Genomic DNA, 288,358 nt, shown 5'->3' on the forward strand with positions numbered 1-288,358 from the left:
TCCTTCTCCTTCTACTCTGATCTAATTATGTATCATCTATCTAAAAATGGGATCATGATGTACAGTCTGTGTTGTGACCTTATTTTTTTCACTTGATATATTGTGAACATCCTTCTGTTTCATTATTTATTTGCCTGCATCATAATTTTTATGCATACAGAGTAATTCATCACACAGGCTGCACCGTACTTGTATAAACCCTTTATGACTGCACATGGGCTGCTTCCAGTGTGTTGAAGAGATGATGCTTCTGGAACCTGTCCCTTTCCTTCCATTGTCACTGCCACCTCCCTGGCTCAAACTTGTACTGCCCCTCACTTGGACCATTGAAGTAGCCTCTTAACTAGTCCCCTGACTCCATCTTACACTCTTCTGCCAAGGTTTTATATTTCTGATCATGTCACTCTTTTTCAGTGATCGCCAGACTGTCATTGGCTCCCTGTCACCTACAAAATAAAACCTAAACACATTAGCTTTATCACTGTTGGGCTGTGCACCAGCAAACTGGATGGCTTGAATAATCACGTAAAAAGATGTTCAACACCCATAGTCATTAGGGAAAATGCAAATCAAAACCACAGTAAGATACCACTTTACCCTTACTAGGATGGCTACTAAAAACAACAATGGAATATAACAAGTGCTGGCAAGGATGCAGTGAAATTGGAACTCCTGTACATTGCTGGTGGGAATGTAAAATGGTACAGCCACTACAGAAAACGGTACGGTGGTTCCTCAAAAAGCTAAACATAGAACTGCTGTATGACCCAGCAATTCCACCCCTAGGTACATAACCAAAAGAATTAAAAACAGGGACTCAAGCAGATACTTGCTCATCAATGTTCATTGCAGCATTATTCACAATAACCCAAAAGTGGAAACAACCCGAATGTCTGGCCACCAATGAATGAATAAACAACATGTGGTATATTCATATGATGGAATATTATTCAGACATACAAAGAAATGAAGTTTTGGAACATACCTCAACGTGGATGAACCTTGAAAATGTGCTAAATTTAAATGGTGTAAGCCAGACACAAAAGGATAAATACTGTATGATTTCACTTACGTGAAATACATAGATTAGGCAAATTCATGGAGACAGGAAATAGATTAGAAGTTACCATGTTCCTGGGAACAGGGAGTCATTGCTTAATGGGTACAGAGTTTCTGTTTGGGGTGATGGAAGAGTTTTGGAAACAGATAGTGGTGATGACTGCACAACAATGGGGAGGTAATTAATGCCATTAAATTGTACACTTAAAATGGGTAATGTGGCAAATTTTGTGTTATGTATATTTTTCCATAATCAAAAAACAGCTGGATGGCTTGTCCGCCGCCACCTGCATGCCTTTGCTAACGTGGTTTGCTCTTCCTGGTGCACACTTTTCTTACACCTCAGCCTACTGAAATCCCATTCTGTTTGAGGGCCCATTTCAAATGGTACCTCCTTCCTTGATAACTTTTCTAACTTTTTGCCCCTCCACTTGTTCTCAAACCAATGTGGTCTTTCATTTGTTTTTTTGAGCACTCAGAGTATGTTATAATATGTCCCTTTTGGGCTGTTTCCTTGACTTCATCACCTGCTAGGCTGGCTGTAAGTTCTTTGGTCAAAGGGACCTGGCCTTATTCATATTTGCATTATTCATTCAACAAATACTTACTGAGCTCACACTGTGTGCCAGCCTGGAACATAATGCCAGTATACTGTGAAAATTCAATTAATGTTAAACTGAATTGACATGTCATAGGTCTGAACCTCAAATTTTCTGAGGAATTTCAGAGTGGTTTAACTTTAGGAGGAGTTACTTTCCTCCCTACTTAGTAGCCTTGTTGGCTGTCATTCTTGGAAGTAGTAGACTATGATAGGTATTTTTTTCCTTTCTTCTGGGAACATATGTTATTCTTCTTTTGGGAAATCATTTCCTTTTCCCTTCCTGAAACTCCAACCCATGTGATTTGGGTGAGCTGCCATGTTCCTATATGCTCTTTCTCTCTTGGTTACTATTCATTGGTCCAAGGTGGACACCTGACCCAAGCTCGGCCAATCAGAGATTTGCCTTGGGATTTTTGAAACCAGAACCGAGAGGTGAGTGTACACAAGCCACGTTGCCATCTTTGTTAGAAGCCTGAATGCAGCAGAATAGGATGGAGCTGATGCAGAGAGAAGAAGAAGGGAGCAGACAGAAAGAGCCCCTGCTACCAATTGCATCAAAGATATATCTGCATCTTTGTCCATTCAATAGCTTGATGTCTCAACCCTCATTATAGTCCTCAAGGCAACAAATTCCCCTCTAGTCTAAGTTAGAATTCAGACGATGTCACTTGCAACCAAATTGCTGCACCTCTCTGAGCCTCAGTTTCCTCATTATAAAGTGTTAATGACCTCTTCCTCATAAAGTTGTTACGAATATTAAAACTATGATGCACATAAAGTACTTAGGATGGTGCCTGGCACATAAGTGTCCGATAAATGTTAACGATGATTACTATTTGAATCAGCATTCATAGTGCCTGGAGACAATGTGGGTGAGAACATAGGTCTATTGAATGAGAAAAGAGATGGCTTTGATTTTTCTTTAAACTCTGTCTGAGACATAGGGCCATTTTTCATGACTTGAGTACCTTTTTACTGTGCACCTTTTATATGTCCTTGTTAGGCCCAGACATGCCTCCCTTGTTGATGACAATCTGAGTTCTGAAGTTTGCTCGCTCTATTTTGCCAGTTCTCCTCGAGGTATCTCCACTCTGGGGGCCTGAGACACAGATGGGCTTGTTTCATGCTCCACACGGTGCCTCACCTCTCTCCGTCCCCCGTGGGCTTCCGCTGACAGCCACTCAGCGTACAGCTCCAAGACTTAATTGCATTCTGCTTGTATGTTGCCAAACACTAAAACCTTGTTGTTGAAGTTAAGTGTTTTGAGAAATGGTCTGTATTATTTCGCCAGTTGAAGCTTCAGAAAGTTGGAGCTGCTGAACGAGCTGCCAGAGAGGAACTTGATCTCCACTTGGCCCACTTGTACTCGCTGGAGAGACCGTGTCGCAAACACTCACGGTGAGCTCCGTGAATTAGTCTGGAAACCGTCCTGTCCCTGCAATGGCAGTTAGTGGCACACAGTAGGCTGCCAATTGTGCATTTAAATATATTATGAATTACTCCGGACATTAAAAGAATAATAACAGCAAAAGCTTAATCACGGGTACACTGTGCCACACGCTGTTTCAAGCATCTACCTACACTATCTCTGTGGTTCACAAGCTTTGTCACACGTTAGAATCACCTGGCTTATTTAAAACAAGCCTGATGCTCAGGTCACACTCTATACCCATGAAATCAGAATCTCTTAGAGTTTTTAAAACTCCCTGGGTGATTCAAATGTGTAGTCAAGTGTGCGAATCAATGAATGAACTCAGTTAATTCTCACACCAAGTCTATAAGGCAGGAGGTGCTGTTACTACCCACCTTGCATAGATGAGGAAACTCAGGTACAACAGACAGGGTAGGTAACTTGTCCAAGGTCACACAGCTGGTCAATGTCAGAGCCAGGTTTTGAACCAGGCTGTACGGTCCCAGAGTCCACACTCTTCATCACTATACCCTACAACAAAAAGCCTGCCTATCTCCCCCTCTTATTCTCTGTCCCCATCCCACTGTCTAGGTCAGACCTCTCCTGGATACTTCAAAATTTCCTCCTTGGGCTGCTTCCTCAAGTCCCGGGCCCTTTAACTCAGCTCTGTCCAGTGGAATTATACCGTGAGCCACAGATACCATTTTAAATTTTCTCCTGGCCACATTAAAAAAGTAAGCAGCAGCAGGAGAAATTAATCTTAATACCATATTTTATTTAACTCAATATATCCCAAATATCCTTTTGACATGTAACCGATATTAAACAATATTAATGAGATACTCTATGTTCGTTTTTTCATACTCAATGTTCCAAGTTCCATGAGTATTCTATACTTATAGCACATCTCAACTTGGACCGGCTGTGTTTCTTTTTTTTAAATTTATTTAATTAATAGTTTTATTTTGGCATATTACAGGGGTACAAATGTTTAGGTTATATATATTGCCTTTGCCCCACTGGAATTCGGGTACGTCCATCCCTCACATGGTGTACACACCCATTAGGTGTGAATATACCCATCCTCTTCTCCCCCCCCACCTGCCCGACACCCAATGGCTGTTACTACTATACGTGCACTGAAGTGTCGGTCAGTTAATACCAGTTTGGTGATGAGTACCTGTGGTGCTGGCTTTCCCATTCTTGTGATACTTCTCTCGTGGCCCGGCTGTATTTCAAGTGCTCAGTAGCCACTTGTGGCTAATGGTTACCATATTGGATGGTGCAGCTCTAACCCACTCCCCGCCCTGCAGGTGGCGAATGGTAAATATCATTAGTTCTCTCAACAATTTAGAACATGTCCCTGGCTTCCTCTATGATACTCTCAAGACAAAGTCCACACAGTGAACGCTCACCTTCCCTTGGGTTTCCTGGCTTGACTGTTTGATACTAGACACCTGGTGGCATTCTCAGTGTAGACTGAGTGAGGGCGTCAGGGTCAATCCACATCTAAACTACTAGTAAAGCTTCAAATAGCCTTTCATTAACGTAGCAAATGGAAGTTCTACTATTTCCCTCTGCTCCCTAATGGATCATCTCGCACACCCCTTCCACGGTGGAGACCACTGAGCTAGGAAATTCACTTACCCGGCACGTCTCTTCACAGTGGTAGATTCACGAGGGTCGGCTCTGATAACAATCCCCACCTTGCGTTTGTTTCATGCTCTTTTAAATCCAAACCGGCACTTTCACACCTGCTGCAAGACTGAGTGATAAAACATCTGCGTTCTTAGTCTTTCCCTTTTCTCTTGATTTATGCTGTGACGTTAATTCAGGATGTCCTCTTAGAGTTACCTGCGTGACATATCTGATGATGATGTCTTTCCTATGCCTCCCTCACCTTGTCAGAGGAAGGGGCCTTCTTCACACAGGAAATGCTTCATTTCAATGAATTAATTTAAAATATATATTTTTTGCTCGTACACGCACAGAATATCCCCAGAAATATGCACAAGCTACTGGGTACAGTGTGACTGCCTCTCTAAATGGGAATGTGGTCTGAGAGATGGGGGGCTGGGGGAGGAGTATGTAATATTGGTATTTAGTTTATGTCCTTTTGCGCTGCTCAAATTTTTACCCTATGCATACGTTTCTTTTCTACAAAAGTGACGAAAACTCTTGAATAGTACAACCCCCTCCCTTTGTCCACATGTTCACCGTATTATTTTCACCGGCTTTTCCTGTCTCAGTTTTTGGGGAAAGACCAGAAAATTCCTCTCCGTCCTTAAACTTATCCTCCAGCGGGGGTCATCAAACTATGACTCATGGCCCAAATCTGGCCTGTTGTCTGTTTTTGTATGACATCGAATCTAAGAATGGTTTTTATATTTTTAAAGGACTACATATTAAGACATTAAAGGAACATATAGCAGGTATTTACTATCTAGTCCTTTAAAGAAAAAGCTTCTCTAAGGCGCATACAGTTTTAAACACTCTCATGATAAGCACTCAGATGGCTTGGTCAGAGCAGGGAGACAGGGACTCCCGGGGACCTGGCACGTGGTAGGTGCTTATTAGGATTCTGATTAAGAAAGCTCCCAGCAAGAATATTTCTCCCTGTGGCTCTACTGTGAGCCTGGGAGCTGGGGAGCTGATGTCCTGCCTTCCTCTAGTCCCCAGTCTGTTTTAGTAGTGAAAGATCTCCCTTGTTTGAGTAAACAGTCCCTGTCTAAGCAGAGTAGGTCTTGCTACTGCTTTTAATACTCGCCGTCTTCCTTGCTGGGCAGGAAGGTGACATTTTGCCGGTGGGGGCTTGGTGGGAAAGTAATACTAGTAGAGGCCACTAGATGGTGCTACAGCGCTGAGAAACAGGCTTGGAAAGCGCCAAGCAGGAGGGCGGCTCTCAGGATCTCTCCCTGCCCAGGACAGACAGATCTTCTAGCCCTGACTCTGCCACTTACCTGCTGCTATCGGGCTATTGGACATCCTTAAGTCTCCATATCCTTATTTGCAAAATGAGGATTATAAGAATGCCCACCACAGAAGGATGCTGTGAGCATCGACTAAGATATTACTGGAGAAGGCACTTTGAAAACTGTGGAATCCAGTGCAAATATGAGTCGATACAACCCCTGAAAGCCTCATCATTAGAGCCACTCCTTGGGCACGATTCCAGAAGCACAGTGACTCTGGTGACCTCCTTGTCTCATAACAGTGAGGGCTGGGAGCAGAGGGGAGCGGAGGGGAGCCGTGGGGTGGGGAGAGGATGCGCAGCAGCTGGATGAGTACAGAACACTTTTCAGAGCCTCTGTTGCATCATCTGCAAAGCAGGAAGAACACAAGAGTCCTGCTCTGCAGGGTTATGAAGATGAAATGAGATAACATAGCCCGAGCATTTGGTGCAGCGTCTGGAACAAAGCAGCCCCCCTGCCCCCAGTAAGTGTTAGATTATGAGTGGGTGCTTGATGCTGTTTGTGACTTTGTCCTCATGGGTCCCTGTCTCCTCTCCTTCCGCTTCTTTCTTTAACCATCCTGACCCATGGGGTGTTGGTGCCACGTTTGTCTCCAGCACAGCCCTCTCTCCCTCCACTTGACCGTCCTGCAGGCATCTCCAACTCAATACGCTTAAAACATACCTCCTCACTTTCCCATTATGATCCACTTTCTTCCTCTTCTCCTGGTACCTTAAAAGCATCACTCTCCACCCTTGATTCCTGATACTCCTGCTCCCCCACCGCCTACTTGTCATCCACTGCACCGAATTCTGTTGCTTCTGTTTAAATATCTTGTCAATGTGCATCTTCTCCCCATCCCCCCGACATTGCTCTCCCCACAATCACTGCCGCAGCCTCGTCTTAGCTCCCTGCTCCTGGTGTGAGTGCCATTTCCACCCTAAAAGCAAATGTCATTATTCCCCTGCTCAAAATCCTTCCATGGCTCCCAGTGGTAGCCAGATAAAGTCCAAACTTCATAACATGGCCTAGAAGGCATCTAAACATCTGGCTTCTTCCTCCCTCCCCAATCTCCCTCTTGCCTTTTTCTGTCCTGTATTTTTCAAGCTGATATATAGTCCAGTTGGACTTATGTTTAGTTCCTCAAATGACAAATCCGGCTTCTTTTTGCCTCTAGGCCTTTGCACATGCTGGTTCTTCTACCTGGGACATTCTTTCCTCCCTCCTTATTTGCCGGTATACCCTTCTCTCCCCGGCTAACTCCTACGCATCTTACAGGTATCAGTCACCTCCTCTCAAAAGCCTTTCCTGACAGCTCAAGTATGAGTTAGTGCTCCCCTCCCCCACACCCCCAAGGTCTTCATGTACTTGCTTTAATTGGGCACCATTGTGCTGATTCCCTAGTGCGATTCAATGTCAGCTGTGAGGGTCACCTGATGTTTGAGAGATATATCAATCTGGCTGGGTCCCCAACCCATGTCTAGGGGAACCCACATGTCCATTCAAGGTTGCTATAAATCGAGAGAGCTCATGGAATGGCTCTCTAGCTTTGACTTCCTGCTCCTACTAAAATCCTTGCTGGATTCCAGTTCTGAGTCCCTCAGCCCTTTCTTTGCCCCTAAGCAGACCCAGATGTAGAACACAACCCCTTTTCTTCATTTCCTCAAAACGCTGCTCACAGAGGACACTCGGGTATGTGGACATTGCTGAGGTCCAGGGTGATGAAGTGCATAGTTCTCAGCGACACGCCGGCCAGCCCTGCCCCGGGAACTTTGCCTCGGTTGGTTTTCTCCCAAGATCTCTTCTCACTCTTAGGCCCCTCAGCTCTCTTTTCCTCCTTCTCTTCCTCCTGCTTACTCTTCTTCTTCCTCTTCCTCTTCCTCTTCCTCTCCTTCTCCTCCTCCTCCTCCTTATCCTCCTCCTCCTCCTTCTTCTTCTATTTTTTTGGCCCTCATCCTTTCTTCTCTGCTCCCTTTCACTCATATCACTATTTAACACAGAGATGTTTAGGGTCTCTTGATTTTGCAGTCTCCTTGTAGACTGTATCTCACCTTTACGCCCCAAATAGCTTCTCAAGGTATAATGTTAAACACAGGGTGATTACATGGAGGGACCTGTGATGTCACATAGTCTCTCTGCCCTCCCCATCACACTTTGTCAACTTGTCCGTCTCTGTGTAAACTCCATGAGATCAGAGACCTTGTCCACCTTGTTCATAACTGTATCCTCAGCACCTAGAACTTGGTTGGTGCATATTGGGCTCTCAGTAAATATTCAGTGAATGAATAAATAAGGAAATGGGTGAATGGATGAGTGAGATGTTGCTTAGACTGAATAATAATTCCAATTCAACTCTCCTCCCCACTTTGGGAATGTCAGAGAGAGATGTTGAAGCCCAGCTATGTGAATGCTCTGAGAATCCAGGCATGACAGCAAAATCAAGCCCAGTTGTTCAATTGTTAATTCAGCTTGGCCATCACTAAGGGGAATTAAAATGTCTACAGTTCTTATAATTTAGTGAGAATGGAGGTCAGCATAAGACCAAGATGAGAAAAGAGGCTAAAAATCGATGAGCCCGCACACATTTTGAGATGACAAGAAGACAAGCTTCCTCCTGCAACTAAGAGTAACATAAAATATATAAGGACTCTGAAGATGGAGATTTTCTCGCACACCATTCCCTTGTTGAGGAATGCCATATCCATCCATCCATCCACCCAACTCTCCATCCAAGGCAGTAGACATAATATTGTTGAGAAGAACACTCTAGCTCCGTTAGTGTAAAATAGGGTTAACATCAGTACCTACTTAACCAAGATATCATGAGATTTAAATGATATTATGTAGGTAAATGGTAACTGTTGTCATTATCAGGATCTAAATACACCCGAATTCCACGGCTCCAACTGTTTCCCAGCCAGATGTCAAACATTCAACTCAATTTTATTATCCAGAATTTGAGGAAGATGAAGAGGGTGAAGGAATCTGGCATGAAGCACAGAGACTGGGAAGTTGGGGCTGGGTGTGGAATTGGGGGGACGGCCACCTGAGAATACCTCCCTTTAAAATATAACGAGGAGTCAGTCTCCAGACGACCCTGCTGGATCATAAACTGCATCCGTGGCCACAGGCAGGGAGCAGGAACACGGCGCGGTCTAGTCCTCCTCCACGGGGACAGCTGGTCCACCCGGGCCCAGACTACGTCAGTATGGTGTAGGGCCGGATGGGGATGTTGATCCGGTTCTGCAGCCAGCTCAGGTAATCCTCTTGAGGCATATGGATGATGTGTTCTCGCACAAACTGTGGGGCAAGTACAGTGGCAATCTCAGAATTTGGTCTGACGGCTAGACTCCGCCCTCTCTCCGTCCCCAGAGACTGGTGGCCCCAGGATACCTGCAACCATGCAGACATTTATAATGTCTGGGGCATCAGGTTGGGGTGGTCCTTTGGGGAAAAGGACCCGTCTCCAGTTTCCCGGTTCAGCCAGATCATTTTAAGCCCCTTTTGGTTGCTGTTGACCCAAGGAAATTTAGGGAGGGCAGGAAAACCCAGCTGCCTGCGTTTTTCTTTCTTTTCTACTCCTTAACGTCTTTTCAAAAAGTTGTTTGTCCTTAAACTTTTTTTGGTTCGTGGATCCCTTTGGGAATGGATGACAGCTATGGGGCTTGCCTTCCAGGACAGGGTTTGAGACACACAAAGTGTTCAGGGTCATAAAGACTCTAGATTAAGAGACCCCTGCATCCGGGTTATCAGAAGTTCTGTGATGTTCCCACTGGGGCAGGAGCATGCTAAGTGTCATCAGACACAGCTGTGAACTCACCTCAAAGAAAAGAGGAGCCCCATCACCCCCTCCTCTTGCCTACTCAGGGCCGGCCTCTTCCATGGCCCCACTAACAGGTAGGTGGAAACTGCATCCCATAACTGGACAGGGAGGTGGACGGTTGCCCTAGAGTTAATTTTGGCCTGGCCTGCCAGAGGTTTCCTGAAGGAGCCTTACAGGGTGTGGGGAGTGGGGTCTGGGCATCCGAATTTGTCCACAGCGTCACCCCCTTATGCCACTCGGGACCTTGTCTCCACAGACACACGCCCAGCTCATCCCGCGCAAGCGCCCACCTGGCAGGACAATGTCAAGAGCCCCACAGCCTGTCAAGGCCTGAGAAATGGACCATTTGAATCACTTCGTTACTAGGAAGATGCATATATGCCATCTGATAAAATGGAGGGAGTGACTGCATGAGCATGTGTGAACACCTCCTTGTGGAGTCCTTACTGCCGATGCCTTCCGCCCAGGGGAAGAGAGCACCAGGAACTTCCGGTGGCGATGAGCTACTGTTGAAGACTGTTCAGTGGCTCCCAAGTCTTTGTCCTGACCTTCAAAGGTCTGCACAGACTCTGACCTCTCCAGTTCCCTTGGAGCCAGGCTCCTCCTTGCTTGGGTCCTTCCACACTCACTGACCGCCGGTGACTTCCTCCAACAAGCCAGGTTGTGTCCCACTTCGGGGCCTTTGCACGTTCTTTGCCCTTTCTCTTCACGGTGCTGTTCCCATCATGGTTTAGGCCTCGGCTTAAAAGTCCTCTTTTGCAGTTGCCCCAGTGAAGGTATAACACGTCCCCTCTAATTTACTTTAAACCAGCTCTCCTCAAACTTTATGGTGCATACAGAACACCTGGGACCCCATTAAAATGTAAATTCGGAGTTGGCGGATGTGGTTGGAGGCCAGAGATTCTGTATTTCTAACCAGCACCCAGGTGAGGTCCGTGCTGCTGGTTCATCAACTGCATTTTTAGTAGCAAGATTTAGAGTGTTCTTATTAAGATCACCCACTTATTTATGTCTCCCCAAAGCCTCTGAGTTTCCAGGGGCACCATTTACATAGAATATACGGTCCCTTGGAGTTGAACAACCAAGTAATGTGACAGTCCCTCTCCTATGACATCATGAGCTCCAGGAAGGCAGGGGCCTTTGTGTCTTTTCATCACTGTGTCCCCAGCACTTATAACAGTGCCTGGATGTTGAGAGGTGGCTGAAGGAGGGCACCCAAGGCATGGTGGGGGAGGAGGTGGCAGTTACCTCGATGGCCACAGCGATGTCCGGGGAACAGAGCTCCCACGTCCTCAGATCCTGTAGCACCTTCAGGAGCACGTGGGGTCGGATCCTTAGGTCCAGGTTTCCCCCAAACTTCTGCAGTTTCACCAGGATCTTTTTGGCGGGGCGGAAGCTCTTTAGATCCTCCGGCAGTTTGGACAGCAGATCAAAGTACCTTCAGTCCCAAGGGGAGAGAGCCGGTTAGGAGGTTATTGGGAGGGGGTTCTGAGCCCCTCGGGCTGCCCATCTCCCCTTTCTCTTTCTGCCACTCAAGTGATGTCTCCAGGGCAGCAGAATTCTTTATCTGGGGGTTTCCTCTGTGGCCCACATATCAGGCAAGTCTTTACTTTTAGGGGCAGGAAAAGAACGAGCATGACTTTGCATTTCATTAAAAAAATAAGAGCACGCCTTCAGGAAATGCATTTACGATATTTCTATCAAGCAGACCATGGAAAAGGTAAACAAAAGGACAGGGCTTTGGAGTTCTGGAGCTTCTCTTCTGAGAGTTAATCAGGCCGAGGGAGGGGGGCACACAGACACATCCATGGTGACTTCTAGGATGCAGGAGGCTCTTACACACAAAGTAGGGTGTGTGTGTGTGTGTGTTTTCCAATTCCCCAATTAACGTGTAAGCACAGGTCAAAGCTTTGTGTGTTTCAGTGTTATGACAGAGCACAAGGACAGTTGGGAATCCATCCTTGAGATGGTGGGAACAGGCAGATTCTCACCTACCCTGGTCTAACCTGCCTTAGGTCTAACCTAGGGAGATGGTTCAGATACAACTGGGGCTTAGGGCAGGAGGTGGCGTCTCTTAAAAAAAAAAAGCTCCCCCCCCACCCCCCGCTATATATGTGACCATTGTGGAAAATTTTGAAGAAGAAATTGGTCACCCATCACACATTTTGGGCTACTTATACTGCTTTATATTTTATGATATATATTTATTCATGTCTCCTTGTTTAGAATGAAATCTTGAGGACAGCCACCCTGTCTGAGTAGTTGAGTATTCAGCATGCTAGAACTCTGCCTAACTCCTGGTGGGTGCTCAGTAGCTATGATCTGAAAGACTGAATGAATGACTGGATGAAGGAGGAGCTACAACTCGGCATCATTCATCTAGGTTGTGGTTGGTTTGACTTGATTTTAATGCTACTTATGTTACTATGGAGGGCGATTACTTCCCCTCTAATGATGCCAGAAACTCCACCATTAGAGACGTGGGGTGAGTCCCACTGAAGGAGGAGCAGGATTAATTTCTGATGACTTTATGTCAGTTAGCTTACAACTCCCCTTCTCCTTCTGCCCACTTCCTTCCCAAAGAGGGGAGAGGGTTTGCAGAAGATGCTTTTCTGCCTTTCATGAGGGCCCCTCCTGAGAGCCCCCTGTATCTTCAGGGCCGGATGTTCTGTGAGAAAGTGATGCCCTGAAAATGCGAGGTGGTGTGCAAGTTCCTATAACTCGAATGTGACCCCAGGGACCTGCTTCTAGGCTCCTGTTCCACATTATTAAAATCATGAAGGGATTCCAGGTACACTGATCCTCTCATTGTACTCTTAGATCCTGATGTACTTATCCTGCCAGGATGGTGCTGGTGACATCAAAGTTCATCAGACTCCAATTCCATATTGCAAGTGAGTGTGGATACTGAGGATGGACAGGGGTTTACATCCTAAATTCATCACTTGCTGGTGGTGTGACTTTGGACAAGTGAATTTACCTCTCTGAGTCTCAGTTTCCTTGTTTGTGAAATGGTGGTTAATATATACCTTTCAGGATTTATTTTGGGAGGGATAAGATAGATAATTCATGAAAATTGCTTAGGTAGTGTGTACCACCCAGTAGTCACTCAATTCTTGTTGGATTTTTTTTTTTTAATTTGGAAGATAGCTTTTATTCTTTTTTAAAACTTAACTTGGATTTATTTTTTTTCAAAATATTACAGGGGTACAGACACTTTGGTTCCACAAGTTGCCTTTGTACCACCTGAAGCAGATGTCCAAACAGGGACTTGAACCCTGGACCCTCATATTAAAAGTCTGAAGCTCTACCAACTGAGCTATCTGGGCTCTTCATGTTGGCTTTTGTTGTTACTCATCATCACCCCCGTGCTGGGGCACAGTGTTCCTAGGATATGCCTGCCTGGTTTTGTATCCTTAAGGGATTAATTATTTGGGAGGAATGTAGTGATCACCCCAAAGACTTCAGAATCTGTAGAAATGTCCACATCTGCCTCATCTGCCTCTCCCACAGGGCAGCCCTCCTTACTTCCAAGTCTGAACCAAACAGAAGGTAAATGTGGAGAACACAACGGGTTGGCTTATCTGTGGTTCAGAAACTGGGGGGTTTGGGCCTGACTGTGCTCTGGATGTAGCATGTTTGGGGGGGACTCTCCTGGTGGCCAATGACAGCTTTGGGGTGATGCCTCTCCCTCCCTTGAAGGACAATGTATTCGACTGTGATCCTGCGACACCTCCCCTCTCCCATTTCAGGGACCATCTTCTTGGGGTCTTAGGCTCCTTACCAGTGCTCTGCAATTTCTTGTGCATCTACTTTTACAACAGGTATTTGACGTCTCATTTTTGCTATATCCCTTCGAAAATTCGAGACAAGGACAAAAGAGTGTAACTTCTGGAGACTTCTCTCTTCTTGGCGCCTGTGAGGTTGGACGAGAAAGAGGGAGAAGGATCAGATCCCCTGCTCCTGTCATCGTCACAGCTGCCCTTTGAGATCTGACTCAAGCACCTTTTCCTTGGGGAGGCTTTTGTTTATCCTCTTAGCTACTCTTTCGTTTAGGACTTGGCTTCTACCATCAGCGGATACAGCTCTCTCCAAGGTTCTGAAGCACTATTTCCTTGCTAACTAGTCACTTTTTATTGGCCTTCATTCTCTTCCTCCTTCTGATTGTATTTACACAGCTTCCCCGTCTGTAAACTGGGGCATAATAATGGCTCCTATATCTCAGAGGTGAGGATGAATTTATATAATGTGTGTAAAGTGCCAAGCTTCGTGCCAGACACACAGTGGGTGTTTAACTCACATTGGTTACTCTCTTCTCCTTATCATTTTGTACATATCTCCCGTCTCCTCTCTCTCCAAGGAGACTTTGTGTTATTAATGTCACCATATCACTTTCCCGCATACAACTTTCAGTGGCTTTCCACCTTACTCAGAATAAACTCTGAGTAACTTGCTCTCCGAGGGCCCGGATTATTCAATTCATACATTTCCCAGCTTTGTTTCCATCCTTCCCATCCCTTCTCTCTTGGAATTTTATGCTTTGGTTCATGATCAAAGTCTCTGAGATAAAGTTCACATCCACATCTCAGGTACTGAGGCCTTTTAATGATCTGGCCTCTGTCTAGCTCTTTGATCACCTTGCAGGCACCCTAAGTCCCAACCACACTTGACTACTGGCAGTTCCCTGGTTCACTGTGCCCCTGGCCTCTGGGTCCTTATTGTTGCTCTTCCTTCCTGCTTTTCCGGTATAATTGCTTGGGTCTGAATTCTACCTTTACTACTTAGCCACTGGGGCACCTTTGACAAGAGCCATTCACTTTTATAATCTGCACAATGGGTCTAACAATAACACGTACCCCATAGGATTGTTATGAAGAGTAAATGATACATAAATGCAAAGCTCTCACACCCATGACTGGTACATAGTAAGTGCCCTGGAAATATCATCCGTGTTTATTAAACTGAAAATGTCTCCTCTCCGGGCAGACCTTTCTGAGAGCTGTCCTGGGCCAGGTGGGGCACCCCTTCTGTGTTCCCTTAACCTCTGCTTTCTCGCACGCTGATGCTCATCAGCCTGCGGGGTAACTGCCTGTTCACTTGTCTGTGTCCCGCACTAGACTGGGAGCTCCCACAAAGAAGGGGTAGGGGTTAGTCTTCTCCAAACCCCTGGCCCAGAGCAGCTGGTCCATCAACGCTGTAAGGATGAAGGTGCAAAGACTCCTCATGTAAACTCTGTTGCATGGATGAGTTCACTGGGGCAGAAGGTCACCGTAGGCGAGGAACAGGCTAGAAAGGGGGCAGTTATTGGGCTGCTCTTGAGAAAAGGAAAGCTGCGGGCGGCCTTCTGGCACTCTTGGAACCAAGTTCCACGTTCTGTCTGTGGCATTCATGGCTGTGCATGATGCAGCCCTCATCTATCACTTGTCCCTTCTTGCGTTGGGACTTGGCATGCACGTTTCCTGCTGTCTGGAATGTCATTCCACCTTCTCACCTTAGTGCCAGCTCCCCAAACTTCAGGACTCATCCAAAAGTCACCTCCTCAGAGAGGTCTTTCCAGATTACACAACCTAAATCAGGTCCCCGTGGTTTCTCTCTCTCTCTCTCTACCTGCCTCTCTCATACCACCCTGTTCTCTTCCTGTATGGCAATGCCTATAATTTGTACCTGTGTATTTACAGGTGCACTTATTTTGTTTCCAGAAGACTGTAATCCCCAAGAGGACAGGGAACAAGTCCTTCTTGTCCTTGCCATAGCCCCGGCACCTGGCACCTGGTGGGCGCATAGTAGGTGCCAGATAGATGTCCTTTGAGCGAATGGATTTGTGAGTGCCCTTACTTCTTGAAGATTTCCATCCTGTCCTGCAGGCAGAAGCTGGCCTCCTGGGCCACGCTGTAAAACTTGGCCCTCATGGTGTTACACACCCCAGTCTTGCAGAGGATGAAGTCACGATTATTGCGGCTGTAGACACAGAGAAGAAGGGCTTGCAGGGGCACAGGGGTGGAGCCCAGCGGACACCCCAAGTAACCTCATGGGTCTCACTCTGGCCTCTGGGGCCCCAGGGTGCTCTGCGGTGGGGATTCCTGTCCTCACCTGAGTCCTGAGCATCCCCTTGGACGTAGGAAGGACAGATCTCTCCAACAGCATCAGGATGGAGGCTCAGGCCTTATTAAACGAGCCCACAGTGAGACGGCTGGTCACCCAAGCCCAGCAAATATTAAGGACAGGGAATTGGAACTTGGAGCTGGGAGATTCAGGCTTAAAATCCTGCTCCACCACATTTTAGCTGTGTGGCCTCAGGCAAGACATTTCAGTAGGGCAAGTTTCCACCTGCTCCTCTGTAAAATGGGATTGGTTTTGAGGAACGAGCAAGGTTATGAATACAGAACACTCCTCAGGGTGCCTGGCACAGCGGAGGAATTTCTTGCCACTGTCTGCATTGGTGCCCAGCATCTTGGTTATAAGCCCATTGCCCAGGGGATCCCCTTGTCCTTCCGCACTGTCTATGGCCTCGGGGAGTCTGGTACACACTGGGTCATTTCCACGCCCCTGGGGGGATACAGGGTGTGGTCACCATAGTCCCTCTTGCCCGGCTCCTTCCACTGCCCACCCTCCTGGCTCACTTTTTTGACTTCTTCTGGACTGTCTGGGTGTGGCTTTCTCCACTTGTACTGCTGGATCTGTCACTGAAACACACAGGGATGGTTTCAAGTTGCTCAGAGTCTGCTTTGCAAGAAAAAGGTGCCTCCAGGGCCCCCAGGACACCTGCCAGCCTCCAGGATCCGGGCAGGGGAGGTGGTTCTAGTCAAGGCATCAAATTCAGTATGTGTTTTCCCACTCCTTGGTTTTTGTTCCTGCCATACCCCATTGCCTGGAAAGTCCTCCTAGTTTCTTTACTGCCTACTCACATCCAACCCTGTTTTATGGTCTACAGCGAGTCCTGCATGCCCGGACTCTCCAATTCCACTTTGACCTGCCTCTGCGTATTGCTAGGATTACAGGTTTTCTGGATCTCAGGTTCATTTGTATAAAACTGGTCTCCCTGTATGGAGAATGAGTTCATTTTCGACCCTTCCACCCTCTTATCCACACTCAACACCAGTGCAGATTTAGTGCAGGGGTGGCTGAGCCCTCCTAACCATGTTTATTTGGTGTCCACCCCAGACTGCCTCTTCATCCAAGGCTTTCCTTCTCTAAGCTGGGCCCTTGAGCTGAACACCCCACTGTATTTTGGAAGCAGACAGAGCTGGGTTCAGAGCCCAACCCAGCGGCACCCCCTCCCAGTCTGTGGGCCAGCAACTCCCTCTCTGGATCGTCAGTTTCCTCATCTGTGACCTGTCAACTCATCATGCCATTTGAGCCTTTCTAGGTGTGGATGATCCAACCCCTCCTGTGACTCTGCCTGGGCAGGGTTCCCAGAGGGGATGAAGGGCCCCCGCTAATGCCAGCCCTCCTTGTGCCTTTCTCCCAGGCCCTCATTTCCTGACCTGAGCCTTCAACACCCCTGGACAGCACCTCCTCTCCCGTCCTGCCTCCCGGTGTCTCCTCCAAATGCTTGGAAAACTGACGTGACCACTTCATCTGTGTGGCTCTAGGGGGTAAGACTGTTTTCCTTATTCCTGTGATGTGTGGCTAACCCTTCCCTTCCGGCCCTGTGTCATTTGGGGCTTCTTTATGTCGGCAGGGCTGGCCATTTCCCAGGTCCTCCCCATGGGAAAGGTCCTTGTCTTTGCTCCTTCCTCCGAAGCTCAGGACTAGACCCTGAGGTCTCAAGCCTGGTAGGTGGTGGGGGAAACCCTTATTCCGTCTGGCTGGGATGCAGGGCCCCATCAATAATATGGCCTTGTTTCTGGATTCCAGCCAGCTGTCCCAACCCCTCTGGGGGAGCATGGCGGCCCTGACCTTTCCCCTGTAGATGGCTCTCTCCTTTTCAAGAGCTTTGAACTTGGGAGTAACTCAGGGAGGAGGTGGGAGGTAGGGGGAGTGGTGTTGTTAGCTGGTGATAAACAGAAATAAACAACAAAAGACCCTTCTGCTCATCTCATGCTTCCCTCCCTTGGTTCTCCTTGAGTTTCAGCCACACTGCTCTGACTTCCTCCTGTCTTGGGCCCTTCACACATGCTATCTCCTCTGCTGGGAATTCCCACCGTTTCCACCTCATAAGCTAGTCAATTCTTTTTGGTTCTTCAGGTCTCAGCTTAAATGTCAAACTCACTGTTGGTGAGAACCCTGGTGCTAAAAGCTCACCCAACCCTCCCTACTTCTCCTACAGAACACTCACAACAGTCTCAGTTTTATGGCTAACTGTGAGATTATTTGAGAAATGCTTGACTGTCCCATTAGACTAGCGATTCTTGAGCATGGGTAGAATTCAAGGGGTCCACGAATGCAGATGGGAAAAACGTTTGCATCTTTGTTTTAATCAGCCTTAAATCAAAATGAAAATCACAGGTATTTGCATATCACATTACCATTGTGGAAGATATTTTGGAAAATCATTTATATTCAACACTAATCCAAAATTACAGTAGTTATTAGACCTGCTGTTAAATCTCACCGTTATAATGCATTGCAAAGAAGCTCATAGATTACTATGTTCCAAATTTGATTGTAATATAGCAATCGGTGTTACCACAAATTTCTTCATAATCTTTTGTAATTTATGGTATGCACTTAAAAACATGTTTCTAAAAGGAGTCCAAAGGCTTTCTCAGATTGCCAAAAGGGTTCGTGGCACACAAAAAGGTTATAACCCCGGCCCGGATGCTGAAATCCATGAGGGCAGGTTGTGTTTGTTTTGTTTGCTGCTGAATCCCCCAAACATAGCACAGAGAGGGGGAATCTAAGAATATTCTCTGAATGAATAAATGAATTGGAGGAAGACCTCCACCTCTCCCATTCATTATACATTACCCAAGTACAGGGGGGGAATAGTCCCACAACACATGTTCCCCACCTCACCTCTCCACCACTGGAAGACTTTAACTTTATGGCATGTAACCGTTGGGCAGAAATGCCTGGATTCTCACTCCTGTCCCTGGAGTGAAGGGACCTGTTTCCAGTGAGGTCATAAGAAGGAAAACGCCCCCCCCCCCCCACATTCCATGGTCTGCCGAGCAGCATCTCTGCAGTGGCCCCCGTAACTGTGGGCTGTCTCCCCAGCCACCTGCTGCAGGCTTCCGGCTTCCTACCTTGATTTGTGGGTGGTCTGCATGTCCTTATAGGCAGACTCGCTCTTGTTTTGTTTGAGCACTGACAAGATGCTGCAAAACAAGATGAGCTTTTAAACAAGGCACTGAATACATGATGCTCTCGTAGCAGTAAATTTCTGTGGGGGGATGGAAGCTTCTCTTTCTAGAGTAGGGATCTTCCGACTCTACGGGGCATATAAATCGCCTGGAGAGTTTGCTAAGAATACAGATTCCTGGGCCATGTTTCCAGAGATTTTTTAATTCATTGGATCTGCATTTAAAACCACACACGCGCACACATACACACACACACACACACACACGCGCGCGCGCGCGCACGCCTGGAATTTCCTAGCATACCGTGAAATAAATGCCCACTTGAAGTGCTTGTTAAAAAATACAGCTGCCTCTGGAGATACTGATTTAGTGGGTCTGGGATGAGATCTAGAAATTTGTATTTTTTACAAGTAGCCTACCCTGCATCTGATCCTTAGGAACCCTGCCAGGGGGTTTTAAGAAAAGTCCATCTTTTCAGATGACTGGGTGGCAGCCAGTCTGGCCTTGGGGCCGGGGGCTGGATGGGCTGGCTTGGAGGGGTTCCTAAAACCCCAGAATTCGATGTCAGCCTTGCTGCAAGCAGATTTGGGATTTAAAATGAGAAAGGAATCTAGATTTTAAAGGGAGGGAGCAAAGGAGGATCTGCAGCTTTTCCTAACTGTCTCTCTGCAGCTCCACATCGAAGCTTCAATATCTGCTGCCTTAGCGAGAGATTAGGGAGATTTTTCTCCCAGAGGACTTAATGAGAAAGGGAAATTTCAACAGGTTCTTGCTCCGTAACCATGGTTATTTTATCATGAAAGTGAATGCTGAGGCAATGGGATGGGTCTCGTGAGAACCAGGTTCTAGTGCAGTTCTGTCTTTGAAGACTTTGTGGAAGTCACTCCTTGCTGCTCTTCGCTGTCTATGAGGGGGGGTGATGGTCATGGTGAACGTGTCTCAGCAAGGTGCTGCGAAGATTCCATGGGGCGCTATGTGTGAAATAAAAGGAACAACCCTGCCCCCCACCACCCCCATGCCATTTGCTGACTGCTTACCATATGCCAGGCACATGCTAATATGTTAAATAAATGCATTATCTAGCTAAATGCTTAAGGTGACTCATTGAAGTCGATGTTATTTCCATAACATTAGTCATACTTTATGAGGATAGTGTCATTTAATTCTCACTGCAACCCTTTGGGACAGGTTGATAATGAGCCTCATTTTCCAGAATTGGAATCAGACTCAGAGAGGTGAAGCAACCTGCACAACACCACACAGCAATTAATTAGGGGAATGGAGATTGATCCTAGCCTGTTTGGTTCCACAGCCAATGCTCCGATGCTACACAATCTCGTCTTACAGACAAGAAAATAGCTTTAGAGAAAGGCTAAGTGACTTGCCCAAGGGCACCAGGTTTTGGACCTGTGCCAGTCTGACTCCAAAGCCAGTGCTCATGCCGTGAGTTCTTACAGAGGAAGGAACCTCATCTGTCTCTCATGCTTACAAATCAGGCACAGCAGTCGGGGCCTTAGGGCTCAACATTGTCCCCGAGTGTGCCTCCATGTGCCGCCTTCCCGAGCCGCCCCTATGAGAGTTGAGGCGGCAGCAGACACATTCATCATCCACAAGCAGAGGCGAGGTGTGATGCTTGTGGAAGTGTGCAGTGAACTGTAATTACGGCAATAATAATAACTAATAAGTTATAGTCGGCGTCCCAGTAGGCTAAAGGCAATGACGAACTTCTTCTAGTGCCTCATTTATTTCCAGCAAGTAATTTGCTTACGCACAGGGACCTACACTTGGGAAGGGAACTCCGGCTCTAGACTGTTTGCTCTCTGGGGCTTTCAGAGGTCAAAAGTCTAGTGGATGAGGCTTGCCAACAGGAGGAGGACAGCTCAAGTTCAAGTCTGACACTACCTTCTTAGGAGCCAATCCCATTGATTGTTGGCTTGAAACTTCAAAGGATTCCTGTTGCCCTTAGGATGAAAGCTACAATCCTTGAGCTTCTTCCCACTTTGGCTGCATTTCAGTTCCTGGGAGGTGCCCCGGTCCCTTTGACCACCTTTGTGCATGTGCTGCCTGTAACACTCTCCCCCCTGCCTCCTACCTTCCCACCCTCCTCCCCCTAAACTTTGTTAGGCTGCCTCATTTCCATGCCTTATCCAAATCTCAGCTTAAAGTTTCTTCCTTGGAGGAAACTTCTCTGATCCTCAGCCCCATCCCAGACTAAGTCGAATACCCTTTATTATTTGTTCTCAGTTTCTTTTCGTGACACTTCTCACTTCTCCCCATACATATTCATAACTATTCACTAAAAGAATGAATGACTTACTGTAGGATTCCTGAGAGACAGCGTGGCAGAGTGGTGGACAGAATGGTTTTTGGAATGGGAAAGATCTGGATTCGAGTCGTGCCCTTACCCGTTCACTAGCTGAGTGACCTTGAACAAGTCACACAGCCTCACTAAGCCTCGTTTCATTATTTGTAAAATAAAGATATCAGGATCTACCTTGGGGGTTATTGTAAGAACTCAGGCAGGTGACACACATGGACAAAGTACATGGCTCAGTGCTTGTCACAAAGGAAATGCTCAATAATTGGCTACTGCTATTGTTAATATTATTGCTATTATTCTGATATCCTTTATTTGCCGCAGGAGTAAAGAAAACGTACCTGGGTGTTTTTCTTTGGATCCCAGTCTCTAGCATGATTGTCCTCCGGGCATCTTCCCAAACGAGCTCCAGGAGCTTCAGCAGATCTGATGGGAATAGGAGAGGTCACCTGTGACCAGAGGTCACCCTTGAGACAGGGTTGGGCAGGGCAGGGCCCAGCCTCCCAGCTGGGGTCACCTCTGCCTCTGCATGTGGGGGATCCGGAGAGGGACTCCCTCTGGGTCCGGAAGAGGCGGCTCACAGTGTGCAGGGCAGGCTGTAAATCTGACCATGCTCCTTCCCTGCTTAGAACCCCATCAGTGACTCTCCATTTTGCTTTTGATGACATCTGAATTCCTCCACATAGCCTAGGAGGCCTTCCAGGATCTGGCTGCCCTTTTTACCTCCTGTTTCATCTCCCTTCCCTTCCCCCACCCTAAACTCTGCTGCAGCCAGAGAGGACTGTTTGCACTTCCTGGAAGCAATCCTTTTGTTCAGGAAACCCTCTCTGATCTCCAGAGGCCGGAATTTCCAAACTGGCAGTCCACAGGCTGAGTCAGCTTACAAACGTGTTTGATTTGATTTGATGTGGATGCCAACCTTTTAAAACCGGAAGGTTTCACATAAAAATCCAGGCCTCCAGCTTCCCTAGAAAGGAGTTTTGAGATGGGACTGCATTGCCCTTTTTCCTGGGGCCTGTGGATTCACCTTTAGACAGACATGTGCTCTCCAGCGCCCCCTACCTCCCACCACCCCTCATTGCATGACTAACTTTCATTTTCATCTTTAATATTGTTGATTTTTATATAGCATAGACATATTTCTTCATACCTGAGTTATGGATTGAATTGTGCCCCCTCCAAAAGATATGTTGAAGTTGCAATCCTCAGTACCTCAGTATGTGACCTTATTTGGAAATAGGGTTGCTACAAATGTAATTACAGTCAGGCATTGCCTAACAGTGGGGATAAGTTCTGTGAAATGCATCACTAGACGATTTTGTTGTTGTTGTTGTTGTTGTTGTTTTGAGACAGAGTCTCGCTTTGTTGCCCGGGCTAGAGTGAGTGCCGTGGCGTCAGCCTAGCTCACAGCAACCTCAAACTCCTGGGCTCAAGCGATCCTTCTGCCTCAGCCTCCCAAGTAGCTGGGACTACAGGCATGCGCCACCATGCCCGGCTAATTTTTTCTATATATATTTTTAGTTGTCCAGATAATTTCTTTCTATTTTTAGTAGAGACGGGGTCTCACTCTTGCTCAGGCTGGTCTTGAACTCCTGACCTTGAGCGATCCACCCGCCTCGGCCTCCCAGAGGGCTAGGATTACAGGCGTGAGCCACCGCGCCCGGCCAACGATTTTGTTGTTGTGTGAACATCACAGAGGTAGTTACAGAAGCCTAGATGGTATAGTCTCCTACACATCTAGGCTGTATGGTACAGCCTATTATTCCTAGGCTACAAGCCAGCATGTTACTGTACTGAATACCATAGCACTAGAAACATAACGGTGCGTATTTGTGTACCAAAACATATCAAAACATAGAAAAGGTACAGTGAAAATATGATACAAGAGATAAAAATGGTACCCCTGTATAAGGTACTTACCATGCGTGGAGCTTGCAGGACTGGAAATTGCTCTGGGTGCATCAGTGAGTGAGTGTGAAGACCTAGCACATTACTGTACACTGCTGTAGACTTTATTAACACTGTACAGTTAGGCTACACTACATTTATAAAAAAATTTCTTTCTTTAATACAATTAAACTTTGCTTACTGTAATTTTTTCTCTATAAACTTTTGAATTTTTAACTTTTTAATTCTTTTGTAATAATACTTAGCTTAAAACACAAATACACTGTACAACTGTACAAACATATTTTCTTTCTTTATATCCTTATTCTGTAAGATTTTTCTATTGAATTTTTTTTTAAATTTTTTAAGTATTATTGTTAAAAACTAAGTCACAAACACACACATCAGTCTAGGCCTAGACAGATTCAGGATCATCGATATCACTGTCTTTTATCTCCACAACTTGCCCCACTGGAAGGTCTTCAGGGGTAACAGCATGGATAAAGCTGTCACCTTCTATGGTAACAATGCCTTCCTCTGGAATATGTCCTGAAGGACCTTCCTGATGCTGTTTTACAGTTAATTATATTTTTTACATAAGTAGAAGGAGTACACTGTAAAACAATGATAAAACATGTAGTATAGCAAATGCATAAACCAGTAATATAGTTGTTTATTACCATTATCAAGGACAGTATTATGTACTGTATGTAATGGTATGTGCTATACTTTTATACGACTGACAGTGCAGTAGGTTTGTTTACACCAACTTCACCACAAACATGTGAGTAATGAATTGCACAGTGTTACAATGGCTGTGACATCATTAGGTGATAGGAATTTTTCAGCTTCACTGTAATCTTTAAAGACCATTGTGATATATGTTCATTGTTGGGGCACGTGACTGAGTTCACACTGGAGTCGGGTGGGCCCTCGATCCAATATGACTGGTGACCTTATAAGAGGAGAGAGACACACAGGAGAAGACGGCCTTGGGATGATAGAGGAAGAGATTGGAGGGATGTGTCCCCAAGGCAAGAAATGCCAAGGATTGCTAGCAAGCACCAGGAAAGGCAAGGAAGGATTCTCCCCTATGGATTTCAGAAGAAGCACAGCCCTACTGACACACTGATTTTGGATGTCTAGCATCCAGAACTGTGAGACAATACATTTCTGTTGTTTAAGCCCCTCTGTCTGTGGTACACTGTTACGGCAGCCCTAGGAACCTAATACACCGGCACTCTCAAAAGTTGGAAAATGAAACACAGATGGTGTAAGCTATGTGCCTTAAGAAAAGTGGAAGAGTGGACGTGAATGTTCCTGTTTTATGTGGTTACAGATTTGCAAAGCCCTGCACACCTCACTCCTATAGAATCTGTTTGATGCAAAACCATGGGCTTTGGGATGTCCTTTCCCTGGAGTGTGTAGCTGTCCACGGTGCTGAAACATCACGGTGTGAAGTTGTTAGTTGGTGACTGTGACTCCTCTGGAATTTCTTCTCAGATTTATGAACAAGAAGAGAGAAGGGGCTTGCAGTGAGACAAGGAGGAAATATGCAAAGATCCATTGGAGTCAGAGATATCCCAAGAAATAATAAAGGCAGACTTTTGAGATGGCTTTCACATAATTCCAGGACCCAAGAAGAAAGTTATAGTGGACAATTTCTGGAACTTGAGCGACTGAAGGGAGAGTTTTAAAAATGTATCCTTAGCAGGACAATCTGTTTGCATCCCCAAGTGAACAAACATGCTATATGGCTGTCTCCCTTGAGTAAAAATAATTTTTGATTTTTACTTTCTATGTCGATGGAAAATATTGGTGGTGTTTGCACTTGTCTCAGAACAGACAGTAGAGTGGCTGATGTTGGTTTCATGTACTTTTGACAGATTATCACATCTTCTTCCCTCCCCTGGGATTCTGAAAGCATGTTCTCTTTCCTTCTTCACCCACCACACCTGGCAAGGTGTCTACCTGGGGACTCCTGCAGCACACTCTCCTCCTGACTTCCATCACAGCACTGACTTCATGGGATGGCACTGCCTGTTCCCTTGTGGGTCTTCCCACTAGATCTTGAGTTCCTCGAGGTCAGGAGCCACATTTTGTCTTTCTATTAATAGCACCCGGCACCATGCTTAGCACATGGGGTCTCAGTCAATAGTTGCTGAATGAATAAGTAACAGCTAAGGAGAAAAATGAAGGAGGGATTTGGGAGACTATGAACTAGGTTTGGGTACCAATGAAGGATGACGATGCCAGTGCAGACACTTCACCCATTAGTAGGTGCCTGTAGTCAGCTCGAGCTCATCTCAAAAGCCGTATCTGGAAGGGAGGCCAGAATCTCAGTGCTTCCTAAGACCATTTGTGTCCAGCTTTGTTTATGAATGGAATCACTGGGTGGTAGGGAAAGAGTGCCTTTCCTTAATGACTTTGGAGCCATCTGGGCTGTGATAAATGTCGACATTAAGCCACTTTCCACTCCACTTCCTTATTCTCAAGTAGTTTATCTTCCTAGTAATTTGCAGACATGATTCCATTTGACCTGAACCTGACCTTCATTTTTGTCTTGTCATGTCCACCTGCCTGTACAAGCCACACATCCCAGAATCCTTGGGGTGTATCCAGGAGCCTATTAGCGAGGGAGCTGTGATTGGTTCTTCTACTTTCTTCCCTTCTCCTGGAACCAAGCAGCAACCTCTGACTGCTCCCCTACCCCTGCTCCCACCCAAAAGCAACCCAGCCTGGGATGCGTGGATGCCAGCATGACCCCAGTGACCTGATACACTAGGCAGCTCTCTTAAAGAATCATATATAAAGCTCCATCCTCCTTAATGCACCACATTTTTTTTTTCTGCTTACCAAATGCCTCTGGGAAGGAATGTACCCACCAATATGAAGGTCCATCCATCATGTAACTGAGGTTGGATATGTGTGAAATAGGACAAAGCCTTGGGACTTCTCAAGGTTACCTGAACAAAAAGACGTGTTTGGAAAGGGTACAGATGCTACTGTCTGAGGAAGACAGTCCTGTGACGTATGTCCACATGTAGAGCAACCTGTCCATTTCTCAGTTCCCAGGCTGTGGGGATATCATTACCCCTGGCTCAGAGACAGTGGCGTCCTGTGTTGTCAAATGCCAGATCACATCCCCAGAGAAAAAAATTCTGTCTTCCTTCCTTCATCTTCCATCCCCAGCCTGTCTAAGAATCTCATCCTTGAATGACTAAGCCCCTTTCTTCTTCTTTTGGGGGAAAATAGAGGAGATTTGAGGGAGAACATTTGATGACTCCTATTTTGAGTTGCTATTTAAGTGAGTCTGTCTTAATAGTTTCAAGACTCAGAACTTCAAGACCAGCAGAAGAAATAGACTAGATTTTGGTTTCTTGAGAATACTCCTACCATTGATTTGGGGAGGGGATCATTCCATGGAGAGGCCACAACCTGCTGTCACCAGTGTTTGCATCCACAAAGACTTCATTATGCAGCCAGCCCTGGACATTAGACCCTGGTCAAATGGCATGTCTCTCAGAATAGGATTCATGAATTCAGAATCAATTCGAGGAGGTTTTAAAAGGCAACGAGAGGCCTGGGGAATTAATCTACTTCTGTCAAGGCTGTGACAACTGGGATGGAGGTTAAGATATCAACAGAGGAAAAGGGTGGTGAGGCTGAAGGGAGAACTTTCCCTCCCAGGGGTATGTCTCCAGTGGAAATGCATTTGTCAGCCATTTTGTGTACCTACTGTGTGCCAGGCTGAAGGTGCCTTTAAAATGAGTGAATTTTATGGTATGTGACTTACACCTCAACATAGTTGTTAAAAAAATAGACACTGAATTTCAAAGACAGTGTGAAAAAATAAAATATCTCAATAATTTTTAATATTGATTACGTATTGAAATGATAATGTTCTGTATAAATTGGGCTAAATAAGAACATTTTTTTTAATATTAAAAAAGGGCAATTGGTGGCCATGGGCTCTCTCCCTGGGAGAAATGGCTCAGAGTAACCCAAGTTGTAGAGTGTATTTCTGATATCCACTGGAGAAAACAAAGGATTGCAAGGAAATTGAACAGAGCCAGGGGCACCTATGTCTCCTTTAATGGAGTAGGGGTGGAGATGGAGCCAGAAGGGTTCTTGATGTTTGGCTTGAAGGCAAAGAGTCAGGGCCAATTGATCAGATTGCAGGTAGGACTTACAGATATGGATAGGTTCTTCTTCAGGCTTGGTTGAAGACGATTCATTGTCCTCGATGTCCTTGCTGCCAGTCACCTGGGTGATCACACTCTGGGGCTCATCTGAGCCAGGGTTCACGGAGATCATGCTACTCTGGGGGGATGATCCCCCACTGGTCCGACTCAGACTGAGCGTGGAGCCGCGCCGGCTTGGCTTGCGGCTGGTGACTCGCATTGTAGGAATTTTTAATTTCTTGGTCTAAAGGAAAGAGAGAAGAAAGAGGGGTTTCAGAAGGGAGGAAAGAAGAAGGGAAGAAAGGAAGGGAAGAAAGGAGGAGGAAGGGAGGGAGAAAGAGAAGGAAAGGAAGGAAGAAAGGAATGAGGGAAGGAAGGGAGGACAGATGGGCAGAAAAAAGCAAAAACCTGGCTCTGACTGTGAATTCCTTTTCATTCTTTCCAGACACCACAAGACATATCCTCGATCTGGAGTGACCTTTTGTCACACAAGGTGTATTATTTGAAGCAAGTGTGACAGACCTTATTCTATTGCATGAGTGCATGGTTGACAAAATAGTCACCATTACGAGGCCAAAAATGTACTCCAATGATGTTGCCAAGACCCAGAAGAGTTTTTGACTTTTCTTTGGTAATCACTATCAGAGCTGATTTCTAAACTGTAGAAGAGGATGGGTCTAACTTCTTTGCCTAAATCTTGGTTTTGGCCCCAAATTGCAGGTATCAACTTCTTATTTGCCTAGTTGATGCCTGGGCCTCAAAGAATGAAGATTTGTATCCACTGGGGTTTTCTAAAGAACTCAAGGTGGAGAAAATTCTATGCCTGAATTTAGGAGGTAGAGTAGGGGGAAGCAGATTTGTCTAGTGGGGTGGCATTCTTACAGCAGGAGGAGCCACGGGCCAAGAGGTGACATGTCCTAGATGAGATTAAAAGGTAGGGAGAGAAAGTCCTGTGAAGGGAGTGTGGATTTTTGGAAGGAAAGGAGTTAGAAAGAGTTGGGTACAGGAGTGTATTTGTGTATGTGTGTGTGTGTGTGTGTGTGTGTGTGTGTGTGTGTGTGTCTACCGTCCTGCAAAACTGGTGTCACTTCCTAATGCACTATTTGGAGTTACGTCCTCTTTTAACTCATGATCCAAACTTCAGAGAAGCCTCCTAACTTGCCCAAGGTTACCCAGCTAGCAAGTAGCAGAGCCAGGATTCAAACCCAGGTCAGGCTAACACCAAAGCTAATTACTATGCCTTACTTAAAAATACTTTAGAAGCCTTTTTCAATGGCATTGAAAATACCCTTGATCTCGTGCTCATGATTCTTTACGGCATTTAAAATGCTGGGTTTACAATGGGGAAGAGCAGGTCCTCAGCCGCTCCAGAGAAAGAGCTCATTACAGGCTGGGCTACAGTTTATACTCAATTAATAGAAACAATTTTATTTGAGAACATTTAAAAGAAAGCTCTTGAGGGGCAGGCTGACATCTTCCTTAGATGGAACTCATGGTGTTTGATATCCTAGGAGAGGGGAGAGGGAGAAGAGGTAGCACCGAAGGACACACCAATATTTAATACATATTGAACAGTGTGGAGAGAATTGTATTTGGCAGGATTCTTTTTAGGAAGTCGACTTTATGTGACCAGAAGTCATATTTTGATTGGCTTCCCTGTGGGATGCTGAATATGGGTGGCACTTTCCTGCATTGGAAGAGGGGAGGGATTTCTTGGTTGCACAGGGGAGGAAGAAGGTGGAGGGAGGGCAGGGGGAAGGTTGTGGGGCTGAAGATGAGCTCTCTCCCTGTACCCGCCCCCGTCTCCCCTAAATCTTCAGTGAAATTCTGTACAAATGACAGAATGCTTGAGAATGTGACAGGCTGGGGAATTGGAGTTTGAACTGAGTTCAACCAGATCTCCGCGGGGGCGTGCAGTTTGCAAAATGACTGTGATAAAGAAAAAGCAAATACCAAAAGTTGGCAACCTTTGATAAATTAGGAGCTTGGTACAATGCTTCCTTTGTCCTGATATTGCCACTGGTCAACAGCTTGCCAGCCTGACAGAAAGCCCCTCGACTCCCTGTCGCCCTGGGGACAGAGGACGTCAGGGCTCAGGGATGATACGTGCAGAAGTTGCTTCTTTCTGTTTTATCTGGCACAATATGAATTCCTGATTCCAGGAACCACATTCTTTAGATCAATGTAATTTTTGAAGGCTGGATAGATCGCCATGAGGGCAGCCTGGAGTCTTGCAATGAGCACTGGAGTCAGAGCCAGGGGGACCTCAGGGGCAACTCAGACTGCCCTGCCTCAGTTTCCTCATTTATAAAACAAAAGGAATGGGCTGGGATGATCTCAGGAGAGCTTTCCGTATCCAGAGTTCTGCGTGCATCTTCCTTGAGCTAAGATTTCAGCTTATGCTCCTGAAGTTGCCATTCATTAAAATTTAATTAACCACCCTAGCCAGGAAATCCAAAGTGAAGGGCCGACACTTCTGATTAATTGAGAGTGGCAGAAAAATAAAATGTGGGGGGAAGAGGTGACAGGCAGTTTCAGCATCTTGCTTGCCCTTTATTGAACTGACTCTTTCTGAATTGACTTAAATCCCTAAATGCTGCTTCCCTATTTTTTATATTTCACTCAGGAGTGGTGTTAACCAACTGCTGGTTTCCATCAGAAGAAAAGATTTCCTTGAATGGTTCCTTACACTTTCTATGAAGCAGGGGTTGCAAACTGGTGGCCTATGGGGAGACATGTTTAGCTAGCCGGGATTTTACAAATTGGGAGATTTTTAAATAAAAACTAAGGTTTTTGGTTTCTCTTGAAAGTGGTAGGCGCTGGGTTCCCATTCTCACATGGCAAAATGAGCTAGGGCTGATTTCTTTCCCTTAGGTGTGCAGAAGTGCTCCCGTTTGCCACAGACCTCACCACTCCCTAATGTGTGTACATCCATCCTGATTTTTTTTCATTAATACAATTAATCTGGCCCTTATGAACACTGCCTTGGCACTGACAAGCTCTATGCATACAGAAGACTATCAGGGGTTGTTGGAGTTGGTGAGATTCTCTTTCAAATTCCTCATTTTATGGGCAGAGAAAGTGAGATCAGGAGAGTGGAAAGGACCTGTCCAAGTGAATTGAGTCCCTGTGGCTGACCCAGGTCTCCTGAGTCCTAATTTAGCATCCCTCACCCCTACAGTGGACCATGCTACAGCCCAGGTTTGACCAACAAACTTGCTGGAGAATTCAATTTGTGAGAGTCTAAGGATAGCACGTCACTCTCCCCTCCTCCAATTTTAGTGGGGAATATTACTGAAGGAATATTTTTCTTTTCTTTTCTTTTTTTTTTTTTTTTTAAGGTTTGTGGCTCCTGCTGCTTTTTCGGTGCATTTCTGGAGACAGATGCACACAATATCTCCGTAGCAACTTTCTGTAATTAAAACAAAGGCTCTTAATTCTCAAGCTTAGGAGCACCCTGATGACAGAGCAAGAAAATGGTGAAACTCTTCATGTAGGGCAATTATAATCATGACTTCATGGACAACAGGCATTTGAAGAGCCCAGTGTTTAATAAATAGACCCAGAATCAACTCCTGTCTCTGTCATTACCCAGCTGGGCAACCTCATGCAAGTCACTTAATCTCTCTGAGCCTCAAATTCCTCCTCTTCCACCTTGGGACGAGAACAGTGTCCCATGGGGTTGCCAAGAGGGCGTCATATACCTAGAGAGCCTCCTTAGCACAGAACCTGGCCCGTTGCGATTATGTTGAAAAGTGGCCCCGAAAAATTATACAACTAAAATAGTGCTAAGCATTTTCACATTTTCAAAATGCGTTTGCCTAGTTTTTCCTAAGGGTCTTCACTAAAGTTGAGAGGTAGGCAGATGTGAAAGGTACATCCATTTTGTGGGCAAGGGGACAGGTTCAACAAACACTAGTTATATGCTTGCTCAACTACCTTCTCCTATCTTAATATTATCTCTTGCCATTATGATTGCTATGGGGCTTGTTTGTTGAGTAGATGAACTGGGGAGTTTCCAGGTTAGGAATAGCTTTGGGTAAAAAGAATCTATGTCTTGCCATCTTCTTAATAATGAACATATGTCCTAGTTTGTAGAAAATCCTGTCTACTGAGTCACTCATTTCTTGTTTTCTGACTGAGTTAAAAAAAAAAAAGAGAGAGAGAGAGAGAGACAGAGAGGGACAGAGAGAAATGACTGTTATTTATTGATTTAAAAGATAGAGCGAGGTGAGTCCATTTCCTTCTGGTGACATCTTATTAAGCAGTTGCTTAGCACCCCCTCCCTTCCCCATCAGGTAGCGTCCAGCCAAATGTCATTTCTCCTCTAATCCCCAGATAACCATTTTAATTAAAATTTACAAAAACCATCCAACAGCATGTGGTTCTGACTTCACTCTGAGAACCAACTAGAAAAAAAAAAAATTCCCATCAGAAGAAGGATGGATGAAAATGCTCCTCAACTCGACTTAGGGCCCGGGAGCCGGACAGTTGACCCGCCTGTGGTTGGTTACCTTTGGCGCCGTGATGAAATGCTCCCACCTCTGTCCTATGGCCTTGTCCTTATGGATTTTTTTTATTATGCTCTTGCTTCCACCAGGGTCCCTAAGTAAGAAAGTTTAATGAGTTTTCCGTTTCCAGAGCTTCAGTTTATTACAAGTGCTTTTAAGAAAGGTAATGAATAGAGGGGGAATGGTGGCTGGTCTCTGTTGAGAATTTTTTCCCTCCTCCTGCCCGTGGGAAGGAGCAGGAGGCGCAGTTCTCAGTAGCTGGGTCTTTTAAGTGGAACTGAGGTTAGAAGAGACCATTGCTTACCGGGCAGGGCTGAGGGAGGTGACATATATTCGTATGCTTTTTGCATCTATCTGCAGTTTGGACTCCTGGGCAGCTCTGCAGTTACTCCTGGGGGTGAATATGAGATCGGTTTTCGTTTCTGAATCTCTGCTTGGACCGTAGCCTAAGGGTCCCACCATCAGGGACACTTCTGAGTGACACACAGAGAATATTACTGGGTTGGGTTGAGGGGAGCTCATGGGGCTGCATAATGAAAATCACTGATTTGAGGTTTATTCAGCAAAAGTTCTCCAGGATGCTACGTGCAAGACACTTCTGTGCCTTCTCACTGAACCATCTCAGTCACTATCACCTGGTGGTATAGTCATTGCCATCCCATTTCACAGCTAAGAAAACAAACTCAGGGGGCTGAAGTCACTTACCCAGTTGTGGATTTACAATGAAACTGATGAAGCTAAATCTCCAGGGCCCATCACTGACATGGGTCCCTGCCCCAGGGCCCTGTGCTTAATTTCATATTATAATTTCGTATTCTTTTTCTTAAAGTGTCCCCTGCCCCAATTAAATAAGCTTCAGGTCCTCCAAAAACCTGCATCCTCCCCTCATGGATTGAGAACTTTCTGGACAGGAGGCTGAAGCCCCAGCAGACTCTGGGGGTGACATGCCCATCATTCCTTATCTGGAACCCGTGGGACCAGATGTGTTGCCAAATTCATAATTTTGGCATTTTTGGCATTTGGAAAATATGCAGCATTATGGATGCTGCATATACTGTATGTTAACAAAATCCCTCTGATGGGGTCAGTCAGGAGCAGCAACCTGTAATCAAGCACATTAATATTTCTGCAATGAAGCACATGGATATTTACACTGGGTGGGATAAATAAAGACTGTAAATAGCTTCAAGTCAAGTTTTGCTGCCAGTTTGGTTCTTGTCAGATTTTGCTGCCAAATGAGTTACGAAAAAACTGAGTTTTTAGAGCCTTTGGGATTTTGGACTTGTGGCTGTAGGGCAGTGGGTCTCTATTGGTAAACAAGCAGGGGGTCTCAGTGTGTGATCTCTCAGCTACCTTTACATATCTATTGATTGATTGATTGGTCTATCAACCCACCCATCCATCCATCCCTTTCTTTATCCCCTTTTTTCCTTTTTTCACTGCAGAGAGGACACTGGGTGGCTAGGATCCTTTAAAGCATTTGGCTGGCTCTCCCCTAGCATAGAGCAGGGATTGAGGAAATCAGAAGATGGACAGACCTGTTTTGATGGGGGCGATGGGGGTCTAGGCTTGTTGGTGGGTGCCGAGTGCATTGCTGGTGGTGGGGGAGGTGCTCAGGTATGGAAGGCGGAAGGTGATCAAGATAAACCTAACTTACCGCTGACTTCTCATGGCATGGGGCATCTGAGTAGCAGAAACAAGGGCTTTTCCCAATCCAGATGGGAAATGTCTTATCGCCAGCAGGACCTTGCTGAACATCTACCAGCTAACAGGTATCACACGGGAAATACACAGAGACCCCCAGGTGGAAGTCAGGCCGGGGAGGGCAGGATGAGAATGTGCCTCCCAGCTTTTGTAAGACTTTTGTGTTTGATTACACAATAAAAAGCCCTCTGAATAATTAACAGTGAAGCTCATTTAAATTGGTTCTGCCTGCCTCTCCCCCGAGTAATCAAATTAGGGGGATATTTAAAATCCAGCCAGAGGAAGAAGAAGCAATACTTCAGCCCTATAAACAATATTTAAACTAGCGGCGCTTTTGAAGTCTGATATAAGGCTCACCAACTGGAAGCTTTAGCGGTTTTTTGTTTTTGTTTTTTTTTTTCCCACTTTGGAGCGTTTCTTTCAAGGCTACAGGGCTTTTTGCTTTTCCCTTTGCTAAGGCAGCCCCTGCTGAGTCTCCAGCCTTCTTCCTGAAGTTCAAAAGCAACCCCCTCTCCCCTTTTAAAATTAAATCTGGTCCCAGCCAAGCTTTCAAAATCTTAACTATTCAGGCCCAGTTGGGAAGATGGAAGTTTTCCCCTTAATGCTGACTTCCAAGATGACCCGAAATCTATTGCGACTTCAAGCACCAGGCTAAATGAGTTAAAAATGCTGCGAGACTCCCACAGACCTTAAGAAAGCTCTGAGCCCTTGCTCTTGCAAAGCCGTTGATAAAGAAAAGATCTGGTTAGACAGAACCGGTCTTTCTGATGTTTCATTTTCAGTAGCAAATAAACCAAAGAGGAAGATCAATAGGGAGAAGAAAAAATAAAATAAAATAAAACCACCCGAGCTGAGTCGTCCACCACACCTTGCAGAGAAGGACAAAGCAAGTTGGCGTTCCTTCGCCACGGTCTGGCGGGGTCATCGTGAGTGTGTTCACCAAATAGTCCCAGTTCTGTCCCCGTCCCTGAAGGCAGGCCTGACACTGTGCCTTGCTTTGTTCAAAAATACATGCGCGAAAGTGTCGTGTGGCACTTTGGGCAGATGCTTGAAGGGCCAGCCTTCAAGTCACCAGACTCCTTTTTTTTGCCTCGTTGATGGTGGAAGCTTGTGTTGAGATGGAGCTTCTATCAGCCTGGGTCCCTGACTGAGCACATGGGCAAAGAGCCCACCAGTAGGACATGCAGGGTGAGCCAGAAATGAGCTTCCGTTCTGCTTCTCAGCCTGAAGCCACTGAGATTTTGGGGGGTTGTTCATTACGGCAGCCTAACCTAGCTCACCTAATCGCTGGCCTCTGATTTACTGTCCGTGTGACCTCGGGCAAGTCTCTCTGAGTGTCAGAACCAAGCAAGTGTCACCTTGGTGGTTAAGAGTGAATTTAAAAATTGGGTGGACCAGCTAGCTGTCCTCTGCCTCACTGCTTCCTACGTGTGGAACTTTGCGTGTGTTATTTAGCCTCTCTGAGCCTTGGTGTTCCCATCTGTAAAATGGGGGGATGATATTAGCTATGCCAAAGGATTGCTGGGGAGCTGAAAAGAAACGGGGCTTTGGTGGCTGCCTTGTACAGAGAACTGAATACAGTTCAGCTGCAAACGGCAATAACATGCTTTTTTCAATGGAGATCTTTGAGTGGCTTAGAGGAAGCGCTGATGAGCTATGAGGGCAATGAGCTACTAGGGCAGATCCATGGGGGAGAAGTAGCTGTAATTCCCAGACCATAATTCCTCTCTGCTGAAGCTTTTTGGGGGATCCTCTTTGCCAGAAATCAAGGGAAAAGGGCATCGAGTCCTGTCGAATTTCTTTTAACTGTATCCACCAAGCACAATTTGTTCTGGGCAGCCACTTGAAGATGTCTTACCCACAGTGGCAATCAGAGCAATTTTCTCAAACACTTCACTCTCTCATCCTGAACTCGCGTTTGGGGGTAAAACGTCTGCTTCTCAGGGTGGAAAAGCTTGCTGGCTGGTTTAGGGACACGTGTTCATGTGGCCATGACCAAGGGGGAGAACTGTTGATTTTGCACTGCGAACGTGGCAGAGGTCAAAGCTCTTGGGATGTCCCAGACCAGGTGGCTCTGTCCTGCCTCCTGAGTGAGAATCTGATCATCCTGCCATGTTCTGCCACTCTGTGGAGATGTCCGATGGAGTACCAGAGTGGAGAATGATGCAATTAAATCAGTGTGAAGAGGAGAGCAGGGGAAATCAGAGATTTCACTCAAATGTTTTTCCTTGATGATCCAATTTAAAAATAACCTCCCCCACCCTGTCACTATCACACCACCCACCAATTTCATCATAACACATTGCTATCACAACGTATCCTCATTATTACATGTCTATTATCTGTTGCTTCCCTCCTACCCCCCAGAATGGAAGCTCTGAGATCAGGGATGTTGTCTATTTTCTTCTCTGCAGCATCCCTGATTGTAAGCAGTGCCTGCAAAAAGCAGGTTTGAGAAACAGATTTTCTTGGTGGGAGGAGTGGGGGAGGGTATCACATGACAAGCGGAAAACAATTCAAATATAAAACACTTAAATAAAAAATTGCTAATGGGTGTTGTTCAGAACGTTGCTGCATTGTTTCATGAAAGCAAAAACTTGGAAAAGACATGAGGGTCTTGGGATTTTGGTTAAATACGTTTCTATACATTCATAGGTTGTTAAACTGCACAGCAGAGGTTCAGACATGGAGAGATGCTCCTTATATATTAAGTCAAATAGCAAAAATTTAGTTGCAAAACAGTATGTGCAGAATGGCACTTTTAATGACTTGACAAAAGAAAATGACATTATATATCATATCATCTTAATAAATCAGGTCCCTTTTGTATCCCAGGGTCCTCTAGTAAGTGCCACTTTGTAATAAGATATTCTTTTTTTGGAGGCAGGCACCAGATAATTCTCCAAAATAATCGCAGACTTTGAGCTTTAGCTACAGACAGAGGAAACAACCATTTAGCAGCGAAGCACTCATGCTTGGCAGTGAGGTTAACTGGGTTCAAATCCTGACAATTCTTGTGCTAGCTATGCAACTCTGAACAAATTACTTAAATGTCCCATGCCTCGGTTTCCTCACTGGCATGTTGGATTGAGGCTTAAATGAGGTAATATACCCAGAGAAGAGTGCTTGACATACAAAGTACTCAAATGCTGGCTGTTTTCATCATAAAACGGTAGAAGGATTTAGGTGTTTGCGTTATATTTGACACATCAAACTGTGGTTGCATTTTACCCATCCGTGCTTTCTAAAGGAAGGGTGGGTTCTTGGTCCCTGGGCAGCCCAGCTCTTGAGTGTCTGCAGTCTCATAATAGAAGCCAGGATTCCATCCACCTGGCCTCCCCAATTAAGAGTGGGTCCAGTGGTGTCTTTCTGGAACAGCCTGAGGCAGTAAGACTTAGACAACTCTTTTGCTTCGGTGGCTCCAGGGCAGAGTGGAGGAATGTGGGGACTGTTGGAACAACTCCTTTGAGGGGTGTGCTGTACCCTGCCAGAGGTTTGCCCTGTTTTCTCCTAGTGGAACTGGGGAAGATGCCTGAGAGGGTCGGGACGGGGGGAGGAGGTGGCATTAGAATTTGTCATGTTTCCCCAACATCTGGTGTTGGTTGCTTGTTTCTCTGTAAAAGTCCACTCATTTCTAGCTAGTCCCTCTGGTCGGTCTTGGAAAGTTAGTCTCTAACAGGAATCACACCAATACAGGTTCACGACCCCTTACCCAATTCCAAACTCCAAAGCGTGGTCTTGAGAACTAAAAACATTTTAATAACTTATTTGCAGCAAAATGTGACATGAACTGATGAGAGGCTATCGATGGCCTTTATTGGCCTCTATCATGTGCTTAAATATTCACTTATTTGTGTTCTGCAGAAATATTGTGTTTGATGACAGGGCTCCTTTGGGAGTGTAGTGTTCTAAATGGTATATGCCCTGTATTTCCTTTTTAAAATGCAAAAATAAAAACTCAGAATTCTGAAACACAGTTGGCCCTAAGGGTTTGAATAAAGACTTGTGAGCCTTTATGAAAAAAAAAAAATTCAGGTCAACTTTGCCTAAACAGAGGCTTGTATCTCTCAGAGAAGGGTAATTAGCACATTCATAATTGAAGGTTCAGTTTCTGCTTTAGTTGTGGACCCGATCATCTTGTCAATTGAAATAAACTCTCTTGTTAGCAGCAGAATTAACAAGGGTGTTGAGAAATGATAATGTGTTTGAATTGCCACATGATGAAATTGGGAAGTTGAGAAGTTTTTTCCCTGAGGAAACAGAGACTCAGATGCAACTCATAATGACATCCTCAAAAATGTCATCTGTCCAGTCGTCCAATTGTCCACCAATCCATCCGAATAGGAGCTCTTCCTACAACTAACGAAAATCACCCTTCTGCTTGTAGCACACTAACTGCTAGTTAGTGAAATTTTGCTGCCTGTAGAAAGCCCACGTTGAAGTATTGACCGACTCCCACTTTCTTGCTATAAAACCCATGGAGGGGAGGGGTTGGATCTATATCTGTCATCATGCCTAATAAGAACGAAGCCTCTGGGATCTACAGGTCTCCCGGGACGGATGTTTCCTTTTGGAAAGTGCAAGGTGGGTGTCAGGGCTCTGGGTTTAGGTCTCAAAATGCTTTAATAGTAAGAGACACTGGCTGCTTAATGGTGAACTCTCAGAAAAGCACAGTCAGGAGAACTGGAAATTTGGTTTTTCTTCCTTGGAGTAATTCCCTGGATTGTTTATCTTTGCAATTAGATTTTGGATGACCTTGTGTAGCCTTCTTACCCTGTCTGTTTGCATGTTTGTTCATCCACCCAGTGAACATGGATCTCACGAGTTGGTAAAATTCTGCTCAGAAGTTTATAATTTCTTTCCCAGCCTTAAGTCTCAATGGTGTTGATAACCACACACCTAACTGCTCTTCAAAAAGGGATTTTTATCTTTAATAGCTCTCATTTAGGGAACACTATTTGTGCTCCTAGACGTTAGGCTAAGTGTTCTATGTACTCGATCTTGCTTAATCCTTAACAATGACTCTTCTGAGGCAGGAACCCATTTGATGGATGAAGAAACAGAGGCCCAGAGATGTTAAATGACTTGCCCAGGGTTGCACAGCTATTAGATGGCAGAGCCTGGACTCATCCAGGTCTGTCTGATGCTAAAACCCTTGCTCTTCCATCACTCTGATCCAGCCGGGTTTAAAAAATGTATTTGAAGAGTTCCAGAAATTCATACTATGGCATAAGGGTGAAACATCATAAATAGGGATTAAGCATTAAAGAGAAGATAGCCTTCTGCTTTCTTGCTGATTAAAAAGATATTTTTTGGCACTTCCTAGGAAACTTAACCCCCCCAGCTGATTCATAATTAAAAAAAAAATCCCAAACAGTGGTGTGCTGGAGATGTCTCATATTGTCTCACGAGAACTGATTTTGTACATCTCTTCCTAACTCCACGTTCAGTGACATCATCTCGATAAGCTTGAATCAGTTATGGTAGGAGAATTTACACCATGGAAATTGGCATTGTTCTAAATCATGGCTCCTGGCTTCCTAGAGAACTGTTTGTTAAACACTTACCAGCATACCACTGACCTCAAGCTAAAATCCCCATCACGAGGAGATGGTCCACTAGAAAAAACAAATCCCAACAAATACTCTACTTTCTATGGGAATCTTACCTGGACTGCATTTTTCTCCCAGGTCTGGCTGGGTCAGGTTCAGGTTCTGCTTTTATAGAACTGGACATCCTGAGATCCCTAATGGAATTCTGCCCTTCTGAGTCACGATAGAACATCTGCTACTCACAATGTGACCACAATGTCTTTTTACTGCAGCTAACAGTTTTTGGTCACATTTCTAAAACCAACCAAAGGAAATAAAGATGGTCCCTTTTTTCTCCTCCTCAATCCAAATTCTACATAATATTCTTTCTTCTGTTGAGAGGGATTGGGTGCTTATGTGTCGGAGGCAAAACATTGTTGTTGTTGGCTTGCTCAGGGAGATAAAATGCTATTGGAAACCCACTGACACAGAGCCCTTTTTCTTAGAATCTAAGCAGTCAACTGTGGAAAAAAAATAGATGTTGCTTTTACCTAGCAATTCCCATGTCCCATGATCTAGCCAGCAGAAATATCTGCAACTGAGCATAAAAGACAGGTATAAGGATATTCCATACTTGAAATGTCAAAAATCTGGGAATGACCTCAGCGTCCGGCAATAGAGAAATGATTATCTAAATTACGCTCCATCCATACAATAGAGTACTCTGGTGTTGTTAACAGAATGTGGAAACTTTGTATGTGCCATCATGGAAGGATGTCTCTGAGTCATTGTAAAAGGGGGAAAATCATGTAGAGAACAATAGGTAGAGTATGATCCCATTTCTGTTAAAAAATGTATCTGCATGTATTTGTAAAAGGAAGCCATTAGAAAGACCTGGAAGGACACACCTTAGACCTTTAAAAGGGGTTTTCTCTAAGGAGGCGATTTCAGGGAGGGAATAAACGCTTTCATACTTTATATACTTGTAAATTTTTTGAAAAAAATTCCATAAGAATAAATTGTGTTCCCTTATTAGTTGAGCAGTTTAGTTTAAAAGAAAAATAAATAATGCATGGGAAATGTTTTAAGGTTGTGGCTTTCAAATAAATTCTGGGAGCCACAAAAGATATTTTGGAAATAACTGGGGTGCCATGGGGGGGACGGGAGCAAGTTGGAGATACCCTAGTTCTCCGGGGCCTCAAACCTCTTGCCTTATGCAGAAGTTCCATTTAGAAAAATCGGTTTTACATTATTGGGGCTTTCATTTAAAAACAATGGATTTATGCTGTTTAAAACTAAAGTTTGCAAACCACTTGTATCAAAGGCAACTACAGTTTTTTTTTTTTTTGAGACAGAGTCTCGCTTTGTTGCCTGGGCTACAGTGCCGTGGCGTCAGCCTAGCTCACAGCGACCTCAAACTCCTGGGCTTAAGCGATCCTCCTGCCTCAGCTTCCCAAGTAGCTGGGACTACAGGCATGCACCACCATGCCCAGCTAATTTTTTTTTCTATATATATTTTAGTTGGCCAGATAATTTCTTTCTATTTTTAGTAGAGACGGGGGTCTCACTCTTGCTCAGGCTGGTCTGGAACTCCTGACCTCGAGCGATCCACCCCCCTCGGCCTCCCAGAGTGCTAGGATTACAGGCGTGAGCCACCGCGCCCGGCCGCAACTACAGTTTTAAATTCATCCCAACCAAAAACATTGAATCGATTTGGAGTTACTCATCGGTCAATAGATGCCAGATTTATATTTCTGGTTGTATCTGAGGTTAGTTTATCTGGGCTCTGGTGTAACAGATAACTTGAGGGTGGAAGGGATTTGGGGACTTGGGGGATGGGTGGTAAGCATCCTCAGGAGGAAGGAATTGATTAAGACTCAGGATTTTGGAAGAGGAAGAGGAATGAATTCACCTGGAAGGCAGGACAGAGAACGGGTGCCAGTGCCAGTGTTGGGGTGGGGGTCAGGGTGGAGGATGCTAGCATTGGAGGTAGGGAACTATCTTATTTAACTCAGCCGCGGTTTTCACAGTGCAAATCCAATTCCTCAGGTCAGGGTTCTTTACTTTTTTTTTTTTGTCCCATTCCCACAGACAACCGGACTCTTCTTAAAGAACCAGTGTCTTCCCATGCCTGTCTGTTCCCTGCTCTGCCCCTTGTGTGTACCACATGGTTCCTGCAACCGTGGCCTCGGAGCTTTTGTGTGGGCCCTTCCCTCTGGTGGGGACACACCTAACACTTCTCTTGGCCTAGACAACATGTGCTGGAGCCTCTGCCTGTGCAGACACAGCTGCTGCAGGGACCTGAATACCAAGTACTGCCTTGGCTCCAAGGGGAGAAGTAGCCACCAATATATATTAAAAACCAACAGAACAACACAAAACCTTGAGAGAAAGGAGAAAAACAAGAACAAAGAGAAAGGGAAGAAGAGAAGGAGGAAAAGGAAGAACAACAAAGAACAGTGCTGGGGAGACACAGTCTAAGAAGAAAGTTGGAGAGGAATCCAGCTGCGGTGTGCTGGCATTGCTTGCCCATTTCTGTGGTGTAAATGCTCCCACTGCGGCTGATTGATTTCAAACTACTAATGTGATGTTACTGAATGTGGAGTCGGGAAGAGATGCTGGCGGGAGATATACACCATTGGCTCTTGCAATTCTGTGTGAGCTGGCTCTAGCTCACCCCTGTTTGGACCCCACAGAGCACGTAGGAGAGCTCCTAAAGCAACCCACCCACCAAAAATAGCCAAAGGAGGGGAAGAACATCTAGGAGTCCTTTCCCCACTGCCTGGTCTACTGCTAGTTTACCGCACGTTGCAGGGCTGAGGCGTACTTTGGATTCCAGCAGGTGATCAAGGGCTTCATGGTGTGGTGGGTGTGGTCGATCGTCAGGGCCTCCAGGAGCCAGTGGAGGGCACAGAGCTGGCGGAAGAGGTGCTCACTGCAAAGACAGAGAGAGGGAGCACAGTGGGACCCTGTTAGAACAACATTCTGCACGGTAATAGCCATAGAGATAGTAGGCGTGCTGGCTTCCAGTTTGAGAGCTGGCACCATGCTCCAGGCATGCGTAAATATTTTGCCTACATCACCTCATTAGATCTTTGCAATGGCCCCATGAGGTGTTCACTAACCCCATTTTACAGATGAGGAATCCGAGGCTCAGAGGAGTTAAGGACGTGGTGCCAGGTCAGTAGGCCAGTAGGTGGCAGAGCCATGATTTGAAAGGAGATGATCCTATGCCAGTTACTGGGAATTTGTGTGTGTGTAGGGCAGGATCTTGTGACCCAGCTGGAGGTCTTGACTCAGGCAAACCAGAGGCTTGAAGGAAATTAATATCCTATGGTGCTCAATTGTTAATCTGATAAAAGTACAATAAATAGACAAAGAGTACGCAAAAAGTCTGGAAACGCAGAGAAACGTGTGTATTAATTGCACTTTTCCCCCCAGATTAAAAATTGGACATATTGCTTTAAATTTATAAGTCAAATTGTAGCTGGATGTTGAAGAAAAACAGATTGAGCATAGTATTTCAAAATGCTAACTAAAACATTGTTTAAAAATATGTCTAACCAACATTTTCTGATATTTTTGGACACCTTGTATTAATATAACACCTACAATGAGCTAGGCATCATGTAAATATACATTTTTTAATTCTCCCAATAATGTGCTTGGGTATGAATTATTATTGGGGATGTGGCTGTGTTCCAATAAAGTTTTATTTACAAACTGAGGCTCAGAGAGGTGCAATCACTTTGCTCAAGGCCACATAGCTTGTTGGCGATAGAGAAGGTGTCTTAATATCTCATTTAGAGCTCAGGACACCTCTACAAGGAGCATACTGTTCCTGCCTCCTCTTTACAATGAGGGACATGAGGCCCAGTGAGTGACCCGAGGTCACACTGCTAGGATTAGTGAGGATTTGGACCGACGTCTCTTTAACCCCAAAGACTGTGCTCCCAAGGACCAGGTACTGGTGAAGCCAGAGCAGTGGTCGCCCTGAGAGCGAGGTCAGGAGAGGGTTAACCCGCTGCCTGCCTTTTTCCTGGAAACAAGGTGGAGTCCTGGCCAGCCGCCCTCCTCCCCCCATCCTTTCTCCTCTTGCACTAATGGGCCAGATGCCTCCATTAAGAACCTGTGTAATGGCTCTTCTCTGAAACTTCATCCTGCCTGATCACCACTCCCCAGGGTTCCTAGGCCTGGTGTTTGTAGGGGGAAGAAGGTATCTACCCCCACCGCCCCCCATTTCCAGGAAGGCACCACTTCAGCAGGTGGGGCCCGAGCCCTGGGCGCAGGTGTGCAGCTGGCCCAGGGTTACCCTGGCTTATCCTTGACAGGCGTCCATTTCACTCAGCTTGAAGGGGAACTGCCCTGCCACCCTCCAACCTCTCACCCCCGTGTCCTGGGGTGGTCATGTCCTCCAGGTCTTAGCAAACCTAAAGGCAGCAGAACTCCTTCCTTTCTTCTCTGGAGCCTTTTCCTTCCACAGATTAGTGAATAACTGAGCACCTAATTTTCCTTCCCTTCTCATTTCAAGGACCTGTAAGCCCACAGCCCTTCCAGTTCTTGTCTCTCGCTTCCCTCTAAACACCATCTTGGGCCCTACAGGTGACAGCATTTTGGTAACTCTGCAAACGGGCGTGTCCAGCATTTACCCAACAGCAGCAGCAGCTGCGCCTCGTGCCTGGTCCTGGGCCATGAGCACCTCGCTACACCCTCCCCATAACCACAGGAAGCTGTGAAAGGCTGGGGGGGTGCCTACCTGCTCTTCTGTTTGACAACATGGAGCCCCTGCAGACCTGGGCTTTGGATTGTGGGGTGGGCAGAGAAGCACTCAAAAGGAGTTAACTGATGAGATGGAGTGTGCTTGGTCACGGGGCAGTGCTGGGGACATGGGGCACGTGAGCAGCAGATGCATTTCCACAGGTGGCAAGAATAGGTGCAAACCTGACCCCCTCCCTCCCTTGCTTTAAAATCTTCAAACTCCCTAAATCCTCCATAATGGGCTGAATTGTGGACACCTGCAACTTCATATGTTGAAGCCCTAACCCCAGTACCCTGGGGTATGACTGTACTTTGGAGATAGGGCCTTTAAAGAGATGATTCAGTTAAAAATGAAGCCATGAGGGCGGGCCCCAATCCCATCTGACTAGTGCCCTTATAAGAGGAGGAAATCTGCACACGCAGAGAGACCGTAGGGCTGCGTGCACAGAGAAAAGGCCATGTAGGGACATAGACGGCAGCTGTCTTTGAGATCAGTAGAGATGCCTTGGAAGAAACCAACCCTGACAGCACCTTGATCTTGGACTTCCAGCCTCCAGAACTGTGAGAAAATACATTTCTGTTTTGCAAGCCATCCAATCTGGTGTTTTATCATGACAGCCCAAGCAGACTAACTCACCACCACGCAGGGGCCTTCACCCACCTCTCCAGCCTTGAGTCATCCCACTCGTTTCTGCAGCCTGGCAAAATTCTGCTCCGTTGTTCACTCACCATGCCGTCCTTCACACTGTCTGGGATAAAATCCTATGGGCTTGGTCAAAGTGCTTAACTTCCCTGAGTCTCAGTTTTCGCATCTGTAGAATGGTGGTAATTGTAGTACCTCCCTTGTAAGGGTAGGGCAAAGTGCTTAGCATTGTTCTCTGCCCCTGATATGTATTTCCCCTCCTCCTCCTTTTTCATCTTTCAGTGATCATGCTGCAGCTCAGATATCACCCTCACCAGGAAGCCCTCCTTGATTGCTCTAGGTCTGGGTTAGACTCTCTCTAAGGAGGTTTTAAAGCAACGGGTTCCCTTGTCCCCACCTTTGAGTTCCTGCTCTATTGTAACTACCTGTTTCCTCATCTTTCCAGCCCATGAACCTGCAAGCTACAGAGTCTTGTCCACCACAGGGTATCCTGTGCTTCACACGGAGTAGACTCAATGTATTTCTGGTTACTGAGTGGAAGATGGTGGGAATGAATTTGTTTGGATTTGACATTTTCCTGAGCTGCTAACTTGGGGACAATTCTTATAGACAAACCACTGAGATAATGAAGAGTAACAACAACAACATCAGCAGCAGCAGCAAAATAATATTAATAGTAATAGTAAATACTTCCCATAGAGCGCTTGCTCTGTGCCAGATGCTGTTTTAAGTGCTCAACATTCATTAACTAATTTCATCCTCATAAAATCCTGTGAAGAAGGTGCTATTACCCCCATATTGCAGATGAGAAAAATGAAGCATAGAGGGCCACGTGACTTGTGCAAGGTCACAAAAGCCAGCAAATAGCAGAGCTGGAATCTGAGCCCAGGCAGCCTGGCTCCCGAATCCGTGCTCTTAACAACAATATGTTGATGCTGTCTCTTGTTATAGGTCAGAGACTTGGCTTTGCATAGGAATAGAGCTTCATCCGATGGGTCTGGACTTTTCTCTCTGTTTATAAAAAGCATCTCATCTAATCTGCAGTGAAACAAACCTAAAAAAAAAAAAAAGTTCCCAGAAACATGTTTGATAGAAATTGGTCCTTTCTTGTAATGATCATGTGTCACGTCATAGTACAATATCTTGGATTTTATCAAATTAAAAGAGAAAACATTTATTTTCTTAAATTCAGGGCATAATAGGTGAAAATGCTGAACAGGGACGTACAAAGCCTGCTTCTGAGATCCTTGAGCTCAGAACTCCAGGCAAGCACCAGTGGGCAGCACACCTGAATAGCTCCCTCTATTAAAACTGCCGTACCAACCAGAGTACCAGCGGGCATAGACATCTCTGAGAAGAAAACATTTTTTTATATCCTCTTATTAAGAGGAATCAGAAAATGCATTCAAAGCCATCCCAAGCACCCCGCGCTGATTGCCAAGGGCAAATCTGGACACAGGTTGCGGATGCTGCACTTGCTGCCCGATTGCTCACAAAAGGCTGTGGGGGGACAGCCCCGTCGTCTAAGAGAGAAATCGCTGGGCTGTTTCTCATTCCTACAGACCACCCACCCCCCTTTTTAAAGATAAAGGTCAAGTCTCCTGTGAAATGACTGAATTGATCCCTGCACAGGTGATTCAGAATGATCAGCCAGTTTTGGGATCAATCACATTGGGATTGAAGGGACTAACCCGGCTCCGATCTGCATTGGCTGTTGTGACAACCGAGAATCCAGGAATTGACCAGGTGGGGCCTGCCCTGATGCCTTTTGGTAGACTGATTACGACAGTGTCATCCCTTTCTGCTTTGCACACTCTGCAATGTGACTTAGCGGCTTCCCCCCATCAAGAGGTAGAGTCTTTCCTCCCACTCCTTGTGTGTGGGCTGGCCTGATGACTTGATTTTGCCAGTAGAATGTCACCGTGTCAATTCTGAGCTTGAGCCTCAAGGGCTTAGGGTACTTAGGCTCTTGTCCTTGGACCCTCTCTGACCACCATGTGAACAAGCCCGGGCTAGACTGCTGGATGTTGAGAGACATCACCCTGGCCACCAACCAATCACCCAACAGACTTGTGAATGAGGCCATTCTAGATCGGTCAACCTCCAGCTCCCCCATCAGCTGGGTGCACACACATGAGCAAATCCAGCCCAGATCAGCTGAGCTTGGTCTGACTAGTAGAATCACCCAGCTGACCTGTACTAGATGGTTGTTGTTTTAAGGCACTCCACGTTGAGGTGGTCTGAAATACAGCCATAGATTACTGATACAGTTATCAAATGCAGCTAGAGCCCTTTAAGAGCCAAGGAGAAGACAGGGCAGACTTTAGTCCAGGGCAGGGGTTAGCAGACTACAGCCAGTGGCCTGCCCCTTGTTTTTGTAAATAAAACTTTTTTGGAACACAGCCACTTCCATTGTTGTTGCTTTCCTGCTATAACGGCGGAGGTAAGTAGTTGCAAGAGAGACCACCTGGTCCACATAGACTAAAATAAAGGAGGTGAGTACAGCTCTCTGAGCTTCTGTTTTCTCACCTGCAGAGATAATACACCTACCCCGTAGGGAGGCTGAGAGGACGGAATGAGATAATGCCTACAGAGCCGTCAGTATTGGTCATTATCACTCTGAACAGTGTAGGAGCCTAACAAATATCTGACAAATGAGCAGACAGAGAAGTCTAGAATCATTGCATCTTTGCCCAAAATGAATTCATTCCCCTAAGGCAGTGGTTCTCAATGTGGAGTGGTGTGTGTGTGTGTGTGTGTGTGTGTGTGTGTGTGTGTGTGTGTGTGTGCAGTTTTGCCCCCAGGGGACATTTGGTGATGTTGAGAGACATTTTTGGTTGTCATAACTATGGGGAGAGGAGCTACTGGCATCTAGTGGGTAGAGGCCATGGATGCTGCTAAACATCCTGCAATATACAGGACGGCCCTTCACGACCAAGAATGAATTCTTTCTTCCCACGTGTCAATTAGTGTCAAGGTTGAAAAATCCTGCCCTCAAGTCAAAAGCTTATATCTCTGTGCCTGCAATCTTCCAGTTGAAAAGCACCAAGTAGTGAAAAAGAAAAAGTTGGGCTTGAGATTCTTTGAAATAGACGCAAGGGGAACAAGATGTCAAGGTTTCAGAAAGCAAGAGTGTTCTTCGGAGGGTTGATTAGCCCCTGTGACGCCCTGCAAGGATGAGTTCATGCCTTAGGTCTGAAGACGACAGGGGCTTCTCTGGGAAATTGCTCCGTGTCCCCTGAGCACCGGCTGAGATGTTCTTACACACACTTGATGAGGACTGTAGACAGACTTTATCAGGCTTTGCAAACTATTTGACATTAGGGTGTCTGGTTTGGTAAGAAATGGAATGACTCAGTCCCGGCTGATTTGCCGCTTAGCTCTAAACCACTGTGTCTACTTTCTGTTATTTTTATACGCTGAATAGCTTTGCCAGCTCCAGGCTCGATGTCCCTTTCAAGAGGACAAGGGAATAGCTCCACGGCTCCCAACATGTGAGCTCGCTGAGTCGTTGCAGCTGGGCTTCAGTTTGTAAGCTGGCACAGCAAATGAGCCGCAGGTGAGACTACTTACACGTGAGCCTCGGGGAGGGAGGGAGAAACGATGCAGCTGTGGTGGACGGGAGCGAACGGGTGAAGTACGGCTCCAGCCCCCAACTTCTTAAACTTCTCAGTGTCATATGTGCTGCGGGAAAAGCAGGAAGAAAGAAATCCAGTGAACGAATATAATGAATGCAATGAATGAGCAGCAGTTTTTAAATAGCTTCGTCTTTTGCCAGGGTTTATTTGGCAGATATTACTGGGCACCTACTATGTGCCAGGCAGTAATCCCAGGTTGAGGGATGAGGGTTCTAGATGCAGTTCATGAACAGAGCACATAAAAACCCCTGCCCTCATACAGTGCATATTCTCCTGCAGGAGCAAAGAGAAGAAACCAGATAAATAGATAAATTGTGTGCTATGCTGGTATACCACCCTAGAGATTGGAAATAGTTTCTTTGAGGGCCAGACAAGAAATATTCTCAGCTGTATTCTAGAAACAGCAATTTAATATCATATTTAAGTGTTTCTTGACTCCACTATCATGGAGCAATTCATTTCAGTTATATAAAATATTATATATTTTTTTCTGGCATGCCTGAGTCATAAGGTATGTATTTTTTGCTCATGAGCAAATTTAGCTCACAGACATGTTTTAATTAGTCTATTCTGTGTGTGTGTATGTGTTTGTGTGTGTAATGGAATCAATTGTCCATACTTTAAAATTGGGAGATGTCAGGTAAAAATTGAAAAGCTCTGGGTCTCAAAAACTTGAAAGCTTGGCCACTGTGGGCCTGTGTTTCCACAGGTGAGAATCGTGGAACCAAAGATTCAGAATCATTGCTTGCTTTGCATGAGATGTGAGCTTCTTGGGTGCCCCAGACTCAAGCACCCCTGGTTTTTCACTTGCCACTCCCCTTACTAATTCAGGCCTTGTTCCCTGCAGGCCTTTTAGTTTCTGAGCCCTGGTCTAAGTACTTTCATTGATTGGATTCTTGATGGGTTTCCTAATTCATTCATTTCTACCAATAATTATTGAACATCTTCTCTGTGCTGGGGGCTGCAGATGCAGCAGTGTGTGAGACAGACCCAGCCTGTCCCCTCCAGAAGCTTAGAGTCTAGTGGGGGAGACAGGCATAGCCAAACACACAGCTGGGATAAGTGTTCAGACGGAGAGTGTCTTAACAGCCTAAAATGGTGAATTTGACTGAAACGGAAGCCAGGGAATACTGTACTTCCTTGAGAAAGTTGTGGCAATTTTGAAACATGTCCCCCAAATTCTTAGATACTTCTCCAATAGAGAAGTTGGTCTGTGTCCATTTCCCCTTAGATCTTGGCTCTGTGACTGACTGACCTAACAGCATGTGTCAGACAGCAGTGATTGGATGCCGGCTCCAGGAACTGGCAGCCTCGTCTTCCTGTGTCCTGGGATGTTAGCCTCTAGCCGCCATGTTGTGAGGAAGCTGGCAGCCTATGAAGAGGCCACAGGGAGCAGGACTAGTCTCGCCAGCTGATGGCCAGCTTGTCACCCATGTGAGTGATCTGTCTTGGAAATAAGCCCTTCAAGCTGCCTCAACTGATGTTGTGTGGAGCAGAGACAATTCTGTCCCTCTGAGCCATACTCAAACTGCAGACTTATGACAGAGAGAAGTGTTTTTTGTCTTGAGTTAATAAGTTTTGGAGTGGGTGTTTATGGCAATAGTAACTGAGATAAAAGTAAATACTGAGCTGAAATCTGAAGGTTGAATGGGAAGGAACTAGGTACATGGAAGAGGGAAAGGTCTTCCAGCCAGAGGAAATGGCATATGCAAAGGCCCTGTGGTGGAGGGCATGTCATGAGTAGGAAAACAGGAGAGTGTGGCTGGGGCAGAGGGAGCAAGAGGAGGCTGTGAGCTGGGGCTAGAGAAGCAAGCCACAGGCCAAGATCAAGGATCCTGGACCCCCTTGCTCAGACTTTTGTCTTTGTCCTGGGAGGAATGGCAACCAGGGAGGGTATTAGCTGGGAGAAATTTATATTTTGAAAAGATCACTCTGGCTTAGCATGGGGAATGGCATGGAGGAGGCCAGTGAAGGTGATGCAGGGACACATGTTAGGAGTTTATCTTCCTCCTGGGAATTTGAAGACAATCCTGGGGTCATAGAGTTAACTAAATGATAGGGCCAGAATCTAAGTCCTCTGAATATCATTTGTATTGCCTCTTTATTCAACCCTAGAGCTGGGGAAACCACAAATACATTGCTGTGCCCCCACCTTACTGGCTAACTGTGTCTCTCAGAGGTTTAGGATGCGTGGAAATTAACCCAACTTTTACATCCTTAATTCCTGGTTTTATGTCTTCTCTCAACCATAGTAATAAAACAAATTTTACCCATTTTTTCCCCCACCTTTTCAGCTGAATCTGCAGCTGAAAAATGAGGTCATTGAACACAGTGGGAAAGACTGTTTGCAGGCAGAAATCTTTTGGGACGTGCTTGATTTTCTTTTTTTTCCCTGCCTAGTTTGTCAGCCTTCAAACTTTTGTCTAAAAGAACTTATTCTATGGTCTTAGATCCAGAGCAGGGCGCGGAGGGGGGACAATCTCTTTTGCTTTTGTAATGCACAAGGATCAAATACTTTGTTAAAAAGTATTTATAAATGAACGCTTGTATTTTTGATGCTTTTGTGATTGGAATTATATCTGTAGAAGCATAGCTCTTAGATATGAGATGCTTTTTAGCCTTCATGGAAATTAAGATTTTTTAGCCATAAATTTAAGGATTTTAGGTAATTGAGGCCTAGAAAGATCAAATTCACTTTACTGCCTACTAATAGCTGACAATTACCAAGCATGTTTTATATGCCAGGCTCTGTGTTAAGCACCGTTTCATTTATTGCTTATAACCAACTTGGGAGCTTGGTACCATTTAAATGGGCAAGGAAAAGAGAGGCTCAGGGAGGTACAGGGACTTATCCAAAGTTAAGCAGTTGCATGGGGGAAAATCAGAACTCAAATCCAAGTCCTGATGGGCTCTAAGGCTTGTGCTCTTAACTACTACCCTGTCTTGGTATAGACAACCCCCTAAAACCATTCGATAACACCCTCCCACCCCTATATTTGGTGGTTATGTCGCAGTAATGGCTTCCAGTTTTATTTTAATAACCAGCCTTGTACAGCTCATAGAATCCACCAGATAAGACATAACCAAGCCGATGTCTACAAAAGGAGCAATCTCACGCATATTTAAACTTATTAAACTTTAAATAAACCATGTCTCCCACACGGAAACATGGATCGGAGAGGAGAGAATTGTGTTCCACGAACACAGATTAAAAACCCCATCCAAAGAACTGGAATGTCACACCCGGACCGTTTCAACAGGCACAAGAGCATCTTTAACAGTTTGCCCCCCCCCCCCCCCCCCCGAGCTTGTTGTGTCTGCCTGTTAATCTGAGCACAGCTCCTGCAAAAAGGAGCCATGAGTTCATTCCTTCCTTTTATTCCAGGGAGTGGCTGCCAGCTGGCTAGTGTCACTAGAAGCAGCAGACTCTACAGGCGCCCTGGGGCTCAGGCTGTGGGGCAGAATTTGTGCTGAGCCCTTGGGACCCTCATGGAAAGGGCAAGAACCTCCCGACTCACTGGGTGGCCTTGTCTGTCTCACGTACCCTTCAAGGTCTGATGAGGACGTTTCATGGTTCTGACTCTGAAAAGAATGTTCCTGACTTTTGGCAGAAGACAACACAATCACAGGCCTCCTTTGCCTGCCTGGGCGCTCCTGGCCAGACCCGCCGCCTGCAGGGATTTCTGATGGGCTGACACTGATGGTGTCTTCTCAACCTGCCTCTTTTTGTCACCCAACCGAATCCCATTCGGCATTAAAGGACTTGCTCAGAAGTCATACCCCTGGGGATTCCCACTCCACCCTGCACACGAGGGGAAGGGCACACTTGAGGGGACGTTAGCGTGTACCTGCGTGGTGCTCTGTTGAGCTACTGCATGCGGTGGGGGCTCTCCCTTAATCTATTATCACGTTTCTATGCCAGCAGAGGGCCCACGCATAGTAGGCCTTCAACATATAGTGGTTAGCTGTGCAACTTCCTTCCCTACCCAAACTTACTTTGAAACTGGTCGAGATAAAGGTCCAAGACCTAATGCACAGGAGACCACTGACATCTTTCTAAGGATGTCATGGGCGAAGAGAGCCGTGGATTAACATCTCACACTGTGAGGCAGAACCTCGTAAAAATCTATAGCAGACATCTCGGCTCTCTTCCAGTCAGGGCTGCCTTTTCTCTCCTTGGCCCTCCAAAGGGTCCCTTCTGCCCACCCTCTCAGCCAGTCTTCTGGCTGTCACCCGTCTCTCAGGTGGATCTGTCTAGCTGTATCGAATGCATCATACTGCCCCATCTTAACAAAAAAAGGTTCCTGCTCAGGGACTCCACTCCTTCAAAAGGCACGGAGGAGTGATGGTAAATCATAAATATTTTCTCTTCTCTTAGAACAAACAACTAAATTAGTAAATGAATGCACAAATATCAGGCTAGCTTTATTTAGACCAACCCTTTGGGAAAAAATAACCAAAAATGCTGGACAAAATAGCAAAAAAAAAAAAATCTTAAAAATGGCAAGGAGGTTACAAAAGGGGTATCGGGACTCTCTAGGTGACAATGAAGAGAGAATGGAAACTAGAGAGATGAGGCGGTGTGGGGGTTGCTTTGGTCCTAAGGATATTTGCCAGTTTTGGAAAGGTTAACTTTCCTTGTAATAGCTTCATAGGGCAAAGGGGGGCATAGAGTCCACACAATTGAGAAGTCAAGGAGACCTTTCCCACGATAACCTGGGATTCCCAAGGGCCACAGGTCAGGGGGAGGGTGACTGGACATATACCAGCCCCCTGTGGTCTTGCAGGCTGGGTTCCCGCCCATCACCTGGACCCTTGAGCTTTAAAGAGGCCCCTGACCTGGAGTGTCCAGCCCTCCCACCCACCCCATACTTCAGGGCCCTACAGACGGGAACCCTTGCTCTATTTGAAAAAAAAATTTTTATCTAGGTGGAAGTCACAGAACATAAAATTAACTGTTTTAAAAGGTACAACTTAGTGGCATTTAGTACATTCACCAGGTTGTGCAACCATCACCTCTATTTAGTTCCAAAACATTTTCATCACCCCCGAAAGGAGACCCCGGGCCCATTAAGCAGTCACTCCCCGTTCTCCCTGTCCCCACTGCCCCCCAAGTCCCTGGCAACCACCAATCTGCTTTCTGTCTAGGAGGGACCTGAAATGCATTATTAGTGAAAGAAGCCAGACACAAAAGGTCACACCTTGTTTGATTCCATTGGCTCATATTCCTATTTCTTTACATGAACATTCTGAAGCACAGAATGCGGGAAACGCTGCAGAGGAAAGGTGGTGTCTGCCATGGTTTCCTTCTTCTGCAAGCAACTTGGCAGTTTGGATTTCTGCAGGCAGCCTTAGCACAATGGCTCTCAACCGTGGCTTCACACTGGAATCATCAAGGGGATCTTTAAAAGATTCTGTGAACAGCTAACACCCCCAGAGAGCCTAATGGGACCGGTCTGGGATGGAGCTGGGTATTGGTGTTTCTGAGTCTGATGTGTAGCTGGGGTGAAGACGGCTGCTCTAAAGGGACAATGGCTACAGCTGCAGGCTGTTTCTACCACGCATCTCCTCCCTCCCTACTTCACCGGCTCCTTTCTTGTCTGTGGTTTGTGCCTCATTCACTCTGCATGAGCTAAGGATCCCAGGATTTTGTCCACGACTAATGGTGCAGTCCATGGATTTTAGTGCCACTGGGTTTGGGACTCAGGGGTGCTTTCTAACCATGACCTTGGGGAAAATTAATTAACATCTCTAAGCCACATTTCTCCATCTCTAAGATAGGGCCAATAATGGTACCTATCTCACAGGGATGTTTTGAAGTTTAGGCGAATAGATGTGCACGAAGCACGTGGTAAACACTCATCATTGTTGTATTTGTTGATGTTGTTGGAATGAATAATCATATGCATGGGTGTTTCGTAATGGGCCAGTCTGTTGTCTCCCAGCCAGGGGAAAAGTCCTTTACAAAAAGATGGGGCTACCTTGCGTAATAGACCGACAAACACTTTCTGTGCGCCTGCTTTGTGTGGAGCTGAGCTGGGACTGGGGAAGCAGCTGAAGGAGAGATGCTCATGTGGAATGAAGAGAACTGGCACGCAAACACACGATTTGGGGACCCGGGCTGCAGATGGGGGCAAGGAGCTGCTTGGGCTGGAATCCAGGAAGCATCAGGAGAGGGCAGAATTTAAGCTGGGCGTGTAGTGGTGAGTAGAACTTTAGCTGGAAGAGGATGTGGGGATGGGTATTTAAGGAACAGCATGGGGAAAGGCCTGGGAAGGAGGGAAAGGGCACATTTGGGGACCAGCAAGATTTCCCGTGTAGCTCTTAGCATCAGGTATGAGCACAGACATACTAGAAGATACTGCGCCAAATATCAGAAGGCGAGGCTGCCAAGGTGGGTTGGACTGGACTAAAGACGGCGTTAGACGCCAGGCTGAGAAGGGGCCCCTGCTCGGAGACGCTGCCCCCGCTCAGCCCGGCCAGCAGGGCTCACTCTCGGTGGTCTTGCCCAAGACCATCAGCGCGGCTGCTGCTGCGTCCACTTACCTCAGCAAGGTATCCCCATAGTGGATTGTCGAGATCTTTTTGGCTGGCTGGAATTTATTTCTTTCTTCCTCTTGCAGTTTTTCAAGCTGTTGTTGCCTCTTTTTCATGGCACTCTCCTCCCTCAGAATGGTAAAATATCCACGGCCTACTTTCACCGACTTGATCAAGAAGCTGGCGGGGGTCGGGGGGGTGGGGATGGGGACAGAGAGAGAGAGAGACACAAAAATTTTAAAAAACAAGATGAGTTGACTTATATTAAGGCGATGTCCTATTGTCCGGGGCACCCTTGTGTCTGTCGGATAGGAGCCTTCCCATCTCTCGATTTCCCAAGTCGGACAGACCTGAGCTTGAATTCTGGATCCACCTGGTCCTGAAGGCCTCGGACAAGTCATTTCATCTCTCCAAGCCTCGTTTTCCTCATCGTTCCATCACCCAACCAATAGTTACGAGTGCCCCCCCGTGCCAGGCGCTCTGCCTGTGCCAGGAGGTGAGCATAACGATTCACAGTCCTCAGGACGGGACACCTCCCGGCATGGGAAGGGGTCGGCAGCAAGGTGCCTGGCCCTGAAGTCAAATGGCACCACAGGGCCTGGGCTCCTGGCCAAGGCCGCCCTCTCTGCGATTTGCCTACGTGCTCACACTTCCGAGCACCACTGCAGAAGTCTAAGAAATAACGTGTAGGCAGTTGCTACGTCAAGTAACATAAGTCAGGACTTGATTGTTTTTTTTTCTTTCCAATTCAATCGCTGTTTCCTAATCAGACGTCCCGATGCTGGCTTGATGTGAAGACATTCTGTGCCCCGATGGGCTACACACCTCCCTGCCCTGTGCCAGGCTTCACCTTGAGCTTGGAGTTAGCCGCCCTGTGGTGGAGCAGGAGTGAGGCAGTCTGGGATGTTGTCTGGGATGTTGTCAGGCACCGTATTAAACCATCACCACGGTCCCTAGATACAAACATTGGTTCTGAAATTCAATTTTATTTCTTCTCCCAATTTCTCAAAAGCAACTGACGTGTGCCGGGCGTGGTGATGACTATTGGGGATATAGTGATGGAAAAGACAGCAGGTCCCTCAAAGTTCATGGTCTAGTGGGAAAGAGAGATACGTGGAAAGTCACTGTTAACATGGCGTGATGGGGCAGGGAGGACTCTGGGCTTTGCGGGGGGACCTGATTCAGACTGGGGGCGGTGGTGGTAGCTGGAGACTTCTTCGCGGAGAAAGTGATGTTTCCTTTCCCTCTTTCAGGGTGGCCTCGTCCTCTCTTCTGGTCTCTCTCTTGTGCTCAGTTGTGGAAGGGAATATTCTCAGTCAGACATCACAGCCAGACTGATATGATCAATGGACCCTGCTTTTTTTTGCTAGGCAGAGGTAAGGTATCACTAAGGGCATTTTCATTTCAGCAGGGGACTCTTATCTTAATAAACGTCCGCTGGGAAAATGCTGGGGGGGGGTGGGGCTTTTCTGGCATTTTTCAAATCATATCACACAGGTGGCAGCTAAGGAATAACTTTTCACTCATTCATTTCTCTGGCTGGCCTTGGCTGAGAACCTGCCATTCCGGGCACCAGTGCAGGGGACTGGGGCTGCACAAAGCAATAAGATGAGGTATTTGCGCCCCCAGACACATCACAGTATAATGGAGGAAGAGCACCCACAAACATGTGCTCTCGACCTGATGTGCCAATGGGCTAGAGGGGCCTAGAGAAATCTTGGGAGGCTTCCTGGAGGAGGTGGCATTTGGGCTAAGCAGGAATTCACCAGTAGGATGAGGTGGGAAATGGCATACTGGTGGATGGATTAGCAGGTGTAAATGCAAAGAGGTGAGTCTGCAAAGAGGTGAAGACAACCTGTTTAGGGAGCTACAAGTATTAAAAAGCTGGAGCACATAAGGAGTGCAGGGGAGTAGCTAGAGCCAAAGCTGGCAATGCCCACAGGGAACAGATGGCACAGGGCCTTAGGTTCTTAAGTGAGCCCAGAGTTGGGGGTTGCTAGGAATGTACCTTCTAAAAATACTCCAGGAATCTGCAAATGTCTGAGTTTTCATGAACAATTTTTAAAGCCATTAACAATACCTAAGACACGAAAGACTGTGTTATGTGCCAGAGCAACTTGTTTTGTGCATTTCTATTGCATAGACCTTAGTTCACCCATCCGGCAATGCACATCTTTGACACGAGGCTGTGTCTGAACAATCACTGGCCTTTCAAAGTCACTGCCAGCTGGGTGGCAGTTGCTTTGCAGGTGTCATTGCCTCTGTGTGTTCAAACCCGGTTGTTACTCCCGGGAGCCTGACTGCACAACTGCCCCCTTAATGTTTTAGTCAACAAACCACTGGACCATGAGTTGGGCGTCTGGAGAGTCTGTTTTTTTGACATAGTTTTATAAAATCAAGAGATGCCAGAATCAAAACTTTCAGACTAGGGATCAGTAGCTAGGAAGAAAATCCTGGAGACAACAGTGGAACATCTTTGTAAGAAATATTGCATTGGACATTGCTGACTCTGAGTGGAAAAGCGATTCAGAAGAGCTTAGCTCTGAAGAAGTTTGAGGAATACCTCAACCAAGGTATTTCATTTTATTAATATATTTTCCTTTTTATGTGAGCAGAATATAAAAGTACGAACAGATAAACAGAGTATAAGAAATTGGGCTGGCGTGGCGGCTCATGCCTGTAATCCCAGAACTGTGGGAGGCTGAGGTGGGAGGATCACTTGACCCAGCAGTTCAAGATAAGCCTGGGCAACATAGTGAGACCCCATCTCTACAAATTAAGAATTTAGCCAGGTGTGATGGTGCTGTAGTCCCAGCTACTAGGGAGGCTGAGGTGGGAGGATTGCTTGAACCCAGGAATTCAAGGTTATAGTGAGCGATGATCGCACCACTGCACTCCAGCCTGGGTGACAGAGCAAGACTCCATCTCTTAAAAAAAAAAAAAAATTATCTAGGTATTCTTAAAAATTAGGAAATAGGTCTTTCTCCACCCGTGGGGACTGATCCTTTCTCTGGAAAGTATTTTCTTTTGTGTAGCTTCCTTTACTGTCATTCTTTCTTTTGTGTGATAATAAACTATTTGTATTAAAAAAATAAGGATATAAAATATTTTTACAAAATAAAAATTCTAAGTGATAAGAAAGCACTGTCTTAATTTAATTGGTAGCGTTACTGTTTTGTTTTAAAAATCTTTGTTTTATATTTCTTGCTGTTTTAAAAATTTTTTTGTTTCTTTTTCTTTTTGCTTTGTTTTTAATGGTGTACCTTAGGTTTGATGGTGGCCGAGATCAATAAAAGGCAGTATTTGAGTTTCTGAGGCACGTGTCACTGGAAGGTCACCAGTGATCTTTTTCTGAATGTAGACCCTGCTTCTCAGGTCATGTAAAATATTCTGAATGTTCACGCCACGTGTCACATGTCTATCCAAGCCAGTCAGTGGCATGCAAGTCACACCCACTCAGCTCATGTTTTGCCACTGCAAAACCATCTCTCAGTTTCCTCATGTATAAAATTGGGCAAAAACAAATGAATGGGTAACCTTTTATAACACAGTAAAACCATATCACAGGTACCTTTTAGCCCCTAACTGTCAGTCCTAGGTGATTTGCCTGACTTTTATTTTTAAGTTTAAGAATGTGAGCAGTTAATATGATGTGAAATTTTGCTTTCAGGCTTCTGAATCAGTGAGCATCCCGGGGTTGCAAGGGAACTTGATAAAAAGAAAATGGTTACCATTTGCAACAGCTTAATTTGACAAAGGAGGATTTTTCTCTGTGTAGCTCGAGCAAAGCACACGCAGAGATCACCTGGGAGGTGAGGCTGGTGTGACAGCAGCTGTTTGTCACTGTTGTGTGACTTCGCAGAGATGGGTTGGACCCTGGCTGAGTCTGTCTGGGCTGCTTTTACAAAAATACCACAGACTCGGTGCTTAAACGACAGAAATTTCTCACATTTCTGGAGGCTGAGAGTCCAAGATTAGGGGCCAGCACAGCTGGGCTACGGTGAGGGCCCTCTGGCAGGTGGCAGACTGGCGTCTTCTCATTGTACCCTCACATGGAGGAAAGAGAGCGAGACAGCTCTCTGGGATCCCTTTAATAAGGGCACTAATCTCGTTCATGGAGGTGGGGGCTCATCACCTCCCAGAGGCCCCACCCTCCTAATAGCATCACATTGGGGGATTAGGATTTCAACATATGCATTTCATGGGGGGACACAAACATTCAGTCCTTAATAGATCCTTGACCCAAAATTTGGTTCAGAAATCAAGACTGGCAGTACACACACACACACACACACACACACACACACACACACACACACACCAAGAAGGTGTGAAATGGCTTATTACTCACAGGACGAGGCTTTCTGCGGTGAGCAGGGAAGGCTCCCAAACAGGGGGAGCAAGGAGGGGAGAATGGCCTGGGGTTTTAAGGTGTTTAGGTGGTGGCAGTGGTTCCTCTTCCTGGCCATGGTTTGAACTTCCCACTGGTGTCAACGCAGGGTACACCTGGACTTTCTAATCAACTTGCCTAGATACGGGCAAGGGGTGCGTGGTGGGGCTTGAAATCTGTCAGCAGTCAAACATCCAAAATGGAGTCAGGGCTGGGCACAGTGGCGCATGCTTGTGCCCCCAGCACTTTGGGAGGCCGAGGCTGGAGGATCACTTGAGGCCAGGAGTTAGAGACCAGCTTGGGCAACATAGCGAGACTCTGTCTCTACAAAAAATGAAAAAAAAAAAAAAAATTAGCCAGGCATGGTAGTGCATGCCTGTAGTCCCAGCTACTCAGGAGGCTGAGGCCGAGGAGTTTGAGGTTGTAGTGAGCTATGATGACACTACTGCACTCTGGCCCTTGGCAACAGAGTGAGACTCTGTCTCAAAAAAAAAAAAAAAAAAAAGAAAAGGAATCAGACTCTATTATATTAACACCCAATTTCCAATTTGTGTGTTTGCCTAAATAGCTGTGTCATTATCAACCATTCAACAAATATTTATTGAATACCTACTGTGTACCAGGAACTAGGTGTTGGGGACACAACAGTAAACAAACCAGCCACAAAGCTCTGGCCCTCACGAAGCTATTCCAGGGAGTGGAGGCAGATTCAAAACTATGCTCGCTGCTCCCATGGAACAGGTCAGTGGGAAGAGCAACTGCCAGGGGTGAGCGGTGTGAGTGCAATTTTAAGTAGATGGTCAGTGAAGGTCTCATTGAGATGGTGACTTTTGAGGACAGACTTGAAAGAGGTAAGGGAGCAATCTGTGCAGACACCTGGGGGAAGAGTGTGCCAGGTAGAGGGAACAGCATGCGCAAAGCCCCTGAGCAAGCACAGCTTTAAATTAAGAAAAGCTTCATTTTCATTGAATAAAATATGTGATATTACACAATACACAGTGTGCTACCAAAATACTGGTTTTGCCTACTTTTAGATATTGGTGTTCTACTTAAGACTTTTGTTATTCTTTGAAAAAGGAAGGGAGAGAGGGAGGGAGGGAGGAAGGAAGGAAGGGAGGAAGGAAGGAAGGGATGGGAAGGAAGGAAGGAGGGAAGGAAGGAAGGAAGGAAGGAAGGAAGGAAGGAAGGAAGGAAGGAAGGAAGGAAGGAAGGAAGGGCTGTGTCCTAGACTTGAAAAAGTAAGGGGGCGCCAGGTAACACTGGCAGTCTCGGCACCTGCTTCCCGACACATTTACGCTAGGGTCCTATCCAAGAGGCAATTGATTTTGCCAATTTAATTAAGAAGCTCATCTCCAATAACTCAGTCTAACATCTTCATGTGTAGGACCCCAGTAATAGAGCTGCAGAGGTCCCTCTCTGCCGTTGGACTTCAATGAGACTTCTCAAGTGCTTCCAGTGTGTTCTTGAGAGGCAGCAAATGATTCACGTAAGAGGCCTTTTTAGTGAACTAGGCGATGCTGGGATTTTCCAGCCGCCGTAGACCTTAGCGCTGCTCACCGATATTTCTGTTTTACCCTCCCAATCTCCCCACTTCTGGGCACATGTGTTAACATATTTAGCCTCACAATGACTCTACATTATAGATGCTGTTACATTATCACTTCCCTTTGCAGATGAGGAAACTGAGGCCAGGAAAGGTGAAGTCACCACATTGGAAAGGAGCAGAGCTGGGGTCTGAACCCAGGCGGAAGTGAGTTCGCAGCAGGGCCCGGCTGTGCACCGTGCTGGCTGGTAGAACGTCAGGGTGTTTCGCAGTGTGGCTGGTCTAAATGTGGCCTTTCCATTGGAAAGTCCCGCCAGCATACCCTGGAAATCCCTTCCATTGCCCATGAAGATCCCGTGGGCCGCTGGGTCCTTGGCTAACTTGGGTGGCTTGTCACTGACTGGCAGGTGTCAGGGGCTTGCTTTTAGCTGAGAAACCCTCCTTGCGGCCATCCAGATTCTCTCCTGGAGTGAAAGGCTGTCGGAGAGCTGTCAGGTCCTGAGAACAGGGCAGCCACTGAGAAAACACACCCCACGTGCTGACTGCACACGGCAGTGGGGAGGGGAGGGGCTCCAGGGACACAGAACAGACCCAGCCAGCTCTGATTTCCATGTGCAGCTGGACGGGAGACTCCATCATCCTCTGCAATGTGTGTGTTATGGATTAAATATATTCTCTCCCCACCAAATTTGTACGTATTTCAGAATGTGATCCTGTTTGGAAACAGGGTGTTGCAGATGTCATTAGTCAAGTTAAGATTGTACTGGAGTAAAATAGACCCCTAAAATCCAGTATGACCGGTGTCCTTATGAAAAGGGGAAATTCGGACACAGACACGCACACCGGGGGGGGGGGGGAATGCCATGCGATGAAGGCAGAGATCGGGTGATGCTTCTGAAGCCTGGGACACCAAGCATTGCCAGGAGACGAGGAGGCAGGGGAGAGGCAGGAACAGGCTCTCCCTTATTGCCCTCAGAAGGACCAACTCTCCTAACACCTTGATCTTGGACTTCTGACCTCTAGAACTGGGAAACAATCAATTTCTGTTGTTTTAGCCACTGGTTTACGGCACTTCATTACAGCAGCGCTAGCAGACTGATACAGTATGATTAAATATCTAGGCCTACACTCATGGAACAGCTTAACTCTGTTTTCGTTTTCTTTGACTGTGAGGGTGAATGCCAGGTTCTGTGCTGGGCACTCACTGTGGGTCAACTCCTGTTCCAGGTGCTACCACTACAAAGGTGAAGACGTCCTCGAAGAATTCTCAGGCTTCACCTCTGCATCGTAGTTATTGACATTTTTGTAGCAATTAAGAGGTTGGTAAATGACTTTTTTTGGACACATGTATGCCCTTATTCCAACAAGGATTAGAGACAAAAAATTTAAAAAGTGAGAAAGGCAGAAGACAGGAAAAACAAGAAAACAAAATCAGGTAAGACAAACATCAAAACCTGTGCTACGTGATCTGGTGCACAGATGTGGCCTGAGCATCCTAGTGGGCCAATGCAAAGAGGGAAACACAACCCTAACATGGTTCCAAATGGCCGTAAGATTTTTGAAAAGCTATTCGGGAGATGCTGAGCTATCCCTGGTGTTGAAACTAGGAAGCGATTTCTCTCAAGAATCTGTATGGGGAGAATACTGTGAAAAAGCCAAGTCTGCAACAAACACCTAGATACAAATAGAGTAATAAATGCTTGTTTTATCAATTAACTCGACAGAAAGGGATAAGGCAGTCGGTGTTGGACAATTTGAGGACTCCAGCGAGCAAATTTTCGGGTGGAATTTCAGCTCCTCTTCAGGCACGGCAGCTAGACTTCCAGCTGCTAGATCTTCTGGGGAGGCCTGGGTGACAGATGAACAGGGTTGGGGGGAGGGTTTGAGCCCTCTTGTCAGACACACCAGTCTATTCTGGGAACTTCAGGCTGTGGGATGTTCATTCAACGAGCTCAGAAGTGCTCCCCTGATACCGCGGAGGCCCATTTAAAAATGCTTAATATTTTAGCAAATCCTCGTTTAATTCCCTGTATGTCCCCTCCATTTTCCTCATCATTATTGCTGATTACCAGGCTATTTGTGCGAAGGGAGCTATTTGCAGGGAAGAGCAGTTTTCGTCTTTAAATCCACTCACCCAGGGCCTCCTGCTCACTGCTTTGTGCCGTGTAAAACTCCCCAAGCTAACATCGCAAGAGGAACAATGGGGAGTGAAATAATTAACTGAGTCAGGCAAGCAGAGGAAGCAGCAGATTATAAAATGGGAAGTTTTCTCTACCCAATCCAACTTCTTAACCAATGCATGGGCGAGGGTGCGTCTTTATCATTAAGGGACATATGTTCTCTGCACAGGGGTCTATGTGTGAGCTGGCGGGGGTGTGGAATGCTCACTGCGGCAATGGCAGGACTCTCAGCAGAGCTCAGCTGAGACAGACAGAGGGACCACACAGAGTGGCCCAGGTTCCACTCCCGAGCACCTTGGGACTTGAGGGGCAGCATTGTGCAATGCTAAGGGGTTAGAGGTAATGGCCTCTGAATAGGATCTTTACTTTGTCACTCCTTTAGGAGGTTTAAACCCACTCTGAATCTCAACTTCTTCCTCTTCAAAGGGGGAAAATATTAGTTCCTCCCTCAAAGGGCTGTTGGGAGGATTAAATGAAACTGTGACCAGAATGAGGTTACTGTAGTGCCTAGTACATAGGGCTCAATAAGGAGGAGCTATTGTTGTTACTGTCAACTCGCTTAACGGTCCTGAGAGGTTGGAGTGATTTACAGATGAGAAAACAGAGAGAAGGTCAAATAAATAATGAGACCCCTAACAGCTGGAAAGTGGCCAAGCAGGGACTGGAAGCCAGTAGGGCTGATTCCAGAATCTCTCTCTCTCTACCTGCATGCCCCAAGCACAAGGACATTCAGTAGGAAGTTTTAAAGCTTTGAGTTTATATATGAATATCTCTGGGCTATTGTGTGGAATTCATCTCTAGGCCTGAAGAAATCAGTGGCTTACATTTTCCCCTTTTATACCATGTTTTATCCAATCCAAGGCACCATTGAGGGCAGATTAGGTCATTACCTGGAAAACATTACCTTCCTCCCCTATCTTTTCTATTCAGAGGTGGAATGTATTTCTCAGCACCGTGAATTTGAACTTGGCTATGTGACTTCTTTGGTTGATGGAATATTAGCAGATATGACTTGAACAAACATGTGAAATAAACTTTCTCAGTTGTGTCCATGAAAAGAACAAAACCCACTATCCCATTGGACCCAGCAGAGTGAGAAAGGCATGGAACAAGCCTTTCTGAACCCAGAAATCTCAGCCTAGCTCAGCCAACCTATGGACACATTAACAAGAGAGAACTACGTATTGAAAGTCACTGAGTTTTGGGGCAGCCTGCTACGCAGCATCATGATGAAAATAGCTGACTAATACATCATCCATTGTAAAATGCACCATTATTTTATGAACCACAAAGAAGGAAAAACACATGTCAATGAAATCAAGACATGATTGTACATTGCATTCCAAGTTCAGAGATGTTAAGATATACCAAAAAAAGGTGCTTCTTAGACACGATAAAATATGGTATATTAAGAAAGAAATTGCCTCACACCTGAGAAAAGGTGGCCCGGAGTAGGACTTGGAGTATGATGTAATTAACAGTTCCTTCCGAGAAGTATCTAGCCAATCTGATAAAATACCTAAGAAATTTTCTGATATCCTCTGTGAGATTAAGAGTCCTTTTTGGGGTGTTAGGTTTACCTACATGGCTGGCTGGCCTGTCAGACTTGTAACAAGGCGATTAACTTTTAACTGGCCGTTCCTGCTTTAAGTGGTGCCACCTAGTCCCTTGCTACTCACAAGTGTGGTCCAGAAGCACCAGCATCACCTGAGAGCTTAGATTTGCAGAATCTTGGGCCCCACTGCAGACCTCCTGAATCCCAATCTACATTTTCAGGGGATCCCCAGGTAATTCATATATATATATTGAAATTCGAGAGGCACTGGTCCAGCCACCTTTTCTCCCCAATTAAAAAAAATTCCAGGAAGAAATCTTCCAATTGGCTTTATTATCTTCCAATTGGCTTTATTAGAAGCCTGGTCCCCTTGCTTGCATGTCTGAAATAAAACTTTGACATGTGCGAGCAATCGAATCGTTTCAGAAATTCTTTAAGAATATCCTTATCGGACGTTCTCATCTTGTGAGGCCACCTTGCCTGAATGTCTCCCATTACCCAAATCAGCCTCCATCCCAAGGACCCTAAAGGAATCTAGGACTGAACATCACCTACAACAGATCTTCCCGGCCTTTTTCTTTCTCAAGGGAACTTGCAAGAAGCTGCAGAGTATTGGAGAGTTGGGAGGCAGAAAAGGAAACTCATGTTCAGCCTTTCTATTATGGGGGGCATGGGATTAACTACTGCAAATCACTTTGTTAAAGACTAACAGTCCGGATGTACTTAAAAAAAAAACCAAAAAACAACTTTTAACGGTATTATGGCTCTACATCCAGCTGGTTTTCACTCACATTTCCCGTCTCTGCCTACAAGAAATATGGGGCTATAAAGCCAGGAGTGCTTTGATGGGAAAGGCAGAATGACATTAAGATGAACAAACAATCCGATTTCAGGGATGTCCTGCTCTCGCAGAAGGGAATTGCCTACATGGGAAATTTTCACTTAACAAATTTTACTGTTTTCAAATAATAGTAAATAAATCAGTTTATTCCCAGTTTGTGGAGGTTGGAGGCTTGGAGAGCACACTTCATCTGGCTGGCTCAGACCTTGCTCTGTCAGCCCACCCAGACATATTGATTTTGGAGGAGGAGAGGGCCAGCATGATGGAATGAAGGGATCTGAAACGCCACCCTTAAATTCTTGAATTTTTAGCCAACCCGTACAAGCAAATTAATAACGCAGCCCCAGTTCAAACGCACCGTGCAAATATTTTGCATTTAAATTCCTGCATTAGAATGCCCTGTTTATACAATAACTTAATAAATCTAGCCTGGCTGCCAAATTGACAAGAAGGTGAGAATCATTCATTAAAATGCAAATGCAATTGAGATGAAATTTGGAATACATTTATTACAGTAATTGAACTTCAGTCAACTGTAGTCACAACACAGATTTTGAACTGCCTTTCAGACAAAAGGACGTGTTGTATTATCCTCCCTCTCCCCCACCAAGTTAATATCTTTGTCAGCATGCAAATTAAAGCCATTTCCTGAGTGCTAATGATTTGCAATGGAGGATTTCACTCTTCTTTATAGGACAAGATTGCCAGAGATAAAGGTCAACTACATACACAAAAGATTGCTCTGGTAGCATATTGTGTATAGAGCAAATTGATTGCAAACATATTCTGAGTGCTTATTGCAACCACATTCTTATTAAATCACATCAGAGCATCTCTTTACCATCCCTGGGTCATTTGCTAATTGTAATGCCCAACAATGGGAAATTTGCTGAGTCAGGATTTCACCTCCTGGATCAAAAGGTGCAGATGGATTTTTCTCCTTTCTGAATGACTCAGCCCAAGGAGAAGGACCCGTTTAGTGGGCTCCTTTTGATCATAAATCACATGGCAGATAGGTGCTACTGGGACTGCTATAATGGCCCAGAGAGCTTGACTCTAACGGAGAAGTCCCTTTAGTTGCTTCAAGTCTTATTCTCTCTGGGTCCTTCGCAAAATTCACGTGGCATTTCTTGGGTGTGGGCAAACAGCGCACATGCACCTAGCAGACTGCCGTTTGAGTTGGAAGAAGCCACAACCTAGAGTGTTTCTTTGGCCAAGGGCAAATGTGCTGTTTAGAAATCACTCCAGGGTGGCATTCAACTGTAGAATGGAGAGATTACTTGTGTCCCTTGACACCTTCATATCCAATTAATTGATCATGAAGTGATATCAACTCTACTTCCTATCAGTTGACTTTCCTCCTGTTGCCACCACCCTAGCCAGAAGCCACCATTTGTTGTCTCTTTTACTCTAAGTAGCTTCCTACCTGGTCTATCTCCTTCCCAATCTGTTGTCCACCTGGCTGCCACAAGGCTCTTTCTAAAAGATAAGTCTTACCATTCTGATTGTAGTTCTCCAAATCCTCCAATTGCTTCCTCCTGTTCTCAGGCTGAAGTCCAGACTCTTACTCCTTCTCATAGCAGTAATGTCCTCTAAGATCTGGGCTTTGGATCTAACCACTTACCCTGTCATTCCTTTGTGAAAGGGGAGGCCTCGCAAAATTAACAGGAAAATATCTAATCCCACAGTTTCCTAGTAACGGTTAAAGATCAATCCTATGATTTCTCTCACTAACGGACACACTGCAGGAGTTCTCTTTTGCACAACTTCTGCAAAGAGCTGAACAGACGGAAAAGAGATGCAAATCTCTCTCTTTCAAAATTACTTTTGAGAATCTGCCTTTACAGGGTTCCTGAGTGAACAGCAGGAGCGTGAGCTTCGGGCCTCAGTTATATCTTGAGGGCAGAGTCACATCTCCTATGATAATCCTGTCTCCAAGGGAAAGAGGGGATGCCAACTCTTGGACTTTGACATCCTGCCACAGTTTCAGTTTCTGTTGTCAGCTGCCACCAAGAAGAAAGACCTGAGCGGATGCAGCAGTACCCTGTTAATTTGGCTACAGCCATAAATCTCCTTCACCCCCTAAATAAAAAGCCTGAGTACCTGGTTCTTTCTGCCCACATTCCCTACCTCCTTCACTTCTGTGTTGGCCCTTTTTCTTCCCAGGGAAAGCAAATAAACTTCTTTCTATTCTGTTCTTTGTCTGGAGAAATCTTTTTCAAAGCCCGCATGCACTAGCTCCCACACCCTAACACTTTGTACAGCTGGAAACTGTATATGCTTTTCTTTCTCCCTGTGGTACCTTCTTCTTCACTTGGCTTGATTTCTGTTTGTCCTGCAAGGCTTGGGAAAAACTGTTAACTGTTGGTCACTCAATACCCCTCTGCTCCCCTCACCCACTTAACTCCAGGCTCGGTGGGGTGCATCCACAGCTCCCTGTGCCTGTGTACCCACGTTATTGCACTCAGCACACTATATGGCCATTGCCTGTTTACTTGTCTGCCTTTCCTATAGTCTGTGGGCTCCTTTGAAGACAGCGTCTGGCATAGAGCAGGCTATGGGTGTTAGGTTTTTCTTCCCTGCTTCTCTCTCGTGCTCCCAGTGGCTGGAAGTTCCAATTGCCTACAAAATATCCATTTCCTTAGCTTCCTTAGTAACAAATCCACATTATCTTCAGCATCAATATGCCTTGATCAAAATCAACAAAGCAAAACAAAACAAACCCCTAAAACTTACATTTCCCAGCTGTCTCTGGATAGGGCAGGCCAATGAGGTACAGGTGAAAGTCACTGGGAGAGGCTTCTGGGAAAATTTTAAAGGAAGTTGACACAGCTGAGTGGTGTATGCCCTTTAGCCCCCCTTTCCACTTCTTCTCTCTTGCTGCCTGGAACTTGGCTATAATGGTTGCAGTTCTAGCAGCCGTTTTGTGAGCATGAGGAATCCTGGCAGATGGAAGCAAACACTAAGGACGGTGGTTTAAAACATAGAAGTGTGAACTAAAAATTTTAAGGCTCACCACCCCCCAACTGGCTGATTGAATGGACCCCCTCGTGGCCAAAGGAATATCCTAAAACTAAATGGCCTGCCAGGAGGAGGGAGGTCAGACATGCCTCATCATGCCCCCCTCCCTTCTTGGGGACATCCTTTTGTAACCCATGAACAGGCCTAGGGGTATTTGAGACAAACCTGCAGGTCCTCAATTTACCTAACAAATATATGTCCAATGGCTTATCTCTGATTAACAGACCTTCTTATCTTAAAACATTCCAAGCCTTTAGACAAAGCTTCATGTCTTTAACCAATTACAAGTCCAAGAATTTTTGAACCCACCTATAACATGTAAGAATCCCCGCACACCGCTTTGAGATGGCCCACATTTTCGGATCAAACCAATGTATGCCTCCCATGCATTTGATTTATGACTTTACCTGTAACCCCTGTCTCCCTGAAATGTATAAAATCAAACTGTAACCAAGACACTGAGCCCACTTGCTCAAGGCTTCTTGGGCATGGCTCCGGGTCATGATCCTCAAATTTGGCTCAGAGTAAATCTCTTTAAAATTATTTTACAGAGTTTGGCTTTTTTTTCATTAACGGAAAGAACCTGAGTACTGGATGACCATGAAGCCACCATAGCAGTACTGGACCACCCTTCTGCAGAAAGTAAACCTTTTTATGTGAGGGAGGTAATTCTTTATCTTGTTTAAGCCATGGTGATTTCAGGGTTCCATTACCATGTAGCAGAATGCAGTCCCAAGAGACAATCTCTCTTTCTTTTTTTCTTGACCAAACTGTCATAATTCATACATTTAAAATGCCACTGAAGGAGCTCAGGAAATTTCAACCCAAAATGTGACTCCTTGGTATAAAGAGTATTTTGAATTAAAGGCCCTTAGAGATCAACAGGCCCTTGGGAGGGGCTTTCCCTCTCTAGGCATAACCAGACTGACCCATCAAAAGAACAACTGACTTCCTTTCCCCTCCCTGTTATCTCAATATATTGCAGGAAAGATCAAGAATGCAACCAGATCGTTGTAAACATAATACCTGTCTCTCAGGTTAATTTATAAGTCAACCTGTTTTCCCATCCATTTGTCCTCCCTAGCAACCATTTATTGCCCCTAAACAGAATTACCTATATTCTTCATTTCCCCCTCCCCTCTAAAATGAGGGTATATAAATTCCTGGACCTCACTGGGATACTGGGTAATCATTCTGTGATTCTCCTCTCTTATTAATCTGCCTTAATTGTGAGTTGATCTTTCAGCGAACTTTTGGGGGAAAGGGGAAGTTTCTCCTCATTCCCACACCATCATCCTTGGCTAAATCACTGGCCCTGGACTAGGGACAGATATTGGGGGAGAGGTTGACCTGGATAATTGGAAAGAGGTAAGGAACCTCAGAAGCATAAAACTCTGCCAAGGGAATTAGGCTTGGGAGGGTCTCCACTCTGAGCCTGTAAGGAATGAGAGCTGGAAGAGCAGGGAAGTGGCTGCAGTTAGAGAGAAACTGTCTGGGGCAGCAAGAGGAGGTGCATAGAGGTGGCTGGAGTGAGGCACGGAGCTAAGCACCTTATATGCACTGTCTCATTGAGACCACACACCATCCTGTGAAGTAAGTACTATGACCCTCATTCTGCTGATGAGGAAACTAAGGCTCAAAGAGGTCAAGTCGTCTGACCAATAGGGTCAGTATTGGCTGGAGCTGGAATTTACGGCCAGGCAGGCTGATTCCAAAGTATTGCATGAGGAAAAGGCACTGGTTTGGGAAATGGTCTGTTCTAGTTTTAGTGGGCCACCATTTCTTTGTCACTCAATGTCTGTGACCTTGGGCGAGTCATTTTACCTCTTTGAGATGCCCTTGCCTCACCTGTAAAATTGGAATAAATTAATAGGCACCCTAGGAGATTGTTGAAAATCACATGACAGAGACAATTAGTATGGTGCCTAGCACATTGGAGGTATTCAATAAACAGTAACGATCACCGTTTTCTTCATCATGATCATCATCATTGCCGTGAATGACTGCTGGTGCAACTTTCTTTGCACACAGCCAGGAGGGTGGTGTGGCTCTGAGCCCCACAGGCTTCCGGGAAGAGGCATTTGGTTCAAGTGGTGAGCCTAGGACGTACTCATCTCCAAGTGTGATGGCAAGAAAAGTCTAATTAGACCACAATTATTTTGGGATTTAGAAAATTGCATTACGAAGTAATTCACAAAGGTCTGTGGATCCACCGCGCATAGTGGTGATAGGATAAATGCTTAGTTATCACGTAAGTAATGAAATTTATTAAGCTAGAGGGCCAGGGAATTAACCTCTGCTCTGCTGAATAAGAAACTACATGCAGGAACCTTCTAATTATTTTAAGTGGTTTTCTTTTCTGGGTTCTTCTTTGATTTCATCTCTGTTTCAGAGATGGAGGGCAAGGAGGAAGGAAAGGGGAAGAAGAAAAAGGAGAAAAGGTAAAAAGGAGAATTTAAAGAATCAACCCACACCACAGCCTGCGAACATACAAGATGTTTCAGAGGGAGACACAGCTGATGACGGTGAATTACAATCAAACCTGCAGGTTTAGGCTAAAGTGGGATGTACATTAATGCCAATTAAAAAGCCAGGTACTAATTCTAACTCTACCAGAAATTTGCTGTGTGATTTAGTTCTATTAACTAGGAATAAAAAAACATTATTCCTATTACTACCTCTACCATCACCACCACCACTACCACCAGTTACTACCAACAGCATCACCAGCACAACTAAAACATGAACAATTACCATGTGTCAGTAACTGAAAAATGCTTTACAGCTACTTTAACTTCTTAAAACAATCCTCCAAGGCAACTATTTGTGGTGTTATTAGCCTCGTTTCACTGTGAGGAAACTGAACTACAAAGAGGTCCAATGACTTAATGCAAGGGTATCCAGCTGGGGTGGGTGGAGTCTGGACTGATTCTCAAGCCTGAGTCTGTCTCCCTTAGCTGTTTTTCAAGATGACATTGTCTTATCTGACTTGCTGTGAAAGATAACAAATAAGGAAATAGATGTGAAAGCAGTTTGGAAGGTTTTTTTAAAAGTGCCACGTAGACACAAAGTACAATTCTAAATTGGATATTTACAACTGCTTTCTAAGAGGAGGGATTGGTTCTTACTGCCTAATCACATTATTGCTAATTAATTGTCGGGGCCACAATTGCAAGGGCAAGCCCTCTCATCAATGTTGGCTACACACAGGTGAGTAGATGATGAGTGAATTCAAGATGCAAAAAAAAGCTGCATCTCCACGCAAAGCAGCTTCAGAGTTTTGGCTAAACTAATCTCTAGAAATTAAACTCCTTGGAGGCAGACACTATATTACACTCATCACTTCCCCCCCTCTCCCCATTCCTTCAGCATATAGTGGGGACCTCATATTATTTTTGATCACCAGTTTAAGAATATGGCCAGTTGATTCAGTGAAGGAAAAAAAAAGAAGGATTGGCCAGGCATGGTGGCTCACGCTTGTAATCCTAGCACTCTGGGAGGCCGAGGCGGGAGGATCGCTTGAGGTCAGGAGTTCAAGACCAGCCTGAGAAAAAGCAAGATCCTGTCTCTACTAAAAAAATAGAAAGAAATTATATGGACAACTAAAAATATATATATAGGGAAAAAAAATTAGCCAGGCATGGTGGCACATGCTTGTAGTCCCAGCTACTCGGGAGGCTGAGGCAGGAGGATTGCTTGAGCCCAGGAGTTTGAAGTTGCTGTGAGCTAGGTTGACGCCATGGCACTCTAGCCCAGGCAACAGAGCGAGACTCTGTCTCAAAAAAAAAAAAAAAAAAGAAGGATTATGTGGATAATTTGATCTGTTGAAGGCCAGTCCTATTCTTATCTATCTCTAAAATTAGAGACCATCTTCAGACAACATTTCTCATGATTCACAAATTTGCCATCAGTAAGTATTTATCTAATCTAAATCTCTTCACTGCTTGCCAATCCCATTTCCATGTGTTCTGCCTAATTTTGAATGCAATTCATTTAATTCCTTCCTTCCTGATATCTTTATTGGACACTAACTGTGTACAAGGTGCTGAGCCATGCGGAGGAAAGATACAAAAATTGAGAAGATTTGGCCCTTGCCTTCAAAGAAGTTACACTCTCGTTGGCATTTGGGGGCCAGAGCCCTCCATTCCCGGTGTCCATGGCTTAGCATTGTTCTCGCCTGAGTCAGAGGCTAGACTGAGCATTTTGGAGGTGCAAAGACCCTTGGGGAAAGCCTCAAGCCCTCATTTTGCATATGGGGAAACTGAGGCACAGAGAGCTGAGGTGTCACATGGCAAGTGAGAGGCAGACCCAGGACAATAATGGTGTTGGTGGTGGGTCTCTGGATTTCCAGTCCAATGTGCTTTCTTCTAAATACCTGTCATCTTACTCACCACTCAAGGAGCTGGCCAGCATGACAGATTTAGCAGGGGGTTTGCAGTTCAAAAGTTTGGGCAATGAAATGACCAAAAGGTTTTTTGCCTCTTGGTTCTGCTCCCCTGATATTTTGCTCTGACACCTTGCACCATTGTTATCTTCCTAAATGTGAAGATGCACATCTTGTGAGAAATGCATCCCTCTGCTGTTTTAAGTCCTTCAGGGATGCCCCTCCCTCCGTGCTGGCTGGACCTTGCTTTGTCACAGTGCTCTCCTCCCTGTAAGGCTGAGTACCAAGAGTTTCCCATCTGGGTTGTCATGCCCTAAAATCAAGCTGTCATCATCTCTGCCCTGGATAATGGCCACTCCCTCCTAACTGGTCACCCTGCCCTGGGCCTCTTTTCTCCATCCTGTGGCCCTCCCATCATCTCCAGACTCCACAGAGTCACAGAGCTCCTGCAGGGCTCTCTGGCCTCTTCCTTGTCACCTGATGCTCTAGCAGTACCGAATATTCTGCTACACAGCCATGCTCTTCCTCACCCCGGTGCCTTTGCTCGTGCTGCCTAGAATGCTCTGCTTTTGTTCACCGGGCTAACTTCTACTCATCCTTTAGAGCTTGCTCAGGTATTAGGCGCCCCAGTCTGTGCTCCCAGGAATTGCTGATTGGCTTGTCTGGCCACACACGCCCTCCTTCTACCCCTAGACTGAGCTCCTTGTAAGGCCAGGGCAATTCCTAAATTTTTTTCTGTGTCCCCAGAACCTGGCGTGGTACCTAGAACATAGGGAGTACTCAAAAAATGTTTATTGAATGAATAACCAAACCACTGGAAACTCTTGAATTTAAAATCCTCATTAAAGACAGGCCTGCTTTTTTGGCATGTGATAGCGGCACCTCCTTACATTCACGTGCTGCGTTGGCACTCTCTTTGGATCGAGCAAGTTATAGAACCGTACGTGCAGAAGGGGAATGATTCAAAACAGGATAGAGATAAATGAATGCTTTTGAAATACATATATATATTTCCAAGCGGGAGCTAGAATATAGCTGTGTTCTGGAAGAAGTGATCAAATGAAACAGGCTCCCTATATGCCTCTCAGGAAAGTTAGTTATTTCTTTAGCTTGCAATGCGGTCTCTGACCTACCTTATGCCACGTGACTACAAGTGGTGTTTAAACCCCCACAGGGAATGCGCAGATCCAGCATGTAATATCAGGTTACACAGTATGCACATGTTGTGCTTTGATTGAGGGTAGAATCTCATGGTCTTTGCAAGCTGTTGTGACCTCACCGTTCATAAATAAACACATGTACACAGACCCTCATGCACACAGCATCCTGCCCCCAAAAGTCACCCCAGACCTTGGAAACATCCTGAAATGCAAACACAGTGACAACCTAAAATGGCCATTGCGTTAGAGGATGCTGACCGAGGCTATAATCCACCCCCCAGCCCCGGCCCCTGACCCCCACTGACTTCTACGTGGTTAAAAGGTGCCTTGGCTCAGGGCTTCTTTTTAATTAATGTGAGTCAGCATTTGTGCAAGAGGACTGCATCTCTTCTGGAAGAAGAAGAATAAAAACCTGCCAAGTGTCAGCAAACAGTTCTATATGCATCCCAATTAGGCTGATTTCTGGAAGGCAGCAGAAGCCCACCACAGCTCTGGTTTCTAGGCAACTGCTATTAGGAGTTCTGAACCTCATTGGAAAGGGAACATTGCCAAGTCTGCCTTGTTAAGGGGCCTAATGTGCCTCTTCCTGCTCCCCTCGTCTTCCCATCCCCATTTTGGTCTGTTTACCCGTTCATATTGAGAAGCAAATTATGGCTTGGAGGGGATGTAGAAGAAGCTAAATATCCCTGAGGCCAAAAGCCCTGGGGAGAGTTCGGGCTTGGAAAATCATCCTAATGATCGCCATTACTTATAGATCCCTCTGTGTGTCAGGCAATGTCTTACCTCACTTCATCCCTACAACAGCCCTTCAGGCAGGTACTATCATTTCAAAGATGGGGAAACTGAGGCTCACAGAATCGAAGCCACTCCCCTAAAGTCACACAAAGAGAAGGTGGCAATGCTGGGAGTTGGACTCTGGTCTGTCTGAATCATGGAGCCATTGGTGGTTTCTTTTTTTTTTTTTTTGAGATAGGATTTCACTCTGTCACCCAGGCTGGAGTGCAGTGGCCTGATCATAGCTCACTGCAGCCTTGAACTCCTGGGCTCAAGCGATCCTCCTGCCTCAGCTTCCTGAGTAGCTGGGATTACAGGCATGTGCCACCATGCCTGGCTGATTTTTAAACTTCTTGTAGAGATGGGGGGGTCTTGCTATGTTGCCCAGGCTGATCTCAAACTCCTGGCCTCTAGCCATCCTCCTGCCTCGGCCTCACAAAGTATTAGGATTATAGGCATGAGCCACTGTGCCCAGCCTGTATTTTTTTTAAAAAAATAACTATATATTTAAGATGTACCACTTGATGATTTTCATATATATATATACACACATTGTGAAATAATCACCACAACCAAGATAATTAACATATCTATCACTTTTCATTGTTATCTTTTTTTGGTGTTTGGTGGTGAGAGTACTTAGGATCTAACTGCTAAGCAAATTTCTAGTATACAGTACAGTACTGTTACCCATAGTCAACTATAGTCGAAGTGCAGTACATTAGAGCTCTATGAATTATTTATCTCATTTAACTGAAACTTTGCACCCTTGATCAGTATCTCCCCATTCCACCCCAACTCCCTCAGGCCCTGGCAGTCATCCTTCTACTCTCCCCTTCTGTGAGTTTGACTATATCAGATTCAGGAACCACTTTCTTTTCTTTTCTTTTTTCTCATTTTTTAGAGACAGGGTCTTTCTCTGTTGCTTAGGCTGGCATGATCATAGCTCCCTGCAGCCTTGAACTCCTAGGCTCAGGTGATGCTTTTGCCCCAGCCTCCCGAGTAGCTGGGATTACAGGTGTGAGCCACTGTGCCTGGCTCTAGGAGACGATTTCCTAACCACCGCACTCTCCTGCCACCTGCCAGCACCCAGACAGTTACCTCGCATGAGAAAACAGAAGTGCAATAGCTTCTCGGCCTTTTGGCTAAGATCAAGTGTAGAAAATGGAAGTGTAGCGTCGTAAGCAGTGGCAGTTCAGCAGTCAGTTTTCAGTTCTGAGATAAAGTAGTTCAATATGTGTTTTCAAAGAATGTAAACCCCACCCTGCCATCCCCATTATTACCTAGTGTACTTAATGACTAAATGGAATGGGAGGGATTGCTCTTCGTGGACCTGCCAGTGTGGATATTAAAAAAATGCATTAGCAGGGAGAGAGGCTTTTTCCAGGGCACATTGACAATTTCCAAAGCACTCATGGCTTATAATTTCAGGACAGACAACAGACAACGGAATGAGGCACAAGATCATCAGCCTGTGATGGTTGGACCCGTGTTCTTTGTCTTGATTGATGGCAGGGACTTCTTGCGAGAGACCTGGGACTCCTTAGGCATTCTCAATGACTTTTTCACTAAGCATGGGTACAACGGGGAAATGGGAGGGGTCTGAGGTGCCATATGTTTTGTGGGGAGGTGTGGTCAAAGGCTTCTCTTCTGAGTTCACAACTTGGGTCTTGCCTGTCACCATGAGAAGAGGGCTTCTGATGGCCTCCTGGTCATGGGGAGGTTACCTGCCACTAAGAAGTCCTTGTCGTGGTACATTCAAAGGGATCCCAAAAGATGCAAAACCTCTTCTCAGGACCACTGGCCAGTTTTCTCCCCTTTACCCAGGGTCTGCTGAGCTGTGTCAGTCTGGAAGCTATTTCTTTAACTGTCTGATATCCAGGATTAAGCTATTGTTTCTCATCTTCCTCTCACATCTGAGATGACCTTACATCTGTCCTTGAGGGCCCGGTGCCTGACACAGGGCAGGAACTCAGTAAAAGGCACCCAGCCTTCCAGGTCCTTTCCTTTCCGTGATTACCAGTGGGTTGCTTTCTCTGCCTGGGATATCTCCCCCAACTCTCCATATCCTTTTTATCTGGTCATTTCCCATATTCTCCTTTCTAAACCCAAAACTCCCAAAGGATATAAACTCAAAAAACGTACAGGGCCGTGCAGCTAAATGAACCCAAACACACAACAAAGCATGCACACACCTTTTGAAGCTGTATGTAGTGAACCACCACAGACACTATCATTTGGTGTGTGATTTTCTCTCTCCCTCTCCACCCCCTGTGACATCCCCCCACTCTGCTCTCTAAGCTTTTATTTTTATCTTTGTATAACTACCAATAAGGGGCTGCTCAATTGTACAACCCCAGGGGTACCATTGACATTGTACTCTACAAACTGTGGTGACATTCACTCTGGAATATATATTGGGAATGATGCCTGCTGGAATTATGCAAAGGGCAGCCTTGGCCTGAACATATATTGTTCCCCGCGGTCCTCCCCGGTTCCCCCCTACCCCAGACCTTGTGCTTGGGTAATAGTAGACAGGAAAAGTTCATGGGATCTAGGGGTTGCTTTTTAGCTAACGTGTGCATTTTTAGCTGTCTTGGGGCAGGGATGGAGATTCAGATTCCTGCTTTAACTAGTTGTTTGGATCTGGCTTGAGTTAATGGACTCCTCCATAAGCTTTTCTGATTTAAAGGTTATCTTGCAAAACAGGATCCTAATTGGTTTCTTTAACTTTGCACCCACAATTCTGCTGGGAAACTCTTGTGGGGAGCTGATCTGACACAGAACGATCCCGAAAGCTAAACACACAGTCAGATGTGCTGAAGGGTCGGGCCATGAACTTTCTTTAAAAGGGACCTGTGGGACTGACAGAGAAGGCACTGACACAGGCAGAATTTCCTGACCCACTAACTCGGCCTCAGAAGCAACCTAAGGGAATTTGTGGAAGCATCATTCTCGACGCTTAGTGCAGGCTGTTTCATTTGGCTGTTTTGCATTTTTTTTTTTTTTTTTTAGCTCAAGGAAGGAAAAAAAATGTCCTGCTGACTTTGTTCTGATTTTCATAGGAAATTTAAGGAAGATAAAGTTCAGGCAGATTTTTAAGGGGCCTTCCAAATCCAGTGGTAGGGTAAGGTGCAGCTATGGTAAGGTTGAGGGTATTTTCACTTGGAGAAACATTTCCCTCTACATCGTTGTTCGTCTGTGGAAATGCTTTATGTAATGTAATATATCTGGGCACCTCAATAGAAAAAACAATAACAACAACAAAGACAAAGCCATTGTGCTCTTCCTGCTAGTTTTTCAGCAAAAAAGGGCCAGAAAAACCTCTTTGGTTAGACATTAGAGCAGCTTCCCTCAGACTGAGCAGGGATAGGGCATCTTGGAGCCCCTAAAGGTAACCTCCCTTGCGCAGGTAGCCCGATTGTCTGGGGGAAGACCTCTGATCCAACACCTGGGTTCTGAGACAGCGTGGATCAGCGAGATGTCAGTGAAGAGTGGCCAGTGGGGCCTGGAGGGCCTTGGCGGACCTGTTCGCCACAGCGACACCTTGTGGCTGTAAGAGGCAATGGCTGTACAGCACGCAGTCAGCACCAACTTTCTCCCCACCTGGGTGCGGGAGGTGAACAATAAACCGCTGATTTTAGACAATTCAAGGGGAACGTGAAGCTCCTAGAGGGAGATACTAGACTTCTTGTGAACAATTCATGTGATGGCTCATAGAGCTAACTGGAAAAATAAAAGAGATGAGGCTTGGATTTGTAGCTCAGTTTGTTACAAAAGAAATGGTCCTTACCATGTACCTACTTGCTCGTTTTTTCCCCGGCGACGGGGGAAAGGGAACAGGTTGGTTCAACTCTTAATCAGCTTTTTTTTTCTTCCCATCGATTTACATTGTTGATTCCCAGTGAAAGTAAAAGCAACAAAGAGAACCCTCGTGGTGACAAGAGCCAACACCTACTGTGCTGGCTCCATTCTAAACGCTCTCCACGTACTAACGTTATCTTAAAAACAGTGTCCGGAAAGTATCTGGCTCTTTGTCTCTCAAGGCAAAGGACAAACTATGGCCCCTTAAGTTTCTTAGCTGTATGCTCTCTGGTATCTGATTTTCCAATCAGACAGCAAAGAGACAACTTTGGGTCCTTGAACAGATGATAAGAAAATCACATAGGGAGTGGACAGAATCCCAGGCGCATGGCCAACAGCTGGGTGAGGTATATACAACCAGCCGTCAGAGGCATTGGCTGTTCTTGTTGTGTGTGTGTGTGTGTGTGTGTGTGTGTGTGTGTGTTTAGCACTTATGCCATTCACTTGCCAGGTATATGCATCTTAACTCATTTAATTCACAACAAACCTGTGAGGTAGGTTTTATTATTACTGCCATTTTATGGGTGAGTGCATGAGACTCAGAGCTTAGGTAACTTGCCCATATTCAAACAGCTAGTGGGTGGGGGAGCCAGGATTCAGGCTGTTTCCGAAAGCCATGATTTATTATACTGCCTATGAATACATTAGATCAAATGAAGGGTAGGTGATTGGAAAGCTGGGTTTTAAAGATGATTCTTGTTCTTATGTGCTTTTAGAATAGAGCTGTGAGGAAATTAATACCTGTTGAAATATATTTACAAGCATTAATTTTGGAATCACAGGGTTTAAACTGCCTGCTATTTTATTATTATTATTACTTTGTACTCTCATGGGTCGTGGGTTGGATAAATGACAGACATGTCCCTTCCCTCACAGTGGGCTGCAAGATGATTTCCCCTCTAGCAAACCCTAAGCACTTGTACAGGTGATCTGAGGTTAGCTTGGTGAGCTTGTATTTTTAAATATAATTTTATTGTGTTTTACTTTTAAGGGAAATCATGACTGCAAAGTGTCAGTTAATATTACAGGGAAGACCCGGACAAAGAAGTAGTCAAAGACTACAGTATTTTCAGGAAAAACAGAAGTCTTCACCTGCATTGAAAAAGGCAAATGAATTATAGTCATTGGAAATGGGCTCATCTGAGTGAAAACTATTAGAACAATCATTAGCGGTGGTGCTGGCATCAAAGAAAATGCTGAGCTCAGGATGTTACTGAGTAGGACAAAGACTTTACATGAAGAATCCTGGGGATGGAAAGTGATACTCTTGATCCAGGCTGGGTCTGTCTGTGGCTCAGCTGGACACTGCCAATAAATTCAGGGGGATTTTCTTTCATGAACACTTTCTGTTTTCATTTTGCTTTCCATAAACTGTTTATTTGTTGATGATGATTGTGCTGAAGTGGAAAGGGCAGAAAGTCATGTCTAAAGTGTTTTCAACCTGTTAGACCCTATGTCTGGTTTTCCTTTCATTTGTTATGAGAAAAGGTCATTTTGTTTCAAGCATTTATGAGTCATCAGTTACTTTTTAGCAACTGCCGTACTGTGTAAATTTAGAGGACTTCAGTTAAGGGTGGAGAACCTTAAAGCTGCAAACCTTAGGAACATATCCTAAGGAACTAAAGCATATAATGATGTAACTCTGAAGATATCCATCTAAGAATTGTTTATGTGACAGGAAGACAGATTTAAAATGACAAAAAAATTGGTTAGATAAATTATGCTACATTTTTACAATGGAATATTAGGCAGCCATTAAGATGGTTATTATGTTTGGATGGATATTCGATATTAAAGAATTATTTTTGATATAATGATATTATTGTGGTTATAGTTTTAAAGAGTCTTTATCTTCTCTAAATAGTTGTTTAAATATTACAGATAAAATGATATAATGCTTCAAACTAATGAGAGAGAGGATGATGTATAAATGAAACAAGGTTGGCTATGAGTTGATAGTCACTGATTTGAATAATGGCTACGTAGCAGTTTATTACGTTATTCTATCTGCCTTTGTAGATATTTGAACACTTTCCTGCTAATAAATTAAAAAGATAACGTCATGTATGTACATTTACTGAGGTTGTAAAAGATGTTCATAATTTTTTGCTAAATAAAAAAGTAAGCAGTATATGCAGAATGGTTCTTGTTTTTGTAAAACAAATACACGTGTACATGAAAAAATAGGAAATTATTTAAAGTTGATGTGCCAAAATACGGGTTATTCCTGTGTGGGGTAATTGTGGATGATCTTATTACTTATTTATATCTATTCGTCTATATTGTTTAGTTTTCCTAGATTATATTATTTGTATATTTAAAAATTAAAAAAAATAGTGGGCTTGGGAAACTGGCAGTATCTACTAAAGCTGAGCATATGCAAACTCCATGAGCTGGTAATTCCACTTCTAGGCATATTCAAATCGAAATGTGTACATATGTTCAGCAAAAGGGAAAAAGTATAAGAATGTTCATACCAGCTCCATTCATAATAGCCTCCAAGTGTAAACAACCCAAATGTCCATCAGTACAAGAATGAGTAAGTTGCGCTATCTTCACACAATGAATACTGCACAGAAACTGAGCGAGAACAAGTAAATGAGACAATATGGGTAAATCTTAGACACATAATATTGAAAGAAAAGAGTGTCAACTGCACAAATCCATTTATTTAAAGTTCAAAACAAGAGAAATGAACCTAAGTGTTAGGAGTCAGGACAGTGATTTTCTTAGAAGTGTCAGTGGCTGGCAGGAAACATGAGGAGGTTTCCTTGGAGGCTTTAGCAATAATGTCCCTTTTCTTGAATGTGGGTTACACAGGTGTTTATTTTATGAAAATTAATTGGGCTGTATGCTTAATGATTTGTGTGTGTTCCTGTATTATGTTCTATTTCAATAAAATGTTCAAAAATATTATAGGACTTGTGTGCAGTGTTCAAGCTAAGTGGTGGGCTAGTGCGTCATTGTGCAGGCTGTAGTTCCATCCATTAGAGTAATAGCTTGTTCAGCAATCTCAGTAGGAAGAGATTTAAAGTTAATATGGAAATCCGGTACTAACAGCTGCATTTGCACAGCCTCCACTTATGAACATCCTGATTTTTTCCCTCCCCCCACCATGTTTGTGCCAGATGTCCCTAAAATGTGGACCTCCAAGGTTCAGAATGTGAGACGGAGAAGCTAGATCCGAAGCTGAGCTTTGCCTCAGATTGGGGACAGGAAGAAACTCATGGAATCATCATCGTATTGTAAATAGTCACAGTCACTCAGGGACCATGCATGATGTAATACACACAGCTACCATTTATCAAGCACTTACCATGTGTCAGGCATTGTTCTAAGTGCTTTGCCTGTGTTACTTCACTTAATTTTTACTACAGCCCTGGGAGAGGGAGAAAGTATTTTTGCAATCCCCACTTTGGAGATCAGAAAAATTAGGCAGCTTGCTCACTGCCATGTAGCTTGTAAGAGGTGGAGCCGGGTTTTGAACCCAAGCAGTCTGGCTCAAAACCTGCACAGGCTCATGAGATAGAAGCCAGGCCTGTGCTTTCTGTTCTGAGCCAGGTTCCCTTCCGACTCAGCCCAGACACCTGTTCTTTTTGGGGCTGCATCTAGTCATCTTCTGTCCTGCCTCTCCCCTTAGCCTGATTCCAAAAAACTCAAATAGAATGCTTAAAGCATTCATTCATTCATTAAACAAATACTTATCAAGCACCAAACATGTCCAGACACTGTGCTAGACACTAGTGATATATTTGTTTTGTTTTGTTTGTTTTTGATACAGGGTCTCACTCTGTCATCTGGGCTAGAGTGCAGTGGCATCATCATAGCTCACTACAACCTCAAACTCCTGGGCTCAAGTGATCCTCCTGTCTCAGCCTCCCAAGTAGCTGGGGACTACAGGCACATGCCACCGCACCCAGCTAATTTTTCCATTTTCGTAGAGACGGAGTCTTGCTCTTGCCCAGGCTGGTCTTGAACACCTGGCCTCAAGCAATCCTCCTGCCTCAGCCTCCCAGAGTGTTAGGATTACAGGTGTGAGCCACCGTGCCTGGCCATATTTGTAAGCAAAAAACAGATGTGGCCTCTGTTCTTATGGAGCCTCAAGTCTAATGTAGGAGATGAACATTATTCAAATAACTAAATAAAACTACAAAATTATACATGTTAAGGAAGCTGTGGAAAAGTATTAAAGGATCCAGGGAGGGAACCGAAGCAGAACAGGGGTTATGTACGTTGTCTCATTCTGTCTTCACATATACACAAAAGTCTCTGAAAGATGGCATTGGTCCCATCCCAAGAGGAGAAACTGAAGCTAAGAGAGGTGAAATGACCAGCCCAAGGTCACTCAGCTGACAAAACACAGGGCTGGGTCTCATGTCTCCATAGCTCAGGCTCTTTGTTGTCGCCCATGAATAGTTTCAGATACTTTCACAACAACCAGCATAGAAACAGCGACAACTACCTTTTATTGCTCTACTCCTACATTTCTTACCCATATCTCTTCTCAAAATTCCCAACAACAGTATGGCATAGATCTTGTTTTCCCTATATCCCATACCATAGATAAAGACACTGAGGTCTAGAGAAGTGAATTGATTTGTTTATGGCCACCTGGCTAATAACTGGTAGAGCTGGGATTTGAACCCTAAGCTGATTCCAAAGTGAGCAGACTTTCAACTATATTATGTGAGCCCTCCAGGCCTGGCTATAAAACTGAGCTTCTTATCTGGGAAGGAATTTTGTAAAACAGAGTTTTTGGCAAATCTTCATGTAACAAAAGATTAAAGCATTCAAGATATTTTGATGCTTCTAGTTTAGTTCTTTCTTTTCTTTTCTTTTTAATGTGGGATCTTCCAAGGCAGCCCTAGCCACAAGGAAAGGAATAAAAAAGATATTTACCCTCAGTGGAGAGGGTGCAAGAAAAGCCGAGATGAAAACTTGCCCTGGAACTGTGGTTAACTAGGGGTGTCAAAGACACTTGAAGACATTAGAAACAGAGAAAGATGGGTAGGGCCTCTGGGTCATATCCAAGATTATAAAAATGCAATTAACTTGAGCCAGGTTCCTCCAGCCCATAGCAGTCACCTACCCTTCCGGTGTGTGGCTGTATTTACCAGTTCTGGGTTAAGGACATGGGACCAAGTGTCTGTCCTTATGGAACATAGCAGGGACTCATTAATGACCATTCGCTGGCTGCAGGCTGTGGGGGAGATGTGACGTGGGAGGGAAAAAGGTCTTCTCTGAATGATTCACAAGCTGCAATTCAGAAGCTTTAACTATGCCTGCATCCAAGGCATTGACCAGTATGTAAATCCATGATCTTAAGCAATTCTGGGGCTTCGAGGAAAGATCTTAAGTCTAGGGGAGGGGGCAGTGGGAAGGACTTCTAAAGGAAGCTCTGGGACACAGGCTATGGATTGGGGTGTCCTGGGTGTTGAATCATGAGATGCAGAAGTTATTGAGAATAGTCAGTTAATGTCTGAGGTCAACAATAGTTTTTCCAACCATTTAAATTCACTGACTAAAGCCTGCCTGATTCAGAAAGGGATTTGGGTGAAGTTTGTTCCTCCTGCAGGTCTCTTACACTGCAATCCTCAATTTGAGTCAATAAGATTCCATTGTAGATATCAAAATTTCCTTTTGAGTATTCTAATTAAATAAATCAAATGCCATGCAACACTTCTAATTGATGGTGGCAGCTGCCTAGAGTACGGGGCTGAGAAAATTTTTGAGACTAAATCTGGGCTTAAATGAAAAATAATGCTGTGATCCATTAGCGATGTCTGCCACAGGCACAGGATAGAGGAGTGGGGTTACATGTGCCACATATCTGTCACCCTGAAGCTAATTGTTTCACTTTAGTTATTAGTTTCATCCCTTCTTGTATCCAAAAAACTTGGGAGAAAAGCTTACCTACCAGCCCAGACACAAACCATATCCCAAATATGAATGCCATTAACATTATTAATTAAACATCATTAACCCATAAAGCAGCCTAAGAAATAGGGTGGGATGGTAAAAGTGCCACATTTCCTTTGGATTTCTCTGGGCTTTACGAGCTAGGAAATCGCTTTAGTCAGGTTCCTTGGTTGGCAAGCTAGCCTACTCAAGAGGGGTTTATTATACGAGTGCAGATGGGAGTGATAAGGGATTTGGAAGATCTCACGGAAATCCAAGATCAGACACTTCACTTCAGGAACCGGAGACTTTCTCCAGAAGAAAAGCTTCAGGAACCCCAGTAACAGCGGTTTGAACATCTGAAGGTTGGGTATTGGCATCACTCAGAGACTTTCTTCCCTTTGGGCTCGCACTGCTCTCCTCTGTCTTTTCCTGCGGCTTCTTCTCCGTCTTTCCTCTATTCACAGCACCTCCTCATGTATAATCATTGTTTTTTTTTTTTTTTTTTCTTGGAGACGGGATCTCACTCTGTTGCCCAAGCTGGAGTGCAGTGGTATGATCATAGGTCACTGCAGCCTTGAACTCCTGGGCTCAAGTGATCCTCCTGCCTCAGCCTCCCAAGTAGCTGGGACTACAGGTGTGCACTACTATGCCGGGCTAATTTTTTTTTTTTTTTTTGTAGAGACGGGTCTTGCTATGTTGCCCAGGCTGGTCTTGAACTCCTGGACTCAAGCAATCCTCCCACCTCAGCCTCCTAAAGTGCTAGGATTACAGGTGTGAGCCTCTGTGCCTGGCTTCATTTTTTCCCTTACACCTTTGGCTTCCACGCAGCTCCTCATGACCCCTCTGACTTCCCTCTATCAGAGTTTTGCAGCCTCCACTCCCCCCATTGCCTGATTGATTCTTGACATGTTTTCCATTTTTCATTCCCAAGAGTGAGACTCTGATTCACACAGATTATCTTTTGATACTAGCTCATGTCTCAAAGGCCAGCTCAAGATTAGCTGTATGAACTATGGTAGATTGAAAAAATCTCCACTCCTTTGCAATGTGACTTTGTAGCTCTTCCCATCAAGACGTGGAATTTATTCTCCCACCTTTAAATTGGGCTGGATTTGTGACTGGCTTTGGTCACAAGAATATGGCAGAAGTTTTGCCAGTTTCTAGCATAAAACTCAAGAACTCTCACATACTTTCTATTCTTTCCCAGGAACCCACCACAAGAACAAGTCTTTGCTAACCTGCTTGAGAATGAGAGACTACGTTGTTCTGGCCAAGGCCACTGTAGACCTGCCTGTAGCCAGGTGACCTCCAAACATAGGAGAGAGCCCAGCCAAGATCAGTAAAGCCACCTACCCAACACTCAGCTGATTAGAGATGCACAAGGGAACCCAGCTGAGACCAGAGAATCACCCAGTGGAATCAGCCTCCTAATCACTAAGAAATTCTCATTGTCTTAAGTTACTGAGTTTTTGGGGAGTGGTTTGTTATGCAGCAATAGCTGATTGATACCATGACTTTAAGTAAATCTCTAAACTTCTTTGAGTATTAGTTTTCTCTTTGAGAAATGAATCAGCAAGGCCTTCCCTGTCTGCCTTGGGGAAGACTTTAAGATGCTATGCAAATATAAATCTCAGAATATTTATGGAGTGCCTATTTTACACCAAGCACTGAGCAAGACCCTGGGAATTCGCAGGACAGGTTGACTCTGTTGTAGGGCATCATTAATACCTCCTCTTTCTAGCCATAAGCCAGTCACCAATAAGTCAGGGTGGACACCCCTGTTTGAACAGCAGTGGAAGAGGGAGAGGTCAGCAAGCTCACCTGAAAGGCCTAAAGCAACGGACCAGCTGTCTCATCTTCTGATTTATCCACAGATTTATTTGTAAGCTGTCTCCCTTACTCATTTCCCCTACTATGCTAATAACAAGCCTTCCCCCTCATGTTAAACTGGTAAGTTCTAGGGATGGACAAGAAAATTAGTTCGTCCCATCAGTAAACCCCTGCTCAGGACCACAACAGTGGACGTGCCACAGTCCACGCTGTGAGAGCTCTCGCAGCCTAGCGAGGGAGGCAGAGATGGAACAGGTCCTTGTGGCGTGTGGATGTACAACGTGGCCTTTTCCCTCGGTCCCCGCATCTAATCCATTAGCCAGTCCCATGGCTCTACCTCCAAAGAAATCCTAAATCCATCCACTTCTCCCCAGTTCACTGCTATTTTCCTGACCCAAGCCATTGTCACTCTCGCCATGGCCTTCCGACTGGTCTCTATGCAGCGGATGGAACATTCTTTTAAAAATCAGGTCATATCCTTCTCTTGTGCAGAATGCTCCACTGGGTTCTTGTTGCACTGAGACAAAACCCCAAACTCTTCATCACAGCCTCTAAGGCAGTGTATGAACCAGCCCTTGCCCGGTTCTCCAATTTTATCTCCTGCCTCTCTCATCCTCTCTCACTCTGCTCCAGCCGCACAGGCCATCCGGTTCCTCCAGCACTTCCAGCTTGCTCTGACTTTGGCATCCGTTCACCTGTTGTCTTCTAAGATGCTCCACCTCTCTCCCCTCTACATCTTTATGTGAATGCTTCTCTCTCACCATTCGGGTATGGAGGCCAGGGTCGCTTTCACAGACCATTCTTCCCTCACCGCTCCAGCTAAAGTAGCAACTTCCTCCCCATCACCACCTTGTTTTATATCCCCGCCCCCCACGTTCTGTTTATTCACTTGCTAACATGTTTGTCATTACCCCATTATAACGCACATCATCATCTCTTATGCACTGAAGACGGGAGTCTCGCCTGGTTGGTTCATCTCAGACATACACAACAATATGCCTGGTGTACACCTGGTGATCCTTATACTCAATAAATAGTTGTTGGGAAAAAAATCAATGAATGCAGAGGGCTAAGGAAGTACCAAGAAGGAGTGAATAACCCAATAAACAAAATAATGGTTTCTTCCTTTGCCAAAAATTCCACCTTTGTTGTTTCTAACTACCTTGCTTCAGCTGTCAACCAAATGCAGTTGGGAAGCAGAGTCTCAGACCTTGTAAACACTTGCAGAATCTGGGGTCTGCTCTTGGGGCTGGGGGGGGTGGGTAATTAATCACTGTTTATTTGTGATTGCTTTTACCCAACATGGGTAAATCACGGCTTCACGTCCAACATTTCAGTTGTTTTAGTTGTAGAGATGTTTATTTTCCTTAAAACATTTGCAATAAAAAGTCCTGACACCTATGGAGGAAAATAGGACTTTGGCTTCAAGAGTCAAGGTCCCAATTGTCAACTTCTGCTAGGAGAAATTTGGCAAGTTCGTGAGCAGTGTGCTGCTTGGTGACACTGAACATCTGGTGGGACAGGAGAGGAAGAATGCAGTTACAGTTTTATTCTTTTTAGCATCATGTTAAATTGGCCATGAAGCCAGGGATGGTGCAACTGAATTATAAGAGGGCTGAAGTATTACATATAAATCCAGAAAACAGTCAAGGCGTTTGGCTCAAGGTGGGCTAAGACTGTAACAGGAGGTGAAACGCATTTAAAAAAACATGAGTGGAAAAGACATCTTCTTTGCTAATAATTTGCCTCATTTGATACTGGGAGATGGAGTCACGGGGTTTGTACCGCTCAGAAAGGTGACTTCCTTTGGAAAACAGGGCATTTCCTTCTGAAGGGTAATCGCTGATTCCTTAAATGTCGTGCGATCTGGGAGTGTGGTCAGACGGAACGTTTTATCGTCATCTCTTGTTTTCTTGCGTGTGGCTTTTCTGTCTGGCCTTTTCCACGTCCTCCTTCATGCCCGGCAATTGGACAGGCTAAGCCTCTCCAGGGAGGATGCTAAATTTTAGTTTGTTTCAGGAGCGACAGGCTCAGCTGATCAACTGAAAGGGGGGAAAAAGCCGTTGCCTTTATCACCTTTTCATCAAGCCCCCTCTTTCCTACTGGCTTGGTGGCAAGCCAGTAGAATGCCACAGACTGGGGGGCTTGAACACTGGAAATCAATTTTCTCATAGTTCTAGAGGCTGGAAGGCCAAGATCAAGGTGCCAGCAGGGGTGGTTTCTCCGGAGGCCTCTCTCCTGGGCTTGCAGACAGCCGCCTTGCTGTGTTCGCATGTGGACTGTTTGCTGTGTGCACACATGCCTGGCGTCTCTTCCTCCTTTCATAGGGACGCCAGTTGGGTTGAATTCAAGCCCAACCTTATCACCTCATGTAACTTTAATTATTTCTTTAATGGCCTCCAAACATTAGGAGTTAGGGATTCAACATACGGATTTGTGGGTGGGAAGGGGGTGGACATAATTTAGTCCATAACAACTATTGGGCACTTGAAATGTGGTTGGTCCATGTTGATATGCGCTCTAAGTATGAAATACACCCCAGATCTTTCATCATTCTTTTTTTTTTTATCATTTCATCAATTTTCATCATGTATGAAAAACAGAATGTAAAGCATCTCATTAATACTTTTTTATATGGATTATATGTTGAGTGATAATATTTTGGATATGTTGAGTTAAATAAAATATATTAGTAAAATTACATTCACCTGTTTCTTTGTACTGTTTTAAGCGTGGCTACACAAAAAACTAAAACTGAAATTACATTCAAAGCTTATGTTATGTTTCCAATAGACAATATCTGTCCAGAGACCCTCTGCTAGCTGACACAGCCACCGCTTGCAGTCAGTGGGAATACTGCCCTCTGGGGCCCTCTCCTGACCCCATCCTTGGGCCATTTAACTCCTTTCCTCCTCCCGCCCTCAGACCTCCTCTTTGGCTCAGTCATCAGTTTCGTCAAGTGGTGCCGGGACAGGGCAGGGTGGAGATCCCGGGGGCAGTGGGGGAGGGGGGCTTTTGGGTGATGGAACTGGAGGGAGGGAGACATTCGCTCTGCCTCTCCCTGTGGTCTGGCTCAGAGGGGGAGACGCGCAAGATAAACAGACCTTCCCTGCTGTCTAGATGACTCCTCTCAGCACATCTCTTAGGTGTTTTGTGCTAAAAGAGTCTCCAACTCATACTCTGTTTTCAGTTGTTTTGCCAAAAGCCCCATTTTGGAATGTTCCAGGTCCCAGGAAGGAGTTAAGGGGTGAGGGGAAAAAATCCCATCTCACTACACAGACACACATAACATATGGTCCCCGATTTGCTCCCACCAGCAGAGAGTGAGGAATGGGGTTGGCGGGGAGATAGGAACAGCACTTGAATAGTGTTCAAGGCCATATGAGGGGCACTTTCTATGCATAATTTCTCTTGGTTCTTCTAACAACCTCATATTACTCTCATTTTATAGACAGGGAAACAGAGACCTGGGGAGTTTAAATAACTCCTTTGGTGTCACCTGGAGGGTAACAGGGCCAGTACGTGAGAATGAGTCTATCTGACTGTCCAATGTCGTTGCGTGGGCCTGGAGTAAAAAGGGAGGATTTTCTGGAGCATGTGGGGACTCTCTTGAGTTGGATTCAGGTCCAGGAAGGAAAGCAGAGGGAATTCTAGGCTGGAGGCTGGCACGGGCAAGAGTGTGGAGGAAGGGCCAGCACAGGTACTCCCTAGAAAGTCCAGCCAAGAAAGGATCCTGGCCTCTGCCTCTTACAAGGTTACCCTCCTGTAAGTCTTCTGCTTGATGTTTAGGGTCGGAGGACACTGGGACTTGGCAAGGACTTGTAGGCACCATCCCATAGTCTGCTCATTCCATTGGGTTGTCTATGGGTCATTCCCTGCTGGGATCACTCACCGGCTTCGTATAAAGTCTTTTTTGAGGTCTGCTATTTCCTTGTCCATATACTTGATGTTCTTCATTGGTTTGTCAGGTACCTGCTGAGAAGACAAAAGGTGACAGTAAAAGGAGTGTTACTGCAACTGTTACAAATGGAGCCAGGCTACAAGAGGCTAATGTGTTCATCTCAGATGTCTAGGCAGCTTTTGGGGATCCTGGCTAGCACAGAGTCCATCTCAACACCAAAGAGGGGGCTGTGTGACATGGTGGACATACCAAGGGCTTTGGAGACAGGTGGACCTGACCTCTGATCCTGGTTCTGCCTGGTGAGCAGCTAACTGTGTGACCTTGGACAAATTCCTCAACCTCTCTGAGCCTCAATTTCTTCACTAGAATGGGAGAATTATTCCTACTCTGTTGTGAAGATTAAATTAACTGCCAAATTCCTCATTCATAGCAAGCATTTGATAAATGGAAGCTACTATTAGTAGGATTAAAGTAAAAAATATTAAACATTAAAGATAATTATTGGCGGCATTAGCAGCTGATTTGCAGAGCTGAATGTGATCAATATAAAAATGAAAATTTACTTTTTCCCCATTCCTTTCCCAATGACAGGATTTTACTAGTGAATTATGCAGATAATTGTTCATGGGCTTTTCTTTTCCTTTCTTCTAGTCATTTGCCTTGACTAGACATAGAGGAAACCTCACATTACTCAGAGGTTGATACCAGGTCAACATAACTATTAAAGATAGTTAATTTAACTACATTTTAATGTAAAAGCCATTTTTCTCAGCTCCCAGTATGGAGAAACCATAATCAGAATATTATCTGGATTATCCTGTCTTGAAATTAGCAATTCTCCTGCCTTGGCCTCCCAAAGTTCTGGGATTATAGGTGTAAGCCACCGTGCCTGGTTCCTTGGCTGAAAATTGATGGCAGACTCATCAGCTTTCATCTTGAGGGATGGGTGAAGTGGGTGGAGAGACAGATCTCCAAGGAAGCAGGTAAGGAATCCCAGGAGCACTTTCTCAAACTTTTGTATGATGAACATTTGCTTTTCTCACACACCCAGCCTCTAGTCACCTCCCTCTTCATACCAGTGCCCTGGTTAGGCCTTTTGCCTCTCCCCACTCAGCACTTGTACCTTGGGGGATACTTATGGTACCAGCAACAGGGGTGGACCTGAATGACTGAAGCCAAATAGCGCAGCCCATTCCTTGTCATTGTGACTGGGTCAGGGATGGTCACGTGACCCAGTTTGGGCAAATGAGATACTTTTTCCAGGGGCTTCTGGGAATCATGATTCCTAGATCTTCTAGAAACCACAGGTAGAGATGTTCTCTTTCCTGATGACTTTGAATGGAGAAGCAGATGTCACCTAAGAGTTGCCAGCAGCCGTTTTGTGCCCATGAGGGGAGTCAGCCTTGGGCTAAGAAGATGTGGGGGAAGGGCCGAGAGAAGAGTCAGAGAAAAACTTGTCCCATGGTGCCTTGTGCAACTGACCAAGCTTCACTAGAACGTGAACTTCTCATGAACATTTCCTTTATTATTTAAAACAGCTTAAATTAGGTTTTCTGTTATTTGCAGCCACAATATTCTATCTGAAATGTGTCCCTCTCTTGAGAGTGCCAAGGCAGGCAAGAGATTGAGACTTACTTCATCTAGTCCTTCTTCCCCTCTCGCCACCCCTTTTGAGAGATAAAGAGCAGATGACCCCCCATTCTCGCGCATTTTGCAGTGAAAGCAATGAGATTGGCCCTGCTGAGATCAAATATTTGAAGTTAAGGCTGCCTCTCTTTCTAATCCTACTTTTTTTTTTTGAGCACCTCATTATATCTTTCCTGCAGGACCAAAGTAACTTTCCTAAAAGACGTGAACAAAATATTTATGAACAATGGATAAATGAGCATACAAAAATTTTCCTGCCAGATAATTTGAAAATACATGATGGAAACCCTGTCTAAAGCCTCAGTCATGCATCTATCATTCTCTTAAACATCTTAAGTTTCACCTTCCTCATGAAACAACTATGATAATGTCCAACTTTCAAGCCTTTTCTCTTCAAATGTCACGTAATAGTTGCCCGTGTACTAAGGATTCACATCATTGTGTAAGTGAATTTGTACTGGCTGGGATTGGTGCTGAACAACTTACGGTAGCAAAGCCAAAGTCGTGTCCTCAACTTGACATAATACTTTAGCAGGACAAGATGCATCTTCCAAGCCCCACAACTATGCCAGCATTTCAGTGCGTTCTCAGGACACCATTTTTGTTAAATTATAATGGTAATTGTATAATTATAATACAAGTGTCATAAATATAAATATAATTATAATATAAATACAATTTTATTTTATAATTGCAATTTTGTTTAATTGCAATGAAAATAAGCCAGCAGTAATAACTGGTTATTAGGAATTTTACAAATATCATCTAATAATATTAATACAATAAAAAGTTTATAAAGCATTAAAAAATCACTCTCTCTACAACATTTCTAGAGAGCAATTTAGACATACATATGGCAAACCTTAAAAATACACATCTTCTTGCCCTAGCAATTCCACTTCTAGCCAAGGCAATTATGTGGCAAGGAAGAAAAGATTCATCCATGAGGATGTCTACCACAGCAGTGTGGATAATAGTGAAAAACACCTAAATGTCTAGCAGTAGGCATTGGGGGAATATAGTATGGTCAATTCAGACAGTGGCAAATGGTGCATTTGAGTCTTGGTGCTACCACTTAATGTTGCTACAGATGTTTATTTACTAACATGGAAAGGTGGTAATGAAATAATAATTTTGAGTGAAAACGCATTTAAAAAGATGTAAAGATATTAGATCCCAGGGAAGTTTTAAGATTTATATTTATAAAATCTATGGAAATTTATAGAAATTTATATTTAACACAAATTATGTTTTAAAATGTTGATATATATATAATAATATAAAAATCTGGAAGCAAATACAACAAATTGTTAATGGGGATATTATCTCATGGTGTTTGAATTATAGACAATTAAACAATTTTTTGCTTTGGTTGTCTCTCTTAATTTTTCTACACTTCACATACATTAATTTCAATAAAATAATAGCGTTGATCATGTTTATAAAGCAATTTTGAATAATTCTCTCGAGGTAAGCAGAACTTAAATGTCTAATTGCTGATTTAAATGGAGTCACCTATGAGTCTGGAATGATGGAAGATAATAGTTTATTTTAACACACTGTATCAGGCGGGTTCTAGGCAGGAAATCAGAGCTCACGCCAGGTAGTTTGATAGAGGGAATTTAATAAGGGGAATGGTTACAAAAGTGCTGGCAGATCAGAAAAGCCACATAAAAAATGACAAGGCGAGCTAGAGATTAGCAAGAGGAGGAAGCCTCTGCCACCTTCAGGGCTGAAGGGACTAAGGGAAGAGGTGGCCGTCAGAAGCCCTGGGATGGGGCCACCTGGCACAAACTGGACTCACGGAAGGGACGCAGTTGCAGTTGGAGGTGCCACCAGGAGCTGAATGAGAAAGGAGGAGAAACACCCTGGCTGCTTCCTAACTCTCATGACTCCAGTTTCCTGCTGGTGCCTCTTACTGGCTGAACCGACTTGGAAGCCAGAGGGCAAGAGCACCCGGGAACTGGAGGTTGCAAGGATCAGCCCCCTGCAAGGAGCAGGAGATGGGAATGGTGTTATAATTACAGCTATGCAAACAACTTGGACTATAAAGTTGGTTCTTCCCTTAATGTAACCAAGGACCCCTTTATAGATGGTAACTTTGGGTATTCCTTTTCTTTTGATCCTAAGCCTGAGATCTGCAGAGTTTTCCATGGCTTAGATACATGTGCAGATTTGAGATTATTCATTCTCCTCTCCTCTCCCCCTCCCCTCTTCCCTCTCCCCTCCCCCTCTCCCTTCTCCTCTCCTCTCCTCTCCTCTCCTTTCCTCTTTCTCTCTCTCCTCTCTCTCCCCCTTCCTCTTTCTTTCTCAAAATCATTATCAAAAAGCTTGATTCTAGGGTATCCAGAACTCTCCTATTTCTCCCAGTTTCTTTGTCCAGAAAGTATGGTATATTCCAGATCTTTGTATTACAGAGCTCCTCCTCTTCTATCAAAACTTACCTGTCCTACGTCCCACACCTTTAGGTCCTTGTACTCCTTGCTGATACTGACTAAGGTATCTCCCTGCCTAGGTAACACATTTGTAATGCAAGTCCACATTTAAGATTGTATTCTAGTTATGAAACTAACTAATGAACATTGTACAAAATCAGGAAAAGATAAAAAAATTAGGAATAAATAAAAACCAGGTATAACCCCACCACCATCTCTGTGGATGTCCTTTGTTTTGCACTCTGTGATGATGCCCAGGCTGGTTGCATAAAAAGCATCTTGGGGACTGTTGTTTTTGATTTTTCTGTCCCTGCTTCCCTTGGATATGCCATTGGCCTTCAGAACTTTCAGTTTTTCCATAGCTCTGCAGAGCATGGGTGATGACTCCATTGTTTGCTTCCTGGAAAACAAAGTCAAATCTCTGCCTTTCCCACCTTTCCTACAGCACGTATGAACAGCATCTTTCCTCTGATGGATTAAATGAGTGTTTTTGGTTTTGTCTGAGACAGAGTCTTGCTCTGTCGCCCCATGTAGAGTTCAGTGGCGTCATCATAGCTCACTGCAACCTCCAACTCTTGGGCTCAAGGGATCCTCCTCCCTCAGCCTCCCGAGTAGCTGGAACTACGCATGTGCCACCATGTCCATCTAATTTTTCTTTTTTTAGTAGAGACGGGGTCTTGCTCTTGCTCAGACTGGTCTTGAACTCCTGAGCTCAAGTGATCCTCCTGCCTTGGCCTCCCAGAGTGCTAGGATTACAGGTGTGAGCCACCAAGCCTGGAGACTAAATGAGTTTTTGAGAGAAGGATGGTGAGAAACCCCGTGTGGCATCCTGTAATGTATCACGTTAAAAGCTGATAAATGGGGAGATGGGGGTGTGGCCAGTGCACAGATTCACAGTGGAGTCTTAGGTGGGGATGGTCTTTTGGCAGGCATACTCACATTCAACATTCGTGTTCTGGGACTGCTGAAACAGTAATATTCAGAAATGACATGGTTTAACCTGACAGCTGAGAAGTGGGAGGTGACTGGAATGAATGTAAAGAGATTGGTTGTAGGAAAGACCCAGGTTTGAGTCCTGGCTCTGTCACTTAGGAGTTGAGTAAACATGAGCAAGTTACATTCGCTCTCCAAAAATCTCAGTTTCCCCATCTGTGAAATGGAGCTAATGCCAATCCTACCAATCACATTACTGTTCTCTCATGTGACATGCACTGTTCCAAGTGTGTTCTTGTGTGAAATATACGATTCCATTGAGCCCTCATTATATTATTATGCATTCCCATTTTACAGGGGAGCAAATGGAGGCTTAGGCAGGTGAAAATGACACGCTATTAAGTGTCAAAGCCTGGATTTGAACTCAAGTTCAAGTGACATCTTAACTGCTACTCCATTCTGCCTCCCTCCCCGCACCCCCTGCACCATTTCACACAGAGGGAACTAAATAAGGGGTAACAGTTGCTAGCTGCTGATTTACAGACACTACCCTCGAAGCTCTTCCACTGAATTTTGTTAGATTTCATCATAAAGGATTTTATATGGCAGAAAATCAGAATGATTTGTTGAAGGTCACGGCCGGAAAGCCAATCTTCTGAATATCTGTTGTTGTCTGTGTTTTATGAAAGAATGTTCCAAACTCATCTTTGTTATTCCTTAAAATATGATCTACTTCCTGGAATCAGATTAAGATGAAAATGAACCCACGTGAAATGGGCCCGGGCCGACACAGACGTCAGGGGAACAGCTGGGATGCTCCGCCGAGTGGCGGGGGGAGGCGGGAGGCTGTTTGGAAAGAGAGCACCAAGGAAGCGGCGGGCGAGATGATGAACAAATTTCAGACTCATTACGGAGAAGCCGTAAGGAAGGGAAGAGGCAGGGAGTGGGTAGGATCATGGCGCCAGTGCACGCGTGGGCTCGGAGACCGATGTTTAAGCGTTTGGTGGTTTTATGGTGGTGATGGCCATTTTCCTTCGAGGAGAGGGAGTTTTGTTTTTTTGTCATAAGGATATAAGATGGGTACCTACCTACAAAGGGATACTCTGAATTAGTGACCTCATCCCCACGCAGACCCTTTGAACTGAAATAGAAAGTGGGGTTTTGAAGGAAACCCAGGATCTGAGAGGTGAAGTCGCTTATTCCAGGTCACCCAGATGGGAAGTGGGGGAGTTCAGCATCTCGCGTTCCTTGCCACCCTCCCCCACTGTATATAATAATCCAGGGATCCACAAACTATGGATGGCCCCCTGCCGGTGCTTTTATAAATTAAAGTTTTATAGGGACACAGTCACACCCATATGTTTAGTGTTGTCTATGGATGTTTTCCTGTTATAGCAGCAGAGTTGAGTTGTTGTGTTGGAGACTGCATGGCCTGCCAAAACCTAAAATATTCACTATCTGGCCCTTTACAGGAAACGTTTACTAACCCCTGAGCCATCAAGTCCTATTGACTTTACTTCCTAAAGAGCTCTCGAAGCTGTCTTCCATTCCTGCCCACTATTGTCATTCCCACGCTGCTGCAATCCACTGTTGACCCTCAGCAGGACAACAGACGCAGCCTCCCAGGGACCTCTCTCCTCCATCCTTGCTTCCCGTACCCATTGCCCGCACAGCTGACCCTTCCAAAATGCACACCTGGTTCTGTTACTCCCTTGCCTAACACACTTTTAAAATGCTCCTTTTTGTTTTTAAAGTCCAAAATCCTTCCTGAACTACACAGCTCTGTGTGATCTGGCTCCTGCCTTCAGCCATATCTTGCATTGCTCCCCTGTCCTGATCTCTATGGTCTGGCCACATGAGCCTCCCTGAAGTGTCTTGTGTGTGCCATACTCCTTCCAACCACAGGATTTTTGTACCTGCTGCTCTCTCCTCCTGAATACTCTTGTGCAATCCTTTTGCCTTCAATTTGTTAGCTTTGGCTCACCCTTTAATTCTTTTCTGGGATGCATTCCTTGACCTCTCTAAGCCTGGCAGACTGTCACGTAAGGATACACAGGTTGGACACTGCACAACTCTGGAGAGCTACACTACTCACATTTTAGTCTATGTGAATGGAATCTGTCTTTGGGGATGGAGTGGTCAGTGGGAAGGAGATATGTCTAAGTCACCTAAATTGACACATTACTGAGGAATTGCTACCTGTCAGTATTGTGCTAAGCATTTTGCACCATCAGTCTCATGTACTTCTTCCAACAACCCAATGAGATGGTTAGTAATAAATCCCTTTTACAGAAGGGGAAAGGGAAGCAGAAGTGAAGTTCATGCTCAAACAGCTAATCAGCTTTCAGAGCCAAGACTAGAACCTCAGTCTCCCTGCACTGGAAACTTGGGTCCTCAGCCATTAAGGCTCCCTGAAACTTCAGTCTTCCAGCCCTTTGGGCTGGAGGGAAAGGCAACGTTATTGCATTGTTTGCTTCTCAAATCCTGCCTGTTTTCTAAGGAGGGTTTGCTGAGAAGGAGGATGAGCGTAAGGAGGGGTGAGAAGCACAGAGAGAAGATGAACAGCTCCAGGTAACAAAGGCAGAGTGACAGATAATGGACAGTAAGGACGGGGCCTTGAGATGGGGAAGGGTGGAGTAGGAGGGTCTGACATCTGGAAAAAAAAACCCATAATCTTTTAAAGGACTGTTTTATTGGTTTTTCCTGTGCAAGGTGCAATGTAACCTGCTTATCCATCCCTCCTGTGAACGCTTTGGTAAGATCCACATTATGCACTGGCACTTAGGGAGTGGGAATTATGCTTTGAGGGGCTTGATGAGGTGTGAGCCCAGCCCCAAGGTGGGCCAAGGGGAGAGCAGAGGTGGACAAGTGACAAATGCAGGATGAGGACAGAACATGAAGTTAGAATCCCAGCTTTGTGCCCTGGCACCTGTGTGACCCAGAAAAGCCATCTCCTCTGTACATCAGGGCTCCAACGTGGCACCTGCCCGATCTCCATCCAACAGCTGTGATGATACTAAGAGGCGTGCTTTGTATACAGGGCTTTGTGACCCAGAAAAGCCAAGGAAATGTTACTATCACTCTCACCATACTGGGAGTATCTATAGTTTTTACACATTGAATCATAAACTATAAATGAAAAATATAACGTGACTGAGATTGCAAAAATATTCCCAAATAAACTGATTAAGAGCAGATGAAGGCTGCCGATGACCCCGCAGGTGGTCAGCAGTGGTTGCGATGCAGCGACATAACATTAGGTGGCGCTGGATGCCACAGCTTTCATTCGAGTCCTGGTTTCTTTCAATCTGTTTCTCCATCTCCCTCCTCCTCTCACTTGATTGAAATGGAAATTAGCTGCCAGCATCAATGAGCCTCCGTCAGCCCTGGGACTAAGCTGGCTTGCAAACAGCCAGTGTGTTATCCACCCAGTTAAAAAATTTAATCAAATACATTAGTCTTATAAGCTCTTTTGAAAGACTAGATATGAGGGGCCAGCAGTCCAGCTGTCAGGCACCAGCGGCCAGTGGGAATCCGTATGATGGGCTGGGGGCTGCCGTCCAGAGTCCTGGAGGAGCTTCAGGAAACAGGAGCCCCAGGATGTGACAACCACTCTACTCTGTGTTGTGCACATTGCTCATGGCACTTCTATTTAGTAATGGTAACACTGCCTAAGTTCTCAGGGCCTCCCTTGTGTCTGGAAATGTACTGGGCTCGAGACGGCAAAATGGGCTCCAACTGTGAGTGCCAGCTTCAGTCTATCCATGAGTAGTCAGGACTCTCTGGAGCACACCACAGTCCAATCTCATCAGTAGGCATTTCTGTGATTGATTAGCAATGTCTGCCATGGACTAAGGAGGGGACAGCAGTGTCATACAATTGCCACGCTGGGCAGGGGAGGCCCTTTTCCTGCCTTTTCTCATTGAATCCTCACCACCATCCAAAAGTTGAGTGGTGTGTGATTATCATTATCCCTGATTTATGATTGAGAGACCTGAGACCCAGAGAAGTTAAATAACTTCCCTAAGGCCACCCAGCTGGTGAGAGCTACAGTCAGAAGTTCACCCAGCCCCCACTGTCTGTAGGGCCGGCCCCCTCTATTTCCCTTTTTTTTGGTCATTGTTATGCACTTTTTTAAAAAACTTCAGAATATTACTGGGGTGCAAATGTCTTGGTTACATGGTTTGCTTTTGTGCAGTTTGAATCAAAGTTATAAGTGTGCCCATCACCAAGATAGTGTGCACTGTACCCGTTAGGTGTGGATTTACCTGTCCCCTCCTCCCCCCCGCCCACCTGCTTGGTTTCCGTGGAGTTTTACTACCATGTGTGCACATGGGTGTTGATTGATTAGTTCCAATTTAATAGTGAGTACGTGTGGTACTTGTTTTTCCATTCTTGTGATCCTTTGCTTAGAAGAATGGTGTCCAGTTCTTAAGCACACCACAATTCACTTCCTTTCTTGGAAATGAAAAAAAAAATTGGCAATTCATTCTGGAAAAATGAAATGAGTAGTGATCCAAGAAAGTCTCCTTTCACACTGCCAGGGTCCTGATAAGAAGAGAGTGTGTTGGGGGCTAAATGCTCAGGTGGTTCCCATCTGTTTTCTCTCTCCCTGGGAGACGATGAAGTTGACATCTCTGCAACCATTATGTGAACCCTTTGAAGGTCCAAAGAAGCCCAGCTTCTCATTAGCTAAAGACTTTGAACCTTGTTTTTTACATGAGAAGCAAAAGCAGAACTGAGCTTATGCCACTGGTGAAAGAGAAAACAGCCAAGACACCGAAGAGGCAGTTGGGGCTACATGGGGCTCAGCCTTTAGGATGACTATTGTGACTACAAGGCTGTCGGGTCGTGAGTTCTGTGATGCTGTCCCCAGGATGCCATTCAGTGCCAAAGTGCATGGACCACATTATAAGGCTCAGTGAAGGGCAAGGACAGCTCAAGTATTTCTTAAATACCTATGATGAGTTAGGAACACGAAGGGGCTGTGATGCTGGCGAAGCTACCATCCTTTTCCTCAGGGAGTCGTGGGCTAGCTGGGGAGCCAGGCATCAATAAGCAATTCAGCTACAGTGCGGTGAAGTGCAGGTGCCAAACACAGCTTCGGGGCTGCAAGGGCTGCTGGCAGAGATTCAGACTGCGCTCAATGCAAAAAGTGGAGGGCAGGGTGTGCTGGGGCTCAGAGCACGATACCCCAAAGCATGGCGCCTTGGCATGCTGAGTACTTTGAGCTGATGCAGGTTGTGGGGGCGGGGGCCTCGGAAGCAAGAGCTTTCTGATCTTCCACCCTCCTTTTTCCCTCTCTTCTTTCTTCCCCAGGCAGGGTCACAGAAACTAGAATTTCTGTCCTCTGTGGCAGGTCATAAAAGCAGCTAGAACTCCTCTGCTCCAAAGCAAGCCATACGACCTAGAAAGGTTATTGTCTGACCTCCACCCTTCCCACCCACTGAGGGTCCTCATGTGACAGGTGTCCTGTCCCATACCTGGGACGGTGGGGAAAGGAATGTATTACAGAGACACAGAAAAGAATCTGAACAAACAGGCCTGCCTAAGTCCCTCTCAGTTTATTACTATTAGATCACACCTCTTTTTGTCCAATCATGTTTCTCTGCCACTACCCACCTATCTCATCAGATTTAGCACAAAAATACAGTGTTCCCTGGGTCTTGGGCTCTTCATGTCTGAAGGCTCCTATGTCTTGTAAATCTTTGGTTAAAAAAAACTTTGTTATGCTTTTCCCTCATTCGTCTTTTGTCATGGGGATGTCAGCTATGACCCTTGGGAAGGGTGAGGAAGGCATTACTTTTTCTCCCCTGCGGGTGTTTCAGACAGAGGGAGCCACAGGGAGCTTAAATGGCTGGAATGTTGAGTGTTGGGGGAGGGCGATGAAGGGTCCCCCCCTGTCCCCAGGCAGGAGAGAACGAACATGCCCTGAAGCTGCTATTGCTGTTGAGATGCCACAAGAAACCATTTTAGCAAAATCCGCTCAGGGATGAGGGCCCAGGGAAGGTCTAAAGATGAAGCCTTGTGTTTTATTTCATTTCATTTTTTTTAATTCATTGAGTTGTTTTTAATTAGCAGTATTTTTAAAAGGTTTAACACATTAACTGCCAAGTGAGTTGTATTTACCTCACACTAGTTTTGATCCCGGGGCCTCATGAAGCAAAACCTGGGCAAAACCTTGCAGTTGGTCTATGAAAATCTTTCTTGTTGCTGTTCTTATTGTTACAATTAATACTGACAGATTAATTCTAAAAATATGGATTAAATGAATAGAAGCCAATAAATTTCATTTTTCATTAAATTAGAAAGGATTATTTTGTTTTTGAAGTTTTTATTCTATTTTCATAACAAAACACCGTGGCCCCAAGGAAAAATTTGTTTTTTCTAGTGTGGCAGTCAGTGTGTTAAAAAACATGCCAAAGGGTATGTAGCTGAAATGTATTACTTCTCCCTTGTCCTCAAACTATACATTTCCCTCCCTGGAGGTGACTAGTGTTACTAAGTTCCCATGTATCCTTCCGGAGAGATTTTATGTAAGCAAATACATATACACACCCATAAACACACACACACAAACATGCACACATACATTCTTTCCAACCACAAACATATACAAATACACAAATACACGAATGGCAGTATTGCCTGTACCCTGATTTCCCCCCACATAACAAATAGATCTTGGAGAGTGTCAGAGGACTGAGGGACCAGGAGGAGGCTGGAACAAGACGATGGCAGGCTCTTGAGTCTTTGGAGCTGGATCTAAAAACATGAGTGGTGGCTGAAAGGCCATTGTCAGTACATGGACTGGAGCTCACAGAAGAGGATGGAATTGGAGATTATGGTGAGGGGTGTTGAATTAACTGTCAGAGAGGGAGATGGGGAAGGGGAGAGAGGAGATGGGGAGAGGGAGAGAGAGGGAGAGATGGGGCGTGGGGGTGGAGGCAGGCCAAGGAGGGAGGAGGGGAGGAGAGGAAACTGCGATTACTAAGATTAGAAGGCCAAGGACTGATGCACGGGGACAACTGTCAAGGAACAGATGGTACCAAGAAGAAGATACAGAAAAGCCTGCCTGTTTCTGTAAATAAAGTTTTATTGGAACACAACCACCACACATTCATTATTGCTATATCGTCTGTGGCTGCTTTTGCATTACGAGGACAGAGCTGACTGGTTAGAATGGAGGCTGTATGGTCTGCAAGGACTAAAATGTTTGCTGTCTGGCTTTCAAAAAGTTTGCTGAGCCCTGATTTAGAAGAATGAAGCATGCTTCTTGGACAAAATTTCAGCCAGAAATCCTCTTCAAGGATGGACAAAGTTACCACCGCAAAATAAACAAGAGCAGCGATTCCAAACCTCATCCCACGAATGCGCCTTGGTGCCATGGCACCTGGGGTCTTTTCTGTAATTCTTGGCATTTTTCCCTCCAATCCTGTTGAAGGAGATTGGACAGCTGAGAATCACAAAAGGTAGGAATGGAGAATTGCAGTCTATTTCCTGTCTCTCAAGTTTATATTAATAAAACCTAACAGGTAGAGAATATTTTATTTTATTGAAATGAATAGGGAGTGAAATTCCAGACTTCTATGCTTACAAAATCCCAAATCATCTATCTTTTCTTATTTCCTAATTATTTGTTGTTGTAAGGGGTGGAGCACATTTTGGTGATGATGATGTCATTCATTAAGGGCTTCCTGCTGCCTGGCTGGTGGAATGCCGCCTCCTCCACACTGCAAGGTGGACTTCAGGTGACACCTCGGTGTCACTGAAGTTCTTTTTGGTTGTCATAACTTGGGGGAAGGGTGCATCTAGTGGGTAGATGCCAGCGATGCTGCTAAACATCCTACAATGTACAGGGCAGTCCTTCCCCTACAAAGCTGTACCTGGTCCAAATTGTCAAGAGTGCTGAGATTGAGCCATGCTGTTGTAGTGTTGTTTTTTTTTTTCTCATGGAGATTTTAGGGCATCCAGCACATAGCTTGTTGATCAGCATCTAGGTCTTGCTTTGCCTCTACACCAGCCTGTAGTAGGCAGCCTCCAAGATGGTACTCAGTGATCCTCACCTCCTGGAATTCACCTGGAGTAATCCCCTCCCTTGGAGGGTGGGCTGGACCCAGTAACTCACTTCTAATGACTAGAATATGGCAAAAGTGATGCACTGTCTCTTCTGAGAGTAGCTTACAGCATGAACACGGCTTCTGCCTTGGGTGTCCACTCTCACTCTGGGCAAAGCCAGCTTTCAGTTTGTGAGCTTCCCTTTGAGAGAGGACTATGTAGCAAGAAACTGACATCTCCAGTCCACAGCCAGAGAGCACCGGACACCTGCTGACAGCCACATGAGTGAGTCTGGAAGTGAACCCTTCCCTAGCTGGGTCTTCAGATAACTGCAGCCCCAGCTGTCATCTTGACTGTGGCCTCAGGAGACATCTTGAGCCAGAGACCCCCCAGCTAAGTCACACCTGCATTCTCCACCTACAGATATTGTGAGATAATCAATGTTTGTTGTCTTAAGCTGCTAAGTTTTGGAGTAATTTGTTACACAGCAATATATAAAATACAGCCATAGAGGAATAAACTCTCCACAGGAAACAGTTGGTGATTTGGGTTACATAAACTCATTTAATTCCTCTTTAGGGCCTACTCACAGGATTAATAGAACTTCTTTGACCATATCCATTTCACCTACTGGTGAGGAAAATGTGTTGGTCCATTTCAGGTATGAATTGGCCTGGATGTGACTTGATTGCAAACAAGATCATTCTATAACTGAGCTACCCCAGGAGATGGGAGATTGTAGTATTGAAAAGCACAGACTTTAGACTCAGAGAGACATGGGTTCAAATCCCAGCTCTGCCATTTGCTGTTACTTTGGGCAAGAGCTGTAAGAAATACATGTTCTGAAATGCCCATTGCACAGGTTAAAAAAAAAAGTCACCATGCAGGCATGGCAGGACAGAGTGACAGGTATATGGGCCCAATGGTCAGCATTAAGTAAACAGACTACTGAGTCGTCTTCAAGGTAGACAAGTAAAAGAACAATCTGGGACTTTAAATGCTGCATCTTATGATTTTAACTTTCCTGGTGCACTTGGCCACCTGGCTTCTAGTGTTGTCATAATCCCCTTACATACACGCCCCACCTGGATGGGAAATTCATGCCTCTGTGGTCCCAGAGGTCCCTCTGGAGTTCTGTGCTAGCTTCGCTGGCATGGTGACCGGTCTAGCACCTTTCATGCCGAGAAGGTACTTATTCCCAGTTGTCCTCAAGGTGATGCTTCCAGCCAGTGTGTTGTGGACAGTGGGTGCTGGAAGACTCGCTGTTGATGAAAGAGCTTTACAAACAGGAAACCAAACTGCAACTATGATGCCTCCTGTCACCATCTCTTGGTCCCTGGAGGAAGACCATAATCTCCCTGGAATGTCGCATCTTCTAGTGCTCTGGCTTTAGCCCCAGGGTCAGTGGGAGCTGACAAATGGACTGGGGTTTGGGCACCAAGACTCAGCTTATATCCACAAAGCAAAAAGGAAACCAAGCGGCTCCAACTTAAAATACTTTTTTTTTATGTTCAGCTTACTCCTTTATCATGCTTTGTATTCCTATTTTAAACATGGTGTTCAAAACCGCTGATTCAACTAGTTCTGACGTTGTAAACTGCGTGTTTGCTCTCTCTCCTCCTCTGGACTCTAGCCTTGCAACGTGTGCAGGGATTGTGACCTTGTCACACTGTGTCTTTGGTCTTGGGCACGGTGCCAGATGAAGGGTGGTTTCTTGGCAGTTACTTGTTGAGCGAGTGGATGAAGGGATGAAAATAAAACTGCAATGTTTGTTGCTTTTCAATTTTTAGACTCAACTCAGAGACTGAGCCTGGAAAGCTGAATGGTGGGCACAGAACGTGAATGCTGTCAGTCTGCACCACAGGATGCAAGGCGAGGCGGTGAGGAGCTAGTCTCTCCTGCTTCAAAGCGAGAAGTCAAAGATACTCTCTATGGTGAATGGGGCAAGAAATGCAAGTGTAACATATTTTTTTTAAATTACAAAATTGACATACTTAAAGGTAAGGCTATTTTTGGAGAAATAGGAGTTAGGGGTGGGGAATGGTGTGGGCAGGCAAGAGAGCTAGATCCCCATCTTTCATAGCTGAAAGTCATTCGAGTCTTAAATGTATAAACTGAGAAATACAGACAAAACTGAAACAATGTAGAGTCCCAGATCATTGGAAGACATAGCAAAACATGTTAGAAGTGGCTGGTTTGAGGGGTGACATCTAGGAAGAGAAGGAGGCAGAGAAGAGGGATTCCTGTTCCACAGTAGAAGAGTTTCCGTGATATTTGTTTTTTTTTTTTTTGTCAACCTGTGTCTGTTTTACATTACTTTTCCAAAAACTAAAAGAGTTGGAGAGCCCTCGCTGGAATCAAAATACAGAGCCCTACTTTGTCCCTGTGAAAATCAACAAGCACAACAAGCCTCGTAATATCCACGCTCATTTCAGAGTCGAGACAAAATTAATTTGGAAAAGAAAGTATAGCCAGGGAGCGGAGTTAGCAACCTCAGGAAATTCAGGGAAATGTAATTGAGTAAGAATTATCTCCTTAATTACTTCTGACCAAATCAATAACAACGCTAGATGAGAAACCACAGTCGCCACCAATGAGTATCAAGTTGCTGAGAAACTAATTGGGGTTCAGACTTGTTTGAAAAAGCAAAACACCTTCCTGCTCATAGTTAGCAAACATGGTTCCTGAGGGTGAGCAGAGACAAGAGGAGACTGCAGCTTGCAGCCTGGGGTGGAGAAATGAGCTGAGGACTCTGGCTTATTTGTTGTAAATGTGAAAGCCTGAATGGAGGGGGAGCCCTTCTCCAAAGAGATGAAAGTGTGGATGGCTTTGATGGTGTCAAATGCTCATTCTTATGCCTTCCCTGGGCTAATCAGAGACAGAAGCAGGTTCATCATGCAAATTAGAGAGAGGTGAACCAAACACAGCAAAGGTAGGTGAGGGAGCATTTTTTTTTTTTTGCAGAGCACAAGCTTTTTGTGGGAACTACAATGATTTCCTTAAAACCATCTCTAAACACCTTTGGGGAGGAGGCAGCAAGGATCTTTGTCTCAAAGGGGCTTTGCAGGGCACAACCTTCTAGATTTATCTATCATGGTTTGGGGATTGGATTAAGATCTTATCTAGAGTTGAGATTCAAGAGTGTCCCCTTTGCCTAATCTTGGGCAGACCTACCTGTTCCCACCCCTGTTGGGGTCTTTGACAATTGACTTCTCGAGTCCCTCTCACACTCGGTGCCTTGCTCTTTGCTCTCCTGACCCGGGAACTTGTCAATGAACCATCCTCACTGTCCAGGACAAATGTGCTATTATTCTATTCAAAAAGGACTTCCTGAGCCCCTCTTAGGGTCCCACCCCAGAGGTAGGAAATATACATCCTCCTCAAAGCTCCCTCCTGGAGTCTCATGGGGGTACAGGCAGACATTGAAGAGACAGTCACAACCCCAAATAATGTAGGCTGTGGCGGGAGTGGGTGGGCTGGGGGTGTGTGGGCACATCTGACCCCAGCAAGCAAGGAGGGGCAGGAAAGGATAAAGAAAGTGACTTCTAAGTCTGAGCAGAGTCCTGAGGCCTTGGATTGGTTAGTATGTGAGGTGATGGATATGAGCATCAGCTTGATTTAATCACTCCACATTGTATACATGCACCAAAACATCATGTCGTATACCATGAGTATGTACAATTAAATACAATAAATAAATAAAAGAAGAGGAAGGAGGACGGGGTGCCAGGCAGGGGGAACAGCATGTGCAAAGACCTGGAGGTGAGTTGAGAACTTGATACCAAAGGTGGTTCAGTCCAAGTGGGGCACAGAAAGAGCGTGGGAGGGTAGGTGGGCGCAGAGTGTTGATAAATGAGGAAGGAGGGGCAGGAAGGGACTGATCATGAATGTGACAACAGAGTTGGGATTTTGTGATGATGGCACAGGTGGAAGATGGTGCTGAGGGGTTTGAGTGTGGTTGCTGGGAGTCTTGCCCAGGCCTCTGTGATTGCAAATGGTACACCAATTTGCAGCTAGGTGATTAAAGCCCAAAGTCATGCTTTTGGACTCCAAGCCCAGGAAATCTGCTGACTGGCAGGTAGACTGCAGTAGCCTCCCCCTGGGCATAGACCTGGCAGCGAACTTCAGAGGTGAACACACGATACAGGCCCAGCCGATCAGAATATCCCATCTCCAAGGCCACCAGGAGGGCTTGTTCTTTTATGAGTCTGAGATCCCAAGAAGGACAATGGCATTTAGTCCCAGGACATTTGCTGCAGCTATTGGGAAAGAGAAGATCTCTTTCCATTGGCATTGCTCCTGTGGAAGAATGTCAGCCTAGAGCTCTTGGTGACCATCTTGGCCATCAGCCTGGCAGAGCCTATCTGGGAAGGAAGGCAACACAGAAGAAGGAAGAGTTTGCATCTGGAGATAATGTTTGAACGCTTGGACCTGACTCTTCCTGATGCTGGGTTTACTTACGGACTTTTTGTTAACCTTGGGCAGTTAATTTTCTCTTTTGCTTAGGCCACATTAATTGAGTTTTTCTATCGTTTGCAACTAAAAGGATCTTGACTTGACCATGCTTTTGTTAGCACATTGCAAATATTTTGTTGAGATGACCCCAAACTATACCCATGAGAGTTATACTAGTAATATTTCCCTGTGGTTAACTCAAAATCCATGGGAGAGCTTTCATGTTGGAATCATCAGAGATCATCAGAGTTGAGACATTACCCAGCAGAACTCCGCCACCACACAACAGATACACGAAAATAGCTGCCATTTACTTACTAAGTGCTTACTAATTGTTTACTATGTGCTACCTGCTTGGTTTTACATATATGAACTCAATTCACCCTCACAATACATGTTGTGGGATAGGACTGCTATAAGCTCCATTTTACAGAACAGAAAACAGAGGTACAGAGAGGTTAATTTCCAGAGTTACGTGACAGAGTAAGAGACGGAGGTGGGGTTCAAACCCAAACTGCACTTTGGCTCCAAAGCCTGTATTTTCCCTGTTCCATCAACAGATAAGCAATCTAAGATGCAGAGAAACTGCAGAATTTTCCTAAGATCACACAGCAAAGCAGTGGAAGACTAAGGACAAGAACACACAGATCCCCACTTCCCAACATGCCATCTAGCAGGTGCGATAAGTCAAATGGCCAGGTATGAGATCTGGAGTCACGTAGACCGGAGTTCACTGGCCAGGATCTTTGGCAGGTACAACATCTCTTTGAGCTTTGGTTTCCCTCTGTGCAAGGTGGGGATGACCACAGAGCCTGCTTCACAGGGTTGGGAGGGAGAGTCAATGGACTAATGAGTGTGTAAAGTTCTCAGGAAAGAGCCAGGTTTATGGGGGCTCTCAATAAATGTTAGCTGTTAATGTAATTGTTATAATTAATAAGCTGTGCTGTTAATGAAAGTGTAAAGTGCAGGTGATCTGCCACATGACCACAGGCTAGTTGCTGAATTACAGTGGCCATTGGTCCCATCAGTGAAATAGGGTTATTATCTGCCTTTTGCTCATGGCACCAGGGTGTTGTGAGGATTAATTAGAAGTTTTATAATGTGATATGCACTTTGATGCTCTATAAACAGAGAAATATGATGGTTGAATATTTATATAATCCTCATTACTAAGGATCCTGAATTACTTTACTGATGTTAAAAAATAATTCAACCTTCCAAAGGTATGTAGATCCATCTGAGTCAAATAAAAAAAGACTGGGCTTTTATTATCTGCCAACACCTTAGAAGCCCATCAGAACTGGATATCTGGGCTTCAGTGGGCTGATCTCAACACCCAAGTCTTGGGGAAGTAGAAGGAGAGGCTGAGAGTGTGGGGTTGCCTCTTCGTCCACATATGAGCTCCTTCAAGGTTAGGACAGCGTCTTGCTCTCCACTAGATTCCCAGGATGGAGCACAGAATTTGACATGCAGCAAGTGCTGGATAGATGTTTGATGAAGGAAAGGATGGATGGATAGACAGAAGGATGGATGGATGGATGGTGCTAGGAAATTAGATAGGAACCTCTGGCCCCAAATACTTGGACCAAAGAAGATGGAGAGTCACATCAGGTATTGGGAGAGAAAGCCACTCAGGCAGTGTGACAAATAGGAAAGACATTTGGCATCACGCAGACCTGGGTTACTGGCTATGTGACCTTGGGCCTTGGACCAAGCCTCTCTGTCTTCATCTGAGAATGACAATAATGTCTTTTAGCTGAAAGCCAACAGGAAACTCCACCTACCATTGCTTAAACATAAGGATATTTATCACTTCATGTAAGAGGGAGTCCAGAGTAGGATTTGGGGTGTCAGAGTTGGCTTAGAAGGTCTGTCATGTCCCTGAGCTGTGCACACAGTCAGCTGCCCACAGAGTCAACTTCATCCTTAGACACCTCCCGTTCAGGGTGGTAAAATGGCTTCTGGTAGCCATCAGAGCGAAGCCTCTTTCTTGGACACCCGGGACACATCTCTCATGTCTCATTGGCCCCAACAGGCTCAAGAATGCCCATGACTTGAACCTCACTTGAACTTGAACTTGGCTGAGTGAGTAAGATCTCCATGCCTGGCAAGACCAGTGCTGCCCAAACTCTGGTCCATGGACGGACATCATCAGCATCACTTGGGAGCTTATTGTACCTGCAAATTCATGAGCCACATACAAGAACAGATGAATCAGAACCTCTCGGGTGGGGCTCAGGAATTGCCTCTTTCAGGCTCTCCTGGGGGTATGCCAGCTGGAAGGATGAGCCAGCTATGAAATGTGGATAACACCAACATTTAGAGGGTGGTTATGAAAATAGAAATATCATCACATATGTAGAAAACTTTCACACAGTAGGTGCTTAATAACTTTTGGTTTCCTTCATTTCTTTCTGTCTCTAGTGATGTCTAAATATTTACATTTCTCCATTAATTATTCCCACTCCCAACCCCCGGCCCAGGTACCAAATATCCTCATGCTGCTCTGACCTGTGGAAACCAATCTGTGGACTAATTTATACTAAGGTGGGAGTGACACAAGGTATCGTTCAGCTTAGTAGCCTTTTCACCTTGAAAATAAAGTCCATGGAGTGGGCAACGCTTAATCCAAAGGCAAGTGGTGTAATTTCAGGCATGTACCAGGTTTTAGTGTGCCGAGGTGTGTTTTAGGGTGGGACCATGCTGGCCCATCCTTAGATTATACCTCCTGTTCCAGCCGCACAGAAGGGACCAGTTGGCTGGGTAGGATACTCAGTGGCAGCGTCATGAACACAGGGTGGATGAGGGAGGGCTGAGGGTAGTCATGCTGATGGCGTCACCTCCACCCTCCCCTCCCCACCTGTGTCCTCAGAGTCCTGCTGGGGACTGTTAGGGAGAATGTAGCCCCCATTGAGGCTTTGATCGTTGGCTCTGCAGGTTCCAGGTTCCCTTTGAAGTATAATTATAATTAAAAGGAAAAAACCCTACAAGTGTTAAAAAAGAAGAAGAAGAAGAAGAAAAAAAAAAAAAAAACTCCAAGCAGACACCAGATGAGTTCTGGGCACGGCAGGCTCTGTTGGCAGAGCTTCCCGATTCAACAGCTGGCTTTGCACGTCGGGCTCCAAGGAGAAAAAGAAGTTGGCCACCCATTTGAAGGAACTTTATTCTGAATGAGCTGGAACTGAAAAGTCCCTTAATCCCTGGAGAGGAAAAGGCTTCTTTTGAACAGATGGGAGGGCAGGGGAAATGCTGGCAGTGAGAAGGGGATTAATTAAGTTGGGTCCCAGGTCCCTTGTTTGACAAGAGGGTGCCTGTCTGGGTCCTGGGTACTTCTCCTTTTGAGCATCACAAAGAACTGGGGGTGGGAGCTGACCCCAGGTGTCATCCAGGCTTCCAGAACTGGTTTTTTATCCCAACCTGAAGACACAAAGACGCCTTCTTTGGGAGCAAGATAAATAAATTGTGGCCTCTGGAATGGATGAACTATTCATATTCTTACTGCCCTTCATCTTATATTTTTTTCTTAATAGAGTTTTGTTTGTTTGTTTGTGAAACTTCCTTTGGCAAACGTGGCCCTAGGTTCAGCTTCACCACTGCATGACCCTGGGCAAGTTACAACCTCACTGAGCATCAATTTCCCTCGTCTGTAAAATGGAGACATTCACAGTATTGCCTTTCTTTTCAGAGATGTGAGCATTAGAGCTAATGAATTCAAGGTGCCTCGCATAGTACCTGGCATTTAGTGTGTGCTTAATAAATGTTGGCTATTAAGACAATTACGAGGTCTGCCAATAAGCTACTCAGCTCTTGAAGGCCTAAACTAAACCTTACTAGAAAGAGCCAGTACGCATTAAAACAATCTTAAGACTATAAAGGGATCCTTGAGACAGACTATCTAATTATAAAATACTGGTTCTACCACTTAATAGTGTCCATGACCACTTTGGTCAGTAAACAGAGGAAAAGTGAGCAATTTGATCTTTAAGGTCCCTTCCAGTGGTGCTCACTGTGTCATCGTCACCCCCTTCTCCTTGGGAAAAGGCCCACACTAAAGTGTCTGGTGTGGCACTGGGTCCCTCTTCCACTGCTGAATCCACCACCCATTGCTTCTCTGTGGGGCTTCCTGGCTGGTCACCAAGGTTCCCCTTGACACTCCTGCCTCTACACAATCTGTAGTGGGTTGAATAGTATCCCCCCAGAATTCACATCCACCCTGCCTGGGACATTCTATATTACCTTTGCAGATGTAATCATACTGGATTAGGGTGGGCCTTAAATTCAACGGCTTGTGTCCTTACAAGAAGAGGAGGGGACACACAGAGGAAGGCGCCATGTGAAGATGGAGGTTGGAATGATGTGGCTACAAGCCAAGGAACACTGGGAATTTCAGGAGCCACTGGAAGCCAGCAGAGAGGCATAGAATAGATTCTCCCTGAGAACTTCCAGAAGGAACCAACCCTGATGACACCTTGGTTTTGGACTTCTGACCTACTGAACTGCAAGAAAATCAATTTCTGTTGTTTTCAGCCACCCAGTTTGTGATTATTAATTACAGAAACCGTAGAAAACTAATGCACCATCCTTCTAGAAAGTGAACCTTACTACCATGTTCTGCTCTAAACCCTTCGATGGCTCCCCAGTGAACCCTTTGAAAGGCCCAACTCTTCAGGGCATTCTACAGAGCCTTCCATGACTTTGCATCTGTTGGCTGCACCTCCACCCACACACACTCTTTCCTCTTGTCATTCTGAATACTTTGGAACAAGCGGAGCTCCTAGAAGCACATTATCCCTCCTGCAGGTGATGTTTTTTCTCTCCTCTCCCACTTGGAAAACTCCTGTTCATCCTTCAAGGCCCCACTTAAATATCATCACCATTATGAAGCCTTCTTAAGCATGCCCTTCTTCAGTGCTTCCTCCACTGGCCAAGCTAGTCATGCCTCTCTGTGTTTCCATAGCATATTGGCCAAGGCTCTTTTCTTGGGACACTGAGCTCATGCATTGAAGTTACTTGTCTTATGTATCTGCCCCTATTCAGGTCTGAGCTGCTGAGATTAGAGCTGGTCTTGTCTTGGTAAGGGATCAATGAATGTTTGTTGGTTGACTCAATGACTCTGTGGAATGCATAACGAGAGATGGAGGGAAATGATATTATTTAACAGGAGATGCAACAGCTAGAAGGTGACAAGGGATCAAGATATTGAATTTTCCCAATCAGTCTTAAGGAGACCAGTTGCTCAGGTGGTTCTGCGTGCATGCCTTGGCCACGCGTGAGAATTACTGTTTTCTGTGCATGCAGAAGTCTATCCATTCTGGGAGCAATTACAACTGTGCTTTTGGGGGATGCCTGGCAGCAGTTAGAGGTCTCTTCAGGCTTTGCAGGAATGAAGTAGTAGGTCCTTGCATGGGCTCCCACATGGTGGGCACACGCTAAGCATGTGGGTCCCTCGAACCATGAAATTACCCCCTGCTTCCTTCATGGCAGGCAGAAGGAGGTAGGGGAAATGCTCTTAAGATGATTAGGGGGAGGGATGGGGGAGACAAAAGGCAGGAATATGGATTTTAGTGTCAGGCAGACATAGGTTTCAAATCCTCAATATTCTATTTCCTGATGGAGTGACCTTGGACAAGTCCTTCATCCTCTCTGAGCCTTTATGCTCTTGTTTCTGAAACGGTGAGGATGCTCGTAATAATACCTGCCTTGCGGTACAGTTGCAACGATTAGACTTGGCGAACATAGAGTGCCTGGCTTGCAGCAAGCTATTGGTAAATGGGAGCTGTCATTTTTTATCTAGCAAAAATATTATTAGTTCAACAAATATTTTCTAGGGGCTTATTAAGGGCCTGTCATTGTTCCAGGATCTTGGGACTCAAAAATGCTTAAGCTCAAGATGCTTAGGGCTGTTAAACACTGTTTTACAACACCAAAGAAGGTGCTGGTTCATGCCTGATGGCTTCATTGTAGCCTCGTTGGACCAGAAGAGGTCATCTGACCTTCTGTCATTTATTAAATGAATCCTTATTTCCTTGCTGTATCCCTATGCTAAAAATGTCACCCAAAAGCCGGAAGCTACAGACTGATACTTCTCTCTTCTTGAAACCTGTCCAGGTGTGGGCACAAGGTGCCACTTTGATGGCTCTGTCTGAACCACTGGGAGAAAATTCCATTTGCAAAACTTTCCTTGTGACTTGCTCTCCAAGGGCGAGTTGATTAAGCGTGTTTGTCTGAGTTTTATTCAACGTACACTTCAAAGTTGTTTACTGCAGCTACATTTTAAAAATATAAACATGCTCCCTGTTTAATGCAGGTACAAATCTTCAGGATGTACATTTTTGAGCCTGTGATGTAGGTGGGGATGCAGACAAAATAAATACTATTCAGGAGCAGTGAAAGCAGAACAAGGAATCATTTGGAAGAGAGACAATGATTGCAGGAAGTATAAAATGAGAAATGCGCTGTGGAACTCTTTCATGCTATTGTGAAATGTACTTTTCCCTTCATCCCTTTCAAAGGAAAACTTAAACCATGCCCAATCTTTGAAATGACCCAAATCTCATTTTAACGAATACACATGATTTAGTTTGTCTAACTAGAGATTTAATGACCTGTAAAATGTATCATGAATACCTGGCAGCCCCCAAAACTGTTAAACAGCATCTGCACCTCACAAACATGAGATCCAGAGTTGCGATGTTCAACTTGGTTTTGTTTAGGAGGCAAAGTTCAATGTTCTTCAGAGAGGAAATTTTGCACAAATGTGGTTTATGTATTTCTATAACAGAGCATCAAATAGCATAGGTGGTTTTAGCTTACGGCATTCCATGACTGACTGGCTGATTCATTCATTCATCCCATAAATATTTATGGAGCACCACTATGTCTAGGCCTTATGCTGGGGTGCTTGGTATTAGGGATAACTGTGATAATAACAGTCATATTTTACTGAGTGCTTATTATGTACCTTGTGTTGGGCAAGAACTTGGTACTTCACACCTAATGGGTACAATGCACATTATCTGGGGGATGGATTATAGCTTTGACTCAAATGGTACAAAAGCAATTTATGTAACCAAAACATTTGTACCTCCATAATATTCTGAAATTAAAAAAAAAAAGAAGTTGGCATGGAATCTCTCATCTGATCTCTACCACAATCCTACAAGGTAAATGTTATTATTGTTGTCACCAATTTACAGAGGAGAAAACCAGCCAAGACTAATCAGCCTCCCTCCCAAACTCTCAGGGAAGAATCTGATTGCTCCAGCTTGGGTCAAGTGACCACTCCTGCTCACAGCCAAGGTGAAGGGAGTGGAGCTGGGTCACAGAGTCTAAAGCTGGCTGCAGTCCGGCAGAAGGTGGCTCTCAGAGAAGCAGGGTTCTGTGAGCTGCCACTTTCCTCCATGTCTGCTGGTCTGCAGAGGGTGGCTGTAGGACAAGATGAAGGTCTGGGATGAGACCAATGATGTCCTAGGTCCTGGGACCACTCCTTTGGGAGATCTCACTGCATCTTCTACCACTGACCTCCACAGAACACTCATTGTCTCTAAGTTAAATTCTCCTATTTTCATTTCTGAAAGTTACTTATGACTGAGACGGCCTGGGTTAGCTGGTCTCGTAATCACAGATCTCTGAATATTTCCAGGGCCCTGTCCTGAGTTTTGGCCTCTGCCCTTTGCAGTATCGAGCTCAGAATTGCACAGTAGAGCAAAGCAATAGAATGCACAGGTGTGTCGAGTGCTCAGATATGCCAAGCAGCCCACAGGCATCTTGTAGGACCCTACTGTAGCAAGCTTCCAGAAGGAGGCCTCCCTTGGCCAAGCATTTCTCCAGGACTCAGAAGGAAGAACGAGACACCAGACCTTCACTTATCCTAATACAGAAAAGCCCTTTCAACCTACACAGCACAATTCTCTTAGTTTTCTCTAGAGGTATCAACAAAAACAATAATAATGACAACAATAGCTGTCATTTATTAACACTCGCTATGTGCCAGACCCTGCAGCATGCACATTACATACACTATTCTGTTTGACATTTGCAGTCGCCCTTTCGGGTGGGGATTATTATTGCTGTCATTGTACAGAGGTAGAAAACGAGGCCCAGGATGGTTAAGCAATTAGCCCAAAGGCACACAGCTATGAAGTACGGGTGGTGGTATTTCAATCCAGATCAGTCTGAGGCGAGAGCCCAAGCTCTAAGTAACATTGTATCCTTGCCTAAGGCGCTGTCTGGTATTCTGACAATTTGATGGTTAGTACTGAAGTCCTCAGGAGCCATGGATCAGAATATTTTCTACAAATCCTGAAAGCACCCAGATGCAGATGGCATTTAAGAGAAGATAAAACACACACACATACACACACACACCACGCACACATATAGTTGGAAAAAGAAGTCACAACTGGCATGAACAGTGACCACAGGGGCTACTGGTCCCACTGTGGCTTAGAGGAGCTAAGAGTAGCCACAGAGGCATCTGGGTGATACTTCTTGAATTGGATTCAGCTCAGCATCCTAACATCCTCCCCTCTCATTTTTTAAAAAAGTAAAATCACACGGAACTGGGTGCTTTGGTGAGGTATGTGGTTAAGACCTAATCCAAATCAAGAAATGGTGTCACGAGGAACTGTGAGTATGTATTGAGGTCTGACTAGTTGGCCTGAAGTTAAACACTGGGAAGTTAAGCCAGGTGGCAGGGCTGCTCTGTCTGGAAGTATTGCTGCTTTTAGAACTTTTGTAAAAATAAATGTCAATGAAGGCAAAAACAAAAAAAATAAGCACTTTAAAAATAAATTGACCTGCCACTGTTCTTGGTTAAAATCATCTGCGTTCTTGCTGCTCAGTGTGTGGCCCAGGAGCCAGAAGAATCTGTGTCACCCAGGGCCTTGTCAGAAAAGCAGAGTCTCAGCCTGACCCCGAGGTGCTGGATCTGAATCAGCGTTTCAACAAGATCTCCAGGTGATTCCTGTGCAGGCTGGAATTTGAGAAGCAGAGAGCTCCTTGGGGTCCTCACATGATTCTTCTTGGGATTCTTACACAGAAAGAACAGCCACTGGATTCTCTAAAGGATCAATCTCTATGCACCCATCCATCCATCCATCCATCCATCCATTCATTAATTCATCTACTTAAAAAATGTATTGAGTATCCACTGTCAGTACTGAGGCTATGACTGTAAACTGGAGACATGTGATTTCTGACCTTGGGAAGCTTATGGTCTGGTGGGAGAGGAAGACATTAAACAAACATTTATTTGGTTTGATTGTGGTAAGTACCACACAGATAAATTCAGTAAGCACAGCAAACACAGTGTTACAGGGACCTGACCTGCTGGGTGACAGGGAGCACTTGGAGGGAGGATTGGGGAAGTTGTCTTCGGGGGAAGTGAAATCTAAACAGAGACCCCAATAATGACAAAAGCGTATTTATTAAAGGAGTGTTCTAGGTGGCATCATGCAAATGTCTGGAGTTGGGGAGATGTGAGGTATTTTTAAGACACGATAGCCTTGTCCTCCAAATTTTGAGAGTGGAATTATTGTACCATTGTGTGTAATAGTGAGATGTTAGGAGCCCTTTCCTTTTTTAGGAGAGGCGTCTGATGATCTGTTTATTTTGTATATGAAAATATGCATAGAAACAGACCAAACGGACATGTTTCCCTATGGAGAAAGTCTACCTCTTTCCTGTGGCCACACACCCGACAGGAGTCAGGGTGTTTTCCTTGGCGCAGAGGAGAGAAAGGCATCTTCTTCTTCAATTTACATTTTCCATTAGTTTGCAAGTCCCTGGCCACTAATGATAATGTGAGCAAAACCACCCCCCAGATGAATGGCAAGCTCACTGTGTGTGTGTGTGTTGGTGGCAATTTGTGGACGTGATGGGTGGTGGTGGAGCATGGCTAACCCTGTAGATACCTTGGCTCTGGGCCTCTGACCCACCATGGTCTACAGTCCCCTGCTTTTCCTCATTCTACTGACTTCTTTTCTATGCCTGCCTAAGACGTGACAACTTTATGAGCACAAGTAGTGTATTTGGGAGGTGATTCCGGGGAGCATTGATAGGAAAGAGAGACAAGGAGAGGAAGGTGTGTTAATGATCAAGCAGGTCACCACTGTGGGCGACTTGGTCTCAACCCTGCTGGGGCCACTGGGGGATACTATAGAGTGGGGGTTAGCAAACTTGTCTAGAAAGGGCCACACAATAAATATTTTAGGCTTTTTGGGGTATACAGTCTTTGTTGCACAACTCTGCTTTCGTAGTGTGAAAGCATCCAGAGACAATATGTAAAGAAATGGGTGTGGCTGTGTTCCAATAAAACTTTATTTATAGAAACAAGTGGTGGGCCAGATTTGGTTGGCAGGCTGTAGTTTGTGGACTCCTGGTGTACAATATGTCTCAGAGTTGTTACATCTGAAGGCAAGGCAACCCAGATACTTATCCGTTAACATTTGTCTGCCACAGGTAGAGGACATTACCTTCTTGCCCTGTCTGGACTACCCCAGAACCACAGGTGGAGAGCCACACGTGCTTCTGTTGGAAGCCATGGATGTGCATGAGCATGGGAAAAGCCAGGGGGGAGGACTATTTTACAATCAGTGAAACAAGGCTTAGAGAGGTGAAATGATGGCTCTGAGGTCACACAGCTAGGAAGCTGTCATGATCAAAAACAGAGCTGGTCCCTATGCTGTTTGTGCAATGTGACACTCTCAAAGTAGGATGTTTTATGTGGTGTTTTCCAGTTGCGTTTTAACATCTGTCTAGGAACTTTTGTTCTGATACACACAGTTTAGAAAGCATGTCAGCATAACCTTTTCTAAGAAATGGATTTTCTTCTGTTCCTGAACTGTTATGTGAGCACTTGAAAAATCTGAGTTAGAACAAAGATAGATAATTTAAGTGTTTATTCTCAAGGACCTTTCAAAATTTCTTGATTATATGTGTTTCCAGGATGTACATATAGACATTTTACAAATCAATAGAAACACAGCAAATTAGCAGAAATCTAGTAGAAAATAAGGCAATGCAAATAGTTAATTCTCAGAAGAGAAAATATGAATAAATATAAACTAATAAGAATATACAGGTGATCCTCAATCTCATCAGTAATCAGGTAAGTGCAAGAAAACAAGGAGATGCCCTCTTAGCCCAACACAATGGCAGAAATCTAAACATCTTATTAAGGGTGGATGAAGACGTAGATACTCAGGTAGGCTGCAGTTTGCTACAGATTTTCTGGAGGATACTTTGATTAATAAAATCCATTTCCTCTCCCTTTCTTCTTCCAAGAACAAGACGAGGACTCATGATTGGGCTATGACAATCGTGGCCATCCCATCCCTCTTGCCAGTGACAGGTGTATGTGAGAGCTTGCAGCCAAATCCTGGCCAAAGGGACCCAACGAAACCTGAAGAGCTGTGTCTGCACATGTCACCTAGGACATCACCAGCCATCTTGTGACCCCTGGGGGAGGCATTCCCAACTCACTGAGAATGGCAGACCAGAAAGATGGAAACGAAACATCTGGCTATAGGATGCTGGTGTTGAGCCATTGAATTAACCATCTTTGGAACTGTTCAACCTTTAGGCTTCTTGTTAATACGAGAAAATAAAGCCCTTATTGTTTCGCCACTTGGATCTTCTTTTATTTGCAGCTCAAAGTGCCTTAATGGAGAGTATTATCTCTCCCATATTGAAATATGGGCTCGCGTGTCCAAATAGGCAATGTACAAATATTTTATTATAGCACTGCATGTAATAGTGAGGCATTAAGAGTAACCTGAGTGTACATCAGAGGGGATCTAGGGAAATAAACTGAGATTCGGTAACATTACCGAATTTGAGGCAGCTGTCAAAAACAATAAGGTAAATTTTTATGCACTGATTCCAAAGTGGAAAGATCTCCAAGACATATTTAAGTTTTAAAAAGTTGTGAAATAGATGCATGCGGTATAACACCATTTATGAAAAACAAAATGATCCTCAAAATAAAATCGGTGTAAGGATTCATATATATCTCCACACCTATGAAAAAACGGTGAGGGTGGAGCCCCACCACACACATAAAAGTATTTACCTCTGGAGGTGGGAGATGGACAGGGAGTGATAGTTAAGAGAAACTTTTGCTTTTTTATGTATAGCACTTGTCCTTTTGGCAACACAAATGGAAGAATTTATGACTTTGCCATAAAAAATAATGTTCAGAAAATAGCCCACATGCTCATTATAGAAGAATCCAGCAAATACTAGAATGCACAGATGCAAGTTTTGTTCAAAACATGCAAGACAGAGGTCTTTTTTCTTTTTTTTTCTTTGTTTAAACCAGTATTTCAGGTTTCCTGGGAACAAAGAAGAACTCCTCAGGCTCTCAAATGTTTTTCTTGTGTGTAGCACAATCACTTGGGCAGAGTTCAGTGTTTATAATCAAAAGCTACTTGTCAAATAGGCAATGTCAGTTTGCCTAGCCTGCGTAAACAAAGCTTTGTGGGAACTGGGCTTGGAAAGTGAAAGAGCTGCATCATTTAAATTGGAGTGAGTGAGTGTGTGTGTGTGTGTGTGTGTGTGTGTGTGTGAGAGAGAGAGAGAGAGAGAGAGAGAGAGAGAGAGAGAGAGAGAGAGGAAGGAGGGAGAGAAAGGGAGAAGAGGAAGAGAGGGGAGGTGCATGGGGTGCTCTATACACGATTCTGAAAAATTCTCCATGGAAATATCCACCCTGTGTCTCCCAGCACCAGCTCTGCTCCCAACCACTTGGCACCATACAAGTTTGACCTTCCGAAGGAGAGAGGCGATGCTCGGATGGTAACGACAGAGTTGTAGGCACGGACTGTGTCGTAATTGCCTTCTAGTTATCTTCTGTGTTTTTCTGAGTTGGGTACCATTAGTCTTGAGGCTTCTGTCATGTGGCCATTAAATCATTGTTTTCTCTGACAGCGTCATCTCTGCAAAACCCTGGAGAGAAAATACTGCTCAGTCTCTAAGACTGGAATGCTGCCACCTGGTCATTATGCCCAACAGCCCTCGGCCGGCTGCCCCCGAAGACGTGCACCTCTGTTGCGACTGCACGATGGCTCCGCAGGCTAGACAGCTCTGGTGGGCTTGTTGCGTTACTGCTGCGCGTTTTCAGAGTGCACGTATCCTGGTCAGTGAGCTCCCTGCAGCATTAATTTAGGAGACTGGGTCTGGCAAATGGGTGTTAAGAAAAGAAGAATCACAGGGAAATTTTTTTTCCAGAAATCAAAAAGGACGGCCCCTTCTCCCTACCACCACCACCAAGGCAAGAGCAGAAGAAAAACTTTTTGAACAGGGTCTAACTGTTGTCTGAAATAAATGTTTGAGAACAGGGAGATTTGAGGACTGGCCAACACGGAAATAAATATGAGATGGGAGGAATCGTGCTCGTGACCGATTTCCAACAGCCGAGCTACAGGGCTGAATAAAGAGGATGCCGGCGAGTCTTCAACAAAGTTCTGGAAAACCAAGCCCTGCCACCTTTGGGGATCAGAATTCATTCATTCAACCAATACTGGAGGTTGTGTTGTGCCGGGCATTCTCCTTGGTGGTGGTTTATAGCGATGAACCAAGCAACATCTCTATATCTTAAATGGGCTTTGGGTAGAAAAGAGATGACACTCAAATTGGGACTCTGAGGAAAAACTGAATAAAGGGACTATTTGCAGAGGTGTAGGCAGTGTACAAAGAAACCTACAAGGGATTGTGCAGTGCCTCGGGCTAGCAACGGCAGGGAACCTTTACCACCCTCAGGCCAGAAGGGGCAAAGCAGCCACAAAGCAGTGACTGGAAGTGAAGAGGGTAGTTGTAGAGAGAGGCCATGTGCTCAGAGCCTCTGCCTCTGCCAGAGAGTCACCGCCAAGCAAGTCAACACCCCAGATGGAGACCCAGCACGGATATTACAACCTCTCTTTCCTCCTGCCCTTTGATCTGCTAGTTAGTGGCGCTTCCTATTGTCTGAATCCAACTAGAAGCTGGAAAGCAAAGGAGGTCATTACCTTGTCATTCTCCTGGAGCATGGGGCAGGGAGGGGAGAAGTGGCGAGTGGCCTTAGGGAGGCAAGTGGAATATTTCCAGCACAATCTCCACCCTCATGAAGCTCACTCACATTCTACTTAGGGGAGACAGACCATAAACAAATAAGCCAAGAGCTCTAAACTATAAGGTTGCCAGGACCTTCACTCATTCAAGCAGCACCTCTGTGCCAATTAGAAAAAGTTACCCTCTCTCCAAAGAGATGCAGTTAGCTCGTGCAGTGCAGGCGGGCTGCATATCAATTGGTGTCTGGGTCAGGAGCTCGTGTGGGACTCAACCCACAAAACACAGCATCCCTCATGGTCAGGTGGTCAAGGTGTCATAAATAAAATTGGGAGTCTGTGACTCAGGATAAGCAGGTGACAGGTGATGCACAGAAATAGCTTTTCCACGGTGTTAGGCTTGGTCACGTCAGTGACATGGTGACATGCTGCAAACATGGCTGGTGAGGGGCCCTGAGGAGGTCCAATGGGCTGCTCCCCCAGAGGCAGCCCCTTGCAACCCCTAGCAAACCTCACAGGTGGGAAGAAGCTAGGAGGGTCCTGTGCAAAGTTATTCACTGGTGGGAGCAGCCTGCAGCTCATGGGAGATGGCAGGGCTGTCTTCTCCTGGCTCTGGTTCCCTGAACTGTGATGAGCAATTTGTCTTTCAGCCTTGATCTGCTGTCAGTGGTGCTGACTCCGATGGTGGGTATTAATTTCTTCTCGAGCTGTCTTACATTGCAGTCGACAGAGGGACGAAAAATGAAGTAGATTCGCTGGATACAGAAACTCATCACCCAGCTGCCTTTATTACTGGTGAAGCTGTGGGGAGAGATGAAGCCTGGGCTGTGCTCCTCTTCTTTTCTTAAGAAGCAGATGCCGAACTCCTAATGAAGCATCTTTCATTTTGCAGCCCTGTGCTTGACACCTTTCTCCCGTCACCCTCCCTTGCCTGCGTAGTATCTTTGCTTCGTCTCTTTAAAGCAGCCAGGCAGAGACACTACACAGAAACCCATGGACACCCCAGATCTTTTCATCTGCCCCTAAAACACTCACCCATCTCGTGAGCATGCCCTCTTCAATGTCTCTTGTGTTTTCTAGATTGTGTTTTACTCAGGCATCTGCAGTGGGCAGAAACACATTTATCCAACTCAAGTTTTAAACACCGTAGGAAATCTCATGAATCCAATAACAGGAAAGGTGAGCTACTTGCTCTGTCTCTTGGACTCTCAAAAGGGCATTGATGCTCAGATCTGGTATTTTCTGCACACCTGCTTCTTTATTCTTTCTCTCTGTGTCCTGGCTCCCTCTGCTCCCTTATGCGGCCCATCATAGCTGTGCCCAAATGGTGGTCTCAGCCGTGGAGTTTATTGGACCCTCATCACCATACTCTGCAGCTCTCTGGAGCAGTCTCTCAGTGTCCAAAGTTCAAACTCCCAGATAAGAAAATCTGATTGGTGCAGTGTGTGTGAGCTGTTTCCCTCTGGTCCAATCATCCGTGGCCTGGAGGGTGGGATCATAGTGGCAAATGCAGATCTGGATTTAAACCTCTTTCCATACAACCACTCTCAGATCTGTGGCCTTTAATAAGTTATTTAATTTCTTTAATCAATTTAATTTTTAGTGCGGCTGCCATCCAGAGTAAGGTGTGCAAGTCCAGCCTCAAGAATGTGGCTAACAGGCAGACACGGAGTAGCTCCCCCAAGGGTACGGTTCGACTGTTGGGGGAAAGGTTGGTAGGAAAGGAGGGACAATTCCCATGGGTCTGCTGCATTTTCAGCTGCCTCATCTCGCTGGGAGCAGTGGAGAGAAGTAAAGCTTCATATTCACGTTGAGGGTGTCAGGATGGATGGGTGGGGCGATAGTCAGAGCTCGGGGGCCTGGTATTTCTGGACAAGCATTAAATATGACCACATCACTGTTGTTTAGAATGCTTCCATGGCCTCCCCTTGCAGTTAGGATCAAGGTCAAAGTTCCTTGTAACCAACTTCAAACACTTTGTGACTCAGCCTAAGTGTACATCTCCATCCTCATCTCTCACTGCTCCCCATCACACTCTCCCCATTCATTCATTCATTCATTCCCACTGCATTGAGCATCTACTATGGGCCAGCCCAGTAGTATGTGGTTCAAGCCTCAGGGATTTTGTGGATGCCATTCCCCCCGCCAGGAACGCTTTTCCCTCTACCCGCCTTCACCAGTTAGGTGTTCCCACAGCATTCCGCACCCTGTTCTCCTCCGTCACACTCTTCACACTGGAAAGGACTTGCTGGGACATATACAGAGGGCGGAAATGGTGCCCATTTTCCTTCCCTTGCACCTGCAGTGACCAGTGCACTGCCTGGCACAGAGGAGGGCATTAGGCCAAGTCTGCTGAATGGGTAAATGCCAAAAAAAAGGGCAGGAGGACATTTCTCTGCCTCATGGTGAAACACCACAGACTGCTATCAAGCTCATTTGCAGATTTAAAACATTTTTTAATTCCTGAATATTGACAGGGGAATAAGAATTGTGGCTCAAGCACATGAAAATTGGCTCCCTGTTTGCTGAGGGGGAAGAGGCATGAATTTGCCTGGATGAGGGTCAGGTAGGGTCTCTCTTTCTATCTCTCTTGCACTAATGACAAAAATGGGGAGATCATGAGAATGTGTCAGATTTCCACAAAGAACCAACCTGCTCTGTGTTCTCGTCTTGCACATTCTCTGACTTTAGAAAACAAGGCCTTTCCTCAAAGGGTCTCTGGTTATAGCATGGGCACCTCCCCTTGTCACCTGCCTCAACTTCCTTTTGTAGGTCTGAGGGTTTCAGATGAGAAATCCTTTCATGGGCTTGGAGCACCGACTTTGGAGGCTCACAGATCTGATTAGGAGTCCAGGCTCCACTGCTTACTGGCCAGTGACCTTGAGCGAGTGACTTCAACTCTCTGAGCTCCGGAATCCTCACCTCTAGAGTGGGGTGGTAGTAGCAGGTGCCTCTGGGGCTGTTGTGAGGCGTGAGTGAGAGGGTGCACGAGGCGCTTTCCGCTTGGTGCCTGGTACACAGGAAGGCCACAGAGATAGCTGTTATCACTGCCACTGAGTCTGCACATCAGGACATCACACTGAGCATCTGATTTTCCAAGGGACACAGATAGGGAACTAGGGAATGTATTAATCATTCCAGAGGTTTGATGCATCGAAACAAATTATCCTGTCGCTTTTTTTTTTCTTGGTAACTATGGACTCCAGTTCTTCCTGTGTAGGGAGAACAGCTTCAACAGGAGAAATGTTGACACACCAAGGGTAGAATTAGACTTTCAAGGACATTACAGCTCAGTTCACCACAAAGACTCAAAAGCCCAGGACAATTAATGGGGATCTTGGGCCAAAGAAAAACCAAGAATAGAAACTGGAAACCTTGTGGACTGAGTGGTTTTGGCTCAATAGGAGAATATTGTAGAATATATACTTAATTTAAAAATGGTGGTGTTGGTGGGGAGAAAAGCAAAACAAGCCTTTTTTATTTGAGTGTGATGTTTCACTGATTTACTATAACAGAAGGTGACCTCCCTATCACTGGGTGTATTCAAGCAAAGTCTGTTTGACCTACGGTACATCTGTGTTCCCCACGCTTTGGTCATTTGCAAATCACCTTCATGACATTTGCCATCTCTCTGCAGCAGCTATATTACTAATTACCTAATATCTGTCTTTAAATGAGCTCATTTTAAAAATGTAGTAAAAAGAAAACTTGACACCACCACTTTCAGAAGAAAGCCATTATTGCATGTCACAAATAGAAGGTAAGGATAAAAACAAATACAATAAAAAATGATATTTAATTATAGCTAGGCATCATTGTGTGCACAAAGCTCTGAGCCTGAGGCCTGCCCTCTCTTTGTTAAAAGGGAGAGTAGCAAGTATTAGGGAAGTGTTCAAAACTGACCTAGCACTAAACTTAGACTTTATTTTTTGCATAATATAAAAGGACAGAAGAGAATTTAAAAGCAACTACCTTTTCTGCAACATGATCTCACGTTATGTTCTACGTAACACTGGAAAATCATTTCACCATCTGCTAGTGGTACCTGCCCCATCCTCAGTGAGATGCCTGGGAGAAGAATTCTAGCACCAAATCTGAGACTGGGTAACAGAAGATATAAAATCCCTTTCAACTAGGATGTATTATGACCTCAGGTGATCACTGTACTTTTTTTTGTTTCTTTGTTTGAGACAGAGTCTCACTCTGTTGCCCAGGCTAGAGTGCTGTGACATCAGCCAAGCTCACAGCAACCTCAAATTCCTGAGCTCAAGTGATCCTCCTGCCTCAGCCTACTGAGTAGCTGGGACTACAGGCATGTGCCACCACACCCAGCTATTTTTTTCTATTTTTAATTGCCTGGCTATTTTTTTTCTATTTTTAGTAGAGACAGGGTCTCGCTCTTGCTCAGGCTGGTCTTGAACTCCTGACCTCAAGTGATCCTCCTGCCTTGGCCTCCCAGAGTGCTAGGATTACAGGTGTGATCTCCCACAACTGGCTGATCACTATACTTCCTTAATATGAGTTTCCCACTAAATCCTGGTAAATCTCTAGGAGGGGAAGAAAAATCCCTGATTTATAGTTTTTGCCACTTTCCATGGTGTAAATATTCCCATGTGGCATGGCTGATTTCAATATACCAACATGATGTCACTGAATGCAGAGTTAGAAAGAAATGAATATCATGGGTTCAGTTCGAGCTGCCTGTAACACATGATTGCTCCCTTCCAACTGTGGGTGTTAAGAATATAAAGAATATAAACTCTTAAGAATATAAAATAAAACTACATCCAAGGGATACAGATCCAATACTCAAAATCTCCAAAAAAACCTCTGAGACACTTGGTCATCTCCTAGAGAATGTGTGTGAGAGGTTAACTGGAAGACTTCTTGCAGTCCCACCCTATGATGCAATTCCATTTGTGTCCCTTTTGAAGGCAGAGACACTGAGGTACCTCCTTCCTGCATCCTCATACAGACATTTTGGTAACCACCAGAGTTGGGCTTGACTTCCAGTCATCTACTTTACGTACATGTGCATTTAATTCACATCTGCATTTCACCTGTGGTATATTCTCAACTGTAATTTTACTTTTTACCCAAGCAGGGTGTTCAGACTCCTGCATACTTCACTTTTGAAGTCATTCACCTCCAGTAGCTTTCCTGGGTCATTTCAAACCAGGCATCACCTTTCAATGTTTAGCATCTCCCACGCATCAGTTACCATCTGCAGGTGAATTACTGAGCATTACTATGGCAATTAAATCTTTATCTGATCTGTTCGCACATTTCACCGTACATACTTTCAAGGAAGCACTGGGTCTAAATAACATGTCGTTGAGACCCCTTATGTACCAGGCATTATTATTATTAGAATGTCTATTTCACAGAGTTGCTGTGGGGGTTAAATGAGAAGCTAACCCATTCTGCTGTGCCACATGCTTTCTCTCCATTCCTATAACGCAACAAAGCCGAGAACAGTGCTGCGGGTCCCCAGTCAACATTCGTGGATGGCGGTGAGGCTGCCAACGGCTCCAGATGCAATCCCTGGCTGTCCTTCAGTCCAGTCCAGACCTCCCAACACCTCCTGGGTACCCAGGCCACAAAGCATTCGAGTGTCCTCCACCTGGAAAATGATGTTCTATGTATCATCACTTAAGCTTAATTGTGAGTGGCTTGGAGGACCCCCCACGTGCGGCGATTTTACACTGGGCTATTATGTTGGCATATGTGTTTCACGATCTGTGGCCATCCACACAGCAGCTATTTTTAGCTTCCTAGCAAAGGTTTGGCATGAGCTCCTGTTGTGTTTTATTTTTTCTTACCCCGCCCCCCAGCTCAATGGCAGAATTGGCCTCTGTCTGGTACAACCATGCCAGGCTGAGTTGGGGGTTTCCAGAATGAGTGGAGAACTGTTGGATAAAGCTGGTCATCTGATGACCTTGCCCCCGGTCCTGGACCCAGCAGAATGTGTTGGCTTTGGGCTGAGCGTTGACTGTTTCTGACATCTTAGATTAGTGGCTTCCCATCACATACAGAGGGAGGATTCCATCCACGGGTCTGGCTCTCTGTACATGTCCAGCAGGCCCACTGCCTGCTGTCTCGACAAGCCTGTGTCAACCTTGGCCTCTGCATAGGGCTTTGCTGTGGTATTACTCACGCTTGTGCCTTGAGGAGTTTGGCAAAAGAAATCAACTTCAGCATCGCACTGGTCACTTGTTTGAGGAAGAGTAAATTTCAGTGGTGTCCTGGGAAGCAGGTGCCATGTTTGTTAAGAGCATGGGCAGACCCGGGTTCCAGTCCCATCCCTGATATGTAGTAGCTCTAGGACCAGTTATTTAATCTTCTTGAGCCTCAGTTTGTGTGTCTGTAAAATGGGATCAATAACACTGCTCCTCATAGGGTTGCTGTAAAGATTAATTGAGGTACTTTGCACAGTTCCTGGCATGCAGCAAGCACTTTTTTTAACGCTCCTCTTGGCAAAGTGTTTAAGAGCTTGTGTGCAAAGAGTCGTTATATTTGGTGTAGAAGAAAAAGTATAGAGGTAAAATGGAAAGACTTTGGAACCAAAGTGTCCTGGGCTTGATTCCATGTTTTTTTCATTTATTAGTTGTGCATAAAAATGGGGATATGGAAGGAATCACACCAAATAGTTAATAACACCCACTTCTGGGGTAAAAACTGGGTTGGGATGGTGGTCAATGATACTTCCAACCTTATCTGTAATATTGTAACTGTTTACAAAGTTAACGTATTTATGTTATTTGTATATATAAACACTGCGAATAAAAAGAAAATAGAACTGGTTATTTGAATTTGCCAGATTTTTGTGGGCCACAAAGACAAGGCTTTTATGACAATTGGGAAACATTTCTTATTCTACGTCTCCATCTCTTGAGACTTGGGTTGGAATAGTGGGATTATAGTCTCCATGCACATTGTCTGGGGGAGCCTACAAATACGACCCAGCCTGGAGGATGGCAAGGCCTTTCTCTAGCCCTAAATCCTTGCAGCTACAGAATAGCCTCTACTATTCTGAAATGGGCAAGTGACCCCACTCCCAACTACTGAAATCCTTGCCTATAATGCAGCCCCACCATTGGAAATATATAGGGCAAACTGCTTAAAGGATAGGAACCTAAGGGAGGATTGAGAATGGACCAGCATCCTGAGTTTGCTACTGTGTACCTCAGACAACCCCCTGAGGTTTTTTTTTTTTTTTTTTGAGATAGAGTCTCACTCTGTTGCCTGGGTTACAGTGCAGTGGTATCATCATAGCTCATTAAATCTCAAGCTCCTGGACTCAAGCCATTCTCCTGCTTCAGCCTCCTGAGTAGCTGGGACTATAGGTGTGTACCACCACGCCTATTTTCTATTTTTTGTAGTGATGGCGTCTTGCTCTTTATCAGGCTGGTTTCAAACTCGTGGCTTCAAGTGATCCTCCTGCCTTGGCCTCCCAAAGTGCTAGGATTACGGGTGACACTGTGCCTGGTCAGCTCCTGAGTTTTTTAAGGGCAAACACAACTACTTTGTCATACCCGTGTCATGCCACGAGCACAGCCTCTGGAGCCAGACAGATGTGGACATGAGCTGCTCCTATTTCTCTAAGGTGTGCAGTCAGGTGACAATCTGCTGCAGTACTTGGACTGAGGAAACTCACAGCACATCCCCAGCCAGTGACTAAGCACCGTGAGGGTACCAGGGCCCGGCCATTTCTGCCCTCTGTGAGACTCCTCAAACGGGCACTCTCCGCTCTCCAGAGGGTGGGGCTGGCCAAGACTTTCTCAGCACTGCACTGTAGTCTGGGGCTCCTCCTACCCAACCCCTTCTTCTGTCTCTTCTTTCTCAGGTGTCAGACCTGCATCACAGTCTGAAGGGTCCCCCTGCCCAATCCTGCTCCCTCTCTTTCCTTAACTATCACAAATATTACCCACAACGAATCCCTTTCCCTTCTAACTCTGTCTCAGCGTCTGCTTCTCAAAGGACCTGAACTGACACAACTGTCTGTGTTCTTCTGGCCACAGTGAGCCAGTTTCTTCATTCTGGTTAATTGGCTACCTGCAGCTCTTATTCCTGGAAAGGTAGGACAAGAGGGACCAAGGTAGTCAAAGAAGAGCCTTGCAGTGTTTGGCAGTTTGCAAACCCCAATCTTCAGCTCAGAGAGAGGTGCCTCCCTCCGCTGCTCCAACCGGGTGAGCTAAGCTTCACTGGGGTGTTAGCGAGCGGGTTTCTCTGAAGGCGGCCGTGCTTGCTGTGTTATTCATGAGACAGAGAGAAAAACGTGTTCAACACACAAATCTGGATGGGGTGTGGGTGTGCGGGCCCTCTTCCGACAGTCACATTTCTGGGTATAATGTGACCTTTCTGTCTGATTACTACTCTGCTCTTCTTGCCAAAGGAAAGCCAGGATGGGAGGCATTTTAAAGAGACAATGAGCAAGTTAATTAGGTGGCTCTACATTTGTCAGACTTTATACTAAGAGCTCCTAGGGAGGGGGTGGTTGACTCAGGAAGAAGCTGGGACTTGATTCGTTTTGAAAACTGGCCTTGGGGCCTTCTGGCTGGCCACTCCCCCCACCCCGCCCCCACTGCATCCTGCACACATCCAAAGCACATGAAATTTTAATGACATCCAAGCCACTTCCCTCCATAGCTCCACTTCCATCCAGTCTGTTGAAAGCTGTCTTTGTCATGCGAAGGGAGCCGTTTAGGTCAAGGAAGTCCACTGTTCCTCCACTCTCTGAACCCACACCCCACAATTTTGATTGATCAAATCAAAAACACAGCCCTCAGTGAGCCATCCATAGAGAGATAATTGGGGGTGGGGCTCATGGACACCTTTTGTTTGTACCAGCACATTCTGTGAAGGGTCAGTTGCTGAGGTGGAGGGACAGGGGATCTTTCAAGGGAAATGTATCAGGTGTCCAGTGACGGCAAAGCGAGGGTGCATCAGCTTGTGAGAGGGATTGTGTGAGAGCTGAGTGTACACATCTTCCTCCCAGCTCTTTGTTCAGTGATCGATAGCTTGACATCAGCCGCAGTGGGAATATTTACACCACAGGAAGTGGCAAGCATTACAAATTAGGGTTTTTTGCTTGCTTGTTTGTTTTTCCCAGAAAACTGGTTGTTAAACATTTACCAGCACATCACTGGGGCAAAAGTTTCTGTCTGTATGGACACATCCCGAAGAGACATTTTCCCTAAACCGTACCATCTCTCTCTAGCATTTCTCATCATACCCTTTCCTGCCCAGACTGCAAATATCTATGTATTCATATTTATTATATCTACAATATTTTCCTTTCTAGCTTCATCACTTATGATCTCTGAAGTTGGGCAAATTAGTTAACTTCTCTGTGCCTCAGTTTTCTCATCTGTAAAATGGGGATAATAATAGCATCGAACCTTATAGGGTAGTTTCTTCGTGACTGCCACACAAGAGTGGGATAATATATTATATTCAGTAATCTGTTTTATTTTACTTATTTATTTTTTTAGAGACAGGGTCTACTCTGTCTCCTAGACTATAGTATAGTTAAGTAGCCAGATCAGAGCTCACTGTAGCCTTGAACTCCTGGGCTCAAGTGATCCTCCGCTTTGGCATCTCAAAGTGCTGGGATTACAAGTGTGAGCTACTGCGTCCAGCGTATATTCAATATTTTAATATATTCAATCCTCACAATAACCCAGTGACATAGGTGTTATTATCCACATGCAGAAGAAGAGGCTCTGAGATTTTAAGTCACTGGATGAAAGTCTCATAGCCAGTAAGTGGCAGAGTTGGGATTAGAACCCAGAGCTCTTGGGATTCCAAAGTCTGTGCATCTAACCACTGCACCAAACTTCCTCTGCAGCATATGTCTGCTCCCTCTGGAAAGCTGGCTTCCCACCACTTGGCCCCCTGGCCAAGCACTGCTGTTCCATCAGGAGCAGAAAAAAGATGAAGTTCCTCTTCATTTCCTTCAAAGAAACCTTTCTTGCCTCAAAGAGAGAGTAAGAAAGGAATTGGGCTTAAGTTCATTTGGAATTCTGAGTTCATTATCCATGTACTTAAAGCCTGTCTAGATGACAAATGAAATGTGAAAAATGTAGTCAATCATCCACATGTTTGGTCTCTTCGATGTCAGATCTGGTATATTTTAGAAACATCTGGATGGCTAGAAGAGAGGCTAAGCTGAGCTTTTGTTAATGAGAACTTGTGGAAATTAAGGGGGACCCCTCCCTCATTTTACAGATGAGAGAACTGAGACCCCCAGAGGGAAAATACCTTGCCTGAGTTTGCATAGATTTTTGGCGGCAGAGCTGGAGTGTGAACTTTCATCAGTGTGGTTTCAAGTCCACCACACTGTTCCTCTTTGCTGAAATTGCTTGTCATGGGGCAGGGACAGAGTCCCTATGAACAGGTGCATAGCAAGTGCTTTGGGAGAAACTTCTCATGGCAGTGCCTTAGCTGTGATAAACGAGGCTGAACCGATGAACATGCCCATCTTCAGATGGGGAAACTAAGGCTCAGAGTGGCTAAGCAGCTTGTTCAGAGCCACACAGCTGCTGGTGGCATTGAGGGGTATTGGAACCTGCTTTTTTTTAAGTCAATCGGTCTTCTCTTAAGCACCACAGTAAGAACCACAATTGTTTATTGAGCAAATATTATGTGTTATGCATTTTATGACCAGAAAATAATTAAAGGAATATTGTGAACTCCCCATTTAGTATCAAGGAGTTAAATTTACTCCAGAGTGAGGTCAAGATCAGCCATCCTGCCTGCATTTTAGTACTTAGTCAAGATGACAGCCCTCTCACCCTACTCCAAGGCTGCAGCTTAAACCTGACATTCCCCTTCTGCCTGATTCCATGTCTTCCAAAATTCAGTCTTTCATCGACAATCATCATAATCTATTGTGGTCCCCATGAACTGCCTCTTTTAATATTTTTCTTTACAGTAAAATTAAACAAAAACCCTTCAGTCTCTAGTTTCTTCCTAAGCAATAATTTCCATGACATTACGCCTTTGAAAGTGCTCATTAGAGATTTCCTTAATGTACCGTCGGAATGAACACATCAGGAACAATGAAAAGTGGCTGTCCATTTAAAAATCATCCTGCGTGTCACCAGTGGCTTGTGTGGCAACCTCTAGGGCCCAGGTGTTGTGTGAAATCTATGTCATGCCTGCTGATAAGGTGTGGGGACCAATGCACCAACATGTCTCTCTGAGTGGGGATTTTGTTTTTTAATTATTATGGGTACATAATAGTTGTATGTCTTTATAGGGTACATGTGATGTTTTGCTACAGGCATACAATGTGAATTAATCAAATCAGGGTAATTGGGGTACCCATCACCTGAGGCATTTAACATTTCTTTATGTTAGGAACATTCCAATTCCACTCTTTCAGTTGTTTTAAAGTGTACCCTCACTTATTGTTGAATATAGTCACTTTGTTGTGCTACCGAATGTTCTTCATTCTATCTAACTATCTAACTACAGTTTTGCACCCTTTAACCATCCCAAGTGGGGAATTCTCTGGTGCATGCTGAAGACTTTCAAGAAGAAGGGTTGGATCAAGGTTCTGCCCAACTTCCATGGTGTGGGGGACTCATCAAGTGTCAGTCAAATCTCTGAGGTTCCACCCAAATGATTGTCTCTGTCTTGATTTATGTTACCTTTGGCTGTCACTACCACTCCATGCACTGGCTCTAAACCTCACAGCTTACTGAAAGATTGACATTATGCCCGGCTATTACAAATGGGAACTCAGAGAGGAAAAGTGGCCCAGCCAGAAAGTGGAGGAGCCCAGCTTCAAGCCCAGGTTAGCCTAACTCTTAAAGAGTATGCTTGCCTGCCACCCTGACCCCTGTCCTGATGCCACATTCCCCCTGGGACCACCAGATCGCGAAGGTCCCTGGGTGGGATCATCACAGGGACTCAGCAGAAGCTCCTTTGAATAACGGATGTTGGTTGCAGCTGTTGGGATCTTCCCTGAAACAAGGAGGGGGACTCCTGGCCAGGCTCTGCAGGAAGGGGAAGAACTCCAAGGCAGTCTCTTCCCTGGGGTCCAGAGAATAACCCACTCCTGAAGAGATGAACGACCGGGGGTTAGAAAGCACAACTGCTTGGAGAACTGTATGAATGCTGGGGTTTTGTTTTAGGAAATCTAAACAGTAGCTCAGGAGTGCTTCTGAGATCCCAACAGTGGGAAAACCCAGGCTCAGAACAGTGAAATGTCTTGACCAGGATTTGATAGCCCACAAGTGGTAGATGTGGGATTCTAACCCAGCAAAGGCTATAGTTTTCCCTGACATACAGGTAGACTGAGCCCCTCATTCACTCATTCATTCCACAGCTCTCTGATGAGCCACTGCTCTATCTAGGCCTTTGGAATATTCAGGTTGGGAACTATGTTTGAGGTTTGGGCTCTGGAGACAAATCGCTGAAATCTTCTAGATTTAAGCCCTTCCTCCCCTCTCTCCCAGTGGACATGGGGGAGGGGGAGGTCCTGCATTTTTTTGTTAATTATCCACTTTGCTGATGTAGACACAACCTCATGATCTTGTTCTCCTATAGAAGGAATCAATTCTCCAGCGATGGTTGTTTAATGAAGAAACAAGAGGATGTCTTAAGAAATGGAATCAGGTCGGGAGAGCCAAACCATCCAACAGCTGAGGCATACAGGGTCCAGGGCCCAAGGTGATTAAAAAGCTGCTCACATGTTTTAAACAAAACTGTTGGAGAGCAAGTGTTTTTGATGAATGTCCCCACCTCTTCCAGCTTTACCTTGTTATTACGGAGCATCTGCATTTCAGCCTGCAAGTTCTAGGCTGATGGTGGGTTGTCAGAGATGTTCCTGAAACGGGCAGGGAGGTGTGGATTGCTCCACCCATGTGACCCCTTCATGTGTATTTCAGGCCCTTAAGCACAGTTCTAAAGAGCTCTGTTGAAAAGAACCTTCTCTCCCTCATCCACCTGTGACGTGTGTTTGGGACTGTTGTCTTGCAAATGAGGTACAAGGTGTCACCTTTGCGAGGTACTTCTTTTCTCACCCCAGCATGATATTCTGGATCCATTCCCAAGCCTAAGTGAGCACTGCAATTCATTATCATGACAACTTAAGCCACGGTCCCGACGTGGAATGCATCACGAGCACGCTGTCTGCTTGACATTTGGCAACTTTGCCAAGAACTTCACAATAGTGCATGATTATATTTGATATGCTTTCCTTAATTCATTATGGATTCTGTGGGTTGGAGAGAAATTGAACTTTAAAAATTGATTGAGTTGTTTGGAATTATCTAAGCGCAGGGGTGGCATGTGGAACTGAATCAGACATTGGGGAGGTTCAGGCAGGTTGGGACAGGTTGAGTGACCACCTTTTCTGAAGGGGCCTTGAAGCTGGGTCTGGCTTGGTCTTCCCTGGCATTTGACAGGGAGGTATGTGTCCTCATTCCCAAGCTGCCTTTACTTTATTTGTATTTCCTGCCTAGGCCTTGAAGACATTTACATTTGAAATTCCTACTTGTAAGAAGTAGATTGAGAGGCAAAAATCTGGGTAGTTGAGGCACTTACTGATGCCCTTAGCAAGCCTCTGGACCCCCCATTTCACTACATTCATTCATTCATTCAACAACCATTTCCTGGCCCCTACTCCCTGCTAGGCCCTGTGCTGGGCACCTGGAGGCAGCAGACAATAGTAATTAACACATGGTGACAACACTAATTAAACATTATGTTCCAGATGCTCCTTCAACACATAAACCCAGTCATCCTCATAATAACAGCACTATTATCTTCTTGATTTATGGACGTGAGAGGCTCAGAGAGGTGAAGTGACTTGCCTGTGGTCACACAGCTAGTGGGCAAGTCCATATTCTCAACCACCACCCATCACTGTCTCTGGCAAGACTGATTCCCTGAGCTTACATTAGCTTTCAAGGATTCCTCTGGCTTTAAACTCCTGCAGCCCTCTGAATCTCTCCTGCTGTGCAGATGTAAGAAATGTAACACCACACAAGTGTGTTCTTCTAACCCAATAAAACTAGAAAGCTTCTCCCTCCCCCATGGAATGTCCTCTGTCCCACTTGCAATTTCCACCCCTTTCGGGGCTTAAAGGGAGACTCGCTTGGAGATGAGCTCTGGATGCTTTGTGCATTGTAAATCTTTTTAAAACCTACATTGCAAGCATCTTTCTCTCCAAATATGGTGACTTCTGAGGCCTGGGTTTAGTGTTCATTCCTCCAGCAGAGGCGAGGAAGGCCCCATATAAGGGCATGCTTGTGTAGTTCCCATCTCCTGCATCCCTCGTTCTGCAGCCTCGAACTGTATCAGCCGAGACCTCACTGTGTGTCGGATGTTGAGCCTCTACCTTTCCACAGTTCTCCCTCTGTCACCAGAGAGAACAGGTGCTGTCTCTTTCCTCCTCCCTTTTCTTCATCCTCTCTGGATGTTAATTCAGAAAAGCAAGAAGGAAGAAGAAGAAAGGGGAAAAGAACCACAAAGTGATCAGGTTAATACCAGCTCAGGAGGAGAGATAATTAGCGTGGATTAAATCTAGCGTATTAAAAATAAAATGGTAAGTGGAGGTCGGCCTGAATCCGAAGCACAGCCGTGCAACCCGGGCCACATTAATTACATGCAGGGATCGCCATGGAAACCCAAGTTGGATACATTTATGAACTCTCATGTTAATTATATGGATATCTCCGCACTGCAAAACGGTGCTGAGAAAGGGCAAGAGGAAATGTATTCCAAAGTCAAGGCCACTGGTATAACCTTTAGAAGCAGCTGGTGACAAAGCTAAAATTTCAGGTGGTTTCCCTCATGGTTGCAAACTCTGATCTCAGAAGTCTGAAGGTTTAATTCTTTATTGGTTGGCAAAGAGTTACACCCTGTGCCCCCCTGAGCACCCCAGTCTCTCTCTGGCAAACCCCCTGCCTGGTCCTTCACATAATTTAGCAACAAAAGGGTTAACGGCTGGTCCAGTGTCATAGCCATACCAATTGCTAAACATTTTAATATCATGTACTGTCATCCTCCACCTGTTATCTATTAATATTAGCTAAGAAGAGTGAGGCCGGTCTGGACTAGAAGCTCAAGGTTGCACAGCCATCACGTGGCAGATCTGGGGCTTGAACCCAGGAATTCTAGCTCCAGAGCTCATGTCTTCTTGTTTTGTTTTTTAAACAGCTTTATTGAGATATAAATCACCCGCCACACTACTCATCAATTTAAAGTGCACAATTCAATGGTTTCTGGTATATTCACAGACAGGTGCCAGCACCACCACAGCCCATTTTAGGACATGTTCATCAACTCCAAAAGAAACCTCTATACATATCACCCCATTATTCCCCCAGTCTTCCCAGACCCTGGCAACCACAAAGATATTTTCTTTCCCTATAGATTTCCCTGTTCTGGACTTTCAGATGAATGGATCATATAATATGAGTCCTTTTGTGACTGGCTTCTTTCACACTGCACAATGTTTTCAAGGTTCATCCATGTTGCAGCTTGTACTAGTATTTCATTTTTTAGGGCTGAATAATATTCCACTGTATGGATATGTCACATCTTGTTTATTCATTTGTCAGTTGATAAACATTTGGGCAGAACTCTAGTGTTGACCATCTACATTGTACTAAGCTCGCCTAAGGTCACAGTTAAGGGCAAACCTGGGACTCAGACCCAGGTCTGCCTCATTAGCTCATGCACACAAATACTAAAATAGATATCTCATTCCATATTATTGAAGAAATATAATTCAAATACAGAGTTTGGGGATTTGGAGGATACAGGAGGTGGGGTTATCTATCATGTAGGGAAGAAAAGCTACCAGCAACTACAAAGAAACAAGGAGAAGGGGATTTGACAGCTCCTTCTGGAGAGGGATGTACTTACTTCAGAGGGTAGAACTATAGACCTACATGACATTGGACGAGTGTCTTAACATGTCTGTGCCTCAGTTCCTCAGTTTCCTAATCTGTAAAATAGGGAGATAATAACAGGATCTCCCCTTTACAGCTGTTTGGAGGCTGAGCTAATCTTTGTAGAAGTGGTTGTAACAGTGCCCTGCACTAATGAGTATAAAAGAAGTGTTTTCTATTACTTCTATTTTTACCTAGGAGGTTATCTAGTAGGTGACTCACTTTAGATCCCACAGGTACATGGGGTGGGTCCCCAAAAGTTTCATTTGTTTTAAGAGACCTTCATTGTCCCACTGCCCTTGCTCTGCGCCTCAGTTTTCTCACCCATTAAATCAGGAGAATGGGTACATGTGATCTGAGAATGTTAAGATTCTGACTACTCAGATTTCCTCATGGAGCCCCCCTGGGCACAGTTTTCTCCGTGCATGCTGGGGACTCAGCCATCCTGCCCTATCCCATCCAGACCCTGTGCCCTACCCTGAGCAGTGTGGATTCAGGAGAGAGCAAAGGTTAAAATCAAGGGCTTTGGTGGTAGTGGTCCCATACCCTTGAGCCTCTTTATTCTCAGTTTTCTAATCTCCGAAATGAGGATAAGATCATCTCCCCTCTATGGTTGTTTGAGGATGAAATGAGTGAGTTCATGTAAAGCATCTTAGTGCAGTTTATATATACACACATATATATATCTCAATGCACCTTTATTACTATTACTATTACTATGAGGTCAGGCCCCCACGTGGCAGGCCGGGGTCTTTTAAACACTGTAATCTTGGCCCCAGTGCCCTTTACTTACAAGCAGACCATGATTCCCCCAATTTGTGAGTTTACTGGAGACAAACTATCTCTGATCTCTGTCAGCCATTAGGCATCTGCCTGTGTGTCCCCTATCAAAGAGAGGCTCCGCTAGCATTCTAATCACATCTCTCAGTTAATACCACATATTTCTGTGTAAAAGGGAACAAATTACGTGCAGACAACACCAAAAATGAAAGCTCGCAGAGACGTTTTCATCGTTCAGGCAGCGTTCTTTGCTCACTGCTTCCGAGAACACAACATTAATTGGCAGTTCTATTTATCTTGCTCTGGTTAACTGATGGATCCCTCTGCCCTTTGGTTTGTAAACACCTCTTGTTGTTTCTCTGATCCTGCTTTCTTACAGCTCTTGCCTCTGACCACAAAACAAAACACAAGAAAACCCCAAACAACACAAATCAAAACGAAAAATGCACAAAAAACCTAAGTCTGCATTTGTATAATATGATATCATGAGGGTAGAATGGATAAGATTTGATCAATTCAGCAGTGAGAAGTGTCTTTAGTTTCATTTCTAAGCAATGAACTAAATACAAATGAGGAAATGCAGGCAATATGCTAGTGTTTCCTTTTCTTGGACAGTTATTTCTTCAGTAAGTAGGTTTTTTTTTTTTCTTTTTCTTTTTTTTTAAACTGTCCATTATTGCCAGGGACATCTTGACGTTTCTTGAATCGGTCCCTGTCTTTCCATCTCCCCTGCAATCAGTCTAACCAGCCTTGGCCTGAGGTCAGTGGTGGGAGCATGAATTTTGAAGCCAGACAGAGCTGGGTTCGAATCCTGCTATTACCATTAATGGTGTCCCTGGTACATGTTATCTCATCTCCCTGCATCTCAGACTCTTCGTCCACAGATGGAGCTTCATATACTTCCCACAGGTGGTCTGAAGATTAAGTGAAATCATATTTAAAGAAATGTCTGCCATAACGTCTGCCTCACCACGCAGATGTTCAGTGATGCACTAATTTCTGTCTGCCTTCCACTGTCCACAGCCCAGAGCCTGCCTCAATCTTTGCGTCCTCCCATTCATTCTTGATTCTCATCTCAGATGCTTCTTCAGGGAGCGCTTCCTGAATCGTTGGACTAAACTAGATCTTCCTGCTGTTTGCTCCCGTGACAGCCTGTGCTTGCCTTTCTGCAACACTCGTCATGCTTGAAATTACTTGTCCGACAAGAGTTGCCCCACCAGGCTGCAGCTCACACAAAGAGGGAGACCATGTTCGCTCATCAGTGTGAGCATCAATTACAAGATGCACCAGCAAATGACTCACAGCATTTCAGCTTTAAAACGAAGAAAAATCAGAACTGACCCAGATGTCCATCAACAGGCGAGTGGATTAAACTCTGGTACATTCATGTGATGGAACACAATTCAGCAATAAAAGGGAACGAACTACTGAGACGCCCCCAAACGTGGATGAGTCTCAAAAACAAGCTGGATGCAAGAAGCCAGACACAGAAAAGTACATACTATGTGATTCAATTTATAGCAAGTTTGAAAACAGGCAAAACTAACCTACAGTGATAGAATATGGATGAGCTGTGGGCTGGGTCTGCGGACAGGAGGAAGGGATTGACTTCGAAGTGGTATGAGGGAGCTTTCTGGGGTGATGGAAACACTCTATATTTTGATTGGGATGGTGGTTCCGTGAGTGCACACATTTGTCAAATCTCACTAAACCGTAGACTTAAAATGTGTGTATTTTATTATATGTAAATTATATTTCCAAAAGTTTATTAAAAAATTAATGAATAAAACAAAAAAGTAAAAACAAAGAAGGAAGAAAGGAGAGAAGGAAGAAGGGAGGCAAGGGCCCCGGCTTGAAATCCCCCCAAATGAAAGCTTGATTTAAATTTCTGAGTAAGTTGTAGCAGTTGGTGGAAACCTATTGTTTTCACTGCAACAGCAAGAAAAAAAGATAAATTACAAAGAGACTTTCAGTGATACTGGAGAGCTGTGGAAGCAAAAAAAAGATTATATGAACTAAAACTCCAGAGTGTGAAGAGTCCTTCTTAGAAATCATGAAAGCCATAAAACAATGGAATGACATCTTTAAAGTGCTAAAAAAATAAAAACACGCCAAACAAACAAACACCAAAAACCAAAAACCTGCCCACTTAACGGTTCTATATCCAATAAAAGTATTCTTCAAAAATGGCAGCAAAATAAAGATGTTTTCAGGCATACAAAAGCTGGAAGAATTTCTCACCACCAGCTGACCTGCACTATAAGAAATACGAAAGCAAGTCTCCAGGCTACAGGAGTGTGATTCCACAGGAAAGAATAAAAAGACCAGAAAGAACAAATGTATGTGCACATCGATAGAATATTGGCTGTTTAAAGCAATATTAATAGCTATGTCTTGTGGAAAGAAAGCACCAACTATAATGAAAAATAATTGATAAGTTTGACCTTATTAAATTTAAGAATTTCTGCTCACAGAAGGCACCATTGAAGGTATAAAAAGAAACTGGGTGAATATATTAATATATACATTTGTGTGGCAAAGGATTCATACATAGGATATATAAAGAACTCCTACAAATCAATAATAAAAGACAAACAATTTTAAAAAGACAGAAGACTCAAATAGGCATTTACAAAAGAATTCAAATGATCCATAATGTTATGAAAAGATGTTCAACATCATTTGTCATCAGAGAAATTCAAATTAAAACCATTTATATGCATATATGGTAGTAACATTCATGGAGTGTTGGGCAGCGGGGAGGAGGGGATGGGTATATCACACCTAATGAGTACCGTGCACACCGTCTGGGGGATGGGCATGTTTGTAGCTAGAACTCGGGGCGGGGGGCAAAAGCAATATATATAACCTAAACATTTGTACCCAAATAATATTCTGAAATTAAAAAAATAAACAAATAAAAAAACCACTATGGGGTATCACTACCCACTCACCAGAGTGGCTAAAATTAAAAGGACTAAATTTTGATGAGGATGTGGAGCTACTGGAACTCTTATACATGGGTGACACCTTGGAACCCTGGCAGGTTCAGTAAAATAAGCCAGACACAGAAAGACAAATATTACATGTACTCACTTATACGTGGGAACTAAAAAAATTGATCTCATGGATATATAGAATACATTGATAGTTACCAGAGGCAGGGGATGATGTGTGTGTGTGTGTGTGTGTGTAGAAGAAATAGTTCTAATGTTTGATAGCAGAGTAGGATGACAACAGTTAATAACAATATATTGTAACTTAAAAATAGCCAGAAGTGAGGACTTTAAACGTTCTCAACACATTAAAATGATAAATGCTTGTGGTGATGGATATTCTAAATACTCTGACTTGATCATTACACATTCTGTGCATGTAACAAAATATCACATGTACCCCATAAATATGTATGAATATTATGTATCAATAAAAAAGTCCCACCTCTTAATACTGTAGCAATACTGTCCATTTAATTTCAGCAATTAAATTTCAACACGAGTTTTGGAGAGGACAAACATTCCAACAAAATCACTGGCAAGGCTCTGTGTCTTGATTTTGGTGAAGAGGTTGCACGGATCTTTGCACTGTGTAAAAAATCCATAAAACTGTGCACTTCTATTTGTGTCCTTTTCTCTATGTATGTTATACTTCAACAAAATTGTTGTTAGTTTCAAAAAGCATTTGGGTGAGAATAAGACAATTTGGAAAAAAATCTACTAGGGGAAAAGAACTTCAGAACACACAGGCAAATACAAGACATTGCAAAATTGGCCCTGACACAAGATATTGCAACTATGAAAGGCCAATTCTTCAGGCCTTTGTCACAAACCCAAAGTGAAGCATCTGATATATTTCTCATTTGCATTGGCAGGAATTTAATCTCTGAGAAAACACAGGAATAAAGTGAAAAATGGACCAGGACCCAATAAAGGAAGAAAACTTGATGGAAACTTTGGGGAAAGTTGACCACACTATCTGTATCTGGGGTTTAGTATTGTATTGGGAAGGAAGGAAACTCTGGTCACATTTTGCACTAGACTTTAGAAGGAAATGGTCTAAAAATCTGGTAAAAGATTGACATGAGCTCATGACCAAAATCTCTAGAAAGAAATATGACATTAGGTGGGTGAGGGAGTGTAGAAAATGAAATTAATATGAATGAATGAACACGAATATGAAATGAAATGAAATGAACAACTGTGTGGAGTTCTACTAACAAAGCAAGGAGCATCTTTGTAGGAAACCTTGATTTCTACAGAACACCTGACCTCAGTATTTTTAAAATGCTTTAAAAATAGGATTTATATTGTTCAGAGTAAGTAGATGTGCAAGGAGGTCCACTATTTGGGGAAGGTGTTATATTAATTTATCCAACGAATATTAATTGTGTTTCTTCTAATTGAGTTGTAACTGGCACATAACAGGTGGGCTGCAAATAGTTGTTGAATAAATGAATGAATTCAAAGATCACTCATGGTGGTTCTTGCTCCAGTGGACCTGCTGCGGGTGGTGACACAGACATATCAGCAGGTGCATGATGAAGGCTATAATGTGGAACTCCACAGAGTTGAAGAGAAAGGAGACAGGGAGATAGAGAGTCAGAGAAAGCTTCTTGAAGGGAAGAACTTCCTAATCTGTCTTGTTTCAATGAGCCTGAAATATGTACTTGACCCCAAGTAAACATTCTTATCAGCAAATAGGAAGATAATAGAAAAGATCAGACCACATCTAAGCCCTATCCCATCTCTGGCCAGCCCTCTCTCCAATCTGGACACCCTGGTTACTCAAGTTACAAGACTTCTAAAAAGTAGGTACTATCCTTATCCCCATTTTGCAGATAAGGAAACCGAGGCTTGGAGTGAGAAGCAATTTGCCCAAGGGCCATACGGGTGGGGAAGAGCAGAGGCAGGGCTTATACTATGCCAGATAGACTCCAGGGCCAGCAAATCAATTACCATACACAACATTCTCCCATTTGGGAAAGGAAGCTGGTTAGATGCTCTTCAGGGTTTTTCTCTGACTCAATGGTTCTGAGAAACTCTTAAGTTTTAACTGGTGGAATCTGTTGGTTTGGATTGTTCTGTCTCCTTAACCTGAGAGAGAAATTCTTTGGCTTGGTGTCTGCTGGTCTGAATCCCACCTCCGCTTGAACACAAAGACACTGTGTGAGCGCTTCCTGACACAGGTCAAACCAGCCCCCGAGGCACTCAGGTAAATGCACGCTTTCCACACAGCTATATCTTTTCTGAGTTGAACATGCTGGGCCTTTGTGGCATTTACTCTTTTTTATTTTTATTTTTTTGAGCCAATAATATGCTTTGTTGAGAATGAGGCTTTGTAAAATGAAGAAATTACCTACAAGAACATTTTGTGGTCCGCATTAATGAGTTGTAACTTGATATCAAGTTATCAAAACAAACCCACGTCCATTTGCCTCAAGCTCTGTGCTCTGCGTTGTAGCTGGAAAGAAAGCCTTGCTTTTCTTTGTTAAAGCAGAAAGGCAAACCTTCAGAAAATGGCGATTTACGCTGGAAAAAGCCTGACAGACTCTTCAATGAAACTGCATGAATTGTGGTCCTGTCATTTACAGCGGGAGACACCCTCATGATTTTCTGCTTTGGGTTTAAAACATTACCTGGGCCACTCTGTTATCAGTCTTATCTAATGATCTATTTACTTAAAGAATACAATTGCAGACAAGCTCCCATTAAATCCGGGGCAGACAAAAGAACATTAACGAAAGGAGGAGTCTGTGGGATTGGATTGCTTAGCAATTGGTCTGAAAGGCTGCCTTCCCTTGGTGTCCAAATGGACAGGCTGTCTGGAGTTTTTCTTTTCACATTTTAAACAGATGAAATTGTTACAATAATTTAAAAAGCTAAAGGGAAGCATAGGAAGAACTAACAAATACCATTAAATGTCATTAGGTGTCATGGTAGGGGAAAGAGAAAGAGAGAGAGAGAGAGATTGAGATTGATTTTGAGGTTCGTTTAATGCTTCCAATCCTTCGGTGAAATAAAAACCACTTCCATGGCCGGGCGCAGTGGCTCACGCCTGTAATCCTAGCACTCTGGGAGGCCGAGGCGGGAGGATCGCTTGAGCTCAGGAGTTCGAGACCAGCCTGAGCAAGAGTGAGACCACGTCTCTACTAAAAAGAGAAAGAAATTAGCCAAAACAACTAAAAATAGAAAAAATTAGCTGGGCATGGTGGCGCGTGCCTGTAGTCCCAGCTACCCGGGAGGCTGAGGCAAGAGGATCAGTTGAGTCCAGGCGTTTGAGGTTGCTGTGAGCTAGGCTGACACCACGGCACGCTAGCCCAGGCAAAAGAGTGAGACTCTGTCTCAAAATAAACAAATAAATAAATAAAAATAAAAAAATAAAAGCCACTTCCTGGGGAGTGATTATTATCTGATTTCCCCTGAATCTAGGCTGGCTGCTTAGGGGACATGTGACCTCTGACCAACATCCCCAGCCCCTTTGTTAAGGCCCCTACCATGGATTAAAGTCCTTCAAGTACTAAAAGAAGTTATTTTCCTTTGTGGGTAAAGAACAATAGGGTCTGGCTTCCTCTCAAGTCAGTTTGCAGGAGGACCATGTTCCACTATTGAAAAAAGGAAGAAAAGGGACACTTTGTTTTGTGAGTAACCATGAGATGGCTGTATTTGATGTGGACAGAGTGGGCAGTGTGACATCCTCCCCTAGAATGCTCCTGTAACTTCCCGGATGAGCTCAAAAGGCTTTGGCAACAAGGAGGGCTCTTCTGGGCCGGATGAGGGTGGTCTGGAACTGAATTTGGAGAAACTCAAGAATGAAACTAAGTCTCCATCCCAGCAAATATTTGCAACTCTTGAGCCTCCTGCAGAGGGAAAAATTGGGACTTTGGTGCCAGACTGGCCTGATTTTGAGTGTTGGCTTCTCCATTCATTAGCAGTGTGACATCACACAAGTCACTTTTTAACTCAGCCACGGTTTTCTTGTCTGTAAAATGGAGGTGATAACACCTTTCTCACAGAGTTGTCATAAAGCCTCAAGATGTTGGTAAGTCACCTGGCACATAGTGAACCCTTAGTAAACAGCAGGATAACAGGATAGACTAACAGGTGGGATAATATAGACTGAGGGGCCACAGGCATCAGACTCCAAATGAAAGTGAGAAAGACCACCTTGAAGGAATCTTCCAGGTAGCTACAGGAGAATGGATCTCTCAATTCGTATCCACTTTGAGAATATAAAACTAGAGAGTGAATAGGGAGAGCGGGATTTGTGAAGCAATTTCCAACAACAGCTTCTGTGATGCTTTGAATCCTGACCCCGAAGGGAGGAGGATGCTTTATCCTTCACCTCAAAATGAATAAGGGAGAGGCCACTGTAGATCGCTTAAGAGCTTAAGATGAGACCCCTGCAGTTAAGGTGGGCTCTGACACCCTCCTGGAAAACCCAGATGACAGAGGCAGTCTTGGGAGTCTGTGGGGCAAGGCAGAGAGAGTAGCTGCTGTGTCAGGAAGTGGCTTGTCTTCAACAGTGTGTCAAGCGTGTGTGAAACCTGGGGCCCAGATGTGACACCGGGGCAGGCACAGTGACCTGGGATCCTGATGACAATGGCGCCCCTCCCCCCCACCATGAGGGGTAGGAGACTCCAATATTGTGAGTCTGGAAGGGTCGGACTACTGGTAAACCAGGATCCGAGGGGACTGCACGGCTGCTAGAAAATGTGTAGAGAGCCGAAATCAGAGCGCTGCGGTAGAGAACGCTGAGAGCCAACGAAGTGCCTGAGGGAGAACGAGCCAGCTTTAGGCACCTGCCGGACCCGGGGAGAACAGAGCCATCTTATGACATTGCCGACAAGGGCTTTCCTGTGTTCCCCATTTTCCGTTCCAGACAGTACAGCTAGACAGCAAAGGACAGCAGGGGATCTCCGTGGTGAAAGGAAGGGGCACCCTCCACGCCCCCCTCTTTGGGTGTCCTGCCTGAACCACCCTAACAGGGAGGAGAAGGAGACTACTCTTCTCCCCGAGCAAAGGCTGGTGTTGCTTAATATCTTGAATCGGTGCTTTTGGTTTCTGAATCATGTCATGATACTGCATTTTGTGACTTCAAGAGATCGTGTGACTGGCTGACACGCAAGGGTGAGCAGGAAATGGCACTGGGTATACCGTTTCTATGCAGGGTCCATGCAGAAAAGAGCTTCCCCCAATGGAAATACTTGAAAGGACAAATGAGAGGCAAACATAAAGTTGTGTTTTGATTAGATCCCAGGCTTTGTCTAACGAACAAGTTACATTTGTGATTACTGACATTACAAAAGACAGGAGGCTGGAGACAGGATGGGGGCTCTTGAAAAGGCTGGAGTAGAATGAGAATCCTGTCAGTTCTGGGGTGAGTAGGATATCCTTGAAACATACCCTATACTTTGACCTTGGTGAGTAAGGATGAAGCAAAGTGAATAGCTTAGAGGAGGCAGTCAGATCTTCTCTACCTCCCAAAGTGCCTCAGAGTGGGTGGTTTTCCTTCCTTCTGTTCTGTTGAGAGTGGGGACATTACTATTTTTCCCCCACCCTGCTCCCCGAAAAGGTCAGGTTTACCCTGTAGAGTAATTTAGCAAAATGGTTAAGAATGTGGACTTTGCAATCTGACCCGATTTGGGTTCAAATGCTGGATGGTCCACTAACTAGCCATATGACTCTTGTCAACTCATTTAACCTCTGTTTCCTCACCTGTAATAATGAGATTAATAATCCTATTTCTTTGCACTATAGAATGCATGGCATTAAATAATTCACATAAGGGGTTAGCATGACACGGGGCACATAGTAAATACTCAACCAATAACATCAGTTATTTCTATTATCATTATCATGACTGTATGATTTACTGATTATTTATTTTTAAAATACTGACATCACTTTCAGCCTCATGGAGGATACAAAAACATGCCTGTCCCTGGGACAGCCTTGAGAGAATGACAATTCATTAGGAGATAGGTTCCCCCCCAATACTATGCTGTCTTTCACTGGACAAAAAAGCCAATGCTGGCATTGCACACAACAGAACATGGGGGTGGTTGAGATGTACATGAAGCACCAAAAAGTGGAATCATACAAATCATAAATCATGATAATAAATCAGTTATTATTCTGGACTCAGTCTTGAGGCACATTATCTTGAATCTGCACAAGATTCAATTACAGGTGAGAAAATTCAGCATCAGAGAGCGGAAGAAGATAGCCCGAGGTCACAGAGCAGGTAAGCAACATTAGAAACAGGACTCAAAACCTAGAATGATCCCATGACCCGGGTGCTAGGTCAATCAGCCCTGACTATAGTTTGTCTGCTCAGCGAAGGAAACTCAAGAATTGTGCTTTTACTGGGGCAATTTAAATCTCAGGTCATGGATCACAAGGAAAAGGGGACAGGGAGGGTTATTTGTTGGTTTGGGACAGGGACAGGAAAGGCGAGGAGACTGGTAAGGGTTAAAGAAGCATCCAGGCTGCCCCTTCTAGTTCTAGCAGACCCTGCAGAATGCTTCTGACCCCTCTCATTCTCCCATCCCCTGTGACGATGCTGTGGCCATGGTCTCTCAAATCCCTTAGTACCTGCCAACAAGCATTGCTTCCTGAGTTTCGAGAAGAAGTCTCTTTTAAAAGGTCTAAAAATATCAAAGACGCTGTTTGATTAGTAGAGGATGGGATTAGCTAATAAGTAACAGCAGCACAGGCGACAGTCATGTGCTAATTGCCTTTGGGGCATTTTCTTCAAGGGCTCTTGGAAATGCAACATTTTAGTCACGTTATCCCTTTGGCTGCCTTTTCCTGAATGCATAAAAATGATCAGCATAAGAATCGTCATCTCTGGAAATGTCAGTATTTAAATGGTTTAATTCTTAATATTTGGGAGCCATTGGCTTCAATCCCTAAGAGGAAATATTAAGAGATAACATTTAACAAGCACTTACTATGTGCCTGGAGCTATCCTTGATCCTCCCAACAACCCGATGAGTCAGGAACTGTTATTATTTCCATATGGGAGGTAAAGAAACTGAGACAGTCACTTGCCCAAGGTCACATAGCAAATATTAGGGTGGTGTCCATATTTACAGAGTACCCAGTGTGTACTGGGGATACACTGTAAATAAAACACGCCTGGCCCTTGTCCAAATGGAATTTCTGGTTGTCTGAGGAATGTGTTGCCTCATGCAGTATGTGGAGCTATCCTTGGTCCTGGGAACAGAGACTAGAGAATATTGAACATCTTCCCAGTGCCAGCCTCTGTGCTGAGCTCTGGGACAGTGAGCAATGCATGGCTGCCTTCCTCAAGGAGCTCCAAGTCTAGCAGCAAGATCAGACAAATAAACAGGCAATTATGATGCAGGGTATTTTTTTGGTAGAGAATAAAAAAAATCAGCAGGTCAGAGCTTGGATTCAGAGTGAATCCTTTAACGCGATATTTACCCGAATTACTCAACCCAATTAAGCTGTTTATGATTATCAACATCTCAGCCACACACACCTCAGAACCTCATTCCTCATTAGCTAGACCTGTCTTCCTCTTCATTTTATCTAGCAGGTCTTGGCAGTGTATTGACCCGGGATCAAAATATGCCTTTCTTAGAAATGTGACTCTAATTAGAAATGGCTTATAAATCTTCATTGAAATGAGCATTATTTAGAAAGATGTGTCTAAGTCACATTAGGTTTTTTTTTCCTTCCTTTCCCCATCCTTCGCTATGTTTCTCTGCCAGAAACTCGCTAGCATATTTTAACAAAAGCTCAAGAAAATGCAAATGTCCTTGTCTGTGGTCACGGGCACAGTCACATTCTTGCTTGCATTGCCTACAGATAAAATTGGCACTTTCCTTTTTCCTCCAGAGACTTTCTGAATGTATTCTTTAAAAATTGCACCTACAGATGCCTCTTTTAGAGAGGTACTTGCCCCTTCTTACTGCAGCCTGCCAGCCTCATCTAAGACTCCAAGCTTTCTGGGGTTATTTGGTCCTAGATTCTAATCCCAACTCTGATGCCTGCTTATCTGGTGTCTCTGGGTAGGTTGCAAAACCTGTCCAAGCCCCAGTTTTCTCATTTCCACAAATAGAAGTTATAATAGAACCTACCCCACAAGATTGAGGAGTTAATTTTAATAATATATGCAAAGCATTTGGTATATAATAGATGCTCAATAAGTGGTAGCCATTATTTTGCTCTCTAGAGCAATGTGGCAACAAGGGAGCCCAGACATTTCTAGGTTAGATCCCCCACTTCTGCACATGAAGATGAAGAAACCAAAGAGGTTAAGGAGTTTGTCCAAAGTCTTTCAGGTAATGAGAGAGCTGGGAGCCAGGCTTCCTAATTCTAGGGAATGGCTATGCCTGCTCCGCCACCATTTGAGGCTCTGGAAATATCCTGTCCTGGAAAATCAGTAAGGATTTGACTAATTGAGGAGCGGTCTTGAGAGGCTGCTCCAAACTATTCTCTTCCTATGTCCCACTTGAAGTGCAGGCTCCTCTTTCTGTCCCAAGCGGGGTTGGTTTGGCTTTAATGCTAACTAACGGCTGCCTATAAAACAAGAGAGCCCCAGAAAGATCTTTCTGCTCATCCAAGTCTTAACTGCACATCAACCATGTGGCAGGTTCTGCACGATACTGAGGATCTAGCAACAAAAAACTGACACATTTCTTGCCCTTGAGGAGCTGGGTTGGGAGGTGGTGGTCAGGGAAGGCTTTTCAAAAGAAATGACATTTAGGCTGGCACTTAACCAGTCTGGCTCCTGAGTAGTGACCAAGTGATAAGAGATGAGACTGGAGAACCTGGCATGGTCCGGATCATGCAGAGACTTTTAAACCTCATTAGAGATATCCATATTCATTTTGAGGGCAATGGAAGGCCACTGAATTGTTTTTACCAAGGGAATGACAATGTACTTGCACTGAAACAGAATGGGTCAGGCGGAAGGTAGAGAGTGTGGTAGTTGGGGGGCTGATGGAATGGTCCAGGCAAGAGATGATGGTGTTATACAGGACCAGGTAGTGACCCTGGGGAAGGAGGTAGTGTCTGTAGATCACCTACCCCATGGCAGTTGACTGGACACAGGAGTGACGGAGAGGGAGAGGTCAGAGATGAAGCTTGGGTTTCCACCTGATCAACTGGGTACATGATGGCATCATTTATTTTGATGGGAAAGGTTTCACCATCAGAAAAGCATTCAACTGGGGAAAGGTACTCAGGACTTTAGTAGTCCTCTGCTAGTAGTTTTAAACGAGGGATGATTTTGTCCTCTGAGGACATTTGGCAATATCGAGACATTTTTGGCTGTCACAACCAGGGGGTTGGTACTGGCATCTAATGGGTAGAGGCATGGGCTGCTGCTCCATGTCCTACAATGGACAGGACAGGACAGCCTACTGGCCCAAAGTGTCAATAGTGCCAGGTTTGGGAAACTCAACTCTGCTGAAATTTAAAACCTGGAAAGAATTTACACGTTAAACCTTTCCAATTACTTAAAGCTTAAGTGGGAATTCATGAAACAAAGTCTTCCCTATTTTGACAACCCTTTAAGATAGAAACTTGGGTAACTTTGTGATGGAGAAGGAGCGTATGAAAAGATTGATCTGCTAGAGCTCTGTGGAGGAGGATTTTGTCAGACAGGATATCAACAAGAAATTGCTCTTTCTGGGAGAACGATAATATGCCCCCTTAGAAAATGAGTTCTAGGCCAAGTGTGGTGGCTTATGCCTGTAATCCCAGCACTTTGAGAGGCCAAGGCAGGAGGATTGCTTGAGGTTAGGAGTTCAAGACCAATATGGACAACATAGTAAGACTCAGTTTGTATGAAGAATAGAAAAATTAGCTGGAATGGTGGTGCATACCTGTAGTCCCAGTTACTTGGGAGGCTGTGGTAGGAGGATCACTTAAGCCCAGGAGTTTGAGGCTGCAGTGAGCTATGATGACACCACCGCACTCTAGCCTGGGCAACAGAGCAAGACCCAGTATCAAAAAAAAAAAAAAATGAGTTCTAGCCTTGGCTTAGTGGCTTGGACCACTCCAAGCCTATATCCAGCCAACATTCAAGGTTTAGATCAGATGGCTTCACTGTACATCTCTTCCCGTGATAGAACTTGTTTCCACCTCCAACCTCTTATATATATATTGTTTGCCTTTCTTTATAAATTTTCTCTCCAACAGAACTATGGGTTCCTTGGGAGAAGTTGACAGGTCTGATTCATTTTAGTGCCCTCGAAACTTCTGTCACATGGCAGGTATTCAACACACACCTCAGAAGATAACCCTGATCAGGTTACAATGGGGGCATATTCTCTGTCCTTTCTGCCACCGAGCTAGAGCCCACCATGAAACCCCTGACCATGCTGAACCTATCCCAGAAACCATCCCACCTGTATAATCTTCCCACTTTGTGAAATCCAGAAACCTCGAGGCACTTCCGGGCTTGCAAGCAAATCACCAGACACCGCTAACTTTCAAGTTATTAAATAAAATTACTGATTGCATAAATTCCAATTTAGGCAGAAATACATTAGATCAAAATTGAGCCCTGCAAGAAATTTTCTCAGCAGAGTCTGAAAACAGGAATTTAGAAGGGAAAATGCCACCATCTCGTGATAGAAAGTATCCCATTACCGACGATTATGATTTTGAATTTAGCTGTCAGAAAGATCTCTGGGAAAAAATATGTTGGTTTCATTCAGTCCAAGAAAGGTTTAATTGGCTTCTGTCAGATTTTATGTAAGTGCTACTTGCCACTGAACCCCGGATGAATTTTTGCAGCTTTTGAATTTAACAGCTGATGGCTGAGTCTTTGGAGGCTGTGGGGGATGTTGAAAGGGAGTCAAGAATAGGTCTCTTTCCACAGTCGTGCAAAGATTTATCTAGCCAGAATGTCCTCAAGCCCCGCCAAACAATGCAAACGGATGGGAAGCACAGGAATAAAGATGGCATATGTCACACAGTTTCAGGACCCTCCTTGTGTTATTCCCTAGAAGTATATTTTTTGGAGTTTCCAGAGTGGTGTCCCATGCAATTGTCTTTATTCACTTCTGTATCCTGCCACCTACAACCATACTTGGCACATGCTTGGACTAAGTAAATATGAATGTTCCCATTTGGGTAGTCTACTCTGCCCCTAGCCCCCACGGTGCTCTGATGGATTTCATAAGGCACCACCATGGACAAGTACCCTTGAGGTTCCTAAGCAGTTATTACATAGGGTAGGGAATAGGGTCGTCTATTTTTTTGGGTTATTCTCTGTCAGTGTGTGGCTTGGGACCCCCAATGTTCGAGTTTTTGTGAAATCATTTGTGCAAGTCACTGCTGAATAGTCAACCCAATACTCATCTTTAATATAACTACCTCTCCCTCGCCCCTGCTTTCTGGACTCATGTTAAATACACACTTTCCCAGCCATTCTTGCAGGTAGAAAAGGCAGGTGACACCGTCCTGACAAATGAGACATATGAAGAAACATGCTAGGGGGGTTCCTGGAATGTGTGCCTCACAAAAGGGACACTCACAGCGTTTACTCTCCACTTTCTCTTCTTTCTGCTGGAATATGGATGTGTAGCCTGGAGCTGGGGAAGCCATTCCGTGACTATGAGGGAAAAGGCCCTGTCAGCCTGACATTAGTGAGCTCTTGAACCAAGGCAAGCAGCCATCCTCTAGAGTTCTCACATGAGAAAAATAAATCCATATTTGTTTGTCACTGCTTTTCAGGTTTTCTCTTACTTGCAGCTGAAAAGATCCTAATGGATACACAGTGTTTTCCTTTTATTTTTTTCCTCACTACCTTTTAGTTCTCCCTGGGATTCAAACGTGAGCAATGAGACTGAGCTGAGTGTTAAATCCAACAGACTCAAGCCATGCTCAGGGCACCCCCTTTTTTAACTGGGTTAAGTATTTCCGCCATCAGGATGGACTCTCTCCTGAAAAGTCCCTCATCCCTCATGCAAATATATTCTCACACCAATTCTAAAACTTATCTTTAGACCTACTTCTTCCCTTCTACCTTTAAGCTGGGATCCGGTCTCACTGATGATGGACCTCACTCTGTGACTTTACAGTTAATACTCAGTTTCCTCTAGGCTTCGTATCTGGGCTGACCGCATCTTCAAAAGGATGGCTGTAGCTCCCATGTCCGGCAGAGAAGGGAGAGGAGCACAAGCAATAGCAGTAACCACTGTTACCACTTACTGGGGACTGACTCTGCACTGGGTATTGTGCTCACTGTTTCACATGCATTATTTATTTAATCCTCCCAAAACATCAGTGCAATAGACCCTATTACTATTCAACCTATTGCCCAGAATCTCACACTAGAGAGTATCAGAAAGGGGATTTGAACCCACTTTTGCCTGACTTCAAAGGCAGAGCTCCTAACTAATCACTGAGCTTATTAGCACATCAACCAGACTCCACCCTCCTGCACCCTCGCCCCACCCCATCCTGAGCAGCTGCTTCTTTGCAGTGGGACAAAGAGCTTGCTTCGTTTTGTCCAGCATGAACAGTGCCTATCGCTCTTCCTGTGTCAGGAGGTAATGAACACGCTCCTCCCGCCACATCCTGATTTCCCACGCAGGGGAGCCGCCTGTCAAATGGGCCTGCAATTAGACACAGCAAGACGCACTAAAGCAAGTATCCCCAGTACAAAGCATTTAGGCCATAAAGGAAAAAAGCAAAGCAAAACAACAACAACAAAACACCACTTGAATTCTGTAATTATCTCACGCAGTAACAATGGAGCCAGAAGAATCCCTTGGAGAGAGAAAAGTACTCATTGCTGTTTCTTCTGGCCTACAACATGAGTGATATAAAAAAGCCGGAGGTGCAGCCGGCTAGGATTCTTCCCGAATTGAATCTCAAGTGGTCGTTAGATATTTTATTTTATTTTATTTTATGCAGGGTAATCAGTGATTCAGAGCAGGGGGCGTGGTCTCAGTGATTAGAGGCCAGAGAGATCGCTGGGGCTCTAAGCTCGCTTCTGACAAAACCTGATGACTCGCCACAGGCCTGCATTTATCTCTTTAGGCCACACTTTGTTTTATCTGGACAGGGAAGAAGATCGTTTCATGTTTGCATTGGAAACGTACTGTGCTGGGAGTCAAGACTTCTCTTGTTGGGGAAAAGCCTTTCCAAAATACGTTGGTTCTCTTTTTTTAATTCCCGGCAGCCCAGCCGGGTGCACTCCGGGCTGGGCGTCCGGGGCTCTCTCTCAGCATAATCATCCACATCTCCCGTGGGGGTAGCGGGGGTGGAGGTATTCAAGTCCAGGCCCTCCCCATACCTGAGATTCTCCCTGATTTGCCCTCTTTTCCCCACACTTGCCAACTCACCTCTCAGTAGAGAATGAGACCTTGGAGCTCTTCAAGCCTCAGTTTACCCAGGTACAAAAGGGCGCTAACAACACCTCCATCACAAAGTTGTCGAAAGGATTAAACACCCCCAGGATGATGGCTAACATTTAATAGCATCTACCCTGTGCCAGGTTCTGTCCTAAGAGCTTTCTTTACCCGTATTAACTGATCAAATTTCCACAACAACCCCACACGGGGAAGCAATTTTCGGTGTATTTCATTTATTCTAAGATACGCCTTTTCTTTCTGCATTTTAAATGCCTCTGAAACTGGGACACATCTTATGATTGAAAGCAAGTGATGGTTTAATTCATAGGGTTTTCTTTCTTAATGGCACAAGAAAATTATGACGATGATGTATCCTGAAATGAAAGGGTTCTTGGATTAGATAAAATGTGACACACCTGTTTCACAGAGCAAAGAACTGAGGCACAGAGAGGGACTGATTTGCCCAAGGTCACACAACCTAGTGATTGGCAGAATGGGGGTTCAAACTCACATAGTTTGCTGAGGAATCTGCTCTTTTCATCATTAAGCTAGGATATTAGCAAACCATCCAGAATGGTTCCTAGAAGTTTCGGCATCTGCCCAAATCAGGGATGCTTCTTTTCTCCTTGGGTTTTTAATGACAGCAAGGTTTAAACTTCAGGCACCAAGAGACAGAGCTTGTATAAAGGATTTCAAACCTTTCTAGTTTTTGCCAAATGCTATTTCTGCGTTCCCATTCTTGAGCATGGAGGAGGGGTTATAGGCACCCCTCTTTTTTAGCCTTTTCCACGGCAGAAATTGTAGGTCCATGGTAATCCCACACACAACCTGCTTCTTCCCTTCCCCATGTCTAATCTCATTAGTCTTCTTTTGCTTCCTTGGGAAACAAAGGAAAAAGAGACTCCTTAAACAGATTAGGGAGCCCAACATAAGGGCAAGCTAGGTTTCTTCAACAAAAGACCTTCAAACAGAGGATTTGCATATGTTATTAATATTCCCTCAGTTGAAAAAAAAACAACAACAACACATGAAGATGCCATCCAAGGCAGGTGCTACTTTAACATTGGTTATGATACAGCAACCACCATGCCTGGGAGAAGGGGAAATGGCTGGTTTTGGAGGCCTTTGGGACCCTTGTGGGTTTTTTCTAAGAGTCATCCATTACACTCGCAGGCAGTGGATTCTTAGTATTGCAGCCCAGGGGGGCCACACCTGCCTCCTCTGAGATGCCAGATAACTCCTCTGCATCACCCCTCACAGGACACTCACCTGGCTGCCTGGCATTTTGTTTTTCTGTTTTTATGTGTCACTTCCTCTCTTCCTCCAGACAAACCTGGAAACTATTTGAAGCCAGTGATTGTGCCTCACACCTTCTTTTTGTAGCCCCTGCTACACTGAACCAGACAACCACTTATCATGGCTCGATTAGCATAGTGGGACAGAGAGGGCTTGAACTCTGGAGTCAGACAGATCCAAGTTCAAATTCCACCCCTGCTCCTTGCCAGCTGGGTATCTTTGGGGAAGAGACCTGTCCTTCCTGAGCCTCTGTGTTGCCATCTATCTCATGAGGAGGTCACAGTTCATACCCTGAAGGATTGTAGAAGATTATGAAATATCACATTTTTTGTAAAGAATGTTTAGCTCAGGCCGGGCGCAGTGGCTCACGCCTGTAATCCTAGCCCTCTGGGAGGCCGAGGTGGGTGGATCGCTCGAGGTCAGGAGTTTGAGGTCAGCCTGAGCGAGACCCCGTCTCTACTAAAAATAGAAATAAATTATCTGGACAACTAAAAATATATATAGAAAAAATTAGCCGGGCATGGTGGCGCATGCCTGTAGTCCCAGCTACTCGGGAGGCTGAGGCAGTAGGATCGCTTGAGCCCAGGAGTTTGAGGTTGCTGTGAGCTAGGCTGACGCCACGGCACTCACTCTAGCCTGGGCAACAGAGCGAGACTCTGTTTCAAAAAAAAAAGAATGTTTAGCTCAGAATGTGGCACATGGTGAATAGGCAATGCATACCAGCTGTCATCATCATCATCATCACGATTGCAGTTATTACACTGATTTACCCCAGACATCAGTCCTAATCTCTGCATATTTTTTGTGCCTTGTCATTCTCTAGCCTACATTGTGCTAATTAATGCTTTACTGAACCTCTACAAACTTGAAATTCCTAATGGCATGATCCTTTGCATGTGAGCCAAAGACATCCTGGGGTCTTCATTAGTTCCTAGAAGGTGGGGTGGGGGCAGAAGGACTTTGATAAAGATTTTGTGCCTGAGATCTTAGTCTACCCAACAGTTCCTTGGAAGCCTGCTTCCCATCCCTTGACCTCCCTAAGTCCCACTACTCTCCTCCCAGGAAAGAAGTGATCATTTCAATCTCTGTATCTTCCTCCACTCTCTTCATCTCTCTATGCCAGGAGGAAAACCCTATTGCATTTCCTTGAGTACATGGCTTCATTCCTCACCAAATTCAACACACGCATGCACGCGTACACACCAGTCTGAGTTAGCTGTCCCTTTTCTTTGCTCCTACAACAGCCTATGCTACTTCCCTAGCATATCATTAATCACCCCGCATTATAATGATGTTTCTTATCTCTTTCACTCACCATCTCAAACAGACACACTATAGATTGTGAGATTTTTAAAGGTGAGTCTCATTTTTTATAAGAGTAAGTGTTTAGCACATAACAGAGCTTCCATAAATCTTTGCTAAATAAATGAAATAGCAATATCACTAAAATCTGGGGTGTTTTTACTACATGTCAGGAACTGTGCTAGGAGCTTTCGGCAGACTTCTACTCATTTAATGCTCATGGCGATCCCGAGGAGGTGATATTCCCATTTTACAGATGGCGACACTGACGCAGAGAAGTTCTGCAATTTGCCCAAGGCCACAGGACTGCTAAGAGGCAGACCCAAACCCAGGCTGTTTGAGTCCTCGGCTCCTGCTCTGAGGCTCATCCTCACTGCTGAAATGTCTGTCTTCCTTCTCATTCTTTCTCTCATTTGCTTTCCCCCGCCTGCTATGCTGGGAAGTTCAGTCCCAGAGGGAGCTGCTCTAGATCAAACACACTTCGGGGCTGCATTTTGAGATGAAAGGAAATGCGGGAAGGCTGTATCTTGGAGAGTGACCTCACTAAGTGGGCTGAGCAAGGAGGGATGCAAAGAGATGTGTTAAGCCTTAGAGAAGACCAGCTTAGGAACATTTTGGACCCACATGGAAAACACTGGTGAGTTTCAAGCTCTAATTCATGTACTGATGCCCCCACTCCCCAGGTCTTCCTTCCTGGGGCATGTCTGTGAGCCACAAGGTGTGCCACTGTGGGTGGACCAGAGTGCCCCAGCATTGCTCCTCTCCCACTGCCTACCTTGGGAAATCCAAGCAAAATAGAGGTTTGAGGGTATAATAACAAAGGCACACTTATAATTATGCCTACCCAGTTATGATCATTTAAAAACAGAAACCCTTGACTCCAGTCACACAGTACCCACCAATTTTTCTTTTTTTCAAATCAAAAACACTGTTTCACGTCCCATATACACATTATCAAGCATTAGCATCACACTGGGCAATTTCTGAATCTTACTCCATTTAGTCCTCACACTGTTGCTGCCTAGTTGATGTTCCTCTTCTAATTTCATAGACACAGAATTAAAGGCTCAGGAATGCTAAACCCTTTGTCTAACGTCACATAGCTGGTGAGTAGCAAACTCAGCCTTCAAACCCACAAGTTCAACACTCTGCAGCCTCTCCACAAAGAGAGAGGCTGTGCATGTTCCCGGAGCCCCACGGACCTCTGAAAATAAGCGCTGCGGCGGCAAATCCACAATTCATCTTAATTTTTTTTTTCCTGATGCTCTACAGTGTCACTGCTGATTTATTCCATCATTTTGGAATTACTGGCTAATGGGATGGCCCAGCCCACTGTTCTGGTTCGTGTTTTCATTCTTTAAGAGAAACCAACCATTGATAGCAACAGGGATGTGTCGTGACAATTTAGCTACACCGTGACCCCCCTCTCTTCCCCTCACCCTTGTTGGTCCAGAGGCGAATCCCTGTTTCACTTGTTCTTGAAAACATGACCCGTTTCGGCAGAGAGGGGAGACTTACCAGCATTAGATTCTCTGGGGCACGAAAGCTCCTGACAGCCCTTGCGTTGGGGGAACTCTGCAGCTTCTTGGTGGCTGGTACCTTGGTCATCTTAAAAATCCTTCAGGCTTCAGCCTGTGTCTCCAAGGGAAGGGTTTTTTTCAGAATCTTCTACTTCAGCAGCCACTGATGTGAAAGGTTCCAGCAATTTCTCCCTGATTCTCAAGTCCCAATGACACGGACTCCAAAGACATTTCTGATTGAGGAGGAATGGGAAAAGCAAGTCATTTGAGTCTCCCACAGACAAGAGAAGGAAGTCCCGATGGGGAGGAATCAGGCAAGCCTGGAATTTTTCACTTTTTGGAAAGTTACAAACTTTTATAAGCTTTCCCCTTCTTCGGAAGGGATATCTTTCTCTTCTATAAGCAAAATAAAATATGAACTAAAAAAATAAAACTCCAGTGACTAAGTGTAAGCGGGGGTCCCATGGAGGGGCCCTGAGATCCCGTCCTCCAAGAGCGCTCCGGAAATACAGCGACCTCAGCGGGGACTTAGCGGCGCCCTGACAGGGAGGGTAAGCGGCCTCTAACTGCAGGGAAGGGTCCCACGGAGTTGCCTAGCAACGGGACGCGGAGGAGGCCGTCCTCATTGGCTAGGATTGGGGGGCGGGGTCGCGAACTCTGCTTGGCTGCTGGGAGGCAGGCCCTGAGCTGGTGGCTCGCAGGAGAGCGGACATTCCCTAAACTCTGGTTTCTCCGCTCAGGACTGAGGACCCCCACCCCTTCTCTCTGCCTAATTATGAGCGACTCCTTCCTTTCAAACTCTGCTCTGTGCTGCCGCTAACTCACTGGTGATTTCTTGTGCTTTAGGGTGGGTGGGCTTTAGCCCTGCAATTCTTAAACTGAGATCCCTACTTCTCCTCTTTTTCCACCTGACAAACTCCTACTCATCCTTCAAAGCCCATATATAGATATATGTATGCAGACACATACATATGTATATGCACAGGCATATGTATATATGTATGTGTGTATGACATTTATTGAATGCTTAGAATGTGCTAGACAATGTTCTGTTTTACATGTACTAACTCAGTCCTCACAGCACCCTTTAAGGAAGGTGTTTTATCACCCTATTTCAGAGACTAGGCAACTTAGGTAAAGACATTAAATGACATGCTCCAGGTCACACAGCGAATGCCTGATTGGAGTTCAAAGCCAGAACCGTATGATTCTAAAGCCCGAGCTCTTAACCACTTAGGTGCCTAACTTTGCTGAGCTTTGGCTTTCATATCTTTAAAAGGAGGATGACAGCTTCACCATAGGTTATTAAGAATTAAAGTAGATAATGTATATAAAGGCTGAGCACATGGGGGAGTCCTAGTTAAGTGGTACTATTATTATTCCCTGACATTAGTTCCCTGGGAAGAATTAGGCGTTCCCACCATGCTGGGTTTGTTTCACAGAAAATATTAATATTACCTAATTTTTATCGATCACTTGCTTTGCATTAAGTACTGTATTAAGCACTTTACATACATTAATTCATTTAATCCTTCCAATAACCCTATGCGGGAGGTTCCCAGCCTGCGGCAGATTTATTGCACATGTTTTGATTTGAGTGCCTTCTCCTTGGCATTATTTTACACTGGATCGATCTGATTCATGTTTTATCCCTAAACCTTGAGCTGCTGAGGATTATGATATCATCATGGCCTCATCTTCTCCCTAGAAGGCGTCTACTGCAAGATGATACTCCACGGAATGCAAAACGCCTCACCACACAGCTCCCCATGCCGATGCCTGAAAGCCATTATTTTCTCACCATTGTCTGCAGACTGAATCTGACCTTCCCTTTCACAGGAAGTTTTGGTCCTCCTGCTTCCTTTGTGGGCAGGAGTAAGCAATCAGCAAGTACTTTCAGAACAATGCAGATAAATGGAATCCTGTTGGGAAGATAGGGCTGGGGAGGAGGGGATGAGAAAACAAGATAGGATGGGAAATGTTCAGCCCTGAGCAGAACAGACAAAGGCTTGTCTTCGTGGGGTTTTGTGGGACAGGCTTGGCGAAAAGGGACACAACTAGTTTTGTATGAGCCCAAAGAATAGGAGGGGGGTTTTGGCTCAATATGAGGAAATACGTATGCAGTGGAACATCATTTTAAAAGGTGTGAGCTTTGGAGTTGCACTGACTTGGCCACTGACTATGATGAAAACCAGATGAGATAATCCATGCACGGTACAGTGTTAACACAAAGGAAATGCTCAATACATGTTAGCTCTTATTTCTTATTAATATTCACCTATCAGAGCCACATGACAGTTGGAAGTAGGAAGGGCTCTTGAAAAGACCTGTGTCCAAATCCTGGCTCTGCCCTTTACTGGCTATAAGACCTAGGTCAAGTCACTTCACTTCTCAAAGTCTCAATTTTATCATGTATCTAAAATTCATGTACAGTGATGGTTATGCCCATCTTATACCTGTTACTTGGAGTACTAAGTAAAATGATAAATGTGTAGACCCTAGTACCCACTAAAGGCTCAATACATTTTATTTCCTTTCTCTGTCCAGGAAGGATCTATTCCATAGGGAGGGAATGAGCTCCCCAGCACTAGAGGTGTTCAACCAAATGCCATATGGCTTCTTGACGGGTGAAAGAGACTTGAATGATGACTTAGGGGATATTAGACTTGGTAACATTTAAGGCTCTTTCCAAACAGAACTTGAGAGACAGTATGGAATACTAGTTGAGCCAGTATTTAAATCCCAACTTGGCCACTTTTACCAGCTGTGTGACTTTAACCAAGTTAACTTAACCTCTCAAAGGTTTAATTGTCTCATTATAGAATGGGGATAATAGTACATACATTAAAATGATATAAGGTACATAAAACATTTAGCACAGTACATGGCACATAATAAATGCTCAATAAATGTTACCTGTTATTTTCTGATCATATGGACCAAAATATTTTCTAAAATGGTCTAGTGCTCTTTAGGGTCAACAAGAGTTAATAAAAACGCCATGGTCTTATGGCATCTCCCAATCTAGCTGGGTGAAGGAGACTTACACACACACACACACACACACACACACACATTCTCAATGAAAGAGTGTACAAGAGGGTATGTCAATTGGGAGCCTCCAAAAAGAAGATGCCTGAATGAGATTAGATGTGCAAAAGATTTTTTGGAGAAAACGATTGTGAAGAATAGCGGGGAAGGCAGCAGGGGTGGGCAGGGAGAGCCTGTTGTAGGGGAGAAGGAAGGAAGGATTGGGTAGGAAGAGTCATACACTGAGATACAGTTCTGAGAAAGTTTTGGCCAGGCTGAGGGGGAGCCCTAGAGCTAAAGCTGTCTGATAGATGAATCCCCTATGAGGCCCTGGTTCTAGGACCCCTACCCTGCTCAGTGACTGACTGAGAGCAGCTGGGGGGTGGAATGCACACAAGGGATTCAAAGCATGCAGTAAATGCAAAGATGCAGCACTTGTCAATCAAATATGCTCCCTGCAGCATTCTCTTGGTGAGACATCTGAGCTGGAGGCCTCCATGGTCATTCCAGGTCATCTTTTGTGCTGCACAGATTCACTTTGGGATGCATATCCAAGGAGCAGAAATGGGAAGGACACATTCCCTTGGTTGGTCATTGCACATGAAGGGCACTGGGACCACTTGTGTTTCCATTTTTTGGTTCCTGATCTATGCATTGGTCCTACTGGGGACACAGTGCCACACAGAGGTCTCTGGTTTGATGTGTTTACTTCAAATTGTAGGGTAGCCCCCCATCCTTGCAGTATATTGCTTCTGAGCTGGTGCTTCAGCTGCGCCTTCAATAGACTGGTCCATAACGCTATGAAGCAGGCTGCTTCTGAGGGGGTGTGGTATGTGATACACCTGGATCCGATGGCCACTGCGAAGTAGGTTTCTAGTGCTTAGAGTTTCTGTGGGCATAGAGGGCAGAGATGGTAGCAGACATTGTTGGAACCTAGCCCATTCTCCCTCAACACTCACGGTTCCCAAGAGAGCACCTTGCTGCCATTTCACCTGAGACCTTCCTCTGGGCCACAGCAGAGGTTCCCAAACATGCTTGGTTCATGGCACTCTTTGCCTGTCAGTAGTTTTGTCACGGAACCTTTAAGCCAAAAGAAATATCCTAAGAATCCTATTTTTTAAGTAGTTAGGTCTGTACAACTTTGTAAGTATCTACATTCTAGCCATTTGAAAAAAAATACACATATGTTGAAAGAAAATAATATTTGTATTTGATTCTTCCGATTTTAGTATATGTGCTGCCTAAATGAGCACGGTATTTGATTCTTAAATAGCCACAATTGCTTATCAATGGGGCACGTGCACCTGGCAGTGCACTGCACAACTCCTCAAACCCTGGAATCAGATTGGAAACCATCACCTTCGTTTTCTATAGCACATTACTTTTTGCACAGTTCTCGCTTTTTATCACAGCAACTGTGATAAAAACCCAGCATTTCAAAGATATATCATGAAAGGGTGTCATGTAATCTAATGTTGAAACTGAGTGTATTAGTCAGCTAGGGCTGCCATAACAAAGTACCACAGACTGGGTGGCTTAAACAATGGAAATATATTTTTTTGCAATTTGGAGGATAGGAGTCTGAGATCAAGGTGTAGGCAGGGTTGGTTATTTCTGAGGACTCTCTCCTTGGTTTTGCAGTTGGCTGCCTTCTCCCTATGTCTTCATATGGTCTTTCGTCTGCACCCATCTGTGTCCAGATTTCTTCTTCTTGTAAGGACTCTAGTCAGATTAGATGAGGGCCCACCCTACTGACCTCATTTTAACTTAATTACCTCTCTAAAGACCCTATCTCTAAATAAGGCCACTCTCTGAGGTACTGGGGGTTAGGACTGCAACATGAATTTTAGGAGGACACAGGTGACTCACAACATGGAGTTACCTTGAGCTGGTAGTTCACACGGTGCTCAGTAGATATTGCTGTGTTTCCCTCCAAAACTAAAAATACCACTAGCCTCCTCTGCAAATTTGCTATGACACCCTGAAGCACCTTGGCCCATAGTTAGGGAATGTGTTCTGCCTTTGAGCAGAACAGGCTGAAAGTGCAAAAAATTAACACCCACAGGGACAGCCATAAAGCAATAACTAAGGGGAGTTTGCGTGGATAAATAGCCTGTCCCCTTGCCTCTCAGGAAGAACTCTGGAGCAAGTTCTACACTGCCCCACAGGTCAGCTATAGGACTGAGTTGTGGACAACCCCATTGTCCACAGAGGTTGCCTATTCACCAATACACCCCACATTGGCTTCTCTCCTTCTCCTGCCTGAATTCTCCTTCTCCACTCCTTCTGGTACTTCCTGGATGGCCTCCCAGATAGACTACTTATATCCAAACCCTTGTCTCGGGTCTGCTTTGGGGGAACCCAACCTAGGTCAGCGTTGACTGGAATAACCAGTGAGTCAGGCCCTGACGTTGAGCCATATAGCTCATTGTCAGGGCACCTGAATTTTTCTTTCTCCCTCATCTCATTACATGGGCTTCCTACCTTCTTTGATTGCCTAGTCTCATAATTTTCTTGCCGTTGTTTTCATGGATACATCGCAAAGAGTTTCTTGGTAGTTTCTACATCCCTTAAACGCGGAGAGGCCGACATATGCAAATACATCCCCTAACAGTGAAATATTTGACAACCGAGAGATGAACTGATTGTTTAATGCTTAATTCCTCGTTGATTTATGCAAAATATGAACTGAAGGACGTGAAGCGACAGGCATTCTCTCCTCCCAATTTGCCCGAAAGAAAAGTATCTGAAGTGATATAAAAATAGACATATCAAGTAGAAGAAAGATTTTGGAATGTGTCAGACACCAGCTGGGGTAACTGAAGAGAAATCTCCAAATCTGGTAAACACTCGCATTTCAGTCAGTAATACATATGTTTGGCATTAAAAACCTATTGGAAAAGTCATCATTTTCTGAATATCCTCAATATGCTTTTCTGTGTTGCATCTAGCACCCAGAAAACTCCTTCTGGGTATTTTTACTAAAATGTCGGCACTGGATTTACAAATTATGGGGCCCACGGCAAGAGTAAAACTCGGGACTCCCTCGATACCGGGTAGCTGGCAATCTATTGATGAATTGCTTCCAGGTTGAAATACCACTGTATAATGTGTATTTGGACCACCTCCACGGATTCCTGTACTTTGTTACATTAAAAAAGGATTACTGCAGGTACAGTGCCCCTTGTGGGGGTTTCTGGCCCCTCACCCCATTCCTACCCTACCCTCCAAACCACAACCCAAGGCAAGAGGTGAATTTGGATCTTTGCGAACAAAAAGAAGAAAATGTAATGTTAATCTGCCACTCCTCCCCTTTGTTTCTTCCTTTGGTATATGAGGCTCAGTAGCAGAGGCTCTCAGGAATGTTCTTAGTGAATTTCCCCTCCTGGAGTCCTAGGAGAGGTTCAAGCTACCTCCATGAGCAGTGCTTTCCATTTTTACCTGCTTCATGCCACAGTGTCCTGGGAGATAGGGCAGATTGCAATCATGGAACTATTCATTTCATTTGACCAATGTGGACCTTGTAGCAAGTTCTGGGACTTAGTAATCTGTTAGCGGTGGAGGTTGTTTGAGAACCCAGGTTTTGTAAATTCCAAATTCAGTGATTTATTTCAGCACTCAGTCACACAAATGATCTTTTACTTAAAGCTGTGTGTGCGTGTCCGTGTGTTAGGTCTTCTGCAAGACCTTCCAAGAAACTTAAGACAGTTGGGATTTTCAAGCCACCTTGAAGACTAAATTCTCCAGTTTTCTGGAGGAAGCCTTTGCTTTAACATCCACGTAGGATACCTCAAGCCCCCATCCAACGTAGGAAGGCATCTCCCTCCGAGTAGTCCCATGAATTTCCAAGTAGCTCACAGCTTCCCATTCAGTATACCCTCTGTCCTGCTTCCTACTGGTATCAGTAGAATTACATCACCCTGAAAAAGATACGTTCAAGTCTTCAACCCCAGTATCTGTGCATCTTTGCTAGCACTGTCCAAAAATCCCATTTATGTGAGTCCATGAAAGCCATTTTGTTATTATTGTCTTGGGACCTTATCTGAAAATAGGGTCTTTGCAGATGATCGAGTTAAGATGAGGTTATACTGGATTAGAATGGCCCTAATGCAATGATTTATGGCCTTATAAGAAGAGGGAAGTTTAGACATAGAGAAAGAAGACACATAATAAGAATGCCACGTGTTGACAGAGGCAGAGACTGGAGTGATACATCTATAAGGCAAAAAAACCCGCCAGGGATTGCCAGCAAGTACCAGAGGCTAGAAAAAGTGAAGGCAGGATCCTTCCCTAGAGCCTTCAGGGAGAGCATGGCCCCGCCGATGACTTGATTTTGGATTCCAGCTCCAGAACTGAGACGATAAATGTCTGTTGTTTTAATCCACACAGTTTTTGGTGATTTGTTAGAGCAGCCCGAGGAAACTAATACACCACGCATCTTGGCTGCAGCTTCATTTTCCTCTCCACCTCAATTTATTTATGCCCTCAAAATGCTATTTTTCCAAAGGCTGTGTGTAGTAGGATTTTACTGGACGTTTGGAATAATGGAAGAAAACTGCCGCACAGCTCTGCAGAGTCAGTAACTTAAAATTAAATATTAGGCATCACTGAATTTTCAATTAAATACAAATAAAGTTCCCAGGTGATTCTAACACACAGGGGTAGTAACCCCTGCCACACATCCTATTTGTAACCTGCTTTTCCACATAGTAAGATATACACATCCTTCATTTCTACAGATGCATTTTAAACATGATTTTGCAATGAGTTTGTTCAATCACTTTCTTATTACTGGACAGGAAACTGTCTCTTCTTATCTTGACTCTATAGCCAGGCAGTATCATGAGGTTATGGTGGTATTTTATTGGTTGCAGAACCTCGAGCTCAACTTTAGCTGAGTGTCCACAGCTCATTGGGGGTGCCTAGTGCCGGGACATATAGGCAAGACCTCATGTAGTTGACATACACTGCTTTTCCTGTCCAGATGGGGAACGGGTCTCACCATACTCCAATCATGGGATTCTTGGGAGAGTCACAGGAATGAGCTCATCACCTAAGCCTGGACAATAGAAAACCCCATTTCCTCCTGACTACAGTGAATAGATCAGGGGTAAGGATGTCACGCAAACAGAGTATTGTTTTGTAAGGCACTCAATGGAATCAGAGGATATGAACTAGGCTCTGTCAGAGGGGATTGGTGTGTGTGTGTGTGTGTGTGCGCGCGTGCCACAAAGCCTTCCTGTAAGAGAAGAAAACCAGGCCAACTCAGAGAGAAACAGATTGAAGAGTGGGATTGATTTCTGATGAAATTGGTTTGTGTGCCTGGATCCAGGTGGGCTTAACGCTGGCACTATCCAAAAATTCTATTTACGTGAGTCCTTGAATACCTTTTGTTATTGTTGCAGCTGTGGTTGTTTTTACTGTCTGCCTTAAATTGAATTGAGAGTTTGTCGTCTGCATTGGAAACAGTTGGCTACTTTAACTCTTTTCTACCCAAAGAGTCGTTTCCTGTCCCAATCTCCCAAAATCCTATTTGGGATTCTAAAACACACTCTCGCACAAGAGGTAGGCCACTTTGCAGAATCGTGAGAGCTAGACTGGAGGGTGGGGTGCATCCAACTGAAAGGCAGTATAATATAGGGGGGGAAAAAGCCTGGGATTTAAGCCAAACAGAACTGAGTTCAAATCCTGCTTTTTAATCACATAAATTAGCCATGTTACCTTGGGTAAGTTTCTCAAATTATATGAGCTTCAATCTCTTCATCATGAAGAATAAAAATCAAATTTCTCACCAAACTTACAGGACTATTGGGGGTGTTAAATAACATAATTATCTATTTACATATTTATCTGTATATCTACCTCTATCATCTACATGTATTAGATGTAAAACATATGTTAATATATATGTTAGATATAACACACAACATGAAACAGGTATGGAATAAATTTAACTATCATTATTAGTTCCCAAGTACTTTGTTCCCCTTTCTCCCTTCCTTCCTCCTTTCCCCCTTGCCTTCTTTCTTTTGGTTAGAATCACTGATGGGTTATTGTCTAAGAATGATGGTAAATGGGAAATAGATGAACCTTTGCAAAGACTAAAACCCAGCTTTAATTCAACTCAATCCCTGACTAGGTTAAAGTGACCTTCCCTTCTATAACTGTCAGAAATAAAAAGTATTCCTTCTTGAAAGGTGATAATACTATTCAGAGATTCAAAATAACTACATAATTTTTTTCATGCACACTGTCTGGCAGTCAATCAAAAATTACCAGTATGCTGGGAGATAGGCCCAGATAACAGAAAACCAAGAGAAACAAGAAACAATAGAAGCAAACCCAAAGGGATCTAGATATTAGAGTTATCAGACACAGACTTTAAAATAACTGGGACTAATGTGTCCAAGAAAATAGATTATCTCTATGTCATCAAGTTCATTAATCTTTTTATCATCAACATTTATGAATCTCATTTAATGTATTTTTCATCTCAGACACTGTAGTTTTTTCTCTAGAGATTAAATTTGAGTCTTCTTTTTATCTTTCATGTCTCCACTTAACATGTTCAATCTTTCTTCTAGCTACTTAATACCTGTTTTAAGATCCTTGTCTATTAATAACTGTCATTTCTGAGTCAGTTTCAATGAACTGATTTTCATATTTTTATGGGTCATATTTTCCTAATTTTTTTATGCTTGATAAGTTTTGATTGGATGCCAGACATTTTGACTTCTACTTCGTTGGGTGCTGGATATTTTTGTATTCCTCCAAATGTTCATGAGCTTTGTTCTGGGACATAGTTAAGTTAGATTCTTTCAAGTATTGCATGTAAGCCTTGTTAGGTATATTTAACTTAGGCTAATCTTACCCCATTACTGGGGCAAACCCTTCGGAATTCTCTACTTGATGCCCCATAAATGATAAGCTTTTCCAGCTAGAGAGTTGGAACCAACATTATTCCTGCTCCTATATGACGTCTGGATATTTCTCCCTCTAATCCTTTAGGATAGCTCATTTATAGTCTGAGTTGGTTTCCTCACATTCAGTACCCAGCTGGAGACTCAAGGGGAACCTTCTGAGGATCTCCTGAGTTCTTTTGCTGTGCAGTTCTAGCCTTTTTAGTACTGTACCCTGTGAATTCTAGATGCCTTGGCCTCCCTGGGCTCCCAGCTTCATGTCATCAGCCCAGACACTACCATTCCCTTTTCCTATCCTGCAGTCTGAAAACTTTCTCTCATCAGTAAACTGTGGCACTTGCAGGGCTCACTTTGCTCATTGGTTTCCTGTCTCTCAGAGATTTATCCTTCATTGGCTGATGTCCAATGTCTTAAAAACTCTTGTTTAATATATATTATTTGGTTTTTTAGTGTTTTAGGGAGGAAGGGTACATTCAATCTCTATTACTTGTCTTGGTCAGAAAGTCTGTAACTATATAGTGCAATAACTGAAGTTAAGTACTCAATAGTTATATATAACATATTAGACCAAGAAGAAGAGAAAATAGAGATTCTCTTTGGGAAGAGTGGGGAATGGCTACTGGGAGGGGGACCCAGAGAGGGTCTATGCTGTTGATAATGTTCTCTCTCTCTTGATCAGGGTAGTGATTCTACGGGTGTGCTCACTTTGTGAACACTAAATACTGTACATTATGATTTGCTTATTTTTCTGTATGTATGTTACACTTTAATAAATAAGTTTATTTTAAAATACATTAAAGCTATAAAAATAAAGCAAATTGCTATATGTGTTATCAAGGGCAAATCTTAAGATTGCCACCAGGATCCAATATCCCATGGACTTTGGAGTCAGGTGGAGCTGGGTTCAAATCCCATGTCTACATTTACTACATATGTAACTTTAAGCCCTCTCATCACCTCTCTGAATCTCTGTTTTCTCTTCTCAGAAATGGATATCATGGTATACCTATCCCACAGGGTAGATGGAAGGACTAAATGAGATATTTTATGTAAAAAAATATGCCAGGCACATGGCAGGTTGTAAATTAGGATTAGTTTCAACTTGCAATCTATTAACAGGGAATTGGTAAAATAAATGATGTTATATTCTTATGATAGAATACTACTATGTTGTTAAAATCAGAATGAGATTATGCTATATTACTGCTATGGGATGATCTAGACATCAGTCAGGGTGCCAGACAGAAAGAGACAACATAGTCATCAGCAGATAATTGAGGAGAGTTTAAGTAACGAGTTACTTACAAAGGTGTAGGCAGAGTTACCAGAAACCAGCAGGAGAGTGTTCAGTACTTCAAGGTTGGCAACAATGGGGAGCTGTTCCCACCTCTAGACCTGAAAAGAAAAAGGGAGGAGGCCGGGTGCGGTGGCTCACACCTATAATCCTAGCCCTCTGGGAGGCTGAGGCGGGTGGATCACTCAAGGTCAGGAGTTCGAGACCAGCCTGAGTGAGACTCCGTCTCTACTAAAAATAGAAATAAATTATCTGGACAACTAAAAATATATACAGAAAAAATTAGCTGGGCATGGTGGCGCATGCCTGTAGTCGCAGCTACTCGGGAGGCTGAGGCAGTAGGATCGCTTAAGCCCAGGAGTTTGAGGTTGCTGTGAGCAAGGCTGACGCCATGGCACTCACTCTAGCCCGGGCAACAAAGTGAGACTCTGTCTCAAAAAAAAAAAAAAAAAAAAAGGGAGGAAAGAGTTAGTAGAATGAGAACCTGTAGAAGAAAGCTGCCCCACAGGAGCTGTAGCCTTCTGAAGAGGGAAGCAGCCAACCATTTCCTCCACATTATGTAGTTTTGGGGCATATAGGTTTTTATAGTATTCAAAGATAATATTTTGTATTTCCATGGCATCTGTTGTGACTCTTCTTTTTTCATTTCTCATTGAGTTTATTAGAGTCCTTTCCCTTTGAGTTCTTGTCAATCTGGCAAGAGGGATGTCAATTTTATTTATCTTTTTGAAAAACCAGCTTTTGATTTTGTTGATCTTCTGTATAGTTCTTTTATTCTCAATTTCATTTGGTTCTGCTTTGATCTTAGTTATTTCTTTTCTTCTGCTAGGTTTGGAGTTGATTTGCTCTTCCTTTTCCAATTCGTTGAGACTGTTTATTAGATTGTTGATACTTGAGCTTTCTGTTTTTAGGATGTGAGCATTTAATGCTATTAGTTTTCCTCTCAGGAATACTTTTGCTTAATCCCACAGATTTTGATAACTTCTGTCCTCATTATCATTTAGTTTGAAGAATGATTTTATTTCTCTCTGTATTTCCTCCCTGACCCAATAGTTATTCAACAATAGATTGTTTAATTTCCATGACTTTGTGAAGTGGTGTGTATTTCTGTTGGAATTGAACTCTAATTTTATACCACTATGATCTGAGAAGATACACAGTATTATTTCTATTTTTTTTTTTATTTGTTGAGGTCTGATTTGTGGCCTAGTATGTGATCAATTTTCAAGAAAGTTTTGTGAGCTGATGAGAAGAATGTATATTCAGCTTTATTTGGGTGGAATGTTCCGTAGAGGTCTGTCAGACCGTTTTGCTCTAGAGCTCTGTTTAAGTCCATTATTTCTTTGCTTATTTTCTGTCCAGTTCATTCAGTGGGATGTTGAAGTCCCCAGCGATTATGGCGTTATTGTTTATCATGCTATTTAGATCAGACATGTATTTGGGTGCTCCTGAGTTGTGTGCATAAATATTAAGAATTGTTAAGTCTTCTTGTTGGATCTTCCCTTTCACCATTACATAGTGGCTGTCTTTGTCTTTTCCTACTTTTGCTATTTTAAAGCTTATGTTATCTGAAATAAGGATAGCTACCCCTGCTTTCTTTTGACTTCCATTTGCCTGGAGAATTGTTTTCCATCTGGTGACCTTGAGCCTGAAAGCATCTTTGTGGGTTAGATGTGTTTCTTGTAGACAGCAGCAACTAGGCTTGTGGATCTTTATCTACTCTGCCACTTTATGTCTCTTCAGAGGACAATTCAAGCCACTCACGTTTATTGAGAGGATCGATATTTGAGGTAGATTTCTGTTCATATTGTTAGGTAAATTCCTGTTGTTTTGTTTTACTCCTTGGGCCACCTTGGAGACCAGGTTCTAGACTTTAACTCTTTTTTTTTTTTTTTGAGACAGAGTCTCGCTCTGTTGCCTGGGCTAGAGTGCTGTGGCATCAGCCTAGCTCACAGCAACCTCAGACTCCTGGGCTCAAGCAATCCTACTACCTCAGCCTCCCAAGTAGCTGGGACTACAGGCATGAGCCACCATGCCTGGCTAAGTTTTCTGTATATATTTTTAGCTGTCCATATAATTTCTTTCTATTTTTAGTAGAGATGGGGTCTTGCTCTTGCTCAGGCTGGTCTCGAATTCCTGAGCTCAAACAATCCACCCACCTCGGCCTCTCAGAGGGCTAGGATTACAAGCGTGAGCCACCGCGCCTGGCCTAGACTTTAACTCTCGAGTGATTTTACTTTGGAGAGTGTCTAGTGCACTGTTCTGTGTGTAATGCAGGTCTGAGTACTTCCTGTAGGACTGGTCTGGTCTTTACAGATTCCATCAGAGTTTGCTTGTCTGGGAAGGTCTTTATTTCTCCCTCATAGACGAAGCTTAGTTTTGCCGGGTAGAGAATTCTAGGTTGGCCACTATTCTGTTGGAGAAGATTAAGGTTAGGCACACAATCCCTTCTGGCTTGTAAAGTTTCAGTTGAGAAGTCTGCAGTTAGTCTGATAGGTTTTCCTTTGTAGGTTATTTGTTGCTTTTGCCTCATTGCTTGGAGGATTGCTTCTTTCGTGTTTACTTTGGTCAGCCTAATAACTACATGACGTGGTGATTGGTTTTTCACATTGAGTCTTCCAGGAGTTCTGTATGCTTCTTGTATCTGGATGTCTAGATTTTTGGCAATGCCAGGCATATTTTCCTCCAGTATTCCAGTATTTTCTTCTTCTCTCTCAGGGATGCCAATGATTCTTATATTTGGCTTCTTTACCTAATCCCACATTTCTTGCATGTTTTGGTCTTGTCTCTTGTTTCTGTATTTTTTTTCTTCGTCTGATTTGTTTAGCACACAGGCATTATCTTCAAGTTCTGAGATTCTTTCCTCTGCGTGATCCATTCTGTTCTTGAGGCTTTCCACTGTGTTTTGAAGTTCCTTGAAAGCCTCCTTCATGTCCAAGATTTCTGTTTGGTTTTTCTGTAGTATTTCAATTTCTTTAGAGAATTTTTCATTATTTTCTGTTTTGTTCTTGCAGTTTATGTTGAGTTTCTATTTTTTCTCCAATTCCATTGAGTTTTTTACAATCCATATTCAGAATTCTTCCTCTGTCAATTTACTTGTATCATGTAAGTCGCTATCTATTGATGGAGATCAAATATTTTCTTTTGGGAGAGACTTTATGATCCTACATATTTCCAGTGTTCATTCACTGATTCTTTCTCATCAGGCTACTTTGTCAAGAACTGGGGGTGCTGGGGCTGGGTTATGGCTTTAACTCCAGAACCCCAAAGGGACGTTCCTTGACAGTGCAGGGGAGATGCGCTCTGGGCCTGTATTGCCTTAGAGGTATTTTAGCCTGTTGGGTTGTCTCTGACCTGTTGTCTTCACCTCTTGCCAAAAGGAGATCAGTAAGTTTGGACCCCTTGCTTGGTCTCCCAAGTGGTGAATCACTCTTGTGTGAGTGACTCTGCTGCCCTCCACTAGTTTGAGAAGAAAGGCACTGTGTTGGGCTATGTGGTTACCCTCTCTTTTGTTGCTTGTAGTTTGCATGGAGGAGTCGATTATCAAGGTAGTCCAATACCTTTGTTTTGGGTTCTAAACCCCCAAACAGGGTACACCAGTGCCCCAATCTTTGGTAAATGACTTGTCACTCCCAAGGGTTACTTGAGCCCTGTTGCCGCTTTAGGTGGGGTAAGAAGAAACAGTTACCTGCAAGCCTGCGAGCATAGACTTCTGTGGCTGGTTGATCTGCTGCTAGAGGGGAGCTGCTAGTATGTTATTCAGGGCTCTTTCTCCACACTTGCGAGGCAGCCCCAGGTAGGGAGGGGGTGTCAAGTGGTGCAATTGAGAGGACTCTGGCCAAGATTTTCCTTCCGGCACTGCAAGCCCCAAAGCTGGCAGCGGCCTGGGTGCCAAGAGCGAGCCCTAGCGTTATGTTCTTATCAGATGATCAAGGCCAACCCACTGGCCCGATGAAACAGTCTGTCCCCTTTCGCTTAGTTCTAAGGTCCCACAGATTCGCCCCAGTCACACAGAGAAAGCGACTTTTCTCCTTTCTCCCTACCTCCAAGGGTGTAGCCTGCCCTGCTGGGCTGGGGAAGGGGAGTTGCCTGAGCTCGTCACACGTTCCAGTGCAGAAAACAACTCTCTCGTTTCCCCCCTCCTCCGAGGACAGGGGCAGTGGCGCCGCCGGAGTCCGCCGCCCGGGCCTGCCCTGCGGGGCGGAGAGGGCGCGGCGCCAGTTCCGCAACGCGCCGCCGCGTGTTTAGGCCACGGACCCCAAGATGGCGGCCGGCCCCCCACGGAGAGCCAGCCCTGGGGACAACTGCTTGAGCCTCTCCCTCCGCGTCCACCCCCCTCGGTCTGGTCCCGGCGGCCGCCGGAGGTGAGACGCCCGTCTCCGAACTCCCTCGCGCGCATCCGGGAAGTGTCCGCGGATCCGGGAAGTGTCCCCTCAGCCCGGTCCCCCCGCCGCCCGGTGCGGACCTGGCGCGGCGCACCGGGGAATTTAAAATGTCTCCCGCCTCTGTCTGCTCCCCACGCGGCCCGCCCGCCCGTGCCGCCACCACTTCAGAGTGACTGCAGGCACCGCCCTGCCTGGGTGGGCGTGGGGGAAGCGTGTCGCCCCCCTGTGGCTCGGACCGCGCTGCCTCAGCCGCCCCCGGCGCCGCCGGCCGCCATTCCACTCCCGCCTGCATACCTCGCACTCTCCGAACTCGGCGGCTGAGTCGCCAATTCGCTGCTCGTCCCGGGCTGCTTCTCTGCAGATGGTGCTGTTTCTGCGGGAGAGCGAGCCACTGTGTGCGGCCGTCCGCGTGCTTCGCGTCCCACGCCGGGAGCAGAGAGCCGCGAGGTCGCCGCCAGTCCGCCATGTTTGCCCTCCCGGAGGCGCCTGGTTCCCGAGACGACGAGGTAGGAGCGCGCGGCCTCCGGCTCCGGGGCGCATCGGGCACGGCGGCGGCCTCCCCGCAGGGGCTGAGCAGTCTAGGTGAGGCTGCCGGATCCATCAGCACCCAGGCAAGTTCACACAGGTTCCCATTTTGTGTGTTTCTGCCCCCCAGTGCATCCCCTTCCCTCTGCTGTTTTTCTCCCTGCTCTTCTGAAAAAGTGACAGGTAAGGATTTAGTTTACCACTGTTGTTTACCTTTATCTTCCTCTCCTCTGTCCCATTTTCCCACCTATAATTTCCTTTTATAACTTGCAATTTTGAACTCACAATTCCACTAACCACTGGAGTGGTAACGGTTCTGCTTTTACCTGCACTCAGGTATCATTGTTTAGATAGTCTGGATGGGGTGGCCGCGTTTTTCAATTTCCTGACAACATCTTCCTTGGAGAGACTCTCCCCGCCTCCTGTCTTTCGGTTTTGTCCTCTGCCACTGTCCGCGGCCTGTTCAAGGACAGACTCAGAGGTTCACTACCGTTTCCTGTCTAGCCGTCGCCTGACTTGTGGCACTTGGGTAGAAACTGTCTTTCTGTTAGCTTCAGTGACACTTCTTTCTCAGTAAATTATGCTCTTTCAAACAGATGTTGAGGAATATGACATTTGGAATACGTAATAGTTGCATTCTAACATATACCTTCATCAGACAGTGGCTAAAGATGAAAAGGAACTCACTGATGTGGGAAACCAGTGCAAAGGATTTGCATTTCTTCCAACCCGCCCCCCAACTGGCTCCACCCAGCCACACTGTCCCAGGACCATGGTTTTTGAATTTTCAAGTTTTATTTGCAAACTTCTTTCTCCCACTGAAGAATCATGGAATTCAAACAAAAACTAAACTAAACCCAAACTACTTTAGCCCTCTTACTTTTACAATAACACTTATTTGCTATAGGAAATTTATAAAATACAAAGAGTTAACCTAAAAATATATGTATATGTATATATAATGCCTAGAAATTGGCATTGTTAATATTTGCGTGTATTTCTTCCATATATTCTTCTTAGAAGGTTTTTAGAAGTACTTTTTAGAAATCACGCACAGCATTCATGACATTTCATTCAATGACTAACTGCATATACCGTGGTGGTCTCTAAGATTATAATGAAGCTAAACAATTCATAGCGCCTAATGATGAGGTACTCATTAAAAGTCAAAAGTCACAGCTCAACCCATGACTCACGTGTTTGTGGTGGTGCTGGTGTAAAGAAACCTACTGTACTGTCAGTTGTATAAAAGTATACCACACACCATTCCAGTACATAATATGACTTGATAATAATAATAAACGACTGGTTTATGTATTTACTATGTCATACTTTTTATTGTTATTTTAGAATGTACTCATTCTACTTATGAAAAAAAAATAGTTGTGTAAAACAGTCTCAGGCAGGTGCTTTTGGAGGTATTCCAGAAGAAGGCATTGTTATCATAGGAGATGATAGTTCCATGTGTGTTATTGTCCCTGAAGACCTTCCAGTGGGACAAGATGTAAACGTGGAAAACAGTGATATTGATGATCCTGACCCTGGGTAGGCCTAGGCTAATGTGTGTGTTTGTGTCTCAGTTGTTAACAAAAAAAGTTTAAAAAGTAAAAAAAAAAAAAAAATTCTTGAAATAGAAAAAAGCATATAGAATAAGGACATAAAGAAAGAAAATATTTTTGTACAGCTGTAAGATGTATTTGTTTTAAGCTAAGTATTATTAAAAAAGAGTCCAAAAGTTTAAAAAAAATTAAAAAGTTTATGAAGTAAAATAGTTACAGTAAGCTAATGTTAATTTACTTTTGAAGAAAAAAATCTTTTTATAAATTTAGTGTAGCCTAAGTGAACAGTGTTTATAAAGTCTACAGTAGTGTACAGTAATGTCCTAGGCCTTCACATTCATTCAGTACTCACTGACTCACCCAGAGCAACTTTCAGTCTTGTAAGTTCCATTCATGTTAAATGCCCTATACAAGTGTACCATTTTTTTATCTTGTATGCCATATTTTCTATGTTTAGATACACAAATAGTTACCATTGTGTTACAGTTGCCTACGGTATTCAGTACAGTAACATGCTGTGCAGGTTTGTAGCCTAGGAGCAATAGGCTATACCATATAGCCTAGGTGTGTAGTAGGCTATACCATCTAGGTTGTGTAAGTACACTCTATGATGTTCATACAATAACAGAATCACTTAACGACACATTTCCCAGAATGTATCCATGTTGTTAAGTGATACATTACTGAATACTTATCTTTCAAAATAAAAATAAGCTTTCAAAATTTTTGTATGTAGAAGTAAAACATATCTTTTAAAAAAATTAGATAACCCAAAAATATACATATGAAGATAAAAATACCATAATTCCCCCCACCCAGGAATACCAATATAGCTTTTTGGTATATATAATTCTGTATTTTTTCAGATATATCTATATCTATATATTTACCTATATCTTATCTTTGTTGTTTTTTTTAAACAAAGCTTGAATCACATTAAATATATTAATTTTTAACTACTGATATTGTTCTCTTCAGTGAGTACTGATTTACACCATTGGCTTTCAAAACTTTTATACCATGACACACAGTGAGAAATACATTTTAAACTATAATCCAGTACAGTGTATACACAATACGTATATATTTATAATCGAAATAAAAGTTTCATGAACCAATACTCACCTCCATTATGTGTGATCTACTCTGTTATTTTCTATTTTATTCTCTTTCATTTTTTAAAAATGCTGGTTATGACCCAGTAAATTGATTTCAAGACCTATTAATGGGTTGTGACTTGCATTTTGAAAAAACATTCTCCCATGCCACAATTTTTATAGCTTTATTATATTTTGAACCCCAGAGTTTTTAAGTTGCATAGAATCATAGAGGAGCTCTTGTCCAGGCCTCTTCATTTTATATGCAGAGGGGTGAAAAGTTTATTTTCTCAATAGCTTGGATGAGAATACTCCTCAGGGAGGGAATTTTCTTTGTTTAGGGAAATAGTTTCATAAATGCTTATTGAGAGGGGTGTTGCTGGGGAAGAAGTAGCCGAACCACTCTCCCCAAGGAATAAACAGGAATTTAGAATAGAGAGCTCTGAGCCACATAGCAGAGGGGAGGGCAGAACCTGAGTTAACAATACGAACAAAGGACATTTCGCAAAAAGAATATCTAATATTGAATTGATATTATTTGCTGTGCTGTAAACCCATCTACCCGCTCAGGTTTTCAGTAAGGTTTAACATTAGTTTGGGTCTCTTTCAGGAGCAGGTGATAGAAATACCACCCAAATTGGATTAAGAGAAAATAAGCTAGGAGTGTTTGTTTGCCTATGAAATTGCGTATACCAAGCATGGCTGAATCCAGGGTTTTAACTAATGGCATTAAAACTTGGTATCTCTTTCTGTCTCTTCTATTTTGGCTGCACTCTTACGTATTGATTCTCAATACATAGTTTTTTCCCAAAAAGATTCAATACTAATTTTGGTTTAATTGACTAGGATCATGTGACCATCTTTGAGCCAATCATTGTGGCAGAGGGTGTATGTGGAATGCTCTGATTGGCCAGGAGTGGATCATGTGTCACTGTTGAAACCAGAGATGGAGTCACATCCATCTCCACTTGGGTTGAAGTGGGCAGAGAAGAAATGTTTTCCAGAAAATTGGGTTCATATAAGGAGAATCGGTGGTGGGCAACAAATGCTACATGTGACTACAACATGCGCATTTACACAAATACCTAAGGTGAGTGGTTAGCGTGATGGAGATTAAGGAAGAGGCTGAATTCCTCATCTGACTGCCCCAGTGCAGAACAGGACCCTGCAGTAGGACATCGAGATGGTCCCTAAATAGAACTAAGATCAAAAGAAAATCTCCCCTGGGAGTTCACAACTATTTTGTGGAAGGCACTGGATTTTCTATAATTTATACAAAAGGGTATCTATCAATTTTGTTGAGGTCTTAAGGGAAAGAGGATCCCTGAAGATATACAAATTGCATAAATGGGGAAACCAAGGCCAACGTTCAGAGGTCTACCCAAAGTCACACAAATAATTATTAACAGAGCCAGGATGGAACACAGTCTCTTGCCCCGGTTTCCTCAATGTTTCCTTTACATCACTCAAGTAGCGTTCTCTTTCTTCTGCTGCTTCCATCAAACCTGGAAATATCCCAAAGTCTTGTTTCCCTGCACTTGCCCTTGTGAGCTCCAGACCAGGTCCCCCGGAGCTGCCGGGAAGCTCTGCAGGGAACTGGAAGGAGGAGCTTTAGTGGGAATGGAGGAGTCAGGCTCCAGCCTCTTTAGGAGACTAGAAGCTCAGGGGTCTGGGAGAGAGTCACAGGATGCAGGACCCAACGGAAGAAGCAAACCCCTGGGCGATGTCAGCAGAATAAGAAGGAACAATCGAGACAGAGCAAACAGCAAAAGAAAGGGGGTTCGTATTTATTGCTCACTTCTTATTTACCGGACTTTTTATGTCTTTTATTAAATCTTTACAGAAATTTTAGTTTCAGGGAGCACAAAGTAGCTCAGTGAGGGTTAAGGAAGGGAGTTGGAGGTCAGGGTGGGGATTGGCAGAGGCCATGCTGTGAGGGGCCTTGAATTTGAGCGAATGAATAAATGAATGAATGGAACTAACACCTTGTGAAACTTGTCAGAGCCAAAATGGAGTCATTCATGTTAAGAAAATCCTGACAAATAGAGCCAGGGAAGGCTACAAAGAGAGGGTTTCTCATACTAGTATGACTGATAACAAAAACTATCACAAAAGATTGCAAAAACCACAGCCTTGCACAAAGGCCATGGGAACCTTACACAGAAAAAGATTTCTGCAGGGAAATCTGCCCAGCGACTGCCTTGTCCAACTTCAGACTGGTGTCGCCCCTGTTATTGATCTTTGTAGCTAAAGATAATTATTTCTAAACAATTATGCGATCTTCCTCATTTTTTCATTTAAGAACCTTTGTCTTCCTTTACCTCTCAATACTCAAACAGTTTACTATGGCATGCATGTTACCGTTGCAATGCTCTGTTACTAAATCAATTTCTTTTAGAGAGCCTCTCTCTGTTTATGATTTAGGTTGACAACCTGTATTCATTTTCTCAGGCTGCTGTAAGAGAGTACCACGAACTGGGTGGCTTAAATCAGTGGTCCCCAACATTTTTGGCACCAGGGACTGGTTTCATGTGCATTACATTTATTATATTTGCAGCTGCTCCCCAGCACTGATCTGGCAGGAGGCAGAGCTCAGGCGGTGATGTGAGCGATGGGGAGTGGCTGTAAATACAGATGAAGCTCTGCTCACCTACCACTCACCTACCGCTCACCTCCTGCTGTGCGGCCTGGTTCATTACAGGCCATGAACCAGTACCAGTCCACGGCCCTAGGGGTTGGGGACCGTGGATGAACAACAGAAATTTATTGTCTTAAAGTTCTGGAGGCCAGAAGTACAAGATCAAGGTGTTGGCAGTGTTGGCTTCTTTTGAGGGCTGTGAGGGAAGGATCTGTTCCAAGCCTGGGGGGTTGCTGGCAATCAGGTGTTCCTTGGTTGGTAGATGCACAACCTGATCTCTGCCTTCATCTTCACTTGGTGTCCTCCCTGTGTGTGTATCTGTGTCCAGATGTCCCCCTTTTCAAAGGACACAGTCATATTGGATGAGGGGCCTACCGTACTCCAGTGTGATCTCATTTTTACCATTTACAAATGCTACTAACCTATTTCCAAATAAGATTATATTCTGAGGCACTGGGGGTTAAGACTTTAACATATGAATTTTTAGAGGACACAATTCAGGCCATAACGCTACCGAAGTGGAATCTTGAGAAAAGCTGGGTTAAGCAAAAATTCAGCAGACTTCTTTACCGTAGGGCCTCTGTGGTGGTTTTACAACGTGGCCACAAATCTTGCACACTCCTCTTAAGAGGCGGGGCCTCTGTCCCCTCTCTTGAATCTGAGACTGACAGAGTGTGTGACTTCGGCAGCTGGACTGTAAGAGGCCATGCCACTGCTGTCTTGTTTGCTGGAACATTGAGTTATCGTGTAAGTGATTCGAATACTGTGAGGCTCCCCCTCCGAGAGGCACATGTACACTCTCTGGCCTGTGGTCCCAGATCAGTCTAGCCCTTCAGTGATGCTGCCAGGGTGCCAGAGAGGTCAGTGAAAAAGCCACCTGGGACTTGCACCTTCCAGTCTAGCCTTTCTAGTGCCAGCCGTGTGAGGCTTCCCAGTCAAAATCCCAGATACCCTGGAGCAGAGATAAGTGGTCCCTGTTGTGCCCTGAGTCCTAAGCTGTAGAATTCATGAGCATAATAAAATGTTGTTTTAAGCCACTAAGTTTAGGCTGTGAATTAGTCAGGGTTCTCTATAGAAACAGACTAATAGAATATCTGTATCTATCTCTATCTCTATAAAGTTTATATAAAATTCCCTCTCTCTATAAGTAGAATTTCCATAGGCTATATATGTTCCCTGTGTGTGTGTGTATATCTCTCCTATTGGTCTGTTTTTCTGGAGAATCGCCCCCCCTTTCTTTCTCTCTCCTCCCGATATCTATATATGTACATACTTTCATTTTGTTTGTTTGTTTATTTATTTACCAATAGGCCCCAGATTTTACCAGTCTGTGGTGTTGCTTTGTCTTTCAAGGCCTTAATTGTGATGTTCAACCTCCTACTCCACTCAATTTCTAGAAGGTTCTCTCCCTCCCCCTTTCCTTTCCTTTCTTTCTTTCTTTGTATTTTTTTTTTTCCCCTTTTCTTTTCATCTTCCTTTGTAAAACCAGGTTTCCCTCACTGGGGAACACGGGCATGTTTCACACATTCATCTTGCTTGTCACTGGAGCCAGCTGCGGCTCTCTGGACCACTGCCTCACGCTTCCCACGAGATGCTGTTCTCTCCGCTTCGGCTCCCCTCCTTCTGCCTGCAGCTGCTGCTGCTCTTCCCGGAGCAACTCCCCTCAAGCCCAGGACAGACCCTCCCCTCGCACCGGCTGAAACTTTTATGCTGACTCCACTGCAGGTTCCAGGATGGTAGAAGGGAAGGAAGTGTGAAGTGTTGGTCCTAACTGCTCCTGGAGCCAACGTGCTCAGAGCCCATGGTCTCAGCTCCACACACACTCACAGAGCAAGCACCTGTGGTGCTCAGGGCATTGCCTTTTTTGGAGCTCACGCCCACCTATCACTGCCCAGTCTGAAGCCCACCTCTCTGCAGCCTCATTGTCTGAGCTCATTTTAGGATGACTGGCAGTAGAAATTTCTACTCCCTTCAGGGAAAATCTGGCCCCATCATCATTTATATATATATATTTTTTCATATATGCATATACATGTATATCCATATATAGATTTATAATAAGGAATTGTCTTACATGATTATGAAGCTGAGAAGCCCAGCCTCAGAAGAGCTGATGGTATAGCTCCAGTCTGAGTCTGAGTCCAAAGCAGAAGAAAACCAATGTCCTAGCTCAAAGACAGTCAGAGGGGACTGGGGGCGGGGAGAGAAAGAAAGAAAGAGAGAAAATCCTTTCTTATTCAGCCTTTTATTCCATTCAGGCCTTCGAAAGATTGGAGGAGACCCAACCACAATCTACATTACTTAATCTACTGATTGAAATGTTAATCTCATCCAGAAATACCCTCACACACACTCCCAGAAATAATGTTTAACCAAATATCTGGGCATCCCATGGCCCAGTCAAGTTGACACATGAAATTAACCATCACACTCTCATTTACAGTCTGGACCCAGTTGGCCATCATTGGCACATGGCTCACCGCTTCTCTCTCCTCCTACAGTCAGCCCACTTTGCTCTCCTCCAAGAGGCATTTCCTGACTCCCCCACCCCTGCTAAGAAAATGTCATCTCCAAAGTGCCTGCCCACCCCCATGTAATCTCCACCATCCAACCCTGCTATTTTCTTCACGACACTTGGTGTCATTTGGAATGGTCTTGCTTATTTTTCCTGTTTATCATCTGTCTTCCCAACTAAAACATTAGTTCCATAAGGACAGGGGTTTTGTCTGCCTTGTTCTCAGCTGCATCTTCTTGTGTCTCAGTGTCTGGCACAAAGTAAGGGTTCAATAATTTTTTGTTTTTTTGATGAATAAATGAGTGAACATGGATTCTTATTGTTCAATTTTGAAGTTTCATGTGAATTTACAGTTTAACCCCCTCCTTGCCTCACTCCAAGACTTCGGCAAAGAGTACAGACATGTCCTGGGTGAGCGGATTCTTTTCCTGGGTGGCAATTATGGAAAAGGGCTTAGTATCCTATCTGAATCAATGCTGTCATGAACAGAGAAAACCCACATGGAAATAGGACCCCGAAACCAGGAGGGGTTAGGGTGGCATAAGCCCCCAGGGATTCTCAGGAATCCAGTAGAGCTCTGTGGTCTCCTACAGCATGGAATGAGGAGCTTAAGCCAACCTTGTCAGGCTCTCAGGGGCATGAACACCTCACCTCACATCTTCCCCAAAGGATGCTGCATTAGTTTGCTTGGGCTGCTTCGGAGAGAAAGTACCACCACTGGATGGCTTCCACAACAGAAACTTACTGTCTCATAGTTCCAGAGGCTGGAAGTCTAAGAACAAGGTGCTGGTAGGGTTGGTTCCCTCTGAGAGATGAGAGGGAAGAATTTGTTCCAGGACTCTCTACTTGGCTTGTAGGTGGCCACCTTGGTGTTCACATGGCATTCTCCTTGTACGCATGTCTGTGTCCAAATGCCCCCTTCTTCTACAGACACCCATTATGTTGCATTAGAGCCTACCCTAATGACCTCATTTTGACTTGATGACCTCTTTAACGACCTCATCTCTAAGTAAGGTCATACTCTAAGGTTTAGGATGTCAACATATAAATTTGGGGAGGGGCAAAATTCAATCCAAATCAATTGCTAAACTGACCACTTCCAAGCTGTCCCAGGAAGATTGTGGGTTGTTCTGTTACCCCTTCCCCATAGGAATACTGTGATGGACATCCATGGCTTTTATCTGTCCAGCATCTGTCTCCTGTTTTCTGGGTATAGATCCTGATTTTTCTTTGGGAACTCACCCCACAACACCCTCAGTCCATATGGTTCATATAAGATTGGTGTCATACCCCAGATATAGGATTGGACATGTGACCCAAGTCTTGCCAGTCGGTACATTTCATCCTCTAGTCACAGTGATTGGTTCACTATGGGCACATGACCAAAGTTGGTCCAGTGAAATTCAGTTTTAGGAGCTGAATAGGTTGGAAACTTGTAAGTATTGAGCACTGTCTTTCCCAAGAGAAAGAAGCCAACAACACAGAGGAAAAGAGGTGAGGTGTAGAGAGAGACTGAGCCCAATGACATGGTTAAAGCCCCTGAGTTGAGCTGTGCCTGAAGGTGGCATTAATGGCCGAACATTTCAGTTACAATAGAATCCCTTTTTGCCTTACTGCCGGTTTGCTGTGGGGTTAAGAGATTTGTATCCCAAAGTGTTCTAATCATTGTAATTATGCCTCCTCTTCCCTCCTGTTTACATTCCTCAGTCATTCCAGGAAGTCTCCATTAGGAAAACTTCACCAGGAAAAGAGAACTACTTTCAGGCTTCCCGCATTGCCTCAAAAGAGCCTGTTTTAAAGCTCCAATGGAGATGTTTAAAATTGGCCAACAAGAGCAAGCAGCCAGGGTGGGGAATGTGTGCCAACAAATAACTCAAGCAGGCAAAACTCTTGGGGTTTTATAATGACGTGAAAAGACCTCAGATTTCTGTAAGGCAGGGGTCAGCAAATTAAAATTCTCCCAGGAGCTAAGGGCTTCTGAATGCTTGTTTCTGATAATCTTGTTTACGTCCTGGGGTAAATAAATCTGTCTTTTGTTCTGTGTTATTCAACTCTCAGCACTGTTTGTAATTTAAGGGGCGGAGGGTGGAGAAATGAATGAGTTCTTTAATCGGCTCTGTTCTGGGTGACAGGGAGTAAGAAAAAAAGGCCCTCATAGGCAGGAGTGGGGGTGGCCCGCTCTGCTCTGGGAAATGGCGATAAAATCCCAGGCAGCTGGGGATCAAGTGGCAAAGGGGAGGAAATCCATCATCATTAGTGGGATCAATGGGCACAGGCTGAGCCCCCGCTGGGCTGTGCTAGGGTCCTCCTGAGACATGGAGAGAGCCGGAGTGAACGTCTGGTTTCAGAAGTTACCCCATGTCAAAGATCCCCTGGTGGAAGGATCACTCAGCTTCTACGTTCCCTCAACCATGACTCTCTGGGTTGGGGAGATGACAAAATAAAGCAGACAGAACCCTACTAGATGATCAGATAACCTCCACTTATGATGTTGCAGAAAAAGGTTAATGAACATAAATAATAATAACATATGACAGGTAACACATGTCGAGTGCTTTCTATGTGCCAGACACTGTGCCTGCCGTGTGCCATGTACCCATGATTTCTTTCAATGCTCTCAAGAATTCACGTTGTAGGCACGCCTGCCTGCATTTTACAGATGAAGAAATGGAGACCCAGAGAGAGGTTAAGTAACTTTCCTGAGGTCCTCCAGTGGGCAAGTGGTGAAGGTAGCGTTCATGTACAAGTCAACTTGACTGCAGAGCTGCCTCACTGCTGACTGTATCATGCCTCCCACATGCTTTCATGCAACTTTGCTCTGCCCTCTATAGATTTTTCACTCCTTGACCAAGTCTTGTTTCTTCGAGTCTCAGGTTTTTTATCTGTAAAATGGGGATAACACCACTTTTATGCAGCAGGGAGCTTGGATACAAACAACAGAAACACACTTCTGTTAATTTAGGCAAAAATGGAATGTATAATAGAAATGAGCTATCAAGCCATGAAAAGACATGGGGGAAACTTAGATGCGTATTACGAAGTGAAAGAAACCAGTCTGAAAAGGCTACATACATACTGTATGATTCCAACTGTATGACCTTTTGCAAAAGACAAAACTATGGGGACAGTAAAAGGACTGCCAGAGTTTAGGGTGGAGGGAGAGATGGCTTGGCAGAACATTGGGTTTTCAGGGCAGCAAAACTACTGTGTATGATACTGTACAGGTGGGTCCCTGTTTAATACATTTGTCCAAACCCATAGAATGTATAAGACCAAGAATGAACCCTAATCTAGACTATAAACTTTTGGTGATGATGTGTCAATGTAGATTAATCAATTATAACAAATGTACCATGCTGGTGGGGGTGTTGATAGTGGGGGAGGCTGCCTGTGTGTGAGGACAGGAGGTATATGGGAAATCTCTGCGTCTTCCTCGCAATTTTGTTGTGAACTTAAAATTGCTCTAAACAATAAAGTTTTTTTTAAAAAATGGAATGTATTGGAAGGGTAATGGGGGAGTCATGGATTTCTCGCCTCTCCTGCTTATGTGGAGGGAGACAGGTCCTGCTCCTACCAAGAACCACCCAATGGGGAATTCTCCTTCAACAGCAAGGGTGTTTGGATGCTAAGTACCTCAAATATCCTCCAAGTCCGACTTCCCAACAAGGCTGTGTAGTGATGGATATCTCCAGCACCAGACCTGACACACAGTAAATGCCCAGTAAATGGTAATCGTTACTATTATTATTAATAATAATACCAGGAAGAGGCAGCTCAGCCTGTCTCCGTGCCTGCTGTATAAATCCTGGGCTGCTTTTCCGGTGGGATGATTTAGACTTCCTTTATGAACAGAGACATAAACCAAGCTAACACACCCTCAAGACAGAAGGATGCTGGCATGTGTGCAGATTGGTCACTAAAGTGTATCCTAAATTGGAAAGAAATCAAAACAGATTGCATCTAATTTCTCACTGTTCCAAGCAAGAAATTACATTTTTAAGTGAAACACCATGACTTTCAAGCTGTTTGCAAACACAGTTTTTGTGGAGTGTTTTATCTTGGGCTTGGCTTGGCTTTCTTGAGTGGATTGACTGTCCCTGTGGGGTTATCTGGGTTTTCAGAGGGAAGAGGCACAAAAAATCCACTTCTTTCACTGCTTCTTTATGCTATTAGGAGCCTGGTGAGTCCCACTCCTCCCACAGGTGGTTGAGTGGGTTATTATGGGGAAAGTGTGGGTTTTGGAATCAGACAGACCTGGATTCAAATCCTGGCTCTACTGTTTCCTGCTGTACTGTAGTGCCCCCCACCCCGCCCCATTCATATTTTTCTTTCCGCAGTTTCAGTTACTTGTGGTCAAGTACAGTCCAGAAATAGGTGAATATAGTGCAGTAGGATATTTTGAGAGAGACCGTATTCACATAACTTTTATTACAGTATATTGTCATAATTGTTCTATTTTATTATTAGTTATTGTTGTTAATCTCTAACTGTGCCTAATTTATGAATTGGACTTTATCATATGTATGTATGTATGTATGTATATATAGGAAAAAACAGTATAAAGATAGAATTTGGTACTATCCATGGTTTCAGGCATCCACTGGGGGTCTTAAAAATAAGGAGGAACTACTGTGTAGATGTGGGCAATTCATTTTACCTCTGTAGACTCTGTTTTCTCGTCTTAACAATGGGATAATCATTATTTACTTCCTCGAGTTTGCAGTGGCCTGTAGTAGTTGTTGCTTTTTGTTGGGGCTGCCGCTAGGGCAAGTAACACCTTTGTATGAATTAGAAAAAGGCACACCTTCTCCCATCATGTATCTGGGGCCAGGGTTTATGGCTTACTGAGCAGGGTACAGGCGGGATTTTATCCTTTACTTAGCCCCTCGGCTGATACCCTTGTGCAGCATGCAACCTGGACAACAGCTGTTCATAGTGGCCCTGATTTTTATCTATTAAGCTTTTTAAACCATTCTTTTGTTAGTAGACACAGACTCCTTGGCCAAAAGGATGAGAATATAGCCCCATTCTGGCCAACTCATCTGGCATGTGGCCCAAACAGGCCAATCAGAGCTCCCCCCGGAACTGATATGCACATGTCAGGAGAAGTTAGCACTTTATGTGCATTGGGAATATGGCAGCCATCTTCCTCTTCATATGGGATAGACCTGTTTGTAGTAACAGTGTCTTAATCCCTTTTGTGATGCTGTAACAGAATACCACAGACTGGGTAATTTATAATGAAAAGAAATTTGTTTTGTACAGTTCTGGAGGCTGGGAAGTCCAAGGTCAAGGGGCCCACATTTAGCCAGGGCCTTCACGCTGCAGTATCACATAGTGGAGGGCAGGATGGCAAGAAAGCATGAGAGCAAGAGGAGACTGAACTTGCTTTTATGACAAAGCCACTCTTGCAATAATGGCATTAATCCATTCATGATCACCTAATCACCTCTTATGAGGCCCCACCTCCCAACATTGTTGCACTGGAGATTAAGTTTCTAACACATGAATTTTGGGGGACACATTCAAACCATAGCAAGGAGATGTGATCAACAGGTGAATACAAACAACGATCAGTAGAGATGAGAGATAGAAGTTGGTTTTGGAGCCAGTCACTGATGTTGGTTCCTAAAACTCTCCTGCGAGTCCAAGCTCTTACTCAGACCTCTCAGTTATATGAGCCCAGACGTTCCCTTTTTGCTTAAGCTGGAGTGATTTGGTTGTCTGATGCTTGTAACCAAAACTGTCCTGATAATTGAGGAATTACTATAAGAGAAATTATGTATGGAAAACCTCTAGCTCATAGTGGCATTCCATAAATAATAGCTGTTATCATTTCTACACTGTACGCCATGGAATTCCCGCCAGTTTGCTTCTTTGGTGTGAAAGGAAAAAGCGTTTTATTAGATTTGGGATGTCAGATATACCAATAGCCCTTAATTTCATGCCATGGCAGACATCACTAATCCATTAGCAGAAAACATTAATTCATAAAGGCTATGATTTTTTGTTGTTGTTGTTTATTTGTTTTTGCTTTACCTGGGAATGGTCTCAGAGTCCTTCCTAACAGGTGCTGCAGGCAGCTGTTACTAATCATTTGGGAATGAAATAGGAGATAAAACCAAACATTTTTATTTCAGGCAGTGTTTGACAAAATCCATTGCAATCCATTTTTTAAGCCTCTAACTTATGGAAGCACGTCTACAGAGTTGAGAAAATGTTGCTTTAAATTAATGCCAGAAAATAAGAGACTCAGAACAGCACCATAGCAGCCTAGATGGCTAATGAAGTTTGGCAGAAGGTTTTTGTGAGCATGTGTAGAGCATCTGGGTCAACACGCAAGCGAATTCCCAGAGACACAAGAAAAGATGAGCTGGGTTCCGCCATCGTGTCTGGGATAGAGCTCACTTCCTCGTGATCTTTTAGGGGTGGGAGAGGGGTCTTGGTGGATCGATGTTCCACCCAGAGGAAGGCTTTGTGGTAGAAGAGAAAAAAAAGAAAATACAAGTGAACTTAAAAAAAGTAAAAAATTACAAAGGTAACATGAAAATTAGGTAGATACATAAAGTTTTTAAAAAGCCTCCCTAATTAACTAGTCCTTCTCACCCCCATTTCTCAGAGATAACCTATATTACCAGTGGGGAGTGTGTATTTCAGGATCTTAGTGCCACAGATAGTTTGTGTTTGTACATGTTGATTATAGGAAAGTCAGAAAATGCAGATAAGCAAAAAGAAAGATAAGTGCCACAACTTGAAGATAACCACGGAGAACATGCTGATGTATTTCCTTTCTGTCATGCCTGTGGGCTATGTGTGTGTGTGTGTAGATGTGTTTTCTAAAGAAATATTTATTGAATGCCTATTGCGTGACCAGCCCTGTCACACAGGAGATAAACAAGACAGACCCAGTCTTGGCTTCGAGGTCTCACAGTCTGGTTACTGTTCCAGGTCTACTGGTCTTTATTTTCTCCACAGATGAGTGAGGATGGTGTGGGAGACCCCTAAGAGGGATGGGCTGTGTCCATTGTGTATATTTCCTAAGTTCTCATAAGAAGTCTCAGATATAGTTTCCATTGTACAGATGAGGAGACTAAGGGTCTGGGAGGTAAAGTCACTTGCACAGGGTCACTCAGCTCATAAGTGTCAAAGCTACTGTGCTGCTTTCCCTGCTACAGCCCTCACTTGCTATAGCCCTCCTAGGAGTGGCCCAACCCATGTCCACAAAGAAAAGGGGTGAGCTCATGGTTGCAGGGTTGTGGAAGGGGTGTTATAACACAAGGATTCAGACATAGCCTTTAGAATTTGATAAATCTGGGTTGAAATCTTACCTCTGCCACTTTTAAGCCCTGAGCCTCAGTTAGCTCATCTGTTAAATGGGGGATCATTAACTACTTACCTCACAGGGTGGGGGCTGGATGGGCTAATGTATGTGAAATTTTCTATAAGAGCTCAGCACAAAGTAAATTGCTTCGTTAGTGTTACTGGTTGTTGTTACTATGATTGTTTCTGGAAAATGTGATTTAGGGAGGTTTTTATCTTCCTGGTGGCATTAGGTGACACCTGGTTTCTCCAGGGGCTGTGGCTCCGTTTTTGTTTCTGATTGACTTGGGCATAGGTTGCTGGCACCCATTGTTCCAGGGGCTTTGGGAAAAAACAAAACTTGCTCTATAGTTCCATGGGCTTCTCTTGTTGCTCTGGCAACGGGGCTAAGAAGGAGGTGAGATTATGGGGGAGTTTTCCCTGGGGAGCATTGTAGCTGGGCCTGCCCCTCGGTTCCCTGGCACACTCAGCACTTTCCTGATTCCCAAACTCTCCTTTGTTCTGGCTTTGTGCTCTGTTTACCCCTTGCCCTTTGTCTGAAATTCTTTTCCTTTCTTCTCTCTGTTTACCCGATTCTAACCTACCTAGTGCCTGGCACAGAGCACAAAACTCTGTAAATGATTGTTGGAGACTGAATAAATGATGGAGACATCAAAGGCCTGGCAGGTAGAAAGAGCGAGTTGGGAAATGTTGAAGCAGCCACTTCTCTGGGTCTAAGTTTCCATCTCTGTATAATAATAACAACCTCTTGGGTAATAGTGAGAGTTAAACATGTGCTATATTCAAGGTACCTGGCGTGGTGCTCAGTGAGAGGTAGCTGTCATTGTTGTTCCCTCTCACCTCCCGTTTCCCTTCTTTGGGGACTTTTCATGCCAAAAATGTAGTTTTCCATGTGTGGTTACTTGGTTGAGTCAGACAAGAGAAAGGTGTTCTTTTCTGTTCTGATTCCTGTCCCCACCCCCTGATGCCTGGGGGATAGTATCTGGACACTTGCACTTGCAGCAGCCTTTTCATCTTCACAGTGCTGTCCTGCTTCCTTCCCTCTTCATCTCCAACCACGGTCACCCATAAATCCTGGGACGGGTCCCTCCACTCCCCTGAAATAATACTCTCCTTCCCCTCTCCTATGCCCTGTCGGTAGCTCACAGAATTCTGAAATGCTTAGACCGTAAAAATAAAACAGGACCCCACACTCACATTAAGTGAGTTATTTGATCAGAATTCACAGAAAGTATCACAGAGTCAGTCCACTTCGCTCAGCAGAGCAGATCTGATCAAATTTAGCTCGGGCACCATGTTGGCCAGCAGCCAGACAGGACTAGACCCACTGGTCTCCTCCACTGGCACAGCAGAGGTTGATGGAAGTGATGACGTGTGAATACATTGAGTTCTCTGGTCACTCATCTGTCCTCAGAGCAATCCTGTGAATGAGGATGGTATTTTACAGACCACTTTATGGATCCGTTTTACAGATTGAGCAACTGAGGCTCAGATAAATTACAGAGTAGAAAACTGACTTGGAGGAAATTGGCTTGAAACAAAAGGGACAGCTATTCTCTTTGGCATTTTGGAAATGTGTGAAAGTGTTGGACTCGCCTCATTGGGAACTGGGATGCTAAATTTGATATCAGATGTAAAGCTCACATGTCATGCAAGATTACTCTCCCTCTGGACCTACTGCAGGCAGAAATAGAGCGCGAGGAAACAGCAGAAGGAACAAGAAGAGAATCATTGTATCTGATAATGAGAAAGTACTTTCAGCTCTGATAATGTCTACAGACTGTGTAACTAAGGATTTGTACCAAAACCAGGAGGTGTCTTCTATATATAAATGATCTGGCCACTTCTGCGGTTAATTTTTAAGGGAACCAGAATTGGCTGAACACAATTGAGGAAATGAGAAGACATCAGTGGAAAATAACAGTGATGATGATGGTGATAATGATAGTAATAGTAACTACTATTTTTCTAGGGGCCAGTCATTATAATCAGTGTGTTAAATATAATCCTGCTTCTCCCAAACTGGGAGGTAGATATTTTTATTTCCATGTTTCAGATGAGGAAATTGAACTTCGGAGAGGTGAAGTGACCTGATTGAGGTCACACAGCTTGTAAGCAGCAGACCTGAGATCCAAACCCTGATTTGTGGGAATTTAAAGCCCATTCTCCTTCTAAATTTTATCCCAGGCCCTGGGCTAGGTCTCAGGGATTCAAAGATGAGTTGAGACACAGTCTCTTCCCTCCAGGAGCTCTGTGTTTTGCAGAACAAGGAGCTAGCTCAGCTAAAGAATTCCCCATTGAACCATGAATCATGCATAGATAAAACAGCACATCTTCATTGCTCTCCAGTAAGGAAAGAAAGCAGCGAATGCACAGGCTGTGCATAGATATCCCTTCATCTTAGTTCCGATTTTATTTTACTTTTTCAGCGTCTCCCTGAGGCCTCCAGGTGAGCTTCCCCTAAATCCCAAAGGAGTGAAAGTTCTACCCATGTTTATACCGCAGCTGGGACCTGAGCTCTGGCTGAGCAGCCGTCTGATGCTGGTGCAGACGGCAGACCATCCTGAGTCCCGCTGCCACTGCTCTCCCCAGTTCACTCCGAGGGTCGGCTTCAGGAAGAATAATGAGCAAGTCTCCCTCTCCAATTGCTGTTCAGTGGGAACAAGCAAGATGCCCTCCCAGGAGCCAGCATTGTGAACGCAGCAAATGGTGACCCATAGCAGTGGAGGGGCGGAGGGGCTTCACTTGGGGACATAAACCCTACTCTCAGCCATTCATTTCCTTCCACTGGGCCAGGTGCTGTCCAGACCAGGGCTGATCATCAAGTGCAAACACCTTGGGATTTAGCTCTGAAATTCTGGTTTAACCTTCACCCTTGCCAGTGAACAAGCAGCTCATGATAAGAGCAACCATTAATTGAATGCCTTTTAGATGCTTTCCATATACAATGCCTATTGGATACTTTTTCTAAATAACCTGTATATTGAAAGAGCAGGACTGTAGGATATAATCATAAAGCTACTCCTCTCCCCTGCATTGTTGTGCAATCATAAGACTGGTCCTCCCTGCCTCTGAATGAATGTCAGACAGGCCCCTTTGCTGACATGCTTATTTGTAGGTAATAAAAATGCCCTTGGTTCCAATGTCTGTGGTTCCCCAAACCACTTCGGTTCAGTGATTAATACGTCCAGTCCAGTGCATTGGTCAAACCTCTGACTTCATTTGCTCACATTTGCTGCAGGCAGAAGCTGCAGTGGGAAATGGGTGCAGTCAGCTTCTTGAGTTTCCCTTAAGCAAGTGGTAATTCTGCCCTCCAATCTCTTCCCCAGCTAGGCTGCCCTTGCCCCACCAAGGTTGGCAAGGGCACAGTGAGAAGAGATAGAGGGTAGAAAAAGGTCTCACTTGACTGGGACCACCGTGAGCTGGGCACTGCAGGCTGCCACTCTCTCATGGGGCATTTGTGTGCACTATGGAACTTTGTCTCCATTGGCTGTGAAACACAACAAAACCTTTGCAGGAATTAGAAAAAAGACATCCCCTGCCTTCAGATGCAGCCTTATGGATGCTCAGCATCCCAAAGGGATATTGTCTTTCATAAGTTAGAAAAAGTCTTCCCCTTCCTTTAGATTTTTGCAAGCCCACATCAGTGTGCATATCCTAAGAGCAGAGCGTGGCTGGATTTCTGCAACACTCTTGGGCCAGTGCTTTTGTTCAGTGCACCAAGCACACACCTGTCTGCAGGGGGCTGGGGTGCACATCTCTCACCTGTGGTTTTCTGGCATTACAGTGGCAGGCTCCAATGCCTAGTAATGACATCCGCTCTGGCCTTGGCTTTCCACGGCCCACCTCCACAAACTCCCCTCACCCCTCCAGAAGATTAGGCAACTCATCTTTCAAATATTCCCAGGTTAGTTTGCTTGTGCACGCTCTCTCTGCCTCCCCATCTCCCCTTTTCCCTGCCCCCACAGGACACGCTGACCTTTGGTGGGAGTGCAGCTGCTTGCCAAATTGCAGCCCTCTCCAGCCAGCCTTGTGCCTCTTAGATTTCTCAGGCATGAGCCAGTCCACAGGGTTCCCCACTCTTTAAGGGCCAGAACTCAAGCTCTCCAAGGGTTCTCCTCAGAGCACCTCCCACTAGGCTTCAGGTGAGAGGAACACACCCCTTCTCTCCCCCATGGGGTTGGGGAGAGAAAATGTCGCTGAACTTCATCAACTCTATCTCGAAGAAATTCTCCTTTCAATTCCTTACCCTCCCCACACTTAAACTTGAACTTTCTTATGCCCTTGTGTTAGAGGAGCAGCCATGGGACAGGTTCTGATCACCTCCTTCACCAGAACTGTTGGGAGTCTTGTAGCTCACTTTGGAACACTGAAAGAGTTGGCACTTACTATTTCATTCTTGGCTTTTCTTAGGGGACCCAGGCCAAACTGGGGCAAGGTGTCCCATTTTAATACTGCCAGTATTACTGGTCAGTGTCCCATGAGGATTCACTACATCAGCACAGAGAGGCCAACTCCCATCTGCCAGTGTCAACATCTGTGTGCCTGGGGGCTTTCTCTGAAGATGAGGAAGACCAGTCTGCCCAATCCCAAGGCAGCCAGAAGTGCCAGGGAATTAACATCTCCAGGAGCAGCTTTCAACCAATGACTGATGGGAGCTGGGGATGAAATTCCCAGATCCCTCACTGCTGAGTTGGGAGAACACTGAAGCATATATTCTGCATGGTTTCCCAGAGTCCCTCTGAAATTATTTTTGGTGCTCACAGTGGTGGCTGGCTCGATTTAAAAAAAAAAAAAAGCTTCATTGGCTTCTTTCTCTTCCTTGCCTCACTTCCTCCCACTCCCCTTCCATCATCTCCCTAATATACTACTTGCACTCAACTCCTTATCTCAGGGTCCCCTTCTGGTGGAACCCAAACCCAGACAAAGTCCTTGTACTCGAGTAATACCTCTAGTCCCTGGAACCTCCCTAGTCCTTCCCCAACCCTGCAAGATATGTGTCTTCCTTTCCCCGTTGAGGAAGCAGAAGATCCTAGGGGTAAAGTGTTTAACCATCAAATATGGTAGGACTGAGATTCAACCTCAGATCCACATCACACCAAAAATCTGCTCTTTCTCTCACACTCCCCTGCTCCCCGACAGTTGTCAGCCATTCCCTCCAGCCAGCAATCCTTTATGTGGCCACCCCTAGCCTCCTTTTTCATCTGGTACTCTCTTGATGTTTATGACCTCAGTTCTGAATAATCTGCCCGATGCCATTCTTCACTGCCCACTCCCTCCTGCGTTCACTCCCAACTCTGAGTTCCCATTAGCCCTCTGGGATCAGTTCTGGGTGTTTCTTCCTGGCCCTTGACCTTGGCTCACCACCCAGCTCCATTGCCCTAGACTTGTCTTGAGAAATACTCTTCCCAGTTGGACTAAGCTTCAGGACTCCTGGTCTTGATATTGTCCTTTATGGGTGATCTTCTGGTTGGTTCATATCGTGGCTGTCCCTGTAATTCTTCTTTCCTTTGTGCCTTAAGACCCCCATATGCTTAGCTGGAGCCAAATGCATGACTTTTTATCCATTGCTCAAAATCTGAAAGCACGTCCAGACAGCCATGCGCACGAGCTGAGCATGCCCGAGTGCCTGTCAGGAGAACTTGGACACCGCTGCTGGGAATTGGCTAAGTGGGAAGATTTTAATTGTTCCCAGGCTTGTCGCATCCACCTAATTTCCTCTAACGAGCGCACACAAAGCAACAAGGAGAGGTGCGGGATTGGGTGGCAATTCAATGCCTCATAATGCCAGATGAATTGCCGCGCCTGCTCCACAGGATTGCATTTGCCGATGTCTGGGAGACAGTCTCCATGGATGCTAATTCAATTTTGCTGAAACATAGAAGGAAATTGTCAGCCAAATAGCTGCCACGCTGCCGTGCTGTACCCAGCCCATGCCCCAGCGCTGCTTCCTGCTGATTCAGCAACACATGGTGCTTCTAGTCTGAGAATGACCAGGGGCTGTGTTCCACTTGGAATGGCTACTTGCTTCCTGGCGCACACAGCCTTCCCATCTTAGATCTCCAAGTAGAGAAAAGATTTTTTGCTAATTTTTCTTGCCTCCTTTGACTCCTGAATCACCTCTTGTTACTTATTTGTCATCAACACCAACAAAAATATGTGACAAGTGTAAAAGAAATGTATTATTTATATTTAACCAATAAATCTTGAAAGAGCACCAACTAGGTGCTAGGCATTATCCTAAGCCCTGAGAATATAGCAGGGGATGAAATAGGCAATATCCATGCCTTTAGGAGTTTACAATCCTGCCCCACCTTCTAAGGAGGTAAGGTTACTGGGTCAGTCTCAAGGTCTTTGCTTTCTGGAGTCTGAATAATGGGTAAGTGTGGAAACTCAGAGGACACAGAAAGGTCCAGTTGATTCATAGGAGAAACAGCTGCATTCTAGGAAAAGATGGGGTGACACAAAACAGCAGGCCTGGCTAGATTTGGGGATTTTAGGGAGTTTACAAAACAGAGGAGAGGCATTTTGTGGAGTAGGTTGGGTGGGGGATGCAATGGGAAGAAGGAAGCGAATTTCAAGTTTTGTTCTATCTTATGAATGGAATGCCTCTTGTGCTCTGTGATATTTTTTGAGACTTCAGTAAATGCAGTTTTAACATTGCTCTTTTAAAAAAAGAATCAATTAACAAATATTTATTGAGTGCCTACTATATTCCCAGTACAAGACAGATGCAGTCTTTGCCTTGCCCTCACGTAGTTCGGAGGGAAAGACAGACCGAAAATGTGACGGGTACCTATACGAGAGGGATGAAACGTCACCCAGGAAGACAGAGAAGGCTTCACTGATCAAATGAGATTTATGTTGAGCCCTGAAGGATTAGGGGTTTGTCAGGCAAAGAGAAGGGGGTGGTGTGTATGGACAGTTTGAGACAGAAGTACTGGCTTTTGAGAAGGCTTCATGGAATAAGAAAATGCATTTTATTTGGCTAAAGCTGCCACATCACAAGAAATAATGCCAGGAACTCTTCTCAGTTTCAAGTTTCCAGAAAGCCAATGAAATCGAATGTTCTCAGGCGATTTCCTATAGCGTAGGCAGGAATCTCTCCCGCTCCCAACCTCTGCTGCCGGCTCCACCGCAGCCACCACTATTAAAAAGGCGAGTTGAGATAACGCTGGTGGTGGATGGGGCCACGGACTTAAAATTGCGTTGCAGACTGGTTGTTGGCTGTCAGAACTGGGTTTTCTTTGAACAGGGTTCTGTTCTATGGTGCACTCAAGGCTTTGTATTTATTAGACACCTACTGTATACTCAGCTCTGTGTCAAGTACTAGAAACAAAAGTGAACAGAAGACATGGTTCAGTCAAGTAAAAAGGCTTTCACGATATCTTAACGTCTTAAGACTGTGAAAGTGGTGGTTTAGTGTTTGCTTCCAGAGCCTGTTGGGGAGATCAGACAGACCTGAGTTGGAATATTGGCTCTATCCGGTAATAGCTGTGTGACTTTAAGCAAGCTAATTCTCCTATATTTAAATTTTCTCATCTGTCAAAATGAGGATTGTAACACTCACCTGAAGGACGGCAGTGAGGATTAGAGACAACCCGTGTGTCACCACCCTGGTGAACACACAGGACTCCGTCGGGTTTGAGAAAGCAGCCTCACCCTTTTCTCCACTGTCTGTTGACAAGGCTTTGGGGACCTGAAGCTTTCTCTGCCCCTGCGTAAAATCTTGAGCAGCCTTCATCACTTTACTGGTCATTCCTGGGTAATAAAACATCCTGCAGTCATTTTTACCCACAGAATAGTTCCATCTCAGTAATTAAAGTGCCCACTCTTAAGTAATGGCTAAAACTCTGGGTTTCATTTAAAGTTAAAGCTTCTGTCAAACAAACCAGCTGTGAAAAAAAAAGACATTTCTGAAATAACTGGAGAAGTTTGAATAGTGGCTGAATAGTAGATGAAATTAAGGAATTCTTTTTAATTGTGCAGTGGTAAATATGATATGTGGATATTCATGCTGATTTACTAAAATGAAATAATATGATGTCTGAGATTTGCTTTTCAATAACTAATGGTTTGGGGGAAATGGGTTGGGGCATAAGTGAAACTAGAATGTTTTATTTTATTATTTTCCATTATTTTGGCCCCTACTTTTTAAAGTGCTTGAAAACTTCCACAATAAAAGTTTGCAAAAGATGTTAAAGCGTCTCCCCAAGGCAACCGTATATAATTGGCAGGTTGTATAGCACACAAGACTAGTTGTTTTTGTTCACATCCTAGGCATCGTAGATCTATGTATTTATTACAACAGTTCTTTGACCAATGGCAGTGGTGTGTTGCTCTAATAAACTCAGTATATTTTATTGCACTGATACACAAATTTCTATAACTACCTAATTATCTTCTCTTCCTTATATTCATGTCATATGTAATCCCCTCCCCTTGGGGCTGGACCTAATGACTAGCTTCTAACGAATAGAATACAGTAAAAGTGATAGAATGTCACTTTAAAAATTAGATTATAAAACACTATCTTTCATCTGACACTATCTCTCTATGGCTCTTCTCTCTTGCTCATTCTGATAAAAATAAGCTGCTATGTTGTGAGTTACTATATGGGGAGGCCCACGGGGCACAGAACTAGAAGCATGACCTCTGGCCAACAGCCCATGAGGGACTGAATCCTTTCCACAACCACCTGAATGAGCTTGGAAGTGGATCCTTCCCCAGTCAAACCTTCAGAGGAGATCACAGCCCAGCCAGCACCTTGACTGCAACCTGGTTAGAGACCTTGAGCCAGAGGACTCAGCTAAGCTGTGCCTAGATCCCTGACCCACCAAAACTGCACGATAATAAATGTTGTTTTCAACCACCAAGTTCTGGGGAAATTTGTTATGCAGTAATAGGTAACTAATACAGTATATCATACAAACACTTCAGACAGATGGAAGTAAAGTTCTTGGAGGGGGTACCTTTTTCTAGTTCAAACAAAGGTGTTGTATTAGGGTGGGTTAGCAGTAGCCCTGTGTCTCCCCTCTCTCAGCTCAGGCATGGGGAAAGGAGGTGGTGCTTGGCTTTCCTAGGTCCTCATTGTTTCTCTGATTGCTAGCCAAAGGCCTGAGGGAGTAGGGGGAGGAGGTGTGAGGGCAGTACTGTCACAATTTGGTGTTGGCACTCTCTGTGTGGCAGGTATTGAAAGTTCCTCTGGGTTTGGCAGGTGGTCAAAGCTGAGTCAGTTCTTTGAGGTGTACTGTGGGTTCTTTGAGGCCATTCTACACTGCACAGTCCCCTCATTCTTCAGTTAGGGACAGTGTTAAGGGGGGTATTCTTTCAGTCCCCACCCCCGTTGTGATGTCTCCTCCCCAGATCCCATGCCAGGTGTCAGGTTTCAGTGTCTCCTCCTGCTCCTTTTGAGTGGGATGCCTTTGAGATACCTCCATGCCAGTTTCCACTCATCTGCTTGACCTGTGGGAAACTCCCACATCCTTGGAATCTGGATCATGGACTTAGCATCTGCTTCTACTCTTACCCTCTCTCCTTATCCTGAGATCTTGATAGTCTCCAGCCACACCCTGGCTACTCTATACAGTTTTCAGGTCTGAGTGAGACGCCAATCTCCAGGGAATTCACAGCAAATTAGAGATGTCTCCTTGGAGTTCCTCTCCCAAGGCAAGGCTGTGGTCAGGAGTAATTGTCTCTCTCCTGCCCCAGAGGGACCAAGACTCACTTCACACTGGACTACTTGTTCCAAAAGAATCCTCTGCCCAGCTTCCAACTTGAACCTTTTTATACCCTGGAGGTGGATGTTGGAACAAGGGTCAGAAAGCGATTTTTGCCCAGACCCTTTGCAAGACCAACAGCTTGCTTTCAAATGTCAGGTATTTGAACATCTCATTTTACTTTTGGCCTATGGAGCCTCAGCTGACCCAAAGCATCCCATTTTAACATCCTGCTGTATACATAAAACAGACACATAGTTGCTGTTTAATCCACGGTGTTTGTTACTGTTACGCTGTCGTGGGAGATTGACTGCACTGATGGACCCAGCCAATGGTGTCTCTGTAGCCACATTCTTTACCAGGTGACTTTGTAGCACTTTCCCTCAAGTTTGAAGTCTATTGTGATTGCTTGAACCTACAGATTGTGGCAGGAGTAACATTATACCTCCTCTGAGCCTGAGAACAAGAGATCCTGCATGATTTGGGCCTTTCTCTTGGAACTCTCCTGCTGCCCTGTGAACAAATCTGTGGGTAGGACGAAAGACCATGTGTGTAAGAGCTGAGTCAACCCAGTTGTCCTGTATAAGTGAGAAAGCCAAACCAAGATCAGCAGAGCCGCCTAGCAGACCAGAGAGACTTGTGTGAACTCCACCAAGCTCAGCACCGATGATCAGAGCTGCCCGGCTGACCCATTGTCTTGCCAGTGGAAATTGTTTGTCATCGTATGCCAGGAGGTTCTGTGGTTGGTTGTTATGCAGCGTTATGAGGGCAATAGGTAGCTGATACATTGTTACCTGTTGGGATAGCTAATGGAGTGGTTTCTGAGCAGAGGACCCTCTCAAATATCAGATGACAAAGCTGACTGCTAGCTTCGCCTTGTCACCCGTATACATCCTTCCCACAGGAACACTGTTTTCCGTTGTCTTATGCACTCTCAGCTTCGGCCTGGATAGATTGCTCCTGGGCTTGTCAAAACTTTCCAGAATGCAGTACAGCAAACAGGGCTTCCTTTGGCAGCTTGTTAGGATAATTGAAATGTGGGTGGAAGCTCATTAAGCTCCCCTTTGTCAACATTCTTCCTTCCAGGCCTGGAGAAGCTGTGAGTTCTGTCACATTCCATTAGCACCGTGTCTGGGTGGTTTCCACACCTTTCCAGGCAAATCAAACACTCGGGGTCCACATGCAAGGGAGGAAGAAATTTATTCCCACTGATGGGGGTGCGTTTATGGAAATGTAAAGACACGTGTACATCTGGCTGGGGTGGATGAAGAGAAAGAGAATGAGAAGATCTAAAAAAATGCTTTTGAATTATAAGGAATCGTGCAGTTTTCTATTGCACATATTAAAAATCTAGCATTTGAAGTTGGCTCAGGCCATCTCAAGTCCCTTTCTATTCCTATGTCATGTAGGCCCCCTACAAAATGCTATCTTTATGGAAAGGATTTTGTAGTCAAAAAGCCTGGGCCACAAAAATAATAGTAATAATGATGTTAACTTTTATCAAGCAGGTTTTATTTGCCAGGCTCTCTGCTAAGAGTTTTGTATAAATAATCTCATTTAATCTTAGACAGGAAGCTCCCTAAGATCAGAGATGATGCCTATCTTGGTTTGCACTATAGATAAAGTGCAGAGCACAATTCTTGGCATTAGACGTTCAGGAAATGTTTAGGGAACAAATGAATGAACGACAACCGTGTGAGGGGTACGTAATCATTCTCATCTTCAAGAAAAACAAAGGGAACTTCTGTAACCGAGCCAAGTTCCCAGAGCTGGAGAGTGGCGGGAGGAGCTGTAAGTCAGGAGTGTTGTTTTCAAGTGACATTATTTCATTTAGTCCTCAGAGTGTCTCCAAGATTCCTGGAAAATGGGGATCCTAACAGTACCCACCTCACGGGGCTGTTGTGACAATCACATAAAGCAGGGAAGGGAAGCATATAAGGGGTTATTTGGGACAGAATAACATCACACAGGTTAGTTTTTGTTTGTTTATTTTATTTGTGTTCATGTCTTTGTTTTCTAATAAGGTGTGTGTGTGGGGGAGGGTGGAGGGGGACAGGAAGAGTAGTAGACAAAGACCAGAGGCTCTCATGGCACATGGAACCAAAGCAACACCGGTTCCAATGTTGATGCCACCACAGCATTGTTGTATCACTTGTTTAAAGCCATGAACGATTAAGGTTGTCATATCCACTGTGTAGTGCTCCAGTGGCACTGGGCTACGACTGCCAGGGAAGAACATGTGAGCATGGGAAATAAACCAACTCATCATTAAATGCTTTGTATCAACAAACACCATATGCTTGTGCAAATCAATCAACAACAATTAGGTAAAAAACTTTAACAAGATGAAACCTACTTCATAGGATTGTTTTCAAGACACCATTAAGATAATGCTCAATGATGCCTAGCACTTGGGAAGTGCGTAATAATCATAGCTAATAATAAGTAAAGCTTACGGAGCATATACGGTGTGCCAGGGCTTTGCACACATTATCCCACTGAATGTTCTCATCAATGCTGTGAGGTACATACCATTAGTTGGCCCATTTTACAGTTGAGGAAACTGAGACAGAGGTTAAGCAACTTGTCTAAAGTCAAACATGTAGTAGAAAGGCTGGTTTCTCTTTAGACTGAATGCACTCTCTGGAGGAGGTGGGAGAAAGAAGAACATAGGGCTACTTTGGTTGAGCTGAAACCAAACCCATGTTCTATTGGTCATAACTGGCTGGAAATTCCTTATTGAGAAGGATTTTGGCAAGGATTGACGTGTGTGGTTAGCAACATCTGCTGTGGGCAAGGAAAGGCTGAGAGAGGGATGTGTGACATGAATTACTGACCCTGCCCTGTTTAAATGCTTCGAAGTGTTCCTCCAGGAGGGCAATCACACTCCCCTTTGTCAAAGTTTTTGGGTAGCACCTCATGGGTGTCTACATACCATGCACAATTACATATTTGAACACAGAAGTGTTGCTGTGTTGTTTGTCATTGAACCCTCACCATGTGACCAGACCTTTCTCTAGATCTTTTCTTTTATTCTCATATTAGGTAGGAATTCTGCTTCCCATTATCCAGAAGAGGAAATAAAGACTCAGAGAGGTGAATTAACTTGCTGAAAGCCACACAGCACCTAGTGCAGTGTCTGACATCTATTATAATAGGCAACTGATAAGTTACATGTTAATTGATCTGCTAATAAATTACAAAGCTGTGTTTCAAGTGTAGGTTTTAGGCTTCAAGATGAATGCTTATTCTATAGCACAGTAGCTGCCTCTGCAGAGGGCCTAGTGCTGTGCTAGAGGCCATGAAAAATACAGAAATAAGTAGCAATCTCAATGCTCAAGGAATCTACAGTCTTATTCCCTCTCCCTCCTCCCTTCCAACCCTCCGAGAAGATTCCAAATCTTCTGGAAAGAGAAAGAAAGGGTCAGTGCATTTTATTTGGTTACAAAGCATTAAATGGTAAATTGCCTTTATGTTTTAAATTGCTGGCACCATCAGATTCATTATGAATACAAGTGCATTTTGGGGGGGGGTAATAGCCATTTTTATGTTGCTGATGTAGAAAAAGGAAATACGGCTCCAACAACAGGCTGATGATGGCTTTGGTAGCAGTCCTGAGACTCATGGGGTCGAGAGAAAGCCACCGAGTCTCTCTGGACCTGTTTTTTCCTTAAGAAATTGTGTTCAATCTGTGTCTTGGTAACCACAGCAGGGGAGAGTTAAGAAAACCTAATAAGGGGTCTCATGGCAAACTTAAAAGTTCCGTGCAAAAATAAAATAATGAGAATACTGCATGAGAAATTCCCTTTGTGTTAGCAGTGAGCCCGTTCTATTTGTTCAGCCGTCAAAGCTCTCTCAAATCCAGCGTCTCGTGTGATCATCACAGTAAACCTAGAATTTGCTGAGATGGTGGAAGCAGAATCTCAGGAAATGAAGCGACTTGCCTAAAATCGCACAGACTAAAGAGGGGCAGAACCAGGCTCCCAGTACAGATCTAGCTGGATTCCAGTTGCATCATTGCATTATTGTGCTGAGAAGGAGAGAGAAGATTATGAGCCCCTCCTAACAAAGAAAATGTTTGTTGAATGAATGCAAGTGACTGGGTAAGATGGTGAATGAATACACTCCCATGATCCTTTTCAGGGGCACTTTTGCTGAAAGTTTCAAAAGGCTTAAAAATGTAAATTCTTGCTGATCCCATTCATTACCCTTCTTAAGAATTTATGCCAAAGAAATAATCAGGTAATATATGAAGATGTAGTATCTAAACATTCTTATTATTTATGAGAGCTGAAAAATTGTCCATAATCTAAATATCTAGCAGTAGGATATTGGTTCAAGTGAATGGATAAATAAATAAATTATGACATTCCTGCATGCTGGGCATTAAAACAGTATCTTTCATGAATACAAAGAATAATGTACACAGTGGCTTAGCAACAGGGGTGTTTACTGCAGCCGCCTCTAAAAGAGCAAAAAGAAAGTAAACTTAAATATCCAACAACAAAGGTTTGGGCTTGTAAATGCGCTGGAATACTGTATAGTTTCTTAAAGTAACAATGTAGATGAATATTTATGGATACAGAAAAGGATTCACAGTATAAGTTAAGTGGGTGGAGCAAGGAAAAGAATATATGCAACCCAATCTGTCTCACTCTTTGTATCTGTAAGGATTTATTGGGAAATATTGACAGAGTTTATCTTTGGATGATGGGGTACATTTTTAAACAATAATAATTAAAATACGTATTATAGGTGCTACCATTCGTTGTGTTCTTACTGTGAGCTGTGTGTCTATGCTAGCCTCACACACCTGCACCCATTCTGAACACAGCACAGCCCCACGAGGCAGGTATTACTGCCTCAGAGGGACAAGGACCCCAGACTGCTTCCCTGGGGCTGACCAGGGAAGAGTAATGGAGAATGGACAGGAAGGTGCTTAACTTTGATAAATACCTGCTCTGTGCAAGGCACTTAATGGACAACCTCACACTGAATCTTGCACTAATTATTACCTCCCACTCACACATGTGAAAACTGGAGCTCAGAGAGGTTGAATAACTTGCTCAAGGCCACCCAGCTTGTAAGTGGAACTGTTCATCATCTAGTCCAGCCTCATCTTACAGTGAAATCAGAGGCAGAGTGCTGCCCGGTACCTTCTTATTCTCGCTCTAAGCTTAGCGTCTATCCTCTGGGGTAATGGTGAGTTTGAGCCCCCCACCCCTGTCTCTGACTTTGGTAATGAATACTTGGAAGTAATACCAACTTTGCACAGGTATGAAATAGACTCCAAACCTGTTTCATTGAGTGACCTTAGAAAAGTGGCTTCTCCCCTTAAAGCCTCAGTTTCCTTACCTGTAAAGTGGAGTTAATAACGCCCATCTTTATGGGGTTTTCATGAGATTAGAAATAATATTTGCAAAACACCTGGCACATTGTAGGCACTCATAATTTAGAGAGGTTTTCTTGTTTTGTTTTGTTATGTTTGGGGTTTTTTATTCCTTCTAAAATATAGAGATGATAACACACAGGGAAAATATACTCAGCAAAGCAAGTGATGCAGGCTAGATAGATAAGCATGCATTTTCATTTTGGAACCCCAAGGAAAAGCATTTCAGGTTTCTTTGTCAAATTAAAATCAGTTCCACCTTAAAATTCCCCTCTGCAAACATTTGGAGAGATAGTATTTAATTGATCATAACATCCTCAGACTCTCAGTCAGCCTCTTTCCTCCTCTTGCTCATCACCGCTGATTACTCCAGGTATTTTTAAGTAAACAGAAAATGGCTCCTGCATAATTAGACATAGCCACCCTCACGCTCCCTCCTTTCCCTCTGCTTTTAGCCTCCTGGAGCGGCCCAGCCACCTCCGAGGCTAATCTGTTGCAGGTCTCTGCATCTGCTGAGCTCTGAAGATCCCAAGAGGGCTAGACTGGGGCCTCAGCCACTGACTGCAGGGCTGTCATCTGGGGCTGTGCAGGCTGCTGAGAAGGGGACGAAGCTCTGCAGCTTCTGTTTCCTTCCTTGGTTCCCTCCAGTGCACCCGCCTTGCTCCCAGGGCACCGTGCCACCTGTTGCACCCATCAGGGGAGACTCTCTTCCCAAAGTTAATAACCCCCTGTCCCATCCCTGACTTTCTGTTAAATAACTCCAGGTGAGAAGGGGTTAATCCTAACGTAACCGATTCTCTGTCTATGGATTACATCTAGGTCATGTCCGTGGGAGCTTCCGGGGTACACACAGGATTGGAATTCTGTGTTTCTATCTTGGTCTCTCTGCCCCTCCACCCCCACCCTGATAGACCCCATCACAGACCTCGGGGTCATCGTTGAGGGCCGGAAGTATGTCTGTCGTCTTCTCCATCCCCCACGCTTGGCACAGGTCTGGGAATTAGTAGGAGCTCTGTTTGGAGACTTCATGTCAAGAAGGGGGAACAGTGAGAAATAAATCCACGGAGGTAAATAAGGTTGGGTTGTTCGAAAGTCTGGGTTTTGTCTTAAAGGCACTGATAAGTTTTAAGGGGGAGGGTTGAAATAATCAGATTTGTGTTTTAGGAAGATCACTCTGTCTGCCAAGTGGAGAGGGGACAAATAGGGACAGGCAAGCTGTTAGGAGGCTGTTAGAATAATTCCAGAGACCTGTGGCCTGGACCAGGGTGGTGAGAGATTTCTGTAACCTCCTCCAAGCTTTTGTAGCTTCCCGTGCTTAGCCCAGGAAGATACCGTTGGGAGATGGATACCATTGGAATCCAACCCGCATTCCCTAAGCTCATCCCTTAAATTGTCTGCAGGCAGTTCTTGTACGCTCTGATACCTTCCTCTGTCTCTCAGCTTGGAGGTGTCCCCTGGCCATGGCAGTGAGCTTGGTACCCCTCAGAGCAAGTAGAAGGCACCAGAAGGGTGACATCCCAGGAGTGTCCCTCAACCAACGAGGAAGAGAAATAGGTGGACAAATGCCCCAGCTTCCTTGACCCCCCACAGGACAATTTTGAAACGTGTTCTACACTGTCTCCTAGAGGTCTCTAGCAGGACTGAACGCCAGCAGCCCATAGTAGTAACCAGCTCATTAAGGCATCCTGCACTGCTGTCTTCCCTTCCCTGTCTCATTTCCCCACCTCCTCACTGTGCTTGTTGGGGGTCACTCCCAAATAAATTTCTTTCACCCAAATCCTTGTCTCAGAGTTTGACTTGAGAGGGACCGAAACTAAGCCAACAGCATTTTACTCTAATTTCCTATTACATGAATGGATACATGATCATTCATTCATTCATTGATGCTATAACTTACCTGAATTTTTAACATCAACGATTCCTTTAAGAAGGGCAGATTGCCTTCTGGGGCACATCATTTAGTCACTGACACTATTGCCATGCATAGACCCCAAATGCCATAATGAGGTATGGAAATGTCCCTGGTTTTAGATTTCTAATGTCAAGGTGCAAGAGGCTCTGAGAGAATGGAATAGCCACGCCAGCAGGCCCCGTCTATCAGCTCTGCTCAGAGGTGTTGAGGCAGGACCCAGCGGTAGGCAAGTGTAAGGTCCCTTTGAAGATGCCATCCTTTAAGCTTCCTTTGCCTGGGAGAGTGCGGGTGAATTGTTGAAAGGGTGTGAACTTCATGGCTGGTGGGGAATTGATATTGTTTCTTTTTTTTTTCTTAGAGAATATCCTGGTCTTAAAAAAAATGCGACCTTCAATTACCCCAACTTTAGTGGCAAAGCAATGCTCTATATTTAAAGTCTGCTTTGGTGCTTGCTTTGGCAACACATACATTAAATTTGGAACGAAGCAGAGAAGGTTGGCATGGCCCCTGCACAAGGATGACACGCAAATCCGTGAAGCATTCCATTAAAAAAATTAATAAAAAAATAAAATAAATAAAGTTTGCTGTGAAAATTTAGAGGGCTGGGATAGCAACATGTCAGCCATGAGTAACCCCATAGTTCTTGACAAGGGATGACTTTGGCAATGTCTGGAGACATTTCTGGTTGTCACCACTGGGAGGCAGAGTGTTACCAGCATCCAGTGAGTAGAGGTCAGGGAAGCTGCTCCGCATCCCGCACTGCACAGGACAGCCCCCGCCGCAGCGGATTATCTAGCCTCGAATGGCAACAGTAGCGAGGTTGGGAAACCCTGTTTTAGAGGAATCTCTGCATCCTAGCTTCTATTTTTCCCTCTAGGCTTGGGGAGGGAAGGACCCCAACCATGGGGCATATCTGGGGATTTCAGCATGGGGCAGTAGGGTATGGTGTAAATCCCTCGTGTCTGCCTCTGCTTGGGGGTATGGTGGCGGTGGTGGTGGGGAACACAGGGCCATGGGCATTGCTCAGGGCCTTATTTCAAGTTGATCTCAACAGTGGGAAGGTTTAAAAGCAACCAAAGCCTATTAAAAAAGGAAATGTGGCATCATTACCATAAATAAAAAACCAGAGTCACTCGCCTTAATTGGAAGATAATCACAAAATAAATCCAATGAAAGTAATAAAATGTTATTGAATACTGGGCAGCTGAGCAGGCTGAAAATCAGGAAGCCTTAGGAGAGCCCCATTACCTCTCTGGGCTTCAATTTACTCAGCTATCAAATAAGATTTGGCTAAAATAGTGTTTCGCAAAGAGTGGTAAGTGTAGCACTTTTTGTGCAAAGGAGATAATTTGTGGTTGTAAGAAGAGACAGCATTAAATAACAATGAAATACTTGGTGATAAATTGATCCCTTTTTTTTTCCAATTTTCTTTTAATCCATCTAACCATAACAAAGAGAAAGTCTCAGTTTTGGTGCCAAAGTATCTTTAACACCTAATTTCCCTTTTCACAAAACACAGAGCCGTCCACAGAGTCAGGTCACAATTCTCAGAATTTAGTAACATTCTGTAATTTCATTGAATTTATTTTATGATTGCCTTCTATTCATATAATTGGTAACAGTTTTCCATTCATAGTGGTATTATAGAAATTTCTTCTTTAAGTTCTGTAAGTGAATCAATTTAATAACATTAAATAAAAATGAATTTGTGGTATGTAAAAATGGCAAAGATTATAACCACAAAGAAGTCAGGCTGTCCTTCTTCTAGGGATAACCTTAAAATCGCTCTGTTTCTTATTTGGAAAGTTAATAATTAGTAAACAAATTGCAAACATCTGTGCTTAAATGTTAACTTAAAATGACGGACTCCCTTAAAGTGAGCCAGATGACATGTCTAAGTTCTTCCAGCTATGTCAACCACTCATCCCTCATTCGACTCATTTTATAATTTCTTTTTGTGAGAAGCACTCTTCCTAGACCTGACACAGTACTTGAACAAGATAGGCACTTAATAGGTGCTTGTTGAAGAAATACATGCAACCAAGTAATGGAAAAGAAAAGCTTTCAGTTGCTATTGACAGAAAATCCAACTCAAGCTAGCTTAACAATGACAACAAAAAAGTATTTAGAGAGTAGGTGGTTTGTGGCATGTTTTGGTCCAGAGGTTCATGATGTGGTCTGGGCTATGACTTCATTTCTCTACAGTTTTCTCAGATCTGCTATCTTTTGTGTCCTTGTCTTCCAGGGGGGATTGGCCTCATGGTAGCAAAATTAGCTGCTGCAGGACCAGATCTCATTTTCACCCAGCACAAACCCCAGGTAAGAGAGCATTTTTCCTCCAGTGTTCCAAGGAAATGCTTTGAGATTCACTCCGATTGGACCATTTTGGGTTACCTGCCAACCCTGGAACCAATCACTGAGGCCAGAGGGATGGAATCCACTGATTGGCTTCTCCTAGGTCACGAGTCCTATGCCTGCAGCCAGCGATGGTGCCATCTTTTCCAGAGCAGCATGAGTCCTCAGATGGTATTTGGGGCTGTTAGGCAGGAGTGAGGTGACGGGGAGAGTTGCTGCTGGAAAGTGTGGACACATGATGGATGCCCACTCCACCCATGAGTGACAGGCAACATTGGTAGAGTCCGTGCTGATTCATGAACTGTTTGTTATTTGTCACAACAAAATAAGAACAGAAATTGAGGGTATTTGGAAACGTTTAGGGAAGTTTAACGTTTGTGTAACATCCACGTGTGTGATGAGTGGACTCATCTTGTTGAATAGGGTATAGACCACAAGCATTGGTTTATGAAGGATTTGAAAAAAGAATTAGTCTTTCTTGATAGATAATTTGAGAAGTACAGCTTTAAACTCTGTGCCTTGCAGGTTGTCCGCTGTTAGAAGATTGGTTTCCTGTTCAGCTGGAATAGGGATAAGGTGTGTCTGACTGAAAGGAGTGCTGAGAATAGTAAAAGAATAGCTGCATTGGTTTACAAGCTGAAATTATCATAGCCCACCAATCCAGTCTCTCTGTACAGGGTAATGGTTAAAAATGAAGTCTTTGGAATAAGACTCAGGTTCAAATCTCACTTCCAACATTTCCTAGCTATACCATCTTGGGTAAAGTACTAGGACTATTTGAACCTCAGTTTCCTCCTCTGTAAAGTGGACTAGCACTCAGGTTGCCATAAAGACTAAGTGCCTGATTCTTGGTAGCTCTTTCAATGGAGCTCTTCCACCTCCTTGAGCTGCAGCTGGAGAGAAGAGAAAAGGTATCACTCCTGTTTTTTGATTAAGAAATTGAGGTACCAAGGGGCTGAATTTCTTCCTAAGAATTTATTCTCCATTCAGTTTTATCTTAGAGTTTTGTGATTGGGATATCAATAGAAAGTCTGAACTAAAATTTTTTAGATTTATGCCCTATGACGGGGTGCATTGGGAAATTTGGGTGTGAATTGGCCTGATGTCAGGATGCTGTGAGTGTTCTGATTCATCTGGAGCTGTTTCCAAACACTAACAGGTAATTTTTATGGATCACAAGATACCAAGAACCTACAAGAAGAGGAAAACATCGAGTAATTGGGAATGATTCGGTGTAAAGTTTACATTTGCAGGCTTCTTGTGTCTTTTGATAATGTCTTTACTACTTATTATGGGATGTGGGTTGTTCTAGCGGCAAAAGAGGTGAAGGGGATTGTGAAGATGGCATTGTAGATTAAGCTTCACAAAACTTGGTTTAAGTTTCCTCCTGGGAGTTTAGCTTTAAACGTCTCATTGCCTGTTGTCATGATACCAGAGGTTTTTCTGAGGACAATGAAGTTTCCTAAGGTTTTGCTAGCAAGATTGTCCTTTGTCCTCATTCTTCAAGGGGCGAAATCTGGTGAGGACAGGTCCTTTTTCTGCTAAAACTAATCATTATATCCTTGGGACTAATATTCCAAAGAATGTTCAATGAGTTGGGTCTAAAATCATCAAAGGGAGCATTAAGAGGAAGACTAAGAGCTACCTGTGGAACCAGGGGTAACTGGAGACTGACAATCACCACAATCTTGAGTTCCCACCAGAGATACCCCTCCCATGTGTAAAGGCAAGGGGTCAAAAAGGGCTTTGTATTTTCCGATGAAATGATCTGATGTCAACGACTTAGTTTAAAATACTCCAGAGAGTGGGATATATGTGAAACGAGCTTAGCCAAAGGTGATGAGTATATGGGATTCATTTTATTCTTCTGTGTTTGAAATTTTCATGACAAAAAGTTAGAAAAGAGGCTTCAAAGTTTCAATTTTTTCACTAATATAAACAACACAGCATGAATATGAGTCATTTAATAAATAATTGTTGAGAAACAACTATGTCACTGACCTTTGAGTGACCTTCCCCCCCAAGAAAATGGGACAGATTCCTTTAATTGGTTGAAAGGTCCAGCCAAGTCCATTGGATGAAAAATCCTGTTCATAGAAAAATTCCAATTAACTTTCTAGTTTTTTAACTTATAAATATGTCTGGACATATGATTGGCCAACATTCAAGTAAAACCTCTAACATGAAAATACAGATACCAAAGTTAACAAACAAAAATAAGAAACTTGGAGAAAACAGAGGTGATACAGGAACACAAAATAAAGTAAAACAGAAACAAAAGAAATACTTAATATTCTTATAGAGTTAAGAGAAGTTATTACATCCATGAAATAAGAAAAGGATACTACCGAAAGGGACAATAAATGAGTTAAGAATGAGTTCTTGAAACAATTTAAAGGAGCATGAGTGTTTTATGATAAATAATTCAGGTTACATATTTGTTCTATGCACTGTTCAATATGTATGTTATGTTTTATAACTTACAAAGTTTAAAAATAGAATAAAATGAATTATACTATTAAAAAATCAATAGAAAAGTTAAAGAAATTTCCCATGGAGTGAACAAAAAAAAATGTAGAGTTGGAAAATAGAAGGGAAGAAGTAAAAAATTTAGAAACTTAGTCTAAGAGGTTCAAAATAGAAATAAAAAGAGTCCTAGAATGAGAAAACAAAAAAATAAAGTGTGCCCCTCTTGTAGCTCTGACTCGGGTGGGACAAAGACAATATATGTAACCTAAACACTTGTACCCCTGTAATATTCTAAAATAAAAAAATATATATTTGTATAAAAAGTGGAATTTAATATGCATAGTTAAAATAAAACTCTAAAATAAGAAAAAAGTAGAGTGAATTAGATGATCAAATAAAAGTTCAAGAAAATGTCCAAGAACTTCAGGGTACGAGATTTCATATCAGAAGGGTCTATTGAGTGATATGCATCATGAAGGGGAAAAGATATTCATGCAAAGGCACACCATGGTAATATTTTAAAATGGAGAGGATAAAAGAAGATTATAAAAGCGATCAGAAAAAAATTGTAGATTTTAGGAGGAACTAGTGATAGGCACATAGTAAATAAAAACTAGAGGCAATTATTATCTCCAGGAAAAACAAACAATTAAATAGGAAAGATGTAATCACAGTACAATAGTTAGTTAAGGAATTAACATTATTTACATGAGTCTAATAACGTTAACATCAAATACTGGCTTAAGTAAAAATTGAGATATTACATGAAAGAATGGAGGAGGAACAGGGGGAGAGAGAGAGAGAGAGAGAGGGAGAGAGAGTTAGATTGTCTGGGAGGGTCATGGTATAAGAAAATTAAATTCTTTTCTTCCATAGTAGAAATATAGTAGATAAGGCTTATAATTGGTAACTCAGTAAATAGTAGTATTAGTGTGTTGCTTAAAATATGGAGATGAATATCAGAAAACACAGCCTGAAGTATTGAATGTGGTTGCCCCAGTGGAGCAAGACTGGGGTAAGGTTGCATGGGGAAGTACTGGCTTTTAACAATTATTTGTCTCCCAGTATCAACTGGGAGATGGAAATTATGAAATTTGTTAATCTTCTCATTAACAGGCTTGGTATTTTGCCACCTTGGCCAAATCTGGGATCCTGCCGTCATTGCGCGTCCTCCTTCTGTTACACTTCTTTTCCATTCTGTAAAGATACCTGCAATGTGAAAAGGAGGAATTGAAATTCCAGTCGTGTTTCTCCTCGGCTCGGTCTGATTTTCAGAAATTGCAGTAAATCAGTGGCACTGAAAATTGGCCTATTTTTTTTTTCTGGGGGTGTTGGTTTGGCTTGATGAGAAAGCAAAAACAAATGGAGTTTATAAATGTAACTAATCAGGAAGTTAAAGAGAGGTTAAACCTAATGGATTAATCAAGTTCCTCTGGGAAGCGGGAAGAAAAGGTGGGAGGGAGGGAAGGAAAAAAGTGATGGGGCAGGCTTTTGCCCAGGCTGATTCAAGAAGCCCATCACCGGAGTCAGCTCTGAGTGCCTGGGGCTTTCCCCCTCCCACCTCCCCCTCTTCCTAGGGCAGGGAGAGCCCCCCAAAGTAGGAGCCTGGTGTGCTGAGAGAAGGTACCAGCTGCTAGAAGACCTTGGCTCTGATTTCTGATTCTGCCTCTTGCTTGTTGTATGACCTTAGAGATGTTCCTTTACTCTTTGAGCTGATGTCATGCTCATCGGTAAAACTGGGGTGAGTATTCCAATTTCCTGACATTGTAAGGCTTGTAGAGGCCAACAGAGGTAATACTGCAGAACGCAGAACCGGAGGTGGAGATAGAGAGTGGAGGTTGGCCGGCACCCGCGAAGGCCTTGAGGTGAGAGGGGTGAGGGTGAGCACGATTTCAAATGAAGCCGGTGGTTAGAGGCCAAAATAAGCAAATCGGTAGAGTTCACATTAAGGATTTTCATCTTTATCTTGAGAGCTATGAGAAGACTTTGAAATATTTTAAGGATGACAAGGAGGTTTGAAATCACCAAGTCTGTGTTTGGAGATCATTCTTGTGAAAGAAAATTTCTAGAGTTCCACATGCCCTTTATTTCTTGGTGACACTCAAATCTTTAGTCCTGGCCCAAGTCTTTTTCCTAAGTTTCATACACATGTGTTCGAGTGTCTGTTGGACGACTCTCAGGCTTGTTCCCCAAGTGCTCAAAGCTAGCAAGTTCCAATCTGGACTCTTTATCTTCCTCCTCAAACCTGACTCTCTTCCACTGTTCTATCAACCCCATGTTTTTTTGTAAATGGAAACTGAGGCAGAAACTGTGCCTCTTCTTTCTTCCTTGGTAATGGAATCTTGGATACTATGCCTAGTAAAACACTATGTTACTACATTTTCAGCCTCTCCCACAGCTAGGACTAACCGAGTTCTAGCTGATGCAATATAAGTGGACGTTTCCTTTCAGAAAAACTCTTTAAAGGGGCTGCATTTTTCACTTCTACTTGTTCTCCTTCTTATACCCCAAAACACAGGTGTGATGGCTGGAACTCCTGCAGCCATTTTGGACCATGAGGATAGAACTAATGTGGCAGGGTGGTGGAACAGATAGAAAGAATCAAATTCTTTAGCCCATTCTACTAAGTGAAGTGTCACAAGACTGGAAAAACAAACACCACATGTATTCACCATCAAATTGGTATTAATTGATCAACACTTATGTGCACGTATGGTAGTAACAGTCATTGGGTGTCGGGCAGGTGGGAAGGCGGAGGAGGAGATGGGTATATTCACACCTAATGGGTGCAGTGCACACTATCTGGGGGATGAACATGCTTGTAGCTCTGACTTGGGTGGGGCAAAGACAATATATATAACCTAAACATTTGTACCCGTGTAATATTCTGAAATAAAAAATATATATATTAAGAAAAGTTCTTTAAATATTGAAGAGCTTCCAAAGAAGCTTTGACTATCTACTTCCAAATGTCTTTCACTGGATTAAAAATAAAAAGATTCTTATGACTGTTTAAGTCACTGTAATTGGGTTTCCTGTTCCTCAGAGCCGAAACAAATCCTAAGTGATAGCCAGAATCCTGGGAATCCTTCCCTAAATCTAATCTTATACCAAGTTCCGCATTCTGGCTATCTGTCCAACCCACCCCCTTCTCTTATCCTTATCTGAGCTACATCATCTTCCGTCAGGATGACTGTAACAACCTTCTCACTGGCCCCCTGCTTTCAGCCTCCCCCACCAACACTCATGCTCAAAGACGTTCTACCTTTTAGTTAAATGAACTTCCTAAAACTCAAATATGACTGTGTTACCAGAGAATCATGGAATTATGGGTGCTAAAAATATAGAGCTTAAAGGGCTCTTAGAGGTCGTTTAATTCTGGATGTCTTACCTGTTGGTTTGGCTTGATGAAAAAGGAAAAACAAACGGAGTCTTCCATGGGCCTCTTACAATCGTGTATAAATGATCCGATATGTAAAATGTAGAAGTGCACTTCTCTGGAACAGATCTAGAGTTTTCAGCAGATTCTCACAGGCAGTTAAGAATCTATCCTCCTCATTTTATAGATGGGGAAACTGAGGCCCACAGAGGTTAAGTGACATGTCCAAGGTCACACACAGAGGTTCAGTAGCAGAGCTGGAACATAGACTAGAGCTCTCTTCTGCAGACAAGTGCTGCCAACTGACAGTCAACGCAGATGTTAACAGCCTCATCTTGCTCTCCTGAAGGATTGAAGGTCCAATTTCACTCAGACTGCTCCAATTGGACTCACACTGATGAGGGCTGAAGTGTAATTAGTACTAGTGAATAACAGAGTTATTAATTGTATACATTTCTGTTTACAGGAGAATAATACTGTTAGCCCCATTAAGCACCATTATCAATGCACAATCTAATAATTTTAACATAATGAAACTAATACATTTCAGAGGAATGGAAGGAAATATTCCACATCTGCTGCAAATTGGATTATTCTGGGCTAGGAAGTCCTTGAGGCAGAAAAAAGAATTGTTCTGATAATCATCGTATCTAATTGGTATAGTGCTTTACAGTTTACATATCATTTTCATAGACCTTATTATTTTGTTTCATTCTTCCAGAAGTTTGGAGAAGGAGTGGTATAGAGCACACAGAATGTATTAGGAATATTTTGGTTGAAAGCAACAGAAAATCTACCCTAAACTAGCTCAAGGAGAAAAGAAATAGGGAGGGGGCAATGGGAAGATTGTTGGCTCGTATGACTGAATTGCCCAGGGATATTCAGATTCAGGAATGGTTTGATCCAGAGATTCATGCTATTGTTAAGGCTCTGGTAGAATCATCTAGAAAGATTCTTTCAACCACCTTGTTGGCTTCCTCACTAGGTTGACTCTTCCATAGTACAATATTTCTGGCTTCCTGGTCTTGTATCCTGACATCCCACTGTCCCAAAAGGAGACAGATGTGTTCTTCTGGCAAGTCTCATGGGAGGAAGAGCACATGTCTTGTCCTAGAAACCTCAGAAAACTTCTCATGTCACGTTAGTGAGAATTGAGTCAGGTGCCTATCCCTTAACCAAATCACAGTGGACAAGGGATAGGATACACTCATTGGTTTAAGCCAGTCAGGGCCCGCCCTAGAGCCGATGTTAGGATCAATCCCACTGAAAGTATCAGAGCTGAAGATGGACTGGGTGGAGTTACCTGTGGGAAAACATGAATGCCTGTTAGGAAGGGAGGATTGATCTGGAGGAACAACCCAATCACCGTCCACTACTCGGCTGTTCAGAGAGGTTAAGAGACATATCCAAAGTCACACAGACTGGCTGGTGGAACCAAGATATAAACTCAGGGCTTTTTTCTCAAATCTTGTACCATAAATACCAGGCATCTTTAGAAACCTGAAGCATTTCCCCATCACCCTGAATACTTATCTTCCATCTCTGTTCTTAGAAAAACACTGGAGAACCCCTGACTTCATTCTAAGCCAAAAACTTCCCGTCCATTCCCATTGAAGACATAGAGCCCAAACTCCAGGTCATAAAGGAGCTGAGACCACTTGGCATTGTCCTCAATGCATAGGAGTTCCCTCCAGTGTTGTCACGGGAAGTAGCTGGATGGAAACAAGTCTCAATTATTTTTCTCACAACCTCACATCCTTCTAAGTCGAGGTTTAAAGTAGGCAAGTCAATATTTTACATCACAGATCAAATCACCATGACTATCACCTCCCCATCAGACTGCTTTTCCTAGGATTCCAATTCATTTTGATAAGAACTGCCTACTACTATGATGTCTTGAGCTGGCCAAAAATACATCGAGCTATCACGTCCTGAGTTCCTCTCTGCTATGGGCCACACATATTTAAATCCTCCCAACAATAACATAAATTAAGAATCATCATCACTGTTTCCCAGGGGAGGAACTTGAGGCTCTGAGAGGCGACACATCTAAGACTGCATGGCTGGGGCCAGGTGGAGCCAGGACGGCATCCTTGTGCTGACTTGTATCTCTCCAGCTAGACTGGAGCTTCATGAGGACTTCATTCAATTTGAGTCTGGGTTTCCCAGAGCAACCAGATTGTGCTCTTGATGCAAGATCGTTGTCAAAACAAGAGTGATCATTTATTGAGCACTTACTGGGTGCTAAGCCCTGTGCTAAAAGGCTTTTATGTATTTTGAGGGATTTATTTATTTCTCCCAACCACACTGTGAGGTAGGTGATATTAGTAGCTCTGTTTTATAGAGGAGGACACAGTGACTCAGAGAACTATGGTAGTTCCTTCAAAAGTCACTCAACTAGTAAATGTCACAGGTGAGAGATGAGTCTGTGTCTGTGACTGTCACATGCTGTGCTGCTAACCAGGTGCCCAATACAAGAAGGACACATCTGGGTCTCATTTGAAAGCACAATTCTACCCGGAATTTGCCTGGATTTGATATCGGAACTCCCTTCCCCGTGGCCGTCACTCATATCCAGGAATAAAAGCTCTGACTGAAAGGCTTGTCCAACAATACAGCTTTAACAGGCTACCTGCTCTGGACACAGTGAGTAGCAACAGGAAACATCTGCTTGGGAAACTGCAGTGCTTCTGTTGATTGAAATGTACAAACGGAAAAGCCGTCTTTGAGTCCCAGGCCAGGGGAGATTCTGAGCTAAAGAGATTGTGGTATTATCAGCCACACCCTGCGGAGCTGGAAATGGGGGAACTCGTGGGTAGTGAGAAGCACATCCCGGGACAGCTGGGATCTTCTTGGTGATAATAACAATGAATGGGAAGAATTCTTCTGGGAGGAATCTTGGAAGGATCTCATGGGGTGTTTCATCAAATGTGTAATTGAATTCCCGCTGGGAGGAAGCAAGGATGGTTTGGTTCACCCCACCTTGGAGGGTGGTCTCTATGTAAATTTAATGTGGAAAAGCCACACCCACAGGGTGTTTGCATCTGTGTGTGTGTTTGTACAGACGTGTAGATGTATGTGTGGTTGGTTGTATGTGTACACTGAATCATATCACAGAAAGACTGTTCATTTAATGTATGAATTGATCGCACGATTAGGAGAGAATTCCGGGCTACTCCTTCAGAGGAAGGGACAGAGCTAGAAATGGGACTTAATCCTTGCCTCGTTGGTGTGAGTGGTGAGGATTAAGTTCATTGCAACATTATTTATAAAAGCAAAGAACAAGAGGTGCAAGGTCAGACAAACCAGTGACCAGCTGAGTCACCAATAGTACCTTAGCTCCCTCTAGCACCAGACAGATGGGGTCAGGGTTTAACGCAGAGTAAACACTGGATAAATGATCATTACTATTACCGAGCAGGCAGTGGAGCTGGAGTAGAGAAACAAACTGGAAAATTCTGCCCTGAGCCCTGTTAGCCTGCAGCATTTGTTTTAGGAGAGACCGCAACTTGTGGGTAGATATGGAATGGTCCTTGGTCCCCAAAGAGTTAACAGTTTCTCAAACCACCTGATCCCTTAAACTTGCCAGAGAAAGTTTCTGCAGCTGCAGGAAGGTGAAACCTTTCATGTTTGCTAAAGACTTGCAATTTCATTTTTCCCTGGCTTCAAACAAGGTCAAAACCTGTTCTTCAACTTCAATGGCTACGGATGATGAAGTCTAACACTGTAGATAATTTTCTAAGCAATTAAAGGGATCATGTTTTCCAAGATAAAGATTCAGCATCCATGGTGGGGGCAGGGAGAGAAGGGGTGTTGGTGGGTTTGTTGGAAGGTGGGTTAAAATAATATTTGAAATGCTGGGATCCTGGGGAGGAATGTTTGGTCACCAGCTTTTTGTCCACTCGCCAGAATGGAGCTGCCTGGGAATTTGGGGATACTGATCCATCATCTCAACAGTCTGTAAACCCCCGAAAGGTGGGGACCCTGCCTTGAAAAACTTCTTTTCTCTGTAGGACCTTGAAAATAATCAGAAGCTTTAAATAGGGAACAGATTCCTGTTTGTACTAACATAACAGCTAATGTTTGTTGAGTACTCGGCCTTTTCCAGGAAACATGCTAAGTGTTTGATAATTATTAATATTATCTCAATGAATCCTCAAAAAAAAAAAACTCACCTAGATGGTAGTGCTATTATTTATTCATTATTATAAATATTATTATTTTACAGAAGTTAAAATTGAGGCTCAAAGAGATTGAATAAGAAGCCCAAATTCACAGAGCTCTTAAATGATAAGGGAGGGATTCGAACCCAGGTATATGTGACTCCATTCTGCTATGCTGACCTCAGAATCAATTACCAGCTGTGTGACCCTGGGCAAGTCACTTACCCATTCTGAGCCTTAGTCCTTTCATCTGTGAAATAGGAATTAAAAAAACTTCTCATAGAGTCGTGAGACTGAAAAAGAAATACAAAGAGTGCCTACATCATGTTGGCCCCTGGTGGCTGCTCCAAAATACAAGATCCCTCCTAATTCTTAATAAAAAGTTACTGAAAGAATGAAAATTTCCCCTCCCTCTCTGCCTGCAGAGGGTTAAGGTAGAACCCCAGACCGTCAGCATTTCTCTGATCTTGGCACTAATTATGTACAGAAATCGTTTTGCCTCTGCTACATATAATGAAAGCGATTGTGCAGAAATGGAATTTATTATGCTATGTGTTATGAGCGGCTTTTTTAAAAAAAAAAAAGACTACCTCAATTTCCCCCACTTTTCTTTATTTCCCCCTCTTCTTGCCAGATAATCAAATACAAAAGTTATATTAACCTCCCAACCACTTCAATTAAAATGCTCATCCAAAATTTGAAAACAATTAAAAAACCCATTATCTCAGATTTAACGTTCTCTGATTCCGTGTCTATTTTCTGCCACAGCGTAAATGGCAGGTAACATTATCACAGTAGGTGCCTTCTGGAAAGCAATGTCTCATTCTCTGCCCGTCGGTCCCGCGGCTGTTCTCTCGGCACAGGCCTTATTAAAAACCCACACACCCTGGTGTACTTTTGTCATGTCCAAATGCATTGAAATAATTGATTGTTTTAATGAGCTCTCCGTCTGTCTCATTTTCTTTTGTCTTTCTCTCCTCCGTAGCTGGTTTCTGGGAGAGGAAAAGGACAGACTCCACTCTTGAGAGGTCACAGACTCAAAGAGAGGATGTCTGCCTTGGATCTGCTGTCCAGGAAATCTGCATTCCCTGATGAAATTATATATTTGTTTTCCCAAAGAAGAGCATGCAGGGAGTTATTTTAGGTGCTGTGTTGGCTGCAAGGAACACGGACCCCCTTAACTTAGCTCAAGAGAAGGACTCCTTGAGATAAAGGGAGGATATTAAGCCACTTTAGTTTGGGTAAACAAACATGTATTGACTGACTGCCTACTGTATACCAGACCCCATGCAAGCAGTAGAGATAATGGTCTTCAATAATCAATCAAAAAACTCCTTGGGTCAGACACATTCGTACATTACTGGTAGGAATATAAATTTTTGCAACCTTTTTGGAGCATAACTTAAAAATACGTATCAAAAGATTTAAGAGAATGCATGACCATTGACCCAGCAATTTATTATCCCCTTATAATAAATCTAATAATTTATTATAAGCAGATAATCACTTACATGTGCAAAGATTTATCTACAGCTCTGTTCATTGCAGTATTATTTATAAAAGCAAAGAAAAAAATCCTTAGAAAACCTAATTGTCCAATTATAAGGAATTATATAAATTCATGATGGCCTGTCCTTAGGACGGAATACTATTAAATCATTTAAAAGCGTATTAGAGGAGAATGTTTATTGGCCTGGGGAAAAGCCAATGATACATTCTTAAGTGACATAAAACACTTAAGAATACCACATAGTTTGATCTCAGTTTTCTTAAAAAAATAAAATTATGTCTATGGCTACACGGGAAAAAGATGGGAAGGAAATGCACTACTCTGGGAAGATGAGAATCTGGGTTATTTTTTTTGTACTTCTCTGAGGTTTTTCTGTTCTGATTTAAAGTAATGCATTACTTTTTCTTTTCGGAACACAAAAGGCTATTTTAAAAAGAGATAAGAGATACCTGTGGATGGTAGCCAGAAATGGAATGGAAACTTTTGGGAATTAAAGCAGGCTTGGGGACTAGGCAGACTTTCTCCCGCCATGGCTTCTTTTCCCTGCCGGTCCACTCTGTCCTCTCTACTGTCCCTTCTGCTTCTCCATAGCTGTGCTTTTCCAAACCTCTACCTGCTCCTGGTCCATCAGAGCCTCCCTGGTCAGAATTCAAACTCATGACAATGCCAATATCTGACGGTTTTACTCTCTGGGTGTATCTTGGTTCTCTGGATATCCTATACATAATCCAAATTTCCAGGAGAAAGACTATGAATGGTCCAATTCATCTCTTCTTCACCAGGCCAAAACCTATGCCACCAGCTGGATCAAATCTGACCAGGTGGATCGTGTCTAATCAGGTGTGGTCCAATCAGCGGTGGGCCAGAGTCAAGGTTGCCCAGCCCCATCTCCTAACCAGGGGATGGGGTGGGCGTTTCTCTCTGTGAGGCTGTGCAGTTGGGCAGTCCGAGTGATAGACATCTGCAGCACAGCAGTCTAATCAAATAATCTGAATACTTCAGGGTCCAAATGTCCTCATGGAAACCAGATTCTAAGTCTTTGTTCTATGCTTTGATCAAATAAATTAGGCCACAGTTGATTCTTATTGCTCTTTGGGCTGATATCATGGCTCACACAATTTCGGGGGGACAGAGTGTTGGGCCTATGCAGCCCAAATATGTAACAAATCTAGGCTTTATTCGGGTTATAGATGCAGACAAGGCAAAATTGCAATTAAATCATTATCAGAAGAGTTCTTGGATCATTATAGCATGGCGTGTTAATGATAGTAATGACCAACACTTTTAATACAATGGTATATAATTTACTACATGTCAGGCACTGAGCTTCACAGGTGTCATCCTTGTGACTCCTCTAACAATCTCATCCTTAGCTACATGCTGGTATTATTCCCATCTCATAAATGAGGAAACTGAGGACTGTAGAGTTTAAACAACCTTTCCCAGGATCACACATGACTAGAAGGTAGTTGGTTCAGAATTCAAACCTAAGCCTTTTATAATTCCAGATTCTGTGGGCCTCACCACCTCTTAATACTGCCCAGATAGTTTCTTTCCAAATTCCTTATTTTGGAATAATTAGCAAGAATTACTGCCTATTGTCATCTGTTTACAGATAAGGAAACAGAATTAGGAAAGTGGAGTATATTAGTCGGGGCAATCCAGATATATGATTATGGAGACTGAGAGGTACCAAGATCTGCAGTTGGCAAGCTGAGACCCAAGAGCACAGAAATATAGTTCTATTCTGAGTTCAAAGGCCTGAGAAGCAGGAGGGCTGATGGAGCAAGTCCCAGTCTGAAAGCCACATGCTTGAGACCCAAGAAGAGCTGATGTTTCAGTCCGAGTCTGAAGCCAGAAAAGACCGATGCCCCAGCTCAAGGAGTCGGGGAGGAGAAGTTCCCTCTTACTCAGCTTTTTTGTTCTGTTCAAGACTTCAATCAATTGGATGAGACTCCTCCACATTAGAGAGTATACTCTACTTTACTCAGCCTACCAATTAGAATGTCGATCTCATCCAGAAATGTCCCTACAGATACACCCAGAATAATATTTGGCCAAATGTCTGGGTCCCCCATGGCCCAGTCAAGTTGACACATGAAATTAATCATCCCATGGGCTAACTGCCCAAGGTTTCATGACAGCATTTGCAAGCAGGCTGGAGTATAAACTTGTCTCTGAGGCTCTTGTTACACAGCCATGTCACCATCACTGTGGATGAGGCAGCCATGGGGTGGTGACACGTGTATCACCTGTCAGGAGTTTCTGTACTTCTTGAGGACATTCTACCTGCCAGGCCCTATGCTCAGCATTTTGCTTACATACTCATGACCTTGCACTGTCATTATGTCCAGGTGCATGAATGTTTTGAATGCATGAATCCCCATCTGCTAGAGAGGATAACTCACTTACTATGGATTTGAACCCGGTTCTATTTGACTCCATGGCCAGTGCCCCTTATATTGCATCACCCTTCTCGAAAATGATGGTTTTGTTGTCCCAACCTCCTCCTCACCTTCCAGAAATGTACCCTTCTGGAGCATGACTTTGGCCCTCCAGAGGGCTGCAGTTTGGGCAGGGCCTGTGAGCAGGCTGAGGGACCCAGACTCTCAGCTCCCCTAGGAGCACACCTGGTGAGGAGGCATCATCCCCTCGCCAGAGCAGACTCACCCAGTTCTCCAGGGTGCTGCTGAGTGGGCCAGTGGCACGTGGTCTAGCCTTTCCTCTGCAGTGTCCCCAGAAGAACAGGGGTTTGCTGGGTCTGCAGCACCAAGTGGTAGCTTTGTTGAGGGGATTTGCATTTTTTTTCTCTTCCTTTCTCTCTTTAAATCTCAGCAGCAGCTGTTCCTCCATCCGTGGCAGGTTCTGAGTGTCTCAGACAGGCATCGATAATGACAGAAGAGACCCCCGCCCCCAGCCCAGCAGGGAATGCTGTTTCAGAAGAGGAGCTGAGCAAACTCATTAGGATGGCTTCTGACACCCTTTGGCAGCCCCAATCACTTGGCTCTGAGCAACATCAATATGGATCAGTGGGAGGAGGGGGCTCATCTGGATTAGGTTTTCTTAATGCAAGGGTAGTATAGAGGACGGTATTTTTATTTCAGAATTTTACAAGGGTACATATGTTTTGGTTACATAATTTGCTTTTGTGTAACTTGAGACAAAGTTATAAATGTGCCCTTCACCCAGTTAGTGTGCATTGTACCCATTAGGTACCATGGAGCACTATTCAACCATAAAAAAATGGTGATCTAGTGTCTTTTGTAACAACCTGGATGCAACGGGAGACCATTCTTCTTAGTGCAGTATCACAAGAATGGAAAAACAAGCACCACGTGTACCCAGTGGAGGAGGGTTTTTAGGTCACAAGATCTGTAGTCAGAAAGACCTGGCTTCCCATCCTACCTCAGTCCTTTGCTACCCACGTGACCTTGGGAAAAGGCACTCACTGCTCACTCAGTTTCCTTATGACCATGACGTCATGATTACATGTACTTTAAAGGCTGGCTGTTGGGATCACGTGACTTAAGTATTTCGTACAGGAGCTGACACACAGTAAGTGCTCAAACAACGTATCAGTCCTTGGTGTGTCATTTGGAAATGGCTGCATCCAGAGGAATGGTGCTCTTTCCTAAGCCTGAGGAAATCTTTTCCAAAAGTCTTCCTGCAGAGTTGGGTCACATGCTCACTCCTAAACCAGTCAATGGCTAGGGAATAGAAGTGCTATGATTGGCCTAGATTTGTGTTTCATGAGCCAGAATCAGGTCACATAACCACTCCTGATTGGCATCCAATCCAAGATTACCAAGTAGACAAAGAGGCAGGAAAATACGACTCATAAAGAGGAGAAAAATTAATCAGTTGGAACCAGTCCAGAATAGACACTGTTAGTGGAAAAAACTGAACTCTGTAAAACATTTTAAAGAGGTTTATTTGGAGCCAAATATGAGTGACTGAGGCCCGGGAAGACACAGTCTCAAGAGGTCCTGAGAAAGCGTGCCTGGGCCGTTGGATTACAGTTTGGTTTTGTAACATTTTAGGAAGACAGAAATTGCAGGTAATGTCATAAATCAATACATGGAAGGTATACATTGTTTCAGCCTGAAAAGGTGGGACATCTCCAAGTGTGGGCTTACAAGCCATGAGTGGGTTTAGAGATTCTTCAGCTGGCATTTGGAGTCAGTAGGAAAGAATGCTTAAATTAAAATAAGGGGGTCCATTATCTGTCATATGATACCATGCAAAGACCCGTTTAACTGGATTTTATGGATTGTAAGGTGCAACTTAATGTTGGCCTTGCATGGCCTTAGGTCTTATTTATAATTTGGTATCTTAATGCCACAAAGAGTCTGTTTTGTAGTCTTATGATCTCTGTTTTAGCATTAATGCTGGTCAGTAGCTGTGCCTAAACTCCAAAGAGAAGGGGTTATAAGGAGGCGTGTCCAACCTCCCTTCCCATCATGGCCAGGAGCTCAGTTTTAAGGTTTTTCTGGGATCCCTTGGCCAAGAAGGGGTCCATTCAGTTGCGGGCGGGGGGTAGAATTTTATTTTTAATTTACAACACAGATGTTAGAATTAACTGACAAGGACATTAAATATATATAATATATATAATTATTCTGTGTTTCATAAGTAAAAAAATTAAGTCAAACTATAGAAGATATAAAAAAGACAAATTGAACTTCTAGAGGTGAAAACTACAATGTGTGAGATGAAAAATATTCTAAAGTGAATTAACAGCAGATTAGACATTACAAAGAAAAGATTAGTGAACTCAAAGACTTAGTGATAGAAACTATCTAAAGTGTAACACACAGAGAAAAAAGAATTAAAAAATAATGAACAGAGTATCACTGAGCCATGGGACAACTTCAAGCAGCCTAATATATGTGTAATTAAGTCTCTAAGGGAGAGGAGAGAGAGGTGGAATTAAAAAAAACATCTAAAGAAAGAATGGCTGAAAATTTTTCCATATTGGAGGAAAAGCTCTGGCATCAGATGAAGGCTAGTTTGAGCTCTGGTGATGCCATTTAGCACCTGTGTGAACTTTAGACATTACTCACCTGCTGTGAGCTTTGTTGTTAAATCAAGGAAAACAATATCTACTTCCTAGGAATTCTGCAAGGAGATGCTATTTATAAAGCACTTGGTTCAGTGCCTGATGCATGGTGAGTTCCTGATACAGGTCTGCTATTATTTTTATTAAAGCCTTTTCCAGCTTTGGCCTTCTGTGATTTGCAGAGATTCTAATGTTGACCCTTTGGTTCATTACATAATAACTAACCTTTATTGGATGTTTATGATATCCCAGGTTCTGTGCTAATTCTTTATTTGCATTAATTTAGTAAGTCATTACTCTAATTCTCTGAGGAACGCATAGTTTTACACCTCTCCCCATTTTACAGATGAGAAAACTGAAGCACGTAGGGTTCAGTAGCTCACCCAAGGCCACAGATGGTGACGGCAGTGCTGGAATTTGAACCACTGAGCTCTGCTGACTCCTGAGCGGCCCTTATTACATCTAGTTCACCCTCCTTGTTTTATAGTTCATGAAACCAAGGGTCAGAGAGGCTGAGGGTCTTGCCAGAAGTTGCACAGCAAGTCAGTGGCAGAACCAGGGCTAGAACCTGATGCCTAGTTCAGAGCTCTTTTCATACCCCTACAGTGCCTCTCTAACAGTTCTGAGATTTCCAAGGCTTTTTAGTCAATGTATTTGTCACATTTGCAACAAATTTCCTGAACTCAGACCAGAGCCCTGGGCAAAGCCTCCTTTTTTGTCTCCTCTTTTTATCGCCCAGTGCAGGTGAACAGCTCACTTGAGTCCTGTCCTCTCCAGCCAGTTCCTAAAAGCTCTGATGGAATTTTTCATGCAAATATCTTACTCCCAGGGCCATTGCATTGAATAGAGCTGCTGGTAATGGACAGTGCTTAACCCAAAGGAGTGAATTTCGGGTGTCAGGATTTGAGACATCTGTACTGGAAATGTGTCATGGTGGTGGTGGAATCTCACTGACACCCCTGTCAACGGAAAAAAGCCAAACTCTGTAAAATAATTTAAAGAAATTTATTCTGAGCCAAATTTGAGGATCATGACCCAGAGCCACGCCCAAGAGGCCTTGAGCAAGTGGACTCGCTGTGGCTGGGTTCCAGTTTGGTTTTATACATTTCAGGGAGACAGGGGTTACAGGTAAAGTCATAAATCAACACGTGAGAGGCATACATTGGTTTGGCCCAAAAAGGTGGGCCATCGGGAAGGGGGGGCTTGCAGGTTATAGGTGGGTTTAAAGATTCTTTGGCTTGTAATTGGCTAAAGACATGAAGCTTTGTCTAAAGGCTTGGAATGTTTTAACATAGTTGCTGTTTGTCAGAGATAAGCCACTGGACATACATTTGTTGTGTAAATTGAGGACCTGCAGGTTTGTCTTGCATACCCTTAGGCCTGTTAATGGGTTACAAAGGATGTCCCCAAGAATGGAGGGGGCATGATAAGATATGTCTGACCTCCTTCCTCCTGGCAGGCAATTTAGTTTTAGGATATTCCTTTTGGCCACGAGGGGGTCCATTTAGTCAACCGGCTGGGGGGTGAGCCTTAAAATTTTATTTTAGTTCACACCCCTAAAGCACATTATTCACTTTTTCCTCTAGCTTCATTCACTTATTTCTTTAGTCAACTTGCTGGGCACTTCCAAGGACCAGGAACTTTGCTTGGGAATGGCAAAACAAAAGTAAACATGAGTAAGGCATTGTCCCTGTCATTGGGGAAGGCAGAGAAGTGAATAGATGGCAATGATTGTTATGATAAGCATTATAACACAAGCATGGACTAGAATGCATACCTCACTACCTGGGCCCATCAGGGCAGGCTTCCTGGAGGAGGTGACATGAGCTGAGTTTTGAAGGACAGGATACCATGTTCACCTCTTTCCATTAGAAGGTAAGCACAGAGACTGTGTGATTCATTTACTGCTATATGCCTACCAGTCAGGACAGTGCCAAGCACTATAGGTGCTCAGTAAAATATTTGTTAAATGAATAGAAAAAAATACAGATCCAGGAAGGGATTCCAGGAAGAAGGAACAGCATGTACAAAAGCATGAAGGTGCAAAAGGGCATGGCACGTTTGGGAACAGGAGGAAGCTCACTATGGCTTTAGCTTAGGGTATGGTAATACATGAACGAGGCTAAGGATCAGAACATGAAAATCCTTCCTTGAACCATAGGCTTAGTTTGAACTTTGCACCAATGGCAACAGAACTCATAGACAGGTTTTAAGCAGAGCTGTGGCAGGAACAGCTTTGTGCTTTAAAAAGATTATCTTGTCTGTTATGTGGAGAAGAAAATAGGGGTGAGAGAGGGATGAGAGGGCTGGAAGCCCAGGGCAGCATCTATTCAGCTAGTCTGTACAAGGATCCCTAATGAGAAAGCCAGGCTTGACTGAGAGGCACAGGCTGGGGTGGCTCTTGAGGCTTGAGAGAGATCCGTCCCCGATTCACCTTGTCTGGCCTCCTGTCGGAAGGCACGTTGGTCATGCGGAAAGCCCATTACCATCCCACCAGGAGAAGCTTCCCCTTGTTAAAATTCTGGGCCACGGTATCTTGTATTAAAGCTGATATTAAGCCATAAAATGTAATATGTTATGACACCATAAAATGCAATGTAATTGCTACAAAACCATAAAATGTAATGTAACAGGCGCAGTGTCCATTATGCCGCGTCACAGTCTAAAACGGTTAGCTTCCACTCTGCGTCTAGACAAACAAACAGTTCGTATTCATTGCTACCTCTGGAGAAAGGTGTAGGAAAATCATCCTGGGTCAGCACGAAGTGTGACACAAACACCAAGGGAGGATGCAGTGTGGTGTGAGGGAACACCCCCAGGCTCTGCAGTTAGATGGAACCTATGCTCCAATTCTGATTCCCTAATGTCTACATCTGGACCCCAAAACGCAGAGCCAAAGACAGGAATTCAGACTAGATTGCTCCTGAAATCGCATTTGCCTACTTCCTCCCCCTGCCTGAATCTGCTTCCTTCACTCTTCTCCTGGATGGTAATAACTGAGGGGCTCTTATACCCCAACATCAGGTCGACATTGGCCTAGAATCTCCCAAGGGAAGGGATGTAAACTCCCAGGCAACCTTGAGCGGGGTGTGTGAATGTGACCTGTTAGCAGCCACCATTTTTAGGGGCTGGGTGTTGGGAGCACTGGCAAAGGGAATGTGGGTGAGAAGGGGGTGGCCCTGAGAGCATCTGCAACAAATAACTTACAATTTATAGCTGTGTCACTGTAGCTAAAGGATTTTCCGCTCTCAGCCTGAATTTTCTCATTATAAAATGCAGATAGTACTGCCTATATTATAAGATGTTTGTGTAAATTAAATGAGATCAAAAGGAAGTCTTGCATAGTTCCAGGTCTATGGAAAACACTTGAATATACAGATATTATCTCATAAATATATTCATTTACATACAGCATCACACACGTATTCAGTGTGTTTAAAAATGACATAACGCGCATGCTATGGGAAACACCAGTGCATATGTGTACAGAATTAGGCATGCATATGGAAATGAATATGCATCTACATATGCATATATAAATAATAGGCTCAGTTGCCTTGAACTTGCTCCAACCGGAAGCTAAGCTGTGGTGAAAGTAGCATGTGGTGAGTCCCAAGTGCTTGTAAGAGATACCAGAGGCATGTGCTGGTGTGTGGTGAGGGGGTGGACAGGGTACCAGCGTCATCTGCTAAGGGGAGAAGAAAGAGAGAGCTCCAGGGGGGTGGTGACAAGCTCCCTGAGTCTAGAATCAAGATCTCATGCTCTTTACAGAGCTGGAGAATAAGCTACACAGAGGAGTAGCCACTCACATCTCTCCCCTCTTAGGAAGCTCAGTACAAGTGGAATTACATGACTTAAACATAAAGAAAAGGACATTGCATATGTTAATTTGGATTCAGGATATGTGCTCAACTAACCCAAGGGAGGGACATTTCAATCAAGTACTGTATCTCCCTCCCCTTGGGCTCGTAATAGTGTCACATGGTGGTGCTGGTGTTGTCATTTAGGATGAGATCCAGCTTCAAGTAAGAAAGACACACAAGTATTGGCTAACACAAGACAGATGTTTCTTCTCTTTCATGAAAAAAAAACCCCAGAGGTAGGACAGTCCAAACTCAAAGTTCTACAGGGCCCAGAAAGGAATGTAAATGAGGAGAGCAGACAGGTGGGTGTTCGGGGGAAGAGAAGGACACAAGCCCCATCCACTGGAGGCAGCAGTTCTCCGTCTTCACCCGGTTGTCGCCATGGGAAATGTGGGCTCCGTGTTGCCTGAGCTATTGATTTTTTTAAGACAAGCTTAAAACCTGGATTTTGTATGTGAAATCTGACTTCTAAATGTTGACACTAATTCAAAACATTTAAAAGCCCTGTGGCCGAGGATAACCTGTAAGTAGGACATATTTAATCCAGGGCTGCCAATTTGTGACTGTTGATCTAATAAAAATTATAGAAATTCTCGTGTGTGCACATACACAAGCATATGTCACCAGGTGAGTACCTCAGTGTTGCAGTTGAGTGTGGAGCATTCTCGTCGAGCTATTTCTGAGTGGCAGGAGCACTCTCAACTCTGGGAATTCAGCAGTGAGCAATCAAGTTAATTTGAGAATTGAGTTGAAGTCTTGTCCTCAGGGAGGTTTAGGCTGTCTATCAGGTCAGAGCAGCAGGACCATTATGAGTTAAGTAAAGGGTTTGTTATAGGGTTGAACCTTATGTGCTGATGCCGGTTGGTGGAGCTGCTTATGTAAGTCTGTTGCTGAGCTGGAAGTTAGCAGGGCTGATTGTTGGTAAATGATTATGGACAGGAAGTGAGAGAGAGCAAGAACAATGTGCAATCCATGAGGATGAGCTGCAGCCAACTGGAACATGCACCTGTTCATCCCTGGGAGCCATGCTTCTCTCTCAGCACCACCAGACTTCTGACTTCAGTGATGCTGTGATCTTTAGAAAAGCCACGGAGCTGCACCCAAATCTGGCCTGGAAATTGGAGAAGGTAAAAGAAGAGATCCAGCAGGAGGTGGAGGAGCCCTGGGCCTGCCTGCTGTCCCCAAGCCCCCACTGAAGTGAGCCATTACACCCATGACAACGTGTGTGAGATGCTACAGAGCCTGAACCCACAATGACCCCCTGAGCATAATCACGGCTGCTGCCTCGAGTTCACCTGCCAAAACTCACGTGAATTTCTGGTTGGGCAACTCTAACGCAGAACTCTGCAGGACAGGTATCTTTGGGAAATGCTTTCAATTAACTAAGATGACACAATGCAAAGCCACCATGGGTGGCGAAGACAGAGTGAAATAGGGAATGGCAGTGCGTTTGGAGAGTTATGAAAGGAGAAGCAGAGGCCTGTGAATGCTCGCTCAGTGGGAGCTGGCATTGTCCAGGAGCTCAGGCTGTTACTGCCCAGCTGGGTTGAATAGTCCGCTGCTCAAAAAGAAGCCAATGCACTGAGACCAGCAAGGGTTACAGTGGAGAAAGAGTTTGATATTGCAGGGTGCCAAGGGAGGAGATGGAAAAGATTTTTCAGATCTGTCTCTCTGAGAATTTGGGGGCTAAAGTTTTTAAAAGTAATTTGATAGACAAAAGGCTAGGGAATTGGATCTGCTGGTTGTTTGGGGATGAACTCATAGGGTTGGGAAACAGAAATTGTCTTTTTGTGCTGAGAGTCACAGGACCTGTTGAGTCAGTTCCCATGTCTGGCCACTGGTCTGGGTGGCATCAGTTGGTCCCCCTGAATGCAGAGTCTGGAAGATGTCTCAAAGACCAGTCTTAGGTTTTACAATAGCGATGTTACATACAGAAGTGATTGGGAAAGTCACAAATCTTATGCCAGTCGAGGATATCTGACTCTTAATTAGTAAGCACTTATAGGAAGGCAAGCTAGGGAATGATGGATAGTTATTTTTTTTAACTATGCCTATACCTTTGCAGAGTTCAGGCCCCTACCACAGTTCCCACCCTGTGGCCGTGTAGTAATTCTATAAAGGTAGTTTCAAGACTAGAAGAAGCGATGGCTTCACTGAGGAGCAAAGGGGAAGTAGGGGTTCGCCAGGTGAGATGAGTGTGGTGGGAGAAAAGAAATTAGTGTATGGAAGTGAGGAAGGGGGGGCGGAGAGGGAGAGAGAGAGAAGCAGGTAAGAGAAAGGACAAATGCAGAATAATAGAGACAGAGAGATGCAAAGACAATGTCCTAGAGAGGGACAGAGAGATTGGAGAGAATTAAGGAATTGAAGAAGAGCATGTGTTTAGCACATAGAATTGAGGACGAATGGTATGAGATGGGCTATAGAAAGAAGCAGGAAACAATAAAACAAACACACACAAAGAGAGAGCCACACACTGGCATTAACCCATGTATACAATCTGTACTAGTACGCGCGTAACAACTCAGCCAGTCAACACACAATATGCATCCACATCGATCCTACAGACACACAATAAACCAACCACATGTGCTTCCCCACTGATTCCCCTCCATGCTCTCACACCCCAGGAGGAAGAAGGGGTCAGTTCTGGTTAGATCCTGAGCAAGGCCTTGGAGGACATTCTCCAAGATCTCCAGGAAGCTCTGTCCCCAGCCACAGCTATCGCATGGATAGGCAGCCCTATTAGATGTCTCGTCTTGTTCAGGGGAAAAATATGACCCTTTCTGCCATGACAGCAAAGCCTGACTGTGCCACACTTGGCCTTGGTTTCCAAGCACCTCGAGACAGGTCTTGTTTCTGATGCATTTTACAACCCACTTCATGGCGTTATTAATGAATATGACAGACCATAAAAGCAGGGAGGAAATGAGGCAGTATAACGTTCCCACTGTGAATTTTGGTGAGAAACAGGAAGAATCGGTGAGTAGAAAGGACACAGAGCCAGAGACCAGGGAAGTGTTGATGGAGGCTGGGGTGTGAATGCAGAAAAGAACAGAGTGGACAACTCAGGATCTTTCAGCACAACTCAGCTGCTGTGTGTGTGTGTGTGCCTGAGTGTGTGTGTGTGTGTGTATGAGAAAGAACAATGTGAGTGCACATATGGGGGTGCCCATGGTATAAATGGTTGTGTCTGAGTAACGGAGAAGGCATCTGAAACCCCAGGAGCAAACTCTGTGGTGTGCTCAGGCTAGAGGAGCATATATTCTCTCCTGCATCCCCTCTCCCCCAATTTTGCTTATTGTAAGTATTTTTAGGGAAAGGAGAAGTGCTGAAAAACTTACTGTGAGGCAATTGGGAGGAAAACTGTGATTTCATTGTTTTTGCTAATTCTTTGTGTGAAGGTGGGTTCGACGTGTCCCCCTTTTCTGAGGATGCACTGCCAAGCCTTTGGACGACTGCAAAGGAAGGTCCTGGAGCTTCTCTGTGATAGAGACAGAGAAAATATTCAGTTGCTTAATAAAATGAAATAAAGTTTTGCAGCTGTCCCCAGGCCTTGGGTAGTTGGAAAACGTGTATCAGAGGAGCGGAAGGAAGACAGCCTTGAAAGCTTCCTGCAGGGTTCGGGTAAGGAGCTTTACGGATAGAGGTGGTGAGTATTACATTGGAGGCTGTTTCCTCTTCCACACTGTGCTGTAATTCACTTCTGATCATGCTAAACCTTCCAGAAAATTCTGTGTATTAGTTGAGGTAAAGGTTAAGCTGCTGTAACAAAGAACCCCCAAATACAGTGGATTATAGAAGACAGAAGTTTATTTCTTATTTGTGAGACAGCCCTGAGGTAAATAGTCCAGGAGTACATTAGGCTTCACTCCACACCCTCAGGAAGGGACTGAACTTCTTTCCACAGCGTTGTCCTCCTCTGCATGGCTCAGCTGCCTCCAGGCACACCCCTGGGCCTTTGTTTAAAGGGGCAGGAAGGAAAAAAACTCATGACATACTATTTTTTTTTTTTAAGCAAGTGAAGCAATGTTGAATACATCACTTTTACTCACATTCCATTGGTTAGAACTTAGTCACATGGTCCTGCAGTGCCCCAAGGAATTCTGGGAAATGTAGTCTCCATCTGGGTGGCCATGTGTTCAGCTATCACTATGGAAGAACAGAATGAAGAAAGGAAGAGTGGACTTTGTTAGAAAACAGGCAGTACTTGTCACAGTATTGGACCTGGTGTGAGCCACCATACTTTCTCACCTGGGTTATTGTAACCATTTCTGCAATGTTTGCTTTTATCAGTCTATTCTGAAAACAACAGTGCTGCTAAAACATGTTACTGCCTGCTCAGAACTCTCCAATGGCCTCCTGTGTGCTCTCTGAGAAAAAGCCAATGTCCTTGGAATGGCTTGCTAAACCCTACCCAGTTCTAACCTCATCTCCTATACTCCCTCTTTGCTCATTCGGTCCAGCTTGTTTGTCTTCTTCAGACACGTCAGGCATGCTCCTACCCCAGGGCCTTTGCACTGCTGAACCCTCTGCCTGAAATACTCTTTCCCCAGATATCCGTCGTTTCCTCACCTCCTTTAAGTCTTTATTCAAATGCCACCTTCTCATCCAGGCCTTTCCTGACCCTACTCCATTGAAGATGGCAACATCAAACATTGACTCTCTGACTTCCTTCTCCTGATTTTTCTCTATAGTACTTACACTAATATATATGTAACATACATATGTGTTTATATGCACACACATGTATGTGTATATATAATTTTGATGTAATGTACAACATTCAATAAACTACATGAGATTTTCAGGGTTTATTATAAAATAGACTTTATGTTAGGTGATTTTGCCCAACTTTAGGCTAATGTAATTGTTCTGAGCACGTTTAAGGTAGGCTGGGCTAAGCTATGATGTTCAGTAGGTTAGGGGCATTAAATGCATTTTGACTTATGATATTAATATTTTCAACTTACCATGGGTTTATTGGGATATAACCCCACTGTAAATCAAGGAGCATCTGTATGTACATGTGTGGATGTGCACACATGCTTGTGTGTGTGTATATGACTTATTTTATTGTCCTTGTCCCTACCCTCAAATAATTAGAGTTAAGCTCCATGAAGGAAGTGATTTCTATTGGATCCGTGTGTGTGTGTGTGTGTGTGTGTGTGTGCATATGTGTGTGTATTAAACGTGTATATACACAAAGTGTTAGCCTCCTACTAGTGACAATAGGCTGTTATATGTGTGTATCAATCAAGCAAAGATTATAATCAAAACACAAAGGAAGAATGTTATAGAGTTTTCTCTCTGAAGTTTGTTTTTTTTAACATGGCAACTTATTACATTTAATTAGCACAACATCAAATGTATGACTCAAGAATACAAGTATTATGGAGATAGAGAAAAATAAGCCACCCATCAGTTTGTAGGAAAAAGTAAAGGGGAATTTGGAATTATTATGCCCTGAATAAGTGATAAAATAGAGATAACTAGAAGAGAAGATGGCAGCAGTGATGTATCCAGCATATAATTGGAAACCAGAGATTAGGATCAGTGGCTAGAGATAAATATGTGGGAGCCATCAGGTTATAGGTGATATTTTGAGGAAATAAGAATGAATGAAATTTCCCAAGAATACTCAAGAAATACTGAATCTTGTTTTAGTGAAATTAACCATATGATCAGACACTAGATTATCTGTTTGTGATTACAAAAAGAGGTTTTTTTTTCCCCCACAAACCCATATATACAAGTATTATAGATATGTATTTTATTTTCAATGTATGTATTCTTAGTGTTTTATGCATTAATAGGTATTAACAGATAAGGAATACTAATAATGACAGACTCTGTCCAAGAAGGGGTCCAAGAAGGGGTGCAAAATAAACAAAGAGATCCAACTGTCTGGCATCCTGGAGCTTTCCTTTTGATAGAGAAAGATAGACAATAAAATGCATGAACACACGTTAAATATAACAATTTCAGAAGGTGATGGTGCTAGGTAGCAAGTATTCTGGGGTGAGTCATTGATGAATGACAATGTGGGAGGGGGACTTGTTTAGACGAGTCAGCAGGACTGATTGAGGAGGTGGCATTTGAGTGGAGATCGGAGGGACAGAAGGGAGCCAGCTGCACAAAGTGCTGGGGACATAGTATTTCAGGCAGAGGAAACAGCAGGTGCAAAGTCCCTGAGGCACAAATGGGATTGGGCTAGTCAAGGAATGGAAAGGAAAACAGGGAGGCTAGAACATAGGGAGAAGCAGGGAGCATAGTAGGGATGAGGGTGGGAGGGAGGCAGGGATGAGATGATTCAGAGCTTTGCTGTCTCCTTCACTGTTCGCTTAACCACGTGTGGCGATTACGCAGGTGAGATGCGGTGAGTCCGAATTGAGAGTGCGGTACTTGCAAAATATATACCAGATTGCACAGACCTAGCATGAAAAATAAATAATGTAAAATGTTCATATTTTATATTTATTACATGTTGAAATAGTAATATTTTGATATTAGATTAAATAAAATATTTTATTGAAGTTAATTTCATCTGATTTTTTGGGTTTGTTTTTACGTTTTGAATGTGCTACATACCTGTGTATATTTCTCTTGGGCAGCTCTGATCTGGAGCCATACAAGCCTTGTGAGAAGTTTGAATTTTATTCCAAGTGCCGTGGGAACCCAGCAGAGGATTTTTACATGGAGAAACAAGACAATTAGATCTGTGGTTAAAAGGATCACTCTGCTGTTGGGTTCCCGAGAAGCAGACTCTGAGATAGAGATTATTGTGCAGAAAGTTTATTAGGAGGTGATCTTGGGATTCATATTTGCAAGACCAGGCAGAGGGAGAAGTTGGGCTGTGATGCATTGCAAGGAGGGACTCAGCCAACGCCATGGGAGCTCTGAACCAGGGATGGGCCTTCAGAGTTGTCCCACGTTGGGGCAGGGAGGCTGGGCCTTCGTGCCTCTACAATGACCAGTCTCTGTACAGGCTGTCATGGAAAGAGAAGTTGATCTTGGAAAAGGAAACTTTGGAAATAAACCCTTCATGCTTGAAGGATGATCTGCTCGATGCTTCCAGTGTCCGCCACTGGTGTCAGTCTATGGATTAGGGAAGGAGGGAGTCAGAGTGGAAGCAGAGAGACAAGTTAGAAAGATCTGGCAAGAAAGGACTCTCCAGGTGAGGGCAGCCTAGTGGGCAAAGGTGCAGAGGTGGGATTAGACAAGAAATCGTCATAGAAGAGGAAGGGCTAGACTTCATTTTAGGGAAATGAGTGCAAATGAAGGTTTGGGAGTTTTGCTGTTACTTGGAGACCAGATGCCCCAAGCGGGGAATGGAACCCCCCCCTGGTCCCCACACTTCAGGGCTGGCCCTTTAAGATCCAAAAGAGAAACCAAACAGATAAAAAAAGTATTCTTGGCAACCAGGTGTTTCCCAGCCAGTCCCCAGCTTTCTGACAAGTTGTGTCACAATATTGATCGAGTGATTAAATTTCATGCTGAACTGATTCAGGTCCTAAATCATGTTCCTTTTAGAGAGCTACTGTCTGAGAGGCTGACTGCACATGCCCTGTATTTCATTAGAAGCCCTAGAGGCAGAAAAGATCCATGGAAGTGAAAAGAGGTCATGGTCTGAGAACTTTGCATCCTCCACGAAGGGCCTTTGGGTAGCAAAAAAGGGCATTGGATGGAGGCTTCAAAAACTGAACTTCCAGGCATGAGTAGCAACTCGCTGGGGTGACTTTGGGCAAGGCATTTCCTTCTCTGGGTCTTAGTCACCCCAAATGCAAGACAATTTGGGTGGGGTGGACTCAGTGGTCCCTAATGCCCCTTGAGTATTCATAACACCTTCTCTTTATAGAAGGTTTATGATGCGCTAAGCACTTTACACAGATTATCTCATTTAATAGCCGCAAGAATCCTATGAGGTGAGCATCACTATGCCCATTTTACAAATGAGGAAACTCAGGGTCAGAGAGATTAAGTAATTTATTCTAGGTGACATAACTACGGAGTGCTGGGTGCATTCAAATGCCAGCAATGGAGCCTACAGTCTCAATCCCTCTGTTTTAGATTTCTTACATTTTTAACCTTACAGCTTGGGGGAAGATTATTTATCCATGGTCCTATACAGTTAGGTGTTCGACCTCAGAATGATGGTTTGACCCCCATCCTGCTTGTCTAACCTCCGGCTGTCTCAATCTTGAGTTGGAATTGAATGCGGAGCTCTGCAGGATGGACTTGGTTTGATCTTGAGAGACTAGAGTTTGGGGCAGGCTTGCGGGGAGAGGACTTGATCCTGACATGACTGCAGCAGCTTTATTGACAAATCTTATCCTGGCAAAAAGCCAGATCTCATCCTGCCTCCAGGTCCTCTCGGCCTTTACTCCTTGGATTCCCTGCAGCCGATGTCTGCACAGACAGCCAGTCCAGGGCTCAGATGCTGCAGCTGGGGCAAACTCCACCTCCCTCTTCCTCCTTTCCCAGTGAGGTACACAGGGCACCCTCCCTGGGCACCTTCTCACTCAACATGAGGCGCTGCATGATTGCCCGTGAACCTAGCTGGGGTTCCAGTGTTGGTCAGGGTGCAGAAAGGAGGGTATGCATGCTTTCTGCGGGTGGCAGAAAATCAACCACCATTCTGGAGAAAAATTTGGACATTTTTATTGAATCCCTTAAGAAGATGCATGTCCTTGTTAAAGACACTCTCATTAAATTAAATATACACACATTTGCATGGAAATAAGACTAGAAGTTTAACCACTGAATAGTGGTTGTTTCTGTGTGGTGGGTTTTTAATGATATATATTCATATATATGTTTAATTAATATATTTTATATATATATTTGTGTTTAATTAATAGACAATTTTGAGCAGTTTTAGATTTGCATAAAAACTGAGCAGAAAATGCAGAGCTCCCACATCGCACTAGCTCACACACCTACAGTTTTTCCCTTGCATTAACGTGGTACATTTATTATAATTGATGAATTAATATTGGTACATAGTTTACATTTGGATTCACTCTTTGTGTTGTACATTCCATGAGTTTTGACAAATGTATCATGATATATATCCACTGGTATAGTATCATACAGAGTAGTTTTACTGCCCTGAAAATCCTCCGGGCTTGGCCCATTCGTCCTTCGCTCCCCCTGCAGTCCCTGGCAACCTCTGATCTTTTTGCTGTCTCCGTAGTTTTGCCTTTTCCAGAATGTTACATAGTTGGAACCATGTCAGCTTTTCATATTGGCTCCTTTCTGTTAGTAATTTGGATTTAAGTTTCCTCCATATCTTGTCATTTACAATGAAATAATAACTCATTTCTTTTTAGTGCTGAATAGTATTCCATTGTCTGGATGTATTCACAGCTTATTTAGCCATGCATCTATTCAAGGACAACTCAATTGCTTCTACGTTTTAGCAATGATACACTGTGTCTCACTAAGTCTTCCTCTGAAGTTTCCTGGGTTTGTGTTTAGGGATCATGTTGAGTTGTACCTGTTTCTCCTTCTCATCTCTTTATCTAAATAGTTCTATGTAGGTGTATCTTTAAGCTCTGGAGCCACCCTCAGCGTGGCAAAGAAGCCCTCTCTTTAAGAGGCAGGTGGGAAGTGACACCAGCTTGGAGTTGAGCAGACCTTTGTGTCCTGTCTCATGCGGATTCAGGAGCACACACTTAGTGGAATGAGGGAGCATGATTACCAGCATACTTGTGTTGTTATTCCTTTTATTGTCTTAATTTTTAAAGTTCCTTCTGATCATATTCCAGTGATTTTAAGATGCACAGTTTTTCTAATTTTAACATCCCTGAAATTGAGATGTATTTTATAGTTTGTCGTCAGCCAGCCAGCAGGCATGACAGAGTTTTATTCCCTGTGCCCAAGCAAACTTGGTCATAGCTGCTCATAGTGTCATCCCCTCGACTGAGTTACGCACATTGCCAGTACTTCGCATGTTGATTTTAATTGCCACTCAAAATGTCTTCAAAAAGATTACGCTATGATATGATTTGGCATTGAAATGGAAAATCTCTGTGTGTACAGAAAGGCCCCCAAACAGAGCAGTGGTGTGGAAATTTGATATTAGTGAAGCAAATTCTTGTCCTTGGGGAAATGGCTCTAGTTTCATATTTTCCTGCAAAGCAAAAATCGAATCTTTGCTGAACCCTTAAAAGTGAAGAATCCACAAATAGATGAAGCTATGTTGCATTTTATCATTGAGATACGTGCAAAAGGATTTCTTGTTATACACCAAGCCAGGCAACAAGAGGCAAAAGAAATGGCCAAATCCCTCAGAATAAATGAAAGGAATTTCAGATGAGGAATGGTGTGTCCAATCAAGGTGTTGTACAGGACTATTAGCATCATCGGAGCTTTTATTTTTTTCTTTCTTAATTTTGCTTAAAATAATGGTGCATCATAAAGTCGATGATGTTTTATATTTGATGAAAGACAATTGAGTTCAAGTTAGTTAAATACCTGCAATGCAACTCTAATGATCAAATGGCTCTCATAGTATAATGTGGATGTGTTATTATATTCTTAAAAACAGCTGACTTTTCCCTCTGTCTTTCCAGGATGTTTTCCAACAAGGGAAAAGAAAAGGGAGAAAAGAAAGCTATCCATTTTGATAGTGAAATATATACATATGTATTTTACGGACATGCAGTCATAACGGTACCTGGAAAACTATGTATGCCTATCTTTTTGGGGGGGGGGATACTACTTACAGGAATTTATCCTAACAAAGAAAGTCTGTGAATGAGTGCAGATATTTAGCTACCAGAATGCTCATCTCAGCTTGGTTTATAAGCATGAAAAATTAGAAACAACCTAAAGCTGCATCAATAGGAGTGTGCTTAAATAAATTATAAGACATCCGTTTAACAGAATCGTATAGTAGGCAGACAGTAAAAATTAGCTCAATCTATATTTATCAGCATGGAAAGACACTCCTGATATGTAACAATAAAGAGAATAGTAAAGAGTTTGATTTCATTTTTGTAAAATAATATTAATAATAGCAATAATAATATCTATATGTTTGTGTACATGAAAGTTGGTGGGAAAGAAACAAACAAAAATATAATAGTAGTTACCTCCTTCTCTGAATGGGGGAAATGGGAGTGATTTTTGTTTTCTTCTGAATTTTCTGATTTTCCTGCAATAAAATGTTTTCTGTAGTTAAAAAAGTAATAAGATTATGGCAGAAAAAAAGGAATCGATGTAAGTCCTGTTGGAGAAATGAGGGGAAAGATGGCAGCTTGGGCCTCCTCTGTGGTATCTCTTTAGATGTCCACAGGCTCCTACTCCAGTAATGACTTTGTCTGTTGAGAAAAAAAAATAATCCTAACCATACCACTAATAAAAGCATTGCAGTAGCAAATATTTTTGGTTCAATAAACCCTGACGGCGGTAGTGGAAACCTCTGGTGTCTGTTTGCATTTGTGTGGAAAGTCAGGGGGGGCTTTGCCAAGTGTGTAAGTATTTGCTGCTTGGGTGAACACTTTTTTCTTTTGCTTTTACTCTCTCTCCCCTTTACGAGTAAGGAAGCTTTTGTTTTTGCCACCAGCTGTTTCTTTCTCAGTGGGGTGTGGATAGTAGATTGCAGAGCAGGGAGGTGAGGGTCACTGGAAAGGCATCCTTGATCTTGGACTTCCAGCTCCAAAACCGTGAGAAAATACATTTCTGTTGTTTCAGCCACACGGTTTGTGGTATTTTGTTACGGCAGCCCAAGCTGACTAATACAGGCTTTGTGGTAAGCGGCTGAGTTTCCCACCTGCTACATGACAACATAAGCCTCCCTTATGCATCTGACCTGAGGAAGGGAGTCCAGTGAACCTGAGTTCACTTGCTCTTAGCCAAAAGGCTGAGAAGCAGTTGGACCTGGGTTCAAGTCCACTGCTTGACTGTGTGACCTTGGAAAGCCCCTTCGCATCTCTGAACTTCAATTTTCTCATCTTTCCAACAGTGGTAACAGCTGCCTGTTTGCCCCCTGGGGATGCAGTGAGTATTACATGAGGTGATGCATCTGCACCCAACCTGACCCCATCATTCTCCTGCTTAAAAATCTCTTTGGATGAGGCCGCATTATATACATGAAATAATAATGCCCGCAAAGTGCCTGGCGCACAGTAGGGACTTGCAAGAAACCAGTTCCCCCATTTCTAAGGATTCCTCATTCATTCATTTATTCAGTACTCAACAAAGAATTGTCTTTCAGTGCCTCACTTTTCTCATCTGTCAAATGAAAGTGCTAAAAGTAGATATTTGGTTGAAACATATGAAATTGCTGATATTTGACCTACAAAAAAATGGCAGTTTGGTATGGTGTGACCTAATGCTTCTTGGGATTATGGTAAGAGTTAAGATATGTAAAATGTTTAGCACGTGGTGACAGTTAAAAAATACGAACCCAAATGATGGCTATGTTAGTGATGATGGCAAGAATGATGATGATGATGATGATGATGATGCTTATTGTATAAGGTTCTGAGCTATGCCCTGGAGTTACAATGGGGACAAAACACCATTCCATTCCTCAAGAAGCTTACAGTCTAGTAGGGGAGGAAAGTAGTAGTGAATGACCCAATGACAGGTGCTTTGATGGCTATGCAGTCTGCTTTGGGAGCCCCGGGCATTAGAGGGGACAGCCAAAAGGGTGCAGAAAGCTGGAGCAGGGGAGAGTCAGCCAAATGGAGAAAACTGAGGTCAGGCCACGGTGTTGCAGGCGATAGGAAATGCTCACATGAAAAGCTGGAAGACAGAGCATCAGGTGTCTTCTATTTAACCCAGGTCTGTTCTGGCTGCCTCTCTCTGAAACGATGATCTCACCTGGCCCGAAGGCAGAGGTCATCATTGCTGAATTACTGTCCAAGGTGTTGAGCCCTCCTCCCCTGTGTGCGCCTCAGAGACCCACCCTGATGCTTTGCCTGAGTCTCCTTGCTTTGCAGACGCCAGTCTCCCTGCCTGGAGCATCAGCTCCTTCCTGACGCCGTCCTCCCAGCCTACACAAGCCTCCCCTCCTCTTGCCTCTTGAGGACTATTGTAAGGTCTGCGTGTCTGTATCACTCAATGGACACGCGTGTGGGTATATTTCCTACGAGGGACTGTGTCTTATTCTTCACTATACCCCCAGCGCCTTGCAAAGTGCTTGGCACACAGCCAGTACTCCTATGTTGTAGAATGAATGAATGAATGAATGAAGAGGAGTGAGCAACATCTATTGAGTGCCGGGCATGCAACAGCCCCTGGCTCTTGGGCCTATTGAAATAATCTAATCTAGCAATTCTCAAACTTACTGATCTCTGGACACTCAAAAATTACTGAAGACCCCAGAGAGTGTGTTTGTGTGGCTATAGCTATCATTATTTACTATATTAGAAATGAAAATGGACACATTTTAAAAACATTTATTTATAAATCCATTTCAAATGAACATCCTAGTAGTATTAGGAAAAATAGTTTTGATCTCATACAGCCCCTGAAAGTGTAGTGGGGACCCTCTGGGATCTCTGAACCTCTCTTTGAGAACCATAGATCTCATCTGCCTCTACCATTTCATATTTTACAGATGAGGAAACTAAGGGCTAGAGATGTGAAGGGACTTCCCCCAAACTAGACACAAGTTTCTCAGATAACAGTAATAATGATAATAAAAGCTATCATGCATTGAACTCTTACTATGTGCCAGGCACTGTGTTTAGCACTTTATGTGGTTATCTCATGGACTCTTTGACACAACTCCTCTAGAGTTGGAACTATTTTGACCTTTGTTTATAAAAGAAACTAAAGCTCAGAGAGGTTATATCTGTTGCCCAAGATCACACAGCAGGTCAGTGGCAGAAATGGGCTTCAAACTCAGAGTGATGAGTTTGAGTTTTGGTGCTTAGTCTGTTATTCACACTCCTGGAGCACAAATACATGCCTGTGTGTTGAAAGGAAGGAAGAGAACAATCTCCTTTTTCAAATGTGGATGGCCGTCAGGGTCCAGAGAAAGAGGAGGGGTGCGCCAGAGGGTTGGGGACAGAGCTGGAGGCTTAGGGTACTGGCCAGAGGTGGAGGTGAAGGAGGTTGGAGGTGGATCTTGGTGTACATCCCCCCAGATCTCATAGAGGGTGCTCTGAATGTCTGCCCCAGCAACCTCCCAGCGAATTTGGCCAATCTACCAAAAATCAGTTCCATGATAAGCAGTCCTCTAAAAAAAAAAAAAATCAAGATAGTAATGACTAACTGATCAAATTGGTCAAATTTGCCAGCTTTCCCAAACCTCATTTTAAGGAAAATTCTTACCAAATATAGTTACTGAATATGAATATATTTGTCTTGAATATAGAAGATGACTATATTCTTATAATATGCTATTTTAATATGTTCAATGTAATACTCAATGAATTTATGCTTCTTGAATACTCTTAGCCAAAAATTTTTCCAAATTATTTTAATTATATTCAAGACTCTGTTTAAGATATTCAAGAATATATTCTCCATTAGAAGACAGTCTTCAGAAAGCTAAACAGCCCCCATGATATTTAGCTTTAGAGAAATTGAGCTTAAATTGCTGCAGTGAAGGATATATTCACTGAATATGTTCAAGACTAACTTATTAAGAAGATCACATTAGCATTCATTGAATATATTCAAGAAGGCTAGTCTTCAAGAACATTTTTTGGCACATTCAGAGAATTGGCGTATTGGTGGTCTGGCCTTCAGCCAGGTATCTGTCTGAAGCCTCTTGCATCAGTCTGGGGCCAGGCACTCTGCAATTAGCATGGAAGTCACGCCATTGTCAATCCTCTTAGAAGACTGGGAGTTGCACTTGGAGCCTCAGAGGATAAGAAAACATTGTTGTGTCCCTGAATGCTTTTTGACCTTTTGGTCACATTCAGGAGAGAGAAAAAGCAGAAGAGAAAAGGGAGAGGAGGGCTCATGTTGCCTGCGACACACTGTCATGTCAGGAGAACATCATGAGCATGTCCCCCTTAGTCAGTCTGAGGAGCCAGTCCGAGGCTCAGACAGGTGAAGTGACTTGCTTAAGATCATCTAGTTTGTCAAGGGCAGAGTGGGAATTTGGTCTAAAGCACAATGGAGATTTGAACTCAAGCAATCAGAGCCCACCGTCTTGGTTTTGGACTCTACTTTCTCCCACAAAGATAAGCTTCTATGAACTTCACTGAATCAATGGAAAAAGAAATGAAAGGTGAGGTGGGGCCTGAATGGATGAGGACTTGGAATGAAGAATGGAACTGTCAGGGGATTCGATGGGATTTGCATTTGGTTACTAGAGGAACCAGGCAAAGCAGGAGAAGGCAACCGTGAGTCAAAACGACAGGTCCCTTTCCTTCCTCTGTGCCATGTAGAAACAAAAATAACAGCCTGATGACCCACCTGCCCATTTACTTGTTCCATGGACATCTGATTGTTTAGAGCTCAGACCCAGTTATATTATCTTCCCTGAGACAAAACAAGTAAGCACCGAGATTCATGGAAGAACAATTCTGATGTAGATGCTTGCAGTGTTTCCCAGCAGCAATTTTATAGAAATGTCCCCAAGTATTCACTTCATTCTTTCTATCAAGGAAAAAACTGCTTTTATTCTGTTCTTTATTATTCTTTAAGATGCACACCACACGTACATTGCTGGTAAATTAGAAAATGACACATAAGCTAAAACAATAAAATAAAAGTCACCAATAAATCTGCCCTCCTACGCCAAAAAAAATTAATGTTAATATTAGGTGTATTTCTTTCCAGGGCTTTTGTTTTTATGCAATTTATGCCTATTATACATGCTATTTTATAATCTGATCCTTTAAATTTATTATGATCATATTAATAAAGACAATTTCATTTCACAACATGATTTTTACAACTGCAGATTTCTGATTGTTGGTTATTTTATTTCCTGTTTCCAAAGAGCTGAGAGGTGGGGAAGTGATTTGTGGCTGCCTGGGGCATTGGCTGTAGAGCTGTGGGTCTTTCAACAGGACATAGGAGGGCTTGGAATAACTTGGACACTCTGATGGGAAACATTTTGGGAGACCTTACAGCAGTACCGATACCGAAACCACAAGGGGGTTCTGACCTAGGTTTGCTTGCTCACCACACAGAAAGCCAATTACTGAGACAAAGAGGATGGCCAAGGAAGAAAGGAATTTTTAATGCAGATGAGGTCAGCTAGAAGAACTCAGGTAGGGGCTTTTTATAAGGGGTTAAGGAATGTAATCAACTCAAAAGTCCGAAGTCCACAGTCTTACCTGAGACTCAAGGCAAATTCCTGCTACCTATGAGCCTCTATGATCAAAAACAAGGTACAAGCATTGGGCAAACATTCCCATTCCAAAAGGGAGAAAGCAGCCAAAAGGAAGGGACACCACGTCCCATATCTTGGGTACACTGCTGCAAAGGGTGGTCCCCAAAGCCTGGGAAGCACCACCCCCAAGGCTTAGCTAGGCGCAGCCCACATTGCTGCTCTCACGGATTGGAGTCTGGTACCCGTGGCTTTTCCAGGCTGGGAGTGCACCCTGCCTGTGGCTCCACCATCCTGGGGTCTGGAGGGCAGCAGCCCCCTTCCCACAGCTCCACTAGGCAGTGCCCTGGGGGGGACCCTGTGTGAGGGCTCCAACCCCACATTTCCCCTTGGTACTGCCCTAGTAGAGTCTCTCTGCTGTCACTCCACCCCTGTGGCAGGCTTCTGCCTGAGCACCCAGGCTTTTGCACTTGCAGATTTGTCGACGCCACCAAGGCTTATAGTTTGTGTCCTGCTGAGCAGCGTCCAGAGCCACACCTGGGGCCCTTTGAGCCACGGCTGGAGCTGGAGCAGCAGGGATGCAGGAGCAGCCTCCCAAGGTGGTACAAGGTAGTGGCCCCCAGGGCTTGGCCCCCAAACCATTCAGTCCTCCTGGGCCTCTGGGCCTGCAATGGGAGGGACAGAATCATGCTAATCTCTCTAGCAAGGGGTTGCTCTGCAGCCCACTTGGATTCCTCCCCTGATAATGCTCTTTCCTTCTCTACCACATGGCTAGGCTGCAAATTTTCCAAATTTTTACACTCTTCTTTCCTTTTTATTGTAAGCTCCAACTTTAAGCCATTCTTTTGTGCCCATATCTGGTCATAGGCTGTTAGAAGCAGCCATGCCACTTTTTGAATGCTTTGCTGTTTAGACATTTTTATTTTATTTTTGTTATTTTTTTAAATTTCAGAATATCACGGGGGTACAGATGTTTAGGTTGTTTTGAGAATTGAATGAAATAAGGAGGCCGGGCATGGTGGCTCACGCCTGTAATCCTAGCATTCTGGGAGGCCGAGGCGGGCGGATTGTTTGAGCCCAGGAGTTCGAGACCAGCCTGAGCAAGAGCGAGACCCCGTCTCTACTAAAAATAGAAAAGAAATTATACAGACAGCTAAAAACATATATATATATATATATATAGAAAAAAACTAGCCGGGCATGGTGGTACATGCCTGTAGTCCCAGCTACTCGGAAGGCTGAGGCAGGAGGATTGCTCGAGCCCAGAAGTTTGAGGTTGCTGTGAGCTAGGCTGATGCCACAGCACTCTAGCCCGGGCAATAGAGTGAGACTCTGTCTCAAAAAAAAAGAAATAAGGAAGCTAAACACCTTGATAGCATCTCCCCCTTCTCCTCCACCCATTGATCTAACATGGACATTTCCATAGATACCAGGGGGATCTGCAGCCCCTCCCAAAGGTAATAGCTTTTAGTAGCGTTAGTTCTACCAAGACAATCACTTTTTGGCAGGGCACAGCAGAACTTGGCAGGGCATCGTGACCGGGTTCCTCTGAATGGCAGGAACTTTGTTCCGAGGTCTCTGGGTTTCAGCATTCTTTACCTCCCCAAGGGCTGGGCTTTTCCGGTTAGTTCTCTTCTGCCTCCTACTTGATCTCCTTTCACGATCCTTCATTGTCCCCTTTCTGGAGTCCAACCACAGAGAAGGGAGGCTTAGAGTGGTGGTTGTTACCGCTACTTTTGATGGTGAGAAGTTGGGGAAGTTCTTGGGAAGTGACCTGTGACTGGGACTGGACCACCTCTCTTAGACATTATTTAACAGTTGGGAATAATTGTAAAAAATGAACAATCTCAAAGAAGTCATTTTCCTGTGCAACAAAGACTCTTCAACAATAATTTATTTTTAGCCAGTTAGTGAGAAAATGTATATTTTTATTTTTATTTTTTTATTTCTATAATGTACATTTTTAAAAACCACAATGCCTAGCACATAGTAAGCACATGCTACTTATTATGATTATGATAATTTTAGACCAAATAGAAAGCTTCGGGCCCCTGCATTAGGGCAATCATGGGAAGTTTAAGATGAACACAGTTCTTGGAATGAGACCCCATCCCTGTTCCTGCCTCCTCTGCCCTGGAATTAGCCCCAGGCAGAGTTCACACTGGGGAATATTTTCATACCCCCTCACAGCCTGAATACGTCTGGCGTGTCGCCAGGCAGATAAATGTACTCATCTCCACCCCCTGAAATCGGCACGTCCAGCACGGAGCTTCGATGATTTATTTACCAGTGACAGTTCTGCTCTGGGGTGGAAGTGCCCTGGTTTGCTGAGTGGTTCATTCATTTATCTTTGCTGACAACACAGGCCCGTGGGGTCCCCGTCCCGGCTCCCACCAATGCCTGCTCCTTCTGCACCTGCCGCTCATGCTGAGGGCGCTGGCGTGAGGGTTGGTGCGGTGTTTACCTTCCCACCTACAGAAGCACCGTCTTGGGTCTGCTTCAGGCTGGGAGGACCCTGGGGATGGCCGTGGAGGTGGGGGACAGTGGTAGCATTAGAGAAGCCACTTCCCTATGATCCTCTCCTGTCAAGATGCCATGGGAGTCAGACCGCTCTGGGCTCAAACGTGCCTCTGCCATTTATCAGCTGTGTGGCCTCAAGCCAATGGCTTCACCTCTCGGACCGTCGGGTTCCTCATCTGTTACGAGGAAATAATAATACCTGTTCCCGCTCTCTTGTGAAGGGAGCATATGGAAAGCACCTGGCACATGGCAATGTGAGCCTGACATAGGTAGGAAGCTCTTAATAAAAGACAGCTATTACTCATATATTCATCCTTATTGTTACTCCCCTGGGCTCAGAGCCGGTGCCTAGAGAAGAGGGAGTTTTCTCTTAGGTTTATAAAATGCCAGAGCTGGAAGCAACTTACAGAAAAAGCCAGACAGCTGGGTTGAAGCTCTGACTCCCTAACAGTTACATACTGTGTGCTCTTGTGACAAGTTACTTTGCCTTTTTGGGCCTCAGTTTCTTCTTCTGTAGAATGGTAATAAAAGAATGAGACACCATGGAAAATATCTGGCCTCAAGCGCACTCAATGAAGATGGGTTTTCTTCCATCCTCTCTTACTTGCATAATGAAAGCTTTATGATTTACAAAGGGTGGTGACAGTCATTATCTAACCACATGACACCCCCTGCTCCAGGGTCAGATCATAATCCTTAATTCACAGAGAGGGAAACAGAGTCCCAGGGAGTGCAGCAACTCATCTCAACTCAGATCCATTCATCCAACGAATGGTTACTACTAACTGCCTTCTCCGTATTAGCTACTGTCTTAGGTGCTTCAGATACATTGATGAATTAAACAGGGGAAAAAATCCCCGCCCTTGTAGAACTTACACTCTAGAGGTGCAGGCAGATAATAAACAATGGAAATAAAGAATAGACAAATTATATAATATGTTAGAAAGTGACATGTGCTGTGGGAAAAATTAGATCTGACCAAGGGGCTCAGGAATGATGGATGAAATAGGGAGGCCACAGTTTTAACCTGAGCCTCAGGGAGAAGATGATATTCAAGCAAACACTCAAAGGAGATGAGGGCCCTGCAGATGTCTGGGGGTAGAGCATTTGAGGCAGGAGAAACAGGGTGTGCAAAGGCCCTGAGGTGGCAATGTGCCCGGGGCAATCACAGCACAGCAGGAGTGGAGTGGAGAGAGGGGGAGTGGTGAGGTTGGAGGGACACAAAGGTGTGTGTGTGTGTGTGTGTGTGTGTGTGTCCTTTAGGGGTTTGTAGCCATTATAAAGACTATGGCTTTTGCTCTGAATGAATTGAGGAGCCTTAAGGATTTTTTAAAAATTTATTTGGAGATGGGGTCTTGCTCTGTCACCCAGGCTGGAGTGCAGTGGTGCAATCATAGCTCACTGCAGCCTCGAACTCCTGGGCTCAAGTGATCCTTCTGCCTCGGCCTCCTGAGTAGCTGTGACTACAGGTGTGCACTACAATACTTAGCTAATTTTTAAAATTTTTTTATAGACATGGGGTCTCACTATGTTGCCCAGGCTAGTCTCAAACTCCTGGCCTCTCCCGTGATCCTTCTGCCTTGGCTTCCCAACGTGCTGGGATCACAGGCACAAGCCATGTGCCCAGGCCTTAAGAGGATTTGAGGAAAGACACATCTTGATCTAAGTAATATTTTACCAGGGTCACTCTGACTGTTACATTTGATAAACAAAATGTGGCGTATCCATGCAATGTGGAATATTATTCAGCCATAAAAAGGAATGAAGCTCCACTAAAACCTGGAGGAAACTTGAAACTGTTAAGCTAGGTGAAAAAAGCCAGACACGAAAGGACAAATATTGCACAATTCCACATATATGAAACATAGAGAGTGGGCACATTTAGAGACAGAGATAGATTAGATGTTCCCAGAGGCTGGGTGGAAGGAGGAATGGGGAGTTGTTGCTTAATGTTTACAGAGCTTTTGTTTGGGGCGATGAAAAGTTTTGAACATAGTTCTATGGCCGTATGGTTGCACAACACTGTGAATTTAATGCCACTGAATTATATACTTGTAAAAATGGTTAAAATGGCAAATTGTGTTATATATTTTATCACAATTAACACTTTAAAAAATTGACTGTAGGGACAGGGTGGAAACAGCCTGTGTTGCCACATAGGCTGGGATCAAGGTGGAGGCAGGGGAGGCGATGAAAGGTGATGGGAGACTGGATACACTTGGTGGTTAGAGATTTCCTGATGAATCGTTTGTAGAGTTAGTAATTCTCGGGGCTGGACAGGGACGCTGGGTCTCTGTAACTGTCCCTGGCATCCCAGGACACTCAGCCGGTGTTTTGGGATCACTGCAGTCACCAGCCTCTCAGTGCTTCCAGCTCCTGGTGGCCCTGCCAGGACTGGGTGTTGGATTCCTCTTCTCTGGCCCATCGGGGACACGTGGTGCTAACTCCGCAGAGGGGGGGCTCTGGGCTGGAGCCCTCGTGGACGTCAGCCACCGTCCCGGGCTTGCACCACCAGTCCTGCCTGGGCAGCTCAGCTCCAGGTTGGCGGCTTCGCCTCTGTTTATTGCATCATTCTAGTTTCCTGGGAGACGAGTTCCCAGGTCACAAGCCCAGATTAGGAACTGAGTGGCGCAAGGTGGAGCAGATGAGCTCATGAACAACACTGTTGCTGTTTGCACCGTGGACCTTAGTAACCGGCCAGGGAGAGACAGGCTCAAATCTTGCTCCTCCTATGTTCAGGCACCATGGACAGAGGAGGCCCTGGAGAACCCAGCATGGACTCTGGGCTCAGACAATTCTAGGTTCAAACCCCAGCTCTGCTTTCTACTTCCTGTGTGACCTTGGGAGATGACTTTTCTTCTCTGATCCCCCATTTCCTCCAATTGAGATAATCCCACCGACCTCCTAGGTTTATTGTAAAGGTTAAGTGACAAGTGGATGAATGGATATTGTAAAGGGACAATTGCCAGCCAATAGGAGGACTCATGACAGAGGATGATATCAATAGGTACAGATCACAGAGTCTGGACAGCACCTGGTGACGGGCTGACAAGGAGAGAAGCCTAGCAGAGTTCTGGGGTTTCTGTGGGAAGGTGTTGATGCCACGTACAAACCTGGGGGAAGGAGTGGAGGGGTGGCGTTTGCAGAGAGACGTTGGGTTCTATTTTGGACACATGGAGTTTGAGAAGCCTGTGGGTGGAGATGTCTAGGACGTATTTGAGGCTCCAGAGAGCTGATCTGGGCTGGAAATAGGGATTTGGGTTATGTTAGCTTAGGGATGGGTACAGCATGTGCGTGATGCTCCCGGGGAGAGGCACAGGCCCTCAGGAGAGGACCCCAGCACCACTGCGTTTGTGGGATGGATCCAGGAAGAGGACCCTGCAAAGGAGAATGAGGGGAAAGGGGAGAGAAGTGGGAGGACTTGGCCAAAGTCTCAGAAGGAGTTAGTGGTTGAGCTGGATTAGAACTCAGGTGTCACCTTGTAGGTAGCATGGGGGCTGGTGCCCAGCCTGCATCTCTCTCTCTCTCTCTCTTTCCTAGTGTGCTGCAGCAGCTGGTATTCTTTATTTTTAAGCTAAAGACACAGGCTGTACCTAATTTAGGTGGAAAGGGATGTGGGATAGCTCCCATAATTGAAAGAGAAGCAGAGCACTGGATCTCAGGAAGGACAGGACGGGGCCACTCCGGGGATCTGGAGCAAGAACAGTGGGCATCTTGGGCACCACCTCTGGGACGCATCAGCTTCAACTACTTCCCAAGCTCAAGCCTCTCTGCATAAGGCTCAGTCCCCAGGAGAGAGGCCCTGCTTGGCTTAGCTCGGGCTGTACGCCCACTCCTGGCGAAGGAAGGATGGGGCCCTTTGATGGGAATTCCCAGTGAAACTGCACAAAGTGGAGAGGGGACAGTCCCAGAGAGGTGCTGAGGGTCTGTGGCCAGGGGAACGGGATGCAGATGCTACCAGGCAGAAGCCACAGGTATCCACTCCCCTGGGCCTGCGCAAGACGCTTTGGAGCTTCCGAAACTGGGTTAGAGGCCATTCCCTGGAGGAAGTAAACCTTGAGCATAGAGGAATGGGATTGGCCAACCTGATTAATTCATCACTACCCACTTATACCTGGTGGGATCCCCAAGGAATGCAACAGAGGGTGGAACAGGGTAGCTTTAATGAGAGGGAAGAGAGAGAGAAAAAAGACCTTCGCCATTTAGACTAATTAGAGATGAGAGGGGAGGGGGGAAGGAAGGTCTATGCTGCTAAAGTGCTTTTTATTTGCCAGGAATTTCTCTAAGCATTTTACATAACTTAACTCATTTATTCCTGCCCACAACTCTACAAGGTACTCTTTCGTCACCTCGATGTTATTGCCAAGGAGGCTGAGGCACAAAGAAGTTAAGAAATTCGCCCAGGGTCACCCAGCTAATACATGATAGACCAGAATTCAAACCAGGGCTGCCCTGCTCTGGCGTGTGCGTGTGTGTGAACATCTCCGGCTACGCCAACGCCGTGCTCTAAGAGGAGAAATAAAATTTGCATCTGGTAATATATTAAATCAAGGATTTTCGTTATGAGAATCTCTTAGACTAAAAAGCAAGGTTTACTTTTCTTGTGTTAAATGCGATGCGTTCTCTATGAAGAACATTTGAAAACCACAGAAAAGCACCGCCTTAGTTGGGGCTGCTACGACAGAGTAATGCAGGCTGGTGGCTTATAAATAACAGAATTTTATTTCTCACAGTTCTGGAGGCTGGAAGTCTGAGCTCAGGGTGCCAGCATGGGTGGGTGCTGGGGAGGGCCCTCCTCTGGGTTGCAGCCTGCTGACTTCTCGTTGTATCTTCACGTGGTAGAAAGGGGGTGAGGGAGCTCTGGGGTCCCTTTTTTAAGGGCACTGATCCACTCAGAAGGGCTCCATTCTCATGACCCAATCACCTCCCAAAGACCCCACCTCCTAATGCCCTCCCCCTGGGAGTCAGGACTTCAGCATATGAATGTTGAGGGGACACAAACATTCAGTCCATGACAAGCACAAAGGAAAAAAAAAATAACATGAATACCTACCTTCTTTAAAGAGATAGTGGGTATTTTAAAGCAAATAAAATATAAATGCAAATTCGTATTTATTTCTTTCAAATGGGGTGTCTTATATAGTGATTATTTGAGGCTAGCTTGTCCCATGTGTCATTTCTGTGACAATAAATTATCTTCAGGAGCATGATTCAGTGGCAGCCTCCTGCTCCAGCCGCTTGTCCAGCTGATCCCCTGCAGTTGGACCATTTCCTCATTTCCAGTCCTTTGTGAATGTAAATGCAGCAGACGCTGCTGGTTGTTTGTTCAGATGCCCGAAGATCCTTTGCTCTGTTTCTGCATGTGCCTCCCCTGGCTTCTGGGTGCTTTTGTTCCGTGGGTTTGCACCGTGAGTCTTCTGTGAAACACTGCTCTGGGGCTGCTAGAGTCACTTTATGCACAAGGTCAAAGAGCTGGATGTTTATGTCTACACGGGGGAGTTAACACGCCCCACTCCCATCTCTAGGGAAGACATTAGCCAATGGGTGTTGGGTGTAGGAGTTTGAAAGCGCAGCTCCCTTGCCTGAGGTGAGAGCAAACTCAGACCCACTCTAGGGTTCCTCATGGTGGCACTGCCCAATAGCATATAGCAGAAGTGATGCCATTTTCAAGGGTAGATCACAAGAGACATATTGGGCTTCTGCCTCATGCTCTCTCTTGGATCACTGGCTGCCATGTCATGAGGACGCTCAGGCAGCCCAAGGGAGGCCCATGTGGCGAGGAACTGAGGCCTCCAGCCACCAGCCATAGAGTGGTCTTAGAAGCCAACCCCCCAGCCCCGGTCAAGCCTTCAGGTGACTGCAGTCACCGCTGACATCTAGACTGCAGTATCACATGAGACCCAGAGCCAGGCCCACCCAGCTGACACTCAGAACGGCAAAAATAACTGTTTATTGTTTTAAGCCACTGTAAGTCTTAGGGTAATTTCTTACACAATAACAGCGACCAGCTGTATCTTCCTCTTGGAAGTACACAATGCACATCACCAGGCTAAAGAAGAGTATTTAACTTTAACCCAGCCCTTTCCAAACTTGTATAACCATAGATCCCACCCTGCCCACCCCCACACTTTTTTTTAATGGCACTCATTCTGGGAACTGCTGATCTCGCATGAAATCTTGGACACACTCAGACAGTCTCAATTTCTGTCACTTCTGCAAAGCCATTTCTTTGTCCTCCAGCAACCGTGTCTGTGCTGGCTGAGATCTCAGGTGTGCACGGGTGCGTGTGTGTGTGTGTGTGTGTGTGTGCATGTGCACGTGCCTGTCGTCAGTAAGCTCTGTCATCGTGTCTGCTGTGGATTTTGTAAGCTGTCACTGTCAGATCCAGAACAAGCCGGTGTGTCAGGCAGCTCTGATGGAGCAAAAACGGGCGCAGGAAAAATGGAATTGCCCTGTGATATCAGGTCACTAGGCAATGTTTCCAAGACAGCTGGTCCTTGTCATTCCTCTGCTCTCTCTGCTTTCCTAAGCTGCCGGGAGGGTGATAATAACTAAGCAATAATCCTGTTTAGTTTACAAACTCTTTCACTGATCTCAGCAATTCTCAGGGGGTTGGGGGTTTTAATAAGGGTGGTTATTAATCATGCCCATTTCACAGATGAAAAAACTGAGCCTCTGAGTGAGAATTAAAAGTTGTGTTTGTTTAAAACACACACACGCACACACCCATGCTAAATTCACATATTATTCCATCTGCCAGAAACCCTTAAGCCTTCCTCCCACCCTTCCCGCTCCCTGGTCTAGCTAACACAGTGGTCTGGAACCAGCCTGTCTGAGTTTGAAACTGACTCACCACTTCAGGCTTGGGACCCTGGGCACATTTCTGCATCACGGCGCCACCTTGCAGGGTTAACTAGATTAAATGGAAAAATGGATGAGAGGAGCGTAGACAGTACCTTGCAGCTAATAAACATTCAATAATGTCATTATTATTAATACTCTCCCTTCAGGTTTCAACTTGACATCATTTCTTTCATTTCTTCCTAGAAGCCTCCAGTAACTACCCCGCCCAGGCTCCTCTTAAGCAGCCACCATCCCAGCGCCCAATTGTCTAGTGATTTTTGGACTCTGGCTACAACTTAGAATCTTTGAGGGAGCCTTTGAAAAATATCCGTGCCCAGGTTGCTTCCCAGACCCACCCTATCAGAATCTCTGGAAGTGTTTTTCCAGAGCATGAGCTCCCTGAGGGCAGAGATTTTATCTGAATTTTTTTGTAGGGGGCCAGAGAGGGAAGCTGGGGGCTGGTATGTCTGGGCTCCTCTATTCAGGGCGTGGCCACTGCCGGACAGTGACAGGGATGAGCCCAACCAAACAGCATTGTCCGGCTGTGCCTCGTTGGTTTTCGAGTTTTCCAGGGAGGAAGATGCACCATTTTGCTGCCAGCCTGCTCTCTGGTCCTCTCCTTTCCACTGTGACCTCCTTTAATAAATCCAGCTGAATTTTTGTGCCTCCCGCCCTCCATCCCTGAATTCATATGTTGAAACTTAATCCCCAAGCTACTGGTATTAGGAGGTGGGGCTTTGGGGAAGTGACTAGGTCATGAGGGTGGAGCACTCACGAATGGGATTTGTGCCCTTATAATAGACACCCCCAGAGAGCTTCCTTGCCCCCTTCCACCAGGCGAGGACACAGCAAGAATTTGGACATCTGTCACCCAGGAAGTGGGCCCTCACCAGACACCAAATCTACCAGCAGCTTGATGTTGAACTTCCCAACCTCCAGAACTGTGAGAATTACATTCCTTTTGTTTATACACCACCCAGTCTATGGCATTTGTTATAGTAGCTTGAACGGATCAACACAAGCCTGTTCAAGGATAGCCATTGCGGGATAGCCGAAAATAACAACAGCAATAATAATGGCTGATATTCTGAGCACTTGCTGTATTCTAAGAGCTATGCTGACTGCTAAGGGGCTGAAGTCATCTTCCTCTTTCATGAAAAATATGTAATTCAGATCTCAAGTAGAATTTGCAGGTTTCTCCTGATTTACCACAACGGGTCCATTCTTGGGCACCAGGTTAGGGATTGGCAACTAAGATTATCAGATATGGTGTTAGGGTTAATTCTAGACCTCTGACAACGGAAACTGAGAAATTCCCTAAATGTTCCTAATTTCCATTCTTCTTCCAAACAAGACAGCAGGAATCGGGAGGCAGGTGCTGGGAGAGCATCAGGTCCAGGTACAGACTCCAGGGGCACTGGCTCAGTAACCAGAAGATCCTGGGCTCAGCTTTTCACGGGAGCAGGGCTGGGTCCGAAGAAGCTGAGACTGAGGAGACACCCTCCGCCCTCGGTCATTGCTCCCAGCTTTAGCAGCTGTAGGCTGACACTTTGCATGCACACACATTGCAGTCCTCACATCAGCCCTGCAGTACAGCCACCCACTTTTGTGGCTGAGGAAATGCATGTTTGCAGAGGTAAAGTGACGCAGTCACACATAGCAGCAAGCAGCTGTGCTGGGGTCAGAACTCAGATCCCTAATGGCCTTGTTGCCTCCCTGATCTCAGAGCCCACACTTAGTCCTGCCCTGGGCCCCTCTATTTTCTTGGCTTACTTGCTTCTTGCCTGAGACCCTCCTTACACCCAGGAAGGCAGAAACCCACAAGGGCAGAGACCCTTGTCTGTGTTTCCCAGGGCCCAGTGCTGCGCCTGGTACATATTAGGCCAGTGAGAGAGAGAGAGAGAGAGTGTGTGTGTGTGTGAGATTCAAAATCTTTAACAACAGGTAGGACCATGGCACTAACCATTCAGAACCTGCCACAGGTCCAAAGGCCTCCTGCCGAGGAGACATTAACCCTTCAGCTGCTGGTTCATAGAGGGAGTTGGGGGTGGTGGCTATGTTTAAAGTTGTAGGTTTTATTATTATTCGGGCATGGCAAGGCCAACAGAAAAGGAGTAGATTGCCATTGAAAAGCTAGCTTGTTATGCTCACAGCTCTCAAGAAGAAGGGGCGCACCACACCATGGGGTGGGGGGGACATGCAGAGAAGCACTAATGTCACCAGAAGGCAGAGGGGGCGAAGGGAAAACATGGGCAAGAGTTTTAATTGTAGTTTCCATAGGAAGGAAAGGGGGAGGCAGGGTAAGCAGGTTTAGGATTGGCTTGCTTGAATAATTCTGGCAGGTTCTGGGGTGTAGGAGCCGTCCTTATTTCTCTGGCCCCTGGTTCTGAGGTGATCTAGCGGGTGGTTAGTGGCCCCAGAGCTTAAAAGCACAGTGAAGGAAGTGGTTGGGGGTCTGGGCTCTGGATTGCCTGGTTTGCATGTGAAAGGTGTGCTCCCCTCCCAGAGTCCTTTACTACCTGTAGGAATTGGCTGGCCCGAACAGGTCTCTCCAGGGTCAGTGAGGCCTTAAATGGTCAAAGCATCAAAATGAAAAGACATGCTTAATACAGGCTGGGACACTGGTGGGGAGCCTCAGAGGCTCAGGCAGTGCTGTTTACCAAGTGGCACTGGGGCATTCCAATATTAGGACGTGTGGCATATGGCACCTGGGAATGCCAGGTGAATTTAGTGCTGAGCACAAACGCTCAGTAAATACACATTGAATTGCTGAACAAGGGGGCCGGGCTTGGAGTCTCCTCCTCTTTCCCCATGACTAAGTCATCCTTGGAGAATGGCAATGGCAATGCTGTTCCACGTGGCTGTCCTTACCCTTTTCCACGAGAACTACCAGGTAACCCACATCTGTTTGCACTTGGGAGGTCTTTGAGCTAGGGGACAGGTGGGTTGACTTAGCCAGCCCTCAGCAGCCAGAGAGCTGAGCCCACAGCAGGCCTTGAGACTCTCACACCCTCTGACAACTCCTGGGACCAGGACATGGGAAGGGAGGGAACCTCCAGGCAGCCCCGCATCCTGCCAGCTCCAGGTGTTGGCTCATTTAAGAGACAGTATTGATTTTCACATTATGATGCACTACCCGTGAGGCACCAAAGGGAGGGGGTGGAGGAGAAGCCAGCCACTGATTCCCGGAATTTATTTCAAGACACATTAATTTGTTTCTTCCCTTCAAGGTCAAATCAAGTCATCTCCATATATCACCACTGGCAGCTGGCTGGCTGGAAGGCAGTTGGGAGGGGGTGGAGGTGTGCTGTGGATAAAACTGTCTGGGAGCTGGGTGAAGGGGAGGCGTAAATAGGTTCTGGGCACCCCCTGTCCCAGTATCATCAAAGCGAGGACTCAGGAACAATATTCCTTTGTCGTTCGGTCTCATATCTCTGGAGAAGGGTCAAGTCATTTATTTTGATACCCAGTCTTATGTCTTTGAGCTGGAAGCTCTCAGAACTGAAATGAGCCAGGTTTCCGGGGTTTGAATTCATGCCTTCAGTCTAATTGCCCAGGGTGACTCACACTCTCCTTTCATTCATTCATCCATTCACTCAATAAATATTTATTTGCTCTGATGTGCCAAAAAGGCACTTAGCAAAAAAGACAGTAGTGGATAAGGCAGTCAAAGAAAATCCCTACTCTTTTGGAGTTGACATTCTAAGATGTATCTATGTGACGTGTGTTGAGGGTAGCTTACATTTTAACATGCACGTGTGTTTGCAGTTTGCAGAAGTGCTTTGAAGTAAACAAAGCAGTGTGATGTATTTAACAGTCAGTGACCAAATGTGGCTATCGTGGGGCCTCTCAAAATATTGTAGGATTTGAGCAAGCAGGGGTAGGGGTTGGGAGGTGGGATTTGAGGGGAGATCTGAGGAAACAGTGATAGGAAGGAGGCAGCCAGCAAACAGCTGGGGGCAGAATTTTTGCAACCAAAGGAATGGAACGTGCAAAGGCCCTGGGGTGAGAATGAGCATAATGTGTTTGAGGGACAGAAAGGAGGCCTGTGCATAGGGAACAAGAGAGGGAGTTGTAGGAGATGAAGTGAAGGTGAAGGGCTTGAGGTCAGGCTGCCTGGACCAGTCACTTAGCAGATGTATGATCTGGGGCAGGGCACTTAACCCTTCCATGCCTCAATGTCCTTATCTGTAAAATGGAGATAAAAGTTGGATGTACCTCACAGAATTGCAGTGCAATTGAATGTATTGATATACACAAAGCACTCAGCACAGTGTCTGGCACACACTAAGGATCCTTTCATTTTCCTGCCTCTGTGACTGGACTGTGAGCTCCTGGGGGCAGGAATCATGTCATTGTTTGCTGTGCCCTTGGCTCCCAGCACTGGCCAGAGCAGAGTGGGTGTTCAGGAAATAATCACTGATTCTGCTGTCTTTGGGGGGCTTGGAGGTGCCTTTGAGAAGCAGGCCAGCAGCTCCTTATGAACTATTCCAAAAGCACATACATGGGTTCGAGTTCTGCCGTCACCATGTGACTTACCCAAGCCACTTCTCTCTTAACCTCAGCTTCATCATTGTAAAATTAATATCTACTTCCTAGGGCATTGTGGGAACTAAATGGGATTGGCTCCAGGGATGGAGCATGTGGCCCAGGCCTGGCCAGTCAAAGCACCAATTTCTTGACCTGTGCTTAGCTCAGGGATGGTCATGTGATCCAGGCTGGTCCAATAAGAATGACTTTCTGGAATATGGCAGAAGTTATGGGTAAAGACTGGCTTTTTTTTTTCCTCCTCAGGACTGGAACGTGGGAGGAGCTGGAGCTGTAGTGACTGCAGCCACCTTGTGACCACAGTGGGAGGACATGGGGCATGGAGGGCAGGGAGCAGGGGAGGCAGGGGGCAAATGAGAGACTGGGAAGGAAGCCGAGACTGCAGGGCCACGTCAGATGGAGGGAAACTGAGTTTTGTTGATACCATTAGAGTCCTGAATCCAGATGTAGCTAAAAGTAGCTCTTGTCCTGGACTTCTCAGCTATGTGCACTAATAAATATCCCTTTTTGCTTAAATCAGTTCGAGCTGGGTTTCTGCACACTTACTGAGGAAAGAGTGCTGCCCAATGCACTGTGCCAGCAGCCCTGATCCCCACCACCCTGCAGTCAGTTTCTGTGTTCCTGGCAGCATCCGAATCTTCGGCAGCCAGAGCACTGTTGGTTGCTCTCACAGCTGCGCCCCTTTCCTTCTTCCTAACAGAACCTTGCTCTGCTCAGGCAGCAACGTACCCAGCCTCAGGGGACATTTATCTAAGCCCGTCATGACCATCCCTTTCTCTTGCGCCTGGAATCAGTCTCAGGTTAGACATGATCCAGTTTTGGCCAATGAGATAAAAGCTGGAAGGTTCTGGAAAATACTTTGCTCCCTGATAAAAGAAGCCAGATGGGAAGACCTTTTCATTCCTGCCTTCTCTTTCCGTACATGTCATATGAGGATGAGATGCTTGGAGCTGCTGCAGCCATCTTGCAACTATGAGGACAGACTGTGATGATGTAGACTTGTCAGAAACGGCAGAGGAGAAAGATGGAAATACTCTGGGTTATTGGTGGCATAATAATTGAAAAAAACAACTCTGAATTCACTTACCTCTAAACTGTTTGTGAAATTAGACAATAGCTATTTATATTATTTAAGCCACTATTCATTAGGCACTATGACATTAGGCATTCCTAACTGATGCTGTATATCTAGGTGGTACTGCATTCAGTTTCTCATCAAAAGAAGAACACAAGGCTAAGAACATCAGCTCCTTTATTTTTACTGTTATTATTATTAATTATTTACTGTTATTTTCCTCTAACCAACAGCACAACTCAAATAACAATGACACACATGTCCCACCCCTATACACGATACCACTAGCCAGTCTGCCAGGCTGCCTGGCCTTTGCTTGGTTCCTGATGGAACTGTCTGGAGACAGCCCCCTCGGCAAGAATCCCAACTTGGACACAAGGGACACAAGAAAGGGAGGACCTTGGCCAGAGAATAAACTGAAAGTCTCTAAGAGTCCTTAGGGAGTGCCAGCTTGGGAACCTTGGGAACGTGCTGGGAACATCTGGGCAGAGAGCAGAAGGCACTGTTTGTTTTCATGTTAATGGATAAATCCCATATGGGAACATAAGACCTGTCTACCACCCTTTTCAGGCCAGGGATGTAGAAGCACAAGGGGGTGAGCTAATGGGTTTCATCAACCAAACCATGGGGCAGGCATGGAAGCTGGGAGCCCAGAGTAGGAACCCGGGTGATAGGGAGGTCCCCAGAGAAAAGTAACCCTTGCATTAGCTGCAAGGTAAGATACAAAGTGAAATGTTAAGTCCCCTTTTATTTGTTTTGCAACTATAGAATGTGCAACATTTTCATCGAGATAGAAAAGGTAAAGAAAGAAAAACTAGTATTTTGGCCTAACGCAACCAAGCATGATTTGCCAATTGCGCCATCTTGTTGAGAAATCTACTACTACACTATCCAGGGAATCTGTGGTCAGTCCCCCGCTCCTCCAACCCCCATACATTTTAGTGGCATTCAATCTGAGTTCTAAAGTAATATACCCTGGAATCAGAGGAGCACTAGGGTTGGGGACAGAACAAGAATGGGCCAAGACTGGGGTCTCAAGTACAGGTGACTTCCTGGCTGTCTTGGGGAAGCTCGTTGTTGAAACTGCTCTCTCCAAATGGTGAGTAAGGGGGGACCTGGGGAGCTTCGATGATCAGCAGACCCTCTGGGGAAAGTGAGGCAAATACTGTTGCAGGATCCACCTCCGCAGGAAGCCTAGGAGAAGCACAAGATTTTATTCATTTATTATTTTCAATAGAGCTCAAACATTCTTTATTCATTTGAAAGGAAATGTTTTTTTAATACCAGTTTAAGCTTTGGGGATGTACCATGCTGGGTTTGAATCCTGGCTCTACCCCTTTCTAGCTATGTGCTCTTGGGAAGATCACTCAATTGCTCTGAGCTTGTTTCCTCATCTGCAAAAATGGGGATAATAATATTGAACTTGTAGAGCATTTGAAGTTCTAGATTGAGACAGCATTTGAACATGCTTTGCAAATAGTAAAATGCTGCTTGAACAGTAGTTCTTAGCTTAAAAGAGAGCTGTCACCCAAGTATTTGGCTTTAGATTGAGGTCTTTGCCTCAGCACCCACCGCTGACCACAACCGCTTACAGAAATGGAACCACTACCATCCCTTTGTAGGTAGGCTGTTATGCATAGCAGGTAACCTATTTCCATTTGGCATGTGCCTGCTGGAGAGTGCTTTACTACGAAATGCCTCAGTGGTGGGACAGGCACCTTAGCAGATAGAAGGGGTCAGGCTGGCCCCATGTAGACTGTAGATGGCAACACACTCTATGATGTGGAGAATAAGCCTTGAAGTCATAGTTTGTTCCTAAAACTCAATTATGGGCATCACCTGGTTGGAGCTTTATAAGCATCTAGGATGAGTAATAGGTAAGTATTAATATGCTCATTTCGCAGAGACTTGGGGGAAATCAACTGACAAGCTCAATAAGTTAGAAAGCATCAAAGATGGGATTTCTTAACCCAAATCTGGTTCCAGTTCTGATGAGGTATTTTTATGATTTTGGTTTGTTTTGGGTGAATGACGCTATCTGGGATGTAGTTTCTTCAAAAAACTACTGAAATTGTGAAGACATGTTAGTGGTCTCATTGGGGTGCCATTATTATTAAAAATAATGAAAACTATGACCTTCTGAGCACTTTCTATGTGCCAGGTACTTTACATGAATCATCTCATTTAGGTGTTAACAATAATCCCACCAGGCAGATTCTTTTATTATCCTCAACTTACGGATGAGAAAATTGAGGCTCAGAGAGGTGAACTGATTTGCCCAAGGTTGCCCAGCTGGTAAGTGGCAGATGAGAACTGGAATTAGAATCCTGGACTCCAAACTCAGAGTAGCTGATCATGATATCTACTGCCTTCCCTGGCACCAGACTTTTGGAAAAAGGACCATGGGGGGAACGCCAGGAGGTTCAATCCCCCTAGATCTTTCACTGGTCCAGGCTGGCTCTGCCTGTTGTAAATGCGGGGTCTTGAAAGAACCAAGACAGGAGGGAAGCCCATCCCTGGTCATGGGCAGGCCCCTTCCAGGAGCGGCTGGGGAGTTTTGATTTGTTTTGTTTTCCACTTTGTACCGCAACCTGTGGCTACACACACCCAGGAGACTCCTTGCCAAATTGGAGCCACGGAGATTAACAAGGGTGCTGTTGAATGGATGAAAGAGAAACAAGGAAGCTTGGACCTCCCTCCCACTACTGGGGATGGGCTGACTGTCTAACCATTCGCACACCAACCCAATGCACACCTGGGACACTGTGACCAGTAACTCTGGTCCAAAGCATGCATGGGCTCTGCAGGCAAGCGGACCTGCATTCAAATTCTGCCTCTTCCTGACTGTACATCCTTGGGCTGGTCATCTGGTCTCTCTGAACCTATTTCTTTGTAGGAAAAAGAGGGTAACAATAGTGTCTGTCTCTTTGATGGCGTGAGAATTACACTGTGGTCTTTGGCCTTGTACGTAGGCATCTTGATGGCTGTGAATATTTTAACACAAATTGCAATATCATTGAACCACAGAGTATCGGAGCACCCAGTGAGATCTTCCTGCTTGTCCAGGACAATGTTCTCATGTTACACATGGGGAAACTGAGGCCCAGAGAGACAGGAATAGGCTTGCCCAAACTCTCTTGAACCCACATACTGGGAAAGTTATTCCTCTTTAATTCTCTTTTAATCTTTCCATTTACATCTAAAATAATGTCTCAGGTAAGTGTGAACTGCCTTAACACCTTTAGCCTCTAACACGTGCTACTTTCTCTTTTTAACAAAGTAAGAGCTGATTTAAGCCTTAGGCCCTTAGGCAAAGCAACATTATCTAGTTAGAATTTAACCACATTTTGCTTTCATTGGATTTATTTCCTGATTGCCTTCTTCAGTGAACGTTGCAGTGATGAGAATTTAAATTTATCAAAAGTGAGTTGATCGAAAAGAAAAATGTCTTAAGGAAATAGTGGTATAGAAAGGCAAGCATATAAGGCCCAAAATAGTGAAGGTGGTATGTGAGTGAAAGTATTGCAAATGACTGTAATTTGGTCTCCTCTAACCAAGTAAGATAGTCATGGGCTTCGAAAGTTGGGAGACGTGTTCGAATCCCAGATCTGCTCCCTTTGAAAAAACAGTTTTATTGAGATATCATTGAAATATACAACTGTGTATGTAGATATGCATATGCTGTACAACTTGATGTTTTGATATGTGTATACATTGTGAAATAATCACCCTGATCAAGCTAATTAACATATCTACCACAGCTATATAGTCACCATCGTGTGTGTGTATGAGAAGATTAAATTTAAGATCTACCCTTTTAGCAAATTTCAAATATGCAATATTTGTTAACTATTATCACCATGAGCATTATTAGCTCTCCAGAGCTTATGCATCCTGCCTAACTGAAAATTTGTACCCTTTGGCCAACATCTCCCCATTTCCCCCTCCCCCAGCCCCTGACAACTGCTGGCCTCTCTGCTTCCATGAGTTTGACTACTGTAGATTCAGTGAGATCAGGCAGTATTTTTCTTTTTGTGTCTTGCTTATTTCCTTAGCATAACGTCCTCCAGCTCCACACACGCTGTTGCAAATGGCAGGATTTCCTTCTTTGTTAAGGCTGAATAATATTCCAGGTCTGCTCTCTACTGGCCGTGTGGCCTTAGTTGAGTTTTGTCACCCATCCCTCTGAGCTTCAGTTTCTTCATCCACACAATGGGCTTAATAATACCTACTCAATAGGAGTCTTTTAAAGATTACATAAAATTAAACCTATAAACCTCTTAAGATGGCCCTCGGTGCATCATGAGGCGTCATAAGTGGCAGAACAGAATACCTGGGAAGATGCGGAACAAGGGGAAAGTTTGCTCTGGCTCTGGGCATCCTGTGCTTCCTGTTCTCTCTCCAAGCTGGGTGCAGGAAAGAGCTCAGCTGCTCTGCCTGCAACCTGATAGGCAAATTCTGAGACCTCTCCCTCCCCCTCATCCAGTCAAGACCGGGCCTTTCCCCAGAGACGGATGTGTTGGGATAGATTTCCTAGCCGTGGCTAAGGAAAATAGCCACAGCATCCTCCCTGGGTGCAAACCCCCAAGGATCCCAGGCTGCTTGTGACTCCATCCCGTGACCTTGTCGGAGCCTCTGAAAAGAAACATCAGCTTCCTTCCTCTCCCTTCTCCCTTGCTCTCCCCTCTGCAATGTTTGATCTGGTTGCTGTCCCAGGGAGAGGTGTGGGTCATGGAGCCAGCGGGCGTGAAGCACAAACAGTTTGGCGTTTGCCTTATCGGGAAGTGTCCACGGGCTTCCAAGAACCGGGGAGGCTCTGGGAGGCTCAGGAATGGACACGGGAGGGGAGAGACAGGAATGCAGAATCCCGAATCCAAAAGAAGCCTCGGAACTCAGCGAGTGCAATCTGTCCAGACAGGACATCTTTGCCAGGGCTAGTAGCAGAGTTCAGATTGAACAACAGCAATTAACAGGAGTAGTAATAACAAAGTGCCACTTATAAGGACTTACTACATGCCATGCTCTCATTTCATTTTCAGTTGGTAACTCCGAGAAGCCGGAATCAGCACCCCGTTTTACAGATGAGGAAACAGCAGTCCTTGCTCAAGGACTGAACATGGAACTCAGAGGTCAGGGATCTCTTTGGGGCTGTCCTAAAAGGACTTCGGCTCTGTCCTTTCACCTTTGGGAGACTTAATTTCCCCATAATGCAAAGAGGGTGATGTCTCTTCTAATTGTGAATAAGTCAAGTTGCCTCCCTACTCTCAGACTCTTCATCTGTAAAATGGGCTTGTTCATACACACCTCACAGGGCACTGCGTGGATGAGGTGGCACAGTCTATGTGCTCCCTCCCTTCTGGGACCCCATTGCAGGTTTGCTGGGAGGGACACTTTCTCCCCCGTTATGTGTGAGGGTTCAATGCCCTGCCCTGGGGGTGGGGCGTCTCAAAAGAGAGATGTCCAAGAGGGAGAGACCCCAGATCTTGGGTCCCAGGTGTGCCCCCCTCCTCCACTCCCACCCCGAGCGCCACACTGTGACGTTACTTACTGGATTTTCTTGGTGAAATTCTTAGAAACGATGCCGCCTTCTTGCTGTTTTTCTTCGTGTTTGCCTGGAAGGAAGAGAAATGTCGTGTGTCAGCATCTACGTCCCTTGGGCATCATTTCGGTTAGGGCTTGGGTTCCAATGCCAGCTCTACCCTGCCTCTCTGTGTGGCTTGAGGTCAGTCTAGAGATGCCACTTGTCTGAGCCTGGGGCCCCCGTCTGCTACAAGGACCCCCTCAAGCCCACCTCCCAGGCTGGTTATTAGGATGAAACAAGATAATGGACAAGAAAGAAGGCTCGGACTGTGGTTTGTAGATAATTAAATGTTAGCCTTAGGAAATCACAGAAAGGGGCCACAGGTTATACCAAATCTCCCAGTCTTCTACCTAACCCACCAGTAACTCCCTGGGGCTAACATCCCAGACAGGGCGGTAGGTGCAAAGTGGGGTCACGTGCTAACGGCTACTTTGCCACCTGCTTGCTGCATCACTCACAGAGCCCCTTCCTCACTCTGAGGATGGGCTTCTTCTCCTTTGTGTCTGATGTGGAAACTGAGGCCCAGTGAAGGGTCCCAGATCACCCTCACCCAGCAGGTGCATGGTGGCTCTGGGCTTTGGATCAGCTCTTTCTAGATCTAGGCCAAGTTCTGGGGCCTGACACCCTCTGCCCTTGGATTTCTGTCCATTCCAGCTCCCGATTAGCTCTCCGAGCCACATTTCTCTGTACCCAGTAGTGAAAAAACAGCCCAGAAATAGTGCTTCAATCTGCCAAAAACTCTGCCAGCTTCTCCCACGGGAGCTCTCCTTAGGAAAGGACATGCTAGGTGCCATGGATGTGAAATTCCACCAGCCCCACCTCCTACCAGGTAGCAGGGGAGGGCTTTTCTTTTTACCCCCCCCATCTTAGGGAGGAAAAAGGTGAAGTTACAAGAAGGCTTTAGCCTAAACTGGCTTTTATCTTGCAATTTATACAGCAAATTCCAATCCTTTGGTCCTCTCCTCATTCTTTTCCCCTCTTCTTCCTTCCGTCCTTCCTTCCTCCCTTCCTCCCTTCCTTCCTTGCTCTCTTTTTCTCTTTCTTTCTCTCTTTCTCTCCTTTCTCTCTTTCTCTCTTTCTTTCTTTCTACTGAAGAAATTGTCTCCAATTTCTCCTTAACAAGCCGTATTAGTGCACGGGGAGCTATTCGACTGTCACTTTTCAGTCCCACATTCCAGAGCCAAGAACCCTCATTTAACCAGGGAGGCCCTTCTGAGGGGCTTTGGAATCTGCACTCTAAATAACCCTGTGGAATATAGCATCTTTTTGCAGTCCAGATTTTTTTAAACTGACAATTTATAGGTGATTATAACTAGTCCTTTTTTTTTTTTTTTGAGACAGAGTCTCACTCTGTCACCCCAGGTGGAGTGCAGTGGCATGATCATAGCTCATTGCAGCCTCCAACTCCTGGGGCTCAAGCCATCCTTCTGCCTCAGTCTCCTGAATAGCTGGGACTACAGGTGCGCACTACTATGCCTGCCTAATTTTTTCTATTTTTGGTAGAGATGGGGTCTTGCTCTTGTTCAGGCTGGTCTCTAACTCCTGATTTCAAGTGATCCTCCTGCCTTGGCCTCCCAGAGTGCTAGGATTACAGGCATGAGCCACCATGCCCACCTAACATTCCTTTGTTAATAACTTTTTTCTGGTTATAAGATAATAAATGTATATGTTAGAAAAAAGGGGAAAAAACCACCAAAACCACCCATAATCCCATTATCCTGAGGAAGCCACCAATCACATTTTTTATATGTTCCAGATTTTTCTATGTTTCTTAGAGATTATAAATGTTATATAGTATTAATGTATATCAATATTTTATCAAATAGGATCATTGTATACACTATACTTGAACACTGCTATTTTCTCTTGCCAACACATTATAATTACTTTTCCATATGACCAAATATTCTTTAACAACATGCTTTTTAATGGCTGCACAGTGTTCTATTGAGGAACATACAATATTAATAGTTCACTTAGCCAGTCCCCTACTTTCGGGCATTGAGGATGTTTCCAGCATTGGAAGGAAGCTCATGGCACTAAACATTCTTGTAGCTAGATCTTTGCGTGACGCCTAATGAGTTCTGTAGGATTAAATTCCAAGTTCTAGAATTTCTAAGGCTTAAATCTATATTGCTAAATTGCCCTCAGGAAAGCCTGTACCAATTTATTCTCCCAGTAGCAGGGCAGAGAGAGGTACGTTCGGAGGAACTCATTTCTAAACTCGAGTATCTGGCTAACCAGAACATGCTGTGGATGTGCAGCTGCCCAGAGAGTTTATTCTGTGCTGCCAACTCCGTGACCACCGACTGCCTGGCTCTCGCACAGGCCTGCAGCCAGAAGGGCACTGTCTGTTCTTTGGTATCCTCCCCAAACCCTGGGCCTCCGGAGGCCTGCTTCCCCTGGGGACAGGCCAGTGCCTCTGACTCAGCCCTTTTGCATCCCGGAATCCTTCTGCACGCTTGATGTCTTAGGAACAATAACCGATGACGATGATGGGAATAATAATGGCAAACTTGGATAGTCCTTATTTGGTGTCAGCCACTGTTTTAAGCACCTTACCTGCTTACCTCCTTTATTTTTTGGAACAACCCTAACTAATAATAATAAAATAATCATAAAAGAAGGGACTTTTATTATTACCATTTTATGAATGGGAAAACCAAAGTTCAGAGAGGTTAAGGGCTGTGCCCAAGGTCACATAGCCTGGAAGTGATTGGAGCAAAGACTCAAAAGCAGGCAGACGGGTTTCAGAATGCTGGGTTTGGGATTTAAGTCCCTGCTCTGACATTTCCTAACACATCTCTGCCCTTCTCTGAGCCTTGGTTTATTTGTCTTTAAAATGGGGATGATACCACTTACTGGGTTACTGTGGGGAGCAAATGAAAGTGAGTCACAGCATCGCTTGGTAAATTGTGAAAATACTATGTGAAGGCGAACGCTTGTAGCTTATTTTGACGTTTGCAGAAAGGACTGCTCCTCAGAAACTAGGTGTCTGTGTCGATGCTCTGAAAATAGGGTACTGGTGTTAGGGAAGGGAGAATCTCTGAACAGGGGTAGCTCCAACATTTCCATGAGTGGGGCCTGGGCAGGGGTTAATCTGATTGAAAGGGTATTGTCAGCACTCTGGGAGGCCGAAGCAGGAGGATCGCTTGAGCTCAGGAGTTCAAGACCAGCCTGAGCAAGAGCGAGACCCCGTCTCTACTAAAAAAATAGAAAGAAATTAGCCAAACAACTAAAAATAGAAAAAAAAAAAATTAGCCGGGCATGGTGGCACATGCCTGTAGTCCCAGCTTCCCGGGAGGCTGAGGCAGGAGGATCGCCTGACCCAGGAGTTTGAGGTTGCTGTGAGCTAGGCTGACGCCACGGCACTCTAGCCCGGGCAAGAAAGTGAGACTGTGTCTCAAAATAAAAAAAAAAAAAGAGGGTATTGTCAGAAGGATCCTCTTTAGGCTTAATTTGCATGCTTAGATTGTTTATTGGGGCAGTTTAAGGATCTTGGGTGATTCTTAACTTTTTATTTTGCTCTCTTACATTTTCTACCGTGAAAATATTTTATTTTTGTAAGGAGGAGTAATTATCATGATTTAAAACAAAAAAACTCATGTGGAGGCCAGGGGAAGCCAGACACTCCGTTGCAGCCACTATGGTTTTCAACATGCGTCAGACAAACGCAGGTGCCAAGAAGCAGACACCAGCACTCCAGGGAAGGCTATTGGCTCGGCTAAAGAAAGAAGGTGCTGTTTCCAGGGAAGGCAGGGGGCCCGGGATTAAGGAGAAAGGGTGGGAATAAGGCCTTGGGGCTTTCCAGTCCCTTTCTTAGCCAGGGTCTGGCCCAGTGGCCCATGAAGGGAACATCTCTTGGCTGGTGGCTGCACAATGGGGGTAGGGAAATGGGAGGCTTGATGGAAATTGTCTAGTCTAGCATTTTCCAAACACTTCCCTGGAACAGGACACTCATACATGGTCAGATAAGACAGGCCTGCCTCTCAGAGATTCATAAACGACATTAGTGAATTAAAGGCTCTGATAAGTACTGCAGTGAGGAGACCTGGATATAATTTTGTTTCATCTGGCCCTTATAAAACTTTGAACTCCCCTCTTCCCATTTCTCAGATGCCTGGTAATACCTTGAAGTGCACCGTTTGGCAAATACTAATCTGGTACACCTCTTCATAAAACCAACAGTAAAGCTGAGACCCCAGAGGTCATGGGATTTGCCCAGGGCCATGCAGTCAGAAGCAGATCCAGCCATCCTGACTCAGAACCAGCCAGGGAGGCCTGGCATTGAGTCTCAGACACTGCCACAGAGAAACAGGTGATCCCAGGTGAGTTACTTTCTCCAGGCCTCAGTTTCCTTATCTGTAAAACAAGGGTAACAAACCTACCCACACTTCCTAGGAGGTCCTTGTGGGGAACCAGTGAGCCAACATAGGTAGGCATTTAGCACAGGGCCTAGCACAAAGTGCTTGTGGAAGAAGAGATCTGTCATTATGTGGTGTAGGATGGGAAACTGGATCTGACTTCTGACTTCCCTTGAAATTTGCTTTTTAAATAGAGCTGATGTCGATTTTATTTTTTAAACCCCTTTTATGAAAGCCCTTGTATATACTGTCAGGGGATTTGGATTTTTGTCTAGCTGAGATCCCTACCTGCACATCTAAAAGGCTTCATCTTTGTTTTATTTAAGCTGCCAATGAACCCATTTTACAGACATGGAAATTGAGGCTCCGTGACTCACCCAAAGCCTCTAGATCAGTAAGGGCAGTAAGGCCTGGGGCTGCCAGACCCCACCTGTTAAGAAGCACTTACAAACGTGGCTAGAGAAAAAGCTGGACAGAGGGTCTTCTAGCGGGGCCACAAAGCATGGTAGTCCCCTGGGCTGGAAACTTCCAGAACCCTCATTAAAAGAAGGACCAGAAGGGTGTTAATCATCCTGTTTACAGAGTGCCAGGCAGGCACTATCATTAGCTCCGTTTTACAGGCACTCTGCATAGATGATCATATGTTGTCTGCACATATTTAATCTTCCCTGCAGTCTGGCAGGATAGATATTATCATGATGCCCATTCTGCAGATGGGAGAACTGAGGCTCAGAGCGGTGAGATGACTTTCTTGTTCATATCCACGCAGCGAGTGAACAGCAGTGCTGGGATCCACACCCAGGTCTCAAAGAGCACCAATCATTTATTATTTACTGGGGCCTTCCTACATGCCCAGCACTGTAACAACAACAACAACAATAATAATACCGACTCCGTGTGTTCCGGATACTGTGTCTGTACACAGTTCACAGCCTCACCCCATGGAATACAACAATCCTTATGGTGCAGCCATTTCAACCCCAATTTCCAGATAAGGGAACAGAAGCACAAAGAAGTTAAATATTAATAATGTGAACATCCCGACGGTTAGTGGTGGAGCCAGTTTTGGAACGGGTGCCTGGCTCGCCAGCCAATGCAGAGGGCCTGGCTGACCCCCACCTGCAGCAGCACGTGGCTCCAGTGTGTCTCCTGGCCCACAGCACCCCACCGCACCCGCTGCCACTGGAGCCTCTGATGTCTGTAATTCTGCCATGAGTGGCCTTGAAACACTCCCTGAATGTTGCTGGGGCTTGTCCCTGCCCAGCCTGTGTCTACAAGGGCTTTTATTCATTCTCCAGAGGGCAGGCCTCTGCCGGGAACCCACTCTTTCTAATGGAGTGTTAATTGGGAAGGAAGGAAATGAAAGCTTTTTCTGCCACCCAGCTTAACAGAAGCTGAGCTTCCTGTCTTCCCTCTGTCCCTTCTCCTGGGCTAGGATGTGGCAGCAAGAGCCCCAGGCCTAAAATCACGGGACAGGCCCAGCCTCTCCTCGGCTCCTACTGCTGACTCATGGCATGACCGTGAACCAGTCCTGCCTGGGCCTCAGCCTCCTCAGCTGCAAAATGGGACTAGCCAGCCCTGCTACTCAGGCTGGGTCTGAGGATTATTTTGGAGAAAAAAAATATTAGCATTTTAGTCCAGCCCTTGACACCTAGTAAGTGCTCAATAAATCATCCATTCTCTCTGGCTCCCAATGCCCAGACAGCCTGCATGCTTCTGAATCCTTGGCAGCCTTGGGCAAGTTAGTTTAGCAAGGTGCCCAGCAGACAGCAAACACTCACTCAAGGTTACCAGTTAGTTTCACGATCATTAGTAGCAAGCCTCAGTTTCCTTATCTGGGACAAGCGGAGGTGTTTCACTGGAAACCTGTTGTGTTTTTTAACACCATCTGCTCAGCCTTAAACATGCTCTTCCAGCCCCTGGGTGGCGACACTGGAAGGCAATAAATCCCATTTCTCCTTTGTTTTTGTATTCCCTCTGTATCTGTATAACCTAGTCTGTTTGTTAAATTCTTTCTGGAAAAATACCCAATGTGGTTTCTCTTTTCCTGCCTGCCCCTGACTGATAACAGCCCCCAAAGGCCCCAACAGCTGAGTCAGGTTAAGGTTTCTCTTGGAAGCGGGAGAGGAGAGCTGTTCCATACAGATAACTTTGTGGGCCACATTCCTGAGCCCTGAGTCACCTGTGTCATGTTGTCACAGATTCCCCTCTGAGGAAACTTTCTCCTGGCAATTCCCAGGTCTGAGGCCTACCCCCCTCCCCGGGGTCTCTGTCCCTCCTGCCCCTGACTCACCAGACACCTCCACGTAGCCATCCTTGGTCTTCACCATCAGCTCCTCTGGCTTGAAGCTGTGCACGTTGACACACACTTTCCAGGGCTCGCCAGGGAAGGGTGGGGGACTCCTGCCCTCTGCAGGTACCCCAAACCTGGCCGTGGCAGTGGGGCCCCGGGGCACCATGCCCGACCTCAGGGTCCCCGGCCAGGCGGAGGAGAGCCGCGGCAGAGCCCAGTCAGGCCAAGGGGCCGACAAGTCGTCAGGGAAGGGGTCCATGCCAAAGCCATCATCCAGCAGACGGGAGGACAGGGGAGAGTCCCTGAAGGGGTCTCGGCGCAGGCGGCTTGGGTAGTGGCAGGAGAAGGGCATCTGACCGTCCGCCATGGTGGCAGCCTAGCTCAGAGGGGAAACAGAGGCTCGGAGAGAAGGAGCCACCTGCCCAAGGTCACACAACAAGGTGATGAGGGTGGGCTGGCCTTCAAAGCTTATTCTTCAGCTTCAGAAAGTGCTGATCTTCTGCGGGGGACAACCATCCACTGCCAAGGATGGTGGCGCACGCTAGGCTGGGGTCCCAGCCCCCAAACGTGACCCCCGGTTGGCCCAGCAGAATCCCAGGGGGCCCCTCTCCGCACCGCCTCACCAGAGATCAGCAAGCCACTGTCCTCCCAGGCTGCGCCCAGGCTCGCAGCCAGAGCCGCTGCGGTCCACAGTGCAGCCGGCAGCTTAATAAAGCCCGGGCACGCGCGCCTAGAAACTTCTGGCTTCTTCTGGGCTGGGAGCCTTCTATTTATTTGTTGCTGGGGGCTGGAGGCGGGTTCTGCAATCTGCAAGCGCCTCCTGTCACTGGAGTATTCGGAGGTGATGAACCAGCCCCCGAGAATCCGCGAGGGGCAGCTGGGCCGGGCGGGGGAGGGGCCGGGAGGGGCCGCGGCGCCCAAGTTCAGCCGCCTCTGCCGAGGGACAGAGGGACGCGGGGACGCGCTCCGCTCCCGCCCGGCCCCGCCCGTGCGCCGCAGCCTGCCCTCCCCGGGCGGGCACTGGGGCCCGGCTATTAATAACCCTGCGCCTGGCTGAGGGCTCAGGTCACCCTCTGGAAATACCTTCCCCGGAGCGTGTTGCATCCTGCCTTCCCCCTGGGAACCCCCAGAAGGGGAAGAGAGAGACAGGAGCCCCGGGATTGGAAGGTGGTTGGGTATGGGTTGGAATCCCACTGACAGCTGGGCCAAGCTCCCAGAGCCTCCCTGTACTCCTAGGAGAATGGCTAAAACTGTATATAAACACACACACACACACACACACACACACACACACACACACACACACGCTCTAAAATGACATTTGTTAATACACAGGAAGGAATACTTTACTAGGTAGGGGGGCTATCTCCATGGTGTAGGGCCCACTGCAATGGCATTTTGCAGTGGAAGACAAAGATCAGACTCAACTCCCAATCCAGCGTGTGCATGGGAATTTGTAGCCAAGGAACAGAGAGACAGTGTCAGTAAATGGAAAATTACTAAGAGGAAACATCAGGGATGAGGGGCATTCTGGCTAAACCCTCTTAGCGGCATTCTTGCTGAAGACAGGCCAGGGTGGTCAATTCAGACATTACCCAGGGGCGGATGGAGGATGAGGAACCTGACCAGATATGGGGAGTGATCAGATATTGAAGGTGGGTCGTTGCTGTTTAACTGACTCAGCAGGGTTCTTGCTAGAAGTGAATTTTACAAGGGACTGCACAGGTGGGCCTAGGAGAAGATTTGGGGGCCTGATTACAGTTTGATCAAGCAAAGAATCTTTGTCAGCAGTAACATTATTCCCAGGCACCTCTGAGTTTTCAGTTTACCTGCCTGTAAAATGGACATAATTGTAGCCAACTCTTGGAGGTGTGATGAGAAATACATGAGGTGTTTCTTGTTAGGCACTTAGCAGACTGATCAGCTTTTATATTTTCCATTTTGAGTCGTCAATTACCTAGTGCTTGCTGCATGCCAGGCCCTGTTCTAAGTGCTTTATAAATATTATTTCTCACCAACAGTCCTGTGAGAAAAGGGTACTAGTATTATCCTATTATCCTTATTTGACTGATGAGGAAACTGCCATCGTAAGTGTTAACAAATGATAACTTCTATTATTATTACTATGGCTGTTAATAAGGATAATTATAAAAAAAAAATGAATGCTATACTCAGGTGAGATGTCTGGTCTGAAACTCAAACCCCCAAATCTAAACTTTCCTGTTCCTCCCACGCAGCTCAAAGAATGAATTTACAAATTTTCCTTTGGCCTAAAAGTCCCTTGGGCTTGAGTTCCAATCTTTGATTTGTTCCCAACAGGTGGACAACTTTGAGTGTGCCATTTTTCCCTCTGTGGGGTTTGGGGTCTCAGCCCTGCCTTCTTCATGGGTCAGGGTAGGTTGGGGGTGCTAAGGAACTCAGTGAGTCATAGGTTGAGAAATTGTTTTGATCTTAAACCGTGCTTGCATGAGGCAGTTTGCTAAAAATAATAATATGGAAAACAACAACAACTGCCACAGTTTATTGCCTCCTCTGTGTGTGTGTATCTGCTCCTGAAGTTAGCACGCTGCAGACAGTATTATGTTAAACCCTCACAACAATGTCAGTATTATCATCATCCCCATTGTACAGATGAGAAAACAGAGGCACAGAGCCTTGGCCCTTGCATACATGTATGGGATGGTGAGGCCTGGGCAGGAACCTGGGTTGTTCTGAATCCCAGATCTGTGCTGAGCCGACAGATCAAGACCCCTGCCCTCCTCCCCAGCTGAGAGAGGGAGGCTGAGGCCCCACGGGATGGCACCTCCTGAGTGACTGGGCCCTCACTCGATGTAGGATGAGCTCACCGGGCTGGAAGCTTCGGGCTGACGTCATGGCTGGGCACAGAAGCCTCGGCTCTCTCTGTAATTACAGCTGGGCGGGGCAGGCTTGAGTTTGAAGCTGATTATGGGCAGAATCACTGCATGACACACGGGAGAAATCTGGCCCTGCCTGGGACCTGGCCGGGGGCTGGGGTGAGGTTTCTGAGTGGGTGGGACGGGGCAGAGGTGGCTTGCGTGTGGATTCGAGTGGGTGCAGGGGTGCGTTGTGTTTATAAGCAGATGGGACTGTGTTTGTTTATGGGCGAGTCTGCTGGTGGGTGTGTTCTGCAAGAACCTCCTTTCCTCCTTCCCTGCCAGGGTTTCCACAACCCCACCCTGAAACCTCCAGGAGACCCCTCTGCCTAGAACAAGGCTAACTTGGGGCCAGGGGACCAGGAAGGAGGGGAAGCCTGGCGAGGGAGCAGGGAACTGAACTCGATGACCTAACCTACCTTCTCATTTCAAGAATGAGGGGGAGGAAAGGGAGGATGTGAAGCTAGGAAACAGGAATAGCAATATTAGCATTTATGGGGCACTTGCCATGTGCCAGCTTCTGTTCTAAGTGCTTTAAATTTATGTCTTAACTCATGTAATCCTCCCTGCAGTCCTCTGAGGAAGGGAATGTTAGTATCCCCATTTTGCAGATGAAGAAACTAAGGCACAGAGAAATTACATAATTTACCTGTATCTATTATACATACTCAGTTAAATGGCAGAGCTGGGATTGGAACCTGGTCAGGTTGGCTCTTAATCCAGCTGCTACACTGCCTCTGAAATCAAATTCATGGCTCACATTTATTGAGCGCTGACTGTGTACCAGGCCCTGTGGTCAACAGTTTTATTCATGACCTCATGGAATCCTCATGGTTCAGAGAGGTGAAGCCACCTGCCTGGAGCCACACAGCTGAAGGAGGACTCAAGCCCAAGCCAGTATGACTTGGGAACACATAGTAATAACAGAATGGGGAATCCTTCCATGCTGCCTGGTGTCCTTTCCCCCCTGGGCTCTTACTGCGTTTCTGGGTCAGGGCAGCATTCTGTTTTGGGAAGCTGAGGAGGGAGGCAGCTGTTCATGCTGCTGACCCAGGCACCTGGTGAGGAGTCAGCTAACACATGAAGAAAGTGGTCAGTGCACCCCACGGGCTGTCACCAGCCAGGCCAAAGAAGAGGCCAGAAGCGGGAAGGAGCCTCCAGGCTGGTTCTCCCAGGAAAAGACAGACCCTGGAGGGTATATGTGTGTAGGGAGTGGGGAAGATGCTAGATCCCAGGAACCAGAATAAGGATTCCCTTGGCTGCCATCCTCTTGGAGCTTTCACATGGGGTGTATCACGACTAATCCTGAAAACAGCCCAGAAGGAGGGTTACGTCATCCTGGATTTGTGAAACTGGGGCCCAGGCTGGAGAAACAGCAGCCTGAAGTCACACAGGGAGCGTCATGACAAAGTAGGAGAGAGACACAGCTGCTGAATTCTGTGCTTTTTTCTTTCCACTTTAGTAAGAAACAGAAGTTCCCACCCTTCCCCAGAGGATTTTCAGCCCCCCACTGCCTCCACAGGGTCTGGAGACCCATCTCGGAGTTCCTTCTCTTGGATGCTCCTAGATTCTGGCACATCCTTCAGCAGCCCCTTTCCTTTCTCAGACCCCCTACAATGACACTAATGGAATTTCCAGCACACTTGGCTCCATGACAGCAGAACCCTTGGGTGTCTTGTTCACAGCAGCGTCTCCAGCACCTACAGGGTGCCAGGTGCATGGTAGGAGTGCGGCAGATCTTGGCTGAGAAGAGGATGTTGTATCAGCAACTCTGTGTCTGAATTGCCGAGCTCCCATGGATTACACACAGTTATAGCACTGGGATATTAACTAAAGTCTCTGGAGGACATAGAAGGTGCCAGCCACCAAGCTGGAGGCTTTCCAAGCATGCTCTTATTTAATCTTCACCACAGCCTCCTAGAGGTTTTATACTATCATGATCCTCATTTTACAGATGAGGAAACTGAGGCACAAGACATGAAGTGACTTGCCCAAGGCCACCAGCTTGTGGGTTCTGAACCCAGGTCTGTCTTGAACTTCAAGTCGAGGTTTCTTTTCTCTGGCACACACCCCTACTGAAACGAATGGATAAATAAATACAGCAAGATAAACAACCCACACAGTCCCGCCCTAAACAAGTCTGTGCCCTCACAATCCTATGATGGTAATGCTTATTTATTGAGTCCTAGCTTCCTCCTATTATTGTCTGCAAAATTCTGTCCTGAGATCTCTTCCCCTGACCACCTCTACAAATAATAATAATGATAGTAGTACTACTAATAATAACAAACACTTATTTAACATTTTGTATCAGTTGTAAGTGCTTTGCATATACTAATATCAACTTATTTAATCCTCACCAGAATTGCTCCAAAGTAGTTATTATTAGCTCCATTCACAGATGACAATATTGAAGCACAGAACAGTTAAATAACTTGCCCAAGATCACACAGCTACAGAGTGGCAGAGCTGGGATTCAAGTCCAAGGAGTCTGGCTCCAGAGGCTGTATTCTTTTTTTTTTTTTTCAGTTATTAGAAAACTTTTAATTATGTTTTGAACAGCTTAGATATGCACATTGATTTTTTGAACTGCAAATTTTATGAAGTCTCAATATATTTCAAATATTTCTTTCTTTTAATTTCAGAATATTACAGGGGTGCAAACGTTTTGGTTATATAAATTGCTTTTGTACCATTTGATCTGGTGTTCCTAACCACTGTGTGATTCTATGAATTACAACAACAAAATGAGAGTAATGATACCCACCAATATTTGGGAACTATTATGTGCCAAGCTCTGCTAAACGCCCTACGTGTGTTACTTCCTTTAATCCTCATAACAACCCTTCGAGGCGGTAGTATTAATACTATTGCTAACTACATTTTAGAGTTGAACAATCTAAAGCACAGAGTCAGATCTGGGCTGGCCGGCTCCAAAGCCCATACCCTTAGCTGCGCGGGGAGGCTGTGCCACCTGGCCCCCAGGGTATGCCCGGCCAGAGCACTGGCCCTCCAAACCCAGACCAACCCTGCAGACCACAGCTCACCCTCAGGTCTCCAGCCCACCTCTTTCCCCACCTTCTCACCGGGCCTCCTTCTCTGGAACCTTTTCCCAGACCTTCTCAGCAGAACCAATGACACTAGGAACACATTGACATTTGGGGGCTTGGAGGCTGCCCGGGAGGAGCCATCACTGTGTCAGCTGGAGGGATCCTGCATGTTACTAACATGAAAGCCGTGAAGAGCTGAGGCAGGGGTTGGGGACTCAGCACGCTTGATGGGAGCTTCTCTCTGCAGCAGGTGACCCCAGCAGAAATAAGTCAGGGGTCAGCTGTGGAGGGGGGAAGATCATCTTGCCCTCTCCCCACCCATCCTCAAGAATGGACACCCCCAGCCCAGGGTGCTCAGGGCTCTACTCCTTATTCCTGAGCCTTGTCAGGGCTTTTGAGATTCCCTTTCATGGCCCAAATAGTTATTCGCATCCAGGGAATTAATATCTCGACCAACCGGAGTTTTTAGGAAGTGACAGGGTTGCCGTTTCCTGCTTAAGAGAGACAGTAAAACATGGTGGGTGAGAACTCGAACAGATCTGGATTTGAATCCTCTTCGCTCTGCTGCTCTGGGCAAGGGACTTAGCCTCTCCGAGCCTCTGTCTTGCCATCCGTAAAATGGGGATGGTTTTCACTTGGGCGGATGGCGGTGCATTCAGTGAACGCGCGAGGAGAAGCAGATGCGGGGAGTGGGGCGACACAGTCTCATTTCCTCATTTATTCATTCATTCCATATTTGTTAAGTTCTTACATGCAAAGCACCAGCCTGGGGGCTAGAGGTGAAGGAGTGAATGAACCATAAGCCCCTGCGTTCATGTGTATCATAACCAAATAAGTAAATAAACAATGGAAATGTTAATAATTTCAGGTGGTGTAAAAGTTGTATGAAGAAAATAAAGGCTCCAGGCTGCCTTTCTCATCCGACTCCCGGCTACTGTTCACCTCTTGCTCAGGCTGGCCAGCCCCAGGGGCCGACTTTCTGTCTGTCCAACAGAAGAGGCAAGCAGGTTCCTGCCTGAGGCCTTCCCACCTGCCATTCCCGCTGCCCGGAACACTCCTGCCCCAGGTCTCTGTAGCGTCAGTCACTTCATTCATTTGTGTCTCTATAAATTTCACCCACTCAGAGAAACCTCCTCTAGCCTCACGCTCTCTCACATCAGCTGGTTTCTTTTGCTTCATAGCCCTTGCCACTAACTTACAGTTCTATTTTACGTCTCTAATTATGTGTTTATCTGCCTCCTCTGTTAGAATGCAAGCTCCATGAGGGCAGAGGGGAGGGACTTCTGTCTGATTGCTTAGGTGGTGTCATTGGCACCTAGAGCCATACCTGGTTCGTAGTCGGGGTTCAATACAATCTGTGCTTTGAGGTTGTCATTGGTGTTGTTTGCCCAACATTCCGGTTTTTCCTCCTCCTTCCCCTGGTTCCTGGGAACATGGGAGGTAGCAGTGCACTCCCTAATGCCTTCTGTGGTTGGGAGGAGCCGTGTCACTAGTTGTGGCTAATGAGTGTGAGCAGAAGTGATGTCTGCCACTTAATGGCCCTCGGGAGACCCTTGGCTCCATGCTGGCAGGACCCTTGGACAATTTCTCTTTCTCCCTGCCTTATGATAACCAACATGACAGCCACCAACATCACCCATGAATGGACTGTCCCAGCTGGCCCATAGTGGACATGGACGAGAAATAAATCTTTGTTCTTTCAAGGCACTGAAACTTCGGACTTATTTGTTATTGTGGCATAACCTAGCCTATTCCGATGGGTACGTTAATTCTGTCCTGTTATGGTTGTTGGTATTGTTTTAAAAGAATTTTCCTAATACTAATAACATACTGAAGGATGATAAGGAAATCATTCAGTTCCCTTCTCTGCCAAGAGCCTGGCTGGGACAGTGGTACGTTGTGTTCCTCTGAGTTTGGGACATCTATGAAGAGTGCTGTCATGAGCTCCTCATGCAGAGCGTGGCTCTGAGATCTTTGGGAGAGGGAGAGCTGGAAGGGCTGTAATTTTGAGGGCCCCTCTCCCAGATGCCTCTGAGGTTAGAGCAGGAGCTGGTTTGACCGGTTGGTGACCTCGATGCCAGGCAACTGCTTTGGAAACAGTTTTTTCTAGGTCTGGGAGTGACGGCTTTTGGGAGTGTCCAGCCTGAGAAGATTCTCAAGGTTTGTTCTGGGAGGACGGGAGGGAGGCTGAAGGAGCTGTGGAGTATGTATAGAGATGGAGAGAGATGTTGACAAGACATCTCCCTTTGGGGACTGTCTTAGCTCCACCCTGAATATGAGTTAGGATTGGTGTTAGCTGTGGAAAACAGGCAGTCAAAATAACAGTGGCTAAAGTAAGAGACAGATTTATTTCTTCCTAATGTTGAAGTCCAGAGGTATCCTGTCCACTGCTGGGATGGAGCCCCTGTTCCCTAGGGTCCTCAGGACTAAGATCCTGTCTGTCTTATTGCTCCATTTACACGGTCTCCATTCCCAAAGCCACCTCATGAATCAGGGAGTCACTTGAATTCTAGCCATCATGCCCACATTCCAGCTAGTAAGAAGAAGGAAAGGATGCAGAAGAAGGAAAAATCACATGACAAATCTCTTTTATAGAAATTTCTGGAAGCTGCCACGCGAAAATTCTGTCTACATCTCATTGGTCAAAATCAGTCACATGGCCACCCCTAGCTGCAAAGGAGGCTGGGAAATGCAGTCTTTATTCTGGGTGGCAATGAACCCAGCTAAACATTAGGGGGTTTTATTACTATGGATGGAGGGGGGATGGCTCTTTTATGGCAACTGCAGGCTCTGCCACATCCTGAGAGAGTGAAGACAGATTTTGCGGAAGCATCCTAAAGGTTTCTTTAAGTTGAATCCCTTTGGAAAACTGGTGGGAAATATGTACTTCTCCGACCCAAAATGCTGATAGTTTAATACATCAAACTTTGCTTGGGATTTCAGATAATTCATGAACTCTAGGAAGCCCAAGCACAGGAAGCCATGGATTCCTTTAGGTTAAGATAACTTCATGTAGAAGTAGCGTTGGAGATGAGGGGAAAAAATGTGTGTGTGTGTGTGTGTGTACACCTATTCCAACCTCCTTCCATTTGGCAATATGGCTCTATTTTATGTGGTTGGCGGTGCTTATTTTGTCTTTCAATTTGAGAGTAGATCGTCAAAGGGATCCAATGTTATACCTTCAGAAAACATTTGACAAGTTTCCATGGCAAAGGAAAAATAAAAAAAGACAAAAAGAAAAACTTCAATGCGTCACCTGGCTATAGGCTGGCCACAGCCACACCATGACTGAGCACCAGCATTCTGAGGGCATGGTGAACCCACGTTGTAAACCCAAAGTCTTTCCGCTGACGGATTGATGCTGGAACTACTCATGTAAAAAATGTTAATGCAATATTAATATCAGGGTGGAGATACACATGAGGAGATTGCCAAGTTCTCAGGAGACTCTCGATTCTTCTGAGTGGAGGAGATGCTTTTGGAAGGTGGCAGGTGGGAGTGACTCTCTTGAGAATTTGGTGTTCAAGGTGATGAAAGGTGAAATGAGAGACTGTTCAACCTTTTTGCCAAGGTGACTTAGAATCCTCCCAGAAAGTTCTCATGAGCTTATGTAAACAGCTGAACCTCTCCCACTTCTCTTTTTTTTTGTTTGTTTGTTTTTTCTTTAGTGTCAGGAACAATGGTACCAACTCAATCAGGCACTTTGCTAAGCGCTTTCCATGTATCACCTCAACTAACCTTCACAGCGACCTTATGAGATGGATACTTTTATTATCCCCATTGGAAAGGTGAGGAACCTGAGGCTCAGAGAGGTTAAGCCAGTGACACAAAGACACACAGCTGGGAAGTAGCAGAGTCAGACTCAAACCCAGGTCTGTCTGACTTCCCAGTCCTTGCTTCCAGCCACTGCCTTTTAAAAATTATGCCATTTCCTAATCCTAGACTGTATACTCCAGTGCCTTGAAGAGTGTTGGACCAATAGTAGGTCCTCATTCTCTTACTCCTAGGGTGGGAAGAGTGGGTGCATGAGAAATCCTTAGAGTCCCCCTGTGGAACATGTTACTGCCTTGCCACGGTCCTCCTAGTCACACTCCCCACCCCCTACATAAGCTAAAAATTAACCAGCTCAGGAATGAATGGGCATTGGGAAGGAGCTGGGCTGGCAACCCCAGGCAGATTCAGTCACTTGACAGCTGGCCACGTGCTGCTGGGTGTACAGGGATGAATGAAGCAGACCAGAAAGGCTCCTGTCCTCATGGAGATGGGCAGTAAACAAGTAAACAAGTAAGCACACGGATTAGTACTATTGCATATGGTAACAGTGCTATGGAAGGAGTGCTCTGGGGAGGCGGGTGGTGGAGGGGCCTGCTTTAGGTAGGTGGGTGTCCCCTTGGCCCTGTGCACACGCGATTGATTGCCCCTCTCTGAAGTTGTCTCCCCTCCCTCATTTTTCCTAAGCCCCCTTTCTTTGTTTGGCCAACTCCTATTCACTTCCTGGCATCAGCCTGGAGTCGATGTTTCCTGTGACACCTTCCCTGACCCTCCAGGGCTGTTTTAGGGGCCTCTATGGACTCACCCTCATCCTAGCATCCAGCTGTGCCACTTGCTAGCTGTGTGTGCAGCCGGTCCGTGCCTCAGTTTCTGCATCTGTAAAATTGGCATTTAAAAGAGTATCTCCCTTATAGGGATGTTGCAAGGGTGATTACGTAATTTACATTAATCTATGGAAGCATTTAGAGGCCTTCCCGGCGCATCGTGGGCTCTGCATAAGGGTTGGGTGCTCTTGCCGCTGGTTTTATCCTCCCCATTACTGTGGCGAATAGCACTCTGTGCGACATCGGATCTGGCCAGCGTTTTAGATACCATCTGATTCAGTGGTTCTCGATCCTGGCTTCATATTATTATAGAATGACCTGGGAAGCATTTAAGAAACACTGATATCTGTCACCCACCCTCAGACGTCTTATTATTTGGGTGGGACTCGAGCGTGGGTGGTTTTGTAAAGTTCATGAGTGATTTGAATGTACAGCTACGGTTGAGGACCCCTGGCCTAATCTAGCCCCTTTTAACAGGTAGCCTAACTAGGTCCTGGCGGTGGGGAGGCTAATTTGCTTAGGGCCATGAAGCAAGTCGTGGCCTCTGCCCCTTAGGAGGGTTTATTTTCCTATGTTTTTCCCATCTCTCTGCTTATCCCGTGGCTTTCACTCCAGAGAGGGGCTGTGTTGTATCCCTAAGACTGCCAAGGTGGGGGTGTGGCAGGAATGCCACCTCTGCTCCATCCTTGGGCAGCTGCCAATCCCTGGAAGCAGGTCTCTGTCTTCTGTAGCAGGGACAGCCGGGCTGGAAGGGGCCGGGCGCCTGTTCAGATCAATTGCTGGACTAACAAACATGTGGATTCTGGTAACTGGGGGCCAGAGCAGGAGATAGAAAGGTGAAGGCCTCCTCCAGTGAGTCAGGGGGACAGCTTCCTGGCAACCGCATTTCCTGGAAAAAAGCCATCAGCGGCCCTGAAAGAGGGCTAGCTCTGAGTCGAGGGGGCTCAAACCCTTGTGGGTAAAGAGGTGTAGCAGAAATGGCCCAGGAGCCCACAGACCTGCTTTCAAATGCCCACCAGCTAGGTGGTCTTCCTTCCATCAGCCTAAACTGTGTCCTCTGCCAAATGGGACTGAATGGTGTTGTTACAGAAATAACATAAGCTAGTGCATGCAGAGGGCCCAGCACATGACAATATCTCCATAAAAGGTTATTATTATTATTTATTTTGAAGCCTCAGAACAGGACACTGGTTGTTGCTTTACCCAAACCTATTTGGAAAGAAAGAAATCAGTGTGTGAGGGGCTGGGGGTGGGGTGGTGGATAGCCCCAGATTTACCCAAGGAAGGTTACCCGAGACAAGTGATTCCCAAGGGAGACCTGTGTTGGGCAGAATGCAGGGGGAGCAATGGTGGTGACCTTCTTTGTTTGCTTTTTCTCCCCTAATTGATAACCAACTCAGTCGTGGACTGTGTGTGTATAATTTTTTGACCCACATAGTGTTAGTGTTTGAAGAAACAAGGAGTTATGAACATTTTAAAAGTCAGGAGATTTTTATCTAAAAATTCAGGTTCTCTTAAAAAGTTGGGAGATATGGCAACACCGAACTGAGACTTCTACCTGGCATCAGTAGGGTGGGCTCTCCTGTTCCCCAGGGTCCTAACTTCATCCGTGTCTCTCACTTTCTTGTCTCTGTGAGTGTGTTCGGCACCCACTCTGGAGGGTAAGAAACATTTTATTTCTACACCGAGGACATTTCCAGAGGCCTCCACAGGGCCTTGCAGGGCCCTGTCCATTCCAAGCTGGCTACTTTGGACTGTCCACATGAACCTCACTACCATAGCTCCATCTCGGTTTAGGAAATAGTCATGCTACCCACGAACACTCACTGAGTGCTTCGTGCACCATTGTTTTAAAGCCACCATTTCACTTAGGTCCCACAGCAGCCCAGGAGGTAGCAGTTGCTGTTGCTCTCCCATTTTACAGGTGAGCAAACCAAGCACCAGTAGGGCGTGGTCCTTGCCCAATGCTACCCAGCCGGAAAAGGCAGGGTCTAGATTTGAATCTAAGTCTTTGGACTACAAAACCTGTGCCCTACGCTGAACAGGATGTGTAGGGCCATCAAGGTCTCAGAGGAAAACAATTCTACCAAAGAACACTGGTTACTTACTGCACAAACTGAAGTGTTACAGAGCAGAGCCTGGGGCCTGTCATCAGCCTGAGTGGATTTTGTCATTGATTTTGGATTCTGTGGCCCTTGGGCTAGTGACCTTGCTTTTTCTAGGTCTTAGTTTCTTTCTTTGTAAGAAGGAGATTCTAATACCTACCCCGTAGGGTTGTGTGTGATGAAGACTAAGATAATGCATATAAAATGCTTCAGAAAATATCTCCTAAGGCACTCCATAGATGCTACTATAACGTATATATATATATATGTATGAACATATAAAACCAAAATACTTATAGGTTTGTTTGCAGCATTAGAGAAATTAGCTGGGCGATATGAACATGTATGGTATGCAGCAGGTACTGCTTAAGTGTTCTCTACCTCCCTGTCTCCTTCCCTCCTCTCCGCTTCTGGGCACCCCGTGTAGACAGAGGACACTGGGCCATATATGAGAACACCATACCATGGGACCTTTAATTAGGACAGAGACATGTTTCGTACAGGCTGAAAAATCAGAAACCCCAGGAAAGTTATGCTTAGCTGTGGAGACCAGACATCAAGCAAGCCGTGGCCGCTGTGTCACTGGGCAGAGGACAGGGTCCCCGGATGCTGGGGGACACAGCAGCTTCTCTTTCTCTCTGATGCGGACGCTTCAGGCAGAGGCCGGCTGGTCAGGCTGAGCTGGGCTGGTGGTGGGTCCTCGGGTTTGGAATTTTCCAGGTAAGAGTCTCAGACCCCAATGTAGAGAAAGGGCCTTGGGGTGCACCAAGTCCCCTGAGCCAATGTGGTGGATTCTGCTAGGTCCTTGGCCAATTATCACTTGAGGAAATAGCTGAGAGTTGGGAGAGAAAAGTCGCAGAGCAGAGAGAAGTCCTCACGGCATATACCCCCAGAGAGAGCTGCCGAGGGAACATGGGACCTGGAGTCAACCTGGTCTGATATGACCCATATCACTGGCTTAATTGAGTGATTGTACAAAATAGGGCCTGACAATGAACAGGGGTTAATCCAGGGCAGGGTAAAGCCATCTTGGTCTCTCCCATGATGACTCTGGATCATTGGGCTTGGAGAGAAGTTCGAACTAAATACAGAGGGCTTTAACCCAGTCTAAAAGAGTTATCAAGGTGACAAGGGGTCTCCCATATCTGACTGCGGGACTCAGATTCTGTGACCTCACTGTGCGAATGAAGTCCAGACCATACCTTTTTGTTTCCTTATTTGATTGACACCCTTTGACCCATAGTCAGCAGAAAAGACAAGGGACAATATATCCAACAGGATGGAGTTCACAGTATCAGAGCCAGAAAACCCCTTCTCCACCGTACCAACAATACATAGGCCAAGCCCCATTTTACAGATGACAAGACTGAGGCCTGAGACCTATTTGATTTCATTCAGGCAGATACACAGGCAGGAGAACCACACAGGAACACCATTCCAGTCTCTGGCTCGGCTCATTAGAAGATGAAGCATATGTATTCTTGGTCAGAGAAAAGGGTTTACAATTTCTTTCTCTCTCTTTTTTTTTCTTTTTTTTTTTTTTCAAGGAGTTGTGACTTTTTAATAGAAGTTGGTTCGTGCACAGACATTTTAGTCCTCAATTAATTTCCATCTAAATGAGGTTTTCCAGGAGATAACCAGTGTTTTACTTCCATTTGAGCTTAATTTGTATGACTGAAGCCTCCGTTTCTGCCAATTCCAATTTGCTCGGTGAATCTAGCACTCATTACCTGGGCAGTAGTGCCCCTGCTGCAGACAGCAGCCCCTGGGGCTGGGAGATGGACCAATTTCCAGTAGCAATTCAGGGGAAGAGGCGGTCCCTCTCCTTTCCCAATACCACTCAATAAATAGCAAATAAATTATTAAATAAGCCATGTTCTGATGAGGGACGCCCCCATCAGGGTATTTACAATGCAAAACAGCAATCACTAAAAATCCACCCCCCCCTGCAAAAAAAAAAAAAATCCAAAAACCAAACCAAACAAAAACAACAGCCGACAGCCACAGAGGAGAGACAACTGTGTCCATGTCATTGGCTCATTGGCAGAATCGAGAAGGAAGAGGTTTCGATAAAGCATTGCTCAACGACTTGGTATCTGGCATAAGAGTCTCAGCTGGCCAATGGAGGAAGAGGCGTTTTTCCACGAAGCCTGGTTTCGATTTTGTTTAGTTATAAGACAAACTTTTCTATCCAGCTAAAGGGGAAAGCAAGGCAAGGCACATGCACATGAGACTACTTTGAATATTTGTGGAAAAGAAGAGGTGAAAAGCAGACAGC

The 288,358-nt window shown here is 44.8% G+C and overlaps 2 protein-coding genes and 2 non-coding genes across 6 annotated transcripts; 1 reads left to right on the forward strand and 3 right to left on the reverse strand.

Annotated features, from left to right (window-relative positions):
• Window positions 1–8,979: 8,979 nt before the first annotated feature.
• Window positions 8,980–159,292, reverse strand: CCDC60 (coiled-coil domain containing 60). 3 transcript variants are annotated; one of them, XM_045534697.1, is made up of 14 exons: window positions 158,864–159,292; window positions 90,136–90,218; window positions 54,810–54,980; window positions 48,199–48,309; window positions 42,052–42,159; window positions 31,993–32,083; window positions 27,488–27,722; window positions 21,749–21,833; window positions 19,034–19,105; window positions 16,466–16,528; window positions 15,681–15,803; window positions 13,630–13,761; window positions 11,094–11,283; window positions 8,980–9,322 (listed from the first exon to the last, which is right to left on the reverse strand). In XM_045534697.1, exons 1-14 carry the CDS (start codon window positions 158,951–158,953, stop codon window positions 9,221–9,223), a joined length of 1,656 nt encoding a protein of 551 aa, XP_045390653.1. In that variant the 5' UTR covers window positions 158,954–159,292; the 3' UTR covers window positions 8,980–9,220. The 3 variants fall into 3 exon arrangements, with proteins under 3 accessions (XP_045390653.1, XP_045390655.1, XP_045390654.1); XM_045534699.1 differs by lacking the exon at window positions 11,094–11,283; XM_045534698.1 differs by lacking the exons at window positions 15,681–15,803; window positions 16,466–16,528.
• TRNAK-UUU lies at window positions 13,102–13,174 on the reverse strand. Its single transcript has one exon. It is a non-coding gene; the product is annotated as a tRNA-Lys (tRNA).
• A 48,321-nt stretch (window positions 159,293–207,613) lies between the features above and the next one.
• On the forward strand, window positions 207,614–207,720 carry LOC123626315. The gene has a single exon (XR_006730803.1). It is a non-coding gene; the product is annotated as a U6 spliceosomal RNA (small nuclear RNA).
• Window positions 207,721–261,358: 53,638 nt separating this feature from the next.
• HSPB8 (heat shock protein family B (small) member 8) lies at window positions 261,359–274,314 on the reverse strand. Its single transcript, XM_045534700.1, has 3 exons — window positions 273,437–274,314; window positions 266,747–266,810; window positions 261,359–262,392 (listed from the first exon to the last, which is right to left on the reverse strand). The coding sequence occupies exons 1-3, from the start codon at window positions 273,801–273,803 to the stop codon at window positions 262,233–262,235; spliced, it is 591 nt and encodes a 196-aa protein (XP_045390656.1). The 5' UTR covers window positions 273,804–274,314; the 3' UTR covers window positions 261,359–262,232.
• Window positions 274,315–288,358: the final 14,044 nt, after the last annotated feature.

Source organism: Lemur catta, chromosome 21, assembly GCF_020740605.2.
Source record: "Lemur catta isolate mLemCat1 chromosome 21, mLemCat1.pri, whole genome shotgun sequence".
In the NCBI taxonomy this organism is placed as follows: domain Eukaryota; kingdom Metazoa; phylum Chordata; class Mammalia; order Primates; family Lemuridae; genus Lemur; species Lemur catta.

What these genes read in the sequence shown, in the direction of transcription:
- HSPB8 (XM_045534700.1), bottom strand. Translation starts at nt 273,803, where the DNA reads ATGGCGGACGGTCAGATGCCCTTCTCCTGCCACTACCCAAGCCGCCTG. An exon ending in TGGCTACGTGGAGGTGTCTG is followed by an intron (nt 266,811 to 273,436) that starts GTGAGTCAGGGG and finishes TCTTCCTTCCAG; the next exon opens with GCAAACACGAAGAAAAACAG. An exon ending in AATTTCACCAAGAAAATCCA is followed by an intron (nt 262,393 to 266,746) that starts GTAAGTAACGTC and finishes TGCTTCTCCTAG; the next exon opens with GCTTCCTGCGGAGGTGGATC.
- CCDC60 (XM_045534697.1), bottom strand. Translation starts at nt 158,953, where the DNA reads ATGACCAAGGTACCAGCCACCAAGAAGCTGCAGAGTTCCCCCAACGCA. An exon ending in TATGGGGATACCTTGCTGAG is followed by an intron (nt 48,310 to 54,809) that starts GTAAGTGGACGC and finishes CTTTTCCCGCAG; the next exon opens with CACATATGACACTGAGAAGT. An exon ending in TCCCTCCCCGAGGCTCACGT is followed by an intron (nt 42,160 to 48,198) that starts GTAAGTAGTCTC and finishes CTGTCTTTGCAG; the next exon opens with TGAGCACCTCTTCCGCCAGC.